This window comes from Homo sapiens, chromosome 2, assembly GCF_000001405.40.
Source record: "Homo sapiens chromosome 2, GRCh38.p14 Primary Assembly".
In the NCBI taxonomy this organism is placed as follows: domain Eukaryota; kingdom Metazoa; phylum Chordata; class Mammalia; order Primates; family Hominidae; genus Homo; species Homo sapiens.
In genome coordinates this window covers 157,489,619-157,707,711 of record NC_000002.12, presented here as the reverse complement: position 1 = coordinate 157,707,711, position 218,093 = coordinate 157,489,619, and the positions used below count along the sequence as shown (strand labels likewise).

The window sequence follows — 218,093 nt, the reverse complement described above, 5'->3', positions numbered from 1 at the left end:
TGTTGATCTTTTAAAAAACCCAGCTCCTGGATTCATTGATTTTTTTGAAGGGTTTTTCATGTCTCTGTCTCCATCGGTTCTGCTCTGATCTTAATTATTTGTTGTCTTCTGCTAGCTTTTGAATTTGTTTGCTCTTGCTTCTTTAGTTCTTTTAATCGTGATGTTAGGGTGTCGATATTTGACCTTTCCTGCTTTCTCCTGTGGGCACTTAGTGCTATACATTTCCCTGTAAACACTGCTTTAGCTGTGTCCCAGAGATTCTGGTACATTGTGTCTTTGTTCTCATTGGTTTCAAAGAACTTATTTATTTCTGCCTTAATTTTGTTATTTACCCAGTAGTCATTCAGGAGCAGGTTGTTCAATTTCCATGTAGTTGTGTGGTTTTGAGTAAGTTTCTTAATACTGAGTTTGATTGCACTGTGTTCTGAGAGACTGTTTGTTATGATTTCCATTCTTTTGCATTTGCTGAGGAGTGTTTTACTTCCAATTATATGGTCAATTTTACAATAAGTGTGATGTGGTGCTGAGAAGACTGTATATTCTGTTAATTTGGTGTGGAGAATTACGTAGGTGTCTATTAGGTCTGCTTGGTCCAGAGCTGAGTTCAAGTCCTGAATATCCTTGTTAATTTTCTGTCTCGTTGATCTGTCTAATATTGACAGTGGGGTGTTAAAATCTCCCACTGTTATTGTTTGAGGGTCTAAGTCTCTTTGTAGGAATCTAAGAACTTGCTTTATGAATCTGGATGCTCCTGTATTGGGTGCATATATGTTTAGGATAGTTAGCTCTTCTTGTTGCATTGATCCCTTTACCATTATGTAATGCCCTTCTATGTCTTTGTTGATCTCTGTTGGTTTAAAGTCTGTTTTATCAGAGACTAGGATTGCAACCCCTGCTTTTTTTTTTTTTTTTTTTTTTTTTGGCTTACAATTTACTTGGTAAATATTCCTCCATCCCTTTATTTTGAGCCTATGTGTGTCTTTGCATGCCAGATGGGTCTCCTGAATACAGCACACTGATGGGTCTTGACTCTATCCAATTTGCCAGTCTTTGTCTTTTAATTGGGGCATTTAGCCTGTTTACATTTAAGGTTAATATTTTTGTGTGTGAATTTGATCATGTCATTATGATGGTAGCTGGTTATTTTGCCCATTAGTTGATGCAGTTTCTTCATAGTGTTGATGGTCTTTACAATTTGGTATGTTTTTGCAGTGGCTGGTACTGGTTTTTCCTTTCCATGTTTAGTGCTTCCTTCAGGTGCTCTTGTAAGGCAGGCCTGGTGGTGACAAAAACTCTCAGCATTTGCTTGTCTGTAAAGGATTTTATTTCTCCTTTGCTTATGAAGCTTAGTTTGGCTGGATATGAAATTCCGGGTTGAAAATTCTTTCTTTAAGAATGTTGAATATTGGTCCCCACTCTCTTCCAGTTTCTAGGGTTTCTGCAGAGAGATCCACTGTTAGTCTGATGAGCTTCCCTTTGTGGGTAACCTGACCTTTCTCTCTGGCTGCCCTTAACATTTTTTCCTTCATTTCAACCTTGGTGAATCTGATGATTATGTATCTTGGAGTTGCTCTTCTCAAGGAGTATCTTTATGGTGTTCTCTGTATTTCCTGAATTTGATTGTTGGCCTGTCTTGCTAGGTTGGGGAAGTTCTCCTGGATAATATCCTGAAGAGTGTTTTCTAACTTGGTTCCATTCTCCCTGTCACTTTCGGGTACACCATCAAACGTAGGTTTGGTCTTTTCACATAGTCCCATATTTCTTGGAGGCTTTGTTTGTTCCTTTTCATTCTTTTTTCTCTAACCTTGTCTTCATGCTTTATTTCATTAAGTTGATCTTCAATCCCTGATATCCTTCCTTCCACTTGATCTATTCAGCTATTGATACTTGTGTATGCTTCACGAAGTTCTTATGCTGTGTTTTGCAGCTCCATCGGGTCATTTATGTTCTTCTCTAAACTGATTATTTTAGTCAGCAATTCCTCTAACTTTTTTTCAAGCTTCTTAGTTCCTTGCATTGGGTTAGAACATGCTCCTTTAGCTTGAAAGAGTTTGTTATTATCCACCTGATGAAGCCTACTTCTGTCAATTTGTCTAACCAATTTTCCATCCAGTTTTGTTCCCTTGCTGGTGAGGAGTTGTAATCCTTTGCAGGAGAAGAGCCATTCTGGTTTTTGGAATTTTCAGCCTTTTTGCACTAGTTTTTCCTCATCTTCATGGATTTATCTACCTTTGGTCTTTGATGCTGGTGACCTTTGCATGGGGTTTCTGTGTGGACGTCCTTTTTGTTGATGTTGATGCCCCTCCTTTCTGTTTGTTAGTTTTCTTTCTAACAGTCAGGCCCCTCTGCTGCAGGTCTGCTGGTATTTGCTGGAGGTCCACTCCAGACCCTGTTTGCCTGGGTATCACCAGTGGAGGCTGCAGAATAGCAAAGATTGCTGCCTGTTCCTCCCTTTGGAAGCTTTGTCCCAGAGGGGCACCCACCAGATGCCAGCCAGAGCTCCCCTGTATGAGGTGCATGTCGACCCCTGGTGGGAGTTTTCTCCCAGTCAGGAGGCACAGGGGTGAGGGACCCACTTGAGGAGGCATTCTGTCCCTCGGCAGAGCTCGAGCTCTTTTCCAAGCCAGCAGAGAGGGAGGTTTAAGTTTGCTGAAGCTGTGCCCACAGCTGTCCCTTCTCCCATGTGCTCTGTCCCAGGGAGATGAGAGTTTGATCTATAAGCCCTTGACTGGGGCTGCTGCCTTTCTTTCAGAGATGCCCTGCTCAGAGCTGAGGAATCTAGAGAGGCAGTCTGTCTACAGCAACTTCGCTGAGCTGCAGTGGGCTCCCGCCCAGTTTGAACTTCCCAGTGGCTTTGTTTACACTGTGAGGGGAAAACTGCCTACTCAAGCCTTAGTAATGGCAGACGATGGCCCTCCCCCGACCAAGCTTGAGCATTCCAGGTTGACTTCAGACTGCTGTGTTGGCAGCGAGAATTTCAAGCCAGTGGATCTTAGCTTGCTGGACTCCATGGGGGTGGGATCCACTGAGCTAGACCACTAGGTTCCATGGCTTCAACACCCTTTCCAGGGGTGTAAACAGTTCTGTCTCACTGGCGTTCCAGGCACCACTGGGGTATAAAAAGAAAGTCCTGCAGCTAGCTCTGTTTCTGCCCAAACGGCTGCCCAGTTTTGTGCTTCAAACCCAGGGCCCTGGTGGCATAGGCATTGGAGGGAATCTCCTGGTCTGTGGGTTGCAAAGACCATGGGAAAAGCATAGTGTCTGGGGCTGGAGTGCACCTTTCCTCAAGGCACAGTCCCTCAGGGATTCCCTTGGCTAGCCGAGGGAGTTCCCCAAATCCTCGCACTTCCCAAGTGAGGCGATGCCCCACCCTGCTTCGGCTCGCCCTTTCTGGGCTGCACTTACTGTCTAACCAGTCCCAATGAGATGAGCTTGGTACCTCAGTTGGAAATGCAGAAATCACCTGCATTCTGCATTGATCTCGCTGGGAGCTGCAGACCAGAGCTGTTCCTATTTGGCCATCTGGCTAGCCACCTTACTGTATGTATCTATTTTTATACTGGTACCATGCTGTTTTGGTTACTATAGCCTTGTAGCGTAATTTGAAGTCAGGTAATGTGATACTTCCACCTTCGTTCTTTTTGTACGGGATTGCTTTGGCTATTTCAGGCTCATTTTTGGGTCCATATGAATTTTAGAGTAGTTTTTTCTAGTTCTGTGAAAAATGATGTTGGTTGTCTGATAGGAATAGCATTGAATTTGTACATTGCTTTGGGAAGCATGGCCATTTTAACAGTATTAATTCTTCTGATCCATGAGCTTGGTTTGTTTTTCCATTTGTGTCATCTTCAATTTCTTTGATGAGTGTTTTGTAGTTTTCTTTGTAGAGATTTTTCAGCACCTTTGTTAAATTTATTTATAGCATTTTTTGGTAGCTATTGTAAATGGGATTGCTGCCTTGATATATGTTATTGGTGTAAAAGAATGCTATTGATTTTGGTGCATGGTTTTGTATCCCAAAACTTCACTGAATTCATTTAGCAAATCTAGGAGACTTTTGGTGGAATTTTGGTTTTCTGGGTATCAGATCATATAATCAGCAAACAGAAATAATTTGACTTCCACTTTTCCACTTTGGATGCCTTTTATTTTCTTCTCTTGCTAGATTTCTCTGGCTAGAGCTTCCAGTTTAATGTTGAATAGGAGTGGTGGAAGTGGGCATCCTTGTCTTTTTCCAGTTCTTAGGGGGAATGCATTCAACTTTCCCCATTTAATATGATGTTAGCTGTGGGTTTTTCATATATGGACTTTATTATATTGAGGTATCTTCCTTCTATGCCTAGTTTGTTGAGAATTTTTATCATGAGGTGATGTTTAATTTTATCAACTACATTTTCTGCCTTTATTGAGATTATTATATGGTTTTTGTCCTTCATTCTGTTAATGTGTTATATCACATTGATTTGCTTATGTTGAACCATCCTTGAATCCCTGGAATAAATCCCACCAGACTATTTTGCATTATCTTTTTAATGTGCTGTTTGATTCAGTTTGCTAGTATTTTGTTGAGGATTGTTGCATCTATATTAATCAGAGATATTGGTCTGTAGTTTTCTTTTTTTACTGTTTTGGAATTGGGTAATGCTGGCATCGTAGTATGAGTTATGGAGAATCCCCTCCTTCTTAAGTTTTTGGGATAGTTTCAGGAGGATTTGTATTATCAGTTCTTCTTTGTGTGTTTGGTAGAATTCAGCTGTGAATCCATGCAGTCCTGGGCTCTTTTGTTGTTGTTGGGAGACTTTTCATTACTGATTCAATCTCACTAATTTTATTGGTCTGTTCAGGTTTTCTATTTCGTCCTGGTTCAATCTTGGTAGGTTATATGTTTCTAGGGATGTATCTATTTCCTCAAGTCTTTCCAGTTTGCCAGTGTGTAGTTCGTAATATTCTCTATAGTCTTTAAAGATCATTTGTATTTCTGTGGTATCATGTGCAAAGTCCTTTTTCATTTCTGATTTTTGTTTATTTGGTTTTTTCTTTCTGCTTTTCTTAGTTATTCTAGCTAGCAGCTTATCAATTTTGTTTACCTTTTTAAAGAACCAACTTTGTGTGTATGTGTTTTTTTAAGTCTCCACTTTATTTAGTCCTGCTTAATTTTTATTTTTTCTTTTCTTCTGCTAATTTTGGGTTTGGTTTGCTCCTGCTTTTCTAGTTTCTTGAAATGCCTCCTTAGATTATTAGTTTGTAATCTCTTTACTTTCTTGATGTAGGCTTTTATTACTATAAATATCCCTTGTAACACTACTTTCCTTATATCCCACAGGTTTTGATATGTTATGTTTGCATTTATTTGTTTCGAGAATTTTTTTGATTTTCTTCATAATTTTTTTGTTAACCCAATGGTCATTCAGGAAATTCAGTCACCTCATGTTGTTTAATTTCCATGTATTTCTGTATTTTCTGGAGTTCCTCTTGCTATTGATTTTTAGTTTTATTCCATTGTGGTACGAGAAAATACTTGGTATGATTTTGATTTTTTAAAATTTATTGATGCTTATTTTGTGGCCTAACATGGTCTATCCTGGAGAATGAATATTCAGTGTGTTGATGAAAAGAATGTTCATTCTGTAGTTGTTGGATAAGTGATTCTGCAAATGTCTGTTAGGTCCATTTCATCTAACATCCAGTTTAAATCCAATGTTTCTTTGTTCCTTTTCTGTCTAGGTGACCTGTCTAATGCTGAAAGTAGGGTGTTGAAGTCCCTACTATTATTATATTGCAGTCTCTCTAGGTAGATCTAGTAACATTTGCTTATGAATCTGGATGTTGCAGTGTTGGGTACATATATATTTAGAATTGCTATATCCTCTTGCTGGATTGATCCATTAATTATTATATAATGACCTTCTTTGTCTTGGTTTTACTGTCCTTTGCTTAATGTCTGCTTTATCTGATATAAATATAGCTACTCTTGTTCACTTCTGATTTCTATTTGTGTGGAAAATCTTGTTCCATTGCTTTTCTATCAGTCTATATGTGTCTTTACTGGTGAGTTTCTTTAAGCATCATATATTCAGACCATGTCTTATTCATTCAGCCATTCTATATCTTTAAAAGGAGAATATAATGTTTATATTTAAGGTTATTATTGATATATGAGGCTTTGTTCCTGTCATATTGTTAACTTTATTCTGATTGTTTTATATATTCTTTGTTCTTTTCTTTTTCCCTTATAGTTTGTTGTTTTGGCTTGGTGGATTTTTATAGTGGTTTAATTTGAGTTCTTTCTCTTACTCTTTCGTATGATTGCTTTAGCAATGAGTTTTATACTTTTGTGTGTTTTCACAATGGTAAATATCTTTTGATTTCCAAGTTTAGGACTTCCTTGAGCATTTCTTGTAAGGCCAGTCTAATGATAACAAGTATCCTCAGCATTTATTTGTTTGAGAATGACTTTATTTTTTCTTCATTTATAGAGGATAATTTTGCTAGATATAGTATTCTTGGGTAGCAGTTTTTTTTTTTTTTTTCTTTTAGCCCTTTGAATATATCATCCCATTCTCTTCTGGTCTGTAAGGTTTGTGCTTAGAAATCTGCTGTCAGTCTAATGGGGTTTTCTTTATAGGTGACTAGATGCTTTTATCTTGCTGTTTTTAGGATTTGCTTTTTAACTTTGATTTTGGACAGTCTGATTATAATGTGCCATGAGGATGACTATTTACATTGTATCTCTTTGAGCATCATTAAGCCTCTGGTGTTTGAATGTCTAAATCTCTTGCTGGACATGAGAAGTTTTCATCTATTATTTTGTTAAATAGGTTTTCTAATCCTTTCTTTGTTTCTTTGTCCTTAAGGAGACTGATAATTTGTAAATTCACTCACCTTATGTTGTCCCAAATGTCATGAAGACTTGGCTCATTCTTTTTTATTCTTTTTCTTTATTTTTATCTGACTAGATTATTTCAAAAGACTTGTTTTCCAGTTCTGAGATTCTTTCTTCTGCTTACCTAGTCATTCCTTAAGCTTTTAAATGTATTTTGTATTTTCTTCAATGAGTTCTTTATCTCCAGAATTTCTGTTTGTCTCTTTTTAAAAATATCTATCTCTTTGGTAAATTTCTCATTCATATCCTGAATTGTTTTCCTGATTTATTTATATTGTTTCTCAGAGTTCTCTTGTATCTCCCCAAGGTTCTTTAAAACTAATATTTTAATTCTATATCTGGGATTTAAAAATTTTATTTTTGTTTAATATCTATTGCTGGAAGATTATTGTGTTCCTTTGGAGGTGTTATATTTCCTTGCTTTTTTATGTTTCTTGTGTCCTTACTTTGATATATGAACATCTAGTGTAACAGTCACTTCTTCTTATTTTTCAATTTACTTTCACAGGGTAGGACTTTTTCCTGAAGTTGTATCTATGGTGTTAGTTGGGTAGGATATTTTGTCTTTCATTCTAGATGCATGTAATAATATAGTCTATGATTTATTTGGCTGTAAATAGCATTAGTAGTGTCTGTGATTTCTTCAGTGGGCAAGGGTGCAGTTATTAGTAGAGGCTGTGGTGAAGTTGTGCTGGACACTGGGATGCCAGGTATGCCAGTCTTCAGTCTTCAGTGGTGGCAGAGGTGGGCTGAGCATGCCTATCTTTGTGCCCCATGACAGTGCATGCTGACACCTGTGTCAACAGTTACTGATGGATTTATTCTTGGGCCTCCATGTGGCTTACTCAGGTTTCAGTAGTGGTAACAGTAGACCTAGTGGGCCAGCAGGTTCGTAGGCCCCTGGGGAGCCAGCATGGCATGAGAGTAGCATTGATGGGATGATTCTCTGGGTCCCAAGTTGTGTGCATTAATGTTGGTGGTAGATAGGATAGGCTGAGGAAGCCAGTCTCCAGGCCCAAAGGTGGCACTTGGAGGTGGGAGCCAGCTAAGTGGTAGTGACTAGGAATTTAGGCCATCCTCAGGTTCCTGGGAGGAGCGCTTAGGTACCCAAGGTAGTGGATTGGGTTGAACAATCCCCAGGACCTGAGGCTACGTACTATGTCTTGGAGTAGGTGGCAAAGCTGGCCTGAGCCAGCTTGCTCTCTGGCCCACCAATGGTGAGCATAGGTACCACCCATGATGGTTGGGAGCCGGGTGATCCTCAGGCCCCAGAAGGAGTGCTCAGGTGAGATGCAATAGCAGCTGCACTTAGGCCTTGCCACTGAAGAGGGTGGAGCCACTATTGGTGGCCGTAGCCTGGACCAGCAGGTGGGGGTTGTATGACCCTTTCACACGCTAGTCCTGGCAGGGCTTGCTCCCTACCTACTATGGTTGCAGGAGCTCACACTCAGCTCACAACCAGTTATCAGAGACAACTCATCCCCACTTATGTCCTTGTCTCAGATTCTCATATCGTTTGCTTTTTGATACTGGCATTTGCCACACAAGCCCCACACATTTCCCAGCTGTGGGATTACACCCTGCTCCTTCTTCTGACCCAGGAGTGACAGCTCGAATTTCAGTCCTGGGACCGCTGGGTCCCAGGACAGTATGCAGTTTGCCAGAGGCTAGTTTTGAAATGACACCTTGCTGTAGCCACTTAGGTCTCAGAAATGCTGGAGTAACCCAGCATGTGCTCCCTTTCTGGAGCAGTTTCATTCCATGGACTCCTGGCAGCTCTCTGTGTTAGATTCAGGGGTTGCATCCCTGCCACACTTGCTTTATGGCCCCAGCTGAAGGAGTGCTCTTGGCTTACTCCCCTGGGACTCCCAGGACTGAAGTGCAAAAGGGATACATGTTGCCCACCTGCTAACCCAAGCTATGTCCACCAATGGGAGCTACACCCTCTTCAGTGGCTGTCCAGAAGCGACAACCTGAGTTTCTGTAATGCTCAAGTCCCAGTGCCTTTGGTTCCTCAGAGAGCATGCTGTTTGCCAGAAGATAGTTTTGAAAATGGCATCTTGCTGCAGCTGCTTAGGTCTCACGAAGGATGTGGGGCCCAGCATGAGCTCCCTCTCTGGAGAAATTCTGTCCCACAGACTCCTGGCAGCTTCCTATGTTAGTTTCAGCAGTTGGGAGAGTTGAGGGGTTCTCCTGTGTCCAGGATTGCACAATTGCAGGTGGGAATGCAGGCTGCTGGAATTCTATTACTAACCCCTTCCCCAGGGAGCAGCTAGCTCCCAGCTGATCTCAGCCAATAAGACTGCCTCTCCTCCTTCCATGCTTTGTGTCTCCTGTCACTTTCCTGTTGAATTCCACCATTTTCTCTTGGGTAATGTGCTCAAAGTTTGACTATCTATGTACTACTCTGGTTATTCTTGGTGAAGGAGACAGACATGAAATTCTTCTGCTTAGCCATCTTGAACCAGATTGCAGAATTAATTTTTTAATTTTAACTTTATTTTACTGTTTCTTTTAAGGTATGTTCTCTTTTATCTACTGATTAACTTAATTTCTTACTAGTGCAATTTTTCCTTCATACACTTAATACTTTTAGAATTGGATTATATATATATAACCATTGCTAAGAGCTAAAGCAGCATCCAAAACACCCTGGATGAAAGAATAAGCATTTCAACCCTGTGAAAATGGTAAAACAAAGTGTAATTAACTTTTATGTTAATGGATGCTAATGGGCACTTACGATGGTTAAAATCACTCTCCATCATTTAGCAAAACCCTACTGTGTGTAGAACACTGATAAGCAGACTTCAAAGAGACTTTATCACCGCATTAAGCATTTGTTAAATGGGATTTGAATCATTAGTAAGCAAAAGCCCCCAAAAAACACTACGTGAGCTTTTCCACCTTGAGAGAAGTCTTAACTATGTAAGAGTATTGCTCTGCTGGTGGTCACTGTAAGGGTCCTGTCTATCCTCCTATGAGTGTTCAAGACATTTATGAGGCAGGTAAATGAATATGGCTTTTTTGCTTGGCCAAAACCAGAAGGCTCCTTGAAATGTAGATTGAGATACTTAACCATGGTTTTTATTATACCTTCTAAACTGTTTGAGCCCATAAGCATGCATCCATGAGATTTTAATATTAAATGATTGAAATAAATAAGTTGTGAATATAAAGTAAAGTATTTGGGATTTGTCATCCAATTTCTTTCTCTCCTGACAACCTCAAAGCCCAGGAGGACCTAATGCCCAGCTCCATCAAGGAAGAGTGCTATGTATGAATTTGAAGAATCCTTAATTTTAAGAGGAATCAGAGGCCATTCAAACTTAGCTGACTTTGGGGAGAAGTTGGAGCTCATGATAGAATGAGGTTTGAGGGAAGATGACTGTCTCAGAGCCTGACCTGACACAATTAATTTAGAATTGGTGCTCTCATGTTAGAATTTCCTGGCAATGTCTCAAGACTTCATATATCAGCCTCTGTACCACTTAATAAGTCTCTGAACTAAAAGGCTCCAGGTAGTGGTCTGTAGGTTTATGTTTAGCAACTGGCTCAAAGAAAAGAAAAGAAAAACTGATTTGTAGCATTTGCTCTTTTTCATGGTGTGTAAATACTCCTACCAAAGCAGATTTCAAAATACCAAAGTGGAATGACTGCAAAATTGGAAAGAGATGCATACAATTGACTCTAACACAGCACTGGCTCTGAGTAACAGCCCTAGAAGGAAATGTTGATTGAAGGACCTTAACCAATCTTGGGAGTCATTAACAGCTCCCTAACAGAAAGATGACAACTACTGTTAAATGTGGGCAGTAGCTCAATGTGGAGGATTCTAAATCAGGGTTAGAGAATGAAATCTAAAAATGGTACTGTGTACTATGAGGACTCCAGAAAGTTCAGTTTTTCTTAAAATTGTTTTTCTACCTTATAATTCCTTATGAGTTAGAAGCTGAGAAATCACTAAAGCATTTTTCTTTTTATTTTATACATTCAATGACTAATTTTTTTAACAAATATTTTTCATTCAACAACAAATTACAGGGTTCCTACTCTATGCCAGGCCCTGAAGTAAGTGCTGAAATGTACAATAGACATGGTCTCTGCTCTCATAGAGCTTAGAATCTAGTAGAGAAGAAAAAACTTTTCATATTTATGATTGAAGATAAGTCCTAAAAAAGAAAGGAATATAATCTATGAAGCAAAGAGGAAGTGATATTTGAGAGACATCTGAATAAAGAAATAGGTATTAACCTCTATAGGGGAGCTACAAGAAAAGGGGAGGGAAAGAGTTCTTGCTGTAGTGGATTCAACGTGAAAAATGGTCAACAGAGCTGACTGAGTGCTGGAGACACAGCTAAACCAGTGGGCATGGGTTTGGCCATGCAGATCCTTATAGCATGTTAAGGGTTTTGTTTTTTCTAACAGTAATGGACACCCACTGAAGGGTTTTAGGCAGTAAGACAATGAGATCAGTTTTAACTGCAGTGTAGAAGAATGGATTGCTACATCATTCATTTATTTCTTCTTCAAATCATTATTAAGAACCTACTGGCTAAACACTGGAGTCAACCAAAATATGCAAGATATAGTCATCCCTTTGAAATGCTCACAGTCTAATCGGGGAGAAAGGCATTTCTATTAGTGTCCCATTGATGCTGTAACACATTCTCATGAATTTAGTGGCTTAAAACAATACACATTGTTTTCTTACAATTCTGGAGGTCGGAAGTCTGCAATGGATTTCGCTGGGCTAAAATCAAGGTGTTGGCAGGATCATGTTCCATCTGGAGGTTCTAGGGGAAAATTGTTTTTATATATATTTTTTTTCTTTTCAAGCTTCTAGAGGCCACCCACGTCCCTTGGCTTGTGTTCTTGCTTCACTTCAACCTCTGCTTCCATGATCACATCTTTACTTACCTTCCTGCCTTCTTTTTTCCCTTTTAAGGACTTTGTGATTCCCTTGGGTACACCTGGATAATCCAGGGTAACTTTCTCCTCTCAAGATCCTTGGCTTAATCTGTGAAGTCTCTTTTGTTACATAAGATTACATGTTCATAGGCTCCAGAGACTAAGAGTGGACATTTTAGAGAAGGATTATTCTTTCTATCACAGCATACAATTAAATGATGGACATAAGGTTGAAGAGGAAGGTTGGAACCCACACAAGAGCATTTGTCTAATTTGCCTTATTTTTTGGTAGTTACCTAGGAGTACACTGTCATGATTCTGCAAAAGATAGTTTGCTTTTGTGTTTTAAATCTCACAACTTCTAGAATATTTTAAGTCTTAGATGAAAAAAATCTATATAGAATTTTAAGAATTACTGCAAGGGACAAGACTGATTATTTGTTTTTGTGGTATGAGCAATAGTAAATTTTATCAGGGTTTTTTTGTCCCTGGTAAAATTTACTAAGTGTAAATTGAATGGAGCTTAGAGCAGTTCTTTTCAAATGTTAATGCACATACAACTCTGGTTAAAATGCACATTCTGATTTATTAGATCAAGGGTGTAATCTGAAATTTCAGTTTTGTAATATGCTCTCAGGTGATGCGCTTCTACTTCTCTGAGGACCACACTTTGAATAGCAAGAACCTACATTTCTAATTGTCAAAAATTTTCCTGACATGTACAAAAGAACATATGGAGTGCATAACTTCAGGGAGAAAAAGAATGTTTAGCCTATAAAAAATGTAGTAAGGGGTGTGTGTGTGTGTGTGTGTGTGTGTGTGTGTGTGTATGAATGAAATAGTTTATGCTATTTGATTCAGAGGAAAACCTTAATATCTGTGCATTTTCTTGGAAACAAGGATTAAGAAATGGAGAAAAGGTTCTGATTGTGGACTTACTTGATCTGAGCTAGAAAATTTGGGGGCTTTCATTCCCCTAGGGACTATTAGAGGTAAATTTTTATATCATTTAAACTTCCCAATAGTTGAAGCTAGTGATGGGTGGAGCCAGTGGTGTGTCAGAGTTGGCAGGAACAAGTGATTGGGAAGTATTCAGCAATTTTGTGAGCTAACAGTTATTAAATTATTGGTAGCCTGACATTGTCCATGGTGGAAGTATTTACACCAAGCTTGTAAGGCCTATGGCCTACAGGTCTCATGTGGCCCAGGATGGCTTTGAATGCAGCCCAGCACAAATTCGTAAACTTTCTTAAAACATTATGTTTTGTTTTGTTTTGTTTTTTGAGATGGAGTCTTGCTCTGTTGCCAGGCTGGAATGCAGTGGCACGATCTTGGCTCACTGCAACCTCCGCCTCCTGGGTTCAAGTAATTCTCCTGCCTCAGCTTCCCAAGTAGCTGGGACTACAGGGGCCCGCCACCATGCCCAGCTAATTTTTATATGTTTTTTTAGTAGAGATGGGGTTTCACCATGTAGGCCAGGATGGTCTCGATCTCCTGACCTCATGATCCACCTGCCTCAGCCTCCCAAAGTGCTGGGATTACAGTTGTGAGCCACCGCGCCCAGCCAACATTATGGATTTTTGTTTGTGATTTTTTAATAGCTGATCAACTGTTGTTAATGTTAGTGTATTTTATGTGTGGCCCAAGACAGTTCTTCTTCCCAGGGAAACCAAAAGATTGGACAGCCCGATTTACACCACGGAAGTTAGTAAATTCTACAAATCAGGCTTGCTCTCCTTCTCTCTCTATTTTCTTTCCCCAAGGGAGCCATTTCAGCAGCACACCACTACCATAAACTCATTATTTTTTAAAATGTGTTCATTTCAGCAACTGGCAGATGAATTCAGACTCAACTTTTCTCTCCAGCTGTATTGCCTTTGCACACTGTCCATGGCTTCCACCCTGCAAATGTGACTCCATGTGTGGAAGTGGCTTCACATGGCATCCTCTAAGCCCAATTTCTCCAGTTTTCTAGAGCTGCATTGCTGCTTTTGGTTATAAGTGAGTTTCTCAGAAGTAATCTAATGTACTCTACAAAGAATCACACACTTTGCTAGAATTGTTAGTTTTTCTCTTGTAAGCTGCTCCAGGGGCATCTTGGAGTAAGCCATTTATCTACAAATCATCCCATTTAGAAAAAAAAGTTGGGCCAGTAATGATATTTATTCTCTCTAATCTGAAGACGGACAACTGAGAGGGAGCATGTAAAAATCAAACCTAGTGGAGAGTGGATGGGAAAAGAGGGCCTAAGGGTATAGCTGGAGCAAGTAAGAATACAGCACTAGGAATGTGGGATGTGTGTGTGTGTGTGCATGTGTGTGTGCATGTGCATACAATGGCATATGTGTAGGAGGAAGAGTGGACAGGGAAAAATAGATGGAGAATTGGATAGAGAGATAAAAGAATGGAAAATAAAGGTGATAGTTTACAAGAGGCCAATATTAGTTGGTTAAGCCTCAATGTTTTGTATACTCATTATTAAACAATTACACTATCAGTAGGCAGTTTAGCAAATAATTTTACATAAATTATCTAATTTCATCCTCAATAAAACTTTATCATCTTCATAACTTAGTTGATGTTGTAGTTGTATCCCCATGTTTACCGATAAAGAGAGTGAAGTTCAGAAAGTTTGAGTATCTTTCCCCAGAATCACAGAGCTGGTCTGAGACCAAGCTTAGACCAACGGTAGACAAACTATAGTTTGTAGACCAAATATGGCCCACTGTCTGTTTTTATAAATAAACTTTTATTGGGACACAGCCATGCCCAATTGGATACTATTTTCTGTGGCTGCTTTTACCCTACAGCAACAGAGTGCATTAGTCATGGCAGAGAAGTCTCAACAGAAACTGCATGGCCTGCAAAGCCAAAAACTCTCAGCCACCTGGCCCTTCATAAAAAAAAAAAATCTGCTGACACCACCTTTAGATTCCAGATCCCACTGCGCCAGCTGAGTCAGTCTGATGTCAATAGAGGATATGACCACAAACAGCATGACTTTAGCAGAGTGCTACATGCCTCTGGGGTGAAAATAATGCCAAAATAGAGCCGCAGTAATGGCTTAGGATTCCTGTCATTAATCACTTCTGGGAGTTAGGGCATGGAAGGTCTTATTTAAGATATTATCTAAGGAAAAATTACAATTTAAATCTTCATCAGTTTGCAACATTCTACCAAATAAACCAAAGAAAGTATGTTCTAAATGAGTGGGCCATGAGATGAAAAGTTTTGGTGGGAGAGTAGATGTCATATGGAGCAAAATAGTGTAAAGAGAAGACTCCAATAATCCTGTATTAAGTCCCATTTTTTTATGATTACTAGCCTGTGGCCTCAAGAAAATGTATTCATTGAGCTATGTGTAAAATGACTATAATAGTACCTACCTTCTAGGATTATTGTGAACATTAGAAATTATTCATATGATGTGCTTCACACAAAATAAAAACACAATATGTGGTGAGGGGAACAGTAGTGGTTGCTGCCGGTGGTGATGGTGGTAGTAGTAGTAGTAGTAGTAGTAGTGAAGCATTACTAAGGGAGTACCTGAGTAACAGAGAACTCTGGGACTTTCTGGGGCCTCCCTAAGGGAAAAGGCAATACTCCAACCTCCAAAGCCTCACAGGTGATACACAAGCATTGGATGCAGTTATGATCGATCTCTCTCCAATTTCATCTTGGGTAAATAAGCGCATTTTATTAAAAATTTTCTGGTTATTTCTCAAATGGGCTATTTTATAAAAGAGAAAAATGTCAAAATTCTGTATGTTAAATCCCATTATATCAAGCAAGCAACATGGCTCATTGTTTTTCTTTCATTTATATTTTCCATCTCGATAAACAAAAACAAAACAAAACAAAATACCTGATTTTTCACTGTAGTCGAGAAATAGAACAATGATGTACAATTTACAGTCTGTGGGCAGTTTCATATACTGTATTGAGCCCTGTCATGATTCTGTCAGCCACAGTTTCTTTCCTTCTCTGACATTGTTGACATAACAGCTGTTGAGAGACAGCTGTTATGGCTGAGGGGGATAAGGTAGGGTCAGGGATGAGGTGAGGAAATCTAGTTACGCAATGCTTTATAATAACTTTTAAGCAAAATGTTTTGACTTTTAGACGACATCAAAACCCTACTTCATTTGGGAATAGGCTTCTCAATTTGATGTGCTTTCCTTTGTTCTTCTACAATGTGGAAATTCAATAGTGATTTTTATGTGAAGTAGTCTGATTTTTAAAAATGTTAGCAATTAATTTTTAAACCTACTTTAATAAAATTTAATAATTTAAAATTGTTTCTTTTTAATACATGATGAGGAAGAAACAATCTCTTTAATAAATGGCATTGGGGAAAAATGCAAAAGAATGAAATTTGACCCTTACCTCACCCCTTATACATGAATAAGTTCAAAATGGATTCCAGACAAAAATGTAATACTGGAAACTATAAAACTACTAGAAGAAAACATAGGGGAAAACCTCCATGAAATTGTTCTGGGCAATAATTTCTTGTATAAGATGCCAAAACACAAGCAACAAAAGCAAAAATAGACAAAGGGGGATTGCATTGAACTAGAAAGGTTCTGTACAGTAAAGAAAACAATGTACAGAGTGAAGAGACAACCCGCAGACTGGAAGAAAATATTTGGAAATCATATATCAAAGAAGGAACTAGTATCCAAAATACACAAGGAACTCAAACCACTCAATAGCATGAAAACAAATAACTCTTTAAAAATGGGCAAAGGACCTGAATAAACATTTCTCAAAAGAAGACATACAAATGGCCAACAGACATATGAAAACATACTCAACATCTTTAATTATAGGAGAAACACAAATTAAAACCACAAAGAGATATCACCTCACACCGGGTAGATTGGCTATCATGAAAAAGATGAAAGATAAGTGTTAGAGAGGATGTGGAGAAAAGGGAACCCTTGTATATTGTTGGTAGTATTGTAAATTAGTACAGCTTGGAAAACAGTAGGGAGGTTTTCCAAAAAAACTTAAAAAATTGAACAACCATATGATTCAGCAATCTCACTTCTGGAAATACAAGCAGACTTCATTTTATTGCACTTTGCTTTATTGTACTTAGCAGATTTTGCGTTTTTACAAATTGAAGGTTTGTGGCAACCCTGTGTCGAGCAAGTCTATTGGTGCCATTTTTCCAACAGCATGTGCATACTTCGTGTCTCTGTCACATTTTGATAATACTTGCTTTTTTTCCTCAAGCTTTTTCTTTATTATTATATCTGTTATGGTGATCTGTAATCAATTATCTTTGATGTTACTATTAAGATTGTTTTTGGGTACCATGAACCATGCCCATCTAAGGCAGCAAACTCAATAGATAAATGCTGTGTGTGTTTTCACCGCTCCACCAACCCGCTGTTCTGTCATCTCTCTTTTTCTGTTCTGGCCTCCCTATTCCCTGAAACACAAAATATTAAAATTAAGTCAATTCATAATCCTACAGTGGCCTCTAAGTGTTCAAGTAAAAAGAACAGTCCCTCATCTCTTACTTTAAATCAAAAGCTAGAAATGTTTAAAGTTAGTGAGGAAACCAAAGCCCAAAGCCAAAAGAGGCCAAGAGCTAGGGCTCTTGCACCAAACAGCCAAGCTGCGAATGTAAAGGAAAAGTTCTTGAAGAAAATTAAAAGTACTACTCCAGTGAACACACAAATGATAAGAAAGCAAAACAACCTTATTGCTGATATGGAGAAAGTTTAAGTGGTCTGGGTAGATTAAACCAGCCTCAATGTTCCCTTAAGGCAAAGCCTAATCCAGAGTAAGGCCGTCACTGTTTTTGATTCTATAAAGGCTGAGAGAGGTAAGATAGCCGCAGAAGAAAAGTTTGAAGCTGGTAGAGGTTGGCTCATGAAGTTTAAGGAAAGACACTGTATTCAGAACATAAAAGCACAAGGTGAAGCTGCAAGTGCTGATGTAGAATCTGCAGCAAGGTATCCAGATCTAGCTAAAATGATTGATGAAGGTGGCTTCACTAAACAACGTCTGTTCAGTGTAGATGAAATAGCCTTATACTGGAAGAAGATGCCACCTAGAACGTTCATAGCCAGAGAAGAAAAGTCAATGCCTGGCTTCAAATCTTCAAAGGACTGACCAATTCTCTTATTAGGGAATGATGTAGCTGGTGACTTTAAGTTGAAGCCAATGCTTATTTACCATTCTGAAAATCCTTGGGCCCTTAAGAATTATGCTAAATCTACTCTGCCTATGCTCTACAAATAGAACAACAAAGTGTGGGTGACAGTATATCTGTCCATAGCATGGTTTACTGAATATTTAAAGTTCACTGTTGAGACCTACTGCTCAGAAAAAAGATTTCTTTCCAAATATTACTACTGCTTGACAATGTACCTGGTCACCCAAGAGCTCTGATGGAGACGTGCAAGGAGATTAACATTGTTTTAATGCCTGCTAACACAACATCCGTTCTACAGCCCATAGATTAAGAAGTAATTTAGATTTTCCAGTCTTATTACTTAAGAAATATATTTCATAAGGCTACAATCGCCGCAGTGATTCCTCTGAAGCATCTAGGCAAAAAAAAAAAAAAAAAAGAAAAAAGAAAAGCCAGACGCAGTGGCTCACGCCTGTAATCCCAGCTCTTTGGGAGGCCGAGGCGGGTGGATCACCTGAAGTTAGGAGTTCAAGACCAGCCTGGCCAACATGGTGAGACCCTGTCTCTACTAAAAATACAAAACTTAGCTGGGCGTGGTGGGCCTGTAATCCCAGCTACTCAGGAGGCTGAGGCAGGGGAATCGCTTGAACCTGGGAGGTGGAGGTTGCGGTGAGATGAGATTGTGCCATTGTACTCCAGCCTGGGCAACAAGAGCAAAACTCCATCTGAAAAAAAAAAAAAAAAAACTGAAACCCTTCTGTAAAAGATTTATCAGTCTAGATGCCATTAAGAACATTCATGATTCATGGGAGGAGGTCAAAATACCAACAGGCACAGGAGTGTGGAAGAAGTTGATCCTAACCCTCATAGCTTTGAGGGATTTAAGATTTCAGTGGAGGAAGACACTGCTGATGTGTTGGAAATAGCAAGAGAACTAGAATTAGAATTGGAGCCAGAAGATGTGACTGAATTGCTGCAATCTTTTTTCTTTTTTTGAGATGGAATCTCACTCTGTCACCCAGGCTGGAGTGCAGTGCCGCAATCTCGGCTCATTGCAACCTCCGCCTCCCGGGTTCAAGCAATTCTCCTGCTTCAGCCTCCTGATTATGTGGGATTACAGGCATGCACCCCCATGCCTGGCTAATTTTCGTATTTTTAGTAGAGATGGGGTTTTGCTATGTTGGCCAGGCTGGTCTCAAACTCCTGGCCTCAGGTGATCCTCCTGCCTCGGCCTCCCAAATTACTAGGATTACAGGCATGAGCCACTGCGCCTGGCCAATTGCTGCAATCTTGTGATAAAACTTGAACAGATGAGAGGAGTTGCACTTTCGGATGAGTTTAAAAAGTGGTTTCTTCAGATAGAACCCACTCCTGATGAAGGTACTGTGAACATTGTGTAAATGACAACACATGATTTAGAATATTCAATAAACTTAACTGATAAAGAAGTTGCAGGGTTTGAGAAGGTTGATTCCAGCTTTGAAAGAAGTTCTACTATGGGTAAAATGATATTAGACAGCATCAGATGCTACAGAGAAATTATTTGTGAAAGGAACAGTCAATCAATTTGACAAACTTCTTTGTTGTCTGATTTTAAGAAATTGCCACAGCCACACCAACCTTCAGCAACCACCACCCTGATCAGTCAGCAGCCATCAACATTGAGGCAAGGCCATCTGCCAGCAAAAAGATTATGACTCAGGTTGAAGGCTCAGATGATTTTTAGCATATTTTTTAGTGATAAAATATTCTTAAATTAAGGTATGTACATAGTTTTTTTTTCCTATTATTGAGATGGAGTTTCGTTCCTGTTGCCCAGGCTGGAGTGCAATGGCGCAATCTTGGCTCACTGCAACCTCCACCTCCTGAGTTCAAGTGATTCTCTTGCCTCAGCCTTCTTTCCATTTTAAAGTACCAACTACTTCATTATTTACTAACTATATTTCTTACCTAAAATTTAAGGCACCATGTTACCCTGCTTCTTAAGCAATTTCCTGAAGTCACAGGTTTGATGTGTCTAGCTGTTTTTGAATACTCATTAGATAGCTAGAGAGATAGAAAGATAGATAAATATAAATATATATCATTCATAGATATTAGTTATATATATATATATAATACATATAACTACTAAATGAAGCTGTTAAAATAGGAAAAATATTCATAAATCATCCATTAATGGATGTCTTGTCTGGGAAACCTATAGGTTGCCTCCTAAGCCTCCTATAGCCTCCTAAGAACTTCATATCCACTCTTGTTCATTGGACTCTTGTCTATTGTCCAATGCATTCCCCCATATCACAGCCAGAGTGATATTTTGGACGTACAAATTTAATCATGTCACCCTTCTCTCCAACTTAAAATGCCTTAGTGGCCTCTCCTTGTTCAGCAAATGGCAACTCCATTTAACCAGAGTTCAGGCCAAGACCTTGGATTCCTCCTTGACTCCTTCTTTTTCACTAACACCCTTCATCTGATTCATCTGTACATCATGCAGTGTCTGCCTTTGAAATGCATCTGGAATCTGACCACTTCTTGTCACTTCCATCACCACCCTCATCCAAGCCATCATCTTTTTAAATTTTTTTTCAGCCTGGATTATTACAATGTATTACCAACAATTTTTTCCCCTTCTGCCCATACTCTCCTCCTGTCTATATCCACAGAACGGCCGGGATGATCCTTCTAAAACGTAAGTCAGATCGTCTTATTCTTACGCTCAAAGTGCTCCAATCACTTTCCATTCCATTCAGAGTCAAAGTCAAAGTCTTTAGCCCCAGGGCTCTTTAACCCTCTCCCTTTAAGTTCTCTTCCCAGATCCTTACTCTTCCTCTTGCTGACTGGGCTCCAGGCACAGTGGCTTCTTTGCTATTACTTAAATATTCAAAGCATGTTTTTCATCTCAGACCCTTTGCCTGTGCTGTTTCCTCTACTTGGAGCACCCTTCCTATAGCTGAATGGCTCTCTCCTTCACTTCTCTCTCTGCTCAAAATGTATCTTAGTAAAGGAGCTTTTCCAGTCACTCTTTCTAAAATAACACTTCACACCACCACTCTCTGTTTCTTTTTCCCTACTTCATTTGTCCTCGTGGTACCTTTCACCACCTGACACATTATAATTTTAATTTACTTCTTACTGCCTCCTACTAGAATGTTATCCCCATGAGGGCAGGGACTGTTTTGCTCATAGCTCAATCTTTGGTGCCTAGTACAATACCTATTTCTTGGTGAGTGCTCAAAAAATGTGTTGAATGAATACATTATATAAGAATGACTGAGTAAATGAATGAATGAATAAATGAACATGACCTACAAGGTCTTTTGTGGTCTACCTTCAACACCCCTCTCCAGTCTCCTTTCTCGTTCTGCACTCTCATACCATTGTGTGCCTTACTTGTCACTTGCCACAGCTCTAATTCTATATGTATTGATGGAATTTGATTGTCCACTCACAAAGGTAGGATGGTTTCTTTTCTATCAAGGTGCTCAATGAATAGATGAATACAGACCCAGATTCTAGTAATAGAACTGCAGCTAATTTTCTGCGTAACTCTGTACAAGTCAGTTTTTTCTCTCTGGCTGTCAATTTCCTTAACAGTAAAATGAGGGAAGCTTGTCTATACAAGACCTATTTTAACTTTCCCTTTTATTCTTCTAATTTTCTTTTGAAGTAAAGGTAGCCATATTCAATACCTGTCTTATAATTTTGGAAATAAAATCTAGGGGACTCAAAATGCATCTTACATGCTCAGTGAAGTAAACTCTTTTATTTGTTCTTGAACTCACTTCATTTTATAGGCAAAATTTACTTTCTGAGTTCTTTATGTCTTTTTTCTCATTCCTTGATCTTTTTCCTGGGAGGACACGTTACTGTGAAGCCTGTTTAACAGAGAGGAAGGTAGGATGAGTTATGGGAGAGCTACACTAGAGTTCTCTCCCAACCCCGGCTCTTCCCACAAATCATGCCACCTCCTGAAAATGGGCTGATCCCTTTGTGGCTTGTCTGTTCCCTCATTTATCTCAACATAGGAATGTTAAGGACACTGTTCACTTTAAGAGGCTTCTTATGTGGTGAAAGCAGAAAATGTGCCCCTGCATTACGGAAGCAAAGCCCAGAAAAACATTTTAGGGAAGGACGGTTTCCAATTAAATTATTTTATCTCCTGTACTCAGATCTTTAAGTTTTCTGCTCGATTTCTGAAAATTGCAGAACTACCTGGAAAAGACCTTATCCAATCCAAGCCCCAAAGTTTATGGATGAAGAAACTGAAACCCCAAGAAACAGGGTGAATTATCTAAGATTACAAAACTAGTTAAATGCAGAACTGGGAGTAAAATCGTGGTCTGATTCCTAGTCTACTGTGTTCTTAGGCACACTTAGGTTCCTAGGAAACTCGAGGGACCTAACATCAGTTATCTAAGTTGATGAGGTGGGCATGACTAAGTTAATGCAAATCAGCCCTCCCACCACTGAATTCAGTACTGAATTTCAAGGCCCCACTTCACAGCGTGGGGTGTTCAATTATCTCTATTTTTAAGTATTCAAGAGTCAGATTGTGTTACAGACCAATCTGGGCTTAGTGGAGGCTGGGTATCGGTACCCAAAAACCTTTCATTTCAAATTCAAAGTAAATTCACTCTGTTTTCCCTCCAGGTGGCTCTTTGCTTTAGTTAGAGCATTTCCCTCACAACTTAAAGCCACTGTAGGAGGCTCCTATGTGCAAAGCTGTTGGTTCAAGCCCAAGTGGGTCAAAACAGATTGCTTGAAGAAAAAAGACTGTTTAATCAGAAGGCTCTTGTTTCAAATGGAAGAGCAACCTGAGGACTTTGGTGGGTGGCTATTTTTTTTTTTTTTTTTTTTTTGGAGGAGCTGTGGGACTCCAGGTGGCATTCAATCAAGAATATCTAGAGTATGTCACTGAATAAAGAATAGGTGTCTTTATGAGGCTGGGAGAGCCATCGTGTTGGTGGGGGGGAGGGGCTAAGAAGGTGGGTCCTCCCGGAGCCAGACTGTAAGATACTATCCTGACATTTCCAATTCCTAGCTGTGTGGCCTTAGGCTGGAAGCTAAATCTTTCTCTGCCTCAGTTTCCATAATGTCAAGTGGAGAATTAAAATTGGCATCTACCTTGGAGGGTTGTTATGAGTTTGAAATGAGTTAAAACATGTATGATGCTTTGGACCATCCCTGGCGCGTAAAACATATTAGCAACTGTTTTCCTCATTACAGTTATTGATATGATTTTTGTCTCCTTTCTTTCTTGTCTTGGAATCATGCCCGTAAAAGGGGATGTTCTCCAGGAGAGGATGCCTCCCTTTAGACCTGCATGACAACACGTGCCACAGCGCATGGGGAGGTGAGGACAGGAATGGTTGCAAATTGTTCTGTGAAAGGGCCATATATGCAAAGCAGCCCCCACATGCCAAATGAGATGGAAAAAAAAGAACAAGGCAGACAAATCCAGTTTGTCGGTAAAGGGTGTTTGATTAGGAAACTTAGAGATGGAAGCATGGTCTTGGGCAGCTGCAAGACAGGTAGATCTCTGTACCTGTTACCCCTAGACCCAGGGCTTATATATAATAGGGAAAGGGTATAAGTGCTCTATGCAAGACAATTAAAGGCAACCCTCCAGAACAGGTGAGCATGTTATATGTGTCATAACCTATAATTTGTGTGAAAATATGAAGGTTGGCATGTTCTTACACTAAGGAAAGTAAATAAAGTAGGAATCAGGAGGCATTCTCAGGACTGGGGCTAATAAGAAGTCAACATGGCAGATCAGCATCCAAGTTGGAGTCACATTTTTGGCCACACAAATTCATTTTCCCCAATCCTTTTTCTGTTGGGAAAAGCTGAATATTTCCCCTCTTACGTCGTTTATTTTTTTCTATATATTTTGTGTTGTGGTAGACACAGAGATGGGCCATCCAAATTCTTCTTTAAACAAGGACTTGTCACCCCAGCTGTAAGAACATGCCCTTCAGTTGTCACCTCTGAGCTGCAAGGGGCCATCTCACCAAAGGTTATGCCCTTCCGGGGACATCCCATATTTAATGACTGATCACAGCTCTAATATTAAGAAGTGGCTATTTTGCTCCAACATAGGACACTCTGAGGGTCCATATACTTTTCAGTGACCCCCTCACATTGCCAGAGGCTTTCTTGGCCTGCATTGCAGTTTGACATGCCCCTCTGCCCAGTCCTGCTGCTTCAGCCCCACTCCCACAGAGGTTGATTCCTAATACATACTCTGCTTGCAAACTCCATCTCTGCATCTGCATCTGGAGAACTCACCCTGTGAAAATTGACTTCCAAAGGCTATTATTAATTTAGAAAATGTTTGGAAGCCACTGACAAAATATAAAAATTTGGAAAGTTATTTGATCTCTCATCGTCTCAATAAAATGAGGGCAATTATCTCTAATTTGCAAAGTTGTTGTATTAGAAGTAGTAATGTGCCAAGTCTGTGACAGTGATCTCTGTAAGAGTTAATTTGAGACTCCCTCCACTTTGCCTCCTTGTTTTGTTCAATTTTCTTTTTCCTCTTCCCTTTCCTAACTTGGTCAGAATTTTATTTTATTTCAGTTTCTTTTTCTCTTCCTTTCCTATCTCTCCATTTGTTACCTTCTTTCAGTTTTATTTTAGTGCTTTAATCAATGTTATTGAGGTATAATTTACATACAATAAATGCATACATTTTACTGTGCAGGCAACGACTTTTGAAAAATGTGTACACATGTGGATCCACCACCACAATCAAAATATAGAACATTTCCATCACCACAAAAGGTAGTCTTGTACCTCTTCCCATTCTTTCTCCAACTGCAAACATAGCCTAGGTAACTATTGATCTGCTTGTTACCATAGATTAAATTTGTCTTTTAGAGTTTCATATGAATTCAATCCTACAGTAGGTACTCTTTTCTGCCTGGCTTTTTCTCTTAACATAATGTTTCTGAGATTATTCAGGTTGTTGTGTGCACCAGCAGTTTGTTCTTTTTAATTGCTGCACAGTTTTCTATTGTATGAATGTATTACGATTTGTTTCTCTATTTACCAGGTGTTGGAAATTTGGTTGTTTCCAGTTTGGGACCATTCTGAATAAATCAGCAATGAACATTTATGTACAAGAATTTCTGTGGTTATATGTCTTCATTTCTTCTGGGTAAATATGTTGGAGTAGAATTACTGAGTCATATGTTAAGCGTATGTTCAACTTTATAAGAAAATTCCAGTATTATGTTGCATACTTGGAGTCACATTTGTCGTTGTGGCAGATACATGTTGCAAGTATGCATGTTTCAGTTGCTCCACATACATATTCCCCACCAACTTGGCATTGTCAATTTTTTTTTTTTAATTTTAGCCATCCTAGTAGGTAGGAAGTAGAAGTATCTCACTGTAATTTTAATTTGCATTTTTCTGATGACTAATAATATTAAGCATCATTTCATGACTTAATGGCATTTTGTATATTTTTTGTGAAGGTTTTGTTAAAATATTTGCTTATTTTAATTGAGTTGTTTTCTTAGTTTTGAGTTGCGTAAGTTTGGTATATATTTTAGATACAAGTTGTTTCTTAGGTATATGTACTGTGAATATTTTCTCCTGATTTGTGTCTTGCCTTATTTTCTTTAGGTCACTTTTGAAGTAAAAGTTTTAAATTTTGATGAAGACAACCGATTTATTATTTTTGCTTTTATCATCCATCCTCTTTGTGTCCTGAGAAAACTTTGCCTATTCTAAGGTGGCAAAGACTTCCTCATACTTCACTCAATTTTTTTTTTTTTTTTTTTTTTTTTTTTGTCTAGAAGCATTCAGTGTTTTAGGTTTCGCATTTAGGCCCATAATCCATTTTGAGTTAATGATTTTGAAGGATATGAGGCACGAATCTCATTTTTCCATAAAGATGCTTACTTCTAGTACCAGCTGTTGCAAACTCTTTCTTGTCTCGCATTGAATTACTTTGGCACCTTTGTCAAAGTCATCTGACCTTATTTATGGAATCTATTTTTTGTTATCTGTATTCTGTTATCTGTATGTCTATCCTTATGCCAATAACAAGCTCTCTTGATTCTTGTGGCTTAATCAAGTGTGAAAGCCCTTAAATCCTGTTTTTGTTTTTCTAGTATAGTATTTTGGCTACTCTAGGTCCATTGCACTTTCATATTAATTTTAAAATCTGCTTGCCAATTTCTACAAAAATGCCCACTGTGATTTTGATCAGAATTGCATCAAATCTATCTAGGGAGAATGGATATCTTAAAAAGATTGAGTCCTCCTCTCCATGAACATGGTATAAATCTCTTTTTATAATCTAAGCCTTAATTTTTCTTAGTAATGTAATTTATTCTTTATTGTAGACATCTTGCGTCTCTTTTTTTTTTTTTTTTTGAAGCAGGGTCTGGCTCTGTCACCCAGGCCAGAGTGCCATGGTGCAATCTTGGCACATTTCCACCTCTGCCTTCTGGGCTCAAGCAATTCTCATCAATTTCCATTCTCCATTATTCCTTCCTTCCACTTACTTTGAATTTAATTCACTCTTCTTTTTATAGTATTTTAAGGGCTAAATTTAGGTAATTAATTTTGGGCTTTTTCCCTAAAATTATCATTTGATGATTGACAATTTCTTCTAAGAGAGTACTGACCAATAGTCCTTTCTGTGATGGTTTACTGTTCAATAAGGTGGTCACTAGTCTCACATGGTTACTGAGCACTTGAAATCTGGCTAGTGTGACAGAGAGCATGCATTTTTATTTTATCAGTCTTGTATAATTAAAATTAAAATGTTAGTGGTCAAACATGGCTGGTGGCTACTGTATTAGACAGCACATCTCTAAGTACCACTACATCCCACAAACATTGATGTTTGTTTTCATTTTCATTCAGTTCAAAATATTTTCTAATTTCCCTTGAGATTTCTTCTTAAACTCATGGGTTACTTATAAATGTGTTGTGTAATTTCCAAATATTTGGACATTTTTATTAATTTCTAATTTAATTGCATTTTCTTCAGAGAAAATATTGTGTATGATTTCAGTATTGACATTTATTGTATTGCATAGCATAGAGTCTACTTTGGTGAATTTACCATGTGCATGTAAGAATGTGTATTCCATAGTTTTTGGTATAATGTTCTATTCATGTCATTTGGTCCATTTGCTTTACAGTGTTGTTGAAGTACTCTACATGTTTTATAATTTACTGAGAGAGAAGTTTTAAAACTTCTAGTTGTAATTATGGGTTTTTCTGTTTGTCCTTTTCATTCTTTCAGTTTTTTTCAGATATTTTGAAGTTCTGTTGTCATGTTTATGCACATTTAGAATTATTATATTTTCTTGAAGAACTGATTCCTTTATTATTATGAAATAATCCTCTTTATCCATTATAATGATTCTTGTCTTGAAGTCTGCTTTGTCTGGTTTTAATTTAGCCACTCTAGCTTTCTTTTGATTATCAGTTGCAATATATGTCTTTGCCATGCAATTACTCTTAGTATATTTGTGTCTTCATATTTAAAGTGAGTTTATTTAAGACAGCCTATAGTTGAAACTTGCATTTTACCCAGTTCAATAATGTGCCTTTTAATTGAAGAGTTTAGACTATTTACATTTAGTATATTTATGTTTGAGTTTAAATCTAATAATTTGCAATTGTTTTCTATTTTCTATTTGTCCTACTTGTTCCTTGTTTATTTCTCCTTTTCCTCTTTTTAGATAGATCCTTTATACTTTTCACCTTATTTCTACTAGTGGCTTATTAACTATACTTCTGATTCATTTTTTTTAAAGTGTTTGCTCTAAGATGTTCAATATGCATTTTAAACTTAGCAGTCTATCTTCAAATATTGAAAAACTTTATATATAATGTAAGGCATTTGTAACAATACAATTTATTTTCTCTTGCTCATCTCTTGTGGCTTCTATACAATTACTTCTATACAATTATAAACCTTCAAATACATTGTTTTCATTATTGTTTTAAACAGTCAACTATCTTTTTAAAAATTTTCAAATAAGAAATGTATCTTTTATTTACCTATTTAACATTTCTGATACTCCTTATTTCTATATGTAGATTTAAGTTGTCATCTGATACATATTTTTTCTTGTTCTGCTGGCAATGCATTCAGTCAGTTTTAGCTTATATGAAAATGCTTTTATTTTTTAAAGTTATTTTCTCTGGGCATAGAAGTCTAAATTGAAAATTTCTTCCAGCACTTAAATATATTGTTACATTGTCTTCTGGCTTTCATAATTTTTGATGAGAAACTTGCTGTAATTCCTATATTTGTTCCACTTTATATAAGGACCCTTATTTTTCCATTTAGCCAGCTTAATATTTTCCTCTTTATCATTGGTGTATTAGTCTGTTTTCACACTGCTATAAAGAAATACCCCAAACTGGGTAATTTATAAAGGAAAGAGCTTTAATAGACTCACAGTTTTGCATGGTTGGGGAGGCCTCAGGAAACTTACAATCATGGTGGAAGGTGAAGGGGAGGCAGGCACCTTCTTCACAAGGCGGCAGGAAAGAGAGAGAGGGCACGGAGAAACCATCACTTATAAAACCATCAGATCTCATGAGAACTCACTCACTATCACGAGAACACCATGGGGGAAACCAACTGCATGGTCCAGTCACCTCCCATGAGGTCCCTTCCTCAACACATGGGGATTATGGGGATTACTATTAGAGATGAGATTTGGGTGGAGACACAGAACCAAACTATATCAACTGGTTTTTCACAATTTAATTATGATTTGCTGTGGTTTTCCTTATGCTTGCCCTGTTTGGGGATCATCATGCTTCTTCAGTCTTTGTTTACAGTTTTCTTCAAATTTGGAAAAATATTGGCAATATAATTTTACATAATTCCCTTTGGTGGGATTCTAATTACACATATACTATGTTTGACACCTTGATGTTTTTCCATATATCATTGAGAATCATCATCTCTTTCTCCTTTTTCTCCTCCTCCTCTTTATTTTTCCTCCTCTTTTTCAAGTCTTCTTCCTCTCTTTGCTTCATTTTGGAGAGTTTATCTTGTATTGTGTTCAAATCCACTCTTTTTTTTTTCTTTCAGTTTGTAATCTACTTTTAGTCCTATCCAGTTATATTTTTATTTCAGATTTTTTTCATCTGTAGAATTTCTTTTTTATATATCTTCCATTTCCCTCTTCTTTATATTTATTTTTTCCTTAATTCTAAAGCATAATAATCATAGCTGTTTTAAAGTTCCTGTCTACTAACCATGTCTCTGTAATTTCTAGATTTTTTACTGTAGACCTACATTCCTCCTGTTTATATATTTCCTCTTTTTATACATTTGTAGTAATTTTTCATTAGATTCTTAACATTATAAATTTTATGTTCAGGGCTAGATTTTGTTGTCTTCCTTTAAAAAGTGTTTTTGGGCTTTGTTCTGGCAGTCATTTAGATTATTGACAGATCAATTTGATTAATCTTTCCAGATTTATTTTTTAAAACCTTTATTAGGGAATGTCTATAGCAGGTTTTAACTTTATGGCTAGCATTACTAAGGGTTGACCCTTCTGTGTTCTCTACTGAATGCTGTCTCTGTTAAACAAGGACATTTCACTTTGGCTCATGTGTGCTCAAAATAGTCCCAATCACATGTGAACCATATGATTACTCTTCTTATAGCTCCCTGGAAACTGGTCTCCCTTCAGAAGTGCTTTTTGCACAGAATTTTGTAGAATTTTACCCAGTACAAGTGCAGATTAATATTTGGCCAAAGACTAAAGAGGACCCATATATTTCTGAAGCTTTTTCTCTTCTCTATTACTCTTCCTTGCACACTCTTTCTTTATTATTATTATTATTATTATTATTATACTTTAAGTTCTAGGGTACATGTGCACAACATGCAGGTTTGTAACATATGTATACGTGTGCCATATTGGTGTGCTGCACCCATTAACTCGTCATTTAATTTAGGTAAATCTCCTAATGCTATCCCTCCCTGCTCCCCCAATCCCACAACAGGCCCCTGTGTGTGATGTTCCCCTTCCTGTGTCCAAGTGTTCTCATTGTTCAATTCCCACCTATGAGTGAGAACATGCGGTGTTTGGTTTTTTGTCCTTGCGATAGTTTGCTGAGAATGATGGTTTCCAGCTTCATCCATGTCCCTACAAAGGACATGAAATCATCCTTTTTTATGGCTGCATAGTACTTTCTAAGCCTCCTTGAATGCTGAACTCTGTCTCTTCAACTCAGTAAGAGTTTTGGAGGATCTTTGGGTTTCCTCTTTCTGCACTGAGTTTTGGAAATTACCTCTAGTTGGAACTCCTAGGTACTCACAGGGCTTACCTAATTTGTTTTCCATCTCTCAGACATCACAGTCCTTCTCTGCTGCCTATTGGTAGGTTTCTGAAAACTTTTGTTCCGTATATTTTGTTCAGTTTTCTAGTTGATTATGGCCTAGCAGTAAGTCCAAACTTTGTTTCTTCCTAATGGCCAGAAGAATATGTCATAATTTTAATTTTTATCTGAAGTTATACATATAATTTAAAGAGTAAAATAGTTTTGCAAAGTTGTTATAAAGCAAAACAAAACTACACACTCCCTTGTGCTTAACCCTGTTGCTCACTCCCAAAGGCAATCACTTTTAAACCTTTCTATTGATTAGCAACTGGGACTACAGGTGTGTGCCACCATGGCCAGCTAATTTTTGTATTTTTTTTGTAGAGATGGGGTTTTTCCAAGTTACCCAGGCTGGTGTCAAACTCCTGGGCTCCATCAATCTATCTGCCTTGGCCTCCCAAAGTGTGGGGATTATAGGCATGAGCCACTGTGCCTGGCAAAGTCTTTAGCTTTTAAACACTTACTTCCTACCAGGGAATGTAGAGTTGACTCTCTATCATGTTCTCCAAACTTATCCAATACATATGCTTTTCCCATCCCCCATCCTTTCAATATTATTATATTGTTATTTTGGTTAGATAAATAGTCAGTATACATTATTATGGTATGTGAATATTTTTCCTAGCTGGGCCTCATGGTATACTATAATATTTTTATTGCATACATTTTTTTTAGTTTTCCTGGAGTTGATAACTCTTGATTTTTTTTATTTGCTTAATTTTCTAGGACTAGAAAAGTTCATCTCCAAATCTCCTTTAGTTTTTTATTTCTGTTTTTATTTTATTCAAACAGCTCAGATATGTTATTTCTATCATGCTACTGGAGAAGTTTCTAGAGCCTTTTGACCTTCTCTAACATGATCTTGTCCTCTGAGTCCTGGGTGTAACATTTGTCTTAGCATCTTAGTTTACCATCATCCTAAGGTTTACCTCTGCCTTTCTCTTGGGTTAGCCCTGTTCCCTATATCCCATATTTTCTTTTATGAGACGGAGTCTCACTCTGTTGCCCAGGCTAGAGTGCAGTGGCCCAATCTTGGCTCACTGCAACTTCCATCTCCCGGGTTCAAATGATTCTCCTGCCTCAGTCTCCTGAGTAGCTGGGATTACAGGCACGTGCATGCCTGGATAATTTTTGTATGTTTAGTGGAGATGGAGTATGATCATGTTAGCTAAGCTGGTCTCAAACTGCTGGCCTCTAGTGATTCACCTGCTTTGGCCTCCCAAAATGCTGGGATTACAGGCATGAGCCACTGCGCCTGGCCACCTATATCCCATATTTTTTTCCTTTGGTTCACTAAGTTTTTTTTTGGTGGAGCAAATCTTCTGGCAATTAACTGAGAAAGGTACATAAGAAGTCTTTTTGTTTTATTTCCTTTCATTTTTATTTGTTTGCTTTTTAAAAAGTTATATGCCTTAATTTTACCTGCCTATTTGATTAATAGTTTGGCTGGTTACATTTTATGAATACTTTCTATCTGATTGAAGATATTTTCTCTCCTTATTTTCTAAGTGTTTTTTCATAAATGAGTTTTAACTTTCATCAAATGCCTTTTCTGCCGGTAGCAATAAATATAAAGGTTAGATTTTTTTTCTTCAGAAATTGGAAAGCTTTTCTCCATTTCTTCTAGCTTTCCAGTGTTACTATTGTGATACTGGACTCCCTGTATGTGACCTATTTTTTTTTCTTTCCAGAAGCTTTTAAGATTTTTTTCTTTATCTCTAATGTTCTAAAATTTCTTGATGATACATTCTGATATATTTTAACACTGGTTTCCCAGAAAGTAAACTTGAGGCAAAGGCTTATTTGCTATTACTTTATTGGGAATGCAAATCCAGACATTAAGAGTAAGTGACAAGGAGGGTGAAACAGAAAAGAAGTAGAGCCAATATGAAGATGAATGACCAATGCCCTGACATCATGGAACTATCCCTATTGCACAGAGTGCACCTGAGGATCATCTACCCGAGGTAAGAACGGTGAAAGAAGTTCCTCCTTGAGCTGCCACTTCCCACTGGTCAAAGATTTGTCCCGAACTTCAGGGTGGGAACATGTGTGGTGTAAAATAGGGTTCTGGGGCATCCCGCTCTTCAATGCCAACCAAAAGCCTTAGGGCAAGGTCAAAAGGCCTGCAGTACTGGCATGAGGTGAGATACATGTGAAGCTTGGCAGAGCCTGGCAGATCTGGTTGTCATCACAGCGACTGAAATGAGAGACAACGGGGACCAAGAGGATCTGATGTGATACATAAGAGGTGTCTGATTCAGTGCGGGTCTTTTTTGCTTCCATCATACTGAGCTTTTGATGAGCCTTTTCAGTCTGGAAAATTATGTTGTTCAGTTTGGGAAAATTTTCTTGAATTATTTCTTTGATGGTTCCCTCCCTTCATTTTCTCTGTCTTTTCTTTCAGAAACACCTGTTAATCAGATTTTAGACCATCTGGACTCTTCCTGAAATCTTCTTATGTTTTCTCCCTTATTTCCATACTAGGTCATATTGGCCTACTTTTTGGGAAGATTTTTCTCAACTCTACCTTCTAGAGTTATTTGGACTTTTATAAATTTCTACTGCCATTTAAATTCCCAAAGGATTTTTTTATTGTTATTGTTTCTGAATATATATATGTACACACATACACACACATTTTATTTTTGTTCAATGGTTGCACTATTTGTCTTTGAATTCTCTAGATATTAATTATGGCTCATGTGTGATTTTCCAGATTTTCTTCTTCATAAAAATATATTGTTTCCTCTCTGTTATATCCCTTCTTATTAATTGAAACTTCTATCTTCATATTAGAGTTGTTTTCCAAATGTTTGCTGCTTATATGTAAGAGTGGGACCCCAAAAAGCTAATTGAAAGCTCTTTGTGCATGGCTAAGCCATTTAATTAAAAAACTTTCAATGTCATCATCTTCAAAGCAGCTGGTCAGATCCCTAGAGAAAACTCTTAGAATCTTTGACCTAAAGGGTATATGCCAGGCTGCCAATACTATGGAATCCAAGTGAGGCAAAGGTTGGGAGGGTCATAAAATGTACTATACAAACTTTTACACATCCTCTTTTTTTTTTTTTTTTTCTGGTTAGGGCTCCCACTGTCAATTTTATCTGGAGTCTCCCAGCCAAAAACCTTCTATTTTACCTTCTCCGGAGAATGAGCTCTGCTTTTCTCCCAAGAGAGGGAAGGAATCTTGGAGACTGTTTGTTCAAAACACTTAGAACCAACCATTCTGATTTTAACCTTACCTTCATGCTTCCAGAGGTACCTAGCACCAGTAATTCCTGGGCCTTCAGGAGTTCTACAGTGTAAAATGAGCTGCTTCTCGCTTCTCCTCACTGCCAGTTTAGGATTTAGCTTCTTGGGTCTGCTAAGTCATCCATCTCTTTTTCAGTTTCCAAAAGTCTGTGGCTGGGATCTCTTCTGATCTCTTTGTGGTATCTTTTTCCAAATCTTTTTCCAGGAATGTAAACATATATTTGAAGGTCTGCTTTTTCTTCTACTCTAACAAATATAGATGTTGACCGCATTCAGTCTAGTGGCAATTCCACTGTTCCTTGTGCCTTGGAAAATGTAGGGCCCCTCAATGTATGTGTATTATAATAGCATTTGTGTCTCTTAATGTGTCAATTCTGACTTAAATGAGGGGTTACCAAAGACTGACAGTATAGTATATAAAAGTAAGCCTCATTCATGAACTCATGAACTTTGTTTTTTTGTTTTGTTTTGTTTCTTTGTTTTTGAGACAGAATCTTGCTCTGTTGTGCAGGCTGGAGTGCAATGGCGTGATCTCAGTTCACTGCAACCTCTGCCTCCCGGGTTCAAGCAATTCTCCTGCCTCAGCCTCCCGAGTAGGCTGGGATTACAGGTGCCCACCACCACACCTGGCTAATTTTTTGTATTTTTAGTAGAGACGGGGTTTCACCATGTTGGCCAGGCCGGTCCCAAACTCCTGACCTCAGGTGATCTGCCTGCCTCAGCCTCCCAAAGTGCTGGGATTACAGGCATGAGCCACCGTGCCCGGCCTCATTCATGAACTTTGACTTCATCTAAATACAGTACAGTAGAAGTGCAAATCCTTCAGCTGATTTGATTATTTTCCCCACTGCACTCAGCTTCTAGGTGAGAGAAACAAATTCAAAAGTAACAACCGGGAATTTAGTTAAATTTAAAAATAAATATTCTGGTATGTGTTCTGGGGCTGAAGAGATGTGGGGCCACATTCTACACTTTCTGTATCTAAATGACAAAAAGACATTGCAAATGATGACCTGACGGCACTAAAATATATTGTATCAAATAAACATTAAATTATGTTCTATCTTTACTTAGTAAAGTGGAAACTTAGACATTTCAGAAGAGGTTTTAGCAGTGAGAGTAGACATGAAGGTATTTCAGGTTAGCTGTAAGACATTCACCAGAATGTTCTAATTCCCTAAGTTATTCTAGCTTTATGGCACAGAAGTAAGTAAATGAACAGTTGTGCAGAATATTTAACTAAGGAGTGTGCTTAGTTAGAAGAAGCTGAGTCTACAGAATTGTAGGCTTGAGCCTACATTCAACACAGCAAACTATTTTTCACCCAGAATCTGTTTTAGTGATTGCTTTGCAGTTGCTGCCTCTAATGAAACTTCAGAATCATAATAAATCATTGAAGCATTCTTGTATGGAAAACTAATACTTCACATGACAACTTTAAAAAATCCCCAGAAAACACTCTTGAGACAGATCTTTCACTCTGGGCTCTGGGGGACACAAACGAATATGTCTTTTTCCTCGAGGGTCTCACAATTTCATCAGGGAGAAAGATATTACAGTAGTCCCCCCAGTTCACGGTTTCACTTCCCATGGTTTCAGTTACCTGCAGTCAACCACGGTTTGAAAATATTAAATGGAAAATTCCAGACATAAACAATTCATAAGTTTTAAATTGTGTGCCCTTCTGAATAGTGTGGTGAAATCTCACACCTTCCCACTCCATCCCGCCCAGGATGTGAATCATCCCTTTGTCCAGCGTATCCACGCTGTACATGCTACCCGTCGGTTAGTCATCGACATCATCTGCTCCTGACATCTGACCATCAAAATCGTCATGGCTCCATGACCCAGGATCACCTGAAGCAGATGATCCTCTTTCTAATGTAGCACCAGAAGGTAAATAATAGCCTAACACTACATACATCACAACACCTACGTCATTCATTTCACTTTCTCTCATCATGTAGGCATTTTTATCATCTCACGTCATTGCAAGAAGGGTAAGTACATTGTAATAAGATACTTAAGAGAGAGAGATCACATTCAAATAACTTTTATTACAGTATACTGTTATAGTTGTTGTGTTTTATTATTAGTTGTTTTTACTTTCTTACGGTGCCTGATTTATAAATTAAACTTTATCATAATTATATATGTATAGGACAAAACATGGTATATATAGGGTTTGGTACTATCCATGGTTTCAGGCATCCACTGGAGGGCTTGGAATTTAAGACCCCAGAGGCTAAGGAGGGACCACCTAATATACAAATATGAGTATAAATTGGGAGGGTGCATGCTGTGTTAGTGATAGGAATGTTAATGGCATTTCTTTAGTTGTAATATAGAGGAGATAAGAAAAGCCACCTACCTGATTCCTCAGGGATCTAGAACTAGAAATACCATTTGACCCAGCCATCCCATTACTGGATATATACCCAAAGGATTATAAGTCATGCTTCTATAAAGACACATGCACACATATGTTTATTGCAGCATTATTCACAATAGCAAAGACTTGGAACCAACCCAAATGTCCATCAACGATAGACTGGATTAAGAAAATGTGGCACATATACACCATGGAATACTATGCAGCCATAAAAAAGGATGAGTTCATGTCCTTTGTAGGGACATGGATGAAGCTGGAAACCATCATTCTAAGCAAACTATTGCAAGGACAAAAAACCAAACACTGCATGTTCTCACTCATAGGTGGGAATTGAACAATGAGAACACTTGGACACAGGAAGGGGAACATCACACACTGGGTCCTGTTGTGGGATTGGGGGAGCGGGGAGGGATAGCATTAGGAGATATACCTAATGTAAATGACAAGTTAATGGGTGCAGCACACCAACATGGCACATGTATACATATGTAACAAACCTGCATGTTGTGCACATGTACCCTAGAACTTAAAGTATAATAATAAAAAAAAGATAATAATAATTTTGCAAGAGGGAAAAATAAACCTGTGCTTCAAAAATTAAAAAAAAAAACAAAGGAGAGCCACCTACCTACCTCAAGAGGCAGGTGGAGTCACCCAACTAAAGGAGAAATAAATCGAAGTCATTCTTGCTTTTGTTTCTTAGCTCATCCCTAGGTCTTTGGTGGTAGCAACTCAGGGGAGTAGTTTAGATACAGAAAGTTAGAATAGTGGCAGCTCCAATGAGTATATTTTAATATATAGTTTGGGTTTCCCAAATTTCAAGATCATATTTCATATATATAAAGCATATTTTATATACATGTACATATTAATCAGGTTTCTTCTGTTGACTGAAACCCATCTTAAAACACTTTAAGCAAGAAAAAAATTTTTATTGACCTACGTGATTGACAAAGTCATTGGTAGAATGAGTCAGATATGAATGGATCTGGATGCTTAGATAATGTCAGCAAAAATTTATTTATCTCCTGGCTCTGCTTTCCTCTGTGTTGACTTGACTTTTAGTCAGACTTTGTCCATGTGATGGGAATTATGGCCAACTTGAGTCTGTGGCCCATACAGAGTTTTCATATTGGAAGATTAGAGAAGCTTCAGTCTTAGCGCCCATATATATAAAAAAAAGTCTGGAGGGAACCCTGACTGCCTACTTTGTGGACCAGTAATGATAGCAAGAGGATGACTGATCAGGCCTTGATCACATGGGATGAATGAAAAGCAGTTCCTTAGCGAAAAGGTGCACTAGGAATGGAGAGACAGTAAGTGTTGTTACAGACTTGGAACAACTCAGTTTGGCTTAATTTATGCCAGTAAACAATGAAATATATCTGTTTCTTGAGTTCAGGTTGTATACATAGTAAGAGTCACTGACTTTGACATAGGTGGAGGATTGGATTTGGGAATATTATGCATTTATATATAAACTATCCCATCTTCTAGGAATTTTCCATCATCAACAACCCTACTCATGAAACTATGTTACTAATTGGAGACCCAGTTCCTGTTTTTTTTTTGTTTTTTTTTGAGATGGAGTCTTGCTCTGTCGCCCAGGCTGGAGTGCAGTGGTGCCATCTTGGCTCACTGCAAGCTCCGCCTCCTGGGTTCACGCCATTCTCCTGCCTCAGCCTCCCGAATAGCTGGGACTACAGGCAGCCGCCACCACGACCGACTAATTTTTTGTATTTTTAGTAGAGACGGGGTTTCACTGTGTTAGCCAGGATGATCTCGATCTCCTGACCTCGTGATCCGCCACCTTGGCCTCCCAAAGTGCTGGGATTACAGGCGTGAGCCACGGCGCCCGGCCCACTTCCTGTTATTAACATTAGCAAATCTGGCATTCACAATCATAGTGTGCTAATGAAGGGACTGAAGACTATGTTCAACAGGACTTAGTGGATCTTTTAGAATTCTTTCTGGGTTTTTTCCTTTGTTAATGTTTCCTAGGGTTCTTCTGAGTATTCACACTTTCTATTTTTCCTGGAGATTCAGAAGCATAGAAAATTGCGCTTACTGAAGTTCAGTCTGGAAGACCTTAACTGATGAGTTTAAGAATAGAATCTTCGGAATGTCACGTGAGGAGGAAAAAAAAATACTCATGGAGAAAGGAGCAAGTGATTCAAAATCTAGCCAGAAGACCAAGGCCTTCAGACCTGAAAGAGCTTAAGGGGCAGAGAAAACTTCAAGTCTCTGGGGTGGAGTAGAACATTGAGTGCTATGGCAACTTTACAGATTTAGCATTATTAGGTGATTCAGGTATATATGAAAGAATGAGAAGGAGAGAGACAATGACTGGAAAAACATGGCTTGGAAGGTAAGCTGGCAGTATGGGCAGATAGGTCTTGGGCATCAGAAATAGCGCATAGGCCTCAACTGGTTATTTAGTAGAGACTGTCTTGAACAATGTGTCGAGGAGGATTCAGAAGCTTCGGGGAAAAGGGCTGAATCATTTCTAAAGGTCAGCCGGAGGCCTGAGCACGGAAGCAGATGTATAGCCCCAGTAATTCTCACAAGGACATTTGGTAGACCGGTCTAAGGAAATATCTAGAACTCAAATCTAAACACTAATGTATAGGTTGCTGCAAAGAACAGGAAATCAAAATTATAAAATGCTTTCCTCTGTCAAGTATTGCAAAAATTAAAATAAACACATTAAGAGATTCCTCAAGATTGTTGGTTGTAGGGTAGAGTTTGGGGGGATGGACAGAAAAACTCATAAAGGTGATTGTGTTAATGATTTCAAAAATTACTTGTTAATTTTTGGGAAACAATGTTTGCTTAGCCAAACAAATGCAAGGACTATTAGAGCAGACTGATAATTAGCAATCAGACATTGACTAATCTTAATGTGTATTTGTCAGTTTTGATTGCCATTTAATCAATTTAATGCTGCTATTTTATATACAAGGTAGTACAGTTTCCCAAGCACCTTCAAAAGTGTTTTCCTTCATTAAGCAATCAAACGTTTATTGAGAATCTACTACATTCCAGGTGTGCTAGGCTCTGGGATCCAAGGCTGGTTATGACACATTTTCTCTCCATTTGGAGTCAGCAATGTATTAAATATATCTGTTTCTTGAGTTCAGGTTGTATATATAGTAAGAGTCACTGACTTTGGCATAGGTGAAAAGGATTGGATTTGGGATATTGCACATTTATATATAAATTATCACACTGTTTGCCATTACTTTTAATAGCAAAAACCACAATTACTTTTGCACCAACCTAATCATAACCATTCCTCCAGCCTCAGGATTTAGGGAATACTTTGCAGAGAGGTAACATTTGAGAAAGGCCTTTAACGGTTGATTAAATGCTATTGGCTCCAAAATTCTCCCTTCCCACCCCACTCCATTCACCTTCAGGCTTTAGTTTAATTACCAAATATTTATTGAATATTTTTAAAGTGCAAAGTACTGGTGATGGACTCTGAGGATATGGAGTAAAAAAGGGCAAAGTCTTTATTGTTCTTAAGAAAGTTAAAGTTGGCTGATTGGAAGACATGGATAAGTGAAACAAAAATAACAGTAGTGTGAAGAATGTTTTAAAATTTAGAGGAGGGCAAGGCAGGAAATAGAAGAATAAATTCGAGACCTGTGGCAGCAATCCAGGGGCAAAATGACGAAGACTTGAAGGCGGTAGAAGCAAACTCAAGTTTCTCATCGAAAGGATAATGTTATAGTTCTCATGTAAATTTGGATTCCAAAAGAAATGACCATCTTTATTGGGAGGCTATATAGCATAGTGGTAAAAAGTACAGTTCTGGAGACAGTCTACCTAGATTTAATATAAATGTAGACAATGTATTTCATCTTAATTTTTTCGTCTGTAATATAGTATAGGAAACAGTAATAGTACCTATATCCCAGGGTTATTGTAAAGATTAAATGAGTTAATCTAGGCCAAACTCTGTATTCCTTGGTGCATAGTAAGATCTCAATAAATTCTTTCTAAAGACCAAAGACTAAGTTGTATTAGCATCCCTATTCAGGCTCTATCTCATTATGTGTGATAAATTTCAGACCCTTGTAACTTTAGACATCCTAGTTAATCAAGTGTGAGACTTGAGTGGAAGAAGATATCACAGACTGTGAGGTTTGCTTATTTTGTCAATATATAAAATCCATTTAAATGCTTTCTTTATTCACCAGAAGCAATCTTCCCCCCTCCATTTTTCTTAACTTTTGAAAAAAAATTGAGGTATAATTAACATACAGCAAAAAGCATAGCTCTTAAGTGTGCAGCTTGATGACTTTTTTCACATAGTGTATACCCATGTAACCAACACCTAGATCAAGATACAGAATATTTTCATCACTCCAGAAAGTTCTAAGTCCATCCTTAGCTGGTGCTTTACAATACCACTTTGGGCCATCAAAGGAGCTTGTCTGGTTTTCTTCTCAGGACTGCCATACCTGCATTCACCTCTCAGAGCCTAATTTTTACAAAGGGATAGCTCTCTCAAGGTCAGGACTGAGACTGTTGAATGTTAGAATAGTCTCCTAAAATATGACTATGTTAAAATCAATCCAACCATTTTCAAAGCCAGGCCCCACACCCCTTTACTGGTATTGCCACAGCATCTGAAATTTGAACTTTGGTAGAGGCTGTAACATATAACAAGAGAACATTGGACCGGGCGCGGTGGCTCATGCCTGTAATCCCAGCACTTTGGGCGGCCGAGGCGGGCGGATCATGAGATCAGGAGTTCAAGACCAGCCTGGCCAACGTGGTGAAACCCTGTCTCTACTAAAAATACAAAAATTAGCTGGGCGTGGTGGTGGGCGCCTGTAATCCCAGCTACTCGGGAAGCTGAGGCACGAGAATCATTTGAACCTGGGAGACGGAGGTTGCAGTGAGCTGAGATCATGCCATTGCACGCCAGCCTGGGTGACAGGGCGAGACTCCATTTCAAAAAAAAAGGAACATCAAGTTCAGCTTCTCTGAGGAGATGGTCTGTGACCAACTAAGTTTAGGTATCATGCTATATCTTCCCTCTTGGGATTCCTCTTGCACGTTAGTATATTAAAAGTATGGAAAAATACTGTGCTAAAAAACCTGTTAGTCAAATGTTACTCAAAGGAACTCAAGCTTGAAATCCTTTCTCATGTTTCCAAGTTAAGAATTGGGACAGCCACAAACTGGCTGTCTTCCTTTCCCAACTTTCTCAATTTGGTAAAATTACTTTCTTAATTCTCCAGGTCCAAATCTTGAACCTTTATTTGATTCCCTATTTAAAGTCTCCTACAAAAATACTACTGATTCTTCAAAATCCTTCAAAATGTTGTATGTCCTCACCCATTCTATTTCTCATCAAAGCTTTAAAATACGTGAAGAAAATGACTGCAATCAATTATATCTCCTTTGAACCTTAGAGAGGTGCTTACTTGTGAAAAAGTTCAAGATTGTCATCAATGCTCCTCAACTCCTTCCATATCTTCATTGATACTGCTGCTTACTGTATTAATTATAAAGGCTTAGCTAGTATAATAGAGACTCCCAGAACATAGTGGGCTAAATAAAATATTAGTTGATTCCCTCTCGTATAATGGTCTTCATAGTTGGTCTAAGTTGTTTAAGCAGCTCTGCTCCATAAAGACATTCAGGGATCCACATTTCTTCTAATTATAGCTTTACCAGCCCTTGGTCATTATCATATCAAAGTTCCAGCCCATGTGAAAAAGAAAAGTCAAAAATCAAGAAAATAGTTTGTCTTCAGGTTAAAAATAAGCTGGGAGTGGCGCATGTCACAGAAGTTGGCCCCAACTTGGTCATATGGTCTCATTTAGCTGTGACCACATCTTGGCTATGTGCACAGGAAGGAGAGTAAAATGGATCTTAGGACAATTAATATTCTGCCTTACTATGTTATACTTCACTCTGGCCAAAAATATTTTATTCTCTCATTCATTCATTCATTCATTCATTCTTTCTTTCAGTGAGTCATTTATTCATTATTGCATTTGTTCAGTCATATGTTTAAGCACCTGCTCTGTCTTATTCTGATTGTTTTCTTAAAAGAGTTCTTACAAAGTTGAACAAATAGTGCATATTTTAAGACCGCTAAATAATCTGGGGGAGAGATTTTGGAATGAGGGGCTGTTTAATCTTTGTATCAGTGAGGTCATCTCTATGGGAATGTTCACCCTGCCAGCAAATCAAACGAGCCCACTCTAGTGGTTGAAAGACTATTTGGAATGAAACTTGCTGATTCGGTGTATTGAAGTACTTTTGGATGCATCTCTCTTTCATTCTGAAATGTGAGTAATTAGGGAAGAAAAAGGTGGGCCAAATTCTTTAGCAGCAATATCACAGTTGTTGTTTCCATTTCATGTTCTAGTGTTCCATACCTAGTAAATTGCTATTTTAATTGCCTCCAGAATCTGTCTGTCATCTGTTGCCTAGTCTATTGGAACTCTGTCAATGGTTGCACATGATTTAATGTAAAGAATTTGTCAAGGCACACACCCAAATGTTTACATGTGAAATATATAGTCTTACTCTGTCCATTCTTTTTTTTTTTTTCAAGCGATTCTCCTGCTTCAGCCTCCCGAGTGGCTGGGATTACAGGCACACACCACCACTCCTGGCTAATTTTTGTGTTTTTTGTAGAGACAGGGTTTCACCATGTTGGTCAGGCTAGTCTCGATCTCCTGACATCAGGTGATCCACCTGCCTAGGCCTCTCAAAGTGCTGGGGTTACAGGATTGAGCCACTGCACCCGGCCTTATTCTGCCCATTCTTGGTGAGAACTCCTTCATGCATAAAGAACGAAAACCTCAAATTCTACTCTTTAGTTTCTCATTTCTTTTTATTTTAATCACAAATAATTTATTCTTCCGTTAGAGTTGATACAGTTTTAAATAGCAACAAAGTAAACAGTGGTGGAAAATTGGCACAGAACCTACAAGCATTTCAATAACAATAAGGCTGTCCATGCTTTATCTATTCAAACTTGATGTCCATTTTCTACTGACCAAGTTGAAAAAAAACCTATTCTGACCTTGAAACACATGAACACAGCCTCTCTCTCATACACACACAGAGACACACTGAAATTCCTCCTTTTGATTACAGTATGTTGAGAACAGTATGTTCTGCTTATTCAAATTTATGGTACCCCTTCTGTTTTGTTTCCAGTTAGAAGCGGGAAAAACCAATTCAATTATAAAGAATACAGTTTATTCCCTGGGCATAGGCAACTGTGATGAAAATAGCCACTTACCTTTGGGCTAGATGTTTTCAGGTTATGCTGAAATAACCATGGTTAGAAATTTTTCAATGCGTACTTTCCTGTCCCACGCAATCTCCATGAATTTAGCTAAAATAATCAGGCACAGTATAGTCTCGAATAATGATTAAAATATGCCATGCTAATAAACAAGGTTATCTAGAATGCAACCTCTGTGCTTTTAAAACAGATAGAATAAACCTCATCAATAAGCATTTTCCTAAACATCTCTTTGTGTTATATTAACCAACATAAAAAAGGGAAAAAAATAAGTGTCCCTTTATAAATGACATTATTTCCAGGTAAGAAAGCTGAAACAAAGGTTTGTAAAGTCTTCTGAACGATTCTGTTTAATAACCAATTATCCCTCAATGTTACAAAATAAAATTACTGGATCGATGTTGACTCTTCTTTGATACCATTTATAAAATGCTTTGATATTACTTACTAAGTTCCCTGGTATCTTAAACAAGGTAAAATTAACACTTCCATTTTCAGTTATTGCTATTTTAGAAGAGGATTGCCACTTTCTTCTACATGAAACTGTTTTACGAAAGGCTCCTCAGATCCAACATAAAGTAATTCTCATTGCCTCACATTTTAAAACAGCATTATAAATGATCTTTATAAAAAGGTTAAATCCACAAAACTGGAAGGCTTTAAAAAAATGTCTTTTTACTCAAAACTGTATCACAATGCCCTTGATTGCCCAATAGGTAAATAGGATTTGAATTTACTCTATGAGAACAGAGCAGTGGACATATGGACCACGTATTATTCCCAGCAGTGGACCCAGTCATGATCATATTAAAACTTCTGCTAACTGAGGCAGTGATCTAAAACAAATGCTCTTACAGAAATGAGGCAAAGGGCATGGTCTCTGAGACTGCTGGGACAAGATCAGAAACCAGTCTCCTTCCCCGTAGTCTGGACTGGGTATCCCCTCTTAAATGTTTCCAAAGCAACACAAATTTAATTCCGTCACAGAACTTGCCACTCTGTGCTGTGTCCTCTGTTTCCTTGCCATCTTCCTCAATGAGCTGGAAGCCCATTGGCAGCAGGGACTGTTTCTTGTTCACAGCTGCACCTCAGTGCTAAGCATAGTGCCTGGTAGGTAATAGACTCCTTAAGTATTTGTTGAATTAATAAAGGATGGACTTTTTAAAAGTGAGTTGTGTATAGCGTTTTCTCTCTAGTATTCTACCTGATATGCTTTGATTAACCTTGTCCCTGTTGCCGTTATAAAATAATGATCGATCAGAGGAGCCTTTGGATTCACGGTGTGCCAATCTCTTGTTTTAGTCACATCACCTGGTATCAAGATCTCCAAAAACTTTCAATTGAACAGAAAAAAAAACCACACACAACTATTTAGAGGACAAGGACTTACTGCTTCTGAGAGTGTTACTCTCAGTGTTTCCTTTAAGTGTTACTGTGTTACTTATGTGTTCCTTTAAGTGTTTCCTATAAGTGTTACTGAGAAAGAAACACCTCAAACAACAAAATTACTTATTTGGTGTATCAGATACCCTAAGCACGGACTCACAGACATGTTTCTGCCATTTCTAGCGTGTGAGTTTGACAAGTTAAATAACCTTTCAACGCCTTAATTTCTCTAGTTGTGAAATGAAGATAAAACTCTCTTTTAGGTTGGTAAGAATGGCCAGGAGAGTTTTGTGTGAAGCTCATCAAATGGTAACATAGGCCTACTCTGTGCTACACCATGTCAATACTTGGTGCAAACTAAGCACCTAATAAATAGTATTAGCTTGGATTATGTTTTAAAATATGAGTCATTACACACAACTCTCATGTTTTATTGGTTTGGACAATAATGGCAAATTGCCCAGTGTTGGTGAAATGTGGCACTGATTCTGTCAAATCTTGACAAGAAAGAAACAAGAGAACAGGGGACTAGAAGTGAAACACAAAGTAAAAGAGGCTAAGAGGGATCTAAGTAGATAACTAGCATTGCAATATTATGTATTAGTGTTTCCCCGTTGCAGAAATGTAGGTTCCAAAATGTTAGCAGATTTGCTAAAGACAAACAAAGCATCTAACTTAGAAATGAGAAACTACACGGTAACAGTCTTCCTGGCCTGAGTACTGCTGTGGTGGGCCCTGTTGAGGAGATCTATAGGGAGGAATCTGCCTCAGTTGGCAGTTTTAATTTGATCATGACTGGGTCCACTGCTGTGAATAATACGTGGTCTGGATATTTGTTGGCATAAGAGATACAATAAAAAGCCTACTATGTGCCAGCCTATGTAAATGCCTGCTGTAGAATATGCACTTAATGATAACTATTAATAAAGGAATTCACTCTACCAAGGACATTCATCTGAGAGGCAGTAAAAATGTAATACAACGCCTCCGAAAATAAGGAAAGTTAACATTTTTGCATGCCTTTATCTGGGGCTTGTGAAATTCATATCTGCTCAGTCTTAAGGCACTTTCTCTTCTCATACTGCACATTCTCCATGGGCAATTTGTGGTTACAAAGGTGATTACCATCTACAAGCCAATGACAATCCAATCATTTCTCCAGCCTGACCTTTTCTCATGTGCTTCAGATCCATATATGTAGCTAATTGCCTATGAGTATTTCCACCTGGATATTCCATAACCTCTCAAACTTAGTATGTATAAAACTATATTCGTAATTGTTCCGTTTTATCTACAACAACCACCGTGCTTCCTAATGTTGTTGGAACAGCACCAGTATGAATCCATTTGCTCAAGGTGGAGACCTAGAATTTATCCTTACTCCTCCTTTCCTCTTTCCCCTTGCTACCTCACCCAGACAGCCAGCCAGCCTAATGTTACTGAGTTTTGCAGATCTAAGCCTGAAGCAGCTCTCGATTCTACCTACTTCTTTCATCTTTGTTGTCACTACCCTATTTGAGGCAACCATCCTCTCGCACTTGGATATTGCAGTAGTTGCCTAATGATCTTCCTCCCTCCAGTTTTGCTACAACTGCAGACACAATGATCATTTTGAGGCACAAATCTTGTCATGTCACCCCTCACTCTGAATACTCAACAGCTTCCCATTGCCCTTTGTACATAGACCTATCTCCTTTATATGGTTTTTAAGTCTCAATTTATGCCTGTTATTTCAGCACAATTATTAACAGTTCTCACAACTGTCCTGGACTGGTCAATAGATTATATGCTTACAGTACTTATAAGGCTTTTTATCATCTGGGTTTTATGTACCTTTTTAGCCTATCTCTCACCATTCCCTAACTGAACTCTGCTCCAGTATCACTAAATGCCTTTCAGTTCTTCTGTCACACACTCCTTTTTTTTTTTTTTTCAGTTTAGTTTTACTTTAAGTCCTGGGATACATGTGCAGAACGTGCAGGTTTGTTGCATAGTTATACATGTGCCATGGTGGTTTGCTGCACCTATCAACCTGTCATTTAGGTTTTAAGCCCCACATGCATTAGGTATTTGTTCTAATGCTCTCCCTACCCTTGCCCACTTCCCCACAACAGGCCCCGGTGTGTGATATTCCCCTCCCTGTGTCCATGTGTTCTCATTCAACTCCCACTTATGAGTGAAAACATATGGTGTCTGGTTTTCTGTTCCTGTGTTAGTTTGCTGAGAATGATGGCTTCCAGCTTCATCCATGTCCCTGCAAAGGACATGATCTCATTCTTTTTTATGGCTGCATAGTATTCCATGGTGTATATGTGCCATATTTTCTTTATCCAGTCTATCATTGATGGGCATTTGCATTGGTTCCAAGTCTTTCCTATTGTAAACAGTGCTGCAATAAACATACGTGTGCATGTGTCTTTATAGTAGAAAGATTTATAATCCTTTGGGTATATACCCAGTAATGGGACTGCTGGATCAAATGGTATTTCTAGTTCTAGATCCTTGAGGAATCACCACACTGTCTTTCACAATGGTTGAACTAATTTACACTCCCACCAACAGTGTAAAATCTTTCCTATTTCTCCACAGCCTCACCAGCATCTGTTGTTTCCTGACTTTCTTTTTTTTTTTTTTTTGAGACGGAGTCTCACTGTGTTGCCCAGGCTGGAGTGCAGTGGTGCGATCTTGGCTCACTGCAAGCTGCACCTCCCAGGTTCACGCCATTCTCCTGCCTCAGCCTCCTGAGTAGCTGGGACTACGGGCGCCTGCCACTATGCCCGGCTAATTTTTTTTGTATTTTTAGTAGAGACGGGGTTTAGTAGAAACTGTGTTAGCCAGGATGGTCTCGATCTCCTGACCTTGTGATCTGTCGGCCTCGGCCCCCTAAAGTGCTGGGATTACAGGCCTGAGCCACTGCACCTGGCCATTTCCTGACTTTCTAATAATTGCCATTCTAACTGTTGTGAGATGGTATCTCGTTGTGATTTTGATTTGCATTTCTCTAATAACCAGTGATGATAAACTTTTTTTCATATGTTTGTTGGCCGCATAAATGCCTGACACATACTCCTTTTTTGGCTTCCAGTCTATTGCCCATATTCTTCTCTCCTCCTGGGTCATTTTTTATCTTCTTTTAACCCTAGCGAATGGCAGGTCATTATTCAGGTCATGGCACAGTTCTGTTATATGTCTGTTCTACCATCACTCAGACACCAGTATTTCTACCCTCATGGTTCTTTCCACATGAAAGCTTAACTGTGCATATATTTGTCTGAGGCCATCACTATACCATAAACTCTCAGGGCAAAGATCAGGGATGTCTTTTCCATGTTTTCCTCAGGAATTACTGCTCTCTCAGTTATCAAATAGATGCTTAGGAAATATTTATGAGTAAATGAATAAATTTGGACATATGAGAATGCCTAGTAGATTATCAACACATGTAAGACCTCAATAGTGGAGTGGATAGGTACAGGGTGTTTAACAGTGAGACAAAGGGGTGGGCCATCTGTGTTACTTGTACCCAGACCTTGCCTTTCAGGTATACCTTTTCTCCTGGCTGATGAAAAAAAAGATTGTGTGATTTTGTCTGTATTAACAAAAGGCGAGTTGTTGGAGTATGAACTCACAGAATATAAACTTGCTTTGTTCCTTTCCCATTCCTAGGGAAAGCCCAAGATGAGCACAGGCAAGTTATGTGTAAAATTGTGAAGTAGGGTAAGTGGTTGGTGCTCTTGCACCTCCACCTTTCATGTCTTGTCTGTCTAGAGCACAAAATTTTGGCTTTTGAAGGGGATTCCAAATTTTCTGTAAAGATATTCAAAGCCAGGTTTCTTCCTGATTGCTTTCTTGGCTTCCTAATGTATTTTTCTTTACCTTTATTAGGCATAGGTAGAGCAGGGGTTAGCAAACCATGACCTGTGGACAAAATCTAGCCTGCAGCCTATTTTTGTAAATAAAGTTTATTGGAACACAGGCATATCCATTCATTTTCATACTGTCCATGGATACATTCTTGCTATAATGGCAGAGCTGAGTGGTTGCAAGAAAGACCCTGTGGCCTACAAAACCAAAATATTTACTATCTGACCCCTTATAATAAAAGCTTGCTGAGCCCTGGTCTTGAGTCCTTATCTAGGAGATCTTGGGAAGAGTCTAGGAGTTTGCTACTCCAGGTGTGGTCTGTGGACCAGCAGCATCAGACTGAAGGAGTTTACTATGAATACAGAAATCTTAGGTCCATCCCCAAACATAATAAATTAGAATCTGTATTTTAATAAGATCCTCGGGTGATTCATATGCATGTCGATGTTGGAGAAACACTGATCTAAGTATCTTTGGAGACTGAGGAGAACCCCCAATAGAACTCACTCTTGAGAATACATTGCTTCTAGGATATGCAAATAGTTTGGATGGTGGCCTAACATTAATGGTTTTCAGGAGTATCACTACGTTAACAGGCTATATGTCTTAACTGCAAGAAATAAAGCCTTGGTAATGGAATCTTAGGACTATGGAAACTGACAAAGTGAATATTTTGGAGGATGGAAGGACTCTAAGTATGCCTCAAATCACACCATTAGGCAGCCATGCACTTTGCCAAGAAGGCCAACTCTGAGCATGTTTTTTTTTTCTTTTTTGAGCCTAGGAGTGGCTGTGGAGCATTAGTGATGCTAGTCAGAAGGTGCGGCTGTTTGATTACACACCACAGTGCTCCATTTTATTGCAACGACAAAAATACCCCCACTCTCTGTCCACTTCACTGTTTCTGAGCTTTGAGTAAGAGAGGCTTGGTTGAATTTCTAAAAAGCTGTCATTTGCTATTCATAATTTATTTTGGTGGCTCTAACTTTTTAAAAAAAGTCATGCAGAAGAAGGCTATTTTTTTATTATTCTTGAGACATTACACTGGGGACAATTCCTGGAACCCTGTAAGAATCCTGGAACAGTGTGATAGTGTTTGCCATCAAACAAAGCTTCCATGTGATTACTAGCAAGGGCTGTGAAATATTCTGTAAGTGAGTTACGTGGTAAGGCAGATAGTGTCTCCAGCAGCACATGATATCCCTCTTTAGAGGAGGAGATTTGTTTACCCTTCCAAAATAATACAAAATAAAACCTAAAATCAAGGACACAGAGTACTCTTTTGTAAATGGGCAGACCCAGTATGTCCACCTAGGAAATTTAATAAATCTCCTCATTAGCTCCATCACTATAACATTTTGTTGCAGTGAGGAAGACACAGAAGTTGGTTTTGTTTGTCTGTTTTTGTTGCTGTTGTTTTGTTCAAGTCTTTTATTTCACTAACCTTGGGCTCAGATTCCTTTATTAAAGAGGAAAACATGCTCTAAATGTATTACCATATTAATTTACGTAAAAGTACACTTTGTATCATTTGGAAGCTGAGGATAATAGTTCTATGCACTCTCAATTCATAACTGTAACAGGAGATGGCCATGGATTAAAAACCATGGTTTTCATGTCACCTTTTTCTGCCCTTACTAAAACCATTTCTATAGCTGATAAATAATACCTTTGATTGGTTTTGAAAATTTTCTTTATTTCACTTTACCATATCTCTGTTGCAGTTTCAAATGAATCAATTAAAATAAAAATTGTGTCTAAAAGACAAAAAGAGAAACAAAAGAGACTTCAATGTTCCAAAGTGGATATTCAGGCCCTCGAAATACGAAGCTGGTTATGTAGATTCATTGAAGTAGTCTCTCAGCTGGGAAGTGCTGGATATGCTGACCCAAGGAGATTTGCAATTCTAAATTTTAGCCGTATTCCATACTACCCTTGAATGACTTGACGCCCCATAGCTCAGGAGCACAGGGTGAATGGGGCAATTATACAGATTTAAAATTCTGGATTGTTGCATGTTGCTCTTGTCAAAATCCTTCACTGTTATAAATGCAGTCTACATATCTAGGGAATGGGGCTATCTATAAATGTTCTCCATATGGAGGGAAGTTTACCTCCTCCTTCTGTAGCGAGCTGTTCTGATCCAAATAAACTCTGTGAATGGGTGAAACTCATGCTCCTTCCTTGTCTATTAGCTCACTTAAAAGTATCTATGATTCTATTTCCACAAATAGCTTCAGAGTATCTTCTATGGGCCAAGTCCTGTGTCAGCACAGGTTGTTTCAGTAACTCCTTACCAATACCTTGTAGGATAGGCATTATTCCACTCAAATTGTGGATGAAGAAACTAGACTCACAGAGAGAAGCTGTTCCCGCCACTCCACCATGCTGCATTGTTTTATGAGTGGGTTTAAAAGGCTTTATTTATTTATTTACTTATTTTTTCATCAAGTAATGATTAAGGCAATGAATATGTAATATGCCAACACTGCATTCCTTGTTGGAGATACAAAGGTAAATGCATCACTGTTTTTGGCCTCATGGACTCTATGCCAAACGGGAAGATATGGATTTCATTTTTTATTCCAAACTCAAGTTGTTTTTTCAATCTCTTTTGTTGCTTTTAGTTGGTGGTAGAAGTGCCACATGGCCCATGCCACGTAGGACCTGTATGAAAGAGCTGAGGCAGAGCCTGTGCTTTCTGCATGTTCATACTTCATGGCAGATGTAATAGACTGACGGAGATGACTGAACAACTGTATGGGTGATGACAAATGTGCTCATTAGGTGCAACAGCTCATTAATTCAAGAATCTCAAATTTTGAAAAATAACAGCAATACAATAAGTAAAAATGAGCCTCTGAGCATGTAAAATAGAAGTCACTGGGTCTATCAACTAAAGCTCATGTGCTTTATTTGCAGAAAAACAATTCAGGCCTTTGTTTGAACAAATTTACTCTTATCTCACACAAAATTTTAATGTGTTTGGGTATCTGCTTGTAGCTCACAGCAAATTTAAAAAGAAACCTACTTATCCTTGGGCATTAGTCAAAAGAAGAGATTAGATTTCCTTCCAAAATATTAATAATTTTGTTGAGGGCTGGTTCTATTCACTTGAATTGGGAGATAGTATTGAAAATGCTTTTAGAAATGCAAGAAGCATTAAACAAACACATTTGATTTGACTTTCTTATGAAGGATGTGATTGAGCTTAAGTCTGTTTTCAAAGCCACCATACCTTTTATTGAAAACAACTGCATCCGTTACCCTTTGCTTCATCCCCTCTCATTTTCCATTTGTGTGTGCAACTGACAATGGTTCTAGTGCATTGATAACAGGTCCAGTCAATTACCAACTACAGAGTTCCTGCAAACCAAAAGAGAGTGGCTTTTAATCTTATACCCCATAGTTTAATGAGGATCTGGACTTCAAATGGAAAATCTCGAATTGGAGTTACACCATTTTTTTTGGCAAAGGAGTACTTCCTGGAGGCTGCCTAAGTTGCATCATGTCAGTGGCTAGACTAGGCTTCTCCAGAGAACAGCAAGAGTAACAAGAAAGAGGCTCTATGAATCAGTAGGGGAACCAGTGGGCACACTCAAATCTGGGGTGAAACTACTACTGGTCATCTGGGCAGAGAGATTATGGATCTTGGCATTAAAAACTTCCTTTTGCAGGTGTTACATGGTTACTTCTTTGACTTGTAAGGGCTTTTTTTTAATTGTAGGAATATGTGGGAATATTTATTGGAGGAATATTTTAGGAATATTTCTGAGAGTGGCTTTATAAAGTACTATCCAATGGTATTTCTGTTCGTGAGGGGAGGAAAGAGGCAGTAAAAAGGAAGGGCTTCATTTTCACATTTTAAACAATTGTAGTATGTTAGTTACCTAAGGAAAAGTATATCTTTGAATCTAAAGATGCTAAAGATGAGATATCAATGATAAATTTCTGGTCTTTTTTAGTGATATAGAAAAGGGATGTACAGTGCTTTAGTCACTTTTAAGAATCCCATATTTGGACACAGAGCAATTGAGAATTTGACCAAGAGTAGCAGAGTAAGTAACAAAATGGGGAGAGCTGCAAATACAATGCAGATCGCTTGACTTGCATCTGCATGTTTGTATGTGCTAGTCTCACGCTTTTGTAATCCATTTGGATGAGTGGCTCACTTTTCAAAGATTAACATTTTATGACCAAATTATTGAGAAATATCCATCTCTAGGTTAAGACGGTGAGTGAAGGATGGTATGAGGGATACCACTGGATAACAACAAGACAAGGGATAATGTATTAGTCAGGGTTCTCTAGAGGGACAGAGCTAATAGAATATATATATATATATTATATTAGTATTAACTAAGTATTATATTAGTAGTAGTATATTATATTAGTATTTACTAAGTATTAACTCACACGATCACAGGGTCCCACAGTAGGCTGTCTGCAAGCTGAGGAGCAAGGAGAGCCAGTCTGAGTCCCAGAACTGAAGGACTTGGAGTCTGATGTTCCAGGGCAGGAAGCATCCAGCACGGGAGAAAGATGCAGGCTGGGAGGCTAGGCCAGTCTTGTCTTTTCACATTTTTCTGCCTGCTTTATATTCTAGCTGCACTGGCAGCTGATTAAATGGTGCCCAACCAGATTAAGGGTGGGTCTGCCCTCACCTAACATCTGACTCAAATGTTAATCTTTTTTGGCAATACCCTCACAGACACACCCAGGATCAATACTTTGCATCCTTCCATCCAATCAAGTTGACACTCAGTATTAGTCATCACAGATAATATATTTGGTTTCACTCTCAAATCTCTATTTCTAATAAAAAGCTTGTCTGTTGTTCAATGCCTATACATGCAGTCAAATGCTTAAATTTGATGTAATTTTATATGTAAAGAAATTCATAGAATTGGAAACTTATTTACCCAGTGATTAAGTGCTTAAGGCAACAGTTGCCTTAAAAATGATAAACATACATTAGACATATATAACAAAGTTTATTTACTCAGTTTCTTTCTTGACCACTGTATTTAATCACACTTTGTACTTTTATAGAATGTTACGTAGTTTGTAAATTATCTAAATATTTTCTTTACCTTACAGTCTTCTATTATAACATTGTGTACATAAAATTATCTTCATCACCACCATCATCACCTTCTCCATCATTATCATCTGCTATGGTTTGAATGTTTGTCCCCTCCAAAACTCATGTTGAAATGTAATTGCCATTGTAACAATATTAAGAAGTGGGACCTCTAAGAAGACATTAGGCCATGAGGGCTCCACCCCATGGGTGAGGTTCATACCCTTATAAAAGAATGAATTTGGACCCTCTTGCTCTCTCTTACTTTCTTATCTTCTGCTGTGTTATAATGCAGCAAGAAGGCCCTTGCCAGATGCCAGCACCTTGAAACTGGACTTTCTAGCCTCTAGAACTTTAAGCCAACAAATTTGTGTTCATTTTAAATTACCCAGCCTTAGATATTCTGTTATAGCAGCACAAGACAGACAAAGACACCATTATTGTTATTGAGCATGTGTTAACAACTTAACACATATCAACTCATTGGTGGCTTTCAATAAATCAATGAGGTAGATATTATTATCCTGATTATTTTTGTGAAACTGAGGCAAAAAGTTTGATAATTTACCCAAATGTATGTACCTAGTATATATAACTGAGGACAGTCTCTTAAACATTATTCTATATTGCCTTTGACCTGGTGAGACCTTAGGCAATTTTAATTTTAGTCCTTGGTTTTGCAAAATGAGCAAACTAAGGCCCTTTGAAAGGAACTGGCTTTCCTTTGACATTCAAAATTCTTGATAGAATTTTGATTAGAATTCACATTTTTTGACTTTTAGTCCAGTGATCTAGTATTATGGTTTGTCCCCTGTTTTCTAGGTAATATAATCTCCAACAGAATGTCCACTTCATAAGGGAAAAAAGGTAGAAACCAAAGCTTTACACTCTTTCACAAATACAAAGTTTGGTAGGAGTGGGGACTCAGCCTATTGATGAAATTGGAATCTAGGGATATTTTTATATTCATTACTACCTGTGAGGCCCTGTTAACCAAGATATTTCATAAATAGCATAGAATAATGATTCATTTTTAGCCTTTTAGGGAAGCCATTTTATCTCCAGCATCCTTAATTCTGGAGGGTTGTAGTCCAGTATTTTTATATCTATTGCCTTCATATCATTCATAACTGAGTAATATTGAGTTATATCACAAAATCATAGTGTACCTTTCTAATATGTAATAACCATAAATTTAAATATTCACAGTCCTAGAACAAAGTTGAACTGTGCTTGAGAAACTTTGAACGAGACTTGTCTTGCCTTTTCAGTCCTTGCTCCATTCTATTCCAGTTCATGATTAGTTCCTTAGGTGTATACAAGACAAATAAGTTGCTTGTTTTGAAAACTGAAACATTATTATTGGTTAATAGGTGTTGAATACAACTAAAGAGTCAAGCACACGAAAGAACATGTGGAAAATAAGCTTTCCTCTTCTTAATAGCTGACATTCTAAAAAATATGGAAGGGAAGGTCTTCTAGTATTTTAGGGTGCTCAGTAGTATCCAATTGCGAAAACTAAAGCGCATGTTTCTTCTTACAAGTTCTATTAATTACAGAACAGAATCTGGTTTGAATGAATTAATTTTAATCCTTCTTTGTGGTGAGGAATTTAGATTATGGAGTACCCAAAGGGCTTCATTATGAGACAGTTTCACTTATAAGCAGAGCATCAATCTACCTATTTGCTTTTGAGCAAGATTTAAACTTATGGGTAAAATATTCCCTTGGGTTGAGGCAGATGCCTTGAGAAGTTGCATTAATAACTGTTTAGAGTAACTCTTTATGATTCATGAGCTAAACAGGGTTATTTTCCTGTGGCTCACCAGACCATCTGTAAATTGGCCTGACATAGAGCTTCAAAAGAATAAATACATACTAAAAAATTCAGAGTTAGAATTGAGGCTGTTTTCTTAACTTAATTTGAAATCCCAGTTGTTGTTTTGAGACCGAATCAAGTGTCTTTTATTTTTAAGCTCTTTTTCATTGAGGTCTAAATGTTGACTATAGGTTAATTTCAGCATATAAACTTTAACATATGGTAAGCAAGTAAATATTTTTTAGTTATTTGATATGTATTTCCTAATGTTTGAGTATTTTGAGTATATCAAGTAGAAAATACCATAGAAACTCAGACAAAAATAATAATATTATATAATCTCTGGGTCCCTAACTTATCCATCCTCTGAATACAAATAATGTCTCCATGACTTAAATTATGAATAATATACATTTTTAACCATGAATGTAACACATTACTTTATAAAAATCAAACAACACAGAAATGAATTAAAAAAAGTGATTACCCACCTCCACTCCCTATTTCTTAGGTATCCATAGTGTATGAAATTCCAGAATGTCTTTCACAAACATATCTATGTATATGCATCTATAGGCACATTTAAAATTTTTGTTTTATAAACATTGAGATCAGAATATACTTACTGTGTGGTAACCTGTTTTTTAAATCTTAAATTTAGCCACATATGAAGATTAAATTAATTTTTTAACAGCTAAATATTCCATCTATCATCTTTTAAAAAATCATTTCCATGTTTATAGATATTGAAATCATCTTCTGAATTATATTCTATAAAATGATTCCTGGTGAAAAGATTCTTGTAGGTCTCCCAATAACATTAATAATAATTTTTATACTTGATTAAAATCCATACTTGACTCAAAATCCAAGATACACACATATACAGTAAGAAATAAGTCTCCCTCCCACTCCTATTTCCTAGCCACTCAGCTTTTAAAGAGTTCTTCTGGGGATTATTTAGTGTGTATATATGTATACAAAATTTCTCTGCACATAAGCTACCATAATCTATACACTCCTATGTGCCTTGCTTTTTAACTTAATAATAGACCAATTGGTTTAAACCGCCTATGCCTTTTTTCTTTCTATTATGAAGTGTTCCATTATATGTCTATAGTGTAATTTATTTAACCCATTACATATTAAATAGTTCCTTATTAATTTTTTTTCCATCTTCTCTATTACCTTATACATATGCCATTTTCACAGATGACCATATGTCTGTAGCATCAGCTGTATGTGGAATCGGCGGGTCAAAAACTATATGCAATTTTGTTTTGGAAAATTTCAGATTTTAAACCTTTCGTATGGGGAAGTTGTAACTGTATACCTTTGTAACAGGAATGTATAAAAGCATTTTCCCTACAATTGTCCAGCACAATTTCTCTCTTTCTCTTTCTCTCTCCCTCTCTTTTTATCACGTCCAAACTGAGAGATTAAAAAATGATACCTCGTTATGATTTTGTTTTCTATATTTTAAAATTATCAGTGAGGCTGAAAAATAATTCATGTGTTTTAGAACCATTTGTATTATCTTTTCTATTTATATATATGTATATATATTTTTTCCTTTTCTTCCCAATTTGATTCTTGGACATTTCTTGGACATTGAAGAGTCACGTAAACTCTTAACATACAAGGCCTTTTACTGGTGATATTAATTGCAAATTCACCTACCCCGCCCCCTTCAAGCAAAATTTGTCATGTACCATTTGGCTTTGTGATTATTTTGCAATGAAAAAAGTTTTCATTTTTATCTAGTAGAATTTATCATCTATTTTTAGTGGTTTCTGAGTTTTGTTTGATATTTAATTTCCTCTTCCAATTTGTTTTTAAAAATCACTTAATCTTTTTAGTACTTCTATGGCTTAGTTTTTTCTCCTTTAGTTCTCACATATGTCTGAAAACTATTTGGTTTATTTTTACATACCAAGTTTTAAATCTACTTATACTGATTTAATGCTCAACTTACATTCCACAAACTCCTATTTACCAGATTCGATTGTATCAGCCATTCCATTAGTCTCCCTTGGTTGTTTTTTTGGATATTCCCAAAGGGTTATTTCACAAACTATCTGATATGAGAGAGAATAATTCCTTGGTTATAATTGTGGCTTCTGAAGTCAGATAGACTTTGATTTCAATTATGACTCTGTTTACTAGCTGTGGCACCTTCAGGAAATGTCAGTAGAAGCTAATGACCATAGTAGTGGTAATGTCGCCATTGTAAGGTTGCTGTGAGGATTAAATGAGATGATCCATGCTAAATGCCTGGTATATAGTAAGTAAGTGGTAATGTTAGCTGTTATCTTCCTCATCATTATTATTAACGTTGTTTTTGTTAATAATAATACTGTTGTTGTTATTAATTGCCGGTAGAGTCTCAATGAGATAGCTTTCTCTGCTGATCTGGAGAGGATTTCAGTGATGTCAAAGGTGCAGTTAGTGCCCAGGCAAGGTGGCTCACACCTGTAATCTTAGCACGTTGGGAGGCCGCCTCCTTGGGGGGTGGATCTCTTGAGCCCAGGAGTTAGAGACCAGCCTGGACAATATGGCAAAATGCTGTCTAAAAAAGAAAGGTGCACTTAGTGGGAATGTTATTGTCTAAGGTGTTGTCTCTAGTCACGCCATACTACAAAAGCCACAGCATTTTAGAGCTGGTTAGGACCTGTTCGCTAATTGTGCATTGCACATTATCATTTGATTTTCAAGGGTCCTGCTTATGCCCAGTGTCCACGAAGCTTTTCAAGAAGGCTGCAGACTCACATCCATCTAATTGTGAGATCCAAATCCAGGCCAGCAGGCCTGGTGGGTAACGGTATAGAAAATAAAGGAGAATATATTTATAACCATGAGGTAGGTAAAACCTTCCTGGGAATTCAAAAATTCTGAAGTTATAAAAGAAAGCTTCAACAGATTTTAATATTTAAAAATTCAGAATATTTCCGTGCAATTGATGTCAAAGAACAAAGTTAAAAGAGAATTGTCAACCTGGTAAAAAATTTTGCAACATATATACATAAAAAGATAACAACTTTAATATCTAAGGATTTCATGCAAATTAAGAAGAAAAAGACAACCTAATAGAAATTCAAAGAATTACAAATGGCTAATAAATAATGTGAAAATGTTTAAATGCAAATTAAAACAGAGATATGTTTTTGGCCTTCAGATAGATAGGCAAATACTTTAAATATTTATAATAGCCAAGAGCATGGGGAATTAGGTATTCATACATTGCAGGTAGAATGCAATTTGGGAGTAAGTAAAAAATTAATAATATATGTATACTTTGAACTGACAGATGTTACTCTTAGATATCTCTTCTACATACTCCTGTGTGTGCATTAAGATATATGACTGAGGGAATTAATTGCAACATCATAAAGAAGAAGAAACAATCTAAATATTCATCCATAGAGGAGTGGTTGATTTGGAATGCTATATAATGGTTAAAAAGCATGTAGTAAATTCTGATATGACAAGATTTCCCAAGCATATTATTATGTAAAAAAGCAAGTTGCAAAACAAAATGTATGTGATGAGGAATGTATAGTGTGATAGTATCATAAGTGATGAGAAATCCTCCAGACAAAAGTACATGTCATATATATATAAACATAGAAAAATGTCTGGAAAAACACACAACTAAGTGTTAATTTAGAATGCTAATAAGGAGAGTGGAAGAGTGAGGAGGGCAGGGCAGTGGGGAGGTAAAAGAATATGGGAGATGTTCACTTTTTATTCTCTGTACCTCTTTGTTGTTAAAAAAAAGTTTATAACTAGAACGTATTCATGTGTGCTTCCGTAAATAAACTGGAAAAAAGATACCATGGTTAACCTTACATAATACTGTTTGCTGTGATGTGTAATGGAGTGATTGCTTCTAAAATTTAGCCTAGGATAATTTATATTTTCAGAATACAATTGGAGAATCAATTGTGAAATTACAAATACTCAGGGCATGTAACAGGATTGTTCACAAACCACCAAATATAGATGCTGGTTTTGCTGCAGCACGTTTTAAGATAATGCCTAGCTCCTCATTAGAGTGGGACACATGGGTTATAATGAGGTGATTTTTGCCGACAAACTGCACCCAGCCCCATCATACTAAATTCTGCTCTGCAGCAAATAGTGTCACATTCTGGAATGGACTTTCTCTCTCTGCTGTAATCCTACGGAGCTTTTGCTCTTTAACATGTAAGAAAAACGGTGGCAGTATAAAGTTTCCCTGCTGTCATTGAAATTGTGAAACGGACTTACAGTTGTTTGGCAAAGCCCTTGCTCAAGGACCTTGTTAATCTTCCTTCTTGAAATTTCGTGAGAAAGAGATTGATGCCCTAATATCACTAAATTTTCTGTCTCTTAGACTGGCCCTTTGGGTCTGTCATTTGTTTTCCTGTTTTTGACAACTATTTGTATAAGCAAACGACAGTGCAAACACGATGGTAAACATCAGTGATATTCATCTGCAGTGTCAGGGAGGCATCAGAGAATGAAGAGGACTGTGACAAAATGGTAAGTGCATGCCCCATCCAAAGAAGGCAGCTCTGTTCAGCTCCAGTTTTTCGTTATCATGTTGGGACAGAGCCCAGTGTTGTAGATTTTCTAATTTTTAAAGAGCAGCAAATTAAAAATTTCTTGATTTTATATAATTTCCCCTCAATTTTTAAATATTGGATAGTGTAAATATAAAATATAAAAATAACTTAGTCAACCCTATAAAACTTATGCGAAAACCAAATGGTGGGCACCATTTTGCAACCTGTAAAAGTTATTAAAAATACAGAATCTCAGGCCCCACTCAAAAGTACTAAATTCAAAACAATATTTTTCACAAGCTTCCCCAATGTCTGTATACAGTTAGCTCAACCACAGCTTCCGGCTAGCTTTCAATCAGCTATTATTGGGATGGTAGATGGGATCTATCTGAAAGGCAAATTCCCATCCTTTAATGGTGGCTGCCTGGAACACTGATTTGAGGAGGACTGTCAGACTGTTCCCCAGGTTGAGGGGAAAAAAACAATTGGTGATCTTTTAGTAATGTCTATCTTGGGCACAGGCAAGTGGATAGAGTGGATAGAGGTGATACAGGTGCAGTTTCTGTTCTGATCTATGCATAGATCCATAGTGTAGGATCTATGCTCAAATAATATTTGTGTCCCACCAAGATATGGTCCCACCTTCTTCCCTAAGAAGTTTGTGTGTGTGTGTTGAGAGAGAGAGAGAGAGAGAGAGAGAGAGAGAAGGCAGAGAGAGAGAGAGAGAGCATGCATGAAAAGTATGTTTGGAATCAGGACTCCGAACCATTACTTCTAGGTTTCTAAACTTGGACTTCTGGAAAGTTTTTGAGACTTGAATAACATAAATTGTCATCTAGTAGGTGTTGGTCTAATTAAAGTATTGGGCTAGGAAGAAAAACACTTTCTTTCCTGGGCTGTCAATCCCATTTCTAAGAAGATCTTTTTATTCCAATCTGTCCCCTGGCTATTCTACATTCCTCATTCAGGCTGTCTTGTCGGTCACAATTTTGGGGAGAAGTGGCATGTCTGGGAATATCTATGTGCATAGTTCAAAATAGTTTGTCACTGTTTGCATCAATTAAGATGCTTTTGATTGAAAGCAAGCAGATTAAACTATATAGTTATGTACTATTTATTGCAGGAAACTAGAGGTGGGCACTCTCAGTGTTGGTTTGGTAGATCAACATTGTCATAAAGAACCAAGGTTTTTCTTTTCTTTTTCTTCTGCCATGCTCAGTGGGTCAGCATGGTCTCTCCTTACGGTCTCAGAATGACTGCCCTGCTCTAAACATTACTTCCTCATGAGAGTGTCCCTGGCAGGAAGGCAGAGAGCGGGGGCAAAGAGAACCTTTCTCCTTGAGCACTAGTCTCATATCAGGGACCTAAGACTAACCCTGAAGCCTTAGCTGCCCTCCCCTTATATATCATTGGACAAAACTGTGTCGTAAGCCTAACCATTGGCAAAAGGGAATGAATTGGACCAATGACAGTTTACTCCATGGAGCTGAATGCATTGTAACCAACACATCAGAAAGGAGAGGGTAGTGAGTGTTGAGGAAATAACCAACAGTGTGTGCTACATCATATCTAGAAATCAATTCAAAGAACAGGTCCTAGTGCTAGGATGTTGAGTGCCATCTCACACCAAGGATGGCATTTCTTTTTTTTCTTTTTTTTTTCTTTTATTATTATACTTTAAGTTTTAGGGTACATGTGCACATTGTGCAGGTTAGTTACATATGTATACATGTGCCACGCTGGTGCGCTGCACCCACTAACTCGTCATCTAGCATCAGGTATATCTCCCAAAGCTATCCCTCCCCCCTCCCCCGACCACACAACAGTCCCCAGAGTGTGATGTTCCCCTTCCTGTGTCCATGTGATCTCATTGTTCAATTCCCACCTATGAATGAGAATATGCGGTGTTTGGTTTTTTGTTCTTGCGATAGTTTACTGAGAATGATGATTTCCAATTTCATCCATGTCCCTACAAAGGACATGAACTCATCATTTTTTATGGCTGCATAGTATTCCATGGTGTATATGTGCCACATTTTCTTAATCCAGTCTATCATTGTTGGACATTTGGGTTGGTTCCAAGTCTTTGCTATTGTGAATAGTGCCGCAATAAACATACGTGTGCATGTGTCTTTATAGCAGCATGATTTATAGTCCTTTGGATGGCATTTCTAAAGATTAGAGATTCATGTTCATAAACAACTTGGAGCATAGAAGATGCACAGGAGTGATAACTACTGTGAATTCAGTTGTGGTGTTAAGACATATTCTATTTAAAGACTGCTCTAGTATCTGTGCACAAATGGGATGTATTTTGAAAAATTTCCATTATTTCAGGCCATTAACTGGTGCCAGTTAATAAAGAGATTTTAGTTAATAAGTAGGATTATTATTATACCAAGATATTCAATAAATTCTAGTTCTTCTCAAACCTGGCTATGATTCTGAGTCACATGGGCTTTAGAAATTCCAAGGGGCTACAGATGGATGAATAGCACAAATATGAAAAATGGAATGGCCCAAGGTATTTGTAATTTGAACAATAAAAAAGCTAAGAGACATTTAGTGACCTATACAGCTTAGAGTAACAGTATATAAAATAAACATGCATGCCCCAAGCACATTGATGTTCTTAAATGGTGAATGAGGTGTGGTCAGATGTAAGTAGAAACCTTCATTAAAAAATAGAGAAAACCAACTTGTGTTTGCCTCTATCCAGTGGTTTTTAACCTTCTGGGTTTAAAAGCCTCATTGAGAATTTGAACAAGGTTATGGAATGCTTCCCAGAGAGATGCACATTTGCATATTTACAACATGCTTTGAATATTAATAACTTCTTCTCTAATGTTCTTGGTCCTATTAGAAAAACTAAAGCAGCATCACTAATAACTAACAATAGATACCATTAATTGAGTTCTTACAAGTATTCCAGGTCCAGATTCCACCCAGATTTACTGAACTAGAAGCTTGAAGAGCTCAGAATACATAATTTTGTAAAGTTCCTTCATTGTTTCTGATGTAATTAATTGGCTCCTTCTTGATTAGGCAGAGAAGCAAGGGCTTTAGAGTCAGACAAACTTGAGTTAAAAATTGAAACTCTGCACTCGCTGAGCAAGGGCAAGTCACCCAAATCCTCTGGCCCTTAGTTTATATCACCTGTGAGATGGGAAGGATAACTATCCTCAGGAAAATGTGGTAGAGGTAAAATGAGATAATGTATGACAGCATCATAGCATGCCACTAACATATGGTGTGTCTTATATTTATTCTTTATCATAGGCACTCATAAGAGGTTTGACTTATCTGCAGTGAGGAGATTGTCCAAATATTAAATATATGTTTAATTAAATTATTTGAGTTATTTTAATTAAATTATTTGATTATTTTAATTAAATTACTTGAGCTAAAAAATTCATGGCTATAATATTTACATTGTGTTAAAAACAGAAATTATGACACTGAAACAAAGAAAAAAATAGTAATGGCGTTATCCTGAGATGGCTGTTATTGGAGCGACATAATGTGTAAACACATTAGCAAAGGAAAGCTTCAGTAAATAAAGCTCACTGACCTCTAGATCCTCAATTCTCATCTTGATTCTAACCCTAATTTTGTAAGGCCTTAGAAAAGTTTTCAATTCCTAAAGATTTACGATGTTCATGTCAAAAGGCTACCTTCTTAGCTGTGTGGAGGGAGACTCACGCAAGTGTCCAAAATGGTTCTGAATTGGGAAAAGAGTAAAAGAAACCATGCTGTATGTTCAATAACAAACCAAATAGAATCTTTATGATGCAATGAACACTGTAAAGAAGAGTAAAGATTTGAAGATTTACTCTGGTTGTCTGCTGAACTACAACAAAAAAGAATATTCTTATTGCAAATGCCAGCTTTAAAAAGGACAAAAATGGGGAGTCAGGGTTAGGCCAAAATAAGGTCAATAAAGGTGTGGGGAAAAATAACTCAGGGAATAGGAAAGGAGAGACAGCAGACAAGAACAGAGGACGCATTGGTGACTACTGGCAATTTTGGAGGGATTTTAAAGTAATTTTGCATGGCTCAGTAACTTACCTGGGAGATTTTCTATCATTTCTAATATTAACAAATCTTTGACTCAACCAAGGACATAAGGGGTGAGTAAGGAGCATTAAAATCAACAACAGAGTGTCCAGAAATGGAATCAGAACAATAAACGCTTAGGGCCATTAACAGCCAGTGAAGCCACTATTATTTCTTAGGGGAACCACATAGAAGATATATGCGTGCCCTGAGCACATGAGTGTTCTCTCTAAATTGAGACTGGGGAACAGTGGCTATGAGTCAGTACCTTCACGAAGAACAGAGCCAACTTATGTTTGCCTCTTTTCACTGTGTCTTTACATTTTTTAATCATGGGGCCTCATTGAAAATCAGAAAGAGATTATACATATTCTTCCTAGAGAAGTAGTTTATATTTACATATACATATATGCACAGTGTTTTGTGAATTGATCACCCCTTCTCTAATGTTCTTGGTCATGTAGGGAAATGGAAACTGCATAACTAATAGCCAGTAACAATAGCTTCAATTAATTATGAATTCATAAAGCTGACAGTAACTAATAGCTACTATTAAGTCCTTACTGTGTTAAAGACATTATGCAAAGCCCTTCATATGCATTATCTCATTGAATCCTCACTTCTACCCTATGAGATAAACAATATTATTGACCCTCATTTTAAGGATGAGAAAACTGAGGCTTAGAGAAGTTAAGTAGCTTGCTCTACTGCTAGCAAGTGGCAAAACCCAAAATCAGACTGAGATCTGTTTGATGCCTAGCATATACTCTCAAGTACTCCCTTATGCTACTTCTAAATTACTTTTTATAGACACTTGACATCACATGTTTCAACCTGGGCTTTAAGGGATTTGTGAATCATCTGCATTTATATGCTATGTTCTATATGTGTGTATGAGTGTGTTTTTGGGGGTCCATAGCTTTCATCGGATTCCCTTAGAAGATCTCATTTAAAACAGCAAAGAATCAGTCATCTAGCTCTTCTGGGGTTTAGCTCAGAATTAAGTTAGTCGTTTACACAGTCACATCATTGGGTCACACTGAGTCTCTTCCTTCCACTCCTCTCACCTCACAGAATTGCTATTATTAAGTTGTTATGGAATCAAGTTTAAGTCTGGAATTAAGAAACTCTCCAGAAAAAGGTATACAAAATATACTACTGTATTTACTTCAGGAACATTTTTGAGTATGTTTCTTACCGTATCTTTCAGTGTCTTCAAAACAAAATTCCAAGTAATAAATTGTGTTTAGGAGAAAAAAAATCCTTATGCATAATAAAGAATACAATGGTGTTTCTCTTTACTCAAAAGCCAAAATTTCAGACTCAAATCTGCAATCCAACTTTAGTACCTATGTAGGAGTCTTTGGCCTACATGTTGCATTTTCACTTCCCCCTCAGTCATAACCATCTACTCCAATTTGTATTTTCCTTTTTCTGAATATACATACTTATATTTTATTCCATGTATTCTTATAAAGCATCTCAAATGCTTTGTGGAACAAACAGAAATACAATTAAAAATTTAACTTTTTCTCCATCTTTCTCTTCTACCATGCCATGCTTCAAAAGAGGCAGAGCTTTTCAAATTTGCAGAAATTTGTTCTTTAATACCTTAACCTTCAATGACGCAAGGAAACAATCCCCAGTTAGGACAATATAACAGACTAAAATAATATCTTCAATCACCGCTACTTTTCTTGCTGATTATTTAACTAATAGAGGAACGTATCTTGCTTCCCTCCTCCCGGACAAATACTTTTCTCAAGGAAAAATAGATTTATTTCTTTCATGATTGGATTTTCTAGGAAATAGCTGTATTGTAGCTATTTTGTGTTGTGAATAGAATGAAAGTCATATGCTTTAAACTCCAGCATTAAAGGGACGGACTTCCCTTTCAGTTGTGTACCCTTGAGTACATGAAATTGAAGTCTATCTCAGTGAAAAAATCAACACACTGGCACAGGTGTTGGCCAATACAGTGGTATCTACACATAGAGTCAACATTTTTCTTAGGAAAGAATTTTAAATTGTGTTACGCAGTTACCATAAGTAATTGGTTAAGAGTCTAAACCATGGTGCCATAGCAAGAGTCTTGGTAATGTTTTAAGTCAGGTTGAACCAATTGTGAGCTTTGCTAGAAGACTACGAAAAATCAGGGAGCACTTCAAGACAGTTTCATTGAATGTCTAGTCTAAAAACATGTATCCAGAAAATCTTACCCATAAGCTTGGCTTTAATTACCTTCTGTATAAGAGAACTCTCAAATTTTTACTTCCAGCCACATCCAATCCTCTAAGCCCTAGATCTATATAGCTACCTACTGACTTAGCTCTACTTGGCATCTACAGCCATTTCAAACTTAAGGTCGGAAAAGGAGTTTGTACACATCCAACCTGACCCTTCTCAGAGTTCCCTCTTGAGTGAATGGCATCTTTGTCCACCTAGTGCAGACATTAGAATCCTGGGGGATACCTTGAATCATTCTACTCGATTCCTACCTCCTCCTCCTCCCTTAACATAATTCTATTTTCTCCATCACCCCTGCTTATACTGGTTTCTGTTAACATCTTTTTTCTTTTCCCAGATGACTGCATAATCCTCCCAGCTAGTGGCCTAGATTTCACTCTTGCCTAGCCACAGCCCACTCTCCATACAGAAGCTAGAGTGACATTTTTAACATTTCCATCTAATTATATCATCTCCTTGCTTGAAATTCTTCAATGACTTCCCATTACTTTAAAAATTAAGACTCAAATCCTTAACATGGCCTAAAAGCTGCCTGCCTGATCTGAATACTTTTTTGGAGTCATCTCTAGCACTTTTCATATCTTGCTACATTGGCCTTATTTAGCTTCCTCTAAAACCAACTGCCTTCTTTCCTTGAGTCATTTACACACACACACACACACACACACACACACACACACAGACACACACACACACACTCCTGATGCCTAATGTCTGTTCTACTGTCAGGATATGTTTGACTCACTCCCTAAGAAAAATCTTTCATGCCATCTCTGACAGATTCAGCCCATTATGGTTTTTATAGTACCCTGTATTTGCTCTTTGTAATACTTATTGTAATTTAATAAATTGTGTAACTACTTGTTTAAGATATTTCTCTTTTGTTTGACATAAATTCCATGAACAGGGAATGGCATCTCTCTTTTTCACTCTATGTACCCAGTGCCTGGCATATTGCATTTCACAGAGTAGGTGTTGAAAAAATTACTAAACGAATTAGGTAATAAAAGATGACCCATTCAAATTAGTTAGAAAATCCCACTGTAAATAGTTATATGATTTTACCTTGTGGAAATTATTAAAAATTAACTTTTAACTACTATGTAATTATAGGAAAACTAATTCTAAGCACAAATTTTAGTAAAAACCAGGAATTAAGAGGATGAACATTTATATTTATTGAGTACTTGCAATGTACAAGGCCTTTAAGTAATTCAAGGAATACTAATTCTAATGTAATTCTTATAATTATTCACTGTGAATTAATGGGAAAGTAAAAAGACCCAAGGAGTAAACTGACCATAGTTACACGGTTTTCACATGGTAGAGATGGCAATAATTACATAGTTTAACAAAAATAAGCCCACTCCCTTGAAACAGGACCAGAAATATCTCCTTCTGTATGACGGGGCTATGATAACACCTTCCATGTGGAAGGCATTCAAGAAATATGTCTGAAAAATTATGTCAATTTTTAAAAATTTTGTTAACAAAAGGGGACACTATGACCTAAATCTGTTCGATGTGTGTGTCAAGAAATGATTCTCTTCACACAGTAATATTTCTTCATTTATGGAATTAATGAAGAAAAGAAAGATATTAGCAATACTGTTTCAATATACTCTAAAGACGTATAAAGATCCTGAAAACTTACAATTTATGTAAGACTTTGAGACTTTATGGAAATAATCTTAATCAAATCAATACAGAAAATCATAATTTTTCTGTTTGCCTCTGTGCCGTGGCCCGTCAAATAGTTTGACCTCTGAAGTTTATGAAATAATATGGAAAATCATCTTTCTCCATTTCATTTTTCCTAAGGACATAAGAGTTTGACAGGTGTATCAGTGCTATAGCATATGTTCCAGGAGTTCCAGGACTTTGAAGAAGCAGATGACAACTGGTTGTGCAATTCTCAGCTCCTACCTTATTTTCTAGGTTTGGTCTCTTAAGGGACAGCTGCAGCAGGGTGATGGAACAGGCCACCTTCTTCAGGGGCAACTCATCTCTGGTGCTTTTGCATGCAAACTTGACTGTCAGTCATCCACAAAGACATAAATCTAGTGCTGCAATGGATTGGGTACTTTGCTACTGTGGGGATGGGGAGTGTCATAGTGGGGGCAGGGGGTGTGTATGTCTGAGCCTTCTTTGGTGCTCTTTTCTTTTATTCTGATATGGTTCTTCTGTGAAGTGGTAAGGCCACACATGTTGGGTGGGGGACAGTGAGGGGTCTCACTTGAGAGAGTTGGATATTTTTGGGTCCAATCATGTGGTGAAGAGGTGGATTCTTGGAAAAGAATGAGCATTTAGAAGGTGGGCTTTAAGAAGGCAAGAGGGAATGCCTCTTGCTCTCAGAAATTAGCCTCCCATTCATGTTAGAGGCTGCCTCTGCTGCCTGGGCCACAGGAGAATGAGCCTGGAGCAGGGGAGGAGATGTCTGTCTAGAAGAACACAAGATAAATCATGAGCAAATTATATTTTATGAACTATATTTCCTGGTTATGTGTTCCTATCTGGTTTTGTTTCCTTCTTTATTATCTGTGAGCTTTAAATGGAGTTTGTTGACATGTTCCAGCCCCGTGTTAACTTTAATACTAGGAATTTAGAATACAATTTTGTACCATATTGGAGCTGGAGTATTAGAGGGTGAACATTTTCTTCTACTTGTGGTCTCTCATGTCCCCACTCTGGGCTCATGTACTGGTGGCAGAATGAATTATTGAGAGGTCTATTTATCTACCTCTCCCCCACAGGACAATATTCTCTGCATTGAAACTTCAGAAGATATTATACTCAATTAAGGCAGATTCTGGTCTTCTTACAGGAATACCTTTAGCGTCTTCTTGACAGTGAGATTTCAAGTTTCTCCATAGACCTCAAATTTCTGTCTAATGGGATTGCTATTTCTTGAAAGTCTTTTAAGAATAAATTTTCATTCTTCAAAACAAGCTTACAGACACAATATACAAATAGCTGGCTATAGTAATAGCCTGACAGAATCTTGTTTATTGTGAAATATAATTGATCAACAATAAACATATGATTTCTGAACATTTCTTGTTCGCATGGGAGGAATGGGTGAGAGATCAGGAGGCCATTTTATGGGAGGAAGGAGTAAAAGAATATGGAATAAGAAAGGCTGGAAAGAATCAAAGATGGGCTAGCGTTACTTAACTTTTTTGCATGGGCTGAGGCATATTTTCTTTTAACTAGATTTGGGCCAACGGGCCCTGCCTCAAGTCCTTTGGCCTTGTGTAGCTGAGGTGTAGGGGATGATAAACTTTGAGCTAACTTGGCTTTGGTGGTGGATCAAGTATTGGGGAATGTTTCTCCCAAACCCAGCAGAGTTTCTTAAGAAAAACTTGATTCTCAGAGAATTAATGACTATAGGTATCAGAGTTATTTTACATCTCTATACAACAGACAAAGACAGGGGAGCAAGTAAATAATACACTCATCTTCCAAAATGTCAGAGTGTGCTGTATATAGTAGTTCATCATTTTAATGTAGGACTAATCTAAATAAAAATGGGTGGTTTGATAATGATTTATTATAAACTTATTAATTCCTAAGAGCAGAGACACATTTTGGGGCTCTTATTAGAAGAAAGGTATCCTTTTTGGCAGTAGAATGGGAAAAGCTATCGGGTCACATGATAATCAAACCAGATATTATTGGATTTGAATTTTTATTGAGATCTTTTAGCATCTTTCTCTTCATTCTCAAATTTGCACCTCTGGAACCTCAGGTGGTAGTGTTTTCTATCATTGTTGCTCTTTTTTTTTTCAGTTTCTTTTCCTACTAGGTTTCATATTTGTAATCTGTTTCATTTTTTACATTTTGTTTTGAAAAACATGGAGAACCAAGTTCCTGACGGACAACACAAAAACAAAAACAGGCAAATAGAAGAGAACAAACACAATTATGTGGTCCCTTTCATTTGGAAATGGGTCATTTATGGCAACCAATATCTGTACATAAACTCTTATCATCAGAAAAGGAAAACAGAGATCTAGCATTTTTCAAAGACGTTTATCAACCACATAACTAAATACTTGTAAATTTTAATTATATTTAGTATTCTTCTCTTTTTTCTCACATAAGCAATTAAGAACCTGTTCCTTGTATTCGTCCAATTTTTTAATTCAAAAAGGCTTTCCCATAATCTTACCTCATTATCAAATGTTTTGTGTGTGTGAAAATATGATTTTTCCCATTTTGCTGGATGTTAAAGGACCTTTAAGCCAAAAAAGGAGGTTTGCAATTTTTACCTGAAGGTAATATTAAGCCATGGAAGGTTTTATGTTTTTGTTTTTGTTTTTATTTTATTGAGACACGATATTTTACATATTTATGGGTGACATATGAGTGTTTGTTACATGTGTAGAATATGTAATGATCAACTTGGGAGTTTGGGGTACAAGGGTTTTTTTTTAAGTTGGTGTTCAGTGGCCTCAGGATCATGAACATCACCTTCATAACTCAACACGCTAAAGTGGATTGATGCTCATCATGTGCCAGATGCCCCTTGGCACTTGCATGCTATGCCATTTAATCTTAACGTCAAGCAGAGGAAGCAGCTACAAATATTACCTTCATTTTACAGATAAGGAAACTAGAATTTAGAGAGTTTAAATAATAAATAATGCCAGTGTTAGATCAGGCATTATATTTTAGATGGTTTTTAGTGATATGCTCACATTTGTGCTAGAAGAAGATATCTCTGGCTTATGGCTCTGGAATGGGTCAGAAGGGAGTGAGCCTTAGGAAAGTGAGAATTAGCTGGGTGTGGTGTTGCACGCCTCTGATCCCAGCTAACTGGGAGGCTGAGGCAGGGGCATCGCTTGAGCCCAGGAGGTCAAGGCAGTGAGCCCTGAGAGTGCCACTGCACTCCAGCCTGGGTAATAGAGCAAGACTCTTTTATGGAACTAGGCTGGTGGCCGTGAGGTGAAAAAAAGTGAAAAAACTGGAGAGACTTTTATAAAGACTAGAATCCATAGAAACTGCTGATTAACTGGATATGAGGGATGAGGGAGAGGAAAGTGATAAGGAGAAAAATAAGGTAATTGGCTTCTTTAGTGACAATTACTGAAATAAAAGAGACAGGAGGAGGAGCAGGTTTGGGGAGCAGAGTTCTGCTTGACACATGTTTGGTTTGACTACTTTTGGGCCATTTAGGTAGAGATAATAGGATATACAGATTTGCAGTTTAGAAGCAAGATCGAGGCTAGAGACAGAGATTTGGGCGTCTTAAGCACATTACAAAAATCAAAGCTGTAGTTGTGGGAGTGGAGGAGATCATCTAGGAAGAATGTATGGAAATGAGCTAGGGCAGTGGTTCACAAGATGTGGCCCAGATACCCCTGAGGGTGCTCAAGACCTTTTCGGGGTCCACAAAGTGAAAACTACTTCTGTAAGTAATACCAAGATGTTATTTGCCTTTTCCTCTCTTGGTCTCACACCAGTATACATTGAAATTTTTCAGAGGCTACATGATGTATAATCATGTCATTGATCTGAAGGTCAATGAAATATGTCTTTGCATATATTCCTGTGTTTTAAAAATTTCTCAATTTTAGTTTCTAATATAGCAAATATTTATAGATGTAACCCACTTAAACATAAACTCTTTGGGATCCTTAAAATTTCTGAAGTGTGAAAAGGGATAATGATATACAAAATTTGAGAACCTTTGTGCTAGAAAATTTTGCCTTGATTCCATAGGCAAGCGTGATCATCAAAGACTGGAGGGCGAGGAATAACATAATCAGAGTCATGCTAATAGAAAGTTGTCCTGATGGCAACCTCGAGGATACATTAAGATTGGGATAACGTGAAGATACAGAGTTGATTTAGTCGGTAATTACAATTCGGGTATGAAATTACTCCAGCTCCAACTATGGTAATAACAGCTAACATGATAATAGACAACAGAAAACAAAAATAAATGTGACTTGCTTATTGACAGAATATGAATTATTATTGAATAAATGAAAAGAGTAATAGATAACTGCATTTGGAGCAATGTGATTGGAAGAAAGATCTTTGATATGGCTTGGCATCATGTCCCCACCCAAATCTCATCTTGAATTGTAATCCCATAATCCTCATGTGTTGCGGGAGGGACTCGGTGGGAGATGATTGAATCATGGGGGCAGTTTCCCCCCATGTTGTTTTCTTGATAGTGAGTGAGTCTCACGAGATCTGATGGTTTTATAAGTGTCTGGCATTTCCCCTGCTGGCACTCATTCTCTCTCCTGCCACCCTGTGAAGAGGTGCCTTCTGCCATGAATTTTTTTTTTTTTTTGAGATGGAGTCTTGCGCTGTTGCCCTTGCTAGAGTGCAATGGCGCGATGTCAGCTCACTGCAACTTCTGCCTCCTGGGTTCAAGCGATCCTCCTGCTTCAGCCTGCAGGGTAGCTGGGATTACAGGCGACCACCACCATGCCTGGCTAATTTTTTGTATTTTTAGCAGAGACAGGGTTTCACTATGTTGGCCAGGCTGATCTCAATCTCCTGACCTCGTGATCTGCCCTCTTCGGCCTCCCAAAGTGCTGGGATTACAGATGTGAGCCACTGCACCTGGCCTTGCCATGATTATAAGTTTCCTGAGGCCTCCCTAGCCATGCAGAGCTGTGAGTCAATTAAACCTCTTTTCTTTATAAATTACCCAGTCTTGGGTATTTCTTCATAACAGTGTGAGAATGGACTCATACAGTCTTGCTGCTGGTATATTTCAAGTATGGAAAAATAATCTTTAATATTAAATAAGGATTCATTAGATGAGCATTATCCAGTAGAAATATAATGAGAGCCACATATATAATCTAATAGCTGTATTAAAATGTAAGAAAAGTAAAATTAATTTTAATAATTTATTTAACCCAAAATATCAAAAATATTATCATTTCAAAATGTAATTAATATAAACATTATTGAGATACTTTAACTTTCTTTTTTTTGGTATTAAGTCTTTGAAATCTAGTTTGCATTTCATACAGTATATGTCAAATTAGACAAGTGACATTCAAGTACTCAGTAGCCACAAGTGGCTGGTGGCTGCCACCTTTAACACAGCAGCTTTAAATGACTCATTTACTTCAGTCAAGATAATCAGAACCCTCACGTTTTTGTCTGGGGTTTTTAAAAACTAACTTCTTTGAGTCTTCCCAGAAAGTCATAGACTTATACTATGCCATCTAATTCTCTTACATCCTTGTGACCTCATTCAGGTAGGGTGTAATTATGGGCCCATTCTAAGAATATGATCCAAGTGGTGCGACTTGCTTACTTGGAACTGAATCTCTGACCTGCCTTTTATAGGTCCTATATAGAATATAGCTTATCAGCCCAGCATACTGACATTGATCAGTGAAAGAAAAAACAGACAAAATTTGAGTTATGGGAAAATACCCTATCAATAGTATTAACAGGCTATAACAATCAGTAAGGCAATGAGATACCATTTTATACCAGTCAGAATGGCCATTATTAAAAAGTCAAAATCAACAGATGTTGGCAAAGAGGTGGAGAAAGGGGAACACTTACACACTATTGGTGGGAATGTAAATTTGTATGACCTCTATGGAAAGCAATATGAAGGTTTCTTAAAGAACTGAAAATAGAACTACTATTCAACCCAGCAATTTCACTACTGGGTATGTACCCAAAAGAAGATAAATCATTATATCAAAAATACACCTGAACTTGTATATTTATCACAGCACTATTAACAATAACAAAGTCCTGGATTCAGTCTAAGTGTCCATCAACAGATGGTTGGATAAAGAAAATGTGGTATCTATACATCATGGAATACTAATCAGCCATAAAAAGAATGAAATTATGTCCTTTGCAGCAACATGGATGGAGCTGGAGGCCATTATCTTAAGTGAAATAACTCAGAAACAGATAATCAAATACTGCATGTTTTCACGTGTAAGTGGGAACTAAACAAAGGGTACACATGGACATGAAGATGGGAAAAATAGACACTGGAGACTCCCAAAGAGGGGCGGATGAAGGAGCCTGGTGGTAAGGGTTGAAAAAGTACCTATTGGGCACAGTATTCACTGTTCAGGTGCTGGGTACACTAAAACCACAGACTTCACCACTATGTATTACATGCATGTAACAAAACTGCACTTACATCCCTTGAATCTATAAAAATAAAAATAATTTAAAAATAAAGAAAAGAAAATTAGTGAAGGAGTGTAACCACTTTGGAAGATGGTGAAAACAGATAATGTAAGTACTGAAAATAGACTTTAAGATTTAGCAGCGGCCGGGCGCGGTGGCTCACGCCTGTAATCCCAGCACTTTGGGAGGCCGAGGCGGGCGGATCACGAGGTCAGGAGATCGAGACCATCCCGGCTAAAACGGTGAAACCCCGTCTCTACTAAAAATACAAAAAATTAGCCGGGCGTGGTGGCGGGCGCCTGTAGTCCCAGCTACTTGGGAGGCTGAGGCAGGAGAATGGCGTGAACCCGGGAGGCGGAGCTTGCAGTGAGCCGAGATCCCGCCACTGCACTCCAGCCTGGGCGACAGAGCGAGACTCTGTCTCAAAAAAAAAAAAAAAAAAAAAAAAAGATTTAGCAGCAGCAGTTGAGCGAAGAAACAGTTTGATATCTCCTTGTTAACCATGTCCACAGAGGGGTCCATATTTTTCTTCTTTATGAAACCACAGCTGCCTCATGAAGTAGATGCATTGAGGACACATATTGCAAAATTTCAATAAAGGTCCTGAAACACATGAGTATTTTCATAGAATGGAAATTAAGAAGAAAAAAAAAAGAATAGAAGTGAAACCAAGATTTCCCAAAGCAAAGATTTCTGGGATTAAGAGATGAGACGAGATGAGTGAAGCTGAGTGTGCCATGCACTTCTGTAGGGGTAATGTGAGTTTGGGGAAGGAAAAATGCAGTAAAATGAGAAAAGATTAGGCCTTGATAGTGCATAGCAAATTATTGTAGCATGCCTCCTCACCATATGCTCATTCCATGATAAATTCATGTTCCAAGATGAAATGAGAAATTAAGATGCATGGGTTTGGAGATTCTGGAAAGGATAATAATAAAAGGAACCTGCATGATAAAAAAAAAATCCCAAACAAAAAACCACACCCAACAGATAGTCTTTTTCAAAGCTCAATTATTACACACCATTCTCTGCCTTATTAATTTGGGATGTTATTCTGCAATGTATCAAATCTTTACAATTTACAGTTCCTATACCTGGTTTCCTTGCTTATATAAGATTTACTCAGACAAAATCTGTTTTGCTGATGGGCTATGAACCCCTCAATTATTTGTTGTTGTTTTCTTTTGGTTTATGAGAATACAGGAGTCATGATGTAATGTTGCTATGGCAATGAATATGTACAAATAGATGATTAAGGTGGCGGGGGGGATGTTAAATCTTGAAAAAACACATTTGCATGTAAATTCTTTCCAGTGAAATAAAAGAATCTTGCATGTAAATCTTTTTCTGTTATGTGCAAAAATATGAAAGAAAGACGTGTTATATCACATCTTGAATAATGCATTTCTATTGTTTATATTCAATGACATGAACAACTAAATATGGTCCAAAGAGTATTTTTTATTAATGGTTCATTTCAAAAGACATTGGATTAAGACCGGATTAATTTCCATGGACGTGTGTGTGTGTGTGTAAATAAAGTATAATTGGGACACATTATAAGGACTAAGATCTTTTCTTGGTTGCCATGAGTGTGGCATTAAGAACTCAAGCATATAACGAATATTTATAATTTCCTAAGAGTACACTTTACTAGCTATTAGGATTCAATACACTGAGAGTAGTTAACATCTTACTGCAAAGCTTTCATAGTACTGATATTGGAACATGCACAAGAGGGTGGGGAAAATGGTATTTAAAGACCTAGTTTAAAATATTCCTACAAATAAAGTACTTAGATTTTTGATGTACTAACCTTTCTTGATGTTTTACAGAACTTTGAACCAATAATTTAAAAGATCCTGATTCCTTTATTGGCTGGCCATATACTGACTGACAAGATACCTAACTACTCTTTTTTTTTTCTATATATATACTGTTCTTAAGACAAGGTAAGGATCCTTGCCATCTGTTAAGGATTCTTTAGACCAGTACTGTCCAGTAGAGTTGTAATGTGGGCCACCTGTGTAATTTAAAATTTTCTGGTAGTCACACTAAAAAGTAAACAGAAATAGGTAATATTGATTTAATAATATATTTTATTCAACTCTATGTCCAAAATACTATCATTGCAACATTTAAGCAAGATAAAATTATTAGTAATGTATTTTTTACATTCTTATTGTTGTACTAAATCTTTGGATCTAGCATGTATTTTTTATTTACATCATATGTCGATTCAGTCTAGGCACATTTCAGGGGCTCAATATTCACATGTGGCTAGTGGCTACCGTGTTGATAACGCACCATTAGACTAAGAGGAAAGCATTGAGTTTGTGTAGAATATTGGAGTTATTCAATATTTGACTTCTTGGAATAATAAGCTTTTTTTTTTTTTTTTTTTGGAGACGGAGTCTTGCTCTGTCGCCCAGGCTGGAGTGCAGTGGCGCCATTTCGGCTCACTGCAAGCTCTGCCTCCTGGGTTCACGTCATTCTCCTGCCTCAGCCTCCCGAGTAGCTGGGACTACAGGCACCCGCCACCACACCTGGCTAATTTTTTGTATTTTTAGTAGAGACGGTGTTTCACCATATTAGCCAGGATGGTCTCGATCTCCTGACCTCGTGATCCGCCCGTCTCGGCCTCCCAAGGTGCTGGGATTACAGGCGTGAGCCACCGCGACCGGCCTTTTTTTTTTTTTTTTTTTTTTTTTTGCAAATGAGAGCTTTACAACTTGCAGAGGATGTTGCTTTAGAGACAAAATAAGTATGTGGGGAGTAAATCCCTGCCATTGTTGTAATGTGTATGGTTTAACAATGCTCTCTCATACACTACCCTTTTTGATCCTGGTCAAAGTTCTGGGAAATAGGGAGGAATTAAGTTCCATTTACTTTTGAGGAAGCAGACCCAGAAAGTTCATTACATTCTGCTATTTAGGCTCCCGGTATCATGATCTATTGGCAGATCACAATTTAAGGTGCAGTTATCAAATAATTAGCAAGCCAAACCAGACAAAATATAATGTGTCCTAGCAGTTTCTTGCCTTTTTAAAAAAGCATCTGTTTTGTGGGTGTCTGAAAGGGCTCAGATTTGTCCCACATCTCCAGTTTTTTGTTTGTTTGGATCCAGGATAAAACAAGAACAAAGTTTTTTTGTGCTTAGGAATATAAGATGGTGGCAGAAAAGATCCTCAGGATGCCACCCACATCTCAAAGTCCAACAACCATCTCATCTCCCATACTGTGATCCTTTGATAATAAAGTCAATTACATACAACATTTCACCATAGGTCTTTCATAGAACTTAGAACACCTAGCATATAATTTAGTCCTGAGCTAGGTGAAGAAGCAAGAAATGTTTTACTCTAAAGCAATTTTTATGACGCTATCACTTTTCAAGGAACCCCCAACAGTAGTAATAACACCAGTATTGTATTCTTGCTTTTTCGCGTTGTTCAGATTGAAATAATCCCATTCACTTTAATGTTCAGGCTCCATAGGTGAATTGAATTTAATTTCTATAAATTGGTAATGTTGCCGTTGTCCTTATATTTTCAGGCACAATCCAGGCCTTATATTTTCAGGCACCCGTTTGACAGTTAGCCTCTAGGGATTAAACAATACTCAAACAAGTTTTTCATATACTACTTTAAACAATTCTTCCCCTTCCCTTAATCCGTGTGTGTGTGTGTGTGTGTGTGTGTGTGTGTGTGTGTGTGTGTATGTTCCCTTAGTTCTTCAATTGCTGAAGTTGTAGCTGCCGAAATTATCTTCCATAGGTGAGGTCTTTTACCACCAGACGTGGGTCACACATTGTAGATGGCCACATCACCTGGCGCAGGTGGTCCAGCTTTGGTCGCCATTCATAGAGGGAAGGGTTCCCAAAAGGCACCCAAGAAGAGATGAAGTTTGTTAAACCAAAGCTTATAGGTCCAGAAGGCAGTCGGACAACTGGTCATTTCCAGGGATGAACAGAGAGGGCGCCCTTCCCCAGAGGCACAAATGGCCAGGACGCAGGGGTGGGACAAGCCAGTAGGAAGCCCGCGGGGCTCTCACAGCGCAACCTGGTTGGACTTAAGGACCCTGGACAACAAACGTCAGGAGAGCTAGGAGGCTGGCTCTTCTGCGGGAGGTTATAGAGCGGATCACCTGGGCGCAATCGCCGCGTAGTTGAAGTTTCCCTAAAGTCTCAGTGGGGCTTTTCCTCCCGTGAGAAGCCCCATTCCTGAGTATCTAGTCCCGGAGGCTCCGCACTGCTTCCCCACGCCCCCTCTTTCTTCGCCCCAGCTCTGGGCGATCTCACTGCCGGGCACAGGGCCGCCTTTGCCTGCCTGCCCTGCAGCAGCAGGCCCGGGCGGCTGCGAGAGGGCGCAGGGGGCGGAGGCGCGGCAGGGGCGGGCTCTGCCGCCCGCCCCACCACCCGCTCCCCGCCCGGCTGCGGGGCCAGTGGCAGGAGCGCCGCGCACCGCCAGCCGCAGGGGGCGTGGGATGGGGGCGGCCGGGGAGGGGGGCGCCCACACTGACTAGAGCCAACCGCGCACTTCAAAAGGGTGTCGGTGCCGCGCTCCCCTCCCGCGGCCCGGGAACTTCAAAGCGGGCCGTGCTGCCCCGGCTGCCTCGCTCTGCTCTGGGGCCTCGCAGCCCCGGCGCGGCCGCCTGGTGGCGATGACCCGGGCGCTCTGCTCAGCGCTCCGCCAGGCTCTCCTGCTGCTCGCAGCGGCCGCCGAGCTCTCGCCAGGTACGGTGCTGGTTTCTCTCCCGACGCCCGCGAGGGTGGGAGCTGGGAGGAGGTCTGCGGGTGAGCACGGGGGTGGGGGACAGGGGGTGCTCCGAGCAAACTGACCTTCGGGGCGGACAGGGAAGCGCCAGTCGGATTGAGGGGGCGCGGGATAGGGTGCAGCGTGGGCACCTGACGTCTGGCAGCCGTAGGGGTAGACAGGTGTGTTGGGGACGAAGCCGCCCGGAAGAGGGAAAAGGCAGCAGGGACGTGGGGGAATAAGTAGTAGGGGTGAGGTGGGTGACTAATTTGTGGGCAGTTTGCAGCGGAGAAAATAGGAGAGCGTTTGTGGGTGCGCGCATGGCTGGGAGCTGGGTTCACCCTGCAGGGACCTGGAGGGCTGCAGGTATGCGTCGGACGCGCTCTGTGCTAAGCCCCTGAGAGCTGCTCAAGGATGGTGGCATGGTGGTGGTGGGAGGTGGTGATTTAGTCTGAGTTTTAGGAGGCGGGGAATACCCCAAAAGCCGCAGATGCCAAGCTATGGAGGCGAGAGTGGGAGCTTAAATCTGTGTGGTTTGCAACGCACATTGCTTTCGAGGTACGATCTTTACTCAGAGTTCCTGGGGAAAAAAATTCTGGCAAGCGCCCCAGAGTTTATAACAGGTCTGTGCCTTGATAGGCTAAATAGAGCCCTCTACCCAATCTAGAAGCCAGACGTTTCTTTATAATGTTTACTAGAAAGTGGGGCAAATGCATCTTTGGTAAAATCATAATATGCTGTGACTAAAAGCCCTTTACCTCGAAAACTATTTTCATTACATTGTCCTGGATTATGCAGAGGAGGAGCAGATTCTTTGCTAACTCATTCTTTAAAAATTTCTATCAGACATTGAAGACATTTGCACATAAAAATCTGGTGTTTTCCCATAGAGCTGTGTTTTGTCCGAAGCTGATTTTGATGCATTTTGTTTTCCCAGATGACAATCTGTTTGACATTAATAGCTATATTCATGGTGGGTCGTTTTCCTCTTAGTGACATGTGCAAGAGAATGATTTGAATGATATGATTGCTGTCATGTACAGATTTCAGTGTTTCAGATGGCCTGAGAGAATCACTAAATACAATATTCAAATATAAATTTGATTATTGAAAAGGATTAATTGACAAAATCTGAGGATTAAAACATTCCAGTTATCTTTTAGGAAAACAGCCCAAGACTGTCGGAAAGATGATGGGATAAAGTGAAATATTTGCATTTAGAGTTAATAAATTTATAAGTGGGAGAAAACCAACTATGGGAAAGTCTTTAAAAAATGGGTGAAAACTCTGCTAACTTGGGATACTGAAAGTGCTCTTGACAATTTAATAGAGTTTACAAAAAAAAGTCTTCAAGGTATCACAGTTTTGATGGGGTGAAACTGCCTCTGGAGGCTGTCTGTACAACTCTTTTTATTTGGAGGAGCTGATAACTTGGCTGCACACATTTCTACAAAACAGATTCAATTTTTTTAAAATGTAGCTTCAAGGGTATATTTTGTTGTATACCCAGAATCTTTAGAAAATTTCAGAGACCTTGAGCATAGCAACATGCCTCATGTTCTTGAAAAGGCATGGAAACTTTTGACATTGAAATATGCAAAAAATAAAAAAAAGATAATCCATTCAAAGTCGCTCACTTAAAATTTGAAGTCTAAGAAAAATGCATGATATGGAATAATATAGTAGAGATGTATTTATTGAAGCTGAACTTTTATGAAAAACTTTTCTATGTCAAGTGCAATCATTTTCAAATCTCCTTAAGAAGTTTTTACCCCTCTGTGTCCCACGTTAACAATGTATATTGCTACTTATAGTATTTATTCTTAACTTTATATAAAACTCTGGCTATTTAGTAGAAAGATTCAAGGTAGTTTTGTTTTGCTTTTCACTTTTTCAATTGGTTTTATGACATGGTTAGCCAACTGTATTTTTACCTGGTCACTTTTACAAATTATACTGTTAATCATATTGGCCATTTATGACATGTACTTGCTGTTGTTGGAATGTTATATGAGAAGTTGTTCTTGATGTAATGACATAGTCAGTGAAACTGTGTGACAGAAGGCACCACCTTTCATCTGGATCTGCAGAGCAGGCCTACGACTTTAAATATCTGAACACATGATAAACCAGTAAACCTTTTTTACTTTGGCTGCTCATTCCCCACATTGTTGTCACCTTAGGGGTGTCCATTGCTCCTTTTTGAGAATCTCAGAAGATAACAGCTGGTAGAGACTTAGAAAAACTGTTTATTGGTCTGGACTGGAATTAAAAAAATCAGGCTGGCTGGGTGCAGTGGCTCACGCCTCTAATCCCAGTACTTTGGGAGGCCGAGGTGTGAGGATTGCTTGAGGCCAGCAAGTTCAAGACCAGCTCAGGCAACATAGTGAGACACCATCTCTACAAAAAATTTAAAAACAATTAGCCAGTTCTGGTGGCACACACCTGTAGTCCTAGCTACTTGGGAGGCTGAGACAGAATTGCTTGAGACCAGGAGTTCAAGATTGCAGTGAGCCATGATCACACCACTGCACTCCAGCCTGGGTGACACAGTGAGGCACCGTCTCTAAAAACAAGAGCAACGAAAAACTCAGGCTCCTCTGAGTTGCTCTGGTTATGTAGGTTCTGGATGCCTTGATGTTTGATAAGAGAGACCTGACATGGCTTCACAATATTCACCATGTGTACCCAAAAAAGAAGTGGCAGAAAATGTCCTGGAGTTCTCTACTTTGAAGCTGTGATTTGGATGTTACATAGATTTACATATTGTGCATTCTCTTCTAATTTCTTGAAACTCCTTTGTCCTCTGGTCCAGAAAGGATTATTAAGAGTCCAGAAAGCCCTATGTTGTTACTCCAAAAATGGAATAAATATTTCCTTAATAACCAGGGTGAGAGTGGGGGTTTCAAGTAATGAAATTCTTCCCCCCACCCCCCTGCACCCCTCTGCACCCCCTCACCCCCACTGCAAACAATAGTTAGCAGTTTCCACTAAGAGTTTTCCACAGTGTTGCTGGAAGTGAAAGTGAAAGCTCAGGGCTGACTGAGTTTATAAATGCAAAAGATGTTGCCATCTTTGCCCTTCTTTAAGCATAGTCATTTATTGGTTGATTGACACAGATGTGGCAAGAGGCTCCCTGGTTCCAAGGAAGACATCTCTGGCCCAGGAGAAACTATGCTTAGAGATTTCCTCTGAATTGCTAAACTCATACAAAAAATAAAGGACTTTGAGGTGTGAAAGTGAGTAGCTAAGGATGATGCTACATTTTTGACCCAAGCAATGGAAGAATGGACCCTTAATTGGGGTGGGGCAGACTGCAGGAAAAGCTGGTCTGGGGAGAGAAGGGTTGGTGCTGACAGATCACAGGAGCTCAGTTTTGAATATGTTGAGTTCAAAATGCCTCTCAGATGCTGAAATGGAGATGTTAAGTAAGCAATTGGTTTTCTGGGTCTGAAGTTCAGGGGATAAATATGGACTGATGATAAAAAATTGAGAGCCAAGGGCATTTACTGATAACTTTTCAAAGACGCATTAAATAGAGCCACAGACTTAGCAAATAAGGCAGAGAATACCTTGTTAGATTGAATTTGAGATAAACAATGAATACCTCTTTAGTATAAGTGTGTCACAAGTATGACATGGAACACAAGTATATTAAAAATTAATTGCTGTTTAATTCCAATTTAACTGGGTGTTCTGTACTTTTATCTTGCAAACCAACATAAAAGAAGTCCTGTTGTGAGATAAACCATTCCTGATGCATGTATTTCTGGCTCTTTTATTAAAAAGAGAAGTGAAGACCTATTTTCTAGTCCTCAGCTCTAAAACCCTCGCCTGTTCTAGCTCCGTTACTGTCTTCATGTGCATCTCCCAATGTGTCACTCCCAACTCTTTGCACAGGATATCTCTCTTCTGTGTGAACCTGAAAGGATACCTAGTTTTCTCCAATCCTACATGAGTATCTAGACATGAAAATATGGGTGAAAAAAACAAGAATAACTCTTGATTCCCTTGATTGTTGCATGAAAGCAGTTGGTTTTTCCCAAGTTCGCTGTATTTTGGAAGTGGTTATTTTCAGATGTGATTTTGGAGTAGTTTCCTTTTGAATACACTTTCATGTTTCTCTTTTGGGGAAATGCTTTCAGGCAGTAGCCAAGACCCACTTTGTTGTACTTTTCTTGGCACTACTTGCATCTCTTGCCGTAAATAAGGTTAAGAGGAGAGGAGATTGGATAGAGGCAGGAATAAGGAGGCTGCTGAGCCCTGTGGGACCTGTTATTCTGATATAGTTTGAAGTTTTAGAGCATGTTCCTAAGAGAGCAATGACAAGATTTTGGGGAAGGGGCTTGGATACATAAATATCATCCTGAAGCTGTTTAGTTCCTGCTCTAGCTTAGTCTTGACCTACCAAATGATTAATGTTATCTTCAATTTGAGATCTGTAGTGTCCTATAAGTGGACAACTGCAGGCATGGATCATTAAAAAGCTCAGATTATGTTGACATATATATAAAGAGTTTATTTTAATAAATAATAGAACAAGAGAATTAATTTTCAAGTATAATTAGTAAACAGAACAAAACAAAGGAAAAATTCTAAGCATAAAGAGTGTGCTATGTATTATGCCTTATCATTAAAAAAATTTAAATTATTCAAAAAAATTTTTGTGGGTGCATAGTAGATATATATATATGTATGGGGTACATGAGATGTTTTGATACAGGCATGCAGTGTGAAATAAGCACATCATGGAAAATGGGGTATCCATCCCCTCAAGCATTTTATCCTTTGAGTTACAAACAATCCAATTACATTCTTTATTTTAAAATATGTAATTATTACTGACTATAGTCACCCTATTGTGCTATCAAATGGTAGGTCCTATTCATTCTTTCCATATTTTTGTACCCATTAACCATCCCCACCTCCCCCACCAACCCCCTACTACCCTTCCCAGCCTCTGCTAACCAGCTTTCTATTCTCTCTGACCATGAGTTTGATTTTTAGATCCCACAAATAAGTGAGAACATGTCATGTTTGTCTTTCTGTTCCTGGCTTATTTCAGTTAACATAATGATCTCCACTTCCATCCATGTTGTTGCAAATGACTGGATCTCATTCTTTTTTATGGCTGAATAGTACTCCATTGTGTATATATACCAGATTTTTGTTATCCATTCGTCTGTTGATGGACACTTAGGTTGCTTCCTAATCTTAGCTATTGTAAATAGGGCTACAACAAACATGGAAGTGCAGATCTCTTCCATATACTAATTTTCTTTCTTTTGGGTTATATCCATCAGTGGGATTGCTGGATCATATGGTAGCTCAAGTTTTAATTTTTTGAGGAACCTCCAAAGGGTTCTTCTTAGTGGTTGTACTAATTTACAATCCTACCAACAGTGTACAAATGTTCGCTTTTTTCCACATCCTTGCCAGCATTCATTATTGCCTGTCTTCGGAATGTAAGCCATTTTAAATGGGGTGAGATGATATCATTGTAGTTTTTATTTGCATTTCTTTGGTGATCAGTGATGTTGAGCACCTTTTCATGTGCTGTTTGCCATTTGTATGTCATCTTTTGGGAAAAGGCTATTCAAATCTTTTGTCAATTTTTTTATTGGATTATTAGATTTTTTTTCCCTACAGTGTTATTTTAGCTCCTTATATATTCTGGATATTAATCCCTTGTGAGAGGGGTAGTTTGCAAATATTTTCTCTCATTCTGTGGATTGTCTTTTCACTTTGTTGATTGTATCCTTTACCATGCAGAATCTTTTTAACTTGATGTGATCCCATTTGTCCATGTTTGCTTTGGGCATCTGTGCTGGTGGGCTATTACTCAGGAAATCTTTGCACAAACTGATGTCCTGGAGATTTTCCCCAATGTTTTCTTGTAGTAGTTTCATAGTTTGAGGTGTTTAATTCATTTTGATTTGACTGTTTTTGTATATAGTAAGAGATAGGGGTCTAGTTACATTCTTCTGCATATGGATATCCAGTTTTCCCAGGACCATTTATTGAAGAGACTATCCTTTCCCCAGTGTATGTTCTTGGCACCTGTGTTAAAGATGAGTTCACTGTAGGTGTGTGGATTTGTTTCTGGGTTCTTTATTCTGTTGCATTGGTCTATGTGTCTGTTTTTATGTCAGTACCATGCTGTTTTGGTTACTGTAGCTCTGCAGTATAATTTGAAGTCAGATAATGGGATTCTTCCAGTTTTGTCCTTTTTTCCTTAGGATAGCTTTGGCTATTCTGGGTCTCTTGTGGTTCCATATAAATTTTAGGATTTTTTTTTCTATTTCTGTGAAGAACGTCATTAGTTATACCTTATAGTATCTTCTTGGTTTTCCATTGCTTTGGTCTTCTAAGTCTTATATTTTTCACAGTCAATAGTCAAAATCTCAAGATTTATCCTTACCTTGTTGAAGAAATTGGGATAGTATGTTTAAGAAATTGAGATATGTTCATAAATGATACACAAATGACTCTTTTGCTAATGGGACCTAGGAATACCCAAACACTAGCTGCTGAGTCTCATCTTCAGTTAAGAGGTGACATCTAGAAAAAGGAGGTGAAACAAGGCAAAGTAACTTTTTCTTATTACCTGGAGCTTTTGTCCCCAGTAGCATGGCAAACTTGAATACGCTCTTCTTTTCAACAACTAAATAGCCCAAGGATAAAGGTAGAGGAGCTGTGATAAACCCGAACCCTGGATTCTAACTCCAGGAAACCATTGAAAGGCTATTCAGTCCTGGCAAAATGAAGCCATAGAGGCTGTGGAGCAAGGGACCTCTATTTGCAATACCTCGCATTAGTCCAGGTCTCATGGAAACTGGCAGGAGTTCCAGGCAATAATTTCAGGGGCGACTGCTAGGTGAGGGAAAAAGTAGAAAGTCTGTGGAAAGAGGTGGCGGGATCTCTTCTACCAAGGAAGCAGGTTGTACCCTTCCCACACTTGCTGTGGAAAAGAAGGAAGACATAGCCATGACCATGAGCCCCTTGTTTTTCTTGTTCTTTGAAAGCTGGATCCCTAAAGCATGTGGGCCACTTGGTTCCCTGAAACCCGAACAATACAAATCACTACTCCTCCTACTTAGGGATCCAGTAAAAAGTAAAAGGATGGAGGAGGTGGGTGGGAGTATGAAACAGACAAGGAAGACCTTATTTACATAGAAGCCAACACTTTGCTCCTTCTCAGGGGCTACCATTGCCTCATGATGTGCCCCTTGAATTCACTGCTCTGATTGGCCAGCCAGGCTAACACGGCTCTGCTGTGTCCTGATTCTTCACTTTTTTTCCTCTAGAATAGCTTCTACTTTCTGTTGTTCTCTTCTGTCTTTTAGACAGTAGGCATGCAAAGATACTGTTTCTTTGGAGCTGTTTTAAATTAATCTCAAGAATTCATGGGTGATTCACTAGGTATGACTCAAGAGCTTGGCTTATTATTATTTTTTTAAAACAATTTAAATTTGCCAATGACTTAAACATCCCAAATTAGATCAATCCACTTTTTCATTAAACTTTTCACTTCAAGAAAATCATTAGGATGCTCCCATTTTGAAAGTGAAACACACATTTTCTCCCAATCTATTTTGTCGTTGTTATCTCATGGTTAATAAAAAGACAGGGATGGATGCTACATCTCTGCATATTGATTAAGCACCTTATACCTTTTTTTATGCAACTTGATAATTGACTGAAATAAAGACTCTATGATCAAAAACGGGACTAGAAAAAAAATCTAACTCATCAGGATATGGACATGTTCAAATAGCTAGAAGACCAGATTTTGAATGTTCTCAACATAAAGAAATGATAAATGTTTGAGGTGGTGGATATGCTAATTCTCCTGATGTGATCATTGGACACTGTATACATGTATCAAAACATCACATTGTATCCCATAAATATATACAATTATGTGTCAATTAAAAAATAATTAAAAACAACAAATATAAATTTTTTTTAATGCATACGTATCCAAGAGATGTTAATTCAGAAACTGGTAATCCGGATTACTACAGCTTAAAAAAACCAGATTGTTTTACAACAGAGCCAAAATATATTAAAGAGTATTAAGTAATCACATCTCACAACTTTATCCGATGGCATTTTCCTGGCCTACTCCCCTGGAAGTGTATCTTTTTTTTCTCTATCATCTCCATTTTCGTTCTCCAAGAGTAAAAATTCTATTCTGTGGACATTTGCTTGCTCTGATAGTCATGGTGAGATTGTGTTCTCACTTAAATTCTACTTGCAATCTGTCATTTGTATTTCCAGAAAATAGACATTACACAAAATTTGACAGGTTGAATACAGAATAATTATATAATTAGCAGAAGATTCCTTATAGAATAATAAATGTATAACTGAATGAAACTCTTTTTGAAAATCTTTATTTCCTACAGCTACTCTTTAGCTATGTTCTATGAAAAGGCATTCCCTTATGTAGAGAGAAGAAAGTTGACTTCGTTAAAACAACTGGACCCCTTTAGAAGTATAGAGAGTTATTGTGCCAAATCAAGATGATGTTCCCCAGAATGGCTTTTACTCAACTATGCTTTGGATATTGCCATTACCATGAAGTTTTTTTTTGCCACATTTCCTTATTATCCTTTTAATATTTGTAAGATTTGTAGTGATGGCCCCTTTAATATTTCTGAAATAGGGAATTTGAATTTTCTCTCCTTTTACCATGATCAGTCTAGCCGGAGGTTTATCAATTTTATTGACTTCTTGCAAATAAATAGCTTTTGGTTTTATTTATTTTCTCTGTTTGTTGTCAGTTATTTTCTTCTCTTCATTATTTTCTTCATCCGCTTTCTTTAGGTTTAAGTTATTGCTTTTTATTCCAGGTTCTTTAGCAGGTACATTATATCAAGTGTTGGCAACATTTTCTCAAAGGGTCAGAGTTTATCCTATTTTAGGCTTGTGAAACAAATAGTTACTGTTGCATCCACTTAACTCTGCCTTTGTAGTATGAAAGCAGCCACGGACAATACATAAACAGATAGGTGTTGCTGCATTTCAATAAAACCTTATTTATAGCCAATAGGCCATAGTTTGCTGACCCACATTAAATTATTAATTTAAGACCTTTCTTCTCTTCTAATATACATATTTAACTTCTAAGTTTCCCTCTCAGCAACTGCTTCAGCTCATCCATAAATTGTGATATTGTGTTTTTATTTATACTGAGTTAAAAATCTTTACTAGTTTCCTTTGTAATTTTTTGAAGCCACCTGTGTGTTATTTGGATGTCTGTTATTTAACTGCCAAATATTTTAGTAATTTTCAGAGCTTTTTTTTTTTTACAGAATTCTACTTTAAATCCATTTGGGATGAAATAACAGAATCTACATGATTTCATTTATTTTGAATTCATTTGTGTTTGTTTTATAGTCTGGCACATGTCTGACCTCGTGAATACTCCATATGTACTTGAAAATACTACATATTCCACTTTGGATGAGTGGAGTGTTCTGTAAGTGTCATTTAGGTCAAGTTGCTAGACAGTATTACTGAAGTCTTTTCTATCTTTACTGATTCTCTGTCTTCTTGTTTCACCAGCTATTGAGAAAGGATTGTTGACATCTCTAATTTACTTGTGGATTTATGTATTCCCTTTTTTTGTTTTTTTCTAATTGTTGCTTCCTATATTTGAATATTTTGTTCTTGGGTACATACACAATTAGGATTATTATGTCCTCTTTATCCATACTTATGACTGGGAAAACTCCTACTTTATCCCTGGTAATATTTGTTATTATGACATGCTTATCTTTATTACTGGTAATATGCTTTGCCTTGAGGTCCACTCTGTTGATATTAATATAACTATCCCACCTTTCTTATGGTTAATATTTATATATCTACTTTTTTAAACTATTGATATAGTTACTCTGTTATTCCAGTTTTCTTGTGCTGAAAGTCTACATATTATAAATTTTCCATTCTCTTATGCTTAACTCATATATATCTTTACATTTAAATTGGGTTTCTTATAGAGAGAGCATATGTTTGGGTCCTGCTTTTTTTAATCCTGTCTTACATACTTGTCTTTTAACTGGAGCATTTACAACATACACATTTAATATATTTACCAATACGGTTGTATGTAATAAATCTGTCATCTTATTTTTATATATCCTCTTTCATTTCCCCCTCTTGCCTTCATTTGGTTAAATTGACTAAATATTAGCTTTATATATTATTTTCACTATTAGTTTCTAAGCTATGCCTCTCTATTTTTAGTGATTGTTCCAAAATTGATAATATTACCATAGCTTATTTAAGAACCTTACCATCATATGCCTCCATTTCCCTCTCTTTGTCTTTTGTGCTATTAATCTCATATGTTTTACTTCTAAATATTTTGTAAACCTTGAAACTTATAGTTATTATTTTGGCTTTTATGTATTACCTTTAAAGAAATTTTAAAAATGAATATACTATTTTACATTTACCCACCTGTTTATCACTTTTAGTACTCTTCATTGCTTTGTATAAATCAAAGTTTATATCTGTTGTCATTTTCTTTCAACCTGAAGATCTTCCTTCAGTTTTTGTAGTTCAGTTCTGATAGCAACACATTCTAATTAATTTTTGTTTAGGGAAAGTTTGATTTTGCTTTACTTTTCCTCCCAACTTTTATTTTTAAGCTTCAAATATACACTAGAATTAAAAGAATTTTAGTTATCACCCATATACTGACCAATTGGATTATACCATTATTGTTTTATTATATAATTTTGCCTTATCATATATATATCCATTTATCCATCCTTCTATCCATTAATATATGTTATCTTCTGATGCATCTCCAAGTAAATTACACATAGCAGTATATTTTCTTTGAAATACTTCAGCATGCATATTATTACACAGAGTTCAACACTTTTCTTTTTGGATAAAATATTTATATGTAATGACATTCACAAGTCTTTTGTGTGTACTCATGAAATTTTGAGAAATACATTCACCTAATCTTTTTCAAGATATTAAAGATAAACATCATCACAGTGAGCTCCCTCATGTCTCTACCCAGTTATTCCTCAATGCGGTACTCCCAAAGGCATCTGCTGTTCTTTATTCCACCATAGATTAGTTTTGGCTGTTGGGTGTATTGTTTTGTAAATGCCAATTAGGTGAGGTTTATTGATAGTGTTGTTCTCATCATCTATATTTCTTACTGAGAGAAGTGTGCAGCTATACTTATGTATTTGTCTGTTTCTCCCTTTAGTTCCATTAGTTTCTATTTTATATATTTTGAAATACTTAGGCACATACACATTTACAATTTCCATGCCTTCCTGATGCAATGACTATTTAATTAATATAAGACGTCCCTCTTTATCTCAGTAATACTCTTTGTCTGGAAGTCTACTCTAATAGTAATATAACCATGCCAATTTTCTTATGTTTAGTATTTGCATGTATTTTTTCCCTTTCCTTTCCTTTCTATCGTGTCTTTATAAGGAAAGTGCATCCTTTGTACACAGCATATAGTTAGTTCTTCACTTTTACCTTTTAACACTTGGACAGTAATTAAGATGTTTAGTCCATTAACAATTAGTATAGTAATTGGTAGCCTACCCTCTTGCTATTTATTTTTCTTTTTATTATTCTTCTGTTCCTCTTTTTTGGCCCTCTTTTTGACTAGTAATTTTTTTGAGTATTTCATTTTACTTTCTTTGTGGATTTCTTAACTCTCTCCCCTAATTATTATTTTTAACTGGTTGCTCTATGTTTAACTGTATTCTTTCTTAATGTTCCTTTTGAATCAATACTGTGTCATTTCACTCATTACTCTTCACACCTGACACTTCAATCTTCTTACTTCATGCTTCTCTCTTTACCCTGACACCTCCAGTTTTAGTATAAAGACCTTGTAATAGTATGATTAAATTTACCAATAGTATAGTTATATTTACATCAACCAATAATTATGAGGAGATACTTAAGGAAAAACCCTACTCACAAGTGACAGAGCACTCAATAGAACCTGATTTAGATATGATGCATATTTTAAAGCTATTAGGCAAGGAATTTAAAATAACTATGATTAAAAACTGTAGTGGAAAATGTGGAAAATATGCATGAACAGTTGTAGCATTTCAGTAGAAGGGTAGAGAGTGTAAGAAAATGTCAAAAGGAAATGCTAAATATGAAAAACAAATGAAGAATGCCTTTGGTGTGCTCATCAATTGACCTGACACAGCCAAAGAAAGAATCATAAATTTGAAGATGTATCACTAGAAATTACCTTATAATAGTGTACTTATACTTGTTTAAAGCCATTACACTAAAGAGGGAAGCGTCCAGAGGTAATAAAGAGGGAGGAGCAAAAAGACCCAACAGAGCATCCAAGAGGTATGGGGTAATAACAAGTAATATAAAATATGTGTAAATGGAATGCTAGAAGAAAACAGAGGGAGAATGGGACAAAAGAAATAGTTGAAGAGATATTGGTTAATAATTTCCAGATATAATGAAAGACATCAAACCACCAAGCACAGAAGCTCGGAGAGCCCAATCCAGACAAATTTCTCTCCTCCCAAACCCTACACCAATAGACCATATCCATCATATTCTAACTGATGACATTCAAAGATAAATAGAAAATCTTGAAGGCAGCTTGCATTAAAAAATACCTCTTACATAAAGAGGAACAAAGTTAAGAATTGCAGCAGACTTCTTAGCAGAAACTGCAAAACACGAACCAATGAAGGGACTTTATTTTTTTTAATTTTTAATTTTTTTACAAGAACAGTCCTATTGCAATAAAGTGACAACTTTAAATGCAGTGAGTAAAAAATTGCCAACCCAATATTCCATACTACATGAAGTTTTTTTAAATGAAAGAGAAATAGACATTTTCCAATAAATAAGAACTTATGTAATCCCAGCACTTTGGGAGGCCAAGGTGGAAGGATTACTTGTGCCTAGGAGTTTGAGACCAGCCTAGGCAACATAGCAAGACCATGTCTTTACAAAAAATGAAAAAAATTAGCCAGGTATGGTTGTGCACACCTGTAGTTCCAGCTACTGGGGAGGCTGAGGTGGGAGAATTGCTTGAGCTCGGGAGGTCAAGGCTGCAGTGAGCTATGATCATGTCACTGTTCTCCAACCTGGCTGACAAAGTGAAATCCTATCTCAAAACAGGCAAAACCCACAAAAACCTCAAAGCATGCACCACACCTGGCTACTTTTTGTGTTTTTTTTTTTTTTTGTATTATTGTTACTTGTAGAGACAGGGTCTCACTACAGTGCTCAGGCTGGTCTTGAACTCCTGGCCTCAAGTGATCCTCCTGCCTTGGCCTCCCATAGTGCTGGTATTATAGGCATGAACCACTGTGCCCAGCTGCAAGGGCATCTCTTAAAAATATTTTTAAAATGGTAAAAATAATAAGCTAATAATGTAAATAAAATGGAATAAAAATATTCAATTAATCCAAAAGCATGAGGGTAAAATATCCAAGGGACCAAAAACAATGAATGGAAAACAATGAACAATATGGTAGATTTCATTCAGTTATACCAATAATTACATTAAATGTAAATGGTTTAAGTATAGCAATGAAAAGACTGAGATTGTCAGACTGGGTAAAAAAGCAAGATCTATATGCTGTCATAAGAAATCCACTTTAATATAAGAAATGCACTTTAAATACAAAGAGACAAATAGATTGAAAGTACAACTATGGAAAAAATTATACCATGCACACACTAACTATAAGAAAGCTGGGGTGGCTATATTAATAACAAACAAAATAGACGTCAAAAGATAAGATGCTGCAAGGGATATTCCATAGTGATAGAAATATCACTTCACTGACAAGATATCATAATGTTGTGTATGCTTCTAGCCATAGAGCTTCAAAATGCATGAAACAACAATGGATAGAACTGAAAGGGAAATAGACACATCTTTAATTATATTTTGAGTCTTCAAACTCGTCTCTCATATCTGATAGAATAAATAAACCAAACTTTAGTAAGGATATACAAAATCTAAAAAATAATTTTAACTAACTTGACCTAATTGACATTTATGTGACATTCCAACTAACAACAGCAGAATACACATATTTTAAAGTGTGCATAGAATATTAGCCAAGATAGACCATATTGTGGGGGCATAGAACAAACCTAATACATTTTTAAAAAATTAAAGTATACAGAATATGTTCTCTGAATATAATGGAAACAAACTAGAAATCAACAACAGGAACTTATTAAGCAATGAACTTCTACATACTTGTAGGTCAAAGTGGTTCACCTTAGCTAGATTTACAAAGAAAATAGAGGGAATACACAAATTACTGATGTTAGAAATGAAAGAAGGACATTGCTATCCACCCCACAGACATAAAACTAAAAATAAAGGAATATTGCATTTTGTTCACAATTAAAAAATTTAGGTAAAATGAGCAAATTCCTTGAAAGATATAAACTTCCAAAGACTAATCAAGAAATAATAAATAACCTGAATAGTCCTAAAGAGATTAAAGACATTCATTTTATAGCTCAAAGCTTGAAAACATCTAACAAAAAAGTCTCTAATTTCACATTACTTCACTGGTGAATTCTATCAAAATTTTTAGGAAGAAATAATGTCTATTCTACATAAACTTCCAGAATGTGCAAGTGGAGGGAACATCTTTCAGCTCATTTTATGAAACCAGTATTACAGTGAAACCTAAACTAGGTAAAGACATCACAATGAAAGAAAACTATAGACCAGTATCTCTCATAGAGATGCAAAAATCCTCAACAAAATGTTATTAAATTGAAGAAAAATATAACAACAGGATAATACATTATTTTCTTGTGGAGTTTGTCCTAGGAATGCAAGCCTGGTTCAACATTCAAAAATCGAATATTTCAATTTACCATTTCAGCAGACTAAAGAAAACCATATGACAATATCAACAGATGCATTTAAAACCAGATGACAACACTCACCTATAAAACACAGTTGAAATAATTTAAAGTAAACCTAAATGAATGGAATCCTATACAGTTGGCCCTCCATATCTGTGGGTTTCACATCTGCAGATTCAATCAACGGCAGATTGAAAATATTTGGAAAAAAAACACAACAAAAATTAACAATACAACAATAAAAATAATGCAAATAAAAAACCAATACAGTATTAAAACTATTTATATAGCATTAGGTATTATAAGTAATCTAGAGATTATTTAAAGTATAGAGGAGTTAAGATGGCTGACTAGGGACATTAGACACTCACCCTCCCCAGAAAGAAGAAGCAAAATTGCAAAGAGATAATCACACCTTGAATAGAACATCTAGGAGAGATCACTGGAGATCAACAGAAAAGTCACAGGAAACAACTGAGACACGGAAGAAAAAGGAAGTGAGCAGCCAGTGGCTGAGATTGGCTGGGATCCCAGAGGGGCTTCCTATTGCAGGGAATGGGTAAGTGAGAGACCCTTAGCAGTCCACATCCCCACTAGACTGTTGCCATGGGAGAGCTCCTCTACCTGTATGAACCCTTAGACTAACATGGACAATGATTTAGAGACTCTGCGGGAACATTACACTAGACAGGGAACTTGTACTGGGTCACACACATCCCTGAGACCTAAGCAGCTGCAAAATGGCATAATTGTGAGAGTTCTGCTGTCACTTGGATTCATCCTGCCCTGGTAACCATAGCCCCTATAGTTCTACATTCTGGAAGCCTCCACTGACATTCCCCAGTGTCTAGCTAAAGGGCTACAGGGGCACAGTGCTGGCTGGACCCAAAAGCGTTGTGTGCTCCTTAGTACTCTAGTCCACATGGAGTACTACTCTCTGGGGAAGGAACTGTGCAGCACACCAAGGAGGTGGCTCCTGGCACAAAGGAAACCAGAGTGTATACTTTCCATAGCCTGAGAGTTCCCTGTCTGGGGCTGTGAGAATTAACCCTGTCCCCAGCAGTGGCATGGACTCTGACGTTGGGCTTGCAAACAGAGAGTGGGACCCCTTCCCAACTCCACACACTGCTGCAGCAGTTGCTGCCACTGGGAGCTGAGGTGGGTGAGCCTGAGTGCTGATGGACTGGGAGTAGCAACCCTGTTCCCACTAGCAATGTGGCCCTTGTGCTCAGGCTAGCACATAGAAGAGTGGGGTCCTGTCCCTCACTCATACCACTGCAACACAGCTGCCCTTGCTGCTGCCAGAGGCTGGGGTGGGCTGCCTGTTTGGAGCTGGCTGTCTGGGGCTGTGAGTGGTGACTGAGCCCCCACTCTCAATGTAGCCTCTGTTTTGGGGCCCATGCAAGGAGGGCAGGGTCCCTCCCCACTAACCCCCCAAAACATTGCAGTCACTTCTGCAGCCAGGAGCTGAAGTAAGTGCTACCCAGAACCTAAGAGCTCCCTGTTTGGGATTGTGGTCACCAACTTTGCCCACACCAAGAGCACAGCCTCTGTACTCTGGTGTGTGGCCTGAATACAGGCTCCCCACACATTGTTGTGGCCACTGCTATTGACAAAGTGTGCACTTCTCAGACCCTGAGAGCTACCCACAGCAGACTGATAAAAGCAGCTCCATTTATCCCAATAGCATGAATGCTCTGCTCTAGAATGAGTCCTGGAGTCATGTTCTCCACACCCTTCACCACAGATTACCTCACCTTGTCTACTACAGCCTATGCCCCTGCATATCACCAGGGGACCAAGGTCAGACCTGCCCACCCTGGCACCACAACCACAGAGCCCAAGCATGCTGCCTGAGAATCTGGATCTCCCTGCCCATTTCACCACCTCTGGCATCTGTGCACTTCCCTCAGGAACTTTAAGAGCTGGCCCCCCCAGCTTGCTGTCAACACCACTGACAAAATATACCCACACATGCCACCTAGGAGCCTGGGGACTGGTCTACCCAGCCTATCACAGATACTGCCAACACCAGCACACACTGCTCAGGACCCAGAAAGTTGTCCTACAACTGCTGTTGCCATTGCCCACAACAAGCCTATTGCCCAGGGGCCCAAGAACCCACCCACCCTGCCAGCATCCCAAGCAGCCACCTGGAGGCCCAAGAATGGGCCCATCTGGACCCACTAACATCACAGTCAACATATGCCACCCTGGGCTCTAACGACAGGCATGCTCAGCCCACTGCTGCCACCACTCGTGCCTAAAGACCGACCCACCTGGAATTCCTGTCATCAGCACAACTTCACCACAGCCTCCACTCATAACCATACTCTAACTCACTGAGGAAATCACAGATACCACTGATGCTGTTTACTGCAAAAAAGTCATACAGAGACTACAGTACTGCGTGCACCCAAAGTCAAAGAGGAAGGGCCCTACCCAACCAATGTCATAGATACATCTTCAGGAAAAAGTCCTCTCCTACAAAAGGAAATTTGAAAAATTGGAAGAAGTAACTGTTATGCCAGAAGTGCAGATATCAATGTAAGAACACAAGAAACATTAAAAAGCAAGGACATATGACACCTTCAAGGGAACGTAATTCTCTAGCAACATATCCCAATCAAAAAGGAATTCTACAAATCCCAGATAAAGAATTCAAATTGTTGAGTTTAAAGAATCTCAGTGGGATACAACAGAACTTTGAAAAATAGTACAAAGAAATCAGTAAAACAATTCAGGACATGAATGAGAAATTTACCAAAGATATAATAAGAAATCCTGGAACTGAGGAATTTACTGAATGAAGTACAACATACATTTGAAAGCTTCAACAAAAGACTAGATCAAGCAGAAGAAATAATCTCAGAACTTGAAGACACGTCTTTCAAAAAAGTCTGGTCAGACAAAAACAAAGATAAAATAATAAAAAAGAATGAACAAACTCTTCATAATATATGGGACACAATAAAGGGACCAAATATACAAATTATTGGTATCCCAGAAGGCAAAGAGACACCAAAAGGGTTTAAAAACCTATCCAGTGAAATAATAGATGAAAACTTTTCCAAGTCTAGCAAGAGATTTAGACATTCAAATACAGGGCCCAGTGATCCCCAAACAGATACAATGCAAAAATGTCTTCTTCATGGTACATTATAATCAAGCTGTGTAAAATCAAAGATAAAAGAGAATTCTATAAACAGCAAAAGTATCTCGTCACCTATAAAGGAACTCCTATCTTTTTAAAGGCTGAATTTTCAACAGAAACCTTATAGGCCACAAGAGAATGGAATGATATATTTAAAATGCTGAAAGAAGAAAATTGATACACAAGAAAACTATATCCAGTGAGAATATCCTTCATCAATGAAGGAGAAATAAAGTCCTTCTTAGATAAGCAAATGCTGAGGGAATTTATCACCACTCTAAGAAATGCTCAAGGGAGTCCTAAACCTGGAAACAAAAAGACAACCATCATGAAAAAGATTACCATCATGAAAACACATGAAAGTATAAAACTCACTGACATGACAAACACACACATATTTGGAAGAGAAATAACTCAAATAGGACCACTACAGAACCACTAAACCACAAGGACAAATATTAAGAGAAAAAGAAAGGAACAAAGAATTTATAAAACAACTAGAAAACAATTAACAATATGACAGGAACAAAACCTCACATATCAATAATGACCTTGAATAGAAATGGATTAAATTCTCTACTTGAAAGATACAGACTGGCTGAATAGATACAAAAAATTATCCAACTATACACTGCCTACAAGAAATGCAGTTTACCAGTAAAGACCCATATACACTGAAAGTAAAGGGATGAAAAAAGATATTTCACACAAATAGAAACCAAAAGTGAACAGGAGCCGTTATACTTATATCAGATAATAGAGACTTGAAGTCAAGAACAGTAAAAAAGAAGACAAAGAATGTTATTATATAATTTTAAAGGGATAAATCCAGCAAGCAGATATAACAATTCTAAGTATGTATGTACCCAGATTCATGAAGCAGATATTACTAGTTCTAGAGAGAGAGCAAGACTGCAATACAATAATAGTGGGAGACTTCAACATCCCCCTTTCAGCATTAGACAGTTTATCTAGACAGAAAATGAACAAAGAAACATTGGATTTAAACTGCACCTTAGACCAAATGGACCTAACAAACATATACAGAACATTCTATCCAACAACTGCAGCATATTCATCCTTTGGATCAACACATGGCACATTCTTCAGGAGAGATCATGTGTTAGGTTGCAAAATAAGTCTCAACAAATTTTATAAAATTAAACTCATATCAAGTATCTTCTCAGACCACAATAGAATAAAACTAGAAATCAATACCAAGAGGAAATTTGGAAACTATACAAATACATGGGAATTAAACAACATGCCCCTAAACAACCATTGAGTCAAGGAAGAAATGAAGATGGAAATTTAAAAAAAAGTCTTGAAACCAGTGAAAATGAAAACAGCATATCAAAACCTGTGGGATATAGCAAAAGCAGTGCTAATAGAGAAGTTTATAGAGATAAATGCCCACACTAAAAAAAACACACCTGATTTAAAATAACCTAACAAGGCACCTCAATGAACCTCAAGAGCAAACCAAACCCCAAATTAGCAGAAGAAAAGAAATAATAAAGATCACAGCAGAACTAAATGAACTAAATAACAAAAAAAGGAAGAAATTCAAAGAATCAATGAGGTGAAGAATTGGTTCTTTGAAAAGATAAACAAAAGTCATAAACTGTTAACTAGACTAAGAAAAAAGAGAAGACACAAATAAACAAAATCAGAAGTGAACAAGGAGATACTATAATTGATACCACAAAAATACAAAAGACCATCAGAGACTGTTATGAACAACTATAAAGTAACAAACTGAAAAACATAGAGGAAATGGATAAATTCCTGGAAACATACAGCCTATCAAGATTGAATCAGAAAGATAACCTGAACAGACCAATAACAAGCAGTGAGATTGAGTTGTAATGAAAAGTCTCCTAACAAGTAAAAGCTCAGGACTAGACGTATTCACTGTGGAATTCTACCAAACATATAAAGAAGATCTAATACCAGTTATCCTAAAACTATTAGAAAAAATGGAAGAGCAGGAAATTCTCCTAAACTCATTTTTTAAGGCCAGCAATACCCTGATAGCCCTAGACAACGACACAACCAAAAAAGAAATCTACATGCCAATATCCCTGATGAACAAAGATGCAAAAATCCTCCACAAAATACTAACAAACTGAATCTAACAGCACATCAAAAAGATAACATATAATAATCAAGCGGGATTTATGTCAGGGATGCAAGTATGGTTCAACATATACAAATTGATAAATGTTATACTTCACATCAACAGAATGAAGAACAAAGATCATATGATTATTTCAACAGATGCAGAAAAAGTATTTGATAAAATTTAACAACTCATTTTGACGAAAAACTCTCAATAATCTAGGCATAGGAGGCATATACTTCAAAATAATAAAAGTAATATGTGACAAACCAACATCTAACATCATACTAAATGGGGAAAAATTGAAAGCCTTTCCTCTAAGAACTGGAATAAGACAAGAATGCTGACTCTCACCACTCCTTTTCAACACAGTACTGGAAGCCCCAGCCACAGAAGTCAGACCAGAGAAAGAAATAAAAGGCATTCAAATTGGAAATGAGAAATAAAAGGCATTCAAATTGGAAATGAGGAAATAAAATTATCCCTCTTTGCAGAGGACACGATCTTATATTTAGAAAAATCAAAAGCCTCCACCAAAAAAATTCCTAGAACTGTTCAATTCAGTAAAGGTGCAAACTACAAAACTGACATTCAGAAATATGTAGCATTTATATACTTCAATAATGAAATAGATAAGAAAAAATCAGGAAGGCAATCTCATTTAAAATAGCTACAAAAATACATAGGAATAAACTTAACCAAGAATGTGAAACATCTATACAAGAAAAACCAGAAAACACTGATGAAAGAAATTGAAAAGGACATGAACAAATGAAAAGACATTCCATGCTCATAGATCTGAAGAGTAGGTATTGTTAAAATGACCATACTACCTAAAGGTATCTATAGATTCAATGCAATTTCTATCAAAATACTAATGTCATTTTCACAGAAATATAAAAAAAATCCTAAAATTCATATGGAATCAAAAAAGAGCCCAGATAACCAAAACAATTCTAAGCAAAAAGAGCAAAGCTGGAGACATTATCCTAACTGACTTCAAAACATATTGGAAGGCTATAGTGACCAAATGTCATTTTTCACAGAAATATAAAAAAAGAATCCTAAAATTCATATGGAACCAAAAAAGAGCCCAGATAACCAAAACAATTCTAAGCAAAAAGAGCAAAGCTGGAGACATCATCCTAACTGACTTCAAAACATATTGGAAGGCTATAGTGACCAAGCAGCATGGTATTGGTATAAAAATAGACACATAGACCAATGAAACAGAATAGAGAACTCAGAAATAAATCTACGTATTTACAGCCAACTGATCTTCAAAAAAGCTGCCATGAATACACATTTGGGGAAAAGACACCCTTTTTAATGAATGATGCTGAGAAAAGTGGATAATTATATGCAGAAGAATGAAACTGGACCCCTAGTCCTCACTGTATACAAAAATCAACTCAAGATGGATTACAGATTTAAATGTAAAACCAGAAACTATAAAACTACTAGAAGAAAACACAGGGGAAACACTTCATGACATTGGTCTTGGCAAAGATTTTATGGCTAAGACTGTGAAAGAACAAGGAACAAAAACAAAGATAGAAAAATGGGACTATATTAAACTAAAAAAAGTTTCTGTATAGCAAAAGAAACAATCAACAGAGTGAAGAGACAACCTGTTGAATGAAAGAGAATATTAATACATTTCTTATTTGACAGGGGACTAATATCCAGAATATTAAATGAACCAAAACTCAACAGTAAAAACAAACAAACAAACAAACAATCCTATTAAAAATGGGGAAAGATTATGAATAGACATTTCTCAAAAGAAGACATACAAATGGCCAACAGGTGTATGAAAAAAATGCTGAACATCACTAATCATCAGGGAAATGCAAATCAAAACCACCATGAGATATCATCTCATCCCAGTTAGAAAGGCTATTAGTAAAAAGACAAAAACAACAGATGCTGGCAAAGTGTCCACAGAAAAGTGAACTCTTATACACTGTGGGTGGGAATGTAAACTAGTACAATCACTATGGAAAACAATATGGAGATTCCTTAAAAAACTAAAATTAGAACTACCATTCAATCCAGCAATCCCACTACTGGGTATTTATCCAAAGGAAATAAATCAGTATATCAAAGGGATACCTGCACTCACATGTTTATCACAGCACTACTCAAAATCTGCATTGTGGATTCAGCCTAAGTGTCCATCAGTGGATGAATGGATAAAGAAAATGTGATATATATATACATGATGGAATATTGTTCAGCCATAAAACAGAATGTAACCATGTTATTTGCAGCAACATGATGGAACTGGAGGTCATTTTGTCAAGTGCAATAAGCCAAGTACAGAAAGACAGATACCATATGTTCTCATTCATATGTGGGAGTTAAAAAACTTGCTCTCATGAACATAGAGAATAGAATGATAGATACCAAAAGCTGGGAAGGAGGGAAAGAGGGAGGGGGTGCTGAAGAGGGGTTTGTTAATGGGTGCAAACATATAATTATTTAGAAGAAATAAGTTCTAATGTTTGATAGCAGATTAGGGGCACTGTACTTTCCAACAATATATTGTATATTTCAAAGTAACTAGAAGAGGGGACTTGAAATGTTACCAACACATAGAAATGATAAATCTCAAGGTGATAGATACCCTGACTTGACTATTATACATTCTATGCGTGTAACAAACCCTGATATGTACCTCATAAATAAGACCTTATGTGTCAATAAATATTTAAGTAAAAGTAAAATGAAGTATAGGGGAGGATGTCCATAGGTTATAAGCAAATATTATGCCATTTTATATAGGAGACTTGCACATCCATGGATTTCGATATCCTCAGGAGTCATGGAACAAATTCCCTACAGATATTGAGGACGTATTGTACTATATTCACAGAATCAATTGCTCAGTGTTGTCAGTTTATTAATTTTCTCCAAATTGGTCTATAGATTGCAAAGTTTCAGTCAAAATCTCAGCAGGAATTTACGTAGAATTCACCAAGGTGATTCTAAAATTTATAGGGAAAGGCAAAGGAATGAGAATACCCAAGTCAATTTTGAAAAACAAGAACAAAGTTGGAATGCTCGTAGTACCTATTTCAAGATTCATTATAAATCTACAATAATTAAGACAGTGTGGTATTGACAAAAGGAGAGGCACATTGATCAACAGAATAGAATAACCAGAAATAGACCCATATATATATATATGTCAATTGATTTTTTTGACAAAATTATAAAGGCAATTTAATGGAGAAAGAATAGCCTTTTCAACAAATTACATGGGTACATTCATAAGCAAAAATAAATAAATAAGAACATCAAAATCTCTTGCATGTTTACAAGTATTAACTAAAATGGACCTAAGAATAAAATCTAAAACTATAAAAACTTCTAAAAGAAAACAGAGAAGAAAACATTTTGATCTTAGGTTAGGCAACATTTCTTAGATGAGGGTACTAAAAGCATGATCTGTAAAAGAAAAATATTGAATAAATTAGACTTCATCAAAATTACAAACTTCTGTTCCTTGAAAGATGCTGTTAAGAGAATGAGAAGACAAGATGCAGGCCAGGAAATAATGTTTGCAAAACACATATCTTATAAAGCACTTGTATCCAAAAAATATAATGAATACTCAGAACTCAATATTAAGGAAACAACTCAGTAAGAAGTGGACAAAATATGTAAGTAACTGGAACTCTCATACATTACTGGTGGAAATGTAAAATGATACAAGCCCTTTGGAAAACACTTTGGCAATTCTATGTAAAGTTAAATGTACACCTTCTATACAAAATAGTAATCCCACTCCTAGATATTTAGCAAAGAGAAATAAAACTTACTTTACCTAAAAACAGTATATTAATGTTTATTACAGATTTATTTCTAATCCAGAAAAATGGGAAAAAACCAAATGTCCTTTAACTGATGAATGGATAAACAAATGGTTGTATATGCATTCAAAAAAGCTCCTGATGTGTGCAACATGGTGAATAAATCTCAAATACCTTAAACCAAATGCAAAAGCCAGACTCAAAAGACTGCATTCGTTTGACATTCTGAAGAAGGCAAAAGTATAGGAAAAGAAAATATCACTGCTTGCCAGCAGTTGGGACAGAGAGAGAAAATGTCTAAAAAGTAGTATAAGTTTGGCAGGAGGGATTATGGAATTGTAGTTGTCAAAACTCATACAACTACACTAAAATAGTTACTGTAATAATTTCTATATGTAAATTACATCTCAATAAACCTGGCTCTCCTCCCCAAATTGGAGATCCTATAGATAAACTAAGAAGTCATACAGATCAGGAAATCAGCAGATTATGTTTCAAATTGGTTAATCAGGTATATTTTTAGAATTAATGTCCTAACATAATGTCCCAAAGAATAACAACAATAGTTAAACGTGGGTACCTCTGGGAAGTGAGAGTGGGGAGATGTGGGTCACCAGATGGATGCTTTTCTTTTAAATTCTTCCTGTACTATTTTTTTGCCATATGCAGTTATAACATTAATTCAATAGACATATTTTAAAATTACAAATAATTAAAATTTACCCATGTTTTATAACTTCTTTGAAAGTAAGGAATTTCTGTACATATTAAAATGTGTTTTGTCTGTGTAATCTTCATTCTGCAAAATGGTATTAAGTAGATAGAAATGAAATCAAATTAGGATAAATTAGGTTATGTTTAATTTGTTAACATGGAATAGTGATTTCTTCTCTTAGCAAAGGAAATTGCAGTCAGGGACATTATCTGTACACAGATAAAGCTCATTGTAAATGCAGCATTTGCTCACCTGTTCTTTTAGGTGAAAGCACTTGGTTGGACTTGAAAGGTCATTTATCACCTACAGGAGAACACTTATGGGCTACTTGGGCTCCTTTTCTTGCTTTACTATAGAATTAAGCTTGCTTATGGAGAATTTTGCTTGCATCTGCAGTCTCTACAGAGGATCATTAATGTGTTAACAAACCTATTTTGCTGAGTCAGATTAGAGGTACCCCTTGTTGAGTACAGTGCCATGCACATAGTGGGCAGTCAGCATTTTCTTGATTATCTTCTCCAGTCAGGGATAGTCACTGTGTCTGTTGTAACCCTGTCTCAACAATTAAAAGGTAAGAGGAAAAGTTATGGAAAGATCATCAAGCTAGGCTAGTCTTATTTATGTCCCAGAGATCAGGTAAGTTTCCATGTAGCGTAGGAGTCATTTTATGATGATGATGTATCTGAATTTTCAGGGACAGCCCTGCTTTCAAGTATGCTAGCCTATTTCAGACCACAAATTCCAATTTTTGGACTTGAAAACAGATTTGCTGTAGCTATGGTGTAGTATGGCAGTCAAACCTGTGGGTGTTTACCCAGACCCCACCATCAGGATTATTTTAGAGGCCTTTGCTGAAAAGCTGACTGAAGATGTCTTTGTGATATGTTTAGCTACTCCCTGTGAACTAAATACTTTGACGGAACAAGAAATGACTTTAACAAATTAATATTCATCCCTGATTACAGCATATTAATATATTCTTTATAGGAAATTAGGGAAAAGTGTTGAAAAATGTAAAAATCATCTTTATTCCCATACCTCAGAGATAACAACTATTAATATTTGAATGTGTTTCATTCTATTTATTTCAATGCATATATAAAAATTGAGCTCATATCCTGTATGTTTAATTATTTTACTTTTCATATTTATAGTGAACAAGTTCCAACCTAAATAAATATTACTAAAAAGGAGGATATTACTTGATTTGGGGGTGTTTAGTCTATTTCTGTTTTTTACTTTTGTGAATAATAACTCTAATGGAAGTTTTAAAGAAACTTTTGTGTTTATTTCATGTAGAAGTAGAAATACAACCACAAATGTCATAAATATTTTTAGGACTTGAGATAAACGTTTCAGATTGTACATCTAAAAGTTTGTACCAACTTATACTCTGCCAACTGTGTATGAAGATGAAATTTCATTGACCAACCCCCTAACCATTTCTGCATGTTATAACTTACAGAATCATTTCCAATTTGGCAAATGAAAGTTATGTCTTTGCATTAATTTTCTGTTTTGATTATTAGTGAGACTTAAATTTTTCATGTTTATTGATAGCTTTTCTTTCTCTGTTCATCTACTTTGTTCATTTTTCTGTTGAAATTATTGGGCCCAAGAAATAATTGATTGAAAGGGAAAAATTAGTGTGGTAACCAATATGTGAGTTAATGTTCCAGTTACATCTACCCCTTCGTTATGTACAGATGTCAATTTTTTTTTTATTTTAACGAAAATGTCTATCTTGATTTGGAGCTGCTGATTTTATCACCTTAGTGTGGCAGTGTCACTACCAAGGGAAACGTTAATCAGAACCAGAAAGTTGTGAGAAACACTGAAAGTTATTTTTAAGGAGTGTGGTTTGTGCCTTAAATGTTGAGCTCTGAATAGCCCATAACTTGTAATAGCAGGAGCTTAATTTTCGGGTGTTCTTTTTTTTCTTTTTCTTTTAACATCTGTGGTGTGTTAAATGTGTTATCTAGAATATCTCTTTTTAAAATTTTCATACTAATCCTGTGAGATAGGAATTATTATCCCTACTTCATCAGTGCATGGACAGATTTAGAGAGGTGTGGTAACCTCTCAGGCTGCACAGCAGGGTTAGAGGTGGCTCAGGATTAGAACTACAGATACGCATCTTCCAAAGTGCAGGATCTTTTTTACTGCACCTTGCTGAATTCCAACAATGTTAAACTCAGACGCAGCTACAAACAAGGTTTTCGTTTGTTTCTTTGCTATAGTTTTTTGTTTTGTTTTGTTTTATATCACTATCAAAGAAGCAGCAAGACTCAGATGACCTACCTTAGACTTTCCTTTCGTTCTGGCTAATATGAATTCTTTGAGACTTTTTGGAGGTCCTATAACTTCTTTCTTATGTTTCCTCACTTTTATACTTTTATGTCTTGAAATATATTTGGGCAGCTGCAAAAAAGAAACAGGCAGTTATTTTACTTAACAGTATCTTGATAGATAAAAGGAACCAGGAGAAGCCAGGTAACCTACCTTCTTTTTTATTTTTTTTATTTTTATTTTTATTTTTTGAGACTGTCTTTTTTTATCACCCAGGCTGGAGAGCAGTGGTGCAATCTCAGCTCACTGCAACCTCCGCCTCCCGGGTTCAAGTGATTCTCATGCCTCAGCCTCCTGAGTAGCTGTGATTACAGGAGCCTGCCACCAAGCCTGGCTAATTTTGTATTTTTAGTAGAGATGGGGTTTTAACATGTTGGCTAGGCTGGTCTCGAACTCCTGACCTCAAGTGATCCACCTGCCTCAGCCTCCCAAAGTGCTGGAATTACATGTGCAAGCTACCGCAGCCGGCCGGTAACCTACCTTCTGAAATACTTATGACAATTCCTAGAAGTCTAAGAACTATATTTTTAAAAAGCATTATGGATTTTAAAAATGTGCTCCCCATTCATCAGCTCCCTTTCCCACCCATATTCTTTGAAGGGAGGGGTAGGTGATGCGCCCTTTTTATGTTTGCACAATATATGAATTCCTCATAGTATCCAGGGTAAACTTTTGAGCCTCATGGTCAGTGTTGGAAAGATGCTCAGCTAGGATCGGCCTTAATAAAACAAAAAGATCCTTCCAAATCACTTGTCCTTCTCTTCCCTTTTCAACTCTGAACTTGCCACTCTATTTTTAGCTAGATCAGCTTCTTATTTAGGATAGTTTCCTTTTATTTCTACATTGAGAATTATCTATTCTTTATCATATCTGATCATATGTAAATATGTAACTGTGGATTGTGGTAAAAATTTCTGACAAGTGAGCCCCTGAGAACCCTTGAGGACTTTACCTTTTCAATTTTCTTTGCTACTTTCATTCTAAACTTGAGACAGATAGTTCTGTCTTTTTCTATCTCTTCAATCTTGTAACTGTGTAATATGACTATTAATTGTTTATTACTTACTGGTTACTTTTAATTGTTTCCTTTTAACAAGTCAGAGCTTTCTTAGCTTTTAGTTTGGAACTTAATGTTTTTTGTCGTTAATTTTTTGTATTTCATGGCATATTTCCCAAATAGATTGAGTATGCCATGTCCTCCTTTCATCACTGAACTCTGCTCTTTTCTCATTTGGTTGCTATCTTCTCTACTTTAATAGAGACTGAAAACACAAAACTAGATTTCAGTGACTTAACAGACCTCCAAAATATGAACTCTGATTATTCATGTCAGTCTTTATAAGAATACATGATTCTCCTGAACAGTTTTCTTCCTCAACTGTGATTCTAGGGCAACAACTTGGTTTTCTGGGTATGCTGTCACTCCTATTGCTCTTTCTGATACTGGATGGTGGCCATTGATGCCTTCTGCTTTTGGGGTTATAGAACGTTACAACTGAAAGGCACATTAGAGATCATCTAATTGAATTCTTTCTTAAACAGATCAGTTGAACACATGAGGCCCAGAGGCCATATTACTAGAACTAGGATTAGAACCCCAAGTCTCCTAACTTGTTCCCTAAATGCCCTGGACTGGATTAGGGATCCTGTGGTGTTTTTTCTTTACACAGGTTCACCTCTCCATGCTACAGAGTAGTAATCCCTGCTTATCACTGCAAGATATTGCTGGAAATAGTATCCTTCAGGAGTTGATTATAATTGGTAATCATTTCCTATGGAAACAATATTTAAAGTGTATGGTGTATTCTTGATCCAGAGTTAATCATCAAGGAAATCATAGATTTGACAAACAATATATTGAACCCAAGACTGTACTAATTCAAAAAACGCATACTATCTTCCAAGTCCTATAAAATAGACCAAAGTGTGCAGGCTGATCAAATACAGTGTTAAGATTTGTGCTCCAGTACTGATGGAGGCATTGCCAAGTGAATTTCTGGCAGGTGAACATCTTATCTAGAGTGAGCTTGTTGAGCCGGGAAAGCTCAACAGCCCTGTTCCGTGGGCAGAGATGTCCCTTGTTAGCTAGACACCTGGTCTGCCATTATTAGCTTTCTCTGTAGCTTGGAGTGGGTGGCTATTATTATTCAGCCTTTTTTTTTTTTTTTTTTTTTTTTTTTTTTTTTTTTTTGAGCCCAGGCTGTAGTGCAGTGGCGCCATCTTGGCCCACTGCGAGCTCCCCCTCTCGGGTTCACGCCATTCTCCTGCCTCAGCCTCCAGAGTACCTGGGACTGTAGGCGCCCGCCACCACGCCTGGCTAATTTTTGGTATTTTTAGTGGAGACGGGGTTTCACTGTGTTAGCCAGGATGGTCTTAATCTCCTGACTTCGTGATCCGCCTGCCTCGTCCTCCCAAAGTGCTGGTATTACAGGCCTGAGCCACCGCGACCGGCCTATTCAGCTTTTTTCAGTTTCCAGAATATTCCATATTGAGTAAAAATAGCACTACAGAAAATTGCCCCTTCCACTTGAGACAACATTTCCATGTGGAGTATGGCCGTTCATTGTTAACACAATAGGTTGGAATAATAACAGCTTGGACACTCAGCTCCACTTTCTGATGCAGTCAACCCCCAGATTAATAATTTGTATTAGAAAAAGACTGTTAAAGCTGGGCAGGTGACTCACGCCTGTAGCCCCAGCACTTTGGGAGGCCGAGATGGGTGGATCATTTGAGGTCAGGAGTTCAAGACCAGCCTGGCCAACATGGTGGAAACCCTGCCTCTACTAAAAATACAAAATTAGCCTGGTGGGTGGTGAGCGCCTGTAATCCCAGCTACTCGGAAGGCTGAGGCAGGAGAATCACTTGAAACCAGGAGGTGGGGATTGCAGTGAGCCGAGGTTGTGCCACTACACTCCAGCCTGGGTGACAGAGTGAGACTCCATCTCAAAAAAAAAAAAAAACTATTAAAAGAAAATAAATGTAACATTATAAAATACAATTATGTTTATCCACATTTGAAATTTTTAAAAGATAGCCTTGATTTTGGTAAAGTCAGACCTTAATTCTGGGATTTATGTCTTTACTTTCTTGATTGGTAGTATAATGCTCTTTTTTCTTTTTTTAATGTGAGCTATTTTATTTTTATTCTTTTAATAAATATTTTAATTAACAAATCATAATTGTATATATTTATGAGGTATAATGTGTTGTTTTGATATGTATACAGTATGAAATGATTAAATCATGTGAATTGACTTCTTTTTTGAAATCATAGTAATAGAGGATGCTTTTTTTTTTTTTTTCAATGTTCTTCCTTGACAACACAAAAATTTGGTGTAACCCTTGGTTGGGTCCCCAAATTATTTTTGAAATTTTACTGGTCAGTGAAATTTCCAAATCTGGTAACCACCATTATCAGGTATGATTTTATGTGAGCATAAATATAACAGCTATAAGACCAATAGGACCTATGTGAATATGCAAATTATAATACACATTAGGGGCTTAATTATCAGTTTCTCATTTCTTCTTACAATTTAGAAAGACTTCACTGGCAATATTTGGATAGGTGGAATCTTTTGGTTCAAATAAGAGATTTCTCTCAATAAATACCGGTCTAGCAAATCCTCCCGGGCTAGAATGGTGATCTTTAAGGGCGTTCACGAGTGGAGGGCCACTATTTCCAAATGAAAAAGCGTCATCAAATCATCACTGCATTGATTTGCTTCTAGACAAGGCATTTTATTTTAAAATTTCAAATAACAGAAAATCGAGAGTGCGACATTTTATGATTATTTTAAAGACACACAGGTTTTAAAAATGCTTGAGAAATGCTAATCCGGAGTGGAGGTCATTCTGTAAAAAATAGCCTGCCTCCTGCTTCTGCTGCCACTAGATGGTACCCGGGTGCGCCGGGAAGCCGTCGGAGAACGTCTCCTGGGGGTTGCGCTGCCGTCGGGCAGGTGGCCGAGCCCCGCGGGAGCTGTCGTCGGGGCCGAATTCACTGCGCCAAGGTCCAGCGGAAAGCTGGGGCATCCCGGCGACCGCAGGGTGTCCCTTCGCAAATTCATCAGGCGAAGGGGAGGCGGAAGCTCCTGGCCGCTGCTCTGGGGGAGGGCTCCGAGCTCCAACCTGCAAGTCCAGGCAAGGGGAGCTCCCCGGGGGCGGGCCGGGGTGCCAAGGTCCTTTTTGGGGTGGGGAGCGCGCTGGGGACCGGGAATGGAGTTCCATCAGGGCAGTGAGTGTTACCAAACCCGTTGACAAAGTGGGGGCAGGTTAATGCACATGCAGGGCCGCGTCGCAGCAGGAGGTATTTCCACACTGCCTGGTGAGGGAGGACTGCCGCGGTTTCCTCAGGCTGGTGGGTGCTGTCTGGACCGTCTTGGAGGACTACTGAGAGGATGGGCTGGGACTCGTCCTCCGAACGGCAGGAAGGCTGAACAGGTGTGCTTCTCAAGATTCACCTCCAAGAAACCTTCCCGCCCCTGCCCCGTCCCTTACCCGCAGCCCCAGCCGGATTCAGTAGTGCTCCACCTCTGTGTCCCAACGCAGCTCACAGCTCCTACATGTGTCCCTGACTCAGTTTACCACACTGTCCTAACATCCTTTAACCTACAAGGCCAAGTTCCTTTAGTGCATGTCTTTTCTCTCTCCTCTCTCCCTCCCTCCCTGCCTTGACTCTTTGCCAAAGAGTTTGGCATGTAGTAAAGTACTCTTTAAATAATGATCTTAAAAACTTATCTAAAGACTTGCCATAAAGTAATTCATTTACTACTGTCAAGGAGATTTGTATATTAGCTATGAATTGGATGATCCATATCAAAATTGCATATATATTTAAGTGTCTAAAAAACAAATCATAAATTGGAAGAAAATATTGACTATTTAGAAAATATCTGGATGGGAGATTTTCTAAGCTTTAAAGCAAAATAAATTGCAGAGTAAAATATTGATAGACACAGTTTATGTCTATCATGTTATTGGATTTTAATGAGAACATCACTATGCATATCTAGTGTAAAACTCCACGGAGTAATATTTGGAGAAGTTGTATACATTAGTGGTTCGGGGGTTATGGGATTAGGAGTGATGTATTTTATTTTACTTCCTTCTTTATGTGTATTACTTGACTTCTTTTTGTCAAGGGGCAAGTATCGTTCTGCCCCCCACCCCCCAAATAATGAAGGTAATGTGTTAGGAAAAAAGCAAATAAATATGAAAGTGGGAAAAGCTATATGTAACACATATGACAAAGGATTTCTATATCTATTTCTATTCTATTCTGTTCTATTCTATATCTTTATAAAAACCTCTTTCAAATTGAGAAGAAACTTTAAAATTCATCCAAGAGATAAATAGCATGGACAAAAATTTCTTCTGTACTTTGCAGTTTTCTACAATTTGTAATTCAGTACATCTTTATTGGATTTTACCGCACTGACAGACCCTATTCTAAACGTTGGGATGTGATGGTAGATAAAACAGGAGAAGGGCCCTGCCCTCATGAAGTTTTCATTCTAGTGGGTCTAATACAATTAAAAAGCGAATTACAGATTGTGATACATAGCAGGAAGGATGGGGAGCAGATCCTTGAGCAAGGGGAGTCACTGAAGATTTCTCTGAGGGGGTGACATTTGAGCTGAGACCTGGAGAATGAGAAGAAAGGGGAGAATACTACAGGCAAAGGGAACAAGAAGAGCAAAGGCCATGAGGTGGGAAACTTGTTATATCACAGCTGTGAAAAGGAGACCAGTGCTCCGGAAGGCTGAGTTATGAGAGATGAGGTTGGAGGAGTGGGAAGAACCCAGACTATTAGCCTATCAGGTCATGATAATGATTGTGGATTTTGCTTTATTCTAAATGTAATTGGAATCCATTAAACACCAATATTCTCCTAAGCAGGAGACAATAGATTAAGAAACCCCAATTACTGGGGAACAGTTTGATGTGGAACCATTTAGGCTGCCAGGGTAAGAAAATAACCTTTCAAATTAAGGATTATATGTGATTAGCAGAGGAAATGTGTCCTGTGATTGGGAATACTCTTTTCTTTGACACTTCAAATAGGGTCTGTTTTTTCCCCCTACATGGCTGCAAAGTCTAAACTGGGCCAGAGGACTCCAGGTAGTCTGTATCCTCCCTAAGGAAACAAAGATTCAGCCTTGGAGACACTGCTATGTACCCAAGAGCGGTTATCACCAACTGCTACCCCTGCTAGCCTGTTGCCCACTCATGCCTTGCCTTCCAAAGGCAGGAAGGAGAAGACTGCCATCTTCCTATCTAAGAATCCTGCATTTTCATCCTTTCAAAGGGATGTTTTAAGAGAATCCACACAAATAATTTTGTCGTGAACCATTTTGATTATGTTGTATCCCTTTATGGTTGATTAATAATTGTCCCACACTGGAGGAGCTTAGCAGCTAAGGTTATTCATGGTATTTCTGGAAAAAGCTTTCTTTGAAAGGTGAAAATTTCAGTTAATCACCACGCTGATAAGCAGAAATGCTAAACTGAGAAATTTTCCTGTTAAGTTTTTAAATTGCACTAAAAGCTTTATGACATTGTGCCATCATACGTGTCCTTTCCATATGTATTCAAAATTTTGAGGCAGTAAGTAAATAAATAACACTCTTCTAGCCAGTTTTAAGCTCTAATTGCTGTCAGCCATTGAAATATTATTGGGAAACATTTTAATATCTACTTAGTAGAATGTAGACTATTCAGATTGCTGAAGTGTGGTGCTATTTTGAGTCGCTTTTGGTCTTGCATACTATTTCTGTAATCCTGTGGACACTAAGATTGAGGGACTCATCAACAGTCTCTGGATGTCTCACATAACTCAGAGAGGCTATGAACATTTTCAGGCCTCTATCACTTTTCCCCCATCGCCCCCAAATTTCATGCTGATATTGGAAAGAACATTCAATTATCATGTAATACATATAGTACAGGATAAACAATTTTTAATATTAATTAGAGATGTTTTGTTGATTTATAAACCAGTAGAATTCTCTCACCCACTGAAATAGCAGGGTGTGAATTTGGGGGCACAGACCTATCCTGTTCACATACCCAACACCAATTCTCTCTTTTCATCTATCATAGGTAATCCTTAAGTCACTTATATTGAGAATTGTGACACAAGTTCAGAGTAGCAGAGGACTATAGACCTGGAGGGGTCTTTAGAAGTCTTCTAGCCTGCTTCTTGACCTCCTCATTTTACAGGTGAGGAAGATAAGATCTGGAGAGATTGGGGAACATGTCTAAAGTCTCAGGTGGCTGGTGGTCAGGTGAACTAAAACCTCCAGTGTCAGTCAGTGTTGCCTTTGGACTGAGAAAATTCCAAATGGTTAGTACTAATAATTTACAATATGCTGAATTCTAACTAAATTGAGCCCTACAGCTGGAAGTTTAAGCAGTTCTCCTGGACAGAATCTCTGTTGGTAGGGTGGTTTCATTCCTTCTCAGCTCTAAGGGTGAGGCCTTCTTTAACAGGGAACGTAATTGCTACTTTGTGCAAAGGAACAGTTTTTCTTTGTGATGGATGTTTTCCCTTATTTGTGGAGTTCTGAATTTTTTTGGTTGCAGCCTGAGAAGTAGTATTTCTACCAGCTGAATCTTTATTGAAAGCTCATTTGGCCAAAAAAGTTTGCATTTATATTGCCCATATTTTATTAATGCTACTTTCTTTCTTTCTTTTTTCTGTTTTTCCTTACTGTTAAGAAAGGCAAATGCTTTGAAATGACCACATGACAAGAAAATAAAATTTTGACAAGGAATAGAAAAGGAAGCTAGATCTTTGCCCGATTTCCTTTGACCCTGTCTGGCTTTCCTTCAGATTTGCTAGTGCTAGTTTTCCTGGCTTCTTTCCTGCTGCTGTACTTTTCATATTCAGCACACTGAAAAGCTTGAATTGTTCCCTTTGTTAACTCAGAAGCCTGCAAATGATGAAAAGATTACATATTCAGCAGGTCAAATCTGAGACAGTTTTCTGAATTAAAAAAATATTTTGTGTTTCATAGCCTGGTCTAAAACTAGAGAAATTGAATAAACTAATGTCTGGAAAAGAAGAAAGAGTTTATGTCAGATGTTTATGTTAAGCACTGGTTAATTTTAGCATATAGACTCCAAACAAAGGAAACGTAGTAATATGTAACCAACATATTGAGAATACTGTCTAATTCAAAACACCTAATATTTGCCAAATAAATATTTGGCTTTCTAATAAGAATAGCACATAAATGCGGATCAACAAATTTGGTTCTTTTTTGTAGTCAGATGGTTTTTATATTTCTGGACACCAGGGTGTGCTAGCCATCACATGTAAATATGGATGAATATTTATTTTCTGGTTGGTTAGGAATGTGCACATCCTTTAGTTGATGTGGGTAACAGATGTCTTGTGGGTAACAGATGTCTTGCCTTTTAGAGACGAATTGGCAAAGAGTGGATAAAAGGGGATAATTAAAGGGGTAGGAGGAGACAAAAGCAAAGTACAATCTTCCTTGTGGTGAAAAATCTAATAAACCTCCTTATTATGGGTAATTGTTTTCCTTCTTCAACCTCATTTGCTGTCCCTTTCCATAGGACTCAAATACATTGTAATGGGAAAGTATAAAATAAACATGAGACAAGACTACTGCCTACTAACAACCAGATTTGTTCTGTCACAGAATATTGTAGTATAATTGACTCAATGAACATCAGTTTTTTTTGAAAGAGACAAAATATGAAATCATGTCTAATCACTAATGGCAACTTATATTGTAATTGGCAGCACAAAGGTTCTATGTTGAGGATGATTAATATAAATATAGTTGAATTATATGTCAAATGCAGTGATATAGTGGACTGGTGGGAAATGAAATATGAGAGGCTGAGTATGTCGTATGTTACTTATTCATCTTAGGTCCTATTTAGTTTGCTGTTTGTTCGCTGTCAGTCCTATCATACTGCCAGTTGAACTGGAATAAATGGGAACATGTAGCAGATGTTTGAAGCCATTATCATTAACAAATCCTCAATTTTGCCAGTGTTTTTCATCGTGCAAGATTTAAAGTAAGGTGTCACTTTCTGTCTTAACTATATCACCTATGTCTATATTATTCTTAAGATTTGTAACTTTTACTTTTAACCAGGATAAATTTTTATAGCTTGTGAAACATTCAGTGAGTATCCGCATAAATCCTTGGTAAGAACTATTATGTAATCATTTTTATAAGGAGCCAGTAGTGCTTCAAAGAGAAAGTATCAGATTATGTACTCAGAGCCTTACTTAATACAGAATTTAGATAAAGCTGTAAGGTGAGATTGTTTATTTTAGATGCAAGGCACATGATATTGAATTTTATTTGACTGCATGTCCCCTCAGAAAATAGGTAGGTAGAATTTGTTTCAAAAATACCAACTGTGTTTTAAAGGCTATTAGAATAATACAGATCAGAATCCTAGTTTTCAATTGTTAATTAGTTATCAGCTTCTTTCTGCTGTATTAGAATTCTATTTTATTCACAATTGCTAGAAATTTGTGGGGTGGGAGAATTGTTCACCTACCCATTTCTTTATGGCACCTTAGTCATGAAAGGTACCATTGCTTGAGTAGTCCAGAGACTGTTACGTAAGTCAGTCACTTTGTCTTTTTGAGCCTCATTTTGTTATGTATGAAATGGAGATAGTGACAACTAACTCCCACAGTTGCAGTGGGATTATATGAGATGACGAATGCATGTGAAACTAACATATATTTAATTGTTGAGTGCTTTATGATTGTCTTCACTCTGTGGATTCATATTCCTTAGTTAGTTGTGTCAGTTGCTAAGCTTTTCTTGGAAATAGAGCGTCCAAGGAGATTCTGATGAAATGTCTAGTGACAAATGGTTTGAGATTGTGTGTCAGAAGAGTTACTCTTTTTCCTGCCTTTAGCCCCTTAAAATATGCAAGTGAAGAATAACCATAGTGCAGCAAGTTTCTTAACATTAAATGAGTTTTCCTATTTTGTAATTGTAGATTTCCATAAGGTGTAAATAAGTAGGGTCATAAAATATTGGTGTTATGTAAGAGTTTAAGATTTTTGGACCCACTTTCCCTATGCTGTTCATTTTCTATTTTCAGAGGACAACACTGAGGCTCTGTAAGGTTAAATGTCTTCTCCAAAGTCAATCAGCAAGTTAGTGACAGAGTGAGGGCTGAGACCTTTGTCTTTTCCCAAATTCTTTGGCTGGACCATCACCAGATACTACCTGCTGTGTGACCGTCTAGAATCTAGTCTGGGTCATTAAAAAAAGGAGAGCAGTCAAATCACTCTTGACAGAGCGGAAAGAGATGCATTTCTTTATTATGCCTTTTAAATGGTCTCTGCACCCTAGTTCATTTGGCTATTCCTTTATGGATTACAAATATATTTTGATTGTTTCGCTTGTTTGCATAAGACAACTGACTTTACCCGCTTCGGTAGTAGGAGAGATAGTCCCTAAGTCTTTATATAGTATTTCCTATGTGCCAGACATTGGTCTAAGGGCTTTATATAGGTTAACTAATTTATTCTCCACAACACTATGAGGAGATATATTATTATTAGTCCTGCCTTTCATATAAGAAAATGGAGGTACAGGAGACAAAGTAATGCCTAAGATTACAAAGCTAGTATAATCAGATTTGTAAGATTGGAACTGGAGAATACTAGAAAGATTTCATTGTCAGTAGAAACCTAGATGAATGCTTGCCCATGATATGACTTCTCTTTTTGCAAGGAAAGTGCCTTGAAACATGTTCTAAAGCACTAGATTTTATCTATATGGCTCTATAGAATCCCAATCAAGTTAGAATATATGGTTCTTCTGTATCACATAAATATTGATGAAAAAGTATATTTATTAATGTTGGTCACCACTAGAATAAATAGGAAAGTGAGCTGTTATGCTTGGTTCAATGTTGATAACAAAACAGTATTTTATTTTAGGATTGTATTTCCCTTAGGATACCAGTAATAAAAATGTTTCTAGAAATGATGCTTCATCAGTTAAGAAAAATTATTGATAGAAGAGAATAATTTCTATATGATTGATATAGAATTTGTTCTTTCTTAAATATTCAGTTATATAGGAATAGTACCCATTTTTGCTCCCATATCGGTATTTGAAGTTAAGTAAAAGTTGTCATTTGTGTATCAAATATTTTATAAGTACTACAAAAGCAACTCCAATTTGAGTGATTAGCAATTTAAAGACTTTAGTTTTACTAACAAAGATTATATGGTAAAAAGTTGAACATTTAGATAGTTATGGGAGGGCAGTTGTGATTTAACGAAAAGTTCATTACATTAATAATACATTTATTTATTTTTGTTTTTGTTGCATTTGCTTTTGGGGTCTTAGTCATAAATTTTTTACCTAGAGAATGTTGAGAATAGTTTGTAGGTTTTCTTCTAGAATTTTTCTGGTTTTAGGGCTTTGAGTTAAGTCTTTAATTCCTCTTGAGTTGATTTTTGTATAATGTGAGAGGGGGATCCAGTTTCATTTTTCTATGTGTAGCTATCCACTTTTCCAAGAACCATTTATTGAATAGAGTATCCTTTCCCCAGTGTCAGTTTTTGTGTGCTTTGTCGGAGATCAGTTGGTTGTAAGTATGTAGCTTTATTTCTGGATTCTCTAATCTGTTTCATTGGTCTATGTGTCTACTTTTATACCAGTACCATGCCGTTTTGGTTACTGTAGCCCTATATTTATAGTATAATTTGAAGTTGGGTAATGTGATGCCTCCAGATTTGTGCTTTTTGCTTAGGATTACTTTGGCTATTCAGATTCTTTTTTGATTCCATAAAAATTTTAGGATATTTTTTCTAATTCTGTGAAAAATGTTGTATTTTGATAGGAATTGCACTGAATCTGTAGATTGCTTTGAGCAGCATGGTCATTTTCACAATATTGATTCTTCCAATCTATGAGCATGGGATGTTTTTCCATTTGTTTGTGTCATCTATATCTCTGCACAACCAAAGAAATAATTAACAGAATAAACAGATAACCTACAGAATGGGAGAAAATATTTGCAAAGTATACATCCAAAAAAGGATATATCCAGAATCTACAAGGAACTCAAGAGAATCAGCAAGAGAAAAGCAAATAATCCCATTAAAAAGTGGGCAAATGACACGAACAAACACTTCTCAAAAGAAGACATACAAATGGCTAACAAATATGTGAAAAAATGTTCAACATCACTAATCAGCAGGGAAATGCAAATTAAAATCACAGTGTGATACCAGCTTACCCCAGCCAGAATAGTCACCATTAAAAAGTCAAAAAACAATAGATGTTTGGTGTGGATATGGTGAAAAGCAAATGCTTATACCCTGCTGATGGGAACTTAAATTATTACAGTGTCTATGGAAAACAGTATGGAGAGTTCTCAAAGAACTAAATATGGAACTACCATTTGATCCAGCAATCCCACAATTGGGTGTCAAAAAGATACCTGCAGGTGTATGTTTATTTCAGCACAGTTCACAATTGCAAAGATATGGCATCAATTTAAGTGCCCATCAACCGATAAATGAATACAAAAAATGAATACAAAATGTGGTGTGTGTGTATGAGCATGTACATATATATATATACACACACACGTATATATATATATATATATATATATATATATGGTGTGTTTGTGTATGTATTTGTGTATATATGTGTGGCATATATATCATAGAATACAACTCAGCCATAAAAAAGAATGAAATAGTCTCTTGCAGCGACTTCTGATGGAACTGGAGGCCATTATCCTAAGTGAAGTAACTCGAAAACAGAAAATAAAATACTGCATGTCTTCACTAATAAAAGGGAGCTAAGCTATGAGTATGCAAAGGCATACAGAGAGACGTAAAGGATATTGGAGACTCAGGAGGTGGGGGAGGGTGGGAGGGAGGTTAGGAATGAAAAATTATCTATTGAGTACAATGTACACCATTTGGGTGATGGGTACACTGAAAGCTGAGACTTCACCATTATACAGTTCACCCATGTAACCCAAAACAACTTGTACTCCTAAAGCTATTGAAATTTAAAGAATTTTAAAACAATAATACAAAGCTTATTTAGTATTATACTATTTAGAAACAATATATTTAAATGAAATTTGAATAAATAACTCAACCACTAGGCGCTTCATGCTGACGAATGTTTTACATCAAAACATAAATAGGCACCACTTTGGACATGTGAGTTAGTGGTGAATGTGTTTGTGTGTGTGTGTGTGTGTGTGTGTGTGTGTAGTAAGTGGAGAATGTTGGGGAGGTGTAGACAGTGAACAGATTAGTTTAACAAAGTGTAATTTTTCACAGTTGTATTGGTATAGATATTCTAAATTCTATTATTGATTTGCCTTACTTTATGGACTAGATGTGTGCATTAAAGAAAATTACCTGAAGGTCATGGTGTCTGTTCAAATGATTCATTCTAGTATACGTTCTTTAGTGAGGAGGGGAAATATAGTGGCTCACCAATGCCTCAAAGGAACTACGACAATAACAATTGTGTTAAAGTGTCACAGAAAATAAATATAAAGTGTCACAACTATTTTTTTAGAGACATAAATATCTATGGTTAGCTTTGCGTTTAGCACATTTGCTTAAAAGTTTAAAGGAAGGAGGGCAAATGAACAGAACACACTGAATTGTTTGGTTACACAGCTGCCATAACCCCACTTTAATGTTCTATGAGTATTGCTGGACAGCTCCCCTTGGTTGCTGTGATACTGTTTCCTAGCATTTCCTAGGAGCTATTGATTTAGGAATGAGCTGGTTGAACTTAATATGGGGGTATTTAGAGCATGGATGAGGCAAATGCTTTAAATATAGTAGCAACTGGAATAAATCACAAAAATATTAGCAAAAGTAAATGATAATTGGACAGGATGTTTAGTGAAATATATGATGGAGAGGGAGTAATTGCTTAGCATGTGTTTAGCAAGTGTTTTTATTTAAACCCTTTTTCCATTTTCATTAAGATTGAATTTATATTCCCAGGTATTATCAAATAAAGTAGCATGATGTCTTTTGTATTTTAAATCTTTTTGCCTTACTCTTTCCAGGACTGAAGTGTGTATGTCTTTTGTGTGATTCTTCAAACTTCACCTGCCAAACAGAAGGAGCATGTTGGGCATCAGTCATGCTAACCAATGGAAAAGAGCAGGTGATCAAATCCTGTGTCTCCCTTCCAGAACTGAATGCTCAAGTCTTCTGTCATAGTTCCAACAATGTTACCAAAACCGAATGCTGCTTCACAGATTTTTGCAACAACATAACACTGCACCTTCCAACAGGTAAGGGGTTTATCTTTGTTCATTCCGAATTTAATTTTACTCTTGGGAAACTATAAGAATGGTAGGAATCAAACTGTCTTATGTTTCTTTAAATAGGAAAATCTGTTTTACAGTTCTCTTTTTGATTTTGGCTGGTAAAATTCTCTAGAGTCTAGCTGAGGTTGAGTTTTTAAAAAATTGCACATCATTGTCAAAACATTGACAATAACGTAACAATTTTGAAGAAATTTGTCCACGTGAATTGTATTTTTGAAATGATTAATGAACCTAAAGTCAAATGTAAATTTTTATGGAGTTTTTAAAAAGAAATTGAGATTGCTTCTTGGCCTTTCGGCTAAGATCATGTGTAAAAGACATTGAAATACATACTGAGAAGAAAAAGAGCATAACTAAAAATAGCAGATTGCCAACTTTTCTGGGGACAGAATCTTTTTTTCAGGGATATCCTCTGCATATCTTCTTTATCTACCCACATTCAAGTGAGAGCACACCCCAGAGAGATAGAGGCAGAATGGAATTCGACCCTTCATCATTGTTCAGATATATTTCTGCCTTTCGTCATATTATACAGTGCTTTATCCCAATTTATAAGAAGCTAAAAATCCTGATCTGGCCCTTTATCAGGAACCTGGGATCTGAAACTTTGGGACACATTAAGGGACATGTAATTCTGAATTTAAAACTAGTTTATGATGTGAAAATAGTCCTGCTATTGAATTTCTTTAAGATTTTTAATATAACAATAATTTAATGATTATCAATACAGATGTATCTATAACAGAGATACATATATTTCCTTACAAATTAACATTTTAAGGCAATGTTATCCAATCTCAGGTGTTCATATGTCATCATATCAGTATACCACTAAAGTACTTTTTACCTATTTTTTAAATAAACTAACCACCTTTTAATTGAAAAACATTTATTTTATAAAATATAATATCACTACCACCAATTAAAAACCAGTGTACTTGCCCTAAATAGAAGATAACTATGTAAACAAACAAACAATGCTCCTGCATTTCAGTTAGGTATTTTGCATTTTCTCTTTTTTAAAAGAGAGAAGAAGTGTAAAAGACATATTAGCAGGAAAGGAGACTTTTTCTTACAAAATCCAAAAAAACTAAGAGAATAAGAGAAGGAATCATAATATGATTCAGTGTTATGTAATATCATGTTTGTTTGCCATCCCAATTCATCTCAGAAAAAAAACTCTTAAAGTAATTCCATGTACCAGCACTAGTACTTGTCCCAACCTTGGAAACACTGTTGTAAGGCATTATCATGTATATTGCAACCTCAAAAGTTATACTTGGCATATTTCATCCCTGAACACTACTTGCAGTCGTGGATTTTAGACCACACTTATTCTCTCTATCTCAGATGCCATAGACTTCCTTGCTTTGGTGGTGATCTGGGATCTATTATGGGCACTTGTTTCCTTATATTTTATCCCCCAGTTTATCTGTGCTCCAGAGACACCTTAAAGTGAAGTCTCCTTATGTTTAATGGTCTTCTCCATAGCCAAATACAAAGGATTTTAGGGGTAAAAAGGAGAGTCTCCTCTTTAGCTGTGGCAGTGACTTGTAATGTATCTTCCCAATAGTGAATGATCCTCAAGACTACATTCTTTGACTATAACAAAAGGTATTAGAGGGCAAGATGTCTCATATGCAATTGGGCAAATCAAGCGTACCTAATGCAGCTAGAATGTAGGTCCTTCCCAGCCCAACTGTAAGCTCTACCAAAGTACTGAGAGGTCTATATGTTCTACCCTTAAGTTAATCAGTAACCAGTCTTTCTTTTTCAAAAATCAACTGTATTAAGGTCTAATTTAGGTATAATAAAATGCACATGTTTTATTATTTATTTATTTATTTACAAAAAAATAGTTTCTTTATCGAGAATATGTGTGATGAACAGTGGGAGGACAGCAGGTGATTAGATCTGGGTAATTAGCATATTCATAATCTCAAACCTTTATCATTTAAAATGCACACATTTTAACTATGTAGTTTGATGAGTTTAGACACACACATATGCCCATGTAACCACCACCACATCTCCATTACCTCAAAATATTCTCAGTCCCACTTCCACCAGGGCTAGACCACTGATCTATTTTCTATCATTGTAGATGGGATTTATTTTTCCTAGAGTTTCCCATGAAAGGAGTCATTATGAAACATTTTTAAGAGGGGGAGGAACTGGCTTTCTTCAGTCAGCATAATGTTTTTGAGATTCATTCATGTTGCTGGGTTTATCAGTAGTTTACTCCTTTTATTGCTGAATAATGTCCCATTCTATGGATATATTACAATTTTAAAAAATCCATTCATCCATTGACGTGCATTCAGATTGTTTCCATGTGGGGCTGTTATTCGCAAAGCTGTTATGAGCATTCACGTACAAGTCTTTGGATACGTGCTTTTATTTCTCTTTGAAAATACCTGAGTGGAATTGCAGGGTCACATGATAAGTATATGCTTAACTTCATAGTCTCCCAAATAGTTTTCAGACTGCTTATAATATTTTATATCCCTAACAGAAATGTGTGATAGTTTCAGTTAGTACATATTCTTGCCAACACTTGGTATAATCAGTCTTTTTAATTTTAGTCATTCAAGTGGTTTTTGTATTGGTATTTTATTGTGGTTTTAATTTGCATTTCCCAATAATTAATAATGTTAAATTATTTTTCATATGCATATTGGTCATCATTTATGTATCTTCCTCTATAAAGTATCTATTTGAGTGTTTATTAAAAATTGAGTTTTTTTGGTCAGGTGTGGTGGCTCACGACTGTAATCCCAGCACTTTGGGAGGCCAAGATGGGCGGATCACAAGGTCGGGAGATCGAGACCATCCTGGCTAACCTGGTGAAACCCCATTTCTATTAAAAATACAAAAAAAATTAGCCGGGCATGGTGGTGGGTGCCTGTAGTCCCAGCTACTCGGAAGGCTGAGGCAGGAGAATGACGTGAACCCAGGAGGCGGGTTTTTTTTTTTTATCTTCTTCTGGTTGAATTGGAAGAGTTCTTTATATATTCTGAATACAAGTCCTTTATCAGATAGATAAATTGTGACTATTTTCTTCCATTCTGTGGTTTGCCATTTTGTTTTCTTGAAGGTATTTTTTACAGAGCACAAGGTTGAAATTTTGATGAAGTCTGATTTATCTTTTTAAAAAAATTATGATAGTTTACTAGTTTCATGTCCTGAGTTTTTGTCTACCCAAAATTCATATGTGTTTTTATGTTTTCTTCCAGAAGTTTTAATATTTCAGTTTTTACAATTAGTTTCAATCTTTGCATTCAGTTTCAACTTAATTTGTGTTATTATGTGAGGTTAAGGTGGAGTTTTATTTTTTCCATATGGATTTGAAGTTCTTCTAGCATCATTTATTGAAAGTCTATTCTTTACTCATTGAGTTATGGTGGCACTTTGGTTGAAAATAAAGTAACTTTATATATGTGGGTATATTTCTGGCCTCTTTCTTCTGTTCAGTTGTTCTATATGCCTTATACTATCGTCAAACTGTTTTGATTATTGTAGTTTTATAGTAAGTATTGAAATCAGGTTTTGTGAATTCTCCAACTTTGTTTTTCCAAATTGATTTGCCTATTATAAGTCCTTTGCATTTTTATTTAAATTTTATAATCCACTTGACAATTTCTACAAAAACACACGCTGAGATTTTGATTAAACTGAGTTGAATATATAGATTAATTTGCAGAGAATAATCATGTTCACAATATTGAACTTTTAATCCATGAACATAGTATTTTTTTTTCTTCACCTATTTAGTTCTCCAGTTACTCTTAGCAGTGCTTTGTAGTTATCAGAGAACAGGTCTTATAAATATTTTGTTGACTTTATCTCTAGTGCATGTTTTTGATGCTAGTGTGAATGGTATTTTTAATATCTCAATTTCTAAATGTTAATTGCTAGTATATGATAATAAAAGTAATTTTCCTCTTATTTTATTTATGATATCCTGAAAGCTTGTGAAAATAACTTATAGGCTGGGTGCAGTGGCTCATGCCTGTAGTCCCAGCACTTTGGGAGGCTACGGTGGGCAGATCACTTGAGGTTGGGAGTATGAGACCAGCCTGGCCAACATGGTGAAACCCCATTTCTACTAAAAATTAGTACGCGCCTGTAGTCCCAGCTACTTGGGAGGCTGAGGCGGGAGAATTGCTGGAACCCAGGAGGCAGAGGTTGCAGTGATCTGAGATCGTGCCACACTGCACTCCAGTCTGGGTGACAGAGTGAGACACTATTTCAGAAAAAAAGAAAGAAAGAAAAGAAAATAGCTTATATTAGTTCTAGTAGCTTTTTTCTAGATTCTTTGGCATTTTCTGCATACATAATCATCTTATCAATGAATATAGACCAATGTATATCTTCTGTTCTGATATATAGAAGATACAGAATTTTACTTCTTTTCCTTGCGTTTTTGCACTGGATGGGACAGCCAATATAATGATGAATAGGAGTGGTGAGAGTGAAGATCCTTGCCTTTTTCCTGATTCTAGGAGGAGTGCATTCATTCTTTTACCCTTAAGTATGATGTTAACTGTGGATTTTTTTGTAGATGCCTGTTATCAGTTGAGGGAATTTACTTGTATTCCTAGTTTGGTGAAAGTTTCTCTTTAAAATCTTGAATGGATATTAAATTTTTAAAAAGTAGCTTCATGAGTTTATTGAGATTATCATGTGATTTTTCTTTTTTAGTCTGTTCATATGATGGATTGCATTAATTGGTTTTCAAATGTTATCTATAATAGGGAAGATACGTGTTGTCTGGCCACTAATTAATGTCTACAAGAAATGCTACGGAACATTTAATTGAACTCAAGCTTGTTTTTAATTAAAAAAAAATTTTTTAAGGCAGTGTCTTGCTCCATGGCTCACTGCAGCCTTGAACTCCTGGGCTCAAGCGATCTTTCTACCTTAGCTTCTTGAGTAGGTGGGACTACAGGCACATGCCACCACATCTGGCTAATTTCAAAAAAAAAATTATTTTTTTGAGATGGGGTCCTACAATGTTGCACAGGCGTATCTTAAACTCATGGCCTTAAGCAGTCTTCCTGCTTCAGCTTCCCAAAGTGCTGGGATTACAGGCATGAGCCACTGTACCTGGCCAGATGCAAACCTTTTTATTTGAAAAAGTTGCGGACTTTCAGGCTGAGCACTGGATGATGAAGCTAGTGCCAACAACTCCACTGTTTCTGTGTCACCAGTGAGTGTGATTGACATCTCCCCCTCTGCCTGTAGGGATTTGTCAATTTCAAAGTGATCACAAAACAGGAAATATAGAAATGTACTCTGAAAAGTAGACAGTGTGATATTTCTACAGTACTTGATAGTCTGCATCATGTTCATGTACTACACAGTAGAAGAAAGGTCGGGAGGTGACCAGAAGAGGCCGGACAAAATCTCGGACTTCCCTTTACAGTTTCACCTGAAAGCCAAGTGGATCCTTGCCTCTCTGGCTCTTTCATCAGTCACCCCAGATGGTGGGGTCATTTCTGGGTAGCTGACTTGATGTAAGTGCAGTAACAGTCTCATGCTTCAGCTGGTCCTGTGTTCTGTACTTAGATCCTATTTGTTATGGTTGGGCCTTTGTTTTATTTTTTGTGTGTGTGACAAAATTTTTCTCCTGACTAGAGCTCATGACTCCCCTCCCGTCTCCCCCTAGTAGGTGTGTATCCTTACAGTGGTTTCTGTCTGTAAGCCCCCTAATCAGTCCCCCTCAATTCTCCTCACAATTCCTTCCTGATTTCATGTAATTTCGGCCTTCTGTCTCTATTCAACATGTCTCTTAAACCCTTTTTTTCATATTTTCAAAGTTTTGAATCTTTGATGATTTCAATATCTATAGTCTCTCTGGGTTTGGTTCTGCTGTTTTTGATTCTGCTGATTCATATTCTTGGTGACTTCTTTCCTTGTGTTTTTTAATGATTTATTTTATTGTGAGCTCATGGTCTTGGGAAACCTTATCTGAAGAAAACTTTTGAAGCCCGTATTTAAAATTTGTTCCTCCAGAGAAGATTTATATTAGCTTCTGCCAGCTTCTTGGGGGGTGTTACCAACCCAAAACCATTCAGTGTTTTGATTAGGTTTTTGGGGCCAAAGTAATAGAGTGAATTCTGACTCTAAGCCTGCCTGTAAGGGATACACACTTGTAGTGAGGAACTCTCAGATTGTTTTTTTGTCTTTTTTCTGCTTTACCCAAAGTTGGGCTTGAGACACACAAGCATATACCCTATCTGTCTCTGTAGAACTTTTTATTTTGTTGTCTTGTTTTGTTTTCATGGCAGTGCCATTCTTAGTTGTCTGATTTATGCAAGAATCGCTGATCTGACCTTTCACTGTTTCGGGAACCATATTTTATTTCCCAGCCTCGTGATACAGTGTGGTAAACTGAGCACTTCACCACCAAGAGCTGGCAGATGCCTCCAGGATCAAGGCAGCCACAGTGCTCAATCCCCTCTCTGGATTTGTACTTTATTCTTGGCTGTCGAGCAATTCATTTATTTTCGCACCAGCTTTATCATAAAATAGAAAAAAATTATTGATATTTTATTCAGCATTTTTATGTGTACTGTAGCAAGAAGGGTTTCTGTGGACATCTAAAGTGTAACTTGGCAAAAATGGAAATTCTAAGATAGTTTATTTTTGAAATGATGCTGGCATAATTATCTATCCATCTGGAAGAAAACAAGACTGTACCACAGTGTCATACCATATACAAAAATAAATTACAGCTTGATTAAATATCTAATTGTGAAATATAAAACAATTTAAATGTCAGAGAAAAATTTAGAAAAAAAGATTTTTTATGACTTTATAGTATGGAACTGTTCTTAAATAAGATAGGAAACCCAGCTGCTATAAAAGGAGAAGAAAGATATAATTGACTTGATGAAAACTAAAATAAAAATGAATGATAAAAGATAACATAAATAAAACCAGAAAACAATTTAAATATTGGGTAGAAATGTAGAAATACTTGTAGTATATATGACTGGAAAAAGATAACTATTTGAAAGATAAATAGCACGCGCACGTGTGTGCGTGCGCGCGTGTGTGTTTGTGTGTGTGTGTGTGTTAATTGCAAGACGGGGGTTGGGGAAGAGAGGGGGTGCGTGAGAGAGACTGAGAAAGGGGAAATGCTAAATGAAAAAGAATGAAAGGGCATAAACAAATTTTACAGAGGAGAAAATCCAAATGGTCAAATATTGAAAAGATGTTTAACCTCACTATTAGCTGGTATTCCATTTTTCCCACCTATTAGATGGGCAAAAGTTAAAAAAATGTATCAGCCAGGACATTTATAAATAAAAGTATCCGAAATTTAGATAATAATATCTTAATAAGGAAATTCAGTGACTCATATGACAAGAAATCTGGAAGTAGTCAGGGTCTATTGTTTGTTAATAAAGAGGCTTGACAATGTCACCAGCCTACTTCCATATTTCAGTACTTCCAATAACCAAGCATACAAGCATGTGAGGCAGTATGAATAAGGACAACAGGAAAGAGCATATACCAGAAACAGATGATGGCTTCACATATTGGAATTAACAGACAAAAATTATAGACCAAATATTTTCCAAATGTAAAGAAACAAAAGGCAAACTTGAAAATATTTTTAGAGAATAGGAAACCATTAAAAAGTGACCTAGCAGATTTAAACAAGCACAGAAGAAAACTCTTAAAATTAAAAATACAGTAACTAATTTACACAACTTAGGGATAGGTTTAAGAACAATTAGCATAAGAATGATTGAGGAGAGAAATAGGGGTCTTAAATACAGATCAGAAGAAATAATTTTGTATGCAGTATATAGAGAATACAAATGGAATATATGGAAGAGAGGATGACAAATAGAGGAAAGTGAAAGAAGAGTTAACACATGCTTTCACATACGAGTCCAAAAGAGAGGGGAGAGAAAATTGGGCAAAAGCAGTGTCTGCAAAGGTAACAGCTCAAAAATTTCCAGAATTGAGAAGAACGCCCTTCCCCAATCCCAAGAAAGTCAATGAATATCAATAGGACAAATAAAAAGACTTCCAAAGCTTAACACATTATAGTAAAACTACAGAACACCAAAGACAAAGGGAAGTCCTAAAAGTTGACAGAGGAAAAAAAGTTAATTAGAGCTGAATTTAATTTAATGTTAATCAATTTAATTGAATATAATGTTAAGTTCAATTTAACATTAAATTCAATTAAACTCAATTTAACATTAAATTCACCTAAAGAGATTAACATTAAATTCAGCTCCTTTGAATTGTCTTAATTAAATTCAATTAAGTTGAATTCAGTGTTAATCAATGAACATTTATTAACATGTTAACCCAGGTAGAATTAACATTGTCTTCTCAATAGCAAGAAGTGAAAAGAGAAACAGTGTAATTATATTTGCAATATTTTGAAAGAAAATAGCTAGCAACAGAATTCTATATCCAGCAAAAATATTTTTAAAGAAGGAGGGTAAGGAAGAGGCCCTTGTAAAGTAACAGAAATAGAGTGAGTTTGCTATTAGTGACCCCTTGATAAAGGAAATTCTGAAGGAGGTACTTCAGGCAGAAAGAAAGTAACATCAAAGTTCTGACATGCAAGGAGGAATGAAAAGCAAAGAAAATGAGAATATGTGACTAATTCTAAAGAACATTATTGACAATAACAGTAATAATCATATAGGGCTTTAAAAATATTAATATAAACCATTCAGTGTAATAATGACATACTGGATGTGTCAGGAGAGGGGCCAACGGAGTTAAAATGTTCTAAGGACCTTATTCTGTCTAGGAGAAGGGTAAAAGAATTTTTAAGCATTAATGCTTTAAAATGTGCCTGTTGTCATTTCTGTGTTACTTTTAAAAGAATAGAATGTAAGTATATTCTTTCTAATCTCCAGTACGGAAAAATGGAATAATAAAAACAAATCCAAAAAATGTCAGGAGGTCTGGGCATGGTGGCTCAAGCCTGCAATCCCGATGCTTTGAGAGGCCGAGGTGGGAGTGTTGCTTGAGCTCAAGAGTTTGAGATCAGCCTGGGCAACATGGCAAGACCCTGCTTCTACAAAAATTTTTTAAAAATTAGTCAGGCACGGTGGCATGTGCCTGCGATCCCAGCTACTTGGGAAGCTGAGGCAGGAGGGTTGCTTGAGCCCAGGAAGTCAAGGATGCAGTGAGCCGTGCTCACACCATTGCACTCCAACCTGGCTGCCACTGCACTCCAGCCTGGGTGGGAGCATGAGACCCTGTTTCCAAAACAAAAACAAAAACAAAAACAAAAAAACAAAAACAAAACAAACAGAAAAACCAAAAGAAGCCAAGAAAAGAGAGAAAAGGAAGCACACAGAAGATGTGACAAAGAGAAAGCACCCAAATATATCAGTAATAATTAAATGTAAATAATTTAATGTAGATAGACTCAGCATTCCAGTTAAAAAACAATGATTATCAGAGTGTAGAAAACAAATTCAATTAAATGTTTAAAATATGTATCTAAAATAAAGGTCTACAGAAATGTTGAAATTATTGTGATGGTAAATATATATCATACATATATTAAACAAACAAAAGTGTTAGTTTACTTAAATTAATAGAAGACAAAACAGAATTTAATGCAAAAAAATTACCAGAGTTTAAAAATATCACTTTTTAACATCTCAAGTTTCAGTTTACCAGGGATTTTTAAAGAAATCTAAATTTGTATGTACTTAAGAATGAAGTCTCAAAAATAAAGAAAATATTTACAGATCTATAAGGATAAATAGAGAAGTCCACAATCTCGGAGGGAGATTTCAGCATACCACTGTCTTGGTAATTGATATTACAGTAGATTTTTTTAAATTAGGAGAATATACAGGGTTGAAACAACATGATTTATGAACAACCTACTTTTTAGAAAATTATAATTTACTGAACCTGAATAGTCTTGCGATATTAAAGAACTTGAATCAGTTATAAAATGGGCAGTAAAAATATATTCTCATTAAGAAAATTTCAGGCCGGGCGCGGTGGCTCACGCCTGTAATCCCAGCACTTTGGGAGGCCGAGGCGGGTGGATCATGAGGTCAGGAGATCGAGACCATCCTGGCTAACAAGGTGAAACCCCGTCTCTACTAAAAAATACAAAAAATTAGCCGGGCGCGGTGGCGGGCGCCTGTAGTCCCAGCTACTGGGGAGGCTGAGGCAGGAGAATGGCGTGAACCCGGGAAGCGGAGCTTGCAGTGAGCCGAGATTGTGCCACTGCAGTCCGCAGTCCGGCCTGGGCGACAGAGCGAGACTCCGTCTCAAAAAAAAAAAAAAAAAAAAAAAAAAAAAAGAAAATTTCAAAGCCCAAAAGGCTCTACCAGAAAATTGTGCTAAACTTCCAGGAACAGGTAATTCTTACACAAACTCTTCCAAAGTGTAGACAAGGAGGAATCTCATTTTATGCATAAATTTGATATCAAAACCAAACAAAAACAGTATAGAAAAGGAAAAGTACAAGCCATTCTCATTCATGAACATATGTGCAAGCATCCTAACTTTGACCTGGAACCATATAGGAAATGATACTCTGGGAGCCATAGTTCAAGTTTACCCAAGTTGACAAGAAAATGATCAAGCACAATGATAGACTTATTTTTTTAAGGCAAAGAAATGATTATTCCAGGCTGGGCACATTGGCTCATGCCTGTAATCCCAGCACTTTGGGAGGCTGAGGCAGGCGGAATCCAAGGTCAAGAGATTGAGACCAGCCTGGCCAACATGGTGAAATCCTGTCTGTACTAAAAATACAAAAATTAGCGGGGCATGGTGGCTCATGCCTGCAGTCCCAGCTACTCAGGAGGCTGAGGCAGGAGAATTGCTTGAACCCGGGAGGTGGAGGTTGCAGTGAGCTGAGATTGCGCCATTGCACTCCAGCGTGGTGACAGAGTGAGACTCCGTCGCCAAAAAAAAAAAAAAAAAAAAGAAATGATTATTCCTCAAGCCACAATAATGGTTGCCTTGGGGGAAGGGATAAGGTTGTGATCATGTGGGGATTTCTCAGAATGGGGGTGCCAATGTTGAGCAGAGAGGGGATTTACATGGACATTTATAATTATTTGTTATCTTCTACCTATATATTGTACATAATTTTCTGTATATTCATTATATTTCACAACAAAAGAAGAATAAAACATCAAGTTTCAAAGTAATGTGTGAGTGTAGGTAAATCTGTGGAAGTTCACACATTCTGTTAATATCTGGAGTAGGTATTGGAGACAGCTGACAGGCAGAGGACATTCTTTAACTCTTCCCTTGTCAATTTGTATAGTGTCTGACTTGTTTTTTTGCACATATATTCTTTTTCTAATTAAAAAAACCGTAATGAGTCAAAAGTTAATATGACTACAAATAAGTGTATCAAAGACATCTGGTTTTCTTCCATACCCATTTCACGGGAGAACTTAGACTTTTTAGCTGGTTATGTGGCTGTCTACCTAACAGATAATATTTGCAGCTACTCTTGCAGCTAAATGTGGTAATATAACTGAGTTCTGGCTAATTAGATAAATGGCAGTGTTTGGAGGACTTTGGAGAAGACTCATTAAAACAGCACTGTTGGCCAGGCATAATGGTTCACACCTGTAATCCTAGCACTTTGGGAAGCCCAGGCAGGGGGATCTGTTTAGCCTAGGAGTTCAAGACCAGCCTTGGCCAGGTGGTGAAATTGCATCTCTACAAAAAATAAAGGAATTAGGCTGGGCGCAGTGGCTGAAGCCTGTAATCCCAGCACTTTGGGAGGCCAAGGTGGGTGGATCACCTGAGGTCAGGAGTTCGAGACCAGCCTGGCCAACATGGTGAAACCCTGTATCTACTAAAAATACAAAAATTAGCTGGGCATGGTGGCACATGCCTGTAATCCCAGCTACTCACTCAGGAGGCTGAGACAGGAGAATCGCTTGAACCCGGGAGGCGGAGGTTGTAGTAAGGCGAGATCGCACCATTGCTATCCAGCCTAGGTGACAAAAGCAAAACTCCGTCAAAAAAAAAAAAAAAAGAACTTGCCGGGTATGGTGGTGCACACTTGTAGTCCCAGCTACTTGGGAGGCTGAGGCAGGAGGATCCTTCAAGCCCAGAAGGCCAAGGCTGCAGTGAGCTATGATTGCACCAATATACTCTAGCCTGGGTGATAGAGCAAGACCCTGTCTCTTAAAAAAATTAAATAAAAAATACAAAACAGAATTGGCACATGAGTATACCTCCATCATCATGCTGCCTGGATGCAAAGGTTGGAGTTATAGCAGCTGCCTTGGATCATGAGGATGATGGTTTCACTGTAGGACAGCAACAAGGGAGCTGACAGGGGCCTGACTGAAAACTTTATGAAGCCATCCTGCTACTATTGGACTACCCATCTTCAGATCTCTTTCCCATGAGGGAGAAAAACAATTGATTTATTTGGTTTCCTTTGTTATTTGTAGTTAAACCCAATTCTAATTAACGTAAAAGCAGCAAAGCAAGTCATCCAGAGAGGCAGCAAAGCAAGTCTACCTGCCCATAGAAGGTAGAATTCATGTTTGTGGATCAAATAAAACCTGTCTATGAGATAGGCCCGTAGACAGGTTTTATTTGATCTACACAGTTTCTGGGAAAGAAAAATGAATTTGTTTACAATGTTAAACATTAAGAGTCTGCTATGGTCTAAATATGTTCCCCCTAAGTTCATATGTTGAAATTCTAACCTCTAAGGTGATAGTACTGGAAGGTAGCAGTCTTTTGACTTGATTAGGTCAGGAGGGTGGAGCCCTCATGAATGAGACTAGTGCCCTCATAAAATGGGTCCAAGGGAGCTCCTTTGCTCCCTCCACCATAAGAGGACACAGGGAGAAGGTGCCTTCTATGAACCAGAAAGCAGCCCTTCACCAAACATAGAATCTGCTGGCATGTTGATCTTAGACTTCCTAGCCTCCAGAACTATGAGAAATAAATTTCTGTTCTTTATAAGTTACCCAGTGTATGCTGTTTTACAGAATGGATGAAGATAAAGTCTTAATATAAAAATCCAGATTCCTGTCTGGTCTTGAAAATTCAGAAGATATGACATCCTTGAAGTCTCATGCTATCAGTTGGCCGAAGCTGAATAGTGACTGACTCTTCTGTGTCGGGCATGGGCTTTTCTTATTTATTTCATTCATTCATGATGTATTGTGCTTATATCCACTGGCCTAGAGTTCCCACTATCAATAGTTTAGTTATATTTTAGCATAGTTGAATTGTTCTGTTTAATACAATTTTGTATCTTACTTCCTTAATATTAGACAAGTATTTTTTTCCTATGTGAAGGAATCCCATTTTGTTGCTTGGTTCCTTTATGGCTGGGTTGTATTTTGGTTTGTGACAGAATTGATTTCTGTAGACTCTGGGTGATAGCAGAGTCATGCTCAGAGAAATAATGATGATGTCAAATAGCACCAAGAGCACCTTAATATTGTCCATGAAAATTCATCCAGAATAAGATCAGGAAGCCTGGGCTAGAGAAACTGGAACTTTTTAGGGTTAATTTTGATAAGAATTGCTACTTAGTTCATGCTTGCACTAATTACAGCCCTTCATATGGAAATAGACTATTCAACAGAAAAAAAAAAACCCTTCAAATTTCAGGTATCTTTGTTCCCATTTTGCTACCAAAACATACAGTGCTTAAAAGGGTAAGTGTAGTAATAATTTCTGATTTTTCCCTCCAGATTTCAATATACTATTTTAATAATGCCATTATATTTTTCACTAATTCAGATAATTACTTTAATAAAGAAAATATGACAAAACATTAAAATGTGGGTGCTTTATTAACTTCAATACAATTTCTGCCTTCCTGTTCTGTTCTGAATTGCGTAAAGAGGAAAAGGAAAATTGATAATTTAATCAATTGTGGTAGGTGTATAATACATATTGATTAGGCACATGTCTAAATTAGACTTTTTAAACCAAACCAAAGGTTTGCATTTGAAAGAAGATAAACTGCCAAAACATTAAAATCGAATTTATCAAAAACTAATAATTTTAAAGCAAACTGTAATTACAAGAATTGCAGACTCAGAAAGTGATTGTTATTCTTTTGGGAGTTTAAAAGTCTTGCTATTTTCGTTCCTCTTAAAAGACCCATTGTTGTTTCTTAACTTTCTTCTGGTTTTCTATTTGAGACATAAATTCATTGCTCTAGTCAGGAAAAGGTGACATGTGCATGCTGAGAAATACTCACTGGACCCCTTGTGGAATTGTTCTGCCATCACACGAACAAATCCATTTATAGCTCACTCTCTGGGGACACAGGGCACACCTGACAGGTGTGCCAGACAGGCTTTTTTCCCCCCTAAAATGAAAGGTGCTATGATTTTTATTGTTTGGAAAGTGCTCTGAAATATAAGCATCTAAAAGTCAGACTTGTGTTTTAAAGTTTAATATAGGAGGCATTTCTTGTCTCCAGAAACAAGTACACTGATTTACATTATGAAATTTTGTTCATAGAGATGTAATAGGAAATTGAAAGCAAAGTTTACAGCCAATTCTAAATTGAGGATTCCATATTAGATAAGGTTTTACTCTCTCAGTTATTTAAATACCATTACATTTTTACTCAAATATTTTTGAGGTGATTATTACGTATAGGACATTGAGCTATATGTAAGCTATATGTGAGCTAGGTCAAAATGTGATTATTTCACATCAGTTTTTTCCAAGTGAGCAAGCTGCTTTGTGTGAATATACTAGCTGTGGAGAAGTTATGCTAGCATAGACTTTTTTTTTTTTTTAATTTTTTTTTTTATTATACTCTAAGTTTTGGGGTACATGTGCACATTGTGCAGGTTAGTTACATATGTATACATGTGCCATGCTGGTGCGCTGCACCCACTAACATGTCATCTAGCATTAGGTATATCTCCCAATGCTATCCCTCCCCCCTCCCCCGACCCCACCACAGTCCCCAGAGTGTGATATTCCCTTTCCTGTGTCCATGTGATCTCATTGTTCAATTCCCACCTATGAGTGAGAATATGCGGTGTTTGGTTTTTTGTTCTTGCGATAGTTTACTGAGAATGATGGTTTCCAATTTCATCCATGTCCCTACAAAGGACATGAACTCATCATTTTTTATGGCTGCATAGTATTCCATGGTGTATATGTGCCACATTTTCTTAATCCAGTCTATCATTGTTGGACATTTGGGTTGGTTCCAAGTCTTTGCTATTGTGAATAGTGCCACAATAAACATACGTGTGCATGTGTCTTTATAGCAGCATGATTTATAGTCCTTTGGGTATATACCCAGTAATGGGATGGCTGGGTCAAATGGTATTTCTAGTTCTAGATCCCTGAGGAATCGCCACACTGACTTCCACAATGGTTGAACTAGTTGACAGTCCCACCAACAGTGTAAAAGTGTTCCTATTTCTCCACATCCTCTCCAGCACCTGTTGTTTCCTGACTTTTTAATGATTGCCATTCTAACTGGTGTGAGATGATATCTCATAGTGGTTTTGATTTGCATTTCTCTGATGGCCAGTGATGATGAGCATTTCTTCATGTGTTTTTTGGCTGCATAAATGTCTTCTTTTGAGAAGTGTCTGTTCATGTCCTTCGCCCACTTTTTGATGGGGTTGTTTGTTTTTTTCTTGTAAATTTGTTTGAGTTCATTGTAGATTCTGGATATTAGCCCTTTGTCAGATGAGTAGGTTGCGAAAATTTTCTCCCATGTTGTAGGTTGCCTGTTCACTCTGATGGTAGTTTCTTTTGCTGTGCAGAAGCTCTTTAGTTTAATTAGATCCCATTTGTCAATTTTGTCTTTTGTTGCCATTGCTTTTGGTGTTTTGGACATGAAGTCCTTGCCCATGCCTATGTCCTCAATGGTAATGCCTAGGTTTTCTTCTAGGGTTTTTATGGTTTTAGGTCTAACGTTTAAATCTTTAATCCATCTTGAATTGATTTTTGTATAAGGTGTAAGGAAGGGATCCAGTTTCAGCTTTCTACATATGGCTAGCCAGTTTTCCCAGCACCATTTATTAAATAGGGAATCCTTTCCCCATTGCTTGTTTTTCTCAGGTTTGTCAAAGATCAGATAGTTGTAGATATGCGGCATTATTTCTGAGGGCTCTGTTCTGTTCCATTGATCTATATCTCTGTTTTGGTACCAGTACCATGCTGTTTTGGTTACTGTAGCCTTGTAGTATAGTTTGAAGTCAGGTAGTGTGATGCCTCCAGCTTTGTTCTTTTGGCTTAGGATTGACTTGGCGATGCGGGCTCTTTTTTGGTTCCATATGAACTTTAAAGTAGTTTTTTCCAATTCTGTGAAGAAAGGCATTGGTAGCTTGATGGGGATGGCATTGAATCTGTAAATTACCTTGGGCAGTATGGCCATTTTCACGATATTGATTCTTCCTACCCATGAGCGTGGAATGTTCTTCCATTTGTTTGTGTCCTCTTTTATTTCCTTGAGCAGTGGTTTGTAGTTCTCCTTGAAGAGGTCCTTCACATCCCTTGTAAGTTGGATTCCTAGGTATTTTATTCTCTTTGAAGCAATTGTGAATGGGAGTTTACTCATGATTTGGCTCTCTGTTTGTCTGTTGTTGGTGTATAAGAATGCTTGTGATTTTTGTACATTGATTTTGTATCCTGAGACTTTGCTGAAGTTGCTTATCAGCTTAAGGAGATTTTGGGCTGAGACGATGGGGTTTTCTAGATATACAATCATGTCGTCTGCAAACGGGGACAATTTGACTTCCTCTTTTCCTAATTGAATACCCTTTATTTCCTTCTCCTGCCTGATTGCCCTGGCCAGAACTTCCAACACTATGTTGAATAGGAGCGGTGAGAGAGGGCATCCCTGTCTTGTGCCAGTTTTCAAAGGGAATGCTTCCAGTTTTTGCCCATTCAGTATGATATTGGCTGTGGGTTTGTCATAGATAGCTCTTATTATTTTGAAATACGTCCCATCAATACCTAATTTATTGAGAGTTTTTAGCATGAAGGGTTGTTGAATTTTGTCAAAGGCTTTTTCTGCATCTATTGAGATAATCATGTGGTTTTTGTCTTTGGCTCTGTTTATATGCTGGATTACATTTATTGATTTGCGTATATTGAACCAGCCTTGCATCCCAGGGATGAAGCCCACTTGATCATGGTGGATAAGCTTTTTGATGTGCTGCTGGATTCGGTTTGCCAGTATTTTATTGAGGATTTTTGCATCAATGTTCATCAAGGATATTGGTCTAAAATTCTCTTTTTTGGTTGTGTCTCTGCCCGGCTTTGGTATCAGAATGATGCTGGCCTCATAAAATGAGTTAGGGAGGATTCCCTCTTTTTCTATTGATTGGAATAGTTTCAGAAGGAATGGTACCAGTTCCTCCTTGTACCTCTGGTGGAATTCGGCTGTGAATCCATCTGGTCCTGGACTCTTTTTGGTTGGTAAACTATTGATTATTGCCACAATTTCAGAGCCTGTTATTGGTCTATTCAGAGATTCAACTTCTTCCTGGTTTAGTCTTGGGAGAGTGTATGTGTCGAGGAATGTATCCATTTCTTCTAGATTTTCTAGTTTATTTGCGTAGAGGTGTTTGTAGTATTCTCTGATGGTAGTTTGTATTTCTGTGGGATCGGTGGTGATATCCCCTTTATCATTTTCTATTGTGTCTATTTGATTCTTCTCTCTTTTTTTCTTTATTAGTCTTGCTAGCGGTCTATCAATTTTGTTGATCCTTTCAAAAAACCAGCTCCTGGATTCATTGATTTTTTGAAGGGTTTTTTGTGTCTCTATTTCCTTCAGTTCTGCTCTGATTTTAGTTATTTCTTGCCTTCTGCTAGCTTTTCAATGTGTTTGCTCTTGCTTTTCTAGTTCTTTTAATTGTGATGTTAGGGTGTCAATTTTGGATCTTTCCTGCTTTCTCTTGTAGGCATTTAGTGCTATAAATTTCCCTCTACACACTGCTTTGAATGCGTCCCAGAGATTCTGGTATGTTGTGTCTTTGTTCTCGTTGGTTTCAAAGAACATCTTTATTTCTGCCTTCATTTCGTTATGTACCCAGTAGTCATTCAGGAGCAGGTTGTTCAGTTTCCATGTAGTTGAGCGGCTTTGAGTGAGATTCTTAATCCTGAGTTCTAGTTTGATTGCACTGTGGTCTGAGAGATAGTTTGTTATAATTTCTGTTCTTTTACATTTGCTGAGGAGAGCTTTACTTCCAACTATGTGGTCAATTTTGGAATAGATGTGGTGTGGTGCTGAAAAAAATGTATATTCTGTTGATTTGGGGTGGAGAGTTCTGTAGATGTCTATTAGGTCTGCTTGGTGCAGAGCTGAGTTCAATTCCTGGGTATCCTTGTTGACTTTCTGTCTCGTTGATCTGTCTAATGTTGACAGTGGGGTGTTAAAGTCTCCCATTATTAATGTGTGGGAGTCTAAGTCTCTTTGTAGGTCACTGAGGACTTGCTTTATGAATCTGGGTGCTCCTGTATTGGGTGCATAAATATTTAGGATAGTTAGCTCCTCTTGTGGAATTGATCCCTTTACCATTATGTAATGGCCTTCTTTGTCTCTTTTGATCTTTGTTGGTTTAAAGTCTGTTTTATCAGAGACTAGGATTGCAACCCCTGCCTTTTTTTGTTTTCCATTGGCTTGGTAGATCTTCCTCCATCCTTTTATTTTGAGCCTATGTGTGTCTCTGCATGTGAGATGGGTTTCCTGAATACAGCACACTGATGGGTCTTGACTCTTTATCCAACTTGCCAGTCTGTGTCTTTTAATTGCAGAATTTAGTCCATTTATATTTAAAGTTAATATTGTTATGTGTGAATTTGATCCTGTCATTATGATGTTAGCTGGTGATTTTGCTCATTAGTTGATGCAGTTTCTTCCTAGTCTCAATGGTCTTTACATTTTGGCATGATTTTGCAGCGGCTGGTACCGGTTGTTCCTTTCCATGTTTAGCGCTTCCTTCAGGAGCTCTTTTAGGGCAGGCCTGGTGGTGACAAAATCTCTCAGCATTTGCTTGTCTATAAAGTATTTTATTTCTCCTTCACTTATGAAGCTTAGTTTGGCTGGATATGAAATTCTGGGTTGAAAATTCTTTAAGAATGTTGAATATTGGCCCCCACTCTCTTCTGGCTTGTAGGGTTTCTGCCGAGAGATCCGCTGTTAGTCTGATGGGCTTTCCTTTGAGGGTAACCCGACCTTTCTCTCTGGCTGCCCTTAACATTTTTTCCTTCATTTCAACTTTGGTGAATCTGACAATTATGTGTCTTGGAGTTGCTCTTCTCGAGGAGTATCTTTGTGGCGTTCTCTGTATTTCCTGAATCTGAACGTTGGCCTGCCTTGCTAGATTGGGGAAGTTCTCCTGGATAATATCCTGCAGAGTGTTTTCCAACTTGGTTCCATTCTCCACATCACTTTCAGGTACACCAATCAGACGTAGATTTGGTCTTTTCACATAGTCCCATATTTCTTGGAGGCTTTGCTCATTTCTTTTTATTCTTTTTTCTCTAAACTTCCCTTCTCGCTTCATTTCATTCATTTCATCTTCCATTGCTGATACCCTTTCTTCCAGTTGATCGCATCGGCTCCTGAGGCTTCTGCATTCTTCACGTAGTTCTCGAGCCTTGGTTTTCAGCTCCATCAGCTCCTTTAAGCACTTCTCTGTATTGGTTATTCTAGTTATACATTCTTCTAAATTTTTTTCAAAGTTTTCAACTTCTTTGCCTTTGGTTTGAATGTCCTCCCATAGCTCAGAGTAATTTGATCATCTGAAGCCTTCTTCTCTCAGCTCGTCAAAATCATTCTCCATCCAGCTTTGTTCTGTTGCTGGTGAGGAACTGCGTTCCTTTGGAGGAGGAGAGGTGCTCGGTGTTTTAGAGTTTCCAGTTTTTCTGTTCTGTTTTTTCCCCAACTTTGTGGTTTTATCTACTTTTGGTCTTTGATGATGGTGATGTACAGATGGGTTTTCGGTGTAGATGTCCTTTCTGGTTGTTAGTTTTCCTTCTAACAGACAGGACCCTCAGCTGCAGGTCTGTTGGAATACCCTGCCGTGTGAGGTGTCAGTGTGCCCCTGCTGGGGGGTGCCTCCCAGTTAGGCTGCTCGGGGGTCAGGGGTCAGGGACCCACTTGAGGAGGCAGTCTGCCCGTTCTCAGATCTCCAGCTGCGTGCTGGGAGAACCACTGCTCTCTTCAAAGCTGTCAGACAGGGACACTTAAGTCTGCAGAGGTTACTGCTGTCTTTTTGTTTGTCTGTGCCCTGCCCCCAGAGGTGGAGCCTACAGAGGCAGGCAGGCCTCCTTGAGCTGTGGTGGGCTCCACCCAGTTCGAGCTTCCCTTCCCGGCTGCTTTGTTTACCTAAGCAAGCCTGGGCAATGGCGGGCGCCCCTCCCCCAGCCTCGTTGCCGCCTTGCAGTTTGATCTCAGACTGCTGTGCTAGCAATCAGCGAGACTCCCTGGGCGTAGGACCCTCTGAGCCAGGTGTGGGATATAGTCTCGTGGTGCGCCGTTTCTTAAGCCGGTCTGAAAAGCGCAATATTCGGGTGGGAGTGACCCGATTTTCCAGGTGCGTCCATCACCCCTTTCTTTGACTCAGAAAGGGAACTCCCTGACCCCTTGTGCTTCCCAGGTGAGGCAATGCCTCGCCCTGCTTCGGCTCGCGCACGGTGGGCACACACACTGGCCTGCGCCCACTGTCTGGCACTCCGTAGTGAGATGAACCCGGTACCTCAGATGGAAATGCAGAAATCACCCGTCTTCTGCGTCGCTCACGCTGGGAGCTATAGACCGGAGCTGTTCCTATTCGGCCATCTTGGCTCCACATTCCCACTAGCTAGCATAGACTTTAGGACAGAGAAGTATAACTTGCCCTTGTCATCAGTATTTTAAGTGTCTTCTGTGAATATAGCTCTGTACTATGTGCTGGGGAAACAGAGAGATTGAGATATGGGTGCTGCTTCCAAAGACTTTCTTTTTTTATGTAAAGGGTTGATTTAAGAAAAAAAGAACTCTAAAATATTTCTTGAATAATTACTATCTAAGTTATTTACAGACATGCATTATTTGAGAATATGTGTTTTGATAACAGAGATTAAGAGACTATCATTTCTGCTAGGTATGTGTCCTGAAATTAAGAAAACTGATTATGGAACTTATTTATATTCTGCTTACATTTTATTAAGCTTACCTCTGCTTGAGTGAAAGTTCTTTATACTTTTTATGACAGCGATTATATTCCTTAATCCAAGATTCTTGTTTCTTTAAAGCGTAAAAATGTTATTCTTCTTAAATTCCAATGCTAATGGATAAAAGAAGATTTGCAGCCTCTTGATGTTCATCATCTACTCCCAGAAAACCAGCAACACAAGGAGAACATGTCCAGGAAATATTTTTGTGTGTGGCACTCCCTGTCAGCTATAAAATTATGAAACCTGGCCAGATGAAGATCGTTTATGCAAATAGCCGTTTATAGACTGAGCATCAAACAGTGGAATGGCCCATCAATAGCTCGTTTGATTCAGTTAAAAGGGAGAAATAATTGTCATGTTATTTCTGCCTCTATCATGGCTTGATTTGATCTCTGGATTAGAAAATCTTCTGTCCTTATTCAGTATATAAGGTTCATATTGATCCCAGATAACCCCTCTGACATAATTATGTTTGCTGTTTGCAAAAGGGAGGCCATTTGCTGCATGGCAAATGGAGCATGTTGGAGGGATCTAAGCGAATTAACTTGTAATTGGATGATTCTTGGTGAAATTTACAATGGTCACTACGAAGAAGTGACCATTGTAAGGGAAGGGAGTCAAGGATGGGAGAGTGGAGGGGGTGTCTGCCTGCAACCAGTAAGTGCAGATTCACACGGGAGGACTAGACAAAAAAAGTTGATGTTTGTGACTTAGCTCCTTAGCCCATTCTACTTCAAATTCCTATCAAAGTGCAGTTATGTATTCTTTTATGTTGGACTGATTCATCATGAATGGAATATCTCGTGATAATCTTTTTCTTATTTCCCTCCTCCCCCACTCTTTTTTTTTATTTTTAAAAGAATTTTACTTTAAATTCTGGGATACATGTACAGAACGGGCAGGTTTGTTACATAGGTATACGTGTGCCATGGTGCTTTGCTGCACCTATCAACCCATTATCTAGGTTTTAAGCCCCGCATGCATTGGCTATTTGTCCTAATGCTCTCCCTCCCATTACCCTCCACCCCCTGACAGGTCCCGGTGTGTGTGTGTTCCCCTCCCAGTGTCCATGTGTTCTCATTGTTCAACTCCCACTTAATAAGTGAGAATATGTGGTGTTTGATTTTCTGTTGCTGTATTAGTTTGCTGAGGATGATGGCCTCCAGCTTTATCCATGTCCCTGCAAAGGACATGATCTCATTCCTTCTTATGGCTGCATAGTATCCCATGGTGTAGATGTACAACATTTTCTTTATCCAGTCTATCATTGATGGGCATTGGGGTTGGTGCCATGTCTTTGCTATTGTAAATAGTGCTGTATTAAACATATGTGTGCATGTGTCTTTAGAGTAGAATGGTTTATATTCCTTTGGGTATATACCCAGTAATGGGATGCCTGGGTCAAATGGTATTCCTGGTTCTAGATCCTTGAGGAATTGCCACACCGTCTTCTACAGTGGTTGAGCTAATTTACATTCCTACCAATAGTGTAAAAGTGTTCCGATTTCTCCACAGTCTCGCCAGCATCTATTGTTTCTTGACTTCATAATCACCATTCTGACTGGCATGAGATGGTATCTCATTGTGGTTTTGATTTACATTTCCCTAATGATTAATGATGTTGAGCCTTTTTCATATGCTTGTTGCCTGCATAAATGTCATCTTCTGAGAAGTGTCTGTTCATATCCTTTGCCTACTTTTTGATGGGATTTTTTTCTTGTAAACTTGTTTAAGTTCCTTGTAGATTCTGGATACTGGACCTTTGTCTAATGGGTAGATTGCAAAAATTTTCTTCCGTTCTGTAGGTTACCTGTTCACTCTGATGATAGTTTCTTTTGCTGTGCAGAAGCTCTTAGTTTAATTAGATCCTATTTGTCAATTTTGGCTTTTGTGGCAATTGCTGTTGGCATTTTCATCACGAAATCTTTGCCCATGCCTATGTCCTGAATGGTATTGCTTAGGTTTTCCTCTAGGGTTTTTATGGTTTTTGGTTTTACATTTAAGCCTTTAATCCATCTTGAGTTAATTTTTGTATAATGTGTAAGGAAGGGATCCAGTTTTAGTTTTCTGCATATGGCTAGCCAGTTCTCCCAGTACCATTATTAAATAGGGAATCTTTTCCCCATTGCTTGTTTTTGTCAGGTTTGTCAAAGATCAGATGGTTGTAGATGTGTAGTGTTATTTCTGATGTCTCTGTTCTGTTCCATTGGTCTATATGTCTGTTTTGGTACCAGTACCATGCTGTTTTGGTTACTGTAGCCTTGCAGTATAGTTTGAAGTCAGGTAGCATGATGTCTCCAGCTTTGTTCTTTTCACTTAGGATTGTCTTGGCTATACAGGCTCTTTTTTGGTTCCATATGAAATTTAAAGTAGTTTTTTCTAATTCTGTGAAGAATGTCAATGGTAGTTTGATGGGAATAGCATTGAATCTGTAGATTAATTTAGGCAGCATGGCCATTTTCACGATATTGATTCTTCCTATCCATGAGCATGAAATGTTTTTACATTCGTTTGTGTCCTCTCTTATTTTCTTGAGCAGTGGTTTGTAGTTCTCCTTCAGGGTCCTTCACATTCCTTGTTAGCTGTATTCCTAGGTATTTTATTCTCTCTGTAGCAATTGTGAATAGGAGTGTATTCTTAATTTGGCTCTCTGCTTGTCTATTGTTGGCATGTAAGAATGCTTGTGATTTTTGCACATTGATTTTGTATCCTGAGACTTTGCTGAGGTTGTTTATTAGCTTAAAGAGTTTTTGGGCTGAGGTGATGGGGTTTTCTAAATATAGAATTATGTTATCTGCAAACAGACAATTTGACTTCCTCTCTTCCTATTTGAATACGCTTTATTTCCTTCTGTTGCCTGATTGCCCTGGCCAGAACTTCCAATACTATGTTCAATAAGACTGGTGAGAGAGAGCATCCTTGTTTTGTGCTGGTTTTCAAAGGGAATGCTTTCAGCTTTTGCCCATTCAGTATGATATTGGCTGTGGGGTTGTCATAAATAGCTATTATTATTTTAACATATGTTCCATGTATACCTACTTTATTGAGGGTTTTTAATATCAAGGGATGTTGGATGTTATAGAAGGCCTTTTCTGCTTCTATTGAGATAATCATGTGGTTTTTGTCATTGGTTTTGTTTATGTGATGGATTACATTTATTGATTTGCGTATGTTGAACCAGCCTTGCATCCCAGGGATGAAGCCGACTTGATCGTGATGGTTAAACTTTTTGATGTGCTACCGGTTTGCTTAGCAGTATTTTATTGAGGATTTTTGCATTGATGTTCATCAGGGATATTGGCCTGAAGTTTTCTTTTTTTGTTGTGTCTCTGCCAGGTTTTGGTATCAGGATGATGCTGCCCTCATAAAATGAGTTAGGGAGGAGTCCCTCCTTTTCAATTGTTTGGAATAGTTTCAGAAGGAATGGTACCAGCTCCTCTCTGTACGTCTGGTCCTGGGCTTTTTTATTTTATTTTATTTTATTTTATTTTATTTTATTTTATTTTATTTTATTTTATTTTATTTTTTTGGTTGGTAGGCTGTGTATTACTGCCTCAATTTCACAACTTGTTATTGGTCTATTCAGGGATTCAGCTTCTTCCTGGTTTAGTCTTGGGCCTCCTCACCCAATCTTAAAGTTTTCCATATAATATATGTATATATTTTATATATATATATATTTTTTTTTTTTTGAGACGGTGTCTTGCTCTGTCATTAGGCTGCAGTGCAGTGGCGCGATTTCAGCTCACTGCCACCTCTACCTACTGGGTTCAAGCGATTCTTCTACCTCAGCCTCCCAAGTAGCTTGACTAGAGGCACGCGCCACCATGCCCGGCTAATTTTTTGTATTTTTCGTAGAGACAGGGTTTCACTATGTTGGCCAAGATGGTATTGATCTCTTTACCTCATGATCCGCCCACCTCGGCCTCCCAAAGTGCCAGGATTACAGGCGTGAGCCACCGCACCCAGCCTTCTCCATATTTTCACTTGTGAAGTTGCTTGGGAATTGTTCTCTAGATGGGTCACATATTACATAGTAGATCTTAAATTCCACAAGGTTGTGGACTCTGCCCTGCTTTTCTGGCATTTCCTCTGGAGAGTTTTTCTCAGTCAATGCATACAAAGCAATCCATTTGGAGCTAATCTTTGAACCAACTTAGTAAAGCATCAAGAAACCAGTTAGAAATGTGTTCTCATTAACATCTAGCAAATATTGGAAATAATGGTACCCACATTTTAGGATGCTGTGAAGTGGCAGGTTAAGGGAGGTTCATCATGATGATTTGGGAGATTTCTCATTGCTTAACATGTCACTCTGTTTTTTACAAAAAGCAATTATTCCTATTGAACTAATAAACGAGCTAGCTTTGAATGTTGTAGTGGTAGTGTGTTCTCTCTTCTATTTCAGCTGTACATATTATTTCCACTTATTTTCCCCCAGAAACCTGTGAAGTAAATAAAGACTCTTTAATTGAATTCACAGGAGTGTGTCATAGGTTTATAGGGATGGATGGACAGAACATCATCACGTCATTCAGTTGACAGTGGTGGAATTTCTCCCAGGTGCCAGGATAGAAACAGACCCATCAAAAGGCATCTCCAGCAATATTCCCTTTTGGTTGGTGTGTTACCTGAGAACATTTCAAAGTCACAAGCTGGAGAAAGAAATGCTTTCTTTTTTATGCGTGAAGTAGAGTGAGAAAGCAGTTGAAGACTTGATATTAATAGTTATACCTCCATGAAATTGACCTTGCAAAATGTTATCTTTTTACTTGGGAAAAACTATTAATAAAAGGAGGGGGATTGGTTTTAATGCAAAATGACAGTGACTTTTGGGATGGAAGCACTAACCTTGAAAGGTTTTACAAGAATGGACTTTGTTTGGATGAAGGTCTCTGTTTTTTCTTTGTTTGTTTGTTTCTAAACAATTTTCCAGCAGCACATATCTCTTCACTCCCTCTATTCTCAGAGGGTTTCTAATATGTCACTCCATTGTAATGCCTTGGTTTTTAGTCAGCTGATTACCATTTTAATATAGTGGGGAATGTGTCTGTAATTTGAAATGTAGATATTATACCAGAAGATTTCCATGCCAGTAGTCCATATGAATTATTTGAAGCAATTGATCAAGTACGTACCTCCACTTCTAAGTGTGAGCAAAAGTTCTGAGAAGTAATTTAGAGGAAAGATATTTTATTCTAGTAAACAGTTTGCAAACTGGGGAGAAATAGCCCTCAGCTTAAACTGAAGGTGCATTTCAGAGAACAAAGGCAGGGTTTGTCTGGCTTTTATAGAGAAAGTTCCCATTTAGGTTTTCAGTCAGGTCCTCCTATGAAAAATGAAAGATTAGAACTTGCTTAGTTCAGATTGGTTGATGCAGCTGAGTTCTGATTGGTTGATGCAGGCCACAGCCTATTGGTTGATTCAGGTAACATGGGCAAGAACAGTTAATTATGAAAGTTTCAAAGTTAAGCAGTTGTATGGCTTTTCTGGGAACTCAGAGTATGTGCGTAACCTCTAGTCAGCAAATGGCCACTTGGTTCCGTTTTAAATTTAGGCCCCGTTTACCACTCAGGATTCATCTTGAGGGATTGACTTTCTCAGGTTCACATAGCCATCTCCTTCTTATAGCATATGCTAAAGAAATGTAAATTAATTAATTTGAAGGTCATGTAAATCTCATAAACATCAATATTTTTTCATACCTTCAATAAAGAAGGAGCAGAGAAGGAAATGTGGGGATCATGCCTACATTGTCTTATCTTTTTCTTTTCATCTTGAGGCTCTCCTTAAAGCAAGAAATAGGAAGTAGTGAGGAGGTAATGGGAATAGTAAACTGTTCTGGGAGAAGCTGATGCATTTAAACTAAGTCTTCACTTGGGCAGTGGCAACCACCAGTGACTTTCACAATCACCAGGTCCACGCAGGTCTCCAGGGAGAGTTGCAAAACTCACAAAGATAAATTAAAATTTCCTTCCTTCCTTCCTTCGTTTCCTCCCTCCCTCCCTCCTTTTCTTCCTTCCCTCCCTGCCTCCTTGCTTCTCTCTCTCTTTCCTTTTTCCTTCCTTCTTCCTTCCTCTTTCCTTCCTTCCCTCTCTCCTTCTCTCCCTTCCCCCTTTTCTTCCTGCTGTCTTGTTAATAATTCCTTCCCTTGCATTTTCTCAGTTTAACATATTGTAGGGCTTATTTGGGGAAATATTCGTCAGCCAGGCCCTCACCTTTATGGGTTAGTGCTTTTCTCTCATTTTCCCCATCCTCTTCAATCTAATTTTCTAAGGAGTGAAATCACTTGAATTAACAATGCAGCACTCCTCCCACCTCACTTTTGGGATTTAACGTGTCCCCCCATGGAGCTGCTAATTCCATGGAGAATGCATCTCACTTGGCACAGAAAATCCCCTAAATTGCAAAGCATCAAATAATAAGAGCTTTCCTGTGATCAAGAATTTAAAACCTGCTAGAAAAATTAATATGTTCATCAAAGTTAATGATTATTGAAACGTATTCTTAGCTGCATGATTGTTTTCTTGTACCCTGATTCGCTGGATGTAGACTACAGTTTTTTTTTTCATTTATCCCCCCTAGGGATTATCATCAGCATTAGGTTTAAAGCATAGTTTTACAAATGTTTGCTTTTAAAATTCCTCAGTGTTTAAGGAGTTCTTACTGAATGGTGTTGCTAGACTTTTTCTAGCTGAGTAATCTTTTTTCCTTACTGACTCATATCGGTAAATTTGTTCACAAAAGTAGAAACATTGTTCATCTATAATAAACATCTCTGAGAGCCATAGCCATCACTAGAGCAGTGCACTTTTATGGAGATTATTCTATTTTTAGGGTTGCTGACCTTTTGCTTTTTTATTAGTTGCTATAGTGATGATCTGAGCTCTGCCTAATAGAGCTTTACAAAAATGATGACGATCAATAAGCTTGTTAATGCTAATGTTTATATTGATGGTTCCCAATAACACGTATCAAAATAAAATTTAGTCATGTAAATGTATTCAGTAGTGGAATTGTGTATTTAAAAACACATTTTAAATAGATGTTTATGTAAGATGCAGGAGATTAAATGCATTCTGTGGCTTTTTTAGAAAAACTAGAATACCTTTGTGCAGACATAAAAATATGGAGACAGTTTGAAAGATCATTGTGAAATACACAATAAAATCATTTTATAACAGCAAACTTCAGAAGTTGGAAGTACCATGGCTAATGATTACTAAAGCAAAGTCAAGTCAGATAATTCTTTTAGTACCTATTCTAAGAACACTCTAGACCAATTTCTCCTCATATGCACCTGTATAACTACTAATGATTTCAGAGGAATTCCGAAACACTCAGGGGAAGAAAAGTTGGTAATCAGTTAAAATTCATCAGGCAAAGTAGCAGAACAGCACAGATTATGATTGTTTCTGAAGTTCACTTAACAATTTTAAATCTTTTACTTACTGATAATAGATAAACTACTATCTTTGGCATTATAGTGAAATTTCTATGAACACATTTGTGAGGAATTTGATTCTTTTTCCTTCAGAATTAAATAATATTTGTTTTCAAATGATAGTCATGTATTTTTTGACACATTGTAGGTAAAGTGCAAGAACGTCTAAGATATTAAGCTCTTTAGCATTGTCAGTGCAAAGAGGACATCTGGAGAATGGCGAAACTATCAAGGCCCGTTATCATTGCAATTTGTTTAGATGCTAAGGTGCTGGTGTCAAGCTATTGCTTTCCAAGCATAGTCTCCCATTCTTTCTCTGTCCTGTGAAGAATCATCTGGGGAGGCAGTTTGCCAAAGGTTCACAGCAAGAAGATGGTAGCCCACAGGTGGAAGTGGTTTCTCTCTCTCTAGAACCTGGATTCCTCTCCTTCTCCTTGATGTTTTGAGAACCTAAGTCTCCTCTAGGAGACTCTGCTCCCATAGTCTATCAAATATGCTCTAAGATTTATTAAAAACAAAAATCAACACCACAGTAGTAGGACAAGGGGATGAAATGGGATTGATGCAGAGGCTATCTTTAGTCAACGAAAAGGAAATGAACAATGTGTCAGTTTCAAGTGTCAAAATAACTTCTTTGAAAAACACAGGAAATTATCTGTCATCATAGATTTTTCATGTATCACTTTTTTTCTAAATTAAAAAAAGATTTCTTAAATGCAAGATGAAGTTTAAGCAAAAAAATTGGCTTCATGTGTTTTTAAAATTAGAATCACAAATTTAATTATATCCTTATGTTACTTGGTTTCAATGATCACATTTATTTTTCTAAAATGAAAAGTCTTGTCTCTTATAGGAATACCACTAGTAGAACTTTTAGTGATTCTGTCATTTGAGAACTATTTACTGATCATCTACTATGTGTCAGGCATCATTGTAAACACTGGACATATGGCTGGGAACAAAGCAGGCAAACTTCTTCCTCTCCCGAAGCTTATGTCCTCTGGAGGGAATTGGGTAATCAATAAATGAGTATATGATGTGTCAGGTGGTGATCAGAGCTAGGAATTAAAATCAAGCAGGACAAGGGTCTTGAGAGTGTACAGGGAATGGGAAATAAGTGCTATTTTAGGTAAGGTTGTCAGCCAACACCACGGTCTCCCAACTGTCTTCTTGCATTAGGTTTCTAATTGGCCTATTCACTTTTATTCTTGCTTCTCTAGTGTCTATTCACACAGCGGCCACTCAGAATAAAAGTTAGATCGTGTCTCTCACCTACCAAAACCCTGAAACAACTTTTTAGAATAAAATTCACAGTCCTTTCCTTAATCCTTTTCATCCCACCATCACTCCTTCTTTCTTCCCTGCTTTTTTTTTTTTGTAGCACCATTCTTTCTTGCTTTTGTGTTAAACATCTGTTTAGTAGATGAATGAGAACATATATGACTCAAGAACAGGAATTTGGGCTCTTTCCTCACCATTGTATCTCCAGTACCTGGAATAGCAGCAACACATTGCAAGAGCCCAATAATTATTTTGGCATGAAAGAATGAATGTACATGCTTTAAAAGAGGACTGCTGTGGCCAGGCATGGTGGCTCACGCCTGTAATCCCAGCACTTTGGGAGGCTGAGGTGGGTGGATCACCTGAGGTCAGGGGTTTGAGACCAGCCTGGCCAACATGGTGAAACCCTGTCTCTATAAAAATAGAAAAATTAGCTGGGCATGGTGGTGGGCACCTGTAATCTCAGCTACTCAGGAGGCTGAGGCAGGAGAATGGCTTGAACCTAGGAGGTGGAGGTTACAGTGAGCCCAGATCGCACCACTGCACTCCAGCCTGGGTGATCGAGTGAGACTCCATCTCAAAAAAAAAAAAAAAAAAAAAAAAGTGTACTGCTGAATAATGGAGGGAAAATAGTAGACAGAAAAGAGTGAAATGCTTCAGAGATCCTAAAACAGATCCCATGTGCTAGTTTCCATTATCCTAATCATATTTCTTATTGTCATCTGCCATAACCATTCCTAGCTGCAGCCTAATCTCATTTTTTTTCTCCATCTTTGCTTATACCACAGAGAGCCTTTACCAATGAACATAAGTGCATACTGTGTAGCTGAATATTCTGGATGTGAAATTTTGGTGATTGCAATTCCAATTCCAAAAATACTTAAAATGGTTTGATTTATGGTCATGTTCTTTCTTCTTTAAACTGTAGCATCACCAAATGCCCCAAAACTTGGACCCATGGAGCTGGCCATCATTATTACTGTGCCTGTTTGCCTCCTGTCCATAGCTGCGATGCTGACAGTATGGGCATGCCAGGGTCGACAGTGCTCCTACAGGAAGAAAAAGAGACCAAATGTGGAGGAACCACTCTCTGAGTGCAATCTGGTAAATGCTGGAAAAACTCTGAAAGATCTGATTTATGATGTGACCGCCTCTGGATCTGGCTCTGGTATGTTACCATTGTCCATTTTTTTAAAATAAGAAAACACTTTTATTTAAAAGTAAATAAAAACTTTTTAACAAAAAGGGCCCAAATATTATGAATTCCGTCTTGAAAGGATACATGGTGAGCTCTGGTATAGGAACTCCTTTTAGTACCTGAGGAAGAGAAAAACCATCGTGGCCTATAGAATTAAGTCTTCTCAGTTGCTTTTTGTAGCTTTAGGTGTTCAGATTCTTACATTCACTTTCCTTCAGAATTTATTTCTGAAGCAAAAAAGCAATTTCCCTTCTCTCCTCCCTGCTTCCCCCCATTATGGTTACTAACAATCACTGTTGCTTTGTTGATAATGTTTTATGGACACAAAAGAGTTAGGGTTGTGGTATTTAAGGTGTTGAGTTCTGAGGGAAAGATGTTGGTTATACAAAGTAGTGTTCTTTGAGCTCTTTTGCTTGTGGGTATGAGGATTTTCAGAATCTATAGACACCCCCTGAGATGTGTGTGAAGCTAACAGGGAACTCACCTAAAATTAAATCAAGAATATGTTCTTAAAGCAAAGAAACAGAAGATTAAAGAGAGCAGTGCAGCATTCCTGTGCTGGCTTTTGCTGGCTGTGGTTACATACATGACTGTCTTCCTCTTTAATGGAACTCCAGAACCCCAGGTAAAGCGTTCAAAGTACCGGCCGGGCGCGGTGGCTCACGCCTGTAATCCCAGCACTTTGGGAGGCCGAGGCGGGTGGATCATGAGGTCAGGAGATCGAGACCATCCTGGCTAACAAGGTGAAACCCCGTCTCTACTAAAAAATACAAAAAATTAGCCGGGCGCGGTGGCGGGCGCCTGTAGTCCCAGCTACTCGGGAGGCTGAGGCAGGAGAATGGCGTGAACCCGGGAAGCGGAGCTTGCAGTGAGCCGAGATTGCGCCACTGCAGTCCGCAGTCCGGCCTGGGTGACAGAGCGAGACTCCGTCTCAAAAAAAAAAAAAAAAAAAAAAAAAAAAGCGTTCAAAGTACCAGGCTGTATTATAGCCTAAATGAGCCTTTCTCACAACACAAAGCATTTGAAGGTTTTTTATTTTTATTTTTATTTTTTATTTTTTTATCTTTTGGCAGGAGGTTGGCGGAGTGGGGGGACAGTTTTCCCCAGAATAACAAACTCCCTAAAATGGTAGGGGATTCCATATATATATATATCCAGAAATCCTGCCAGCTCATGGTTTATGAAAATACGAACAAGAGTAACCCTAGGTGAGCCACTTCAGAGGCCCCTGCATCTCTTCTTGTTTTGGAAGGATCATTAAGATAGTAGCCCAACATTCTGAAGAACTCCCTTGCCAATGGCTTTCGGGAAAATCCAGGCAGTAACAATTAACAGAGGTAGGCAACAGAGGGCTGATAACATCTCTATGTGCATCCATATTTAGCATGAAGCTGCTTTGGATTCATCAGAAAAGAAAAGCATAATCAAACCCAGATAGTTCGCTCCTTCTGGGGCAAAATCACCTGGCCTCCCACTGACGAAGACTAAATGTTTACACCATCACTGTACACATTAGGTAGCATCTTTCAAAGGAAGAATACTGGTAAGAAAACCCCCAAACTGCAAAGTTTTAAAAACCAGAATTTAAATTAAAATAAATTATTGGCTAGACGACTGGCACCTTCCTTCCTTCCTTCCTTTGTCTCCTTCCTTCCTTCATCTCCTTCCTTCCTTCCTTCCCTCCCTCCCTCCCTTCTTTCTTTCTTTCTCTTTCTTTCTTTCTCTCTTTCTCTTTCTTTTTCTTTTTCTTTTCCTTTCTTTCTTTCTCTCTCTCTCTCTCTTCCTTCCTTCCTTTCTTTCTTTCTTTCTTTCTTTCTTTCTTTCTTTCTTTCTTTCTTTCTTTCTTTCTTTCTTTCTTTCTCTCTTCTTTATTTTTTTTTTTTCCAGATTCTCACCCTGTTACCTAGGCTGGAGTGCAGTGGTGCTATCTTGGCTCACTGCAACCTCTCCCTCCTGGATTCAAGTGATTCTCCTACCTGAGCCTCCTAAGTAGCTAGAATTACAGGTGTGCCCCACTACACCTGGCTAATTTTTGCATTTTTAGCAGAGATGGGGTTTCACCATGTTGGCCAGGCTGGTCTCAAACTCCTGAACTCAAGTGATCTGCCTGCCTTGGCCACCCAAAGTGCTGGGATTACAGGTGTGAGCCACTGCACCTGGCCACATTTTTCTTTAAAATTAAAACTTGTTGATATTCAATACTGTTTCCTTCTTTGACTCTGACACTTTGAGGCCCACTGTGCCCTGATTTCTTGAATATTGACAACATTCTAGGCACAGAGACCTCTGATTTATGGCAAGTTTCTTGAAACCTTATATAATTTCTTTATAAGGTTCAAGAGGTTAAATAACTCTCTGCTTAATCCCCATCCCCAAAACCATTTTAATTATCTGAAGATGTTAGATAAAAACGTGCATTTTGGAACTATTCCTTAAATACATTTAAGATAACCAAAGATTTTCCTTTCAAATGAAAGCAATTCAGATTTTAATGCTAGAGACTGGGATTTAGTTTGAGAAAGTAGTCATGGGCTAGGGCAGAAATCAAAAATTAATGTTACATTTTCTGGTGTTTTTTGCATGTTTAAACCTAAATCTGGAATTACTGATTCTGGACTCTCTCGTTTTCAGATTATTCTAAGATCTCTCATTTAAAAAAAAAAAAAGTAGTAAATGTACCCAAGCATGGATGATTTCTTTAAATACCAATCTGAAAGAGCTTTAGGCATTTTTCCCCCAAAGCCAGTTGCATACGTTTGGCAGTGACCAGTGGCTGAAAGTAACAGAAGGCCTCCCTGCCTTTGATAATCAGAGAATGGGTGTATCCGCAGTGAGGCTTCAGTCATAAAAGCTCACCTGTAGGGAGGGGATTGGAGGAGGGGGGAGTCTGATTCCCTCTGCTTTTCTTAATTGGCCAGTAACTTTAAATGTGAGACAGTTTGTCAGATGCTGAGGAACAAAAACTGTGAAGCGTATTCTTGACCTGGTCAGGGACAAATTTCAAAGACATGCATAATGCCTGCAAGAGGGGAAAATGGACTGATGAGAAATGATGGTGTCTCAGATGGCTTCCAAGAAACTGGGTAGGTTGCTGCTTTTCTCTTGTGGTGTAACAATTCTGACTGATGGTGACATTATTGAAAGCTAACCTTCTACACCCCCTGGTTAAAAGATTGAAATGAACCTACAGGGAGAAGCAAAAATCCATGTATCTTCAAATGAAATGTCTAGGTGCATAACAGAAGAATTAGATTCATTTTGGTGGTTGCTTTGAAAGATACCAAAGCAAATTTTATTGAGTTTTAATGTCTCAATTTAATTGCTGTCTCGAGTACTTTATATATTGTTGTCTTACTTTGTTCCTGATCTGCACCACTGATTATGTACTTGATTAATTTGCAGTTTGAAAGCATAAGCTTATCTAGCTCTCCATCCATTTGTTGTGTTTTGGGTAGTGCTGGTTGTTGGTAGTGATGTTTCTGTGAGTGTGCATGTATGTATGTGGATAAGACTATAGGTTAGCAGGAGGAAGGGAGAGACTGAGATTGAGATTTGGCCTAATAATTGTTAGCATAACTTTTAGTGTGTGGTCAAGTAGTAAAATTGATTGTTGCCTGCAAAAACAGTCCAGGCTGGTTGCAGTGGCTCACGCCTGTAATCCCAGTACTTTGGGAGGCCGAGGCAGGTGGATCACTTGAGGTCAGGAGTTCGAGACCAGCCTGGCCAACATGGTGAAACCTCTTCTCTACTAAAAATACAAAAATTAGCTGGGTATGGTGGTGCACACCTGTAGTCCCAGCTACTCAAGAGGCTGATGTGGGAGAATCGCTTGAACCTGGGAGGTGGAGATAGTAGTGAGCTGAGATCATGCCACTGCACTCCAGCCTGACAGAGCAAGACTCCATCTCAAAAAACAAACAAACAAACAAACAAAACAAACCAACAAACAAAAACAGTCTTATAGTTTGCTTCTAGACAGGAACAGTTTGCACTGAAGATCAGTGTTTTAGTTCTAGGTCTGCCTCTCACTAGCAGCATAATCCTGGGAAAGACTTTGATTATCGAGGGGCCTCAGTTTTGCCATCTCTAAAATGATAGGGTTGAACCAGATAATTTCAAAAGAACTTTCTTCCTGTAGGGTTTTGTGACTAATTGTTGAGATCCGTAACAGCAGATTTGTAGTCTGTGCTTATTTAGCCTGTGCTTATATGTCCATATGAGAACATGTGAATGAACAGTGACTAGTTTTAGGTGCAGGGACCAAAGCCCCTGCAAGACAGGGTCATTGCTATGAGGGTTCCCTAGCTGTCTGAGTACAAAAACAGTAACTAAATGTGACTTTTCAGAATAAATGTAGACTGTAACCTCTTTAACTATTTTTCCTTTGATTTTAAGAGCAATAAATATCAATTGTGGAAATTAAGAAAATGTGGAAAATTAGAAAGAAGACTATCATAACTCACCCCGGTTTCACCAAGAGAAATAACCATCATAACATTTAGCATGCTTCCTTTTGAGTCTTATTTTCTGTGCATATTTTGAATAGCTAGATACACTTATATTTATAAGAATAAAATGTACTATGCTGTTTTTATTTAATATTATAGCAAAAGTATTTTTTCATGTTATTAGATACTTCTTCATAAGCATCATCATTATTATTGGCTCTGAGTAAGCCATCCTAAGATTAACATAATGTTAACCATTATTGAACATGTAATATGCCAGATACTGTGCTAGGTGCTGAACATGCTTATTAATTCTCATATCATCTCTGCGAGATGCGTAATATTGATTATCCCCAGTTTTTCAGATGAAGAAGCTGAAGCGCAGACAGGTGAAATAACTTGTGCATGATTACCAGGTGGCAGAGCTGAAATCTGAATCCGCCTGTGCTCTTAATCTCTGCACTTTATTTCACAATTATTCCATTACCTGACACTTTTACTTATTTTATTCCTATAAATAATAATAAGATATTAAACATCTTGACATAAATTTTTCTACATTTTGCATTAAGTATTTGCGACAGAATTCTAGAGGTGGAGTTAGTAGTTCAAAGAATATAAGCGTTATACATACATTCAGGATATATTTTCTTTGAAAATTTTTTTTTGTTCTGCAGAAAATATTCATTTGATATCTTATTTGACTATATCTTGCTTTTAGTGTAATATCATTATCTCACATGATCATTGTATTTGATTCTTCACTTTCCAATTTGAGCTTGGTTTTTGAAAAAATTCACAAATAATTATTTTGCTCTTCCAGTTGTACCAGGAACCATACATTTTATTTTAGAGGCTAACACTTCTTTTTTTTTTTTTTGCTTTTACTCTTGTGTACTTAGTAACCTGACTGGCTTTGATGGGCAAATGAAGGAGATTTGCAGCAATTCTTGGAAATCAGATATCTGTAGCAGCAGGCTATGTTCAAAAAATTTTTACTTGTGAATACGACAAGACAAATTCATATTCATAATTTGAAGTATTTTTTTCAGCATGCTTTGACATTAAATAAGTTTGCTATAATGGTACTTATTCCTTCAAAATAGATAAAATTATTAAAGCATTTAAATGTTTGCTTTTTTAAAATCTGAAAACAGTGATTATTGAGAGTTCTTTTCTGACATTTGTGTTTAATTATCAATTCCATCTTTTCTTTGGTTAGGTCTACCTCTGTTGGTTCAAAGGACAATTGCAAGGACGATTGTGCTTCAGGAAATAGTAGGAAAAGGTAGATTTGGTGAGGTGTGGCATGGAAGATGGTGTGGGGAAGATGTGGCTGTGAAAATATTCTCCTCCAGAGATGAAAGATCTTGGTTTCGTGAGGCAGAAATTTACCAGACGGTCATGCTGCGACATGAAAACATCCTTGGTTTCATTGCTGCTGACAACAAAGGTATTTCCAATCTAATTGTGTTCAACAAGTAAAAAATGCTGTCTAGAGCGAGACTCTGTCTCAAAAAAAAAATGTTGTCTAGTATCAGATAAGAAAAAATAAATTCACCTCTTCTTTTTTTTTTTTTCCTTTTCCTTTTCTTTCTTTTTTTTTTTTTTTGAGACGTAATCTGGCTCTGTCACCCAGGCTGGAGTGCAGCGGCTCAATCTCGGCTCACCGCAAGCTCTGCCTCCCGGGTTCATGCCATTCTCCTGCCTCAGCCTCCCAAGTAGCTTGGACTACAGGCGCCCGCCACTACGCCTGGCTAATTTTTTTTTTTTTTTTTTTTTTTTGTATTTTTAGTAGAGACGGGGTTTCACCGTGTTAGCCAGGATGGTCTTGATCTCCTGACCTCGTGATCTGCCCGCCTCGGCCTCCCAAAGTGCTGGGATTACAGGCGTGAGCCACCGCACCCAGCCCGTCTCTTCGTTTTAAGAAAGTCTATATGAAAGTCTAATTTATATAAAATCCTTTCCTCTTTCCAACGGATAAATATACATAACCATACAATGAAGCAGGGCAAATGAGTGATGGGAAATCATGATGTCCAGATAGCCAGGGCGGTGCTTAAAATGTTTGCTGACTGGTTTGGTGCAGGAACCAACTAATCAGAACAGAAGCCTCAAGTAGAACAGAATCCTGGAGAACTCTGCCACGCCAGTTTTACCCATTAGTTGCTGCTTGGTCATGAAGAGATACGGAGGCATCAGGGTGTCTAGGGCAAAGGAGTATCATTGGAACTTTTTGTTTGTTTTATTGAGACAGAGTCTCACTATGTTGCCCAGGCTGGAGTGCAGTGGCACGATCTCAGCTCACTGCAACCTCCACCTCCTGGGTTCAAGCGATTCTCCTGCCTCAGCCTCCCAAGTAATCCCAAGTAGCTGGAACTACAGGTGCCTGCCACCATGCCTGGCTAATTTTTGTATTTTTAGTAGAGACAGGGTTTTCACTATGTTGGCCAGTCTGGTCTTGAACTCCTGACCTCGTTATCCACCCCCCTCGGCCTCCTAAAGTGCTGGATTTACAGGCTTGAGCCACCCCGCCTGGCCCAGGAGTTTTGAATAGCAGCTATTTACCAACCAGGACAGAAATATTTCAATATTTTAATAACCAATACAGACATACCAATTAATACTAGCTGAATGTTCAACTTTGTTAGGGCTGTATTTTTCATCCGTATGACAGCCTTCATCTTCAAGACTCAAATTTTCTGAAAATATTATCTCTTTTGATTGTATTAGAATACTGGCAAGTGAGACAATTTTAGTGAACTTTTCTATTAATGTTACTTTGAGCATGATTTGTATCTTGAGGCCACCATTAACGGTGCCAAGTAGTGTTTGTTATTTTTTGAGTTTCATGGAGCAAGTCAGAGCATCAGCTTTCTGATATTTAAAATAAGTACTTAGTTTTCCCAGCACCATTTATTAAATAGGGAATCCTTTCCCCATTGCTTGTTTTTCTCAGGTTTGTCAAAGATCAGATAGTTGTAGATATGTGGCGTTATTTCTGAGGGCTCTGTTCTGTTCCATTGATCTATATCTCTGTTTTGGTACCAGTACCATGCTGTTTTGGTTACTGTAGCCTTGTAGTATAGTTTGAAGTCAGGTAGTGTGATGCCTCCAGCTTTGGTCTTTTGGCTTAGGATTGACTTGGCGATGTGGGCTCTTTTTTGGTTCCATATGAACTTTAAAGTAGTTTTTTCCAATTCTGTGAAGAAAGTCATTGGTAGCTTGATGGGGATGGCATTGAATCTGTAAATTACCTTGGGCAGTATGGCCATTTTCACGATATTGATTCTTCCTACCCATGAGCATGGAATGTTCTTCCATTTGTTTGTATCCTCTTTGATTTCCTTGAGCAGTGGTTTGTAGTTCTCCTTGAAGAGGTCCTTCACATCCCTTGTAAGTTGGATTCCTAGGTATTTTATTCTCTTTGAAGCCATTGTGAATGGGAGTTCACTCATGATTTGGCTCTCTGTTTGTCTGTTGTTGGTGTATAAGAATGCTTGTGATTTTTGTACATTGATTTTGTATCCTGAGACTTTGCTGAAGTTGCTTATCAGCTTAAGGAGATTTTGGGCTGAGACAATAGAAAGCTGAAACTGGATCCCTTCCTTACACCTTATACAAAAATCAATTCAAGATGGATTAAAGACTTAAATGTTAGACCTAAAACCATAAAAACCCTAGAAGAAAACCTAGGCATTACCATTCAGGACATAGGCATGGGCAAGGACTTCATGTCCAAAACACCAAAAGCAATGGCAACAAAAGACAAAATTGACAAATGGGATCTAATTAAACTAAAGAGCTTCTTCACAGCAAAAGAAACTACCATCAGAGTGAACAGGCAACCTACAAAATGGGAGAAAATTTTCGCAGCCTACTCATCTGACAAAGGGCTAATATCCAGAATCTACAATGAACTCAAACAAATTTACAAGAGAAAAACAAACAACCCCATCAAAAAGTGGGCAAAGGACATGAACAGACACTTCTCAAAAGAAGACATTTATGCAGCCAAAAAACACATGAAAAAATGCTCACCGTCACTGGCCATCAGAGAAATGCAAATCAAAACCACAATGAGATACCATCTCACACCAGTTAGAATGGCAATCATTAAAAAGTCAGGAAACAACAGGTGCTGGAGAGGATGTGGAGAAATAGGAACACTTTTACACTGTTGGTGGGACTGTAAACTAGTTCAACCATTGTGGAAGTCAGTGTGGCGATTCCTCAGGGATCTAGAACTAGAAATACCATTTGACCCAGCCATCCCATTACTGGGTATATACCCAAAGGACTATAAATCATGCTGCTATAAAGACACATGCACACATGTGTTTATTGCGGCATTATTCACAATAGCAAAGACTTGGAACCAACCCAAATGTCCAACAATGATAGACTGGATTAAGAAAACGTGGCACATATACACCATGGAATACTATGCAGCCATAAAAAATGATGAGTTCATGTCCTTTGTAGGGACATGGATGAAATTGGAAATCATCATTCTCAGTAAACTATCGCAAGAACAAAAAACCAAACACCGCATATTCTCACTCATAGGTGGGAATTGAACAATGAGATCACATGGACACAGGAAGGGTAATATCACACTCTGGGGACTGTGGTGGGGTGGGGGGAGGGGAGAGGGATAGCATCGGGAGATATACCTAATGCTAGATGACGAGTTAGTGGGTGCAGCGCACCAGCATGGCACATGTCTACATATGTAACTAACCTGCACAATGTGCACATGTACCCTAAAACTTAAAGTATAATAAAGAAAAAAAATAAAATAAAATAAAATAAGTACTCATAAAATATTGTACCCATGCTTGTGTAATCACAGATTTGATATAAAATTCGTTGATTATCTATGCTTTTTCTCTTTTTTTTTACGAAATTGTTACTCATCTAACTGTTCATTAGTGCCCCTAATAGGTAACAAAAGTGAGGAAAACTTGATTCAGTCAACTTTTAAACTTTAGCTCCAGTTAGTAATACTCATGAAGAACTTTATGGTAGAGTCAAGATTGTAACCCCAATCTAAAAAAGGGTTAAGACAAATTATCTATTAATGTCAAGGATCCACCATTGCCTGTGAAAATTAAGAACCTATAGTTAATTTTATCTAATATAAACTTAATCATAAAAGTACTCATTATTAATTGGATGGAAAAAGAGAGGCTTAGCATTTAGCACACATTTTGGCCATAATTATGTTTACTGATGATTTGCCATTTCTGATTTGCTAAGCAGAAATGGGGTAAAGGCAAGATGGCTAACCAAAAAAGTTCTTTCCAAATTTGTAAATACATATACTTTGAAACTATATCCAGATCACTGAGGATGAGACATTTCTCATTTAGCTGTTAAGAATGTTTTCTTTTCCCTCCTAATCTTGAGCTGAACTGCCTACTGGTTGGATTAATCAGCAGTGCTGTCAAAGCAGTTATGACTGTACATGGATCATCTTCATGGGCTAGTTTAATCATGATGTTTATTGGATTATAAAATAATATGCATTGGCCAGGCACGGTGGCTCACACCTGTAATCCCAGCACTTCGGGAGGCCAAGGTGGGTGGATCACCTGAGGTCAGGAGTTCGAGATTAGCCTGGCCAACATGGTGAAACCCCGTTTCTACTAAAAATAAAAAATAAAAAAATTAGCTGGGCTTGGTGGCAGATGCCTGTAATCCCAGCTACTCAGGAGGTGGGGGCAGGAGAATTGCTTGAACCCAGGAGGCACAGGTTGCAGTGAGCCGAGATTGCGACACTGCACTCCAGCCTAAGCGACAGAGCGACATGCTGTCTCAAAAAAATGAATAAATAAAAATAAAATAATAGTAATAATAATATGCACAAGACATATTATCCTTGGTTTTCTCTTCTTGAGTTTAACTGGTCTACCTCTATCATCTCTTAACTTGTCAGTGGCTTTTTGCATGATTCCAAATGATCTCTAACTTCACTTTCATTTTTTAATTCCTTTACCTTTTGCAACATTGACAGTTTCACTCTTTAGTCAACTGTCTGACAAAAGCATTGATGTGAGAGGGCAAGATAGCCACTTGTGTCAATCAGGGAGAGAGGTGTGAGTAAGGGTTATTTTTATATGTTGTATGTTAATGAGCTTTACCATGTTATGTTGACTTTTAAATTCTTAGGAAATTTTATCACTACCCAGATTTGGAAATTAAATATTTGGATAACAAAGAGCTGTCATATATACAGCATCTGGCCAGATAGGTCCTTAGCAAATGTTCATTATAGATCCTTTCCCTGAGTGTCAGAACTGGTCAGGACTGCCCAGGGTTACTGTAGACATTTCATTTCAAAAGCTAAAGCTCACTCTACTAATATGTAGAAAAGTTTTAGAGTAATTTCTTTTCTAAAAGTCTTTTATAAGCTGGATTAGGTTTTGGCTAAATGAGGTAAATTATTTGAAAATGTCTAGTAATTGTGTTTGGCTCTTACTATAAGCTTTTGGGGAAAATAATCAACTCTATATTTTGAAAGGTGAATAACATCAACATTTTTAGAATGTTAGAGCTTTTATGATAGAAATAATACTTTGCATAAATTTGTTATATTTCTGATCTTTATTGGTATAATTTTTCTTAAAAGCTCAGAGTAGTTTATAACACACACTGAGCCTAAATGCATCTCTCAGTGGTTTCTCCTATAATGTGGTTACTATTGCCAGCAGGTATTGATACAGAGGAAATAAGAAAGGAGTTGTTCAGTTGTTAGAATCAATCACAACCTCACAACTTTCTATTTTTATGGTGGGCACATATAACAAGTTCCAACATATCAATATCTTCAGGAATTCATTGAGAATTTTTTCTTTACTAACTTGGACTGTAAGCATTACCACTGAAGCAATTAACTTTGCTTTGTTAACAATACAGATTAAACACTGATATTTTTAAAAGCTTTTGGCTTCTTTCTCAATATGTATTTACAACAACAAAATTACATTTTCTTGTTAGATAATGGAACTTGGACTCAACTTTGGCTGGTATCTGAATATCATGAACAGGGCTCCTTATATGACTATTTGAATAGAAATATAGTGACCGTGGCTGGAATGATCAAGCTGGCGCTCTCAATTGCTAGTGGTCTGGCACACCTTCATATGGAGATTGTTGGTACACAAGGTATGTATTTCCTTTTCATTTTTTTTCCACTTTGAATATGAGGATAGAGGTACTTAGTTATATTTTAATTTATTAGGAGTAATTAATTATTATTTCTTTAGGCTGGGCACGGTGGCTTATACCCATAATCCCAGCATTTTGGTAGTCTAGGTGAGAGGATCACTTGAGGCCAGGAATTTGAGACCAGCCTGGGCAACATAGTGAGATCTCCATCTCTACCAAAAAAAAAAAAAAAAAAAAAATCTGGTTGTGGTGGCACATGCCTTTAGTCCCAGCCACTTGGGAGGCTGAGGTGGGAGGATCACTTGAGCCTGAAAGGTCCAGGCTGCAGTGAGTTACGATTGCACCACTGCACTCTAGTTTGGGTGACAGAACGAGACCCTGTCTCAAAAAAAAAAAAAAAAAAAAAGTAAAGAAACAATAAAGGTAATTTTTAAAGCTAAAGGTATTGTCATGATATAGCCAACTCTCATCAGTTGCTCACTATTTTGTATCTTATCCATAATAATATTTTTAAAAATTTATTCCTAGTGGTTCTATCTTTGCCATTTAGCATATGTACCCAGAGATCTTGCTTTAATGGCAAATGTCCTATATCCAGAGAATACAAATAATTTAAATGTTTACCTTTGATAATTAAAAAGTAATTGGAAAGTATAATATGATTTTGAAAAAAATATTTGTATATCATGTACTTGAAGCTAAATAGTACCTACTGCCATTTCTATTTGTTGAGTTAAGAGGTTGGCTCTAGAGAGTCAATTAGTCTAGACAGGGCAGTGGTTCTCACATTTGAACTCATGATCTCTTTACACTCTTAAAATTATTGAGGACTACAAAGGTTTTTGTGTATGTAGCTTATCTCTATTACTATTTACAATATTAGAAATTAAAACTGAGGAATTTAAAAGTACTTATTAATTTGCTTAAAATAACCAATTAAATGTTAACATAAATATTTTAAATATAACAACTTTTTTTCTAATACAAAAACTGATTAAGTGAAAATAATGGTTTTGTTTTACATTGTTGCAAATCCCTTTAATGTCTGTTTTAATGTCTGGATTTTCATACCTGTTCTTCATTCTGTCTGTTCTCATATGTTGTTTTGGTTGAAATATGTGAAGAAAAGATGGCGTCACACAGATGCGTAGTTAGAAAAGAGTTGCAAGGACCTTGGGGATCTTTTGGCTACAATTGAGAACTGCTGGTGTGGGGTAATAGAAGTTTTCAGACTTATTTTGTAAAACAATATTTGCCATGTTCTTATGAGCACATAGCAGTACTAATTCTTTCCCCATCTATTAAAAAATGTTTATTAGTGATCTAGTCATCTAGTGCTCTAAGCAATAGAGGCATGGTGATGAACAAAACAGCTACTGTCCTTATTCGTTTACAGTTTATTTGGGAGAGACAGATGATTCAGCATGTACATAAATAAACAAGATAATTTAGATAGTGACAAGAGCTTTGAAGAAAACTCTTTTTGAATTAGCTCATTTTGAGCTAAGTCTTCAGGATGATTTCTCTTGAACAGTCTCCGGTAAAGAAAAAAATGAATATGTTCTTCTTTGCTTCATAGGTAAACCTGCTATTGCTCATCGAGACATAAAATCAAAGAATATCTTAGTGAAAAAGTGTGAAACTTGTGCCATAGCGGACTTAGGGTTGGCTGTGAAGCATGATTCAATACTGAACACTATCGACATACCTCAGAATCCTAAAGTGGGAACCAAGAGGTAAGACGACTGACTTGGGTAGCATAGTAAGATGTGAGAGTGCCCAATAAGCATGAATGTCCTCATGTGTGTGGAGGAGGCTCAGGTCCAAATAGGAAACCACTGGGCCCAAGAAATCCAGAAGTCTTCTCTGGGTCACTGAGAAGTTAGTGGGTGCAATGGTTATAAAGCAAGGAGAGCTGGCACTTTGGGCCATATGGATTGCAGCCATTTAGGTACAGAGTCCAGTGGAGAGAAATGATGGAAGAGATAGTAGTGTATTATTTTTAGTGTGCCATTTTCTGAGAATGCATTTTCCTACAGATAAGAAAAAAATGTCAGCAGTATGTAGCTCCTCCAAAGCCTTTATATCCCATAAATGAACTGAAACTCAGGACTAGTTCTACATACTCAGATTCTATACAACAGACACAGAATCAATATGTTGAAATAGATAGGTAGGGACTCTATATGCTGAATACACTTATGTGCTACTATATTCCCTTATTCTTTAAATATATTATATAACAATTTATGTATTACCTATATTTTTACTTATTATTAAATCTCCCAAATTGATATGTATTAAGATAATATGAATTTGGATACAATTCCCACTTTCAAGGAACAGAATCTCTGAAGATTAAGAATGAGCATGAAGTAACAACATATACCACACATGTGTCAGGTCAGGCCCATTAGGAATGGGATTTCTGGTGTTTTTCTTGCTATAGCCAGCCTGTGGCCATATGGCCAGCCTAGTTCCAATTATTTTTACTTGAATTTCAGGCTCTACATTACTTTGGCAAAATTCCAGAGTTCATGACCTTGAAATTAGAAACAACCAAACTATTTTCTTGGAGTTGTTAAAGGCCCTTGAGAGTAGAGAAATTCTAAGTTGCTATACCTGGCCTTCAAGCCGTATTTGAGATTCCAGGACAGTGCCTGTGAATGCCTCTTGTGATTCACTGGGAGACTTTCATAAGCCCCAGGAACACTTCCGGGCAGTTTATTCACACTGGGCAGCCCTAAGGAACTTCTTTTCCCTATACAAGAAAAGCCTTACCTTGCCCATCTGATTATCCCCACATCAGGAACCTTCAGGGAAGCCTTGGATGCTGGATTCCTTCAGGGGATCTAACACCCTTGCAAGAACTTGGGAGGGTGTTGCATCCTCACTTCAGTATTCTGGGAAATCTCCAAAATCTCCCTAGTACAGCAAGGCTCAGTCAGGCCCATGGACTGTAGATTTCTTATACTGACTCTTGTTCAAACATGGCTATATTTTTTTGGAGCCAATGTGTAATAAAATTGTTCACTGAGAGAAAGTATGGGTGGAGTGATGCTGAACACACTTGATGGTTGAGCCAATAATTATTCTTTAATTTTATTCTATTATAGTGCTTCAAATCTGCCTTTTAAAATGGCATAAGCTATCTTAATTTATTAAGATTGTTTTACTGGACTGCTATAAAGTCATAGACAGAATCTGAAATGTACATGTTTTTGAAGGTATATGGCTCCTGAAATGCTTGATGATACAATGAATGTGAATATCTTTGAGTCCTTCAAACGAGCTGACATCTATTCTGTTGGTCTGGTTTACTGGGAAATAGCCCGGAGGTGTTCAGTCGGAGGTAAAATTTTGGAAATATCCTTTGTGTTTGCCTTTCCTTGATACTCTGAATACAAGATGTGATATTCTATCTTTTTCCCCTAAGCACTATATTCAATCAGTTTCTTAGTATTTAAGAGAATACCTTTTGGTGATATATTTCCAGTGGCAAAAGTGGGATATCTTGCATGTAATGGAGATTTTATATTGTGATTACTGCTTAGTGGGGTGACAGTTCCCCTGATAATTTTTGTTTCCATGTGACACTTTATGAAGTACTTGAAAATTATTTGAGTTTGTAAGCTGTAAGCTGGTATTCCTAACTTATATCCCAAATAAGTTAAATGATTTGCTGAGGCAACAGGACTTGAAGGGTTCAGTTTCTTAAGCTTTTCTTGTTTTTTTCTTCCCTGTGATATGATAAATACTGTAGGGTTGGATAAAGGTATGGGAAGAGGTGGGCAAAGACAAACTTCCTACCTTTACTGCTCCCAGTAGTTTAGAACTTAATAATGCACCTGGGCGTGGTGACTCATGCCTGTAATCCCAACACTTTGGGAGGCTGAGGCGGGCGGATCACTGAGGTCGGGAGTTCGAGACCAGCCTGACCAACGTGGAGAAACCTGTCTCTACTAAAAATACAAAATTAGCCAGGCATGCCGGGCATGGTGGCTCATGAGCTGAGATTGCGCCATTGCACTCCAGCCTGGGCAACAAGAGCGAAACTCTGTCTCAAAAAAAAAAAAATGTACTTAATAATGAGAGGAAGAATTAGGGAGGGGGAAGCCCTGTAAATATGTCTGATGAAACAGTTGCATCAGTGGAGAAAAAGTTAAATGCTGGTAGAAAATGGTTTAGAGTTTCCACTTTCAAGTGAGACAGACTTAGGACTAAGCGTTGGTTTAGCAATTCCTTGAATGTCTGATTTCAGGCAAGTTACTTAGTTGTAATTTTCTCATCTGTAAAATGAAGATAATACAAAAACTGATCCCATGGGCTTTAAGGATTTAATGAATTAATTCATGTGAAGCTTTTAGTACAGAGCCTGTTCACAGTAAACATTCGATTAAAGACCTGCCATTATTAAACTATTGTCTTTTTTCTGCACTTTGTAGTGATGTCATTTTGCATTACATTAATCTCATTTTTTAAAAAACCTTGCAGACTTTATGCAAAGCTTCTAAGGTTAAAATTATGTCTGAATGAGCAAACATACATACTTTTTCTCTTTTATTCATAGATGATATTATAAAACATTCAGGGATCTACAACTGTTTATAGAAGCAATAGAATTATAGTGGTGCCGAACATGGACACTAGGGTTTGAATTCCAGATCTGCCACTTACTAGCTCTATGTCTCTGAACAAATTCATAGCATTCTGTGCTTCAGTTTCCTCATCTATAAAACAGAAATAATGTTGTACCTTCTTTAGTCAGTAGTTTTGAGGACTGATTAGTTAAAACCTGTAAAGGCCTTAAGGCAATGCACGGCAGATAGCAAGATTTCAAACATGTTAATAATTTTTTGTAAAAATTTCATATTGATATTAGTCTAGATTTGCTTTTAGATTTTGTCCTTAACTTTTCTTCAACTGTAAAAATAGTAATTTAGCAGACGTGAATTGTAGTTAGTTGTCTAGTATTATGGCATGTCTTACATATTTTAAGTTAAAAGCACTGCAGTTAATTAAAAAGATTTTATAAGGGATTTCTTGGAATTTAAGTAGTATTCTAATAATTGAGGTCGTCTTTGTCTTTGAGACTCTTTAAATATTAATCTTCATGTTGAACTGTCTATCTTCAACTACCTTTGGCTTCTTCTCCAGAACATTCTCAGGTTCAGTAGTTCTAAAGTCTAAATGTAAGAAACCCAACGTTAAAAAGATTGCCTAAAAGTTTTCAAAGAGAGAAAGCTGTTTTGTTTTGAAAAAGTTATCTGATGGGAAAATATACGTACTTCATTCACAAAGCAATGAAGCTGTGCTACAAATTTCATAATCAGAAGAAAGTAGGCATCACTTTTAAATTGTATAATGGCATTTTAATTGAGTAAAAATTTACATAATTTTAATAATAGAAAAATAAAATTTATTTTATACAATTATAGAAATGTTATATATTATATAATTATAAAATTATGTGTTATATATTATAATTTTATATAATCTTATATAAATTTTACAGTTATGAAAACATTTATAATACAAAATTTAACTTTATGTAACTATTCAACTGGATGATTTAAACTTATATCCTTGATTTTATAGTGACACATTATTTTAATAAACTTGACTTTCCAGTTCCCTGGGGTGTCACTTGTGCCTAGAAAACTTAATTGGTATTATTTAAAATAGACATGTTTGTTTATTATTTGCACATGGAAATTTATTATACAAATTTCTTACAGGAATTGTTGAGGAGTACCAATTGCCTTATTATGACATGGTGCCTTCAGATCCCTCGATAGAGGAAATGAGAAAGGTTGTTTGTGACCAGAAGTTTCGACCAAGTATCCCAAACCAGTGGCAAAGTTGTGAAGTAAGGCCATGTTTTTATCTATATTTTTCTTATTATATTTTTGAGGTGAGTATCGGGGAGACTTTTCAGAGACCATATAGTTTTTCCAATTCATTCCATATATGTAGACATACGTCTTTTTATAAGTCTTCAGAAGGATTTTTTCCCCTTTAGTGCTGTGCATGCATAATGCTAGGTTACATGACAGTAGCAAATCCTGAAATCTCAGTGACTTTCCACAAGACTTTATTTCTTGCTTACACAAACTGCTCTGCAGGTTAGGCAACTCTCCATGGCACCTGTTCTCATTGCAGTAACTCAGTAATCACTCTGATCTGATCCTTGGACACAGTTTCCAGATCTCTAGGTCAGGTGAAGAGAGGAGCTGGAAGATCACACACTGACCCTTTAATGCTTTGGCATCAGGTGACACACATCTTTTCCACTTATGGCTCCTACCAGAACTTGTCACATGGTCCCACCACCTGCAGGGGGGCTAGGCACTGCAGGGAACATGGGTAGACTCAGTGGGTAGTTAATGTCTCTGCCACACAGAATATTACAATTCCAACCATCTTTACATTCAATAAGTTATACCTCATCTCTAACCTGCTAAAGTTTGAACTTATTCTCTCATTAGAAAAGCTCCCTCACATCAGAGACTCCATTGTTATTTATCTTGTCATCTCCAGCAAACCAGTATTTAACCATAATGTACTAGACAAATAGTAAGTGGTTATTGCAATGCTTGTTATGCCTTATGTGAAGATAGAGATTTTTTCTAGCTCTTACAAGGAAAAAGAGTAGAAGGTGGGAAAAAGACTCTAAACCATCTAACTAGTTCCAGAACCATTCTGATACTTTAATCTCTCTCATTTCAGTTATTGCTGTCTATTTTTTTTGCCATATTTTAATGTAATGAATGAGATCTTTTTTAGGTGATGTCTTTTAGTCTGGCTTTGTTTTGGGGAATATTTTATATAGTTGCCTTTTTGCCTCATTTTTCTCTTCCTTCATGTTTCTCAACCCTTTTCTAATTTAATCATGTTTCTCAATCCTTTTTCTAATTTCTAATTCAAAACACAAGATTTGTGTTTTGTTATTTTTATATTTTGTGTAGATGTCTTACCTACATACTTGAGAAGCAAATTTTGAAGCATTTATAATTTAATTGAAATTAAATTAAAAATTTTCTAATATTAATAATTTATGTACACGAAACAATATAAACTTACAGTTTTTAAAGTATAATAGAATGAAAACTAGTGAATCCACTACCAGGTTTGAAAAATAGAACATTTTCAATACCTTTGAAGATTCCTTACCCCTCTGAGAGGTTACTTATATTATAATCAATTATTTCTTTACTAATTTCTTGCTTTGCTTTTGAATTTTACTATATGTATTTTTTTAGAATATATACATATATCCAGAATAACAATATGTTGTTTACTTTTGCATATTTGTGAAACTTACGTGATTGAAACTTACTGTAGATATTCTTTTCAAAATGTTTTTACTCTCCATTATATATGTGTAGCTATAATCTGTCCATTTTCATTGCTGTGTAGTATTCCATACAATAGAAGCATGTGCTATATCTATGAGGTGATGATACAGCATTTTGCTTTAGTTTTTTAATGCAATGACTTACATTTATAGATTTTCCAGTGTTAAACCAAATATACATTCTTGGAATAGACCCAACATAGTCATTCTAGTGTGAACAATTTTGTACATTCCTGATATATGCATTTTTTGTCCAGTATTTTGTTTCTGTCTTGTTTTATGTCAATCTCATGGAATAGATATTGGCCTCATTTTATACCATCATTATTTAGACTTATTCACATGTTTATCATTTTCTTTGCTCAACATTTCTTCTTACCTCTCAAATCATTTTCTGACTTCCTGATGTGAATCCTTTAAAAGTATTTTATTTAATTTTTTTAGAGAAGACCTAGTGGTTGTAAGATTTTTCAGTTTGGGGGTATCCAAAATGTCTTTATTTTGTCCTCAATCTTGAACAAATGGTTTGTCTAACCATAGAAATTTAGGTTAACAGTCATTTTCTCTAAACACCTTGAAGTTATTATTCCACTATTACCTATCTTCCATTAGTGCTATTGAGAAGTCAGCAATAATCAATCAATAAATTTTTAGTTAATTTATCTTTTCTTTATGACTACTTTTAAGAACTTCTCTGTCTTCAGCATTCTGCAGTTTCTCTATGATGTCTTCAGTATAGATGTCTCTGGTTAATCTTGCTTGGAATATTTGGACTATCTAATTCTAGTGGTTTGTGGCTTTCCTCAGTTCTGGAAAATTTGGAGTCATAGTTCTTCAAATAGTTTTTTCTCTCATTGTTTCTATTACTCAGTTTTGGAGAACTCATTAGATGCATGTTAGAGCTTTCATTACACTTTGCTTTTTTTATTCACTCATATTTTCTATATTTGTGTCATTATGGTATGTATCTCTCAAGATTTATTTTTCAGTTCTTTAATTCTGCCTTCAGATATGTCTAATTTGCCATTTAACTCATCCATCGAGTTTTCTACTTTATTTATTTATTTCTGAACCTTTATTTTAGAGCATTTAGACTCTTTGTATGTGCCAAGCCTGGCTCAGTCCATAGGGATATGCCGATGAGGGGGCCACAATCCTGTCATCATGGAACTTAGAGGATAATGAGGAGTCAGGGCAGAGAAGTGAACAACGTATATGTTGCTCAAAACTGGAGGCAGAATTCGTGCTCTCCTGAACTCTAGTCCATGGTCCTGCATAGCTACTTTATTTATTTATTTTTTTGAGGCAGAATCTTGCTTTGTTGCCCAGGCTGGAGTACAGTGGCATGATCTCAGCTTACTGCTACCTCCGCCTCCCAGGTTCAAGTGATTCTTCTGCCTCAGCCTCAGGAGTAGCTGGGATTACAGGCATGCACCACTATGTTGGCCAGGCTGGTCTCAAACTTGTGACTTCAGGTGATCCACCCGCCTTGGCCTCTCCAAGTGTTGGAATTACAGGTGTGAGCCACCGCACCTGGCCAATTGTTATATTTTTGATATCAAGATATTTTATTGGTACTTTTTCACTTTCTAAAACATTCTCATTTTTTACTCATATTTTGTATTTCTCTTTCCTTTTAAAAATATATTTTATATACTTATATCATTTAATTCTAGCATCTAATGTTTCTATGGGCCAAAACTACTATTTACAATGGACTCTTGCTTATGGTACCTTTTTTCCTCATGTGTTTGTGAATTTTCATTATGAGCTCAGGTTTACTGCAATGTTTAAAGGCATGGGCTTGTTTTTTCCTTCACCAAGAGCCAAGACTTAGGCAATTTCCGTTAGAAGGACTTAGGCAATTTGCCTTAGAAGGTTTCAGGGAAATAGTCATCCTTAAATTGAGGGCTTTCTAAGCCTTTTTTTTTTTTTTTTTTTGGACAGAGTCTTGCACTGTCACCCAGGCTAGAGTGCAGTGGTGTGATCATGGCACACTGCAGCCTTGAACTTCCGGGCCTAAGCAATCCTCTCACCTCAGCCTCCTGCATAGCTGGGACCACCATGCCTGGCTAAGTTTTTAAAATTTTTTGTAGAGACAGGGTCTCCCTGTGTTACTCAGGTTGGTCTTGAACTCCTGGGCTTAAGCAATCCTCTCACCTCGGCCTACCAAAGTGCTAGAATTACAGGCATGAGACACTGCGCCTGGCTGGCATCTTGATCTGAAACTTTCTGTGTGCTGTGGGCTGTACTCTCTATTACATGCGATCCATCAGTTCCGAAGTTCTAGACCATGAGAGTAGCAGATACCCCTATGGCAGCCACTTGCTTCAGCGTTTTCCTGTATTTCTCTGGTTTCATGCATTTTCATTGTTTTCCCCTCTTAGTATTTGTCTTATCTCTTTGCTAGTTCATTTTTAAAGTCCAGGATTTTTGATATTTATACTTGGATCATAATTTTTATTGTAGTATAATTTACATTTGGTAAAACTCACAAATCTTAGTATACAGATTGATGAATTTTTTTTCGTACGTTTACACTTGTGTACTCATCACCAACATCAAGATACAGGGAATTTCCAAGCCTTCCCATATCCCTTGATGTTTTTCATGTCCCATATTCCCAGAAATCAGTGGATTGAAACATTTTTTAGTTAGTCTCTACAAGGTTAGTATTTGAGTTTTGGTAGAATTTTTGAAGGGGTTTGACCCTAATCTTCTTATATTGTTTTAAATTTACTGTTTCTTCATCAAAACTTAGTTAGCATCAATGGCAGGTACAGCGGTGCATGCCTGTGTCCCAGCTACTTGGAAGATTAAGCAGGAATATCGGTTGAGCACAAGAGTTTGAGGCTGTAGTGTGTTATGCTTGCACCTGTGAATAGCCATTGTACTCCAGCCTGGGGAACATAGCAAGACCCCATCTCTTAAAAAAAAAAAAAAAGCTTAGCATCAATTCCTGGATTTATGGCTTTACTTCTTTTGTGCTCTGTTTTATGTAGAGTAGCTAAAGTCTTTGATTTTTTTTTTCTCTCTTAAAGGCACTCCGAGTCATGGGGAGAATAATGCGTGAGTGTTGGTATGCCAACGGAGCGGCCCGCCTAACTGCTCTTCGTATTAAGAAGACTATATCTCAACTTTGTGTCAAAGAAGACTGCAAAGCCTAATGATGATAATTATGTTAAAAAGAAATCTCTCATAGCTTTCTTTTCCATTTTCCCCTTTATGTGAATGTTTTTGCCATTTTTTTTTTGTTCTACCTCAAAGATAAGACAGTACAGTATTTAAGTGCCCATAAGGCAGCATGAAAAGATAACTCTAAAGTTAAGCATGGGCAGGAGTTGACTTCATCCAATCTCTATGTTATGTTTAATTTTATTTTGAAAGCAACACCTCAACTCATCTTTTTATTTAATAAGGAAGAAATATATTACAAAAGTATAAAATAAGCTCTATAAAAATGTTATAGTCATTAAGTTTTTATTTTACTTGAACCAAGAGCACATGAATGAACAGGAAAAGATGTAAAAACATTTTTTTCTGAGATGAAAACATATTAATTAAACATGCAAATTAGAGCATGCTATCTTTAGGTGATGCAATCTATGTTTCCCCCTTTTTAAGTTAGCAGGACTTTTTAAAAATAAATATTGCTCTAAACTTTAATATATCGAACGTGAGAGTGGAGCTGCTTAGTGGAAGATGTAAGTGAGGTGGGTGTCCCATGTGCTTGGTCTCCCCTTCTGCTGTTCTCCTGTTCTTCATAATCCACTACTGCAGCAGTCCCTGAACCACTAAACTTGTTCCTTTCATTTACAAAAGAGATACCTGACATCCTGAGACACTGAGAAATGTCCTGAAGTCACACAGCTAATGGCAGAACTGGCACTAGGTCCAAATCTTGTGATAATGAACACCGTAAGGTTAGCTAGCTTCCTACTTTCCCTTGAATAGTGCTTTTCTCCCTATGTAATATCTTTTATTATGATATTTGTGGTTTAGAAGGCATATTGAGTTATTTTGCAGAATCATAATGGACCCGCACAAAATCTCAGAACCATATCTGTTGACATTTTTTCTCATAGAAATATCATGGTTACCCCATTTGTTAATGAGCATTAATGTTTTCTGAACACTTCCAAAGATTAATCAAACATAAATATTCATTGTCTGAAAATGTCTTTAAGATACAATTCAGAGGTCCCTATTTCCTTTGTACATACACACTTAGAAAGAAAAGACAGAAAAGGAAGAGGAAGGAAGGAAATATTTTGAGAATATATTGAGAAGAATTAAGAAAACTCTTCAATGAAGTGTTAACAACCAAACCCTACAGACGGTATCAGAAACAGCAAATAGATATTCCTCTACCCTTTCACAGTGAGTGAGTGAGTACAGAAGAATGCTCATGATAGTTTTGCCTTCATTCTACTTTCTGTGGACACAGAGTAATGAATATTTAATGGGACATTAAATATGCCCTTCAAATCTATAATTTTACTTTGGTAAACGAGATTTAACATGATGTCTTTTATGCTCCTAAAACATCTTTTTTCAAACTCCATTCCTTAGAACATTCTTCTACTGAGATGATCCAAGACCAAAAGTGTTCTTTGGTACTTGCTTATAAAGTGATAGTACATGTTAGCATATAATGTATTTTGAAGAGTGAAGTAAATGCTATTGATAACAGTAAAAAAAAAAAAAAAAACTAATAACAGTAAAGAAATGCTACTTGATTTTTTTTTAAACTGGATTGCTCAGATTACCTGATCGTGGTGGAACCCTTTTATTAAGAGGAGGGGAAACTTTTTACTATCCCATATTTAACTGTTCTATAAAGCAAAGCACAGCTTGGGTAATAGCGTTCTGAAGGATATACTTCTGTATTTTCTCATAGAGTACAATTTAGTGATTATGCTTCATTTCACTATGGAAATATGTTACTGAATCTATCTTCATTTTACTGAGTTGAAATAAGGAAGGCAAAAAACTGACAGCTATGGAGTTTGCGTGTACTTCCATACTCGTTAATGCTCTCATCCACTTATTAAATAATCATAGAGCACCCATATCTTGCTTGCCACAATATCGGGTACAAGAGGGAATACAAAGATAGATAGGTCCTGCCCTCAGGGATTTTAAAGTCTAATTTGGGAATGGGAATAGGGATGTGAGTGTGTGGGGGAAGAGATTAAATTGACAGATAAAATACGAAGTGGGATGTCTTGAGTTCTGCATGACAGTGGGTTTCTAGGATAGGTCTGAAAATTGCTTTCATTTGCAACACATTTAGAAAGTAGCTTTATTTGGATATTACAGACAATCTAAATATATCATCAGTTTTTAAAAGTGCCTATGTGAAGTGATTTTTAAAAAGAGCCTATGTGAAGGGGTAATCTTGCTTGTTCTTGTTACTAATTTCTCATAGATTGTTTTTCTGCATATATAAGAACGAAATTATTTATTTACTATGGTTGTACGTGCCTCAAATAAACAAGAATGATATTTCCTGTTTTATTTACTTATGTTGGGTAAATATGCTTATTGAATTTTTAAGAGAGGATTTTTTACCATCTCCATTTTTCTTGTCATTATGTTTTGTAGCTTATTTGAGGGTGTCTAAATATAATTTCATATTTTATTGGTTCAACTTTCACTCTGAAGAAATCCGTATGTTAGTACATTTTGAGGTATTTTTCTTGTTCTTGTGTTGTTTAACTATGACTCCTAACTGAGTAGTCTTATATTTCAATTACAAAATACATTTTTTAAGAAAGGGAATAGAGCAGCAAAAATGATAAGGAAAATGTTAAAAGTTGTAATATTTCCTTTACTCTTAACAGGATTATATATAGAACATGCTCACTTACAAAAATAGGATGATGAAGTTTAGAGCATAAGGCAGGCTTCTTGTATATACTTATGCTGTCAAATGTTATATTGTTTTTAATGGAGTCCCATTGTGTAATATTTATTTCTTTTACATTTTGTTATAAGCAAAAAAAAAAAAAATTCTCCTTAGGTTATGTTCAGAGTATCAGTGTTCTTTACTCCTTACAGATATTTTGGCTTTGGGGTATAATACAAGACTTGGGAAAACACTATTATGAATTTTCAGTACTGTATAAAGTGGTGATGGGATTTAAATGCAGCATCACTTTCTGAAAATAAGAGAAACATTATTTGTTGTCAGTATTTCAGCATGAACTTGTTGCCTTGTAAATTTTGCCTTTAAGTTTGTAATTGGTACAGATTCTGTTGTATGCTTTCTTCTATGTCTAAAATATTTGGCATGTCACATCTAGAATTCTTAATTTATGTTCTGACTTGAGAGTTAAGTGAAACATGACTGTCGTGCACTATTTTAGGCATAGCACTTGCTTTTCATCTTTATACTTTCAATTAACTTTGCATTTTAAATTTCCATGATTGTATGAAAATAGTAACCTGGTTGCAGTATCTGAAAAAATTAAAATTAGCTTTTATTTAAAAATGAAAATCTACAATAGATTCATTAGGTTAGAAGTTCCAGAATAATTTATTATTTTATTACACCTACTATTGTAGAATTACTAATAAAACAAAACAAAACTACTCCTATTTTCCTGGAATTTTGCCACCATGTGACTTATTGGGGCAGAGAAAACTCAGGGTTGTCTTTGAGTCTGCACAAAAGCACCAGGGAACCTGCTTAGCAAATCGTCTGAAAACAGGGAGCTGATGTTTGCCATTATACAAAGTTTGAGTAAACAACTTAAAATTGCTTGTTAGGGCATAGTCTTTGATTGAAATAAGTATGAGAATGTATTTGGCTAAATAAATGTATTTAAAATATACAAATTTTATTTCCCACTGGAAAATTAAGAAAGTAGCAGTACCAAATGAATAAAAGCTGGCAGTTGATGTCTTCAATAATCATTCCTTTAAAATAAATTCACAAACACATCATTACAAGCTACTTAGAAATGTTTAGTATTCGTATCTTAAAATGGCACCATTGTGGTTTTCAAAGATATTTTAAACATCTTTTGTGAAACATACTATTTCTGTTTGACAATGCTTTGTTCTAGCTCTGTGTGCTGATACCTACATGGAGTTTTTCTGCTATTTTAGTGAAAACAGTAATTCTTTTATCTTGAGAGCTGCTTCTAAATAACAAAAAAGTTAATTGGAATGTAAGTTTTTAAAAAATGTTAATATTAAATAGAATTTTTATAATATGGGCATTTTTCAAAACATTTTAATGAAAATATATAGATATTTGACTTTCTTTTTTTCATCTAGCCTTGCTTTATATTTCATTATTTTTCTCACTTTTTTTCTTAATATTCCCTCACTATCTTTCAACATTATCATTAGTTCCTAATTTTAAAAATAACTCTTATTTAACTTAACCGTCTGGAATTTAGCCTTCTAATGAAAGAGAATCCCTTAGTACTCTCAGAGATTATATAAAGTTATTCCAATTTTGTGTAGATGACGAAACCAAGGATCAGAGATTAAATGACTACTAGTTACTAGCAGAACTCTTATGAAAGCCTGGTGGTGACACCCAGCACTGTTCCCTGCCATATCCCCAACTTTTACTGATTAAAAATTAATTCGCATGCATCTAAACCTACCTTGAATGCACACTAACGTAATGTGCCATTCAATGATGATGATAAAATCCCACTTTTCTTTGGGTTTCTACTAAAATAATTTACTCACTCAGAGTGAGGTCAATGAGAAAAACTAAACTAGGCTAAGAAAGAGTTGTAGAATGGTTGTTGAGCTAAGTAGGCAACCACTGGGGTGCTGATAAAATTAATGGATAAAATTTAGGAACTGTGAGAGTATAGAATTTCTTAGTGCAAGTAATGATTAGAGAAGCTTCCTGACATCCCCCACCCTTTCTGTAAGGACTGTTCTTTCTCTTTGTACCTTGGAATGGGGGTGAAAGGTGATTTGATAGCTGAATTTGGGACTATGTCCAGTGGGATATTATCTAACTTTTCTCTCTTTCTCTTTTTTTTCCCCTCAGTTTCTCATTAGTTTGTCTTTGGCATTCATCTTCTTTTAGTGCATTAAAAAATGTTTGGCAGATCTCATCAATCCCAAGTCACTCTATAATTCCTGTATTTCTTTAGTTGTCGTTTAACCTGTCCAAACTTCTACACAATGAACTTCTTAACAAGATTTTAAGTTCTCTGTATAAGAGGTTTCACCTCATAACTTCTCCAGTAATCCTTCATTTGGCACTATAGAGTATTTGTTAATGGCAGAGATGATTTTTCTTTTAAAACCTAAAAAGACTAGCTGTTATTTGTATTCTAGCTTTTAGCTAACATATAAAGAATGTCTACTTTTGCTTTAATGCTAAATTCCGCTTGAGAAATAGTAACTGGGAAAGACAATTTGAAATATATGCCCCATAATGTGATTGTTAAATTTATTTCTGCTGTTCCATACCATTGCTTTGTTTTGCTTTTGACAAACTAAGCCATTATGCTATTAGTTTGGAATATAATACTACAGCAAAATTAGGTAACAATCCCTATTTTAAAATTCCCCTAACAATAATAGAACTGCCAGCATACTTTTCTCTTTCAGTTGTAGATGAATACATTCGAGAGAATATGAGCTGTATTTCATCCTAGATTTTAATATTTTCAGATGTGACTGTATTTCCTGATCATTGGTCCAAGTTGTCCTAAAAGAAATTTTTCTCTCCAGACCTAACAGTTTTAACTGCAAGAGTTTACTGTGGGTTATGTTAATCTGAATTTTAATAGGGCCACTAAGAATCTGAGTGCCTTAGGAGATTACCCTTATACCCACTGCCATCACATCCAGTCAGGCCTGTTGTGCTCTATATAAATCTTCCCAGCTGAGGGGCAGGTGCGGGCTAAAATCCAACTGCAATTGGCTCCCAGACATAATTTTATATTTTACAGAGAAGCATCTTATTGGCTTATATGTGTTTAAAGAATGGTCTGGCTTATACATCTTCAGAAAATGAGAATTAAAAAGTCAAAATAATTCTTGACATCTACAGATTGAACAAAGAACTTAGAAGAAATAATACTTTATCTTTTCATCCTGGCATTCCTGAGAGAAGAGAAATTGATTGTTTATCATGTTGGTTTAATTTTTCAACCCAGACAATCTGCAGCAAGGCACATGGACCCCAATTTTGATATCGTCCATACAGTTTTCATTCTATGCATGGAGCTAATTACTGACTTTGCCTGTAAAGAGAGGATTGTGTGCCTAAATTTTGTCTAACAAATGCAAGCGTAGAATGACATTTACTAATATTTCTATTTCTTCCATAGGCTAAATAATAGTAACTAAGTATTTTTAAGGACACAGCCCTTTTTTTCTCTTTATACAAAATGAGAGTATCTGAGCCAAAATATTAAATTCTAGTTCTTTTCCGCAATGACTAGTGTCAAGCTCATGTACTCTTCTGATTCTAGACTGGAGAAGATTATTCAAACTTGATCTGTGTTTCAGGTTTTTAAATGTCCTAAAAACAGAAAATTAGATTCAGATCTCAAAAAAGGAATTTTGGATTGACTTTCAAAGTACTAATACTAATTATACTTTTCTTTTGGTAGCGTGACTCTTCTTATACCTAAGAACATATTACAAATGTCAAAACCATTGCATTTTGACATTGCAAAACATGCCTTGAACTCTTGAACTACTGTGAAAAGAATCACCGTTGTAAAGACTTTTTGTAAGCTAGCTGATACTCTTAAGTATGTAAAAAGATTGTCTTTCAGCCGACAGGCCCAAAGGAATGTATATAAGGAAGGAATATGAAAAAATAAATTAGGTTTTAAAATAGGAATTGGGCAATAAACTGTATCAAAAATATGTAGATGGATTTTAGTAGTTGTAATTTAAATGTGGAAGGTGAAGAGAATTTCAAACTCCAAAGAGAAATGAATGATATTCAGATGTTTCATTAATTTCTAGTCTGTGAAAATATGCATTTTATAGTAATATGTATAGACTTATTTTATTTAGAAATAATAGTGTTTTAGAATTTATTAAAAACTCAGTGATAGCCTTTATACCAAAATGTTTAACTTTACCAACAGCAAGTCATAAAAGTATTTATTTTAAAGCTTTTTAATATTATCGTGTAACTTTCATCTGTCTTCAGATGTAAATAATTATCTGCCTAAATGTTATATTTTTATGTATGCATTTTCTGAAAATGTATTGTTTTGTAAAGTGGGAAAGATAATAAATCAAGCACTTCTTGCACTTGTTTCTGTGAAGCATATAGAACTCTATTTTAAATAAAGGAAGATGTGTCGTATTTTGGTTTTTATATAATTATGTTCTATTATTTTTACATTGTGTTTTATGTGTATGCAGTGTATGCGGAGGGTGTTGGAGACTTAAATGCTGGCTCCAGTGGGCACTGGAATTTTACTTCCTTCGTTCCTTTCGACCAAGGAGTTATAGAATTCTAGAATTTCAGAGCTGGAAGGGATACTTCTTCAGTAGCCATTTCTCTACCTGGCATTTAGGACAATAGATTTTGTTTCTTTTTTTCTACCAAGCAACTGGTTTTTTTTGCACTTTTTAGACAATTGCTAAATGACTACTGGGTTGACCTGCTCTCAAACCTAAAATAGCTCCCATTACACTTAAAATCACAAGCACATGGTCTACAAGCCTTTTCAGACACGGAACCAGACAACTGCTCTACCTTCATTTCCAGTGTCCCCACATTCATCCCCACCTGTTCTCCAGACCCTGGCTTCATGCTCTTCCCTGAACTTGCCAAACACATGCCTGTCCCAGGGCTTTGCTCCCACTGTTTGTTCTTCCTGGAATGTTAAAGGTCTCTGTAAGAATGCCATCACACCAAATTAACCTTTCTTGCTACCCTTTCAAAAGTAGCACATTTTGACATTCACTACCCATTTCCCCTGTGTAATTTTTTCTTTACAGCATTTAGTATTAATCGGCATTCAATTATATATCTGCTTGTATGTAGTATCATAGTGACTAAATCCTTGAGCACTGGAGTTGAGAATTAGGGATCATTTCACTTATGTTTGAAGATATAGTTTTAAAATATTAATAGTAATGTATTGTTTGGGACAGTAAAAAAATACTCTTTGAAACTCATTATTCACACCCCAATATCTGCAATAAACGTTAGGATTGTGTTTCTTACCCAGTCAAGAATAGTTCAGGTTAATTTCTAATTCATGATGGCTGTTTCAGAATGACATTATGAGAAGATTAGGTGTTTGGTTTACATTCTGAACCCTACAAAGTTGGTGTTTTCTGAGACTTAGCATAAGAGAGGCAGAACACTGAATTGGTTTTACTTTTGGTATAGATTCTTAACTTCTTTTGCTTATGTTTTTTTTTTTCCATTTTGGGGGCAGTTTTGTTTGTTTATTAATAAGTGTCCTGAATATTTTGCATTAAGTCAGTATTAACCAGCTTCACTAGCCAAATATTCTTGGTTAACAATCATTAAGTCAGGTTCTCAACTGCTTCATTATTAGTGGCTGCTTGGAGTTGCGGATAAAGGCAAAATATTTATTAAATATCAGTGTAGATTGTGAAACCTATGCATGAAATAAAATGAATGCTTTAGTTTCAGTGGCATGAGCAATAGTGTTTTCTTCCTTCAGTTGTAATTCTGCAATTTCAGCATCTTAATTTTAAAACACTAATATGTGCAAACTTTGGCAAATGTTCACATTGATGCAATAGTTTACCTACAGTGTGAACATAAAATTGGATAGGTACTTTTTTGCATCAGGATAAATTCCTGGAGATTAGGGGATTACTGAATCCAGGCTGTTTTATGGAGTGTTCTGGAAGTGATTTTCAAGAAATGCTCTGTGACTTTTAGAAGAAATATACATATTTTGGCAGAGAGTTATTAAAACATTGATTTGAATAGTTTCTTTAAAATCTATTTATTAGAAACATTTTCCCACAGAGTGCTTTAAGTTTTTTTTTGTTTGTGTCTTGTTAATGATGTATGTAACAAACTTGTAATTACAATCACTTTTATATTTAAAAGAGGTTAATATTCTTTTTCCTTCAAATATTAGTTAAGAAATCTTTATCAAACATTGCTGCAAGAAAATTGACGTGTTGAAGCTTGTGGGATGGGAGAGATTTGTTTAAGTAGAATACAAGGAAGAGGTTGTCCCTGGTTGGAATCGTGTCTAAAACAGGGGCTGATGCTCATGGCAGTGAGTAACCTACAGAACTGGGATTGAGGGATTCTGTAAGGATTAGATTACAGCATTTAAACTTGATCCTGTCATTGAGGGAAACGCTGAAGGTTTTAAAGCATCAGCGATCATGTGAAGTTGGCATTTAATAAAGGCAGTAAAAGAATTACCCTCTTAAGAGATTTATCAAAGTAACCTGAAGATTACAACATACCCTTTCTTTCCTAACTGATAAATATTTAGAGATAGTACACAGGTGAAGAATTTCAAGATGAGCTATACAAGCAGTGTGATGTGAGTGATTTTATGTGGTGTATTTTCCCTACTTTTTAATATATCTTAAATGCAAAGCAAAATATTGTCATAAGGAAGCCAAAAAATAAATGACATTTAATCTTTAATCATTTAGTTTTATTACAATTATGACATGAAGAATTTTAAAAATACATACACAGAAAGAAACAATCATTTATAAAGGTCTACCTTGTAATTCCATCTTTGCACAAATAAATCTCGAGGTGCCACTGAACTGTATGCATTAAATTTCAAATATAATCAAATCAGGTTTAGAAATACTAATGGTGTTTCATAGAAGAATCCTTGCTTCAGCAACTTAGGAAATTACACTTGATTTTCTTTTGAGTGTTATTCAATTGTGCTTGAAATTGTTCATTTGAACCCTTCTAAACAACAAGCAGGTGGTTAAATGTGGGCACTGTTTAACATTTACACAAAAAATTCCAAGCACAATGCACTTTTGCTCTGTGAATGTCAACTGGCTTTCCCTTCTCTCTCATAGCCTGTCCTTCCCTGGCCATTAGATTTGACCTTGCTACATCCCTGAAAAGAGAACTGGCTGAAATGTAGCTACTTGCTAGGGAGCATTAGACTATTTTTATAGTCCTGCAGCTAAAGCTTTTAATGTGGCAACTGCTGGTTACTGAAGCAGTTTAAGAAAAAGGAACTGCTGAGTTTGCCTTTTATTTTTAAATGGAGAAACACAAGGTGACAATCATATAAGATATAAGTGAAGCGGAACAGGGGAAATACAGCCTAGGATTTCTGTATAGAGCAAAAGCAAGAATTTGCAAACCACATTTCAATTCTATACTGCAATCTGGATCTTTACTTTTATATAATACGTGAACTAGTTCATAAAATGCACTTTTCTCTATGTCAGCTTTTCCTTTATCAGAAATACATGGGTGATACCATAAACATCTTACTGAGAATTTAGTCACTGTGAGGTATTTGTGAAATAACCAAAAATTTACATTTGGGTGGAAATATGACATTCGCAAAGACATAGACTTTGTAGTTCTTTCCTTTCCAAAGCAAACTTTTGTTAAGTGTAGGGTACATTCTCTGTCCCCATTTTCTCTCTGCCCATTCACTCCTCGACCCACTACAATGGAACTTTTGAGTCTTCCTGTAAAATGGCCTCCTCTGTGCTAAGTATTTTGTAGTAGTCTAGTGCAAAGATATTTACCCTTTTCTTCCTTTGTCCCTCTCTGGCCTTTGCAACAGACTGTCCTCTCCCATAATTATTTTCCTTTGCTTGATTGTCCTCCCCCTACCTCTTCTTTTTCTCTGCATTCTGCACTTCATCTTCTTCTTCTTCTTCTTTTTTTTTTTTTTTTCTGTTCTTTTGAGACAGAGTCTCACTCTGTTACCCAAACTGGCGTGCAGTGGCATGATCACAGCCCATTGCAGCATCGACCTTTCCAGGCTCAAGTGATCCTCCTACCTCAGCCTTCCCAGTAGCTGGGACCAGGCCTGTGCCAGTAAACCTGGCTAATTTTTCTATTACTTGCAGAGACAAGGTTTCACCATGTTGCCCATGCTGGTCTCAAACTCCTGGGCTCAAACGATCCGCCCGCCCGCCTTGGCCTCCCAAAGTGCTGGGATCACAGGTGTGAGCCACTGTGCCTGGACAGTATTTTCCTTTCTTTGTGTCCCTACAATGCTAATATTTACCTGTATCTAGCTTTGGCTGTCCTAAACACTCCTCCTTGGTGATCTCATCTACTCTTTTGTCTTTAATAAGGCTGGTGATGTTCAAATCTGCATATTTGTCCCAGACTTATCTTCTAAGATCCAGGCCCTAATGTCCAGCCTCTTCTTTATGTATCCACCTGGTTATAACATAGTCACTTCTGATTCCAATGTCAAAATGTAATTTTTTGTGTCTCACTTCTTTTGCTTAGCATACTGTTTTTGACATTCAGTCATGTTGTTAGATGTATCAGCAGCTTGTTCTTTTACATTGCTGGGTACAGTTGTATTCTATTAACATACCACAATTTGTTTATGCATTCACCTGTTGAACATTTGGGTTGTTTCCGGTTTGGGGCTATTATGAATAAATCTGCTGTGAACATTGATGTTTAAGTGTTTTTGTGGATATGTGTTTTCAATTCTCTTGAGTAAATACCTAACACTATAATTGCTGGAGTGTAAATACTTTCAAGTAGAATTAGGTAAATACTTAGGGGTGTAAAGTGTATGTACCATTTTATACTCGCTATCAGTATATGAGAGTAATAGTTGCTCCAGAGTTTTTCACTGTAGCTTTTCTGGTGAAGTGCAGTAGTATCTCATTGTTATTTTAAATTGAACTTCTGTGATCACTAATAATATTTAGCTTCTTTTCCTACAAATACTGACTTTGTGCATTTGGAGTACATCAAAATATTTTGCCCACTTTTTTACTGGTCGTTTGTTTTCTTATTATTGAGTTGTAAGTATACTTTACGGATTCTGGATACAAATATTTGACAGATATCAAGTCATTTTTTTCGTGACAAACCTGTTTCCCTGCCTGTGATCCCTCTTGTTCAACCCAACAACCCAGTCCTATTGTCCCTTCTTCCTAAATATATCTATCCTTCCTCTTCATCTGTATGCCACCATACCACTGTCTCACTTCAGGCCCCTACCAGTTGTTACTTTGGTGTCTGCCATGGTCTTTTCTCATATTGTGTCTCCATTTCCACTCCTATTAATTTACTCTCTTTCAGATAACTACTAGTGATTGTTCTAAATTATAAGTATAATCACCTTATTTTCCTCTTTAAAATATTTTTAAATCTTAATTTGAAACTGTCTGTTTATTTCCGAACAAAAATAGAATTTCATAGCAACTCAATTTCCTTCCTTTTCTCCTCCCTCAGCTAATCCCTCACCTCTTTCTCTAATATACCTGTCAACTAGAACTACTGGCAATGCTATAAACACTGCATGTGTATCTACAATTCTAGGATTTCATGTAACTATTTTTTCATCTTTCTGGAATTTCCCTGTCTCTGTCTAACTCACATGATTCACTTTTATTTCTCATCAGGCTCAGTTTAAACATGATCTTCTTTTGAATATTATTTCACTAATTCATTCTTGATGTAGGTACCTGTCTTAATCGGAGTTTTCTAGAAAGAGAGTCTGAGGAAGGGTCTAGGTGTTGATGGTTTACTTGGGAGGTGCAAAGCTAGTGCAACCAAAATGAGGACCTTCACTTTGATTATTTCCCTCAAACTCAGATGAATAATTGGGATAAATAAATAAGCATGTGTATATTTGAATCTTACATTGTTTTCTGTAAATCACAGCAAATCTATGAAAAACCTACAGTTATACCTAATGGTTAAAGACTATACTTTCCCCTAAGTCCAGAAATAAATTAATATTAATTTTCACAACTTCTTTTTTTTTATTATTATACTTTAAGTTTTAGGGTACATGTGCACATTGTGCAGGTTAGTTACATATGTAGACATGTGCCATGCTGGTGCGCTGCACCCACTAACTCATCATCTAGCATTAGGTATATCTCCCGATGCTATCCCTCCCCCCTCCCCCCACCCCACCACAGTCCCCAGAGTGTGATATTCCCCTTCCTGTGTCCATGTGATCTCATTGTTCAATTCCCACCTATGAGTGAGAATATGCGGTGTTTGGTTTTTTGTTCTTGCGATAGTTTACTGAGAATGATGATTTCCAATTTCATCCATGTCCCTACAAAGGACATGAACTCATCATTTTTTATGGCTGCATAGTATTCCATGGTGTATATGTGCCACATTTTCTTAATCCAGTCTATCATTGTTGGACATTTGGGTTGGTTCCAAGTCTTTGCTATTGTGAATAATGCCGCAATAAACACACGTGTGCATGTGTCTTTATAGCAGCATGATTTATAGTCCTTTGGGTATATACCCAGTAATGGGATGGCTGGGTCAAATGGTATTTCCAGTTCTAGATCCCTGAGGAATCGCCACACTGACTTCCACAATGGTTGAACTAGTTGACAGTCAGTCCCACCAACAGTGTAAAAGTGTTCCTATTTCTCCACATCCTCTCCAGCACCTGTTGTTTCCTGACTTTTTAATGATTGCCATTCTAACTGGTGTGAGATGGTATCTCATTGTGGTTTTGATTTGCATTTCTCTGATGGCCAGTGATGATGAGCATTTTTTCATGTGTTTTTTGGCTGCATAAATGTCTTCTTTTGAGAAGCGTCTGTTCATGTCCTTCGCCCAATTTTTGATGGGGTTGTTTGTTTTTTTCTTGTAAATTTGTTTGAGTTCATTGTAGATTCTGGATATTAGCCCTTTGTCAGATGAGTAGGTTGCAAAAATTTTCTCCCATTTTGTAGGTTGCCGGTTCACTCTGATGGTAGTTTCTTCTGCTGTGCAGAAGCTCTTTAGGTTAATTAGATCCCATTTGTCAATTTTGGCTTTTGTTGCCATTGCTTTTGGTGTTTTAGACATGAAGTCCTTGCCCATGCCTATGTCCTGAATGTAATGCTTAGGTTTTCTTCTAGGGTTTTTATGGTTTTAGGTCTAACGTTGAAGTCTTTAATCCATCTTGAATTAATTTTTGTATAAGGTGTAAGGAAGGGATCCAGTTTCAGCTTTCTACATATGGCTAGCCAGTTTTCCCAGCACCACTTATTAAATAGGGAATCCTTTCCCCATTGCTTGTTTTTCTCAGGTTTGTCAAAGATCAGATAGTTGTAGATATGCGGCGTTATTTCTGAGGGCTCTGTTCTGTTCCATTGATCTATATCTCTGTTTTGGTGCCAGTACCGTGCTGTTTTGGTTACTGTAGCCTTGTAGTATAGTTTGAAGTCAGGTAGTGTGATGCCTCCAGCTTTGTTCTTTTGGCTTAGGATTGACTTGGTGATGCGGGCTCTTTTTTGGTTCCATATGAACTTTAAAGTAGTTTTTTCCAATTCTGTGAAGAAAGTCATTGGTAGCTTGATGGGGATGGCATTGAATCTGTAAATTACCTTGGGCAGTATGGCCATTTTCACGATATTGATTCTTCCTACCCATGAGCATGGAATGTTCTTCCATTTGTTTGTATCCTCTTTGATTTCCTTGAGCAGCGGTTTGTAGTTCTCCTTGAAGAGGTCCTTCACATCCCTTGTAAGTTGGATTCCTAGGTATTTTATTCTCTTTGAAGCCATTGTGAATGGGAGTTCACTCATGATTTGGCTCTCTGTTTGTCTGTTGTTGGTGTATAAGAATGCTTGTGATTTTTGTACATTGATTTTGTATCCTGAGACTTTGCTGAAGTTGCTTATCAGCTTAAGGAGATTTTGGGCTGACACAATGGGGTTTTCTAGATATACAATCATGTCGTCTGCAAACAGGGACAATTTGACTTCCTCTTTTCCTAATTGAATACCCTTTATTTCCTTCTCCTGCCTAATGGCCCTGGCCAGAACTTCCAACACTATGTTGAATAGGAGTGGTGAGAGAGGGCATCCCTGTCTTGTGCCAGTTTTCAAAGGGAATGCTTCCAGTTTTTGCCCATTCAGTATGATATTGGCTGTGGGTTTGTCATAGGTAGCTCTTATTTTTTGAAATACATCCCATCAATACCTAATTTATTGAGAGTTTTTAGCATGAAGGGTTGTTGAATTTTGTCAAAGGCTTTTTCTGCATCTATTGAGATAATCATGTGGTTTTTGTCTTTGGCTCTGTTTATATGCTGGATTACATTTATTGATTTGTGTATATTGAACCAGCCTTGCATCCCAGGGATGAAGCCCACTTGATCATGGTGGATAAGCTTTTTGATGTGCTGCTGGATTCATTTTGCCAGTATTTTATTGAGGATTTTTGCATCAATGTTCATCAAGGATATTGGCCTAAAATTCTCTTTTTTTGTTGTGTCTCTGCCAGGCTTTGGTATCAGGATGATGCTGGCCTCATAAAATGAGTTAGGGAGGATTCCCTCTTTTTCTATTGATTGGAATAGTTTCAGAGGGAATGGTACCAGTTCCTCCTTGTACCTCTGGTAGAATTCAGCTGTGAATCCATCTGGTCCTGGACTCTTTTTGGTTGGTAAGCTATTGATTATTGCCACAATTTCAGCTCCTGTTATTGGTCTATTCAGAGATTCAACTTCTTCCTGGTTTAGTCTTGGGAGAGTGTATGTGTCGAGGAATGTATCCATTTCTTCTAGATTTTCTAGTTTATTTGCGTAGAGGTGTTTGCAGCATTCTCTGATGGTAGTTTGTATTTCTGTGGGATCAGTGGTGATATCCTCTTTATCATTTTTTATTGCGTCTATTTGATTCTTCTCTCTTTTTTTCTTTATTAGTCTTGCTAGCGGTCTATCAATTTTGTTGATCCTTTCAAAAAACCAGCTCCTGGATTCACTAATTTTTTGAAGGGTTTTTTGTGTCTCTATTTTCTTCAGTTCTGCTCTGATTTTCGTTATTTCTTGCCCTCTGCTAGCTTTTGAATGTGTTTGCTCTTGCTTTTCTAGTTCTTTTAATTGTGATGTTAGGGCGTCAATTTTGGATCTTTCCTGCTTTCTCTTGTGGGCATTTAGTGCTATAAATTTCCCTCTACATACTGTTTTAAATGCATCCCAGAGATTCTGGTATGTTGTATCTTTGTTCTCGTTGGTTTCAAAGAACATCTTTATTTCTGCCTTCATTTCGTTATGTACCCAGTAGTCATTCAGGAGCAGGTTGTTCAGTTTCCATGTAGTTGAGTGGTTTTGAGTGAGATTCTTAATCCTGAGTTCTAGTTTGATTGCACTGTGGTCTGAGAGATAGTTTGTTATAATTTCTGTTCTTTTACATTTGCTGAGGAGAGAATTTACTTCCCATTATGTGGTCAATTTTGGAATAGGTGTGGTGTGGTGCTGAAAAAAATGTATATTCTGTTGATTTGGGGTGGAGAGTTCTGTAGATGTCTATTAGGTCCGCTTGGTGCAGAGCTGAGTTCAATTCCTGGGTATCCTTGTTGACTTTCTGTCTCGTTGATCTGTCTAATGTTGACAGTGGGATGTTAAAGTCTCCCGTTATTAATGTGTGGGAGTCTAAGTCTCTGTAGGTCACTCAGGACTTGCTTTATGAATCTTGGTGCTCCTGTATTGGGTGCATATATATTTAGGATAGTTAGCTCTTCTTGCTGAATTGATCCCTTTACCATTATGTAATGGCCTTCTTTGTCTCTTTTGATCTTTGTTGGTTTAAAGTCTGTTTTATCAGAGACTAGGATTGCAACCCCTGTCTTTTTTTGTTTTCCATTGGCTTGGTAGATCTTCCTCCATCCTTTTATTTTGAGCCTATGTGTGTCTCTGCACATGAGATGGGTTTCCTGAATACAGCACACTGATGGGTCTTGACTCTTTATCCAATTTTCCAGTCTGTGTCTTAATTGGAGCATTTAGTCCATTTACATTTAAAGTTAATATTGTTATGTGTGAATTTGATCCTGTCATTATGATGTTAGCTGGTTATTTTGCTCATTAGTTGATGCAGTTTCTTCCTAGTCTCAATGGTCTTTACATTTTGGCATGATTTTGCAGCAGCTGGTACCGGTTGTTCCTTTCCATGTTTAGTGCTTCCTTCAGGAGCTCTTTTAGGGCAGGCCTGCTGGTGACAAAATCTCTCAGCATTTGCTTGTCTGTAAAGGATTTTATTTCTCCTTCACTTATGAAGCTTAGTTTGGCTGGATATGAAATTCTAGGTTGAAAATTCCTTTCTTTAAGAATGTTGAATATTGGCCCCCACTCTCTTCTGGCTTGTAGGGTTTCTGCCGAGAGATCCGCTGTTAGTCTGATGGGCTTCCCTTTGAGGGTAACCCGACCTTTCTCTCTGGCTGCCCTTAACATTTTTTCCTTCATTTCAGCTTTGGTGAATCTGACAATTATGTGTCTTGGAGTTGCTCTTCTCGAGGAGTATCTTTGTGGCGTTCTCTGTATTTCCTGAATCTGAACGTTGGCCTGCCTTGCTAGATTGGGGAAGTTCTCCTGGATAATATCCTGTAGAGTGTTTTCCAACTTGGTTCCATTCTCCCCATCACTTTCAGGTACACCAATCAGACGTAGATTTGGTCTTTTCACATAGTCCCATATTTCTTGGAGGCTTTGCTCATTTCTTTTTATTCTTTTTTCTCTAACCTTCCCTTCTCGCTTCATTTCATTCATTTCATCTTCCATTGCTGATACCCTTTCTTCCAGTTGATTGCATCGGCTCCTGAGGCTTCTGCATTCTTCACGTAGTTCTCAAGCCTTGGTTTTCAGCTCCATCAGCTCCTTTAAGCACTTCTTTGTATTGGTTATTCTAGTTATACATTCTTCTAAATTTTTTTCAAAGTTTTCAACTTCTTTGCCTTTGGTTTGAATGTCCTCCTGTAGCTCAGAGTAATTTGATCGTCTGAAGCCTTCTTCTCTCAGCTCGTCAAAATCATTCTCCATCCAGCTTTGTTCTGTTGCTGGTGAGGAACTGCGTTCCTTTGGAGGAGGAGAGGCGCTCTGCTTTTTAGAGTTTCCAGTTTTTCTGTTCTGTTTTTTCCCCATCTTTGTGGTTTTATCTACTTTTGGTCTTTGATGATGGTGATGTACAGATGGGTTTTTGGTGTGGATGCCCTTTCTGTTTGTTAGCTTTCCTTCTAACAGAGAGGACCCTCAGCTGCAGGTCTGTTGGAGTACCCTGCCGTGTGAGGTGTCAGTGTGCCCCTGCTGGGGGGTGCCTCCCAGTTAGGCTGCTCGGGGGTCAGGGGTCAGGGACCCACTTGAGGAGGCAGTCTGCCCGTTCTCAGATCTCCAGCTGCGTGCTGGGAGAACCACTGCTCTCCTCAAAGCTGTCAGACAGGGACATTTAAGTCTGCAGAGGTTACTGCTGTCTTTTTGTTTGTCTGTGCCCTGCCCCCAGAGGTGGAGCCTACAGAGGTAGGCAGGCCTCCTTGAGCTGTGGTGGGCTCCACCCAGTTCGAGCTTCCCGGCTGCTTTGTTTACCTAATCAAGCCTGGGCAATGGCGGGCGCCCCTCCCCCAGCCTCGCTGCCGCCTTGCAGTTTGATCTCAGACTGCTGTGCTAGCAATCAGCGAGACTCCCTGGGCGTAGGACCCTCTGAGCCAGGTGCCGGATATAATCTCGTGGTGCGCCGTTTTTTAAGCCCATCGGAAAAGCGCAGTATTCTGGTGGGAGTGACCCGATTTACCAGGTGCCGTCCGTCACCCCTTTCTTTGACTCAGAAAGGGAACTCCCTGACCCCTTGCGCTTCCCAAGTGAGGCAATGCCTCGCCCTGCTTCGGCTCGCGCACGGTGCGCGCACCCACTGACCTGCGCCCACTGTCTGGTACTCCCTAGTGAGATGAACCGGGTACCTCTGATGGAAATGCAGAAATCACCTGTCTTCTGCGTTGCTCACGCTGGGAGCTGTATACCGGAGCTGTTCCTATTCGGCCATCTTGGCTCCTCCCCTAATTTTCACCACTTCTATGCAACTTTGTGTTGGAGATCTAATTTGTGAAATAAGGTAAGAGAAAGAAAGAAAAGAAATGCAGATTGGGGCTGGGTGTGATGGCTCATGCCTGTAATCCCAGAACTTTGGGAGGCCAACGCATGAGGATCACTTGAGGTCAGGAGTTAGAGACCAACTTGGGCACTATAGTGAGACCCTGTCTCTATAAACAATGTTGACAAAATAGCCAGGCATGGTGGCATGCACCTGTAGTCCCAGCTACTTGGGAGGCTGAGGTGGGAGGCTCACTTGAGCCCATGAGTTCAAGGCCACAGTGAGCTATAATCACATCACTGCACTCTAGCCTAGGCAACAGAGTGAGATCCTGTTTCTAAAAAAGAAAAAAAAAAGAAATAGAGATTGAAAAATAAGAAGTAAATGAGGTCAGGTGACATAATTGTGTATATTAAAAAATCCTAATGAATCTAATAAAAAGCTACTAGAATTAATACTTTAATTCAGTGAGGCCACAAGATATAAGATTGATATGAAAAATCAATTTAATATGAATGGAATTATACAGTATGTACTCTTGTTAAGTACATGCATTGCAAATATTTTCTTGCAGTTGGTAATTTGCCTTTTAGTAAGAGCAGAAATGTTATTTTATTTATTTTTATTTTATTATCTTTTTATTTCCATAGGTTTTTGCAGAGCAGGTGGTATTTGGTTACATGAGTAAGTTCTTTAGTGGTGATTTGTGAGATTTTGGTGCATCCATCACCCAAGCAGTATACATTGTACCCCAATTTGTAGTCTTTTATCCCTCACTCCCCAGCAGAAATTTTAAAATTTGATGAAGACCAATTTATTAATTTTTTTCTTTGTGGTTTTGTTTTGTTTTGTGCTCTATCCAAAAATCTTTGTCTACTTCAAAAATATGAAGAATCCTAGCCCATGTTTTTTTCTAGAAGTTTTACAGTTTTAGCTTTAACTTTTTATCCCTGATACATTTTGATTTAAGTTTTGTATATGGTGTGAGACAGAGGTCACATCCATATGGATGTCTCATTGCTCCGGTATCTGTTGTTGAAAAAAAATTCATATTTAAATATATTGGCACTTTTATCAAAGTTCGATTTGTCATGTGTTTGTTTCTATATTTCCTATCTGTTTCTTTTATCTGTATGTCTTTGCTGTGTCAGTTGCACACTGGATTATCCTCACTTTATAGTAAGTCTTGAAATGATGCAGTATAAGTCCTCCAACTTTGTTGTTCTATTTTGAAATTGTTTTGTGCTATCCTAAGTCTGTTAACTTCCATATAAATTTTGGAACCAGATTGTCATTTTTGACACACAAAAAAAAAACCCTGAGAGATTTTTATTGGGATTGCATTGATGTCATAGATCAATTTGGAGAGAATGATTTCCTTAAAAAATATTGAGTCTTCCAATCCATAAACATTTTATATTTCTCCATTTGTTTATATCTTCTTTAATTTATTTAAACAATATTTTGAAGGTTTTCTCCCCATCTATTTGTATTGCACTTATTTTGTTTAATTTCTCCCTGAGTATTGCCTGCTTTTAAGATAATATTGTTAAAGGTGTTTTTAAAATTTTCATTTTTCAATTTTTCCACTGTGGTAATGTTTGGAAATACAATTGATGTTACAAGATCAGTTCCCCCAGGGCTTAGGCTTCACCTTAACAACTTTCGTTTATCCACAATACTGGGAACTGTGGCTTAGACATACAAAGCAATTGGTAAATATATGTTTAATTTAATGAATTTATGCTTGAGGATTATTTTAGCTCAAAGTCTAAGTTCAATCAGTGAAGCATTAAAGTTTTAGTCCCCAGAAAAATAGAGATGCCATATATTCTTTGTAAACTTTAAAAATCTTGTGGCCGGGCGTGGTGGCTCACGCCTATAATCCCAGCACTTTGGGAGGCTGAGGCAGGCGGATCACTTGAGGTCAGAGGTTTGAGACCAGCCTGGTTAACATGGTGAATTCCAGTCTCTACTAAAAATAGAAAAATTAGCCTTCTACTTGTCAAAAAGGCACGAGTAATTTCTGCATGTATGGATTCTGCTGCATATATATTTTGACTAATAAGCCCCTGGAAAAAAAAGGGACACCTTCTCAGAAGTTGGCAGTGTTTTTCCTTTGCCTGATAGCATGTTATAGTGGACCTGGCTACTAGAGTCAATCTTCTGAGTCGAAAACTAGTTCTCTTACTTACTGATAGTTTTGTCCTGAGTTGTTCAGAATCTGAATGGTTTCTATCCTTTTCAATTTATTGAGTTGTTCTATGGTCCAGAATATGGCTTGTGTTGGTGTGTGTTCTGTGAGCACTCAAAAAGAATATGTATTTGTAGTTTTGTGTATAGTATTCTGTAAATATAAAGTCAAGTTGTTTGACAGCGTTGTTCAAATATTTTTATCCTGATTTCTAATTATTCTACCAATTATTGAAAGAAAGGTGTTGATATTCCCAACTATAATTATAGATTTGCTGATTTCTTCTTGCACTTTATCAGTTTTTATTTCTGGTATTTTGAAACTGTTTTTAGGTGCGTATGTATGCACACCTAGATTATTATGCCTTGTTGATGAATGAATTCCCTTATTATTATGAACTATCCCATTTTATGTTGGATAATATTCCTTGATCTGAAGCTACTTTATCTGATATTAATATAGCCACTGAAGCTTTGTTATGATTAGTATTTGCATGGTATATATTTTTCCATACTTTAATATATATGGGTCTTATATTTATAGTAGATTTCTTGTAGATCGTGTACAGTTGGGTCTTACATTTTTCTCTAGTCTGACAACTTTTCACTTTTAAAAATTAGCGTGTGCAAGGAACAGAAAACCACACACCGCATGTTCTCATTCAGAAGCAAGAGTTGAACAATGAGAACACATGGACACAGGGAGGGGAACGACACACACCGGCGCCTGTCATGGCTTGCGGGGCGAGGGCAGGGAGAGCATCAGGACAAATAGCTAATGCATGCGGGACTTAAAACCTAGATGATGGGTTGATAGGTACAGCAAACCACCATGGCACATGTATACCTATGTAACAAACCTGCACATTCTGCACATGTATCCCTGAAACTTAAAGAAAAATAAAAAAAAATTGGAGTGTACAGACCATTTATAGTTAACATAATTATCAACATAATTAATTTTAATTTTATTACCTTACTATTTTTTCCACTTTGCTCATCTCCTTTTTTTTTTACTTTTTCTTGTTTTTGATTAGTTCATTATTTTTAATATTCCAATTTATTTTCTCTATGACTTATTAGTGATTTTGCTTTTTTTTAGGGTGTGTTTTATGATTTACAATATACATTTTTAACTTATCATAATCTACCTTCAAAAACTGTTATGCCACATTACATATAATAACAATCTTACAAAGTATTTTTAGTTTTCTCCCTCCTGTCCTTTTTATTTTGGTTGTCATACATTTTATTTCTGTATCTATTTAAATTTCACAATGTAGCGATGTAATTTTTTGCTTTAAACAGTCCATTTTAAATAAATTACATTGAAAATATTTTTAATATGAACATTTTTTTCTCATATTTACTATAGCTGATGCTTGTAACTTCTTTGTATAGATCTGAGTTTGGACTGATATTACTTTTTTCAGTCAGAAGATTATTTTTAATATTCCTTATAGAGCATGAAATTCTCTCAGCTTTTTTTAGTTTAAAAATACCTTCATTTTTGAAGGATATTTTCAGTGGACATAGAATTCTAAGCAGTTTTGGGGATTTTCTGGCTTATTTTTGTCAGCACATTAAATACATTGTTTTATCTTCTAATTTGCATTGTTTCTGACAAGGTCAGGAGTAATTCTCTTTCTCTGTTTGTATTGTAACTTTTTTTTTTTTTGCCATCTTAAGATTTTTTTTTTTTCTGAAAAACCATCTTAAGATGGGTTTTCAGAAATGTTATTATAATGGGCTTAGGTGTGCTTTTTGTTTGTTTTTATCCTACTTTTGTTCCACTGAACTTCTTGGATTTGTGTGTTTATGGTTTTCATTAAATCTGCAAAATTTCTGTGCACCACTATGTCTTCAGAGTTGTTTTTCTATTCCATGCACTATTTCCTCTATTCTAGGGTGCTTCAAATACATGTATATCAGACAACTTGATATTGTTCCATAGGTAACTGAGGTTCTCATTTTTCTGCAGCTTCTTTTTTTCTCTGTACTTCAATTTGATTCATTTCTATTGCTTATTTATTAAAGTTTATTACTCCTTTATTTTGCATTTTAAAATCTCCTAATATACCCTTCCAGTGAAGTTTTCATTTTGGATACTGTATTTCTTAGCCCTAGAAGTATCACTTGTCTCTTTTATATAGCTTCCATTTGTTTACTATTTCTATATTTGCTTTAGTGCTTGACCATATTTATAATAGCTATTTTCAAATCTTTGTCTTTCTCTGAGTCTGTTTTTTTAAAACTGCCCTTTCATTTATGAATTATATTTTTTCTCTTTGCATACCCAGTAATTTATTATTAGACACTGGACATTGTAAAGGTTACATTATTGAGTATCTGGATCTTATTGCCATCCTTTCAGGAGAGTTGAAGTTTGATTTGGAAGGCATCTAAGAGCACTGAAGAATAGTTTGCTCCTTTTAAGTGTTGTTTTTAAGTTTTGTAAGGGAAGGTCTAGAGTAGCTTTAACGCTAGGACTAGTTTAATCTTACTACAAAGGTGTAATCCTCCTGGATTTCAACTGAATGCCCCAGGTTTCAGTAAATTCTCTACATTCTTCTTGGTCAGTACACAGACATCTCCCAAACTCTGTGTGAACTCTGGGGATTGTTCTTTTTACTGCTTCTCAAAAATTGTTCTTTGCTTTGTTTCATGAAGGTTCTCCTAAGTAGGTACTACGTAGCATTTAGAAAAAGACTCAAGGGTACCTCACTGCAGAGTTTCAAAGTTGCTTCCTTGTGAAGCTCCCTCTGGTTCTGCAAATACCAGTTATCTTAGACTTGTCAAACTTCAATATCTGTCTCCTTCACTTAGCAAGACTGCCATGTGATAGCTTAGCTTGGTTCAGCCTTTCTCCTCACAATCTTTCAAGAAGTGCCTCTAGGAAAAGAAAGACCCTGGGCAATAGTGGGGCTCGGTGTTTCCCTTATTTTAGGGATTATAATCCTATGCTGCCACCTGTTGTTAAATGCCTGAGTTTTATTTTATATGTGTATATATATAGTTATATATATATATTTCACACGTATTTCACACATATATTTCACACATATGTTATACATATATATATGTTTCATTCATATGTATATATCTTTTTTTTCTCCTGATTTTTAGCTGTTTATGGCAGGAGGGCAATTTTAGTACCAGATAGCCTGTCATGGATGGAAGCAGAAGTCCCTGTTTTAATTTGTAAGATTTTTAATGTGTTATATTTTGTTTATTCAATTACTGATTTAAAAGCTTATTTATTCTATGGACTAGGTCTTTTGAGACTGAATCAAGTCAAGTGCAACAGAGTAATAAATGCCTAAAATAAAATTTTGGACATGACCAATTTATTAAAATGTGTTCATATGACAGAGACAGACAGAGAAAGAGCATGAGAGGGAGAGAGATTAAAAGAGTTTCACAATCATTTATTCATATTGAGGGAACCCCTCAACATATAGTTCAAGGTGCTGAATGATAACAACTTTTCAGGGATGGACTACTTGTAAGCCGTTCATACGTCTACACAATTACCCCTGCAATGATCAATCTCACTGTAGGAATGGTTGGAATATAATATTTTTTATAGTGCCTATGTTCCTTGTATGTTTAAGGTTAGTTATCTAGGAAATTTGCAGTTTTTACAGATTATCATAGATTTTTATTCAGAATGAATGTAGGTAGTTATATATACTTTCAACATTTCTATTTTCTTTCTGATAGTTACATTTTCCCTCCCTCTGGCATGTTAGGGGCTGGAGGGGCAGATGCTTGATATGCCCCCAATGTGACACTGTGCCTCCTTTTCTTACTCCCACTTTTTCTTCTTTTTCTTTCCAGTTTTGTGTATTCTTCCATTTTCCAGTCTTGGTTACTCAAGAAGCAGTAGATAATGAGGACAGTAGTGCTTAGGGCTGGTTTAGAAGAGGAAGAGTTTTGCTTCATTACTTCCTCCTTCACATGGCTCGGTCACCTCTGAATTATGACTCATATAAATGTAGCATAAAGCTACATTCAGGCTCTTTTGAGGCTTCATGAAAGCAGAGCTTGTATATTGAAATTTGAGAAAGAACCACTCTTAGGGGCAGATCGACGCAATCACCAGTGGCTTTTAGTTCCATCATAATGTAGCTTCTTTCATGCCCACTCTAATGAAATAGGAATGCTGCATTACTGCAAACTGATTTCTGTTTCAGTTGAGAGAGCTTATTTAAGGGCAAGATGGAACAAAGAGAGAATGTGTGTTTGCTTAAGTATATGCAATTTGTATCTATTGGATTAGAAAAAAAATTTTAATTTAACCTTTTTTGTATTGATGTGACTTTTTTTCACCTGCTAATTTTTCTGAAGGAAACATCTGTAAAGTTGACCTTCAGCATTACAGAAAATAGGTCACTTTCCTAAAATATATTTTAAAAATACTCTTCTCAATGATACAGACCATAGAAATATCTATTTTTTCCTGGTCACTGATATTTTAAGAACTTGATGGGTTTGATCAACATTGAAAAAAAGTATACATACATTTACACTCATGAGATTTTACCTTCAATCTAAGATGTCTTTAAAGACCATCCATATACTTCATGTTAAGGCAATACTTTGGATTAAGGTGGAAGAGGAATGTATATTTTACTTGAGGCAGGGAACTGACATGTGGTAAGTATCTTTTTTTTTTTTTTTTTTTTTTTAACGAGGTGAGTCTTGCTATGTCACACAGGCTAGTCTCAGGTGAGTCTTGCTGTGTCACACAGGCTGGACTCAAACTCCTAGGATCAAGGGATCTGCAACCGTGCCCAGTTGAGCATCTCTTTCTTAATGTACATTATTTCATTTAACCTTTTTTGACATGGATTGTTTTATCCAAAAATGGCAGAAACAATATTTTTAGTCTCACGTGCTCTTCTAAAATACTACCACCTGAACTTATGGGTCCTGTGTTACTGTCTCAATAAAAAGAATGCTTCAGAAGTGCCATACATGACTTTAAAATATATAAATCTAAGGGGTACAAGTGCAGTTTTGTTACATGGATTTATTGTTTAGTGGTGAAGTCTGGGCTGTTAGTGTAACCGTCACCCAAATAATGTACATTGTACCCATTTAGTTATTTCTTATCCCTCACCCCTGCCTTTACCCTCCCACCCTTCTGAGTCTCCAGTGTCTATTATTCCACACTCTATGTCCATATACATGACTACTGAGGCTAATTCATAAAAGGCAGTACTTCTTCCTGGCTCACTACTTCTCTCACGTTCTTGGAAACCTGCCACCCATGTTGTTTGGAAGCCCAGGACACATAGACTTTATATGTAGGTGTTCTGGCCAACAGCCCCAGTAAGATCTCAGCCAACATCCAGTATCGACCATTAGACATGAGTGTGAACAAGCCTTCAGAGGATTTCAGGTCATAGCCTACAAGTTATCCACAGATATTAAGTCTACCCACTGAGGTCTCAAATATCATGGAGCAGAGACAAAATGTGAATTTAGCCTTCAGTTTTTGAAGTGCCCCTGCTAAGGCTGAGTTGAGCAGAGATGAGCAATCCACACAGAATACTCCTCAAATTGCAGGTTTCTGAGCAAAATAAGTGTCATGCTTTCAATTCATTAAGTTTTAGGGTGATTTTATTGGCAGCAGTAGATAGCTGGATCACATTTGGTTCCAGGAATTGAAGCGTAGCTAAAACTAAACCTAATACATGTGGCAATAGCTTTAGGGTCAGAGGCAGGTGGAAATGGGAAATGTCTTTAGGGGAGTGTTACTGAAAACTTAAAAGAGATCAAGGAAGCTATCAGAGGAAGCCTGGTGACCTTGAAAAGGCTGTTGGTGAGAACTTGAAGAAAAGAGAGGAAAATGTTTTTGGAAGCTGGAGGAAAGGGGACTCATGTAGTGGCAGAAAGCTTAGCAATAATGTCTCCTGCAGTAAAATGGAAAATAGGAAATATACCTATATTCTAGCTAAAGAGTTTTGCAGAAAGAGGGTTGAAAGTGCTTTGCCTTCTGTCTGCTTCCTAGCTGCCTGTAGTAAAATGCAAGGAAGAGAGATGAGCTAAAGAAAGCACTGTTATATATAAAGTCTCCAGGACTTGCTAGGTTGGAAAAGAAAACTGTTTCTCATTCCCAGCCTCTCCAGATGGCAAATGATGCTAAAATTAAGATGTGGCTTCTGAGCAGAGATCAAATCCAGGGTGCTGTCAGGAAAACATGGTCTAAAGATAAAACCTTTTGTTAAGGCCTCATAAAGTTTTGAGATAGTGTATTTTAGACCATTTTGAACAGAAAAAAGCCCACTAATGACCTTAAGGGGTGTTTCACAGACTACTTCCATATAACAATAGCGTTTCTCAAAATCTTAAGGGAAGCATTCTTAAAAAGAGCCAAAGTTAGAAAAAGTCTTATCTCTGTGGGATTTGGGCATGTGGCTTTTGTCTAATGGAGTGGATTATAAATTGATTCATAAGAAATCCACAAAGTGTTTAAAGGAATTTTAGCATCTAGTATTGAAAAGGATGGAGACAGAACAAAATTAAAAGAGGATTTTAACTCCTAAATTTCCATGAGCAGGAAGCAGACCAAGAAAACTTTAACTACAAAGACAACTTACATTTTATGAAATGGGAAAGATAAGTCAGTGGGTCAAACAGCTCAAAAGGCAGAGTAAAGAGTTATGGAGAATTCCTAGGTAGCAGGACTGATTCCTAATGAAGGAAATGGAAATATGTACATGGCTATATGTCAGAATGATTCAGTACCCGCTGTATTTCATCTGTTTTCTCCTTATTGAATGTGAATACTCTTAATGGTTTTCTTCAATCTATCACATTGCATGTCAGGTGTGTGTGGAGTAGATGAATCATCTTTTAGTTCACAGATCTCCATTTCAAGAGGAATGACATTCAAAGGGCTAAACTTAAGGAATCACATTCAAGGAACTTCATCTGATTTAGATGACAGGATCCTGAACCTCAAGCTTGATGGGCTTGGGGAAAGGGTTAAGTGTATTTGCATGTGGAAGAGATGTGAATTGTTGTCTCCTGAAAGTGGATAGTGGCAGATTTTAATTTCCAATAAAGACCTCCACAATACTTTTGATCTCAATGCTCTTACAGAACCTTGCCACTCCCCCTTTAATGGATACATGTCCCACCCCCTGAATCCTGGGTAGGTCTTTGTGACTATTTCAAAGAATATAATGCTGCAAAAGTGATGCTGTGTGACTCCTGAGGCTAAATCATAAAAATAAATAGAGCTGCCACCTAACTGCTCTTTGTCTTGGAATGCTTGCCTTTGAAATCTGGGCCCCATGTTGTGAGGAAGCCCAAGCTACAGGGAGAGGCCAAGTGTAAATGTTCTGGTTGTCAGTACCAGCTAAGATCTCAAACAACAGCTGGAATCAATTGCCTGGCTTCTGAGTAACTGAGACTTCAGATGATGCTTGTTCTCAGCCTTCAAGCTGCCCCAGACACTGAGTGGAGCAGAGATAAGTTATCTTTAACATACCTGATCACATTACAAAATTATGAGTGAAATACATATCATTTCTAAGTTATTACAATGTGAGGTGATTTTTTTTTTATGCAGGAGCAGATAATCCACCAAGAATACTGTAAGTTACGTACAATCATCTATGTTACAAAATGGAAATATGCTAACAGCTACATAGCATGTAAGTGGCAGTGCTGAGCTGTGAACCCGTGTGTTGGAATCCAAAGTTTGAGTTCTTTCTAATTTTTGACCCACTCCTGTAAAAGGGCATAGGTTGACTAGAAAGACATTGAGTTGAACTAGAAAGTCCATTCAGCTCTAGCCCAGGATGATTGAACCCAGTAGAATGAAAATGAGATTTGTAACCTGCAAGTGTAGAGGCTATCCTTGAAAGCAAGGCATGTTTTGTGGTAAAAAGTTTTTATGGTCAAATTTTGCCCTTATATCTACAAGACTTAGTGGGACTTTGATCAAGCTATATAATTTCTCTGTGTGCAAGTTTCCTCAATTGTGAAATGAGGATATAATATCTAACTTGCAAGTTGTAAGGATTATAATTTTGTATGCAAATAAGGGAAACTCTTATGTCTGAATATCTTAAAGTAGTCATCTAAAAGTCACGCTGGAATATGAGTGGCACACACCCATTGCTCTCTGACTTCTGAACAAAAATGTCTACACTGAGCTTGGCCACTGCCCTTTTCCCTTTTGAAATCTTGCTGCCACCTGCCGTTTCTTCCGTACCTTCAGATACTCACTGCCCCATGGGTCTTTGGCTGTCAGGGGTCCGGCTGCCTCTTCCATTACTCCTCTATAAAGCTCTTCAAATCTCCTGCCCCTGCCACAGGCTTTTCTGCCTTGAAATTTAGCTAATCTTGATTATTTGTTTAATGACATTCAGGTGCAAATGAAGCATAACCCTATAAGACCTTTACACTTTAAAAGAACAGCTCATTAACTACTTTGAATCTCTAATTGATAGAATTAGTGGGAGAGACAATTTTGTTCCCAGAGTTCTTTGCCTACTCTCCCTCTCTCCTCCCACAATAAGCAAAAAATACTCCTGAAAGTTACTTTGTAACCTCTCTGTACCCCTTTTGGGAAACAGTCTGTACTCTGACAGGACCTAATGGAAATGAATTTGTTGCCTGTGGGAGAACTGAGGTGGGCAGCAAACATAAATGAACTTTATTTTAAAATTGCAACAATTTTTTTTTCTACCTCTTGTCCTTCTCAAATGGTGGATGGTGGTGTTGGTGGAGAGGCTACCATTTATTGGCTATCTTGACAAGTACTTGATGCAATTCCCATTTAATGCCATTGTCTATGTATTTACTTTTTGGATTAGCCTGATTTGATCTTTTAAAAAATGTATTCATTATTGGTGACTATTTGAATTCTCTCTGGAGGGAAAGGAGAGAGAAAAGGATAATTATGCTGTTCCTTTGACTATGGCAGAGTGACTTCCATCCAGTTTGTTTAACACAGAAGCACAAAACATTTCTGTACACTGTGCAGTGGTAGGTCATGAGGCAGAAACGGCGTAGAACAAAGTATATCACTGGAAGGTCTTTTGAAAAGGTGTTTGTTTCACTCTTTAAAAAATACACAGAGATTTTCACAGTTCAGGATAAGGAGTGATATGAAGAAAGAGAACAGAGGTGGATAGAGTTTGTGTTATATCACTTTTTTTATACATTAATACTGTCCCCTAAATACATGAGGTAAAACTTAAAATGCATTATAACCTGGGCTGGGTGCAGTGGCCCACACCTGTAATCCCAGCACTTTGGAAGGCCGAGGTGGGCAGATCACTTGAGGCCAGGAGTTCAAGAACAGCCTAGCCAACATGGTGAAACCCTGTCTCTACTAAATAAATTCAAAAATGAGCTGGGTGTGTCGGTGTGTGCCTGTAATTCCAGTTAATCGGGAGGCTGAGGCACGAGAATCTCTTGAACCCAGGAAGCAGAGGTTGCAGTGAGCCAAGATCATACCACTGCACTTTAGCCTGGGTGACACAGCGAGACTCTGTCTCCAAAAAAAAAAAAAAAGTATTATAACCTGATAAAGATATAAACACATTTTGTACTAAACAATGTTAACAGCCCCCATCCGAATCTCTGGCTCCATTTCCAGTCAATACAGAGTTGTCCAATTTATTACATTCTCTGTGGATTTATTACACTGAATTTTCATTTTGTTCTAATGTTCTATCTTACAATAATTAAACGTAAGATTTTATCATAGTAACCTCCCATTTTCTGGTTCCCTTTGACCACTGAGCCCTCTGTCCAGGAGTCATGTCGTCATTAATGTCACCGTGTGGTATCAGTACCTCCCTAGTCTCAAACTTTTCACCATGTCCGGCTATGTATCAGAAGTTTCTGGGCAGCTTGAAAATTTCTAAGGCCCAGCTGGACGCAGTGGCTCACGCCTGTAATCCCAGCACTTTGGGAGGCCGAGGTGGGAGGATCATGAGGTCAGGAGATTGAGACCTTCCTGGCTAACACGGTGAAACCCCGTTTCTACTAAAAAATAGAAAAAATTAGCCGGGCGTGGTGGCAGGCGCCTGTAGTCCCAGCTACTCGGGGAGGCTGAGGCAGGAGAATGGCGTGAACCCGGGAGGCGGAGCTTGCAGTGAGCCGAGATCGCACACTGCACTCCAGCCTGGGCAACAGAGCGAGACTCTGTCTCAAAAAAACACAAAAAAACAAAAAAACTTATAAGGCCTAACCAGAGCTACTGTACCATAATGCTTTCATTTCTGTTCCTTCCTTTTCTTTCTCATTACCATAACCCGAGAAAAAAAAACACCAGAGCTTCTCTCTCTGCCATACAGCAAGATACAGCAAGAAGACAGCCATCTGCAAACCAGGAAGAGGGTCTTCACTAGATACTTGATATGGTTTGGTTCTGTGTCATCACCCAAATCTGATGTTGAATTGTAATCTTCAGTGTTGGAGGTGGGGCCTGATGGGAGGCGACTGGATCACGGGGGTGGTTTCTAATGGTTTAGTACCATCTCCCTAGTGCTGTCTTGTGACAGAGTTCTTATGAGATCTGGTTGTATGAAAGTGTGTGACACCTCCTTCTTTGTTCTCTCTTCCTCTTGCTCCAGCCATGTAGGATGAGCCTTCTTACTCTTCACCTTCCGCCATGACTGTGAGTTTTCTGAGGCCTCCCCACTCATGCTTCTTATACAGCCTGTGGAACTGTGAGCCAATTAAACCTCTTTTTTTAAAAAAATAAATTACCCAGTCTCAGGTAATGCGAGACTTTACAGCAATGCGAGAATGAACTAATACAATATTGAATCTTCTAGTACCTCAATCTTGGACTTCCCAGTATATCTTAAAGAGTGTGTTTCTTTAAGAGGGAAACAAATGCCTATTCAGAAAACCTTCCAGTGAGGTACTTTATTCTTTGCCATTTCTACCTCATGACCTTCCACTGTACAGCACAGAGACATGCTCTGTGTGTTAGCATTAAACAAACTGGAGGAAAGTCATTCTGCCATAGTTAAAGGAACAACATAATTGTCCTTTTCTCTCCCCACCTCACCAGTTTATTACATTCTATGTGATGATTATAGCAAAGTGACTTTAACTCTTCACTCTGCCACTGTTTGCTTCCCATTTTTATCATAGTAATTTCTCATTTTCTTTAGCCTCGATCTGGTTCCCTTTGACCACTGATCCAGTGGTCTAATCTTCATCTAGATCCAAGTCTAAATCTTCATTTCCTGGGTTGTTGTGATTATCTATTAACTGATGTCTCCAACTAGTATCTTGTCTCCCCATCTCTGGCAAAGAATGCCTTTGCCAGATTAATCTTTCTGAAATAATACCTTACACATGCGGTCCTCAAGTTCAGTAATTGTTAATTGTATCCGTATCGTCCCTGTAGTCCTCAGAAATATAGTCAATTATCCCTTAGTTTGGCATGCAAGACATCTACAACTTCGCATCTGCATACTTTTTCAACATTCTTCAGTTTTTATCTCATTTGACCTCCTACCATAACAAAAGTTTGGTGAATACTTCTGTGTTAGTTTGGGCTGCTGTAACAAGATACTATAGACTAGGAGGCTTAAACAACAATTTATTTCTCACAGCTCTAGAGCCTGGAAAGTCCAAGATTAAGGTACTAGAAGATTCCGTATTTGGTGAGGGCCCTCTTCCTGGTTTGCAGACAGCTGTCTTCTTGCTGTACGTTCACACTGCAGAGAAAGGAAGCTGTGGTGTCTTTTTCTCTTCTTATAAGGGGACTAATTTTATCACTAGGCTCTACCCTCATGACCTCATCTAAACTTAATTACCTTTCAAAAGCCCCACTTAATACCATCACATTCAGGGTTAAGGCTTCAACATATGAATCTAGGAAGGACACAAACATTCAGTCTACAAGGCTCTCCTTCTGATTAAAGTGCTTTCTTTCTATATTTCTTTAATGTCATACATTCTCTCTCTCTCTCTTTTTTTTTTTTTACTAAACTTTATGTTGAAATAATTTCAGACTTACAGAAAAGTTGCTAGTATAAAGAATTCCTAATTACCCTTCACTCAGATTCCCCATATGTTAACATTTTACCACATTTGCTATATCATTCTCTCTCTCCATATAGATATGTATGTGTGTATATATATATACATATATATGTATGTGTGTGTGTGTATATATATATATATATATATATATACACACATATATATATCTCTGATATGATGCTTCTTTACTTCTCCCTACTTCAGTATGCATCTCCTAAACATAAGAATATTCTACTGGATAACTACATGGCAATTATCAAATAGGAAATTAACAATGACACAATTCTATCGTTTAATCTACAGAAAGAGGAACTGCAAGGCACCAAACAGGAAAAAAATACTGGCCAAAATCTATATCTGCAAAAGTGTTGCAATGAGAATATAAAAAGAACTCTTATAATCCAATTATAAGAAAATAAATGCCCTCTTCCCCATTGGGCCACAGACTGGAACATCTCACAAAAGAAGATTGACAAATGGTCAGTAAGCACATAGGAATGTACTCAATATTTGAAATGGAGGTTAAAACCACAATGAGACACTACTGTATTCAGTAGAATACCTAATATTATAAAGACAACATAACAAGCCCCAATATTGGCAACAATGTGGAGCAATTGAAACTCTCACACTTACATAACATTGTTCGACCACTTTGCAAAACTGTTTGAAAGTTTCTTATAAAGATAAAGATACATTTTCCCCATGACCCATAATTCCACTCCTCTTTAATTATCCCCCCAAATGAAAATATATACCTACAGAACGATTGTGCAAGAATATTCATAACATCTTTGTGTATAAAAGCAAATAATTAGAAACCACCCTAATGACCATGAGTAGAAGAGATGAACTGTGGTGTACTCATATAATGCAATAGTACAGTAAAAAGAGACAAACTACTGAAAAAACTATATCATGAATCTTATAGACATGATATTGAGAGCAAGATGCAAGAAACAATAGAATAAAAACTATACAATTCAATTTATAAAAGTTTAAAATCTGCAAACGTAATCTGTGGTGATAGAAACCAGAATAGTGTTTGCCACAGCAGAGAGTGTATTGATTGGAGAGGGGCATGAGAAAAGTTACTGGTATGATGGAAGTGTTCCATATCTTGATTAGAATGTGCATTTTCCCGGTGCATATATTTGTTAAAGTTGATTGGTTTATATGCATTTCACTATGTCAATTTCACCTTAATAATAAATGTAAAACAAAAGTCGTTCATAGAGTACAACTACACTACAGGGATAATGCAGGAACCCAGGTCTAAAAGCAGTGGAACTGCTGATATCTCTAGACAGAAGGGAATGGGTGGAAGAAGAGATATTCAAAATTCACGAGAGGCAATACTTTTCACTAGGCCACTGAATTGACTTCAATTAGCGATACAAATAATTCTTGATGAATTTGCAAGGATGAAACAAGTAAAATAAATAACTGTAACTCAATTTTTCTCTATTCCTCTTATTTCCTGCCGGGGTTCTCCATTGTTTGAACCATTTGAATGACAGAGGACATAAGGCTCTGTTGGTGTAATCCTTATAAGATCAGCTTCCCAGAACATAGAATGGGGAAAAGAAGGGACATTTGATCATCAGGGGGAAATAAAAGGTATCTGGTATACATCTTGTTTTTATACCACTCTAAAGGGCACCATTTAATCATAATAATGGTGGCTTGGCCAAGGGATTGTACAAATTAAGAGAGGTCTGAGTGAGTTGATAATATATGAAAGAGAGTGATTGCAATGATTGATTATATAATTTAAGCTGTCTAGTAATGAAAATGAGGCTATGATGAGATGAGGGGCAGTGCAATTGTGGTAGAATCAGTGGGATATAGATCGTGATAGAATCAAAGGATTGCTTGAATTGGGGTACTAGAATGGGTGTTTGCAAATGAAATTATGGAGGGATTTCAGTTAATGGTAGTGGAAGGTCAAGGGTATGTCTGTGGGAATCAGTGGCTAAGATGACATAGAATACAAAATGATTGTAAGAGGAAATCAAGGAACTAAGCAACTGGGGTAATGGAAGGAGTATCTGCATATATATTGAAATCGTCAAGAATCATGGCAGCATAGAGAGAATGACAGAGAGCAGGAAGCTAAAAGCTCCGAAAGAATGAGGAGGAGTAAAGAGGAGAGGACCTGGGATGACTGCAAGGAGAAGTGGGTGGTGTAGTCTGTTAACCTGAGTCATCCTTGATACATTTCTCTCTCAGCCCCCAGAGTCTCAACCAATCATTAAGTCCTGTCAGTCTATTGCTTTTCTCAATATTAGCACCACTCTGGTCGCCAAGTAGGATTTTTAAAAAATCATGTTTCTGTGCTTCAGCACATTTGTCCTCTAATTGGTCTTCCACTAGCCACTTTTGCCAGTCTTTTGTGCGTGTGTGTGTGTGCTGCAGCCCCAGTGAACTTTTCTCAATAAATCTGACAATGTCACACAAGCCCACTTCTTCTCTAGTCTAGCACTTAATTTTTTCAGTGGGTTTCCAGTGCTTTTAAAATTGAGACCAAAATGCTTCAGGCCTAAAAGAGCTGGGGTGATCTGGCCTCAGGCCTACCTTTCTGGTCTTATTTAGCAACATATTTCACCATAATCTCTATGTGCACGAGGCACACCAGCCCTGCTGCAGGGCCATTGCCTGTACTGCTTGCTTTGTCTGGAATGTGCTCTCCTCTACCCACTGTGTTTCACCAGGTTAAGTCATAGTCATCAGTTAAAAAGGAGTTCAAATGTCACCTGCCTGAGGAAACCATTCCCAGCATTTCCCAGACTGGGTCTGTGTCAGCCCCTTTATATACGAAATAGTATGAGTCCTTCTTAAGGGAGTCACTCAAAAGACTACCTCCTGTGGGTGATATTCAAAATATATGTTGACTTCTTTTTTTAGGATTATGCTCAGCTGGTTGCTGGGACAGAAGGGACCAATTGACATGAATAAGACAATATCCTTAAAGAGGAGTCTGGTTTAATGTGAAATAGGTTCCACTGGATTTAAAACGGCAGAGCACTATAGCATTAAGAAAAGCCCTGTGCCTTCAAGTAGCAGGACAGCGACACCATATGGTAGTGAAAAGCATCAGCAATAATGACCTTGTTTAGTCACCTTAATCTCTCGACTATCATTAGAATCACATGGAGAGTTTTGAAAAGAACAATACTGGTAATGCTTGCACAGCTGTATAAATTAACTTTAACGTTATTGAATCTTACGCTTAGAGTGAATTTATAGTATGTAAATTACATCTCAACAAAGGGGTACAAATTTAAAAAATAATACTAACGCCCAGCCTTTGGCCAATTATATTGGAATCTCTGGGGTGCAGCTTGGACATTAACAGCTATTAAAAGCCCCTAGAAAAATTTAGCAATAACTAACAAAAGTATACATGCATTTACCTTTTGACCCATTAATCCTATTTCTAGGAAGTTATTCTGAAAGCACAGCTCCAGCAATACAACTAAATACATGTGCACACTGTTATTCACTGAAGCACTGTTTGTAAATGCAAGTTATGGAAAAACACCAGAATGTCCATACTTAGGGGGAATGGTTGAATAAACTATGGCACATCCACACCATAGAGAGTATTATGGTGTTGTAAAAATGAGTGAAGAATCTCTGGACTGATATTATACTGGTATCCAGAATAAATTTTTTTTTTTAAGACGGATCTCGCTCTGTCGCCCAGGCTGGAGTGCAGTGGTGCGATCTCGGCTCACTGCAACCTCCGCCTCCTGTGTTCAAGCAATTCTCCTGCCTCAGCCTCCCGAGTAGCTGGGACTACAGGTGCGCACCGCCACGCCCAGCTAATTTTTGTATTTTTAGTAGAGATGGGGTTTCGCCATGTTGGCCAGGATGGTCTTGATCTCGTGACCTCGTGATCTGCCCGCCTCGGCCTCCCAAAGTGCTGGGATTACAGGTGTAAGCCACTGCGCCTGGCCTAGGATATGCTTTTAAGTGAAAAAAGTAAAGTGCACATATATCTATAGTATGGTACCATTAGATGAGAAAGAAAGAGATATAAGAAAATATACGTATATTTTCTCATCTGCACAAAAAGAAATATAGGAGGGTAAAAGTAGAAACTACTGTGATTGGTTATTTACAGAGATCAGTGGGAATGGGGTGGAAAGAATAGGGGAATGGGAATGGTTAGAAGGAATGAAGTGGGATACTTCTGCAAGTACATCTTCTGGGATGTTTCTAACTTCTTGAACCAAGTAGTGTTTCACATATTTAAAAAACTAATTTATATTAACCAGGATGTGTGGGAAACCAAAATAGAACACAAACAGTAACCAATGCATGTAACGCAAAATTAATACCACAACCATAATAAATGGGATAAAAAAGAATGAATCTAAGTAATACTGAAAAACAGCCTTTTAAATATATTCTATAAGGGCAAAGATAAAAAAAAACTGCACAAAAATATTGTACCCTTCTCAGGAAATTCATTTTTCATTTTCCTTCTCAGGAAAATGTGTCAGTAATTCTAAAACTATATGTATTCTAAGATTGAACAAATAAGTAAACAAATTGTGAATAATGAGAGCCAGTTTCTCCCTATCAGACAAAAGAGTTACAGATGAGGAAATGGGGAAGGTGAGAATGACCCCTATGGATTAGATTCACATATATCAGTTTGAACTACTGTTTCTGTATATACTGGTTCTGAATACACACACACACACACACACACACTCACAGAGAGAGAGAGAGAAAGAGAGAGAGTGAGAAAGAGAGAAAGAGAGAGGAGATAGTTACAGAAATACTTATAGATGTGCATATATTTTTGTGTATATACGCTTGTCCCTAGGTATCCACAGGGAACTGGTTCCAGGGCACCCCACAGATGCTCAAGTCCCTTTTATAAAATGGCATAGTATTTGCACATAACCTATGCACATCTTGTATACTTTAAATCATCTCTAGATATTACAATGCTTAATATAGTATAAATGCTATGAAATAATTGTACTATATTAATTTTTATCTTCTTTGAATTATTTTTGATCTGAGGCTGGAATCTGCAGATATAGAGCACCAACTGTATATACATATATTTCTTAGCTCTGTTCACTTAGGACTAGAAGCAATGACACCCCAGCAGCAATGAGTATCCTAGTACTCAGAACTTGAATTCTAAGTACCATTTTTCAGTTAAATGGCTAATCTGAAGGCTGGGATGCAGAAAGTAAAAGATATGCCTGAACCTATATATCTATCATCCATCCATCTATCTATCTATCTATCTAACTATCTATCTATCTATCTATCTATCTATCTACCTATCTATTTATTTTTGAGAGCATCTCACTCTGTTGCCTAGGCTGGAGTGCAGTGGTGCCATCACTGCTTACTGTAACCTCGACCTCTTGGCCTCAAGCGATTCTCCTGCCTCAGTCTCCCAAGTAGCCCGAGTAGCTAGGACTACAAGTACACCCAGCTAATTTTTTTTTTTAAGAGATTGGGTCTCACTTTTTTGCCCAGGCTGGTCTCGAACTCCTGGGCTCAAGTGATTCTTCCCCCTTGGCCTCCCAAAGTGCTGGCATTACAGGCCTGAGACACTGCGTTTAGCCTTGAATCATCTTGTGATGCCAGAATGTGAATGCTCAAAAATGATGGGAGCATATTGAAAGGACTGGAAGCCAACCTAAAGGAGCTCTTGAAGGCTAAAACTGGGACAATATGGGCCAAAAAATAAATGAATTATAATCCATTGAATAAAATAAATATCTACTAATTCATACTGATGAAAACAAATAATCAAATAAATAAATAAATGAGGGAGAAAGGAGGTGTCTTCCTTACAGTAGAATTCCAAAGAGTAAATATAGAAGAAGTGGTGGAAATATAAAGTTGCCATTTGGTTAATGGCACAGTAATAATTGTTTTAAGGACAATTCAATTGGTGTTAAAACTAGTGTGCAAAAATATAATTAGAAACAAGATATTTACACAGTTTCAGACTATCTTCACTAGCTAATTACAAGGGGAAATATTATCTTTATTGTGGAGAAACTTGGCAGACTAACTTAACTAAGCGATCAAAGTTAACATCATCAAAATGTGACACTTTGACAACATGGACTCTCTATATGATGCACTGAGAAGAGTATGGTATCATTTCTGGGGTATTCTTGCCAAAAATACATGAGTTTTATTTAATCATAAGGAAATATTAGACAAACAGATTGAAGAATATTCTATTAAACAGCTGACCATACTCTTCAAAAGTGTCAAGGTCATGAAAAAGAAAAGACTAAGAAACTGTCCCAGATTGCAGAAGACTGAGTAGACATGACAAATAAATGCAACTTGAGATCCTGGATGACATTCTGCATTGAGGGTGGAGAAAGGCCTAAAGAGAGCCAGGCTGGACTTTATGCAATTGGGACAACTAGTTGTTTGAATAATTAATTAGACATGGCTGAAAGAATAATCTGGGAGGTGGTGCTGAGCATAGAATTTAATAACTCCCTTGTAGAACATTGTACTTCTCCAGTGTAACTTTTCTCAAATGATAATGACATGTCCATATCTTTTACTAGAATGTAAGCTCCATGAACACAGAGAGTTGTCACATCTATCTGGTTTGTCACTCTGTCCAAGCGCTCAATGCCTTGCCAATAAACGTGGTTTAAAACATAACCTTAATCTGTGGCTGGTTAAGTTCATGCAAGCAACTTTTCCCCTCACCTCTGCTCTGGGAGGCTTTGCTGGTTGGGTGACTCTTTTTACCTAAGAATGACTAAGGGGTTCATCCCTTTATTTAATGACTCCTTATCTTTCAGGCTCAATATAAGCCTCATCGTTTAGTCAAAAGTGTTAGGCTTTAGAGGCTAGATGGAATTCAAATTCCAGTTCCCTCACTGATCAGCCTACAGCTTAGTTTGGTCTTTCCTCCTCTCCAGGAATGGCTTCCTCAACAGTGAAGAAAGGCCTTTGAATTTTAGACCAGTGATTTTTAAGCTGTTTTTTTTTTAAATTTGTTTTGTTGTTGTTATGATTATTGTGGGTGGATTGTTTGCTTACTTGCAGATCCGCTTTCTTTAAAGGAAGTCTTTATGTAGTATCCAGAGGTGTACATAAATAATACAGGTTAAAATGGCATTGTTTTCATCTGGTTGGAGGTGGGGGGAAGTGAGGGTAGGGAAGTGGTTTTGGGGGTGGTACAAAGCCTGTCCAACTACCCATCCCTTCCCCTAATGCCACCTCACCCTGGGAGCCTTTGAGGTCCTAATCACAAACTTCTAGTCCATAGTTTGAAAAATCTAGAAGTTTGCTACAATTATTCTGCCACCTTCAGAAGCACTGTTCTCTCCTGTGAACTGTGGCATTTATCCTTGCTGTTTTCCATGTTACATTTACCATGCTACTATCTGGACTGGAAGGAATGGGATATATCTTTTTAGACCCAAGTTCTAGTACAAAACCTTCACCCAATAGTTCGCTTACTGTGAAAGTTAATTACACACATTGATTTATTATTGTCATACTGAACTAAATAAGATTCAAGGGGTAAGGGAGAAAATGACTGGGGGCACATAACACCTACCCCAAGAATTGTCCACATGCCCAGTTGCTGAAACAACCTGCTGACACTCTTAAGATTAATTTTACCTACCACCATCACTCACCAATCAGAGCTTGCCAGTCCCCCAAAACTTTGCTAGTGCCAATGAGTTTTCTTTCAAGATAACATAACATTTCTCTTTCCAGTAAAACTTCCAACCTTCTCTTTGTTCTTCAGACATACTGAAGACCACCTCTGTGTGTGTGTATAACTCATATTGCAATTCTGTGATTCCCAAATGGAACAGTGAGTTTAAAGATTCTTCTTTATATTTCATTTGACTTTGACATTGGCAAATGTTTCTTGATGATGACCACTGGTTCAAGGACCTCCAGCAACTTCCTGGAGGAGGTGGCCCGTAAGTCAGGCTTGGGGAGAAGTTGAATTAGTGGGCAGGAGGTCATTGTTCTTGATTAGTGAGGGTTATGCAGGGATGACAGACAGAGGAAGCCATGCAATGGGTAGCTCTTAAGAGTTGTTAGGGACACAGGGAGATAGAAGGTGTGGGAGTGAGGCATGGAGCCCAATAGTGGAGTAGCTCGGCTATGACCTAAGATGGCCTAAAGCCAGAAACAGAAACTATCATGGTATATCTTAAATTAATTCCATAGTGTAGCATCCTCAGCAAGATATTCCAGGAAGGTAATGGGAACTGGCTAGTTTCCAGGTATCTTTAGCTCAAACAAAATGTGAGCAGCCTCTAAGGCAAAACTTTTCTGGACATTTCCAAGGGTACATCCCACATTCCCTATTTTCAGCACAAGCCTGCACTGTATTTCGGATCCAGGTGAGAAGATGATGATTGCTCCAGTGCAGGAACACTGCACCAGGCAACTGCACTGGCTTGGCTAGAGGCACTAGCCAGCTGCTGACTGTTGGTGGGAGTATCCTGCCCTCTGCTGGATTTGGCGGGAAACATGAATTTGCATTGCCTGCTAAAGAATTAAGGCTGAAAGCTTTTAGAACTGAAAATAAATATTTGCTTGTGTGTTGATGAGGTTTAATTAACTTGGGAATGCATTCCTTAAATGACATCGGGATTCTCAGGTAATTTCCAGGTGTCAAGGAAAAAAAATCGTTTTATATCATATACAGACCTCCTGTTCAGTAAATTTGGGTGCATAATATAAAGTGCCAGCATTTTGTTCTGTAAAGAATAAAAGTTGCATCTATAATAATTCTTAAAGTGTTCACATAGTGTTGTAATTTGATGAAAGAATAACAAGAGTGCAGTTAGACTGTTGGGGTTTATATATTAATTCTGCAAGATACTGAATCTCTCTGAGACTCGGTCTCTTTATCTGTAAAAAGATGCCATACTCATCTTGAAGGGTTGCTGTGAGGATCAAGTGAACTAAGAATATTTACAGGAGCACTTTACTATGCCCACTAAAAGTATGTGGTTTTAAACATACATGCTATTCACAGGTTAAATTATTGATTTCCCTGTTTATTTTGAGTAAAACTGAAAAACAGACATCAATGTTTCAAATCTAGATAATGACAGGACTCTTCCTAAAATACTGAAAGAGATCAGCAGCCCCTAATTTTTGCAAGAGCCTTTGAAGATGGGACAACTTTTTACTAAGTAGTATTTATCTCCAATTGCTGGTCATTCTGTTCTGTGCAATCAAGAGAAATGTCTCTATTTCTCACTTTCATAAAGAGAAAAATGGCAGAACCTAATTCTAAGGATAATGTTTTCCAGCAGCCATTGCCTTGGTTTCCTCTCCTTCTTTTCTCTTTTTGATCCTTCCCTATCCCTTTATTCTGTTCTCTTCCTATGTAAGTTGAAATCAGAAATAAGCAGTTTCAGCTGGCATTGTCATTGCTGTTGATGTTTAGCTGTTTCTCATCCTCCTGTAGAAGTTCCACAGGTATATAGTTTTCCCTTCAGTGCTATTATATTTGGAGTAGATAGAACATGGCCCAGGCTCTGAAGTTTTTTGCCATCTAAGGTGTGAGAAGCTGAGTAATAATGGTATTATTAATGTAGCACCTCTCTAATAAAAATAATAGATCTGTTTTCAACTTAATAATTTATTTAATTGATTTTATTCTCTTCATTAACAGCTCTGCTTAATAAAAAGATTTTTTAAAATCCAATTTGTGCAACCAGCTGAAGAGTAAACCCAAGTAATTGATCACCTTGCCAGCCTCAGTAAATGCTATATTGATGTGTTTTAGGAAATCCACGTTCAACAAAGATTTATACTAATTGCTGAAGATAAGAAGGAATAAGATATGATCTCTATACATGATATATTTTGGGAAGAAATTGGCTAAGAAGATATCATGTGCTCTTGAAGAATGAAGTTTTTTAAGTAGAAAAGGTGGGTGTGCGTGTGTGTGTGTGTGTCTGTGTCTGTCTGTCTGTCTGTCTATTGAAGCTGGGTGGGGGCAGGCTTCAAGACAGAGGGTACCAGGTAAGCATCACATACTGTTATGAAAACCTATGCTGTGGCCAGAGTGATAAGGAGGATGAAGATGAGGCTGAGGCTGGAAAGGTACTTTGGGGCCAAAGGAAGGTGCTACTTAACTGCTAAGATGTGGAGCTTGAATTTCATGGGGTATGTGTGTTAACCAATACATTTGAATGTTGGATCAATATTATACCTCCATCATATTCTGGTTCATCAGAGAAGTATTTTTTAGGGAGGAATGTTGGGTTTTAAGTGGCATTATAGTTCTCTACAACTTTAAAAATATATGTAAATTTCTGAGTGAGAACCACAACAGCCTCTATGTTCAGTCCAAACTAGGGTGGGTTAGTGATTCCCTGTGTAACCCAGGGTTCCAGGTTTTTGGGTATGCACTGTGAGGAAATCCCCACTTGTGTCTGTTGTATCTTGAGTTCTTATTTCAAAAATCTCTGGGAAGAAGCTCAGCCCTGGAAAAACTAAAACTGGCTGGATCCAGAGATGCCTGAGTTGGAGAGGAACTTTGGCCAACTCTCCTCATTAACCATAGTAAGAAACCTTGCTCAGGGAGAAGTTTATTTGCCATTTTCTGTACATGCAATGTATGTAGAAGCATGATCAGCAGGCGACTGCACTGCCTTTATGCCACTTCCACATACAATGACTCAGCTAACCAGCCTAGTACAAGTCCTGCTTTTACTGTTGTTCCTGGAGGCACTGCTTTGGGAAACTATCCCAGATGTCCTCCTTCCTTGTTGCAAATAATAAAATCTCCCTCTTAAATACTCCATGGTTGTGCTCATTGGACTGTCTCCTGCCTAGCAGTTTAACCCACCTGTTGTGTGGGTAACACCTCAACAGACTAGAATCCTTAGCTTGCATCTTTAAAAGACAACAGCTTGAGTCCCTTTCAATTCATCAAAAAGCCATGCATTTTTTAAAAGCAGCCACCAGCCTCTTTCATCCAGTTAGTCTTAGACAACCATCTACTCTAAAATATCTGGAGTCCGATGCCTAAAGAATAATTTAGAAACGGCATCAACCCCTTTCTATATCTGACCTGCCATTTTGTCACATCAAATAAAAGAGAGATCATAAAAAGACCCGTGGATAAAGGCTGTCTGCATCACCAAACATGCTTGCTCATCTAATTAATGATTTAAAAAATACAGATTATTTATATAAACTATTTGGCACCATATTACTGATCTTAACTCCCCTTATTCACTATAGCAATTCCAC

General features: G+C 37.4%; 1 protein-coding gene across 4 annotated transcripts, besides 3 other annotated features; it reads left to right on the top strand.

Annotated features, from left to right (window-relative positions):
• ACVR1C (activin A receptor type 1C) lies at positions 78,848 to 180,945 on the top strand. 4 transcript variants are annotated; one of them, NM_145259.3, is made up of 9 exons: positions 78,848 to 79,140; positions 120,295 to 120,525; positions 151,380 to 151,619; positions 157,320 to 157,550; positions 163,100 to 163,267; positions 164,850 to 165,006; positions 166,498 to 166,622; positions 169,009 to 169,139; positions 173,669 to 180,945. In NM_145259.3, exons 1-9 carry the CDS (start codon positions 79,068 to 79,070, stop codon positions 173,792 to 173,794), a joined length of 1,482 nt encoding a protein of 493 aa, NP_660302.2. In that variant the 5' UTR covers positions 78,848 to 79,067; the 3' UTR covers positions 173,795 to 180,945. The 4 variants fall into 4 exon arrangements, with proteins under 4 accessions (NP_660302.2, NP_001104502.1, NP_001104503.1 ...); NM_001111031.2 differs by lacking the exon at positions 78,848 to 79,140 and adding an exon at positions 110,152 to 110,352; NM_001111032.2 differs by lacking the exon at positions 151,380 to 151,619.
• Positions 78,904 to 79,133: a silencer, noted in NCBI's record as "silent region_12029". NCBI's record gives its function as "represses an Ori minimal core promoter by ATAC-STARR-seq in GM12878 lymphoblastoid cells {active_cell/tissue: GM12878}" and the evidence as "EXISTENCE:reporter gene assay evidence [ECO:0000049][PMID:35858748]".
• Positions 191,613 to 192,260: an enhancer, noted in NCBI's record as "NANOG-H3K27ac-H3K4me1 hESC enhancer chr2:158371964-158372611 (GRCh37/hg19 assembly coordinates)". NCBI's record gives its function as "activates a minimal SCP1, AML or CMV promoter by ChIP-STARR-seq in naive H9 embryonic stem cells {active_cell/tissue: H9 hESC(naive)}" and the evidence as "EXISTENCE:reporter gene assay evidence [ECO:0000049][PMID:30033119]".
• Positions 192,261 to 192,909: an enhancer, noted in NCBI's record as "NANOG-H3K27ac-H3K4me1 hESC enhancer chr2:158371315-158371963 (GRCh37/hg19 assembly coordinates)". NCBI's record gives its function as "activates a minimal SCP1, AML or CMV promoter by ChIP-STARR-seq in naive H9 embryonic stem cells {active_cell/tissue: H9 hESC(naive)}" and the evidence as "EXISTENCE:reporter gene assay evidence [ECO:0000049][PMID:30033119]".

Bases quoted from the DNA above. Each gene is read 5' to 3' on its own strand.
- ACVR1C (NM_145259.3), top strand. From the start codon at position 79,068: ATGACCCGGGCGCTCTGCTCAGCGCTCCGCCAGGCTCTCCTGCTGCTC. The intron at 163,268-164,849 runs GTATGTATTTCC...TTTGCTTCATAG, and splicing joins GGAGATTGTTGGTACACAAG to GTAAACCTGCTATTGCTCAT. The intron at 169,140-173,668 runs GTAAGGCCATGT...TCTCTCTTAAAG, and splicing joins ACCAGTGGCAAAGTTGTGAA to GCACTCCGAGTCATGGGGAG.